General features: G+C 40.1%; 3 protein-coding genes and 1 long non-coding RNA gene across 12 annotated transcripts in view; 3 read left to right on the forward strand and 1 right to left on the reverse strand.

Annotated features, from left to right (window-relative positions):
- The first annotated feature begins 15664 nt into the window (after positions 1–15664).
- LOC120568139 lies at positions 15665–17228 on the forward strand. The gene is made up of 3 exons (XR_005640665.1): positions 15665–15770; positions 16669–16724; positions 17086–17228. It is a non-coding gene; the product is annotated as an uncharacterized LOC120568139 (long non-coding RNA).
- A 35032-nt stretch (positions 17229–52260) lies between these two features.
- On the forward strand, positions 52261–223732 carry tnr (tenascin R (restrictin, janusin)). 6 transcript variants are annotated; one of them, XM_039815425.1, is made up of 31 exons: positions 52261–52593; positions 87356–87409; positions 117743–117795; positions 140460–140580; positions 142189–142411; positions 142552–142652; positions 143757–143919; positions 145149–145625; positions 152382–152501; positions 152633–152776; positions 153946–154061; positions 158625–158775; positions 162295–162473; positions 162782–162872; positions 163381–163481; positions 165162–165264; positions 166037–166126; positions 169321–169454; positions 169632–169761; positions 172297–172563; positions 176799–176918; positions 177283–177426; positions 187960–188079; positions 189691–189834; positions 208846–208976; positions 213388–213520; positions 214433–214584; positions 214798–214894; positions 219976–220137; positions 220790–220953; positions 223221–223732. In XM_039815425.1, the coding sequence occupies exons 4-31, from the start codon at positions 140497–140499 to the stop codon at positions 223338–223340; spliced, it is 4161 nt and encodes a 1386-aa protein (XP_039671359.1). In that variant the 5' UTR covers positions 52261–52593; positions 87356–87409; positions 117743–117795; positions 140460–140496; the 3' UTR covers positions 223341–223732. The 6 variants fall into 6 exon arrangements, with proteins under 6 accessions (XP_039671359.1, XP_039671357.1, XP_039671358.1 ...); XM_039815423.1 differs by lacking the exon at positions 52261–52593 and adding an exon at positions 54864–54927; XM_039815424.1 differs by lacking the exon at positions 52261–52593 and adding an exon at positions 54864–54927 and having other exon boundaries at positions 163399–163481.
- Positions 223733–247499: 23767 nt separating this feature from the next.
- Positions 247500–256284, forward strand: LOC120568789 (uncharacterized protein KIAA0040). Its single transcript, XM_039816494.1, has 2 exons — positions 247500–247695; positions 250586–256284. The coding sequence occupies exon 2, from the start codon at positions 251308–251310 to the stop codon at positions 251632–251634; it is 327 nt and encodes a 108-aa protein (XP_039672428.1). The 5' UTR covers positions 247500–247695; positions 250586–251307; the 3' UTR covers positions 251635–256284.
- Positions 256285–260863: 4579 nt separating this feature from the next.
- Positions 260864–284935, reverse strand: part of tnn (tenascin N) — a 67297-nt gene continuing 43225 nt past the window's right edge. For 2 of the 4 annotated variants that reach the window (XM_039816661.1, XM_039816660.1), the window contains exons 9-19: positions 280084–280347; positions 277955–278218; positions 277357–277620; positions 275168–275431; positions 272810–272940; positions 271186–271324; positions 270876–271027; positions 267777–267873; positions 267513–267677; positions 263855–264018; positions 260864–262250 (exon numbers count right to left, since the gene is read on the reverse strand). In XM_039816661.1, the coding sequence (XP_039672595.1) occupies positions 262101–262250; positions 263855–264018; positions 267513–267677; positions 267777–267873; positions 270876–271027; positions 271186–271324; positions 272810–272940; positions 275168–275431; positions 277357–277620; positions 277955–278218; positions 280084–280347 (2054 nt within the window). In that variant the 3' untranslated portion in view covers positions 260864–262100. The remainder of the gene's footprint in view (positions 262251–263854; positions 264019–267512; positions 267678–267776; positions 267874–270875; positions 271028–271185; positions 271325–272809; positions 272941–275167; positions 275432–277356; positions 277621–277954; positions 278219–280083; positions 280348–284935) is intronic. The other 2 variants (XM_039816662.1, XM_039816663.1) reach the window with 2 other exon arrangements.

A 284935-nucleotide genomic window follows, 5' to 3' on the forward strand; every position in this document is an offset into this window, starting at 1 on the left:
TCATACAGGTTATTGTGGGATAGGTGAGAATGGAGTGGAGAGGAAACAGTTTTTTCAAGGATTTTGGAGATAAAGGGTAGATTGGATATAGTACGGAAGTTGTTGAAGTTGGAGGGGTCGGCGCCAAGGTTTTTTCAAAATAGGGGTAATGGCAGCAGTTTTGAAGGATGTAGGGACAGGTCCAGTGGTGAGAGAGGAGTGGATGATAGCATAAATGAGGGGGACCGGGGAGGGAAGGCAGGCTTTAACAAGTTGTGTGGGGAGGGGGTCAAGTTGACAAGTGGATGGCTTGGATTTCTGGGTGAATTCTGTGATTTCTGAAATATCGGGGACCTGGAAGGAGGAGAATGAGTGCGTGGATGGGTGAAAGTCTGCTGAGATGCTGAGGTGAGGGATTGATCCAAGGTGCTGGTGGATGTTCTTTATTCTTTCTGTGAAAATGGACATAATGGGGTTGTAGAAGGAGGTTGTATACAAGTGAGAGGGGAGAAAGTCCTGGGGTTGGTGACATGCTGATCGTAAAATACAAAGTCCCCACTCTAACCCAGATATTCTTCACCTGTCCACTAGGGGTTCTCGTTTTGATTCTCCATATATAAAATAGAAGTTAATATTTCAGGTGTTCCAGCTGATTGCATAGCTGCATCAATTAGGCTGATGATATCACAAACCTAAACAGTTTGTCAGGCTGAACATTATTGCATCACTTTAGCTGCATGTTAATATTGTTGTTTTTGAATATATCCTTAATTTTAGCATACTTCCTACAAGAAATTTACTTAGGATACATCGAACCGACTTTTTCAGTCCCGATGCCTTGGCTTTGGGTGCTGATCTGATACCACTGTTTAATTAGGTAATAAACTGTAACAAATAAATGCATATATAAATGTACTGAATTGTTATTTATTATTAAAATAAGAAATTGTGCACTAGCTACTTAGTCAAAAATCTTCTTAACAGGAGTTACAATTCAAGTGTACAACTTTTAAATACAGCAAATTGGTCAAAACAGGAATTAAAATTCCAGTACATAATGTATATATATTATAAACATAGACTTGAATTGAATAAATCAGCCTTATTGTCACCAATTCCTGATCCAGCTATTTGAGTCAGTATCGGCCCGAAATCCGATATCAGGATCAAATTAGAATGTAGTACAGTAACGCTGTTGATAGTAGTTCTGTTAACAATTGGGACACAGACTGTCAGCCTATACAGTACCAAGTTCATTTAATGTTTTAACTACCTGATGAGAAATACAGCAGGTATTATCAGGAAAATGCTACTTGTGCACACAAAGAGACGCTTTTTCACATTTCTAGCAACAGCCATTAACCCTTTGACTACTTTCCCTTTTTTTTGCTCGATGTTTATCCTTATCCAAACATGCCATATATTGTGGGTGAAACGTAATTCTTCATCATCCAAATAATAGACAAAATAATCTGAGCTAAATGTTCACTCACAGTATTCATTTCAATCAGGAGAGACAAGTGTATCAAGTAAAAATAAATGTTTATTATAACAGATGATATGTGATAATTAGGATTTGGCAGAGAGTCTTTGATGTGATTTGTAATCAAGGGGCGTCTGCCCTGAGCAGCAGCAAGATAAATCCCCCCATGGAGTCCAGACACTAGTGGTGATGGCTGATGAGACTGATGAGACTGATCAGACTGATGAGGCAGGTGAGGCAGGTGAGGCAGATAAAGCTGATAAAGCTGATGATGCAAATACTGGTGGGGATGGGGAGGTGGAGGGGTGCTTTGCCATTTGCTACTATTTGCACTAAAATGACAGCTGACAGCAACGAAGAGGAAAACCGATTTAAATTGTGTAACAGCAGTGGTATACCTCATGCACAGCAGGAGCATGAATGCACTAAAGGCAGACAGAGATTCATATTTAAACGGAGGCATCAGCATGATGATAGACTAATGATGTAGGTGTTTCGCTGAGCTATTGGATAGATGTGAGCAGCTGATGTGAACAGCTCATGTCATGATTGACAAGGACAGCAAGGAAATAATGAGTGAGCATGTGTGATAAGAGTGAATGGCAGGATGCATGAGAAATAAAACTACAGGTCTAAGCATGCAAAAGGATAGGCCTAGTCTTCCTGACTAAACTTTTCTAAAAGGACAATTCCGGCGCAAAACGAACCTAGGGGTTATTAACTGATGTGTACCTACTCTGTCGCTCTCTGGGACATGTTTTCATGCTAATCGAATGAGTTTGGAGCTTTGACGAGGCTACCGCGGACCGCTGGTTAGCTTACAATGCTAGTATTTGGGGCATTGGGACACTCAAATTAAATCGTTATTTAATACCACTAAAAAGGCTCGAAATATCACCACACCATAACGTTAGCATAATTAGGGTCCCTAAATGTGAACCGAAGCATTGATAACATTGTAAGTGTACAGATAGTTTTAAAAAGATAGATTATAAAGACAGTCGTGTTCATGTTTACTTGCGGGGAACCATTTTGGAAACCAGTCATGACTAGTCGAACGCCGTGCAACGTGGAATCTCCATAGACAGTATGGGAATCTCAGACTCATTTGCACGGCGCTCGTTTTTCGACTAGTCATGACTGGTTTCCTTTTTAGTGGTATTAAAGTGATGGTTCGGAGTAATTTACCCTAGGGTCCTTTGCACCACGACCTCGAGCCAAACACCCCCCCAGAAGCTTTTTTCACCTGGGTCTAACATTGGGCGAGTTAGCGTAGAGTAGCGTTAGCCGCTGAATAGCTTAGCGCGGGGCTAATGGACCCACGTTTGTATCTCTTAAATGACTAATAATGCCCGAAATGATACCAAAGGTCTACACTAGTACAAATAGGTTATGCACTCATAAAACAATGGATTGGAAAGTTTGTAAGTACACCAGAAGTTTATGAACACTTGCCTGCTCTCTTCTGCTCTCTGCTGCTGCTGCTGCTGCTACCTGCAGTTAGACTCACAGCAGCAACAACAGCAGCAGCAGAGAGCAGAAGCCTGTTAGGTGTGGCAGGGAGGAGTAGGGAATGGCGGACCCAAAATGCAGAGAGCAGGCAGGCAGGCAGGAGAACGTGTGAAGTGGAGGATTTATTGATGAAACACAAAAACAAACCAAGGGAGTCCTGTAGCAGCAGCAGGCAAAAACTGAGTCCATAAATGAAGACAAAAAGGGTACAAACAAAACCAAGGGAATCCAAGAAAACAGGAGAAACCAGGAGCATAGACGAGGACTGACAAAAAGACAAAACATACGAACACAAACACCATAGGCACGGGACAAAACGATCCGACACAAGACAAGGGGAACACAGAGGCTAAATACATGAGGTGATGGGTAGATCAGAAACAGGTGAGACAACAGGTGAAGCACATCAGGGCGGGGCAGGACAATCAACAAGGCGGGAAACACAAGACAGGAAGTAAATAGGACAAGACAAGACAGAAAACCAGAGACTTCAAAATAAAACAGGAAACAGAGCACAAAACAGACTACCAAAATAAGACTAGACACCAAAACCATAACAGTACCCCCCCCCCAAGGGACAGATCCCAGATGTCCAAAAAAAACAAAACAAGAAAGGAGCAAAAGACAAACCAGGGAGGGAGGAGGGGGCCCGGAGGAGGGACGACCCAAAAAGTCAAACCAAATCAACCCCGGAGGGGCGAGGAAGGCACTGGAGACACTCGGGGCAAGGGAAACAGAGAGAGGCCAGAGGGAAAAGAGAGTCCTGGGGCACGGAGAACAGGGAGTCCAGGAGCACAGGGAACAGAGAGTCCCGGGGTACGGTGGCCGGGAAGTGCAATGCAACATTACAAAGAATGAAACACTTTTACAAAGCTCGAGACAAATTTACATTTTGGAAAACAAATTTACATTTTGGAAAACAAATTTACATTTTGGAAAACAAATTTACATTTTGGAAAACAAAATAACATTTTAGAAAACAAATTTACATTTTAGAAAACAAATTTACATTTTGGAAAACAAATTTACATTTTGGAAAACAAAATAACATTTTAGAAAACAAAATAACATTTTAGAAAACAAATTTACATTATGGAAAACAAAATAACATTTTCGAAAACAAATTTACATTTTAGAAAACAAATTTACATTATGGAAAACAAAATAACATTTTCGAAAACAAATTTACATTTTAGAAAACAAATTAACAAGATGCAAAACACTTTTACCAGTCCCGAAACAAATTTACAAATGACAGATTCTTCACGGAAAGGGAATGTACCACATACCGAAGTGATGAGGTGTTGTTGGTGAGCGCAGTCAATTTGTGTTGTGGTGAGTGAGTATATGGCGTGAATGAAGTTTATGGTGACCTTACGTGTGGTCGGTGTTTGGAGTTTTTATATGACGCGGACCTGACGGAAACATTGGAAAAACAGGGACGATCGGACAGCCGCCGGTCGAGGCTACAGCAGGGGGCAGCTGAGTCCGTCTGCAGCTGCAGGACCTGGAGCTCACTGCCCATTCCTGGGAGCCAAAACCGACACCACGCAGCTGGAGACCCAGGCCGTATTGCGGGCCCGCTGGAGGGAAGGGAAGCCCGGGAGAATCAGATCCAGGACTGAACGGAGCGGACTGTCACAGCCTGCTGAAGTTTAAATCACAGGTTTCCTAAAGGGAGTCTGGCGGGACTCGGACTGTGGACGACGAAAACACCGAATTTAAAGTCTCGTAAATAAATAAATACATGCAGAAATAAATGAATCATTAGTGGGGAGTGAGCCTGGACATTTCAGTCTGTTTAAACTTCACTTTGAAGCAGAACCTCTTAGTTCAGAAGGGTGAAGTTTCCGTTTGTACTCATATCTGTGAACTGATTATAATAAATATTCTTTGTATTAACAAATTAATTAGTCTCTTTGTCTTTTGTTTAAAAAAACTAGAACATCGCATGAGATTTTGACGATTTATAGTGATTTTATTTCCGTTAGACCTTTGCCTACATTGACGCTGATGCATTAAGGACGGGCCCATAGACAGTATATAAGGCAGTGCATCCCTTGTTCCAAGATGGCGGCTCTATTGACGCATTCGATCCATAACTGCCGTAGTCAAGGCGACATGTATACAAAACCTCATCACTTCCGGTATGTGGTACATTCCCTTTCCGTGAAGAATCTGTCATTTGTAAATTTGTTTCGGGACTGGTAAAAGTGTTTTGCATCTTGTTAATTTGTTTTCGAAAATGTAAATTTGTTTTCTAAAATGTTATTTTGTTTTCCAAAATGTAAATTTGTTTTCTAAAATGTAAATTTGTTTTCGAAAATGTTATTTTGTTTTCCAAAATGTAAATTTGTTTTCTAAAATGTTATTTTGTTTTCCAAAATGTAAATTTGTTTTCCAAAATGTAAATTTGTTTTCTAAAATGTAAATTTGTTTTCTAAAATGTTATTTTGTTTTCCAAAATGTAAATTTGTTTTCTAAAATGTTATTTTGTTTTCCAAAATGTAAATTTGTTTTCCAAAATGTAAAAGTGTTTCATTCTTTGTAATGTTGCATTGCACTTCCCGGCCACCGTACCGGGGGCACGGGGAAACACAGAGCACTGGGGGCACAGGGGGCCACAGAGAAGGCAGAATCCCACAGGCGACCGGCGACGAAGGCAGGATGCTTCAGGCGGCCGGCGACGAAGGCAGAACCCCTCAGACGGCCGAACAGAACGGTGAGGGTTCGTAGGAGGCCGTCAGCAACGGCGAATCCCCTCAGGAGGACGAACAGGACGGGGAAGTCTCTCAGGCGGCCGTCCGACGGCATATACCCCTCCTGGCCGGCGGCGAGGCGGTACCCCTTTTGGCGGCCGGGCGGCGGAAGGCCGTACCCCTCTGGAGGCCGGCCGGCGGCGGGGCTATCACCTCAGGAGGCCGGCGGCGGGCGATATCCCTCTGGAGGCCGGCGGCGAAGGAGAGTCCCCTCTGGAGGCCGTCGGCGAAGGCGATACCCCTCTGGAGGCCGGCGGCGAAGGCGATACCCCTCTGGAGGCCGGCGGCGAAGGCGATACCCCTCTGGAGGCCGGCGGCGAAGGCGATACCCCTCAGGAGGCCGGCGGCGAAGGCGATACCCCTCAGGAGGCCGGCGGCGAAGGCGATACCCCTCAGGAGGCCGGCGGCGAAGGCGATACCCCTCAGGAGGCCGGCGGCGAAGGAGAGTCCCCTCTGGAGGCCGGCGGCGAAGGAGAGTCCGGGGGAAGCAATGTCCAGGGGCACAGAGAGTCCTGGGGGACCCGGGAACACAGAGGGCCCTGGGGGCACAGGGAACAGAGAGTCCTGGGGGCACCGGGACCACAGAGGGCCCCGGGGAACACAGAGGGCCCCGGGGAACACAGAGGGAACAGAGGGACCCCGGGGGCACAGAGGGAACAGAGGGGCCCTGGGGCACAGAGGGGCGCTGGGGCACAGGGAACACAGAGAACACTAGGGGCACATGGAACACAGAGAACACTGGGCACCGGAGAGGCCTGGGGGAAACAGAGGGTCACTAGGGACAGGGGGAGACAGAGAGAGACCACTAGAGACAGGGGGAGACAGAGAGACCACTAGGGACAGGGGGAGACAGAGAGAGACCACTAGGGACGGGGGCCTTGGGACTGAGGAAACGCAGAACCGGGCAGACTATGACAGACATGACTCAGACAAAACAGACACGGACAGAACAGGCTCGGACAGGACAGACTCAGACAGGACGGACTCAGACACAGACGGGACGGACTCAGACACAGACGGGACGGACTCAGACACAGACGGGACGGACTCAGACACAGACGGGACGGACTCAGACACAGACGGGACGGACTCAGACACAGACGGGACGGACTCAGACACAGACGGGACGGACTCAGACACAGACGGGACGGACTCAGACGGGACGGACTGGGACTTATGGGCAGGGACTGTAATGGGGACACGGATGGTGACAGGGACAGAGACGGGCACGGTGACGGGGACAAGGATGGGCACGGTGACAAGGATGGGCACGGTGACAAGAATGGGGACAGGGACAGTGACAGGGAAAGAGACAGGGACAGTGATAGGGATGAAGACAGGGACAGTGACAGGGATGAAGACAGGGACAGTGACAGGGATGAAGACAGGGACAGTGACAGGGACAGGGATGGTCTCAGGTGCGGTCCCAGAGGCGGTCTCCGGAGCACCGGAGGCCGGCAAAGTCTCAGAGGGGGTCTTCCGGGCAGTCCCAGGGGCGCCAGAGACCGGCAAAGGGGTGGTCCCACGTCGGGATACAGGGGGCAGCCAGCCAGCCGGGGATCCGGGCGCTGGACAGCGCTGGCACACTGGGTGGCTCTGGGACACTTAGAGCAGAAGGGACACTAGAGACGCGAGAGGGCTCGGGGACACTAAAGGGGCTGCCAGCTAGCTGGGAGTCAGGGGAGCTGCTAGCTAGCTGGGATCCTGGGGAGCTGCTAACTAGCTGCGAGTCAGGGGGGCTGCAAGCTAGCTGGGATCCTGGGGAGCTGCTAGCTAGCTGGGAGGCAGAGGAGCTGCTAACTGGCTGCGAGTCGGGGGAGCTGCTAGCTGGCTGCGAGTCGGGGGAGCTGCTAGCTGGCTGCGAGTCGGGGGAGCTGCTAGCTGGCTGCGAGTCGGGGGAGCTGCTAGCTGGCTGCGAGTCGGGGGAGCTGCTAGCTGGCTGCGAGTCGGGGGAGCTGCTAGCTGGCTGCGAGTCGGGGGAGCTGCTAACTGGCTGCGAGTCGGGGGAGCTGCTAACTAGCTGCGAATCGGGGGAGCTGCTAGCTAGCCTAGACTCAGGGGAGCTGCTAGCTAGCCTAGACTCAGGGGAGCTGCTAGCTAGCCTAGACTCAGGGGAGCTGCTAGCTAGCCTAGACTCAGGGGAGCTGCTAGCTAGCCTAGACTCAGGGGAGCTGCTAGCTAGCCTGGACTCAGGAGAGAAGCTAGCTGGCCTGGACTCAGGAGAGAAGCTAGCTGGCCTGGACTCAGGAGAGATGCTAGCTGGCCTGGACTCAGGAGAGATGCTAGCTGGCCTGGACTCAGGAGAGATGCTAGCTGGCCTGGACTCAGGAGAGATGCTAGCAGGCCAAGAGGCTGGGAAGGGGCTGTACGTCAGCCCAGAGGCAGGAGGGCTGCATGCCAGCCCAGGGACAGGTGAGCTGCACGTCAGCTCAGAGTCAGGGGAGCTGCACGTCAGCTCAGAGTCAGGGGAGCTGCACGTCAGCTCAGAGTCAGGGGAGCTGCACGTCAGCTCAGAGTCAGGAGTGCCGCGCGTCAGCGGCGACCCCGGGCAGCTGCACGTCAGCGGCAAAGCAGGGCGGCTGCACGCCAGCGGTGGATCCAAGCGGCTGTACGCCAGCGGCGGCTGTACGCCAGCGGCGGATCCAAGCGGCTGCACGCCAGCGGCGGATCCAAGCGGCTGCACGCCAGCGGCGAAGCAGGGCGGCTGCACGTCAGCGGCGAAGCAGGGCGGCTGCACGTCAGCGGCGAAGCAGGGCGGCTGCACGTCAGCGGCGTCTGGGCTGCAGGCGTGGCGTCGGGCGACTGGGCTGCAGGCGTGGCTGCAGGCGTGGCTGCAGGCGTGGGAGCGGGCACACAGGTCGGCTCAGGCTCAGGTCCACTGTGAGGCTGATTGGGGACATGGTGCTGAGAGCCACGACGTCCTTTCCTCCGTCCACGGCCTCCACGGGTCCCCGTGAAGACGGCCAGGCGGGTGCCGGCATAAGGCTGCAGGTGGTTGGGGGCATGCGCTGACCGGGTAGCGTCCGAGCAGTCTCCCGAGAGTTCTGGGGAAGCTGGCAAAGTGGCAGGCTGGTTGACAAAGCACACACCGACGGCTACGGTGTTGGCCGACTGGGGAGGAGGCAGGATGGTGGTGGGTGAGTCACTGGAGGTGGCTTGCAGGAAACACTCCAGCTGGTGCTTGAAGCCCTCCAGCTGGGGAACAAAGTGACTCACCCAAGGCCTCTCCGATAACCACTGCTGCTGAATGGCAAGCTTCTCCAGAAAAGGAGGGTGCCGGTCCGGCTCAGACAAGAGCAAACACCGCACAGTCCAGCCGTATTCCAACACCTTCTTGATGCACACGAGCTTCTCTGCTGGGTCCATGTTGGTCGGATCGTTATGTTAGGTGTGGCAGGGAGGAGTAGGGAATGGCGGACCCAAAATGCAGAGAGCAGGCAGGCAGGCAGGAGAACGTGTGAAGTGGAGGATTTATTGATGAAACACAAAAACAAACCAAGGGAGTCCTGTAGCAGCAGCAGGCAAAAACTGAGTCCATAAATGAAGACAAAAAGGGTACAAACAAAACCAAGGGAATCCAAGAAAACAGGAGAAACCAGGAGCATAGACGAGGGACTGACAAAAGACAAAACATACGAACACAAACACCATAGCGCAGGGACAAAACGATCCGACACAAGACAAGGGGAACACAGAGGCTAAATACATGAGGTGATGGGTAGATCAGAAACAGGTGAGACAACAGGTGAAGCACATCAGGGCGGGGCAGGACAATCAACAAGGCGGGAAACACAAGACAGGAAGTAAATAGGACAAGACAAGACAGAAAACCAGAGACTTCAAAATAAAACAGGAAACAGAGCACAAAACAGACTACCAAAATAAGACTAGACACCAAAACCATAACAAAGCCAGCAGGCAAGTGTTATTTACATAAACTTCTGGTGTACTTACAAACTTTCCAATCCATCGTTTTATGAGTACATAACCTATATATACTAGTGTAGACCTTTGGTATCACTTCGGGCATTATTAGTCATTTAAGAGATACAAACGTGGGTCCATTAGCCCTGCGCTAAGCTATTCAGCGGCTAACGCTACTCTACGCTAACTCGCCCAATGTTAGACCCAGGTGAAAAAAGCTTCTGGGGGGGTGTTTGGCTCGAGGTCGTGGTGCAAAGGACCCTAGGGTAAATTACTCCGAACCATCACTTTAAATAAGGATTTAATTTGACTGTCCCCATGCCCCAAATACTAGCATTGTAAGCTAACCAGCGGTCCGCAGTAGCCTCGTCAAAGCTCCAAACTCATTCAATTAGCATGAAAACATGTCCCAGAGAGCGACAGAGTAGGTACACATCAGTTAATAACCCCTAGGTTCGTTTTGTGCCGGAATTGTCCTTTAATTAGTGGAGTTTTCTCAGCACTAATCAAAGAAACCACAAGAACCACTGTTGCCTTCACTTTTTAAAACTTTTCTAGCTACTCTGTCTCTGTCTCTCTCTCATTCTCTCTCTCTCTCTCTCTCTCTCTTTTGTTACATGGCCTTGCTTCCAACTTGCTTGCTCTAACTAGCTTGTGTCTAACACTGACTGTTATCTTCCCACACCTTTCCATCTGAACTCAGTTTTTGTACACTTCTGTGTTAGTTTTCTCGACTAAAAGTATACAGCCCGAACATCAAAGTGCCTCGGTTTAAGTTGCTTCCCCCCCAACTCTGTGTTTGGTGCTAACAGTCACCCCTCTGCTGGTGCTGGTGTGGTGCTAACAAGAAATGAAGTAAAGTGTGGAGACACCTGCTAATCAAATCATCACCACAGTAGCCTTGCATCCAGATAATATGTTATACCTTTAATTACCAGAAAAGAAGCTATTAAAGTATACAACATTTCAAATCATTAAAGAAGTTAAACATTGCTAATGAGGTTCAGCATTTAGCAGCAATCCATGTGTATAAATGCCTAAACGGCTGAACACCAGACAACTTACACATGTTTGAGTGAAGACCAGCTGCATGGCTCCACGTATGGCAATGTTGGTCTGTCGGTCGGACAGTCCCCTACTTTGGTCTTGACTAAAATATCTCAACAACTAAGGGATTCAGATGATTTTTTTTAAATTATTATTATTATTTTTTTTACAGACAACCGTGGTCCCCAGAGAAAGAATGTCACTGACTTTGGCGATACTCTGACTTTTTCCTCTAGTGCCAATGAGGTTGACATTCATGGATTTGAGTGAAATTTCTGACAACTATTGGATGAACTGGCATGACATTTGGTGCAGACATTCATGTCCCCCTCAGGATGAATTGAAATATCTTTGCCGATCTCCTGACTTTTCATATAGTGCCACCATCAGGTCAAATTTTCTATTTGTCCAGTACTTTGATTTAAGACTAAATACCTGTAAAACTATGACAATCCCATCAGCCTCAGCTCTACCTTGTGTTTAGTGCTAATTAGAAAATATTAGCATTCTAACATGCTAAACTAAGATGTTGAACATGGTAAACATGATAACTTTGTAGTATCACCTTGTTAGTAGTATTGTCATTGTGAGCATTTTAGCATGCAGATGGTAGCATTGAGCTCGAAGCACAGCTGTGCCTAAGTACAGCCTCACAGTGCTGTTAGAATGGCTGTAGACTTTTATCTTATTATCCTGTGTCATGCTTCAATTTCAGGCATAAGGCCTTGTTTGTGTTATATTCTATTTATAGTTTTTATTTTATTTTATTTAGTTTCATTTTGTATTTAGTTTTTGCATGTCCATGTTCCATGTTGTTTTTGTTTTCTTTTTTTTGTGTGAATAATTGGAAATGTGTGTTAGTGTTGGCTGTTTTATGACAGAACAAAACCAAACCAAACCAAACCAGTCATCCATGTAATTTACATCATATCAGCCAAACTCTCTCTAGCTTTTCACTGTTAGGATCTGTGCAAACCAGACATACTGTTAAACAATGGGAAAGCCTTATTGATTAAAGTGTGGGAGGCGTTATGCCACTCAACACCCCTGATCATCTGGAAGACACACACATTCAGAGTAAGTTTCTACACTCAGAGGGATGGTACTTAATGCCATTTCATTTGTGATGCCCTTGTCTCTGTTTTCTGATAAACCGAGGTCTTCATTCAGTACAGGCTTACTGCTTTTGCTGCGTTTCCCAAGAAGAATGGCTGTCTTGTATCCTCCAATTGTGGCTCTGAAATGGAATAAGCTTCCCAGTCCGTAGATTTGTGTTATTATTTATTCATCGCTGTATGCTGACTTTATACTCAACAGCCACTTTTCCACAGCAAAGCAAAACAGGGCTTACAGTGCTATGACTATTAAAAGCCTTATTTAGTACAGCATCGTAGCCCATCTCAAGTAAATACAGACAGTGTTACCTGGGGCTTTGCTCTTGATGATATGCAGTGGCATAAATAAAGAATAAGACCTGTTTAGCCTTGTTTGACAACATAGCAGGAAGATGAATATGGATCAGCTGAGGCCACCACAGAAACCGGCTGAGGTTATCTAATCATTCCTTACCATCAAATTCTCATGAAAATAGTCTACTTTCTCAGGCCCATAAATGACAATAATGCAATGAATGGCTGTACAATATGGGAAATATCATTGGCATTGCAATGGCATTATTCCTCCATGAATGTTTCTTCTGCAAGACGTAAATAAATGGGATGCTCACTGGAGCAGCAGCAGGTGCTGAGTGCTGCACAGTACAGCTTGTTAAATTGCGTTTTGAATGGAAGTGGTTGTTTAAAATAATCAACATTGCTGTTTAGAAAGTTATGGCCCGGGAAAACAAAACAAAACAAAAAAACCAATGTATTACAATGTATTACAATGTCTATACAGTGCTAGCAAGTTTTATCAAGATTCTCAGATTGGGTGAATCTTTGTGTTTACAGTATGAGTCCCAGTTTGCGTACATGCACCCAGAAACAGTTGATGTTTTTATTTGGCTCCACCAAAAACATTAAATTTACATTGGAAAAAGATATACTGGTATATGATCCACTACTGGCAGTTTAATCAGTTCAAACACACTGTATCCAGCTTCAACATAAAGATCCCATCTATCGAGCTGGTTTTCCCCCCACATATATTTGAGGTATTTTCGCATACACAATTTTATACTTTGTGTAATCGAGAATATTAGCATTTTGGCTGATAATGTACTACCATTACTAAAATATTTATAGACATTAGCAATGCAAACAAGCCTGAACAGAATTGAAACTAATAACGTCAAGTGTCAGTCTGTGTATCAATTTGGGAGTGATAGAAGGTTTCAATTCAGTTTTGTGGTGTGATTACCTTACAAGTTTCTCTATCACAGATACGATTTTTTTTTTCCTGTGATATGCTAGTTACTAATGAAAGAGGGTACTTTTTAAATTTGAAATGTCTGAAGGCTCACCACCTGTTTTTCACTGTTTCATCACATTAGAATGTGAACATGAGCAGAGAATGGCGTGGAGTGTTTTTGAGTTATGTTGCTAAACTCTTTGTCTCTTATGATCACATGCTATTCTGAAAAATCTACTAAAGTTCTGCCGACAAAGCAAACTTTGAATCCCTGCAGATCTGCAAGTTCAGCATCTCTCTGATTAAATGAGACTGTCGTCTAGCTGAAGTATTCCTGGAATAGCCGGATAAATGAATTGAATTATGCACGTGAATTGTATTCTGTCATGTTTGTCACGAACTGCAGGTTATGGCAGCTACATAACATAATTGGTAGTTTGATCGAATAAACATGCTGAAGTGTATCTGAGCAAGACACTCTCCATCTTCTATTTATAGAGAGGTTTTTGAAATATATAAAATATATTTTTTTCATCGTTATTACTTATATGCTTTGTCAATAAAGTAAAGTAAAAAAAAAGTTTTCAAAAGCATATTTCAGTAAAATAGATTTTAGAAAAGCACAGGGCAAAGGACACTTTTACACAGTTGCTGTTATATTTACCGAGATTTACTCAAAATAGCAGGTTTATTTTTAGATCAGTTTCTAGTGGATAGAGATTCCCTTTTTTCAAACAAAGGAGCTGTAAGTGTGAAGAATACATGTGAGTGAAACACTCTTTTCACATCTCTCATTCCTGTGTGTCTGCAGGTGTGATTTTAGAACAGTGTTTATCTTTTGCCGAGCATTTTCTAATTAGCTCTAATTAGCTCAACGTTATGATCCCTGCATAAGCTGGTGAATGATCTCCTCCAAAGTCCGTTCATCAACTGTGACAGCCAGCATCAGGTTCTCCTTCTATACCTGGCTAATGGCACCCTATGGATCTTTATCTAGGCCAGTGTCTTACCATTCTGCCCACACATTATTCTTTCCCACACAAACTCACAATTTTTATCCATCCTATTTGTTTGAAAAGCCTGAGGTATTTTTGGTTCATCTCCTGTGGTGTGAATACTCTTTGACTCCTGTTTTGTTTTGAGGATTGTAAACACAAGTTGAGGTACTTTCAATCACACACACACACACACACACACACACACACACACACACACACGCACACACTTACTAAGAATAAAACATCAGTATTCCTCCTGGGTCCTTTCTTTATCATAACCCGACAAACACATCAATAAACAAATCAGCAACATTAAAAAGCATATTTTTCTGCACTTTCGCTGTTGTGTTTGAGATTATTTCTTCCACAGCTACAATCTCCTGCAAATATTCTCCTTTACTGATGCAAAGTAGCACATGGCCATTTTACTCTCCACAAATTTGCAGTACAGTTGATCAGCAGTTGATGAGCTCCTGCTAGATTTGCCTTCTCCACCTTCACTGCCGTGTCGGTGAAGATGCTCCCCGAGAACGACACAACTTCGTTCAGTGAAAAACAACATCAAAAAACACTTCACCCATGGGGAGATGCACTCCTCCTCAGTTAGGGTTGGCACAAAAGACTTTATCATGGCAAGACAGGTGAGGAAAGGTTAGGGAAAAAAATGTTGTTCTTATCTTTCAATTGCACAGCAATCTTGGCATTTCATGTGGCAAGACTAAAGGGGCACAAGACCTGTTGTAATTTAGTGTATTTATAAGCATATTGAAAAATACTCTGGGGCCTGTATTGCATGTCATACCCCCCCCCCCCTCCTCATTTCCTGTCTGCCTCAATACTGTCAGCTTTCCACTGAAGGCAACATGCCAAAAGAAAAAGGCATTGGTTCATGAAATATCATTTAATGCAACCATACACTTGTCAGCTGGTATTTTTTCTGCGCTGACTAGATAACATATATCGTATTTGTTGTGTACTGTAGCATAGGATGATATAAATGGAATACTAAAAAAAATATATAATTGCACCAACAAACTAATACATGACAATATTACATGTAATCAAATAGGAGGATTATATGAGTGTAAAGTTCCTATTACCACTTACATTTGAAACCATTTTTGTTTACCATTCAAAAGGCTGAAATGCCAACTGGGAGGGGGATATATCACTTTCTCTGTGTGCCTAAACTTCTTAAAGCTTAAAGCATTGTTGTTGAATCAATTCAACATATGATCTGAAAGAGTATATGACACACATTAAATAATAATACAATGTAACTATTATTATTGTTGCCTAATGATAGTTTTCTGTAGCCTACTTGATGGCTACCACATGATCCCACGATTCTCTTCATACATCTCACTCTTTTGTTTCTTCATGTTAAGACCTGGGAGGTCTGGTGTATCACAGAATAACTATTATTTAATTATGTTTAAAAAAATGTTGCATAAGGTATAAGTGTAATGTATATAATATTACATCCATCCATATTGTTGCAATATGGCTTCCAGCCACCAGCGGCAGCACTGAGCGCCATGATGCCATGACCAGCACTCCAGACTCTCCCTTGGTGGATTTTACGTGGTTGATTCATGGCTGTATTAAGAGAACTGACTAGCTAGCTAGCTAGCTACTCCACTCGCATGTTATTGGAACAAGATAGGGTTTTCTGATTTTTTTTCAGGAAATATTGCTAAGATGCCTGCTTTACCTCTGGTGAGTTTCCTTAAAGTCATTCGGTTAAGTATTAATTAACGTTTGCACTGAAGGTATGAAATGGGTGGGTAATTCAGGGAACGCTAGCTAACTTAACGTCAATGTCAATGCGCTTTTAACGTTACAGGGCTAACGTTAACTACTTCCCCCTTAAATTAACATTAACGTTAGCTAGCTGACGTTATATCTTGCCAACCTAGCGCTAGTTACATTGCATAATCTTTTTTCATCATCCTTTTTTTCTATCCTTCGAATAAGAAAACCTTATTGTCATTAACAAGGCAATGGAAATATGTTTTTGATGTGGCTCACAAGTAAAAACACACCGTACACATAGCGTAAAAGTTCTTGTTTTCTCGATAAACCGATTTATCATTTTGTCTATAAAATGTCAGGACCTGTTAAAAAACGCCAGCTATTTCACACAGTCCAAATGGCATCTTTAAATGTCTTGTTTTGTTAAACATTCAGTACCAAACCCCAAAGATCGAAGTATGACAAAGAAGATGCTGGAACCAGCAAATGTTTTGTCTGCTTTAAAAATGATTCAAAAATTATTAAATTAGTTGTGGATACATTTTCTGTTGATTGATTAATCGATTAATCAACCAATCATTGCCTCTCTATCTAAAAGAGCAAAAATCGCAATTCATTAGTTCAAGCTTCTGCAGTGTTATGATTTCTGGCTTTTTCTTCCTGTTTTATATCATTGTACATTGAATCTTTTGGTTTTTCACTGTTGGTCGGACAAAAAAAAAGCTTTTTTAAGACGTCACGTTGAAATTGATTAATCTAAGAAATAATTGGGAGGTTAATCGATACTGGAAATAATCCTTAGATGCAGCCATCGTCAGCTGTAGCTAAATATATGAATCATTTGTTTCCATTTCTTTTCTAGCTGACGGTGCCAACTCAAATCCTGGAGCAAATTCACATCACAGCTTCATGTTCTCTGTGAGTAAAATTTGATTCAGACTTCATAAGCAGCATGGAGAGAAAGCAACCACTAGAGGCTGCACTAGCAAAGATACAGATCCAAAGATCAATAATGAGAGAGAGAGAGAGAGAGAGAAAGACGGAGGATGAGGAATCAATGGAGAAACAACAAAAAAGAGATGGTGATAAGATAGCATGCAGTTGAGTACGGCAAGACAGAGTGGCAGAGTGAAGACATAGTAGGAGTGAGCATCGCACCAGCTGACAACCTGAGAGAGAGAGAGAGCATCTCAGCAGGAGAGAGAGAGAGAGAGAGAGAGAGAGAGAGAGCAGCAGCAGCACTCAACCACGTTGCCTGTTCTCATATTTCCCTCTGCAGCTGTGTGAGGCAGAGTGAGCAGCGGAGAGGAGAGAGCACATCTGAGTCTTGTGGTAACAGCAGGACCACGTACCACTTGGCCGAGAGATCGATGCATTCATGCCAAGCCACACAGGAAGGGTGAGCGGCCCGTAGGACGTCCGTGTACTGCCACAGAAAGAGAGAGCGAAAGAGAGAGGAGCCAAAGGGACAACGAGAGTGAAGAGAGAGAGAGAGAGAGAGGGAAGAAGATTATCCAAGGCCAATTTAAAAGGCTTTCAGCTGGTCACTCGGAGCAGGTGAGTTAACTTGTGCCTGTGTGGAAAGGGGACGGATGTTCGGCAGGTGCATTCAGCTTGGGATAAGAGTGTGTATGTGTGCAAGTCCCGTATCTTTACTCACGCACAGTCGTATATTTATTTGCCTTTGTATTAGTGCTGTGTGTCTCATGTTTTTCCCAGTTTTAGATTGCTACTTGCAAGGCAGCGTGCATTTATAGTCCTAGCCAGGTGATTAACGGGGGAACCTCAGTATCAATCAACCCGTTATCATGCTGAGCAGAGAGGAACACAACAATAGCTGCTTAATGACCCCTTCTTCCTTGTTTGTGTGTTTATGTGCGTGTGTGGATGCCATTGTAGTTAAAGTGCATATGTGTGTGTTGTAGAAGATGTTTTGTTACAACAGGTGAAATGTGTCTGAATTGCAGCCACTTGGGCAGTTTAATAGAGTCATTATGAAAGCTTACTTTGAGAAAATGAATTGGGAGTACTTGATGGATGGATTGCAAGGCAATTTGTCACAACTGACATGGGAAGGGTATTTGCTTACAGCCACTTGTATATATTCTTGCGGTAGACACACTTATTGTGTCAGTTAAAGAATTTTAATAGACTCGGAATAGACTCTGGTTGTTAAAGAAAAATAACATTTTGGAATGTAATTTTGTTTACTTAATTTGATAAAAAAATATCTTGAATTTTTAACTGAAGTATGTTGACGCTGTGGTACTTTTTAAACGTGGTCAGATCTGAGTTACCTGTAAACATAATTGTAATAGTTTTCAAAGTTGTCCCCATCTAATAGATTAATATATGCATGGAAAAATGATGAATTGTGATTTCTTTCCATCAGTGACTGTTGTGATCAGTACTGTACCTTTTTTCTGCAGTTGTAAGCTGTTTTGCAGTGTGAAAAGCTTGTGGACTATTTGTTTTCAAGTTCCATTAACCACCTTTCCTACACAGATAATCTGTGTTTCCGCTGTAGTGACTGATTATTAGCTATGGTGACATTTAGAAAGTCGGTCTATATGTGCACCATCTCTCCATGTGTTCTCATGTTGGACCCGGTTCGGAAATACCATGCAATGCTCGATATATACCATCATCTATCTGTATGCGTCTCCGTCTCTCTTTCAGTGTCTGTTCCTCCCCCTTTCCCATAACTCCCCCACCCCCGTCCCCCCCTCTGTCCTCCCACTTCTGCTTCCCTCTTTCCCTCCATGTCATCCTGTGAAGGTTATTTCCATATATTGAGTTGGTTTAATTTGTCAAAGTCAGCCAGACATATTGTTCATGGTCACAGCAGGGGAACAGGTTGGGATGGGGTGGGGGTATTGAAACCATATTGGAAGCTGTGGTGATTATATCCTGAGAAGAGAGAGAGAGAATGACAGTGACAGAAAAGGCAGAAGTAGTGAAACACAAGCAGAGAGAAAACCACCAATTCAGTTTCCCTGTAAACAGAGAAGCTGAGCCGTTATTTTCTGAGTTTTTTTTCAAGTGTGTGTGTGTGTGTGTGTGTGTGTGTGTGTGTGTGTGTGTGTGTGTGTGTGTGTGTGTGTGTGTGTGTGTGTGTGTGTGCGTGCGCGTGCGAGTGTGGGGGCTGTGAGTGGGGAAGCTTGAGGTTATCGGTCTTTGAATTTATTATATCTCGCACAGAGCTTGCCACTCTCCCATGTGGATCCTGTGTCATTAAGCTGAGACACCGAACTCTGAGAGATCCCTTTCTCTCTCCGTCTCTCTTTCTCTTCAGCTTCTCTTTGTCTTTGACACCGGTTCTTATAGTTTAACATAATTTATCAATTACTCACTCTCTGCCTCTCTTTCTGACACACATATACGCAGAAACACACAAAGTGTAACTGCATTTGTGGAAACTGCTGCTCATAAAACATGCATCCCTCATTGAATGTAGAATGAGTGTGCAGAACTCATGTGATTGATATTCAAATTAAATACAGATTGCTATACTTATGCTCTAATATGATATTTTTACCGTATGTAATGGTGAAAAGAGAGATCCTGTCCTTTATTTATTTTTTTAAAATAAAATGTCTGAATTTGAAAGACTTCTCTGGGACATGCCTGACAATTTAACTGCGTACGCCGGTTGACACTTTACTGACTAGAACAAATGCAAAATCCTATTTGCATTTGTTGTGAGTCTGTGTTTAGTTAGTTAAATTGCAATTTTCTTTCTATCAATTGCTTAAGGAGCAGGTGGTATCTGTTGAACCTTTCTCACATTCCCACTGTGTCATGATTATCTCGACTATTTTCCATACTCTGTTTCCAAATCATTCACATTTATTTCGGTGCCAATGGGCAGCTGAACACGATCGCAGTCTTCTATGTAGTAATTAATAATTTACATAATACCTCATACTGGGGGAATTTTATTTTTCCCTGCGCCAGTGTTAATTGTGTTAGCCAAGCTACCGTCATTACTTATCGTTAGGACGACAGTTGAATGTGGACATATTCAGCTCTCATTAAGGACTGCATCGTCCATCAGATACTGCACAGATTGAAACACAGTAGCTGATAAGAAACTGCAGTAAAAGGACACAAATCATTAACGGTTTGTTGTTATTTCAGTTGTAATTCAAACACTCCTATCCATTACACAAGCACAGTTTCTCTTCTTTGCTAATTAAATTACCGCTGTTATGGTTGAGATAAAGACGTGGGATTTGTACAGATATATTAATGTATAAACAATTCTTATAATTGTTTTGTGCATACATTGTTCATTTCTATTTGCACAGTACTATTTATACGTTACAGATATTTAGTACTGCATTTAAAAGCTTTAGAGGGATCAATGGACAGCATTTTCCTGTCCTTCCACCCATAGTTCATCTTTTCAAGGAGCACCTCAGCAGTAGGGCTGCACGATATGAGGAGAATATTGAATTGCCATTATTTTGACTGATATTGTGATTGCGATATGATTAGGGTTGGGTACCGAAACTCGGTGCCAATAGGGAACCGGTGCCGACTTAAACGGTAGTAACGAGACCGAATAAGAACGAAAGTTTCGGTGCCTCATTTCGGTGCTTGACTTTACACTACACCTGACAGCATGTAACGTTAGCCTACCTTTAGCTAGCAGCTGGATTAAACACCGGTAAAATGCTGACAGCTAACGTTAAACATTGTAAAGTGTGACTGTATTTCACTGTGGAGGACTTCAACAGCGGGATGTAACAGTCTGCACTGCAGCGCAGCAGTGTTGTCAGAATTCATAGATATACAGTATGTTTATATGGTCGGAATTAAACAACACAGACGGTGCTTTCACTTGCAGCTGCCGTTGTCGGAATTAAACAACACAGACGGTGCATTCACTTAAAACAGGTAGCCTCGTGGTACATTCACAGTAATTGTAAAATACCCTTTTCCCATCTGGGGTTCAACAGCAATATACTGGTGAAATAAGTTATTGTTATAGTTATTACATTATTATTAAGTCTTTAATTTTGACCATGGCCTTAGCAATAAACAAGTCACTGACTGTTGTTTACTACCCTTATTTTTTTTCTTCTTCTTTTTTTTTTACTTTATTGAAAAGTACCGGTTCAGGCACCGTTTAGGCACCGGCACCGTTTTAAAAGTATCGATTTAGCACCGGAATCGAAAAAAAACCAAACGATACCCAACCCTAGATATGATTCACGATATTGGACGGAATGATCATTTTTGTAACATTGAAAGAAATGAAAATGATTATAGTGTGATTTTTGTGAGGGTCTGTACCAAACAAAGAATTTTTTTCTTTAGTCTGTAGGATACTTCATTCAGAATGGTTTGACACTTATTTTGCCATTAACAAATATTGCACCCCCCCCCTGCGATTTGGATATTGCACTAGTCCATATTGCGATATCGATACAATTGCGATTAATTGTGCAGCCCTACTCAGCAGCCTCCTGTGCTGTCATCTCAGTCTGTGTGATACATCCTGAGTAGACTCCTCTGATTTATGTTTTCAAGGTAGAGGAGCCACAAATGGTTACTTATCTGCCAATGTTGCCAATCTTTCTGTCCCATGTTAGGCTGTCCTCCCTTTTTGTATTTCTGCTGTCCTTCTTCTCTAACACATACCATTCTCCCCTTTGGGATTGCACTTTAGATAAGTGATACACACAGTGTTTAGCATATAGAATAGGGGTGTGTAATGTGTGGGTGTGCACCAAATGAGTCCTTAAATATTCAACCAATAGTCATATCTGGGTATCTGCCAATACTGATAAAGAGTCCGAAACCTTTCTTTAATTAATTTTCCTTCTAAATGTGCCTTATCAACCTTGATTTTCACTAGCTACTCGATCCAAAGATTGAACATTCTGATTCAAAATGATAAAGTTAATAATCTTAAATTATTGATATAAAAGTGGGAGAATGCGACTCCTGACACTGACGTTACGCGACCAGCTAGAGAAAAGATGTATCACTCTGTTAACTTTGTTTGGACTACAGTGTACAGACACAGGCTTGCAGAGAGCACACATATCTGACAACTCACCTGCCAAGTTTTATTTTGGCCTGCCGACAGGTTTGAATGTTAATTAGGGACAGCTGATGTGGTCTGCCATCGTTGACGATTCTCATTTTGAACAGTGAAAGAAACAGTTAGCGATATGGCTAAAAATGAGAAGCTGCTACCTGAATGTTTTGTACACTGCTCTTTGCTAATAAAAGAGTAGAGATAACTGCATCATTACAGTCATAGTCTTGCAGACCTGTGTATTTTGCCAACCTGGATGCCACAACATTTTCATTGGTTTACTTTAGCTGCTGCTGATGCCTGAACCCCGATACTTAGGATCAGTTGGAGACATCCCTAGTTGTTATCATCACTATGTTTCACCACGGCATAAAAACTGTAATGCAAAATACTAAAAAACTTTTTTTTTCATGCTGACATACAGTATATTTTATTTGTTGGGTTTAAATTTGAAGATTTACTAGATTAGCTTTAGACCACTGAAGACTGTATCTCCACCACAAAGTACTTTAGTACCAGAAGACTGATGAAAATGCCAATTATGCTGATCTTATCAGGACACTTGTCTGTTTAACAGCTTTCGGTTTTACACAGCGCAGTGTGTGAGAGTCCCTTTCTCCTCTAATAAAAAATAACAGATGAAGAAAAGCAGTTGCACTGTGACAGACGGGTTGATGTAACAGCAAGTATGCAGTATTTGCTGGTTGGCAATGCCTGATCCGGCAAGATGTTGTCAATTTCGCATACACAGCCCCCCCAACGGTGTAGAGTGACAGTGCTGAGAGTGGGAAAAGCAGGGATCGATAACAGAATGTCCAAGAAAGCAGGTCTCGGCTTTATTCTGAACCACTGACGAAGGACATTTGTATTTTCAAACTGTTTTAATGCTGTCTGATTTAACCACTCAATTGATCATGCTGTAAAAATGGGCGGAAGTGCTCAAAAAAAGACGTGTACTGTATATCACAAATGATTTATAGAAGCAGGACGGCAGCTTGGATTTGTTTTCAAGCCTCTTGGGAGCTTTGTTTTACCGTGTGTTAAACTGCGAGCGGAGAGAAGGAAAATGATAAAGCTCATAGGATCATAAAATGTGGGGAGAAATGTGAACTGCCCACTTGAAATAATGGAGGAAAGATAGGAGAGCTTTACAGTCTTTTTCTTCTGCTTTCCATCCCGTACCTGTAAGGTGAATTTCCCAAATGGGACGGCATAGGTGAATTGATCTAAACCTCTTGATTTATATCAGATCATAGAGCACTGTAGAGACAAATTCGCCTTGGTCTTTATTTCAATCTGTGAATTCGCAGACATCTACAGTAGATTGGTCCTTTTGCCACTGTGTTTCAAACACAATCCAAAGAGTTCGGAGTTCAGTGTTCTTGTAAGTATCCCCATTTCCAGGATCCATGGCATGTGGTTTTGCTTTAAGAAGTACCTTCCACAGCCAGCATGTGCTGTATCTTATTTACAAGTGGCCGCCTTATGAATCTTGTGGGGATGCGCTTGAGAGGTTTTTATCCCCCATCTTCCAATCCTCCCCAGCGCTTAGAGAAGCCGGGCAGGCCATGTTAATGATCCCCACTAGCTAAGGAGCTTGAATCCAAACTCTAATTCTTCCACTTGAACTGCTACTTAACAATTGGTGTTTTTCTCCCTTCCATGTCTGTCTTTCTCACTCCATTTCCCTCCTTCTGCAACCCCCCAGAAAAATGTTCATCTCTTTCTTTCTCTCGCTCTCTCTCTCCTCCTTCTCCCACCTGAGTGTCCGCACTGGGAAATAGTCTGTAAAGGTCTTCCATCTTTTTCAAGATATTTACTGCCCAGTGCAAGTCCCTGTGTACCTGTGTGTACCTGTGTGTTTTAATGTGCATGCGATCATGTGTGTGCACATTGCTGCGCGTATGTTCTGCGAGAAAAGGAAGTGTTCCTGATGACCTCTGATACTAGTTGCTTTTTCACATACTGTGAAGTAAAAAGCTTAAAGTTCAGACATGAGCCCCCTCCAGGCACCCTGTGAAGGATCTTCAGATATATACAAACAAGTCGGCTCAAGAGACACCTTTTAGCTGAAGGGTAAATATGCTCTAGCTCTGTTTATACAACAACTGTGCTGCAGTTCGAGGCAGGCGTTGTTTGATACCTGGCTGACTGGGGATTATCTGAAGCTGTACAGTCCAGGCTACTACACTGCATCATTTCGATACTTATCTAAATGTTCGCTTCATGTAAACTTTATTTAGGAAGGGAAGTCACTCTGTACACACTGAGGGGAAAAACAATTCCCCCAAAATGTGCCCTGAATGCATGAATTATCCTGAAGTACAGGTTTGCTGTGTTGTTACAATGTGTCTAATTTGCATTTTTCGAGATTTGTTTTTATTTGCAAAGTCTCATTGATGGAGGAAAAAGGTTAAAGAATTATAATTCTGGTAAAGTTTTTTTTTTTTTTTTTTTGTGTAGTGAGGGATGTTGCCTGAATTGTATAGCTTGCTCAGCTCTTTAAACTTGACATTTGGGCTTTTTGGAACAAATCCAGTTTGAACTGAAGATATTCAACTGATAAAGTAGTATCAGCAATATAAAATGATAACACTAAGAAGATAGGTTCCTTTCAACTAACTAACTAAGGCTATGTTTACACGGAAACGATCTGAAGAGAAAACGCAAAAGTGGCGTTGCGTTATCACTTTTTATTCTGCGTTTAGACGAGCGTTATGGAGGGGAAATCTGCGTGCATATGGTGACGCAAAAGTGTGTGAAATTCGATGTAGTATGCACTCCAGGTGACTAGGTGGCACTGCCACACAACACCACCAAGGCACCCACCTGCGTAGAACATTCATTCTACTTCTCTCCTTAGTAGCGCGAAACCAAAACATGCCGGCCGAACAAAAAGCTCGTCTGAAAAGACGAGGAGGTGGAGTTGCATGTTTGTCTGATGATGACCGGCACAATTGACCGTGATAAGCCACAACACAGCACCCACGGGAGCACTACCAATACCCTGAGCCTAGCGGCCCTTCAGCCGCTGCTTGAGAGCGAGAGGCAGCGGGCAGAGGAGGCTGAAGCAGACCCTCCTCTGCCCGCTGACCTCTGACCGCTGCCACTCGCTCGCTCTCTCTCTCTCTCTCTCTCTTCATCCGTAACGTTGTCGCCTGCTCTGGCTCAAATGAATAGCCTACATATCGTCATCGAACTATAACAACCTTATCCACATTGTTGAAATCATTTAAATATTGAGCCATTACATTGAAATTCTAACAGGAGCCTATAATTTCTGTAGCCTACTCCGTAACAACAGACGCCTTTTTCTCGTCTCTCTCCACACCTCTGTCTTCAGACTTTTGCGTTTTTACCCTTTAGACGGTAAAAACGGTGGAGCGTTTTTAAGATTTCCACTCTGGAGGGTGGTTTCACTTTTTTGCGTTTTTAAGCCCCAAAAACGCCGTCGCCGTATAAACGAAAGGCACATCCGATAAAATATTTTTTCTTTTTCACCCGAGAGCGTCACCGTGTAAACAGGGCCTAAGGAGAGAGGAGGGTTTCTCCTACTCGTCTTTCCTCAGTGAAAGACAAATGGCAGACGAGGCTAAAATAATAGTTTATTACTTCTGCAACCAAATGATCTGATTGGACCAATAATCAGTGGAGTTCTGATATTAACATAAAATAAATAAATATACAGTGTATTTACTTTGTTTTTGGAGGACTCACACTGCATGCTGTCTGCTCTTCTCCTAATTAACCTTTCAAACACACTTAAAAGTTGAAAATGAAAGACAACCAGACATTTTAATTTCCAGTGTGTTGGCGAGGAAAACTCTGGAGTAAGCAAAGACGTCTTGTTGATGTTTCAAGGACATCATCCAAAGCCAGCGTGAAGACAGAAGACGAGAACATTGTAGTGTGGAAAGACTTGAGGCCAATTCTGTTTTTATCTTTTATCTTTTGGGGCAAGTCTAACTCAAGGTTCGGAGTAGTTTGAGACAAATTTCAAGCCAGTTTGAGTCTTCATAAGCAAATTACCCCAAGTGAAGGAGTTCAAGTACCTTGGGGTTTTGTTCGCGAGTAAGGGGACAATGAAGCGGGAGATAGGTCGGAGAATCGGCGCAGCGGGTGCGGTATTACATTCAATTTATCGCTCCGTTGTGACGAAAAGAGAGCTGAGCCAGAAGGCAAGTTGAGTGGCTGGCGTCTACCTTAGAGATAGGGTGAGAAGCTCAGTCATCCGTGAGGAGCTCGGAGCAGAGCCGCTACTCCTTCGCGTCGAAAGGTGTGTGCCACTGTTCATCACACCCCCAACCGGCCCGTCAGACACCGCCTACCAAGAGTCTGGGTCTGCCGAGGTTTCTTCCTAAAAGGGAGTTTTTCCTCGCCACTGTCGCAGTAGCCACTGCTAATGCTTGCTCTTGAGGGAATTACTGTAATTGTTGGGGTTTTGGAATTTATAGAGTGTGGTCTAGACCTACTCTATCTGTAAAGTGTCTCGAGATAACTCTGTTATGATTTGATACTATAAATAAAATTGAATTGAATTGAATTGAATTGAATTGAAAGGAGCCAGTTGAGGTGGTTCGGGCATCTGGTAAGGATGCCCCCTGGGCGCCTCCCTAGGGAGGTGTTCCAGGCACGTCCAGCTAGGAGGAGGCCTCGGGGAAGACCCAGGACTAGGTGGAGGGATTATATCTCCAACCTGGCCTGGGAACGCCTCGGGATCCCCCAGTCGGAGCTGGTTAATGTGGCTCGGGAAAGGGAAGATTGAGGTCCCCTGCTGGAGCTGCTCCCCCCGCAACCCGATACCGGATAAGCGGACGAAGATGGATAAGCAAATTGCAAATGAACTGCAAGACTCTTAGGTCTCTGAATGCTGATCAGTAAAATACATTGAACATTTTCCTTTCAAAGCTATTATTGAGTGTGACAGTTGATTCCTGAAAACATTCTAACTCAAAGTTCACATACTAGCCCCAGAAAAAGTTTGTTATATAGTAGTCAATAGCATGTACTTTCAATGGATGGGCCTAATAATTAAATATTCAAGGTGTGTGGTTTTGGATGCCATCCTGTTGCTATTTTAGTTCTTTTCTTGGAATTTTTCTAGGGAGACTTTGAGACTTTGAGTCTTGAATGTCTTTGCTTTAAAGTCTCAAGTGCAAGTCTCAAATGTAGTAGCTGTTGTGGCTGAGCTCGATGTACCAGGTAAATAGAGTTCGATCACTGCACTGTGTGTTTGCTTCAGTAATTTGTTGAGATTGAGGTTTGATGCTGATTTGGACAACCGAGAATGAAATCCAACTTTTAGCCTTGTCCTTGAATGGTTACATTTGTGCATCGGCTGGATGAGATGTGGCTTGAGGAAGTTGTAAAGCAAACTTTGTTATACTTAAAGTAGTAATAGTTGAGTTTTTGACAGCTTCTAGCATACCTGACTCTGATGAATGGTATGCGGATGCTGACAGGTTATGCAGACAGTGTTGCAGTTTCTCTGCAGTACGTTGTAATCCCGCTATGGGCCTTGTGTCATGCACACGTCACACCATGAATATTAAAACTACAGCACAAAGGCAGCTTTATCCAATACATACATTCTGTAGATTTTCATAATCTCTGTTGATATGCCCAGTGTTTCCTCTATGTTGATATTACAGCGGAGGCCCGCCACGGTAAAATTTCTGCTGCCATGGTATCAGAAATAGGGCAGACGCACAACAGGGTTTCCACTATGTACACCACACACCGCCGCTCCTGCAGCTGTTTATGGAAAGTCATAAAGTTGTAATTACACGACTCTGCAGAGCTGCGTGCTCTACTGAACTCAAGCAAACTGTCATCCGCTCTCTCTCCCCTTAGGGTGAGCAACTGGGACAGTGACAGGATGTCATCACTCGCAAAGTCATGGCAACCAAATAAACAACAGGGCGAGTACTACTTGTCACTCACTCTTAGGCAAAGTGACAAAGACGAAAGCCGCGACATGAAATCCGCACTCACGCGGGTCCCGTTAAAGACAGCTACAGTTTATTGGAAAATAGCATTGTGGACACAGAATTTGATGAATTTACTGTTTTATCAGACCCCAGATGAGACAAGAAGCTAACGTTAGCGAACGCTGCGGTGACGGTCCCTCAGCCTCTGACTCCCCGCTGCAGGAGACGCTGTATTCCTCCGACACGCTGTATTAACGTTACTGTTTTAAAACGTTTTTCCAGGTTAGTGGGGGTGGATACCGCTGAAAACCAACATGAGAAACGTGGCTAGTAATGTTCACTCAGCGTTTTGTTTTGTTGTTAAACTGTGTGTAAAATGAGCGGTGACGTTCCATCACCCTACGGTACCGTCTATTTGCTGGATGGTTTCAAGGTAACGGTCGGTAGCTAACATTAGCAGATAAGCCCGTACTTTTTGACGTTCCCCAACCCCCCCCGTCCTCCCCCCCCATCCCCCCCCCGCAGGTGCTGAAAAAGAATTCTAGAGGGAACATTGATGCCGTCCTGTTCCTACATTTACTCCTGTGTCACAGTGCACATCGGCCCATTTCGCCCCCTGCCGTCAATACTAGTTTCCAGTTTCATTTTGGTGATAAAAGAGGGATATCTCTCGCTCCAGGATGCTGACTAATTGGACTCTAAAACACTTTTTAAATGAAACATGGCTACAACAAACCAATCAAACCAGCACCTTCATACAGCAGTTAATTGCACATGTGATTAAGAACTAAGAAAGCGATTCATCTCCGTGAACTTTCCATCTGTCTGCCATTTACCAGAGTGGTGTCATTAACTTAATTTGTCCTGAGCCATTCACATTCGTAGCACACACTGAGCAATTATAACTGCTTCAGTTGTTCCATTTGCATACTTCCATAGAATATGCATTCAGATAGATTAGATTTTCCACTTAATATGCATAGCGGAATTGTTATGGGTTGGTTTGCACAATATATACCTAATAATTGGCTTGACTGAGAAAACAGATTTTTGCTTAATGACATGGGGCATGGATACCAATATATTTCAATCAATATTTCTGTGTTGTTTCACTAAAACAATCTGAACTGAAAATGCATTTACATTTCACCTTTTCTAAAAGGTTGAAGCAGTGTCCTCTGGCCACATATCCACCTCTGTCATTATTAGGTTACGTCATAGGGCCAAGGGGTTCTGTACTGTTAACATCAGAAAGGACCTTAAAACCAGCCAATATGAAGCAAGCATTTCTAAAGGGAAGGTATATTCATGCTATGTAAAGGCCACATGAGGGAAAGAACAGTCAGATAATGCAGGAATGGTTGGAGGTTGACTTTGAAGCCATGTGCTTATCAAGACACCAGCCATGTGTGCCATGTACAGATATAATGGGGAATATCTGTAATGTTTAATGCTATGGTAGTGATTACTGTAACAACTTCGTCACAATTTTTTTTTTTATATTATTGCTTTGCTGGGAATTCAAATGGATAGAAAAAAGGAATGTCATTAGCTAGCATGCCATTGCGTCCCTTTTGTTATGAGTGCTGTCAACTGAGTAGAGTTTGATAATATAATGAGTTTGTTTGTATACATGAGATGCTGCCATGGCCAGGGGTTTCCAATGGATTTTAGACAATAAAAGATGATTTACCCCTGCCTCTGAATCTACTTGATGCTGCAGTGGAGGCTTCTACAACTGCTGTAATGTATTTTAATTTCATATTCTATTCTATGACATTAACCAATGCAGTATCCTAGTTTTTTCACAGAAACATACTCTGCACTGTGTTTGTTGTTTTCTTGCAGCCCAAAATCTAGATGATATTACACATACTCTGCAAACTTTTCATTGATCTCTCCAAATCAATATCTATCCCTTTAGAGAGTGATGAGACATTTTTCAACCTACTTTCATAGGACAGAGCTACCATCTGAAATCCAATAAGGTGCCCTGAGGGCTAGGGAACAGTTAAAGCATCATACACAATCTGGATGCAGTATTATTCCCTTTGCACAATGTTTAACCATTTAATGGTTTAATGGTTTATTTTTTTTATTTAAAGGTCCCATGGCATGAAAATTTCACTTTATGAGGTTTTTTAACATTAATATGAGTTCCCCCAGCCTGTCTATGGTCCCCCAGTGGCTAGAAATGTTGATAGGTGTAAACCGAGCCCTGGGTATCCTGCTCTGCCTTTGAGAAAATGAAAGCTCAGATGAGCCGTTTTGGAATCTGCTTGTTATGAGGTCATAACAAGCAAGGTTACCTCCCCTTTCTCTGCTTTGCCCGCCCAGAGAATTTGGCCAACCTATGAGAGAGAGACATCATGGCTTTCAAACAAGAAAAGTGGCAGTTGGTCAAGGCCACACCCCCACCCTCCACCTTGCCACTCCCTCTCTCCTCCTCAATAGCTTCAGACACAGAAATGGCACATACTAAGGAAAGCTCATTGTAGGACTGGCTCTAGTGGCTGTAATTCTGCACCAAAGCTGAATTTCTGGAAAGAGACTTCAGATACAGTATTAGGGGACCACTGAGGTCTATATAAAAGCATCCAAAGAACACCATGTCATGGGACCTTTAAGTCAAGCGTGATTTTGCCTTACCCATAAAAGAATGATCTTAGTCCTTTCCACACAGTGAGGCATACAGCCTATCAATTAAACACTGGTATCGCATCGGCACTCGGTATCGGTCGACACCCAAAACCCCGCGTATCAGGACTGAAAAAGTGAGATTGGTGAATCCCTAGACGATACTACTATTATCTGCAATGTATTTCAGCCACATACGTCTGCATGTAGCTTAAATTAATAAACATGTTCGGGGTAAATGCGCTTACAGTGTTAGACAAAAAGAAAATCGTACCTATTTTTACATAAGAATACTGGGGCATCTAATAACATGTGTTACGGCAACAGTTTTTAATTTACCATAAGAAACTAGCACTATTCACTATTAGCTGCAAACCTTTACAGTACAAACAACATTCACACTCTTGTCGTTGCATGGGAAACAGATTTATTGGTACAGAGACATTGCAAAAGTGAAGGTAAATAAATTCAACAGTGCAAAAAGCAACCAAGGAAGGATAAAATGCTTGAAACGAAGCAAGAGCTCGCCAATAATCTCAACAGTTCATCTTGATAATAATACACTTTAGACATAATCGACCACAGTTCAGCAGACTAGACATGTTAATTAACTAAATAGTGTTTTTTGAGACACTAATCCATACATTATGTATCATCAATCAGTACACTGCTGTTTAGGTCACGGGGATTCGTAGCACTTGTGGCACCGTTTTTCATGGAAACGATTAATAAATGCAGCAGTTGTCAAATACCTGTAGGTGAAACGCTGAGCACAGAACCACCACAGAGGTAGTTTTTTCTGTTACCTCTACACCTCTGGAACAATTAAATAGTTGTACTCTTAATTATTGCGGTGGTATTCGAACACTTACTGTTTGAAACGGAATGACTACTGGGTCACAGGGCAGTAAATACTGCTGTGCCACTGATTAAATTCACCCAATAATTAAGCAGACATCATTGATTCCCTGCAGAGAAATGGAGAAATGGAGAGAGTGCGTGTGAGAGAGACTCCCTTTCTGTCCCTGTGCTTCCTGTAGCCCCTGCAGCGGTGGGCCAGTCAGATATGCGTAATTTGGGAAATGAGCAGAAGTCAATTCCACTTAAACCGACAGTGGTGGTTGGACACGTCAATGTTCCATGTTGTTGACTCCCTTCATTTTCTTTCTCCCTGACTTCCTCTGTGTAATTGACAGAGCGATCGAAGGGAATGAGAATGTGTGTCAGAGATTATGATTGTGTGTGTGTGTGTGTGTGAGTGCGCGTGGGTGTGTAAAAGGAAAGGGCTTGAAATTGTAACTATTTCTTTCACAACAAATACCTAACTTACTGAATAGTTAGTTTATTAAATGGAGAAATAAAATGTTGGAGAGCCTAACATGAAACCTGCTTGCTTGTGCATGTGTGACTGCGATCTGCCAGTCTATTTCCATGTGTGACTCCGCCCCCATGAAACCATTACTGCCCCAGGCCGGGAGGTAAATTTACGAATCCCACTATGGCCACGCCAAGACCCACCCTACGAAGCAGCTCGATTGGTTGGGGTTAGGCATTTGACCTCGAGTGGTTAAGGTTAGGATAGCCGTTAGGGATAGGTCCTGTACAAATGGAGTTACGTTACCTTGCGTACGCATGGACGCCTGGCCAATAAATGCTATTAAAGGGAGGGTCTTGGCGTGGCCATAGTGGGATTCGTAATAACGCCGGAGGTTGTCGTTTCAATGAACGTTGGCTGGAAGATGAAAAATACAAATTATGGATTAAACCGGGACAAACCCCACGAGTTGCCTCTTGTAAAGTCTGCAAAAAAGACGTGCAGCTTTTCACAATGAAGCTGTAAGGACATGAAGGGTAAGCCATAGACTTTTCAAGTAAGCCAACTGAAGCAGCCTACTGTACACGTTAGCGCCTATTTGTTTACGCTAGTAACTGCTAGCTAGGAATTCGCAGGCTAAGTGACTGAGAGTACTTGGTGTGATAATGTAATTGTAGTATTGCATGTCTGTTATGGCACATTCATTTGTGGAATATGTTACATCACAGTAACTGTAACGTTAACTACCCGCAAATTAAAACCTGCAAACGTTAGCCCGGTGCATATCAACAATCGTTGATTGCTGAACAGAAATCGTGTCAAATCGAGTGTCATACAAGTAGCCTACTGTAAGGATGAGGATGGCGTTATGCAATATTTACACTGCTCTATTCCAGTAGATACATCTATATGTCTTGGCAATGAAATACATTTTCTTTTTCAATTAATATAGGCTATTTATCAGACTATGTCTGTCTTCGTATTTTCAGCCCTTAAAATTACTTCAGTTTTACACCCTGAAAATCACATTTTTGGCTGTTTTATAGCATTTACTCTTTTAATAAGATTATAAACACTAAATAATAATTTTTACTCTGTATTGGTATGTAATTCATGGTGGTGTAAGGTGCTGGAAAAAGCTTTAAAATGGACCTTGAAAGTGCTTGAAAAGTGCTTGAATTTGACCTTGGAAAAGGTGTACGAACCCTGAACTAAACAAATATGTACTGCTTGAACAATTTAGAAGAACGCTTGTGTACTTTTGCGTGTCTTTTTTTTTTTTTCAAATCAATCAGTAGCTTTAAAAGTAGGGTGTAAAATACACACAAATAAGCGTAAGGTTAGGGGGGTTAGTTGATTTATCTAATGATTAATTCTTGTGAGTTTAGTAATGCAGTTGTATGCTTGTGTTAAATCTGTGTGGGCAGGTGGAGTACACACCACACATTACAGGCACACACTAGAAAGCAGAAAAAGCGTGAAGGCGTTTTACTTTTGATGCCAGTGCATGTATTTTTGGTACTGTAGTTATCCTTTCACAGCTGGCTACCACAGCTGGTTACCAGAGCTGCCACAGCTAACAAATGTGTCGCCACAGTCAGATCCCACGTAAAGAACCATTGTAAAGTCAATTGCAGGAAATAAATAGATGCTACAGTTTGCCCCAGTTTGAAGTTTAAGTCTAGAATTACCATCATATAGTTTTATGAAGTGGAAGGAATCATTTTGTGTGTCCATGGTTATAGTAAAGTAAAATTCCATTAGTTTTTTTGTATAGACTAAGGTGAAACTCTACAGCTTTAAATCATCAGTGTGATGAGCAACCACATTAGAAAATATCTTTGATAAAATGTCAAAGGTGCAAGAAGCGAGAAGTCAACTATGCCTCCCAAGGTGCATTTTGGCAAGAAACATCCAATCACTGAGCTTAAATTTCTCTTCCATACACCACTAATGGTGAGTGAAAGTAAAAGATTACACTAGAAACGTGATAAAACATTCAGCAGTTTAAATCAGGCCAATTGCTGGATACACATTGGATACATTTGGCAAATGCAGTGTTTTGTTGCCAGTTGCATTGCATTTAGAATTTGCTACAGCTCTAATTTGCTCCCCTGATTGGCTTCTTCTTTTCATAACAATAGCAGGTGAGGCTCATGGTAGTAATCACAGCCATCCACCATATTTTTTGGAGCTAAGTTTGAAATAATATCATTCAGACCTTTTGAAGAAATATATATAATGTGTATAACATTCCAAGGAAACACTTTTTGAAACCTCTCCAAGTGAGGAAGTATGCGCTTCTATGCAAAACCATTCCTGCACTCTCATCCTTAGAAGAAATTATAACAAACAATTCCAAAAAGAGGGGTTTGATTTTTCAGAAAACGATTGGACAAAAACCTGTGACTCATCTCAGAAACAAACAGCAAAATCTAATTTGAAGCTACTCCAATATACAGTAATTGGCTGATGCAGACATACACAACTCCCGTTAAATTGAATAAATACAACAGTAATACACCTGACCTTTGCTTTAAATGCTATGAGGCTAAAGGAACATTCATGCACTGTGTCTGGGAGTGGGACAAAATGAAAACATTCTGGAGGGAGATGATCATTAAAACCATGTTCATCTCGTCTGTGAACATTCCACTTGACCCTAAGGTGATATTGCTGCACCTGTATCCAACAAATCTGAAAGCCCAAGAATATAAATGTATTGATTTTGCTATACTACAGGCAAAAAGGACTATAGCTCTCATCTGGAAGAAAATGGAGGCACCTACATCTGGTGCTTGGATCAAGAATATGGAGAGATTAACATATATATTAAAAAACAAATTGGGGGTGTATGAAAAAAGTTTATTAAAAAACAGGAGACATAGGGGAGCTTCTACAGATAGGACAGGTAAATGAGGGACAGGATAACTAAAATTCAAGCTGTTAAAAGTTGTAATTGCAATGGAAAATCAATAAAAACAAAAAGGAAATAAATATCATTCAGGAGCCAGTGGCTCTGTTGTCACTTTTCTAGTTAAGAGAATTTGTTTTAAATATCATTGTATTACCTACCTTACCAATACCCAGAAGTAGCCTATCTTGGCCTCTTTGAATGCTGTTCCAAAATTGTAGGTTAAATGTCCCATCCGGCTGCCATAGCAAAATATTCCTGCAGGGAACCACCATCTAAACGGGAGCAGTGTTTCTATGAAAGTTGTCATTAAACTTTTGTCCACCGTCATGGATCATCGCCTAAGTATGAATGCTTACAGCTGAACCTCTATTAAGTAAGTGAAGCCCTGTAAAGTGCCGGGTGTTACTGTTAAATTAATAATTATCAGGAGATTGAATGTTAGGGAGTCGGTCAGAGCGACAGCGGCTGTTAAAGCTTTTGTGGTTTTAAAATTGTAAATTGCATCTTTCAGACTGTAGAGACATTCAAGAGACAAGGTTAATAAACTGTCTCACTGACAGACTTTCTTGTAAAGCAACCACATGACGAATTGCCATTGAGTTCTCAGAGGTCTTCTGAAGATAATATTATTATTTTTTTAAGTTATATTATGCTTTTATGATAATGTTGTGTCATGTGTGTTCTCCTCAGCAGCTTTATAGCTGTGGTTAGCTGATCTAATTGACTTTCATTATTGAAGAATGGGTCGTGCCATCACGTCATGAAGGATTTAATCATTTTGCTGAGATTCTCATTTGCTTCTACTCTCTCTCTATTGTGTAGAAAACATTGTCCTTCTGACTATATTAACAATAACAAAAAGGTTATTGTGCACAATGGGGGAAAGTTGTTTTTATACTACTTTATTTTGTGCACAGTGGGGAAAAGTTATGTTTTTATACTACTTTATTTTTTATACTGAAAATATGCATTCTTGTAGGTGATGTGCTTTTATTGAGGTCACATGTTCTTGTGCATACATCTTAACTCATTAAGATAACAGGTCTCTCCACAAAAAGCAGAATAGTTCATGAAATCGTGAGGTGACAAATGGAAATGCTGTACATACTGTACAAGTGTTTTTTTGGTAATCTTTAGACTGTCTTTGCTTGAAAGGGAAGCGAAAGCGTAGTGAAAATGAGTTTTCTTGGGCTGGAAAATCTTTTGTTCTCATTCCTGGTGGCTGTGAGCGATAACAATGTCTCGCTGGTGTCGCACACAGAGCTCATGTTCGATTTAGTAGAAATTCTTTGGCCCATCGCTGCACTAAGTCTTCGTAGTGCCGCCAGAGTTTCAACCTTGAGGGTTACAGCTGTCATTCTCCTTCTGTCGGACATCACATCCATATAGATATCCATCAAATAATCCTTCAAAGGTTTTTCACAATCTTGGCAAAAGCTAAAAGAGTATAACATACAACTGTCTGTATCTACTGTGTATGTAATTCGAAAACTCTTGTATGCAGTATACTAACTAGAGCTGGGCAATATATCGATATTATATCGATATCGTGATATGAGACTAGATATCGTCTTAGATTTTGGATATCGTAATATCGTAATATGGCATAAGTGTTGTCTTTTCCTGGTTTTAAAGGCTGCATTACAGTAAAGTGATGTCATTTTCTGAACGTACCAGACTGTTATAACTGTTCTATTATTTGCCTTTACCCACTTAGTCATTATATTCACATTACTGATGATTATTTATCACAAACCTCATTGTGTAAATATTTTGTGAAAGCACCAATAGTCAACACTACAATTTCGTTGTGGTATCGATATCGAGGTATTTGTCCAAAAATATTTTCAATATTTCATTTTCTCCATATTGCCCAGCCCTAATACTAACCCATATAACAGGCAAATGGAAGACAAACAGATAGACCTTTTCTTTGCCATTCGTTTTCTAGTTTTGAAACTACACATCCACTTTTTAGGAGATGATGCTTTGTTGTACTAAAGTATGTTTCAGGTGTTCATTTTGCTTTCGATAGGATGAACTGATGTGTGTGTGTGTGTGTGTGTGTGTGTGTGTGTGTGTGTGAACAAATTCTCTCCGTGCCCTGCCTTCCTTGTAAAGGCCATTCATTGGTTGGATGGATTTTAGGGCCACTCTTTTGTGTGTGTCTTGACCAAAAGAGTCTGGCAATGTTAATATTTCTCATTACAGGAGACTGTCCACCCAGAGAGAACACACACAATGAACTCTTCTGTCCTTATTCTCTGAGTCCATCTGTCTGTCCCTCACATTTCCTTCCATTTACCCACTCTTTCTCTTTCTTTGTCACACTTTACAGTCAGTTTTGAAGGCTTTTATTCTGCGGCCCATAATTGGCAAAGAACATTGTTTCAATCAAGATTGTTGGACACAGATCAGAACAGCTCATTGAAAAATCTTCTACTGGCTTGTTACAGTCTGAATGAAAAGCAAAGATGAAATGTTTTTTTTTTAATCTAATTATAAACTTGATCATAACCATTATTATGTCTGGGTAATGTCATTACAGTTCAAGACTTTATTATTTATTATTTCTCCTTTGACAGTTCAACCAGTTCTCTAATATGAATGCAAAAATAACCCCAACCAACAAGTCCTCCAACCTAAAGGGTCCCTGTGGACTTTTCTTGTAAATAAAAAAAAAAGCTTATGTTTATATTCAGTGTTATTCACCAAAACACATTGTGTGTATCCTTGAGGTCTAACAAATGTGTTGAGTGCATTTCCTTCCTAGTCATAACACGTTTGCAAAGATGAAGTATTTAAAATCCAACATGAGTTCATTCATGTTTTCTTCTCTGCATTTATTGGCGCATTGCAGCATATCTTGATATGATACTGCCACCTGTTGAATGGCGGAATAGAGTAAAACCATTAGCAGGACTGTGTATCACGTCACCCGAGTGTGTACGTGCATGTGCGTCCTTGTGCTCTAGAAAAACATCTCCGTAGCACTACTAGAGGGCAGAAACAACACAGGGAACTGAATTTAATATATTTGTCAGTACCTTACCCAGACCTGTAAAAATACTATATATACTAAATGTACTAATGAAGGTGGGGAAAAGATTATGGTAATTGTTAAAAGAAAGTTAGTCTATATCCACGACGTTCCACTTCCGGGATTGCTTTGTTGTCGCCGTAAATTCGGCCGGGTTTCTGTTACCTTCCTCTTTCTTTGTGTTGGAATTCTAAACTCCGGTTGATTTCTGAGGACTATGGTTAACTGCTCCTCAGATCTCTGCAGGGTAAATCCAGACAGACTATCTGTCCAATCTGAGTTTTCTGTTGCACAACTAAAACAACTTTTGAACGTACACGTTCCACCAAAACAAGTTCCTTCCTGAGGCTATTTTGCAGCGGCACGGTGGCTCTGTCCGGTGCCTGGCACCGCCCATGACGATTGTGATTAATTTAAAGAAATGCCAATAAACCACAGCATTTTTTTCTCCCACCCCGGAATGCTGTGTGGACTAGCCAGACCCTCCTTTGCAGCGCCGTGGAGAAAGGTCTGGCAAAGCGAGACTAAAAGGAAGTTTCCCTACCCTAGTTGGAAGGGTTTGGGATGCGAAAAGCGAATACTTCACATTTTGCTGCAAAATCATTATTGGAGCTATTGCAGTGATTTTTCCCACTTCTTCCAAATTGCCACTGTCAGATTGTGTCAAATAGTTTTAGAGTTTGAAATATCCTCAGGCTTAAAACCGTAATTCAAAGTTGATCTTTCACAACTGAAATTCAGAGACATTCTTCATTTGAACTATCCTTGTTATCTTTTTTCGTCTACTGCTTTGGCCTCAATCTCTTGAAAGTGAAATAAAAAGTTGTGAGTAGGCTTGGGCCAGTGCAAAAACGTTAGCCCCCAAATATATGTAACAAGCTAAGCTACAGCAACATGGCAAAATGAGTTTACCACATCAAAGCTATTTTTTTAAATAAATCCATGTACACAACATAAACCTGTTTGGCAGTGGCGTCAGTGATCCTCAGCAGCTTTATTTCAGACCAGCAGAATGTAGCTTATGTGGAGCTACCACGCTAATGAAGCTCAGCGCAAATTCTTTCAGGAAGTATTCTAATCACTGCAATCGCCACTGTCTCTCCCTAAATCTTTTCAGCTGTTAAGGTGTTCACTCTTCAGTAAACCAATCAGAATTGGCCACAAATTCATGATCCAATCACAGCATGACATCCTGCTCATGTCTCTCTCCTTGCTATCAGCTGGCTTCTCAGGCAAACGTGCAACCCTCCTCCTCCCCTTCCACCTCCAGGCGTCATCATCCTCTGCAACCGGAGTCGCCTCCTGGTTCCCTCTCCGCCATCATCAGTGTCTAGGCTCCATCGGGTGGTGGTGGTATGTCTGTTTCTCTACCCCTTTAAATATTAAAAATATTTTAATGATCGAGTCTAATCTCCAAAGACTTTGTACATTTCATGTACATTTCATATTATGCTTAGCTACAATAAATATTTGCATATCTGCAACGAAGTCTCTCCTGATTGAAATTAATCGATAAAAGAGCTAAGGTATTCGATTCGGAGAACAGCAACACTATTGAAAAGTGAAACTAGTAACGCTACTGCCCAACACTGCTTGAAATATAAGTTGGATTTAGTGCAGTGACGCCGTCGGCACAGGTTGATAATGTCAGCTAGTTTTCAATTTGCCGGAAGGTGTCATAATGACAAAGTGGACAAGGTTTAGCTTTGTAGACCAAACTGGTGATACCCGAAATCCGGAAATCCACCCAATTCTAGTAGTGAATGATGCCAATAAGACTTGTACCACTATGATCTTTTATAAAGGAGATCACTGTTTTTTTCTTTCTTCTGTGAACCACAAAGTAATTTTAATTTTTGATATTTTCTGTAGCTCTGAAATATGAGCACTGATACTTTATATTGAGATTAAGACTGTACAATCATGCACCTTTGCTTAAAAAGCTTGTTTTGCAAGTTTTTGAAAAGGCACTGAATTACCTGTATTGGTGTGAATCATCTGACAACAGCGCTTGTTTTAAATATGCATCAAATCTAACCTTTGAATCAAATCAAATTGTTTAGAAAGGATGAAAAAAAAGACAATAGTTGTGTGTTTCAGTAACATTCTACTCTCTTAACAAATAAATGTAACCTAAAGCTTTTAAACAGCTTGTGAGGTAATGCTAGGGGTGTAACTAAATAATTGTCAATACTTATCCCACAAATCCCCAACTCACTCAATAATGGAGAACACCAGATTTGTCTTGCCTGCACAACAATACACTGATTATTAGAGGTGTGAATCTTCACTGATCTCCCGATTCGATTATGATTATCAGGTCAGTGATTTGATTCGATATCTCGATGCATCACGATGCTTCAAAATAATTTTTTCTATTAAAGCCATATAGGATATTTGACTTGACAAACTTGCATTGTCAAGTGCAATGCCCAAGCTGCAATAAGTAACTTTAGACTGGAATGATGAAGTGTTTGGGTTCATTTCTTTAAAGTAGCTACCACGAAGGTTTACCTATTTTGGATTAGTCATATACCACCCTACTTTTAGCCAGCAAATCTATTGTGCTGAATTGGAATAACTGACCCCAGACAACTCTTTAACAAAAAAGGCACTGTTTACTGAACAATAATTTAAATGTATAAATAAAATGTAGCTGTTAGATTGAATAACAAAAAAAAAACACAAATCACACCTTTCAAATATGCTAACTGCAATATTTCTTCAAATGATATTACACACAACTACCCCTTTACCTGTTTGTCGGTCAATTTCCACTTATAACACTCCAGCTACACAAAATTATTCCTCCTTACAGCAGTTTCAATGTAAAACTTACTCAAACCCTGTTAAACCACTGTGTTACCACACACCTACCCCCCCCCCCCCCTCCCCCTCCACACACACACACACACACGCCGAGAGGAAAAAAAGTTGCGGGCTCATGTGGACGTGCAGCAGCCAGCAGGATGTTAAAACGAAAACCAATCACCAGCTACGGCAAAGTCCTCTTCAGCAGAGAAACATGCCGGCGTCCTCTCCGGTCCTAAATCAACGTCCTCCAAACCAGCAATTCTCCGCCGTTAGCTCCAACTTTAGCTAGTCCGTTAGCTCCAACTTTAGCTAGTCCGTTAGCTCCAACTTTAGCTAGTCCGTTAGCTCCAACTTTAGCTAGTCCGTTAGCTCCAACTTTAGCCAGGCACACTAGCACAATGTTTGTTCTAAACCACTGCTGTTAGACAGGAAAAGTGTCGTAGTGTAGCTACACTTCTCCAGTTTCGTTATTCCACTTAGATCGTTTCCAAGCTAACTATTCTAGTGTCTGTCGATGTTTCTCAGTGTTTTCTTTCCTCTTCTCGATTTGCGATCCTCTCCACTCCCGTGTCTCCGCTCAGCCGTTTTGCGTGTGTGTGTGTGTTTGTTTGTGTGTCTGTCTGTGTGTGTGTGTGTGTGTGTGAGAGAAATGGGTTAGCTAGGCTACTGAGAATGTTATCTTTCATTTGAATGTTTATACCGGAAAATTAACGAGCAACGTCATTGCGTTATAATGGATTATGGTGGGCCACTGCATCGTTGCAGCATCGTCCATGTCCGCATCCCGATGCATCGATTATTTGATTAATTTCAACACCTCTACGGAGTATCTGGTTGTTTTCTTGCTTCAAGTGAAAATCCTGCAGTAACCACAGATAAGTTCTTGTGTCAAAAGAGAGAGCTGCGTTATGCGATAAGGCAGAGAACCATCACAGACAACGAGGCCCATTTCTTCCTCGACTCCATCCATCCTAAGTTAGAGACGGTTTAAATGTAGACTCTTTTGAGTTGTTGGTAATTAGAATTGGAGTGAGGTATCCACACATAAAAAAATGCTGTCATTGTAAGATGACAACAAAAGCATTGCATGGTGGGAGAGAGAAATATTCCATCTCGAACAATGAGACAAGGTGGTTAATTACGGAGTTCATTTCTAATTAGCGACATGAGCGGTGCAGGGGATGTAGCAGAATAGGGAGAGTTGCCGTTGTTAGCTGGATGGATTCAGTGTTTTGCCGTGTGTTGCTGCTGAGATAGGCCCCGTGCCTGAAAATGGTGGTTGTGCATCCAGCAGCACCATCCATGGTCCCTCAGAGGGATGTATTGCCAGAAAAAAATGCTGAATAAATAGGTGTTTGGCACAGTGAAGTGCTGTTCTGGGGAAGGGATGAACAGCAGACCAAAGGGGACTAAAAACGTAAGCATGGTCATTACCTGCATGCTGAAAGTATCACCTAAAGCAGACCTTCCCTGCTATAAATCACAGTGGCGTAAGATATACACAACACACGACTGACTATTACATATTGTTAGAACATTTAATTTCAAGTCTATACATTCCACAAATATATCACATTTCCTATGTTATCCAGCCATGTCATGCTGGATTACCCCACAAATATGTTTCCCAAAGTGGACCAAATATTTCCTTTCTTCAGAGCCTGGGTTTACTTTCGACAATCCAGACTACTCCAGTTGGCAGCCACAGGCATGTGTGAGACGAGAGCATGGATGCGGGAAGCCATGAAACAAATTGGATAAATGTTATTTCTGGAGGAACGTTAAAATGGGATGCAGGAATCTTATTGAGGCAACCATGCTTGAAATTGGGTGAAATCACACATTAACAGAACATGGCAGATTTTGCATTCACCTTTTGTTAACTCTGGCTCTCCTGCAGTTCTTTGCATACTGTTTACAGTAAGACCTATTTTTAGTGGGCTTGGATCATGCATAATACGCGCAGGTTGTTTATACATTCACACATATGCAATAAATGTAAACGTGCAAGTATATGCACAGGCATGTGCAGCTTTTCTCCCCTGGATTTTTTGCCGTCCACTTTACTTCACTCCAAACTAATTTAAAGGTCACCGACTTTGCCCAAACTGACTGTAATGTTCAATATAACCGCACAAAGGTGCAATCAGGCAGTAGTGAAACCTACTGGGGTGTAAAGGCTATGGCTGTATAGAGACAATGAAATGAAACCTAGGAGGAAAGAGTGTGTCAGGGAGTGTGTATGTGCACCCTGCGTGTTTTCAGGGTTGCACAACGTCTCTCCTGCTGCAAATCACCTGGATATTGTGTTTGACTTCCTCTTTAGGGACATATTAGATGCATTTGAGTTGCTCTGGCTGATGCAACAATGTCAAGTGGTACACTTGAAAAGAGATCATCCATTCAAATGTTCCTCATAATCTTGAGAGTAACTTAAACCTCCAGTGTTTTCGAAATGGGAATTTAAGACAGACTTTAGTTTCACATTTGAATAAGAGGTCAGATAGGAGGCATCAACATACCTTTAGTATTGAATGAAAAGTTGTTGAATAAACAAGGAATTTAAATTAAGAAAAAAATAAATTCACTAAGTTTTCATACATTTCTATTTGCATAATACTTAAAGGTGCCCTGCCACACGTATTTCATTACTTTGTGGTAATGTCTGAAGTTCTACCATGGACTCTAACATTTTTTGTGGAAAAAAATGCCTTGGTTACCTTGTTTCAAGCCATTCTAGCGTGGTATAGAAAGCCAGACTTGTGCCAGTTCTCATTAATGTTCAACAAGCTAAGCTGCTTGACTCTGATTGGCTAACAGCTAGCCAATGAGAGCCTGGCTATCAGCATCCTTTACCCAGCCCAACTGGGCGTGCTAATGAATAGTAATGAGCTCAGGCAAGACGACATCAGACTGACCAGCTTCTGTAATTGGCCTGATTTCTCCGCTTACTTCTTTTCAGTGGCTAGAGCTGACAGAGGAGGTAGCAGTTCATTTTCACATTCACAACATAACACAAACACATATGGACCTAACATATTTCAAAAAATGCAAGTAGAAACCGTTTTGTGTGGCAGGGCACCTTTAAGCAATCAAAATAAGTTGTTTTTTGTCACTTGTGTAGAGATGGGATCTTCTTCTTTTCTCCAGTTTCTGTAAGTGTATCCGTACCTGGGCTGTCTTACCGTAAGTTACGGTAAGACAGCCCTGGGTGTAAAGAGGTTATTTTCTATCTTTTTTAACTTTTATGTTTGTGCTCCCTCCCCATCCTCTCTGTTTAGAACTATGATTCACAGCTCTAGGGCCATCTTTTTATCTATTTCACTCCTCACTTCCCGCGGGATCACCTTTGAAATCTTCCAAGGTGATGTTACACATACAGGCAAAATGTAGTCTTGAAATCTCTCTTTTAAATTCCATCACAAATGGTTTTGGAATTTAAGTGTGCAATGAATTTGGAGAGTTAGCTGTTGTGATAGTCAAATCTGATTGGTCAAGTCTTGCGTCAAGTCTTGCCTATCGTTGTCTGATCATTGAGTCATGATTTTTCTTTCTTTCCTCATTGATCCATATTCTCATTTGCAACATTGACTTCCATTTTTTCCACACCAGATAAGAGAGCTGAAATGAAAAGTTGTCAGTTGTATTTTTTGCCTCCTCAGTTTTAAGCTCTACATAGAAAAATAGCAAAAACATCAACAAATTTAAACATTAATAATATTTATCAGATAAAAACAACCTTGCATACAGCAATTGTCTTTTTGGCAAATTAAAAACATTGGTTCAATCGATCAATTTATTTGGCACATGAAATTGTACAAGGTACAATTGTACATTGTAAATTGTACAAGGTAAAGCTCCTTTAACTTGTGCATGATTCATCATAAAGCAGAATGTGGCCTTCAGATCACCACACAGAAAAAGAGTCACTCGTTTTTATGGCACCTGTACATAATTTAGTATATACATAATTTAGTATATTTATTGTGACAATAACCAGCTATGATGAGGCAACTGCACAGGACACACCTCCCACCAGCGTAAGTCAGTTGTAACACCTGAACCCAACATGTTATGTGCTGTAATTGAGAATGTATGAAAACCAGCTAGCAGGCAGGCCATGAAATCAAAATACTTATCATAAAGTTTTGGATAAATGGTTTAAATGTATTGTACAGTACAAGCCTATGTATTAATATAAATTACCTTTATAAAAAATAAAATTCAAAGAAGATATGTGTATGAAGATACATTGAGACATTTGTAAATTAACTGACAGGGCTGTGGGGGCACAGGTAGGTAAAATGTTGGTATGGCTAATGTCCATTGCTTGCGCAGTATTGGGTAGCATTTGATTTATATTTGTATTGATAGTGTAATGTACAGTGCACTAGAATATAGTCATTAGTTATAAATGCTGACACCTGTGTGCCAAAAAAAATATTTTTTTACATTTTAAAGTCAGAAAACAAAATAGGATTTAAAAACACGGTGGAAAAAGATGACCGTAAACTACAAAAGCAACTGAACAGAAAGCACTTCAAAGATAACAAAGCGCTCCAAGAGACAAAATTAAGATACTGCCAACAGCTTTTACAAAAACATTTGAATAATTTGCGGCTCAGTCCTGTCGGACCAATTTAGATAATTGCTTCATGTCTAGTTTTCGCTCTCTCTGCTCATACACATACCTCAAACAACCTGTTAATTTTGGTGACTGTGTGCACTAATTCCCTTGTTCTTTTGTGCCATTTGGCTGTTAGTTACAACCGGTGTTAATCGCAGAGACAGCATCTGTCTTCTTTCTTTCTCTCACACCCTCTTTTTCTCATTGAATCTTTAACTCGTTGTCTCTCCACTTTTCTGGCGCCTTCTTTCACACTGAGGGTCACAGTTAGTTCTTTGCCCAGACAGACAGGCTCATCCAGCTACCATCCAAAAACTCGAGATGCCTCGTCCAGACAACAAGTTGTTTGGTTCCACTTTGGCTGAGACCAATCGCTTCATTTACTGCTTGTGTGTTCATATTTTATGGCTTTGTCCGACCAATGTGGCTCTTGTGCAACACAATGGAGACCAGGGGCGGGAGTTGTAAGGTTCACACGGTTCGCTCCTCTCCGCCTGAATGTTTTCTTGTTGCCATGCTTGATTCTCTTTCCCTTGTTCTGTCTTTCTCTCTCAGACACCCACACTGTCTTTTCTGTCAGAGACTCATCCAGAATTGTCCAGCGCCAGACATAATTCAAAAATGGACACAAACTCCTTGTTCACTGTTCCATATCAGTCAATTACTGTGTCTACATTGGTGTTTGTGTGTGAGGGGGTATTGGCGATTCTCTCTGAATGTGTGTAAGTGTGCCAAAATGAGGGACAGTGTGGTTAATGGGTGTGTGGGTGGTGTCAGCCCTCACTGTGTTAACTAACAAATCATCAGTGTCCTATTTTTTATGTTGCTTAGAGGCTTGTTTCCAGTCTATAGACAGATCTGACAGTGATCAATAAGCTGCTGTCTCTGTGTGGGTTTGTGTGTGTGCGCCTTGCTGTGTTTGCATTTGTGTGTGTGTGTGTGTGTGTCTGTGTGTGTGTGTGTGTGTGTGTGTGTGTGTGTGGATCATTAAGCTCCTCTGGGGATGGCACTGTTCTGTTTTCATTTGGCAGACATCAGGGAGCTGGGCAGCCATGTCATTGAAACAACTAAGTCTTCACACTGATAGATAATCAAAATGTACTGCAGAGCCTGATAGATGGCATGGCATTACATGGCAGCCTTCTAAAGTGGGTTGACAGGTTTCTTAGCTGTTACCAGTGAGAGCCTTCAAGTCATGATGCATCATTAATTAGCACACCATTATTATTAAAAAACTTAATTCAAGCCCACATTATGCCCCCTCTCATCTGCTCTGATGTTTGCTTCTTAATTTGAGTATTTTTTAGTCATGTTTTTAAAGCCACGGCGTCCCTCCATCAGGTCCTGTCAGAGTTCTCTAAATTTGAGGGCTGCAGCTGACAATGGTTTTCATTAGTGATTGATCTGCTGTAGAGCTGCAAAGATTAATTGATTAATCGATTTGTCGTTAACTATCAAATTGATCGCCGACTATTTTGATAATCGATTATTTGGTTTATATATTCTCTGATTTCACCTTCTTAAATGTGAATATTTCCTAGTTTCGTCACTCCTATGACAGTAGACTGAATATCGTTGAGTTGTGGACAAAACAAGACATTTGAGGACGACATCTTGGGCTTTGGGAAACACTGATCGAATTTTTTTAACCCTTTTCGGACATCTTATAGACCAAACAACTATTCGATGAAGTGAGATAATAATCGAGAGCTTAATCGACAATCAAAAAATAATTGTTAGTTGCAGAGGGAAATATTCTATCTATTACTCCACTACATTTATTTTTCAGATGTAGTTACTTGTTACTTTTCAGATCCAGATTTTACATATAAAAATATGGTAAGCTTATAGGATACAAGCTTTATTTAATGAAACAAATAGTTGTATTTCATTTGATTCACCTCTGTATCTGATTGCGGTCCCTTGTCATGTTCCCCCCCCCCACCCCGCTGGACCTCTCCAATGGTTTCATTTAGATAAATGTTTAAAGGCCAAAGAGGTCAGATTATCCAACATTTCATAAAGAAACAAAGGCTAGAGAAAAGTAAACCCAGAGGCTTGAGCCCACTGGACTGTCTTGTAATTTTTGCTTGATAAAAGATTTATTGATTATCAAAATTGTTGACAATTAATTTGATGTGAATTGACTAATTGATTAATCGACTAATTGTTTTAGTACTTAACATGAATTTGGTCTAAGTGTACCTATTATATTTTATACATCAGGTCTGCAACAGAAAAAAACAACACACACACACACACACACACACACACACACACACACACACACACACACACACACACACACACACACACACACATCTGAAAAGAGGCAGACTTTCCCTTTATTAGAATAAATGAAATGATCCCACACTACAAAATCCTATAGACTAAGGGTTTCTAATTATTCAGCAGCCAGATATTGATATTCTTTTGTCATTAAATAGTATTCAATTAAAAACAAAGCCCTCTACTGGGGAATATTTACAGAGTAATTTCTCACTGTTGTTAAACAAATCATTGCTACTGATTGAGAAAAATAATTTCCAGTAGTGACATTTCAAGCAGCGGTGTCTATTTGTGTGATGTATGTTGTCTCTGGTTGCCATTTAGTAATAGATGCAGTAAATTCAGATCTCTTTTCATACTGAGCTTTTTAGTAGTTGGTAGTTGTTGTTTTGTTTAGTTATAGCAGCTGAAATAGCTTTGTAAAGTATAGGCCAGTTTGCCTGTTTGTAGTGTATTGGGTTCTCCATCAGGTGGGTCCCCGTGAAGCAAGCAGTATACATTGCGTGGCTGCATCTATAGAAATGAATGGGAAGCACGGAAATGACAGTGGACACACCCCCCACAGGGGCGGGTGGTCTCCACGGCGTTTAACTGAGCATCATGTGGCGACGACAGAATAGGCACCAAAGCGACTAGTTATCGTTGCTTGTTACTATCTGGCGTTTGGGAGCCGCCTTTTCAGCCTTTTTTTCTCACTCTCTGCTCTGATCTTAAACTCGCCATGCTCTGCTGGGTGACGACTAGGGATTGACCGATACTGGTTTTTCATAATCTGCATACTGCCAAGAAATGGCTCGATAATTGGCCAGGGCCAATAATTGGTCTATCCCTAGTAAGGCTGAACGATTAATTGCATTTGCGATAATATCGCGATATGTTAAAACGCTATTTCCTAATCGCAAAGGCTGCGATTTGGTCACGTGACTCACAAGAGCAAATCAGTCTGCACTCCGCAGAGAAAGCATCAACTTAGCACGCTAACGCTACGCCGTACCTTGAGCTGATTTCTGTCATTCAAACAACTCTGAATTGTAGTTTAAAACTTGTAAGGGTTTTATTCGGGCTCCAGTCCATACATGCAGTTAATGAATACAGGCACGCAGAACTGAAGGCTCGGTTAGCAACGATTAGCTCTGATTAGCGGTTAGCTCCAGTTAGCGGTTAGCTCCAGTTCGCGTATTCGACTAGCGGTTAGCTCCGGTTAGCTCCGTTATAAAGATATGGAGTGGAGGAGACTGCTGCGGAGAGGGGTAACAACCAGACTCTGATAAATGACGTTCGGGGAGCTTTCACAGGAGCGTGGTCACGTTGTTTTAACGGTTTTATTAGTACAGTTAATCCCACGCCAACACCTGCATGCTACTACTAACGTAACGATAGTCTCTCTGAGCAAGTGCAGCGTCGTTGAGGCTGTCATGCACACGGCACGCAACTTCATGAGGGGAGGGATGGGCTGGAGGCAGCTCCTCTGTGTGTGCTGTAAAAGAAAATACACTGATGTATATATTTTTACTTATTTAACTGTCTAGTAAAGTTCAAAGAAAAAAAGTCCAATCCACATGTTTGCATATGTCTATGTAAATAATAATTAAATAATCTAAATACTACCGAGTGTGGTAAAGCCACATTTGTTTTTATTTTTCTGCAATCTGCACTTTAGTGTGATTTGTTTCTGACTTTCATATGAATGTTTACACCAGGCTTGGTCAGTGCTCAAAATACTACTGTGATTGAAGTAGTTAAATAAAACATGTCATTCATATAAATTCATGCATCACCTAATTAATTTCATCATCACATACAGGCCTGGCCTCCAGGAAAGAACAGTTTGTTTAATCTATCTAATCTTGTGTTGACATACTACACAATGATTTATTGCTAGATTTTGCTGAATAATACAGAAGACAAAGAGTTTAAAAAATAATCGCATATCAAATCGCTTCTCGCAATATTTTTGAAAAAAAAATCGCAATTAGATTATTTTCAAAAATCGTTCAGCCCTAATCCCTAGTGACGACTCTTCAACTATTGTTTTGTTTGTAGTAGCGTGCGCGCGCCTGAACAACCATGTGCAGCTCCTGGCCAATAAGATGGGTGGGAGGCCGCAGCAGGACTTCAGGCACAGGCATGCAGTTGTTGCTCTTGGCCGAGTGTTTAACTATATGTGTGTAGTAGTGTGTGTATATATGTGTGTGTGTGTATATATATATATATATATATAATACATACGACCCTACGCTAGCATAGCGAGCCATGTAACAAACACAAAAACAAACCCCAAACACTTCAGCTATCCACAACCGTAACACAGTAAGTTTAGTGTACTGTAGGTGAAGGAACACATTTAATCAGGGAAAGAAAAAGAGGAGTGATTGGAGATTTCGTCCTTCCTCTTCCTTAAAAAGTAAAACCGTGTGGAGGTGGAGAGAAAATCAAATTCAGAAATAACCTAATCAGTGGATTCTGGCCTGGCAGCCCTTCCCCAGGCAGAGAGACACATAGGCAGGTGGCTGTGTGACAGCCATTGGCATTCTCTCCAATAAAGTCTGCGACTCGGATCAACTCTGCAGTGTACCACTGGGAGTGGGATTAAACTGGGTTAGCTAAGACCAGAACACCAGTTTCTTATTGAGGGAAAAGTGATACTATTATTGACACATCCATAATCATCTCCAGATTTATAGCAGGCACTTTGCATATCGCATGAGATGAATCGGGCTCTGCTGTCCTGATTGTCATTGGTGGATGGGGGTTGATTTACTCTGCAGTTGTTGAGGCACTAACAACAGTTTTATCCATCTGCATTTTTCCATGAAATTAAAGTTAATTTAATCCCTTCCTCCACACACTGAAATTGTTGTGACTCCTCATCATTCGTTTGTTAGAGACTGAAAACTGCGCTCTCAAAATATGTAATTATAATATTAATTGAAAAATTTCAATGGAAAAGTAACAACACAATGATAGAGAAAAGGAGCAGTGCATCCAATTCTTGACTCATACTTTTCTTTTTTAATTAAAGCACTATAGTGGAGGAGCTATGTATTGTCCAAAATACCGAAGCCCATTATGCAGTTGCATTCATTTCATAATTATGCCCATCTCCGCCAATCCAATAAATCCAATAAATCCCTGAATGTTTCTCTTAATTTATGTTTCTCTCCCTTACTCATGGCTTTGTTGACATTTACTGAATTCATGGTATATGAGTATTGATTAATGCTATAATGAAATGACTAATTCTAATGTATGGTGATTGTGGTGATAAAAAGCGGGGTTGAACAAGGTTGAATTGTGCAAAATGCAAAAAACTTTCAATTTAACTTCTTTTATGGTAAACCCCTTACCTTTCACAGAGAGCCGGCCGGGGGGGGTCTGTGTGTGCTAATTTTTTTGTGCTTAAGACAGACCTGATCGGACGAGAGACATGAAGAGAAATCAATAGAATGAGACAATGTACGTACATCCAGGAAAAACTGTTCAGGGATTAATGCCTATAGTGAGACAAGAGCTCCAAATGCCAGGACCAGGCAAAGAGGAGAGAGACATCTTGCTGACCCTGGTCGCTCCCCTATTGATAGCGTTGCCATGGGAACAGGTGTCAGAGCTTCGATGAAGGGCAATGGAAAATGTTGTGTGTGTTAGAGAAAGTGTGAGTGACTGCAACATCCACTAGTACGGTCACCAATGTGAACACTGGTGTTGTTGTGCTCAGAAGTCAAACACACAGGCGGATGTATCTGGGCGAGTTTGTGTCCATTTGCACCTACCTGTGTCTTTCCATTGACTTCAATCATGCCAAGTCTTGGTCTTGTGGCGGGGTGTATTCTGTCTACACACCCACAGATCATGGTAGCTCTTTCATAGTTAGAAGTTTGATTTCCAGAGGGGCCACTTATCAAAATGATATAACATTGGAAAGGCCATTTGATGACAGTATATACATATTAAAAGAAATTAATCTGTTTATTTTTGTATTTGTGGATCTGGTCCACAGTTATTATTTAATTTTTTTTTTTATTTAAAAAAAAAAAAAAAAAAAAAAATAAATATATTTAAAAAAAAAAAAAAATTTTTTTTTTTTTTTTTTTTTAAAAAAAAAAAAAAAAAAAAAAAAAAAAAAAAAAAAAAAAAAAAAAAAAAAAAAAAAAAAAAAAAAAAAAAAAAAAAAAAAAAAAAATTTTTTTTTTTTTTTTTTTTTATTGTATCAAAGTCAGGGGAAGGGAAATAACAAAAAATGTAGGCTGGTCTGTGTCATTGACACTTGAGTGACTTGTGTAACATGTATGTGCTTATATAAAGCACTAACATTAGAGGTCATCTGCTGAACAGCATGATGTTTACCAGCTTGTTACAGAGCAAATTGCATTGTTCCCTGGAAAGTAGAGTGCATTTTGAGCAGCTTCTTTCATTACAAAATCAGCTATTAAGCAAATGATTCAGATGTCATAGGTTTCTACTGGTAATAAATGGGATAGTAATGAGCAAAACAAACTTTTCAAAGCCAATCTGTAAACGGGGTTTAATATGCAAAACACCATTGCACCATATTTACCTCTGAAAATATTCCTTCTTCACCAATCAACATTTGTCTGTATTAACTGACAGCAGTTATACTGAGAAAAGGACTAGTCTGCTCATCCCTAGAAGCATCCATGAACTAACTAAATACCCAACTGTGGCTCCATGCGGGCAAGAGGATAAAAAAAAAGCATGAATTTAAATGAGGCTCTGTTTCAGCCATGGTGGCCAAATCATGTAACAAATCAGACGCTGCCAAGTCATCTCGGCAAGTCCAACTGGCCCTCTCCTAAAGCTCAGCTCTGCGACACCAACAGTGTGCCTAGATCTCTCTATCTCTTCTGTGTGTCTTCCTGTCTTTTCTCGGGCTGGGACTGGAGCGGGGAAAGGACTCCACCACCTACTGGTGCTGTTACTGCTGGGTCGAAGGAGAGACAATTTAGGATGCCCAGTGGTCATAAACCAGAGCACAAGAGGAGGGTTAAGTGGAGAGGTTGAGTTGAAGCCCAGTTAGAGACAGGAGAGTTGAACACAGGTCAGGGGCCAAGACCGCAGCTAGGAATCATTGTGATGCTGATGCACAAAGTCAAGTGAAGCTACACATTAGAGACAACCCTGCACTTCAGATTTTGGATATAAACTCAGGTGAGTGCCTATTACCAACATTTGTAAATTAGCTTTTGTGTCACTGGGTAGACTTACTTGTATCACTGTAGATAATCATCTACATACTCAGTTGCAAAGAATTCAGGATTTAAGCATAATGTACTCAAAGTGCTTAAGGCTCTCTAATTCCTTCTTGGTGTGTGGTTTTGTAATTTAATCGGAGCGTGACTTATTGCCTTTTGTTTTCTGTGAGATTACATACTAACCATATGTAAATGTTTGATTGCCTTATTTTATACAGCATGAATTATGTCATTTAGTTACTGTTTAGTGTTAATACCTCAATATAAATGAAAAGAAATGTAAACACACTTTCAAATTAGTATTGTCAATTGTTTCACAAAACACTTTGGGTAATGGGTTTCTTTAATGGATGTAATTTTCAAATAATTTCCTAAGAAATTTCCTTGAAAGAACAATGTAATTTGATACCAATTATCAGGAAAATAGAGACAAAGTTCTGATGTTGTTTAAGTTTAGTTAGTTAGTGTTGGGTTTTCCAATTAACCCAGGTAAATATTAATGTGTTATTGAGTGGTATGCATGCCTGCGGACAAAATTTACATTAGGGCTGCAGCTATCGATTATTTTAGTAATCGAGTATTCTACCGATTATTCCATTGATTAATCGAGTAATCGGATAAGAAATACTTAGTAAGAAATACTTAGTAAACAGCAATAGTAAATATTTATTATTGCTGTTTTTTTTGTATATAAGATGGGTTTCCTTTTTTAGAAAAAGCAACATTTTTTTATTGCCAAATTCCAAGACCCTTAAAAAAAAGTAAATTTTTGGTGGCCCAAATGTTAATATTTTTCACCCCCTTCCCCTTCTTGCCTCTGGTTCTTTGCACTGGATATGCAAAAGAGCTGTCCACTAACCAGAGGCTAAATGTGACTGTACAGAGCTTACAGCAGAGCTATTGAACTACACTGTTCTGGGGGACACGTTTTCAGAAGCCTAATACACAGTGAGGAGAAAGAATAAAGAATACAGACATCACCGTCATGATGACGTCATTCACGTGCATATTAAGTGGCCATGCTGGGGGGAGGAGCCGGTTTGTCTCCGGCAGCAGCTAAGTTTCCAAAGATTAGTAGCAAACTAGTAAACAGACTACAAACCGACAGCTTTCATTTTAGCTTGTTGGTAAAACATGGCTATTAGCAGAGTAGCATGCTGTAGGCTAGTTGTGTAAAACAGCGCGGTGGACGAGAGCAGCATTTTATTACCTTGTGTCGGGTTCGCTCCGTGGAATGGATGAGTACACTGGTCACTGGATGTTTGTTACAGAGATGATGTAGCAGCATGTTTTCAGCCTAAAATGATCCCAAACTTTCTGTCGTTTTTCTCGCCCGTCTCTTCTCTTAGACCCTCGCTATTTTCGTCTTCCTTCACTTGTAATCTGGGCCGTCAGTCTTGTGTCCACAGAAGCGTAAAACCTCTTGTTTTGTGCGGAAACACAGTGAGCCGTACAACCTTGATTACATTGATTTAACGAAGCTTCGAGGCAAAGAATTTTGCTTCGAGGATTTCTTCTAATCGAATTATTCGAGTTATTCGAGGAATCGTTTCAGCCCTAATTTACATTTTCAGATACACTGACAAAAGGAGACTCTTGCTTATGCAAGCAATTAAATCAGTTAATTGGAAAAGTACCAATCAAACGCTGTCTCTGTTTTCACTTTAAATAATAACAAATTGCACAGCTCTTTTTAGGAAAGGTCATTAGCAAATTAGGGACCCGTAAAATGAAGTGTTACTGTGTTTTATGAGCACGGCAGATCGCAAAAAGGGCAGCGTCAATTTTACAAATGATTGTTTTGTGAGTCCTACAGAGCCTTGCATACTGATGCATTTATCGCAAGTATGATGTTTGTTTTGATTAGCATAAGGAAATGATCTTGTTACAAATTGAATTGCAGCTTGCATGTTTAAGATATGATGAAATAGGCCTCAGGTCTGTAATAACTTTAGTCTGTAATATCTTAGCATATAATCTGATAAGGTTGATAATGGTTATGGCGTTGAGAGTTACAGGACCAAAGTTCAGCAACCAAGACTGAGTACCAGTAAGTGTAACTAGTTTGTATCCTCAACTGGCTTATGATGCATTACACATGTATTTATGTCAGATATTTTGTTCCAACAATGTTAGAAAAAACATCGTAAAGTACAGCTGGACGCAGTCATAGACATGAGCTATGCTCGTGATCTGGTTGATGCCCTGCCTCTTTATGACTTTTAGGGAGATGGTGTCAGCCCCCAGGGAAAAATGGTGGCTCTCAAAACCGTATCCTCCTGTTCAACAGGTAAATCATTCCACCTGAGCAGCTCCATTTTGTAAGTCTGTCCAAGGGTGGTGTTTAATGTGAAGAAAAAAAAGTGTGTGGCTGTATAAGTTTAACTATGTGTGTGTCTGTCTATCTGTGTGCAGCCATCAGTGTTTGTGAGCGGGCGGTTGTGTAAGTTTCATTACCTTTTAGCATAAGGAAAGGAGAGCAAATCTTGGAGCCTGGGTCTTTGTGACACTGAGTTTAGTTGGGGTTTGGTGCAGGTGATATAGTGTGTATATTTGGGCTTTGGAAAGGCCCTTAGGATGGGCAGACTGAATCACTCTCATGTGCAAGCAACATGTAACAAGAAGCTCTATTTTAATAGAGTTTAGTAATAAAGTATATTAAACAGGTGGTGCCACCTAGCTATTTTTGTCAGCTGCTTCACTCGTGATATGAGAAATAAGATATTCTCGATCCATTCAAGTTTTATGAGCTCTGCATCTTCAAATGAGTCCACACTCCCCAAAAATGCAGCGATAACTTATTCTGTGCAAAGACATTTACATTTAAATCATAATCTGAGAACAGTCATGGTTGTTTAGTCCTTCTCCTGTTTTATAGGCTCTATTCTATGAATTTATGAATATTACAAAGAGGAATTGGTAATCATTTTTGATTAAAAGTTGAATATCTCTGTGTTGGAGTGTACATCACAGCGCCGCATTGTGCCAATGCAGATGAGACGGTGCGAGGGGGCAGAAAATAAGCTCATTCATTGGGCTAGAGTCCTCATTTTGCAAAGCTACAATTCGGTTCTTTTGGTGCCCGCCAGCCCCTTCTGTGCTGCCAAGCAGCTGAATGTTTTGCGGAGTCATGGGCAGCATGGCAGGGCTACGTCGAAGGGAAAAGCCAAATTGATCGGTCTTTTCAGCTGGAGCCAAAAGCTGCCACCATAATAAAGTTGGGCCTTGATCATGTTGTTGTGATCCACAAAGCACACAACAAAGAGATAGAGACAACTACACAGACTGGCAAACAAACCCTGCTAACACACACTCCTCTTCTTTTTCTCTCCATCTCTTCATAATGCTGTCGCTGTCGCCACCTTTTTCCTCTGTTTATCTCTCCCACCACCTCTTTGCTCTCTACTGTATCTCCCCTCTTCTTCTGCAATCCCTCTCTCTCTCTGGACTATCTCGGAAGCAATAGCAGGTGCAGGTGTTCAGCCTCTCCTCCTGGCTAACCACTAAGAGTCTCTGTCTGTAGTTCTCACACACACACACACACACACACACACACACACACACACACACACACACACACACACACACACACACACACACACACACACACACACACACACACACACACACACACACACACACAGAGTCTCAGGAGCAAATTCACCCCCTGACAGGTCGAACAATCTGGCCCATGTGTTAGGTCCAGATGGGGCTGCTCCATTACTCTGGCTGGCTGTAGTGGACAACACACACACACACACACACACACACACACACACACACACACACACACACACACACACACACACACACACACACACACACACGTATAGGCTAATGCACACGTGAATGTGTGATGTGTACACTGAGTGTGAATCTCTCTGGATGAACTGCTTATTCAAGGCAAGCGGTAGTTTAATTAATACAGTACCTGCAACAGCTTGAAACTCATAGGGGCCCACAAATGCTAAATAAAAGTATACGCTCAATAAATTAGAATAATATAGTTCACAGTTTGTACTTTGCTGTAAATGAAAACTGAAAAAAATCACAGCTGCATAGTTAAGCCTGAGACTATGAACCATACACTGCTTTACTGTTGTAGATATAGAACTTCAACTCACCGAGCCAGTGAATTGTAAATTGCCTCATCGCAGCAAGGACCTTGACAGTTTGTCAATATATAAAGTTTTTATTGTTAACAGTTACAGTATTAGAAAACTTTTGACCCTCAGGACAAGAGAGTTTTGTTATTATGGTGGTTTGTTTCATAAAGAAAGACTAGAAAATAAACTTCTGCTTTTTTACAGTCAAATTGGAAAGCCCTTTGTAATGTCATTTTGAGAGGTGCTATGCTGTACAAATTATATGCTGTTATTATATTCATATTTCAGGTTATATTTGGTTATATTATTAGGATTTAAGGATTAGTGGCTTTCATTATATATTCAATTACAAGTAATTTCTTAATTGTTTTCAAGAATCTTACATACATCAGGATAGACGTAGTCTCCAACTAACTTGTTAGTCTCACTACCAATATTAGCTGCTCTGTTTCAACAATGTTAAATTGAATAAACGTGCATGCAGACAGGAATTCCCCATGGTGTTCTGTCGGGATGAAGCTGCTAGCTAAATGTCCCCTAGCTGCTGGGCTAATTTATACAGTGTAAACACTGAAACACTGCAGCGCTATGCCGTCCATCTCAGCTGAGAACGGAGAATGTCTGGCTGAGTCGAGTTGTAACCGAGCAGTCTGATGTGTGTAGAGGTCTGTGTTGTCATACTGTAGCAGCCTGGTATCGTTTTCAGGCGATTTCATAAAGGTGAAACAGTGAACCGCCATGCGTAAAGCCACTGCTGGCGCGGCACTGGCCTGCCGAGTCCGTACCGAGTCATGCTGTTAGTTTAGGAAGCGCTTGATTTGATATGCAGCGGCGTTTTTTTATGAGCGAAGCGCAGATTTTTAAACATCAGTATCGCAGTCGATTTAATAGTGGGGAACCAAAATCCCGAACGTGATTAATATTCTATTAATTGTGTAGCCCTACTGGATAGTGTTTTGAGTGATGGAACAGATTTGTAGTACAGTAACCTTTTTAGCAGCAATCATTTTGTGACATATTTTGCAGAGGATAGTAGTCCGTTCCATATCTGCCTTCCTGAAACCAAACCACGTCCACATGATAGACACGCTCCAGGATCTTCCTCCATTTTGAATCGACTTGAATTCAGGACAATGATTGAGGTTTAACCGGTCGAGCCGGTAGCTATTTCGCTTTCAGTCATGCTTGTTATTGCTTTGCGTTACAGTATTACGTCAACAAGTTGGAATATTGCCATTATTGTATTGTTCATGATAATGCAGGTATAATTTGTAATATGTTGTCTTATTACAAATTATACCTGTATTATCGTGAACAATACGATATGGCTGACCCTTATCTGTGAAGAAATGCTAATGTACTTGCCCTTATCAAATACACTTTGTGAAGTTGATCAGGTGACATTTTGCTTAACTGCCTAGCACAATAACTCATCTGCATGAGCATTATATTGTTTATCAGTGTCCGTTTGGAAATACACACTGCAACACTCCGAGAGCTACATATTTATGAATGACCAGAGCTGCACAACTGATTATAAATTCCTGTAATGCATCAGATTGTGCATGAATGTGTTTTCTCATGGCTGAATTATGGCTGTGCTATAAAGCTGTGCCATATTTTTATTTTATTTTTTTTGTGGAGCTGAAATAAATCTCCTGTGTTTGCTAAATAAACCTGTATCTCTCCCTCTGTACGGTGCCCTCTTGAATAATGGTTGCCATCGTCTAAGAGCAGCTATAAAACTAGTAGGCATGGAGAAGCAGAAGTTAATTTGTTTGTATTTGTAAAAAATACATATAATTTTTTGGTTTGTTTTTTAAAGCCAATAATGATTCTGGAGGTCACACTGTAACATCCCATTCATTTAGACAATTGCATAAATAAATAAAATAATTTCATATGCAAATGATCAGCAGCTTCGTTTTAATGTTAAACCTTGTTTGTTATTGGATGGGAAATTCAAAATAAACAAGCCTTCGGGTGTTGTTGCATGAATCATGACTTTATTTTTCAGATTATTTTATTTACAATCCTGACTATTTAAGCCGGCAGTATACAGAGCTATAAACAGTATACATCTATATGTTTCTGAGTCACATAAATACGTCTAATTGGGAGTCTTGCATTATGAGCTGGATTTCTTCAAGGTGGCTCGGTCCTGAAGCGTTCTTATACTATTTTTCTTTCATTGAGATAATGGGCAGGCTGAAACTAATTTAATTACAGAACAGAATATGTTTTCTTTAGTTTCAGCAACTGGTTCAGAGGTCTGAGAAGTACAAACTGATGAAAATGGATGCAGTACCCTCTAGGAACAAATTATTTTAATAAACAGAGAAGCAAATATTTAAATTATGTTAGGCCGCTGTACTATGTATAAAAGTCAGTCAAATGAACGAGGAAGGAATATCCTCTTACTGCAGGATATGCTGGGGTAGATTCCATTTCTGATCAGGACCCATGACTGTCCTTTCCTGTAGGTGTGAGTCAGCTACATTAACCCCTTCAGAGTCAGTCTGTCCGAAACTCCAGTCCCTATCAATAAGGCTCACTCAAAACACTTAGCCTCTGACTAGAGCTGCAACAGACAATTATTTTCATTTTCGATTAATCTGACAATTATTGTCTTGATTGATTAATTAAATATTTGGTCTATTAAAGTTAGGAAAAAATGGTTCCTAAAACTTAAGGCAATGTCATCCAATGTCTTCTTTTGTCTCAGCAACAGTCCAAAACCTAAAGATGTTCAATATCTTACTGTATTGTAAGACAAGGAATAGCAGCAACTTCTGTCTTTTGAGAAACTTGAAAACAGACCTAAAAGATTAAGTCATTTTTTTCTAATTACCTTACGCCTGAAAATAGCACTTTAAACAAGTAAGATGGCAGTTTTTTAAAATTCTTTTTAAGTTTAACGTTTCAGCTGTTGCTAAGTAATCCTGGAGACTGACATCACAGTCTTTAGCACTAAGCTTGAGAAACAGTTACCCATCTGTGGCAATAAACAAACACAAGCTATAGTCCCCTGTCTCTTAGCAATCCACGGTTTAAAGTGATAAACCCTTGATCTCTGTGATATTTCATCTCTTTATCGAGATCGTTTTGGAAGCACTGAGGACTACCTTTGTGTTTACTCCCTATTTCCCTGTATAGTCTTTTCTTAGGGGGCTTAAATCCCTCTCTTCCACTTCACCCCCTCCTCCCCTCCTGACTCCCATACATTTTTCTCCATTCCTGCCTCCCTCTGATTAATTACAAGGTCAGTATAAACAAAAGGGAGCAGTTGTTCACAACTGCTATATCATTGGCCAAGGCTATATTCATACTCCGGCAATATATTTATCACCACTCGACCCTAGTCCGACCAGAGCCATTGCCTGCCATAGCGAGGGCGATTCCAATTAATATAATGGACTTGTGGGTTGATGTTTTTCTTAGCACTCTCAATAACACAGTCATTTATATGCTGATTTGCCATTTTTCAGTGTTGCAGGCAGCTGGATGCGACCCATAAATCTAAAGGGTGCTTCTGCAGGGCATAACTCATCAACGACATGTTTTGTCCCAAATCAAAACAACACCTAGGGTTTTGACATTGAAGATTCAGCTGATCTGAACTGTTGTGGCCCTGTACGTAATGGCAGGGTGCAGCATCAGTCTGCCGAGATTGCTTGTCTCAGCAGTATCATTAGACAAATCCCCAAATTATCATAAATCATCAGCAGTAGTCAGTGATAGTAGATAAAACGGTGACATTGTGGATGATTGATACCTTGTATTCATAAACTAGCCAAAGTAATCTAGCCAAGGTCCATATTACTGCCATTATTGGTCCTGAATTAGACTTTTTCAGGGAAGTATAAGTGTGAGGGGAGTGAAAGGCAAGCTTCACTGAAAATATGTTCTAAAGTGCTTTGAGATGTGTTTTTATGCTACAAGGATTGATGCATATTTGGATCTTTGCAGTAAGCCTGCCCTCAGATGTCATTTGGCAACTTTATTGAAAAGTACCTAGACGTCTTTCTGTTCTGTATGAGATGTTGATGCACTGGAATATTATAGGGCTGCAACTAACGATTATTTTAATAATCGATTCATCTGTAGATTATTTTTTCGATTAATCGATGAATCGGATAAAAAAAACAAAGCATTAATTTACATCAACTCAATACATACATACTTGTTGTTTTAGTTAATAGTTGTGTAAAGGTATGTAACCCAAATAGCAGATACAGACAAGACACAGAGACAGACAGACAGACAGACACGCAGAGACACACACACACACACACACACACATTAAATTATTACCATCATTGTAGTAAATGCAAGTTACGTTCATTTATACAACACACACTAATATATTTGTCAACAATAACTGATATGGGACAAAGCACATAATATATAGGCTACATGACAGATTGAAAATGAATGGGCCACAAAAGGCGAGTGAATAAAACCGTGACTTTAGTCTTGCAAACTATACAACCCCTGCTTTACTACGGTTATTAACGAGCTAACGCTAGCTTGTCATGCTAGTCAGCTGGATAACGAGTAAACGGCAGCACTAGAAGAGCTACTGGAGGGACGTTGCGTTCCTCACTTCAGAATGGAACAGAAGTAGGATTGTGTAGTGACTTCACCCTGCTGTTGAACTCCCTTCCTCCTCATCAAGGACTCCAACATGTTTACGTTTTAGGTGCTGTCTCATCACCGTGGTGCGCCCGTGCCATGCCGTGTCGCTTTTTCTTATCTTGCAATAAGATTTTTGATTTATTTAGTATGAAATGCTCCCACACCTTGGATGACTTGGGTCGTACTGATTTCTCTGCCTCCGCCGTGTGTTTCAGAACAACGTTACGGGTCTCTCAGGTCTCTCTCCATATTTCCTCTACCCCCACTCGGCTCTTTTTTCTTTTCTTTCGCTCCGTGCTGCTCCTCTCTGCGCTGCTCCTCTCTGCGCTCAACTCAAATTTTTTTATCTCCGTGACTGAGTGGCGTAATAGTTGCGCGACACAACGAATCGATAATGAAATTCGTTGCCAACTTTTTTAGTAATCGAATTTTATCGATTTTATCGATTCGTTGTTGCAGCCCTAGAATATTACATGTACCACGTTCTTGTTTATGAGAGGTTGCTGACATCCGGGGAAGACTCCGTATAAACACTGTCCCCTTTATCCTCCATTTGACCATCAAACCTGCTACTGTCCCCACAGAATACAGAATAAATATCAACCCTTTATCCAACTACAAAGAAAAACTATGTTTTATTGTTAACAATCTCTTACACTGTGCAATGTGCACAATATTACAGCACAGATGTAGTGTTTTTGACAGTGTTTTTTTAATAAACAGATGCTAACAATAAATCCTTGCAGGAACATTCTGTACTAATAAGTAAGGGTTAATGCCCGACTACACATTGGCCGTTTCATGCCTCGCCGTCGTTTAATCGTACCTGACAATGGACACCTCGAAGGCCATTAACCCGCTTATAACATGGTCACTTGCCAAATTTTTTTTAAACCATTATTTTATATTTTAATGCGTTTTACAATTGAAATCTAATGTTTTTCTTACAATAACTGTTTCCCTGGTTAAGCCTGAGGGTTGGACTAATACCTGGAACAGTCATTCCCATCAGGTTCTTATGCAATGCAAACATTGTTTACTGATCCAGTAAATAGGACGGGTCTAAAGTGGTGGCCTAAAGGTTAGAGAAGCGAGCTTGTGACCGGGAGGTCGTCGGTTCAATCCCCAGACTGACAGGATAAAATCTGGGTGGGGAAAGTGAAAGAACAGCGCTTGTCCCTCCCTCATTACCACCACTGAGGTGCCCTTGAGCAAGGCCCTTAACCCCAACCGCTCCTGTGGAGCTGCTCAGTGGCCAGCAGACCAGACTGTGGTTGTACTGGGCAGCTTCCAGGTATGAATGTGGAACTGTGTGAATGTGATCAGGGTGTTCCTGCAAAAGAGAGGCTGCCTCTCAGTGAATGTCCCCTGAATAAATAAAGGTTAAATAAAAAAAAAGATACGACTTGCCACCCTTAGCAACGGAAGATATTTATAGTCGTTCCCCCAGCTCATAGAAACCTTCAGCTCCAGCAGTCACAAGCCAGAAAGCTAATGCTATGCTAGCAAGATTCAAAGTCAATAACATTGTGTACAGTTGGCAATCAGTAAATATAATTTGACAGTATGTTTAACAAGACATGCTAGCTATCAGCCATGTCATTGTCCCCAAAACAATACAAAGATTTTCACGATCAATTATCCGCCATGTTTACTGTTGGCCGAAGCCTGAAGTAGCGACCTGAACAGCGAACGGGATGTGAGATAACGTTATTCTCTGTGAATCAAAGGTTCAGAGGGACAGTTTAGCTTACTTTTTACGGCTTATGTGCTAGTGCCATTATGTGGTGTTCAGAGGATGAGGCACTGAAGCACCACACAGTGTTGGAAATAACAGATTCCCATTCTCTTTTTCTTTAGCGCAATCATTTAGAACCGGAAACGGTCAGTTTCACCGGAACTCCTTTAGTAGGTGTCCTATAACACTTTTTTATGGACACCCTGCAGCCAATCAGAATCGAGTATTCACCCACGACCATGGTATAATTACATATAATACTCGAGGTGTTTCGAGAGCAACAGTTGATCCCAGTCTACTAACTCCACAGCAACACACTCATTTTTGCACTACGAAGGGATACACTTTAATTGCACATAATATCAGCTAAAACATATTTTTAAAGCAATCAGAGTTGTTTAAAATGTCTGCATTTGTCCCTTTTAAACTGACAAGCAGCTCAACCACTACTAACATTGACTTATTGTCAGGTAATGTTGGAGAAAGAGCTTATAATGCATTGCATCTGTGCCTTTCTGACCACGTTTTGCCTCTCACACTACAGTAATTAAGCAAATTCAATTTAATGTTTTTGTTAGTTTTTTAACAACCTCTCCTTTTGTTTGTTATGCACATTGTTTTTTTTGTGGATTACAAAATGTCGCTGCAGTATACTAGTATATTTCTCATGCAGAATAACAAAAATACACTGTGGTTCTCTCAGAGGATTTATAAATGAGGTCTGTTCCTCCAGGACCGTTGTTAATCTAGACCAAGGTCACTCCAGTGGCTTGAGAACTACTGTGTTTTTAGTGTGTTTGTGTGTGCGTTTGTACATGTGCACAAGCGTGGGTGATGCTGTTTGTATGTGTATTGTGAAGATGCAGTATGTGAGTGCATAGAGAAAATTCCCATAACCTCACAGTTACAGACAGACAGAGGGACATGGGGCCTGTGCAAGGTCAGTGTCAGCGAGCCATAACAAAGATCCAATGTTGTAAATAATAAGAACCCTGACCTTTTACGGGAGCAAGATGAGCAATTTATCAACTCCATCGACCCAATGTCCACTTATTTATCTGGTGTTTGTCATAGCAGGAAGATTTTGTTCAGTTGCGACACACATTATCGGGAAAGCAACCTCATTTAAATCAATTATCCTTTCAGATATCAAACCATATTTTTTTGCTATTTACTGCATTCAAGAGCCATTCAATGTACACCATATAAAAATTTGCAGTCACCTGTTATATTGATGTTTTTCTTCTTTCCTTCAAAAAGGGTTATTTTAACAGAGACACAAACAGTATAATTTGGACACCAAATGTATCATTAACATTTGAAATAGTTTTGGCCCCAAACAAATAATACTTACATGATTACAACTTCCATTTAGTTAATGTTCCCACAATGTCGCATGACATGGGAAAATACTGCTTGAACCTTTTTTTCCCCCAAATATCATTCGATTTTCATTTGATTTCTAGTTCATTATTAAATGGTGTAATTGGGTTATTTTGGAAGCTGGTTTTTCTTATAGCCCTCTGCAGTCTACTCAGTGATTAGATTAAATAGGGTCAAACTGATTTGTCAGTCCAGTATGTTCAGATTATATTCCCTGATCTAATTCCAATGGTGCTAACCTGTTCCTACAGTATTTAAATCTGCACACATTTTGATGCTAAGCTTCCAGTTGTTTTTCTTTAACAATGACTGGTGATTTCTCCTATTGTTATTCAACTGTTTCTCAAGGGGAACTTTGTCTCTTTTTGCCATTTCAGTTATCAGTTTGGTTGAACCACTCTACAGCTTTTGATTTCCATGTACAAAACAATAGTTTTTTTTTGTGAACCCTTCATACAAAATAACATCTGCTTTTAAAGAGGACTTTCTACAACCTGAGAGCATGAAGGACCATTCAAAACATGGAACGTACTCCTCTCATCCATCTGACTGTACCCACTCAAGCTTTGTGGCAGGTGATTCCCAATTTTTTAACAGCAATGTAAAAGGAATAACAAGATATCCATCCATTTTCTCCGCTTTTTGTCAGTGGATGAATTTCAAATATTTCAAGATGATATCTGATAGTGGTTGCTCATGGCGTGGTTGGGCTTTATATCCCAGCCGTATAACTTTATTCTTGTTTAAACAGCACCATGAATCCTGTACATATCGATAGTTAACACCTGGAATGCATCATCCTTCTTATGTCTATAGCAACTAGACTTATGGGAGGAAGTATTTCTAAAGCTAAATTTAGAACTGATTTATATATTCATCTGAATTTTATAATTATTTTTGAATTTTAATGTTTATACAGCATCCATTTAGTTGAGTAATTCTCTTTTTAAAAGTGGATGTAGGCATTGACTGAGCTGGCTTGTTTTTGTTATTTGTCCCTGTTTATTCGATTTTGTGGAGGAGGGATCTTTCTGTTGCACTTCCCACCTTTTATGCAACTTTATTCTGGTTGGGTAGCTGTTGTTAGCAAAAGATCAAAATCTTCTCTCATAAAGCCCTTACCCTCCAGGGGCACTGCACTGTTTGTGAGTCATAACAAATGTGAACTAAAAGATGAAAGGAATCTTAAAAAAAGAAAAAAGAAGTATTGACACTTTGATTAAAGACTACTGTGAGCACACGACTAACCAGCACGGCTGAATTTATCTGCGCTTTTTCAAAGGCCTGACAGCATATCTACAGTAACACTTGCTCTTAGAGCCATTTTGAAAATGAAAGCCCTCGCTGCACTCTTCAGGCCAGACCAGATGAAACCAAGCACTCACATGCTTTGTTGTAGTATTGTTTTAGTGTCATCTCTATTTAATAGTGAATGAAAGAGAAAGAAAAGATGGATGGAAAGACAGAGATGTTGATACGACACAGCTGGGACCTACACTCAATTTCACGACACCAGAAATATTATGGTGCGTGTCCGAGCCGGCAGAGCATACCAGTGAGCCCCAGGCCTCCCATTATAGTGAAGGGTAAGACATATCACTCCTGAGTCGCTTGTCAATAAAGACGATGGCCGCTGGGAGACTGGACATGAGAATAGCTTAATAAAAATACACTTCAAATAAAGTTTACAGCCTTATAATAAATCACAGAAACTCCTTACAAAAAGATGATATGATAAATGCCTATCTTTGTCAGCTTTAATATCTGTTATTCTGAAAGCCTTGAGAATTTAGATTATTCACAGGAAGGCATCCTAGTTATGTATGTAGCTGTTTTGATTGAGTATTTATTTATTCAAATCACTAGAACTATAGTTTAACAATATTTAATTTAACTTTGCCTACAGTTTTGTGTTTTAAGCCCATTAAGACATCTGCTTAATGCAAAAATGAACCAATTTCACAACATGCTTTTGAAGAATTCCTTGTATTAACTGTTTGTTAGTGCAATGCTTTCTAAAAGCTGTCTGTTTTTTCACATGTCCTTGAATGCATCATCAAGGAGAAATTTAAACTTTGTCCTTGCTTTCAGCTGACAATGGTAACCAAACTTTGCCCAAAAAATGTAGACAGACAAATTGCATGCTGTGAATGGATTTAGGTTTAAGGGATAGAATGATGAACTTATTGGCTTATTGTCTTATTGTCTATGCTTTTTGAAGAGTGGTTTCAACTTGCACTATTATCATAGTATTGTTGGTTAAAGAATATATTGTATAATTGCAGAATCGGTGCATCCAGTCTCATCACGTTTTTCCTACATTAAAGGGGAATTTTTGTAGTTTTCAACCTGGACCCGATTTCTTTATGTTTTTGTGTCTAAGGGCCCTATTTTAACGATCTGAAACGCAAATGTCAAACGCGAAACGCAAGTAGCTTTGTGGGCGGGTCTCTGGCGCTGTTGCTATTATACCGGCAGGATAAATGAGTCTTGCCCCCGACGCAAATCTTAAATGGGTTGGTCTGAAGTAGCTAGGTGTGGTTTGGGCGTAACGTGCAATAAACCAATCAGAGCGTCATCTCACATTCCCTTTAAACGCAGGCGCGCTTGTTCCATGGCGGATTGCTATTATATCGGCAGATTTGCCTGGCGCACGCCAGCGGGAGCTGTCTGGGATGCGGCAAAGTAACAAATGCCCGACTTGGCCGGGTGGCGATGGTGCTTCGGCCTCTCGGGCGCATCTCCTCAAGTCTGGAGAGGATTGCTGCAGCCATGAAGCGTGGTCCTCCAAACGCACCACCTGCTCCTGTTGTTCCCCTTCCTCCTCCCCCCACTCCATCTCCGTCCACCTGCTCCATCAGGAGCCACTCCCGGCCACTCCCGGACCGTCAAGTGTCCAATCCCGCCGTAGTTCAACATCACGTCTCCTTAAGTCCTCTAATATTTCCTCATTTATGTCATCAACACATCCATGATTCATGGAAATGTTGTGTAAAACACAACCAGCCACAAAGAATGCTGCGACTTTTTGAGGACTGTACTGTAAAGTGCCTCCTGATCTATCCAAACACCTGAAGCGCATTTTCAGTAATATTTTTCCTTGTAATTATGTATGGTTTGCCAAAATGGGAACTGCAGCGTCCGTGTAGCTGAGAGAAGCAAAGTGTATGTGCGTTGTGCACACGCTACATTATGGCCAAGCATGCGCCCCTAAAATAGCATCTGAATAACACACCACTGACTTTAGACCAGGTTTTTCCTGGTCTGTGGCGGAATTGTTTTCTGAAACTGCAAAATAGCACTAGGGAACGTTTGCGCCTGAACACGCCTCCTCTTTTCGCTGAACCGCCCCCAGGAGTGCAAGTTCATTCCCTAATTTACCGACGTGCGTCTGTGGAGGGAAAAGTCCGCTGTGCGTCGGGTGCAAAATAGGAACGATACATGCGTTGGTGTACGAAGTCAATTGCGCTGGGTGCAAGATAGTGGCCTGAGTGACTAATGGGAACAACATTTTTTGAAATTGGTCCAATATTGAGCGAGAGGGTGACAGCCGACAGCCAAGTACCGGGCTGCAATGTAATCGCTGTCAGCAGGATTATGGAAAACTACTGGCCCGATTTTCAGGAAACTTGGTGGAAGGTTGTAGCATTGGCCAAGTAAGAACCCATGAAATTATCTAGCGGATCCCAATAACGGGGCGGACACATTATTTTTCACTTTCGTTATCACTGCGAGATAGGGCTTTTGTGGTGCATTCGTGTGGTGTCAGAATAATCGGAAAATTGACATTGCATTAACATTGTGAGATAGGGCATGCCTTGGCAGAGGTCTGCGTTCTCAGAGTGCCCTTCTAGTTATTAGGAAAATGTGCTTTGGTATAGTATTTCTTCTCCTCTTTGGCTCTTAGTAGTCATCCTGGTGAAAATGGTCACTGCCGACCAGGTGGTCTTCGCAGTGTATGGACCGGAATGCGAGGATCCATTTGTAGCACAGTTAGCCACAACTTTATGCTGTCCGTATCCATCAATGTTAACCTTAGTCTATGAAAGCTGCGTTAAGTGTAGCTCTTGTTCGCACAATTCAGAAATGCGCAATTAAAACACAAAGCTACACTTTCTGTACTCCCCAACAACAATCTCCCCCCAACACTCCTCTCTCCAACTGTCTCTAATATTTCTAGTGTTGTCTTCTGGCAGCAAGTCACCTTTCGCAAGATTTCAGAACAAGACTTCTCCATCGTTCCATAGTGTTGTCAGACAAGTGATGAAATTCCTATTTAAGTCTGCATTTAAAGTAGGATAATATTTAGAAAGCTGCATATTCTGAGCTGGTCTAAGCAATGACCTGCTCTTCACATGCAACATAGTTAACAATTTTTCACACTTTCAATATTTTGTTTCAATTATTCTCTAAAGCTGGTTTAGATTCTGGACAATGTTCCCGCTGAGGTGCAGAGACTGTTCTTTATTTAATGCTATCCTTTCTTTTACTGTATTATTCATTTCTTAACTGACCGAGAGGTGGAGCAAAATTGTATCCAGCTCTTGATATGCCCATCCTGTAAACACTTGTCCAAGACCTTTTCCCTGCAACCTTGACATTTCCTCACTTGTTAAGTGGTGCTACATGATCACAGACTTTGTGCGAGAGCTGTGGAAAGCAGATATGGCCAAATACTAATGAAGACAAGGCCTCGGACAGGTCGAAGTAAGATGCAGCAACAGCCTTTTAAAATCGGCAGCATCTAAACATTAAGATGATAAGATGCATGTGTACATCTGCAATTGTATAACCGTGTCAGATTGGTCATGTATTTTGTATGCGCAGAAATCGCACAGTAAACACACAGTATATGGAATGTGAAAAGAAATATTAAAAATGAAACCGAAGAGGCATATTTTTGCGTTGATAAAAAAAGAATAAATGTTAGATTCTTCTTCAATTCTATTTATTTGTGTGTGTGTGTGTGTTTGTGCATTTTGCACATTGACTTGTTAAAAACACTTGATGCACCGCCTACGGAGAAAGTCAAATCAATGACCCTGGTGCTCTGGAGCCCCTCCACTTGAGGCTGGCACATCAGGATGTTCAGAGTGAGCTAGATGAATCGGGCAGCAGCACCCCTGATCGATTATGATCTGGACTGGCGGAGGAGGCAAGAAACATGGGGAGGTAAGCGTGCGCCTAAGGCAAAATGCAAACATCTGTCTTCGTTCAAACCAATTAATTGCGAGGGCTTGTAACGGCGCCAATCGTTAAAGGTACCCTCCCTCAACTCCTCCTTCATTAATGCTGCTTGCCATCTCCTCATCTTCATCTATGCTGGTCTTTGGCCCTTCTATCTGCCATGTGTCTCTTTCCTCCCCACCGTGCAGGACATTTTCCTCTGCATCTTTTTCTTCTCCTCCACCTCCCTTCCATCCACACTTCCATCCCCTTCCCAGTTGTTTGTTTCTTTCATTATCCCGGCATTTGTTCTAACATCATGGAAATGTACAGTAAAGATAGTTCACAGATGGTCTGCTTGTGTCCTCCCTTTTTCCTCCTCCTCTCCAGACACCTCTCTCTTCTTTTTGGCTCCTTTGGTTTCGGTCAGACTGATGAACTCCTCCACACTGCCATGCCTTTGAGTCTTCTCAAGAAATAGCACTGCACTTTATTTATTTACTTACTTGCTGCTATTCTGATACTGTCTTTGCACATTATTTTTTATTTTATTTGTAATTGTTTTAAGTAGGATGAGAAAGAGCAAGCATAACTTAAGAGGAACGTTTGTATTTCAAAATAAACTTACGATATAAGAACATATGCTAAATATCACTGCATCACAACCAAAGGAGTTAATGTATGGAACAGCTGCAGTGAAGAGATGAAATCATGTACAACAATGAGCAATTTTAAGAGACTATTTCAAATGAATATATTGAATGGATACGAAAAGGACTCGAGATGATAGTATTGTATACTGACTGTTAGGTTCCTGGACCTATATACTAAGTCTAGTATGGATGTGTAAATGTGTGTGTATGTATGCTTCTGTGTCTGTGTATGTGTATGCATGGGTATATGTGAGCTGTAGGTAGGTAGATATACGGTGTATCCAAAGAAGAATTTTATTGAATTGTTTTGTATTTAACTAAAGGATAAAAATAGAGAAAAGTTTGTTTATGAACTTCTTCCTACTCCTTTTTGAACATGGGAATTTCTTATTTGAATTACTTATAATCATATATATATATATATATATATATATATATATATATATATATATATATATATATATATATATTTTTTTACATGTTTAAAATAAACTACTATTACTTAGGATAGGGCTTATGAAGGAATGTTTTTAATTATTTATTAATCACTAGAGTAGTTGGTCAGCACCGAGACCTGAGTTCTTATTTCGTTCTCCTCATCCGTGTTGTGAGAATGACAAATGAAGTATCTATCTATCTATCTACATAACTCTCGCGCGCGCGTGCGCGTGCGCGCGCACACACACACACACACACACACACACACACACACACACACACACACACACACACACACACACACAATGTTGATTTAATTCCTCCAACGTTCCTGCTCACCTCCGGTGGTCTTTTATCTCTGGGGGTTGTGGAAAGGTGACTGGATAGCTCCCCATCATTAAAACCTCATCATCTGAGATCACACTGTCTACCATTATTGACTTTCACTTTTCTTTTCTCCCACCCACAAAGGATGTGTCCATAAAATCCAATTGGCAGATGACCATTCAACCGCAGTTTCATTAAAGGTGAATTTAACACTTTTATAGACATCATGAATAGAGAATAATACTGTAACATGGACAGAATAATATTAATTCCTGCGAATGTCAGAACCCTCGTTGCAATTTCACTGCATATTCTTCTATATTTGCAAAAATACAAAAGCAACGACCAGGGCGGACCATAATGTGTTATGGGTTTCCTGGACTGCTTTCAAGTCAGAGGGAGGGAGGGAGGGAGGCAAAAGAGAGAAAGATGGAAATGTCAAAGTCGATCATTTCTGTGGAAGACATGTTGATGCGTTTGCTCCTGAACAGAGGCATCCCTAAAGGTCACGTCAATAATTCTCCTGTTTCTCCAGCTGGCCATTAATCATTTGGTCGCACGTCTGTCATCATAGGGGGCTAATGAGATCTACATAGATCATTTCTTCCTCTGGCTGGAGGACAACCCTGCTGTTTGGAGAATAAAAAAAAACAGCACCGATTGATCTTGTGTTGCTCTCAGAGGATCCACGTGTGGCCAGAGCCCTTGTTGCTCTGCAGTGTTTCCTCATGTGTTTTTGGTGGGAGGTTTGAGCTAGATACATGTGGGTGATTTGACGGGCTTTTGAAATGATGCTAGTGCTAGCTCGGAGGTTGTTCTTGTTGGGATTTTGATACACAGATAGCAGCAGGGATTTGGCAAACAGGAAATCCGGTGCTACGCGGGATGTCTGCCTCTCATGGCTTATCCTGGCAATGTGCATTAGTTGATTCTGACTACTGTCAATCTACAGTAACAGCTTCATGATTGAGTCATCTAATTTTTGGACTTCGGAGGGTACAAGATATGAAGAGTATGGCTCCAAATGAAATATCCAGCCTTTTGATTAAAGCGTCTCCTGCCACAAAGTGATTGATTGCACAAACTCAGAACAAGCAACGTTACCTTTCAAGTTTAGTCTCAGTTATTGGCATAATTTAGCATAGTTGGAATATTGTGTGCAAACAGAAGCAAATTTTTGCTCAAAAGTTTTATGATATAGGGCAATATTTCATAATAAGTACAACTCTGTCGTCAACAAGGGCCGGAATTAATCTTAACCTGATTACACTTTTGGGGCCCTATTTTAACGATCAAAGCGCACGGCGTGAAGCGCCTGTCGCAGGTGCGTTTAGGGCGTGTACAAATCCACTTTTGCTAGTTTAACTGCGGAAACAAAGGTCCGTGCGCCAGACGCATGCTTCAAAAGGGTTGTACTTAGTGTCTTCATTAATTCATAGGTGTGTTTTGGGCGTAACATGCAATAACCCAATCAGAGGGTCATCTCCCATTCCCTTTAAAAGCCAGGCACGTTTGTACCTTGGTGCATTGCTGTTATAATGGTGGATTTGCACCGTGATATTAAAATTTTTAATCTTTTGCGTGTTTGTGTGCTGGTGCGCGCCCGTGTGTGTGTAACAAGCATAGTGTGTGCGCTGTGCACGTGCCTAGGCGCATTTTACTAATTTGCTGTTAAAATAACAATGAAATACTGCGCTATTGACTTTAGACCAGGTTTTTGTTGGTCAATGGCGTGATCACTTCCCGCTTCCTCAAGATAGCACGCCAAGAATGCACCTGAACACACCTCCATGTAAGACCAAAGATGGGCGCAGGTGCATTTGCTATTTAAACGACGTGGCTCTTGACGGGAAATTGACGACTGCGTCAGTCTCAAACTAGCATCGGACTTTGCGCTGCGCCGCACCGGTTGCAAGATGGGGCCCTAGAACTCCTTAATCATCACTGTCAATCAATAACTCAACAGTTCAGATAACTGAAACTCGTTTAACAATGTCAAAAGAGTCCTTCGTTAAGCTTTTGTTAATTTAAAGCAGATATACACCTGGGACCCTGTTTGAAAGGGCTGACTGGATGACAGATTGTTGGTCAGTGATGACTCAACCTTTAAAGAAGGGAATACCCAAATCTCTAAACATATTTCAGACAAATTGCCTGCCTCTCGTTGAGATTATGTAACCCAAGGAAAATAATTAGTCAATGTCAGAGTCACTTTTGTGTTTGAGTCAAAATGTGAATGTGTTTTGGTCATAACAGCCAACTTATTAAATCACAGTGACTCTGTGTGCATCCTTTTGAAATTTTCAGCTTTTTATAGCTCAATTCTAAATAGATTTATGGACATTCTTTTCATTACTGTGTCGACAAACTGTAATCCTGACTCTCAAATTGGGCATTTTCCTTGAGAGGTTTACACTTTATTAAAAAAAAACCCAACAACTTTCAGTCTCTTTTCAGTGGCATCATTTTGGTTTGAAGCTACCTGAGACCGGTTCAAGACTGAATGACCAATACAGGAAAAACACACATCTGTATGTCTATATGAGATCTGTTTATTTTAAGGCTTAACCTTTACCAAGAAGCCAAAAGGAAAACACAGTTGTTGTTTTTTTACTGTGTGGCGATAGCTTTGCTGCATGGTGTAGTTTGAAAAGCAAAAGTATTTCTCAAGAACCCTGACTGAAGCCTCCATCAAAAGAAAAAACAATTCTATACTGTTCAGTGACCAAAGAGGGCAACTAGGCGAGAAAAGACCCTGAATGAATGAATGAGACCCAAAATCTGAGGGCCAGTCTGACAGAAGACCTGGCAGATATTGTGGGCTGTGAGGGGAGGATTACTGCAGTCAGTGCAGAACCTCTTCATAGCAGAGAGCAGAGCATATCTGGATTTTGGATATGAAGTGTGTGTGTGTGTGTGTGTGTGTGTGTGTGTGTGTGTGTGTGTGTGTGTGTGTGTGTGTGTGTGTGTGTGTGTGTGTGTGTGTGTGTGTGTGTGTGTGTGTGTGTGTCACATGCATCTAAGGCATGGGTAAGGTTGCTAACATACTGAATAAATTGTTATTTGTTATGCATTTCAGTTAAATCTAATATTTTCCCCTGTCACTGTGATTACCAAACTAGCACACTAAAATGGCAACTCTGACAACACTTTCATAATACATATTTACTGTACACAAAACATTTACATGAGGATTGTTTGTGTGTGTTTGCTATTTTATTACTGCTCTTACATTTGTGTCGTGGCAAGTAATGCATGCAGCTAGTTTCTGCAGCTATTTATTTACCTGTTTATATTCAGACCATGTGCATTATAATCATGGCTAATGCCTCAACACATTCAGAATCATTCAGTTACAGGAGGAATAAGCACAGCCTACAAAAGGCCTTTCAGATTTTCAGTTTCAGCCATTTTACCTTTTTCTTTCAAACACTATAATGTAAGTCTATTGTTGTCATGGCCTGATGTTTTCTTTTATATCAAAATGTCCAAATCCAAAGCTCATTATATGCGTCATAAAAGATCCCCTTTTGTGCAGGAGATGAATCTAATGGTTTTGACTCATACTGTGCCATTCAGGCTCATTGCTTGCCGTCCCTTTATTATGCTACAGTATACAGATACTTTATTCCCGCTAAAAAGTACTACTAATACAATAGAACTTTAATAAATGTTCATCTCTTCCTCTTAAGCTATTCTCTGGTTTAATTTAACATGGTTATTCATATATAGTGTAGTATAACAGTAGGGGTGAACGATTCAGAAAATGTCATGATTCAATATCGATTTTTAGGCTCAAGATTCGATTCAAAAACGATTCTCGATTTCAAAAAACGATTCACAGTATGTAAAAGTAGTTACTTTTCCCATGTGATTGCAGTAGACATAAAAAAAATTAAAAGAATTGATTTTTGGAATTCTATGAATCGATTTGGAATCGGTAGAGCTTGTATCGCGATACGAATGTGAATCGTTTTTTTTTTTTTTGCACACCCCTATATAATAGTATTGGGACAATCTTCGTCCCAGGATCTTTTCCTTCTGTCTGTTCCTAAGGTTAGAACTGAGCTGGGGAAAAAGGCGTTTTAGTTTGCTGCTCCCTCTACATGGAACAAGTTACAGAAATCCATGAAACTGAGCTGGTCTCATTGGTCGCTTTTAAGAGGACGTCGATTGACTTGGAGGCAGCCACATCTGGCTGCAGATGTTTTGCCTGATGTGTTTAGGATTGCGGTTGACTTTGAGGGATTTGCTGTTTGAGTTGTTTTATGTTTTTAGTGTTTTTGTGTATTTTGGGTTTGTACGTATGTGGGGTTGTACTGCTGCCTGTCTTGGCCAGGACAATATTGAAAAAGAGATTTTTAATCTCAATGAGTCTCTTCCTGGTTAAATAAAGGTAAATAACAAAATATAGTAAAGTGAATTATGGTGCAAAGTTTGCATTCAAAATAAAAGATATACTGTTGAAACACATGCTTTAATAAAAAAAAGGTTTAGACCAGATTTAAAAAAATTAATTATAGATCAGGATCTCTTTTTAAAAAAATCAGGGTTAACCATACAACTATGTTTAAATACCCTTGTTTGCACATAGGAAATGCAAATGCTGTCATTGTAACTTTAAACAATTAGTCAAGGTGTGAATTAACAGAATATTTCCTTAGTAAGAAATCTTTTTTTGATGAACTGATAATGCGAATAATAGATGTAGCAGCCCTACAGTAATTCTTACCAACAAAGACGGAGCCATTTACTTTTCATGCTAACCGACTTTTACAGAAGTCTTAAAGGGACGTAATGGTGGGTGTGGGTGTAAATGTTTTACCCCATTTAATACAAATTGCTTACTGTACAATACAGCCTGCCATTTTTCAAACAAAAGCATTTCTTCAACTCATTTGTGATGGTGACTCTGCAAAGGAAATTCAAAATAATATAATAATAACCTATGATTGTTTGTATGGAACATTCAGTGTCTGAAAGCAGAGATACTGATGGGCACAGAGAGCTTGGAAAGTACAACAGGGTCTTTTAGGAGTCCAGAAACAGTAATGGACACTAACATCTATTTATAGTGGATACAGCTAAAGACGGTGAATAGAAAGCTGAACAAAGAGGTAGAGAGATAAGAGCCACTGGCAGTGTTTTAAAAAAAGAAGAAGCTTTTATACAGTGTAGCACAGATCATCTGATGCAAAACAACTTTCTACTTTATTACTTTGTGATTTTTATTTTTAAATTCTTAGATTCCTTACTTGTTTAACATGACAAAATAAACCAAACTGTAGCCGAGCTTCCAAATCTACAGCAAATTTTAACCAAATTTCCATAAAAATCTTCAAAAGACAATGCAAAAATAATGTTTCCATCCACTAATATTATACAAATATTAGCTGGTCGCGCTGAATTTCTAGTCACTATTAAACCAGACGGCGCAGCAAGATGACATGATTAAAAGGCCGCTAGGAAATATGGCATTTCATGTATTCATTTGAGGAAGGTTAAGGTCTCCTCATCGTGCCACACAGATCTGATGTTTTTCAGTTACGAGTGTTGAAGTCATGTACAGTACTTCATGTACGTCATGATTTATTTGCTGTTGTTTGCAATGTTTCCATTGCACTTACAGTATTTGCATTTTGTTTTATTGATACACCAACTTCATACATCCACCTCAGCCAAGTGAAAAAAAAAACTAACTTTCTTTTTGTTTCAAAACAGGTATTTTATGCGCAAATTGAAATTGCGCTTAAAAATAGGTGTATGGAAATGCGTTTTGTGAGATGCGGGAAAAAAAGACTGTAATAAAGCTCTACACGGTGCCTTTGCGGGGAGAGTAAACCAGAATGATTCAGAGCTGAACAGGGGCTGTGAAATATTGTGTAAAGCTGTTGTGCTTTTCTCAGGGGAGCCCAAATTTTGAGCAGAGCCCTGGATATACAAGACTGCCTGAGATGCTGACCAGCAATTTAACATCAAAATGTATCTTCTGAAATGTTCTATCTCTCTACAGACAAGACATATTAGTCCTGTATGTGTTCGGTGTTTGTAGTCGGTCCAGTCGATGTTCTAATCACTATTCTGGCCACAACATCTCATACAGTTGGGAGGAGTGAGGGAAACACTTTTTTGAAATTCATCTTCTCTGGCTCTCTGGGCGATGCCATAAAGTCACAACATGATTTATTCCTCTTTCTTTAGACATATCCAAGAATTATGCCCCATTTTAAGAAATCCCTGAAGGTACTAATTCATATTCTCTATATGATTGGACCATCAATACTGAGGGTAAGTGAAGGTCGCTCTGACAGTTTTATGGGCTGGCAGGTTTGCCTGCCTTACTGTCATTGCTTCACAAAGCTCAGTAATGCTGTTCTACCAGCTTTGCTGATCGTATTGTATCGTGACAGATGGGCAGTTCAAACGATAGCAAATACAATCAAAGCTGCATTAGACTGAATGTGACCTCCGCTCGCTTGTTCCTAATAGGTTGTTGATAATACAAAGTAGCTTACCTTGCTCCTGATAGCCACTTTGTTGCTAACCGTTTATTTATCAAACTGTCTTTGAGAAATCTGTGAAATAAAATTTAGGTTGCTATAACGGAGATAATCAGGCTGACTTGTTTGTCACGGATCATAGATCAATAAACCATCCCTGTGAACATTCAATGGATTCATATACTGGCCTCTCAATGCATTATGGTTTGAGCTGAGATATTCCTTTTTACTGTCGAAAGCAACAACAGTAAAAAATACCAAAGGCTTTACAAAAGGTATTATTACTTATTTATTATTATTATAGCATTGAAAACATCCACTGGATTATTAATAACTTGAAAAACAAGCATGTCTGGTCCATGCTATATAAAGTGTTAGATGAATAGTTCATAGTTTTCCACACCTGTGTTTGATATTAATGAACTTTCAGTGCAAGCCTGCTCTGCTTGCTTGCTAAGATGACATATCTGCCTTCCCACCTGTTATGAATATTTATGACATGAAAGTGGACAAAGGTTAAAGAGGCATATTTGGATTTTGGCTCACTGACTCAGATTCTGCTTTTAAATTGGTAGTCAAGAAATGTTGCTGTCCATGGTGCTGAACTAGTGATCCAGTAATTCTCAAGGTGGTGCTCTCTCTCTCTCTCTCTCTCTCTCTCTCTCTCTCTCTCTCTCTCTCTCTCTCTCTGTCACAAACGCTTTTTCTGTGGTTCTCTCTTCTTTCTCAACCTTTTGTCCCACTCGGTTCGGTCCGGGAACAGTAAATGTGTCCAGCTACTTAGGATAGTTGAAGTGCTGCTGAAGAAAAAAGGGGTATGATTACTATTATAAGTGATTGAATGTCTAGTTCAACGTCTGCGTGACCCCTCACTTTTCCAGGACTCAAAGGAAGATGGAATTAGATTGGGGAGGAAAAGAAAAAAATCAAAGCTTTATTGCAGGCGCGCAGGAACCTATTTTTGACCAGGGGCGCTGAATAACAAAATAATGGATGTCTGACGATTTCTCCCCCCAGGAAATGTTTTGGATTTTGACCGCTAAATACGTCATTTTAGCCCAGTGTATGGGTGATAGTGAGAAATTTTAGAAAAGTCCTTGGCAGCCACAAATTCCACTGTTCCACAATTATGCGACAGCACTCGCCACTGCGCGCACCCTAACATCACTGAAGCGCACTTGACATCATTAGCCTGTTTCAGTATATAGTTACGGTAAATTACTTTTCTGATCATCAAAACCACACCAGAGATGTTTGGCTTGAAAATATATGCCAATAATCAGGCTGCAATGACCTCGCCAACAGTTTCTGAATAACCTAACTTGTGCCTTCTCCACAGCAAATGTGTCCTAACCACGTCACAGCGGTTTCTGTTACACAAAACATATGCAATGAAAACAATCGTACTTACAGACATTGCCCTCACAGGGAACAGAATTATCTTTAAAGCAACTTATTCTTTTTGTAGAATAACCAAAGTTTCAGGAGACACTGAACCAGCGTGTAAACCGTAGTTCTTTTCCACAAATGAACAGGAAGTAAGCTGAATATAATCCCGTATTTCTGGATAATTACCAATTGTGCCCAGTAGATGGCACTCTAACACAACAAATGACACAAGAAACGGCTTATCATTCATTCTCATCTCAGCTGAAAAGACCGTTGAAAAGTTTCTGTCCCAAACCTCCTTCCAGGATAACTGAAGTTGCTTGGCTGACGGGGCTTTTCGAATCCTTCTGTAAAGTTATCGTTAGATGCTCTGATGGTGCTGCTAACGTTAGCCAAGTTGCTTGCTAATGTTATTTCAGACTCAGGCTCTTCAGCTGCCCCAACAGAGTTTGCCTCGGCGGTGGACGAGGAAACATCAACTGTAACATCTACAGATGAAATCTTGCTAATTTTAGCCGCATTACTATGCCGGAAGAAAAAAATCTTGTATCCTTTTCTGCAACATATTCTTCTCTACAACTAACGTTCCAGTCAACTAGCCTCAGCCTGCTCGCTTCTCAGCGAGTCACGTCACTTGACTCACTTTCACTTTGACCTCTATAGCAGCTATAACAGGTAATTTTTAGTAGGCTATATTCAAACCTATCCATAACCCTTTTTTGCTATTTGCCTCATTATTTGATATACAAAAATATAAATGTCAGACAGCGAATTAGTAATTATTTAAAAAATATAAAATCCAGCTCCTGCCAGCAGGGGGTGCTGCAGCACCCTCAGCACCCCCCTTCCCGTGCCCTTGCTTTAATGACCTGCAAAACAAAGGTTAAGAAAAGTCCCATGTAAAGGTCTGAAAAAGCAGTCTATAAATAAAATGAACTGCTGCAATACTTGACCCGTGTTGGAGACTTCTTTAATAAATCTTTTTTTTTTTTTTTTTTAATTAAGACCGTTCTCTGTCTGTGTGAGGACTAATGTAAAATATAGATGTGTTTCTGTTTTGGGGGTTAAATCATGGAATGAACTTAATGATGAGTTGAAGATGTGTATGTCTTTGTCGAGTTTCAAAAAAGCTTTACAATCCAAATGAATTAACGATTATGAAGTAATTTAATAAAATGCAAATTGTAAAATGTATTACTGGGTATTTGGTTTCATTTGGTTTTGTTGGATTTCTTGGTGATTCTATAGGGATTATGGGATAAGATAAGCAAAAATAAGCCTCGGCTTTAGCCTATTCCTTTTTCGGTAAGTTACGGTGGCAAATTGTGGGAAATAATTGTTACTTTCATATATGTTAAGCGAAATAAAATTCATCATCATCACCATGTCTCCATCTAAATGAAAGACTCTAGTAGTAGGAGTGTCATAAGTATGGCTGTGCATGGCAAAACAATTGCAGCCTGTCCACTGCGTAATAGACGGGTGGAAGTGTGAGCACTGTGCACCATCCATGAAATCAATGGTCCACTGCTTGGTGGCTGGCTGACTCCCCTCAAAACACACCCAGGCGGGTGCCATAAAGGATGTTTATTAGGCTGACAAGTTGACACTGCAGCTCCTTGTCATGCTCTGATAATAGGGGCCAGGCGCAGACCAGCGGAAGCCTCGCTTCAGCTGGTTAGGAGACAGACAAACCCCTTCAGGGGTGCAGATAAGAAAGGAGAGGAAATAGGAGGGGAGAAGAAAAGGAAGAAGGAAGAGGGAGGGTGGTGTATTAGTGCAGCTAGTGCCTGTTTTATGAGTGGAAGAAAGAAGAGAGAAAATAGGAAAGGAGTGGAGCAAGGTAGCCAGGAAAGGAGAGACGGGAGAATGGAGGATGGTAGATGGGGTTGTGCAATCAGTGCTTGAAAAATGACATGACCCAAGATTATGTAAAAAAAAAAAAAGGTAAAATCTCTAGGGCTGCAACAAAAGTTTTTTTTTTATTTTTTATTATTGATTAATCTGCAGATTATTATCTAGATTAATCAATATATAATTAATATAAAATGTCAGAAAATTGTGAAAAATGTCCAAGGTGATGCCTTTAAATGTTTTGTTAATCTCAAACCCAAAGATATTCAGTTTTATATGATGAAAGCAGGAAATCTCCAGATTTATTTTTGCATGAAAAATGACTATAACGATTAATTGATTATCAAAATAGTTGGCGAACATTTTTCTGTCAATCGACTGATCGATTAGTCAACTTCTTGTTGCAGCTCTAAATATCTCTACTTCATTGCCAGTTTAAGACATGGATGTGTGAAAAGAACACGGTGCAGGGTTGGCACCTCATTTATTCTGATGTTGGTTGCTCGCTGGTTGCATATGGCAAAAACTAAATTTAAGCTTCAGTGTTTCGGGGCCAATAGAGCATACACACTGGCTCTCTGCACTCATGAATGGCTTAGAAGTAATTAACTTACACCTCTTGACCCTAATGACTCAAATTCTGATAATGCAAAGAGTCATTTTGTCTGTCCGTCACGTGAACTGCAATTCCAACTGTGACCACTACCACAAAATGGTCTCACAACCCACCGCTGTTTAAGTCTTTAAATGACATTCTTCTGTTTTCACACTGTTTCTGCATACAGAAAAAACTGAAATTGCTGTGGTAAGCTTTTCCAGCATATTTGGTGCATTGGATAAATTACAAAAACATTTTAAAAATCAGTTTAAGGCACTGCATGTACTCTTCTCTTCTCTTCTCTTCTCTTCTCTTCTCTTCTCTTCTCTTCTCTTCTCTTCTCTTCTCTTCTCTCCTCCTATAATGAGCACCTCAACATTCACTGTGAGCCCAGAACAGATGCAAGCTATAAATCAGCTAATCAATGGCACCAAAGTTAGTCCCTTAACAATATTGTAGGAAAAGGGCTTGAATGAGCGTCATTGATTCAGCCTCACAAATCCTTATTTCTCCAAGAAAGGCTGACCTTGAAAGACAGCTAGGTCGTTATTTGTCACTCCACACAATTAAACCATAATAGAAGTTTTTTTGCTCATTGATTTCTGTTGCACATTTTAAAATGATTTAATGTAGACTCTTCTTATTACTTAACTTGCAACCTTCATAATGATCTTTTTACTCCGGAGACCAGGTCAAAGCAAGATGATGAGCAGATAGGATGAGATGTGGCTTATTTCTTGCTAAGTCATCATAAAATAGTGCAACACACCTCCATTTTTTTTTCCAAGGGTCAGTCCTTTTGAGTCAGCTCTGCGTAGGGAAGTTCTCAGCACCATTATGTCATCAGGGACAAGAGGACAGAGGGAGAGAAAGCGCTACAAAAGAAGCTATTTTAATTAAAGCTGGCAGATTTACTCGCCTAGCTGGGTTTAAAGCATAGGCTGCCCGGGCCGGCGGGGGCCAAAGTGGCGGTCGTAAAAATGACTAATGCCAGGCAGGGGTGGAAAAGAGCCCCCTGAGGGACGGGAGGGGGGGAATTAAGGTGGGCAGTCGGAGGCTGTTCTGTAATGAGAACAAATAGCTGAGAAGTTTGTCGTCTGACAGAGCAGGCCAGGGAAATATGCATAGTGCAATACTTTCAGCTCCTGTCACATTTCTGCTTCACCATGCCGCCTTAGGGAGAGGGGGACGAGGTTACAACTAGAAAGATGAAACTTAAATACTGAGTCATGGCATGCTATCAGTCTTGTTATTTATTTGTTTTCATTAAGATTAAGAAAGTATGGGAATGTATTGGTATTTTCTAAATGCTAAAACAAGTGAAAATCAGTAATTAAAAATAAAATCCAGTGCATCCTTTTTTGGTTTCTCCTTTTGAAGTGGCTGATCTGCAGCATAATCAGCTGTAACACCTTACCGTATATGGTGTGCTCTTATCCTCACGCAATCAGTGTCAGGATTGTTTCTGACAAAAAAAGAATATGAAAGTCAATGCTTGCCATTTTATTCAATAGTCATATCATTTACAATCAGCGTCCTTTCAAAATTGGCGATTGCATCTCTGTGCGAGTGCACTTCTGTGTGAATGATCTGGGTAACAACACTAATGAAGCCATCCACCAGAGAAAGTCAACGTGTAACATTTCTTATTTAAACTAGTACAGTGTGAGCCTGTGTCTTCCCTGAGAGGTTGATGACTAGTAGAGATGCACCGATAGACCGGCCGGTGACCGGAATTTGCCGGTTTTCATGTGCTCGGCCATGACTGGCGACCGGCAGGTCAGTCTGACATATGCTGATTTCATGCCGGTCAACGCTACAATTAACTGACAACATAAGTTATACGAGTTACAGTTCTCAAGGGCACGGACGCGACAGCACAGTCTCTTTTTCCTTTCTCTCAACTTTTCCGTCGTGTGTCGCGTGTCCGCGCTACTCTCGCACATGTAGGGAACCTCGTGAATTAACCTGCAACATGTCAGCTGTTTGGAAATTCTTCAGCGTGTGTGCAGAAGATAAGAAGTTCGCAATATGCAACACCTGCAAGGAAAAAGTAGGGCGTGGAGGGACTACACCAAAAACCAAAATCACAGTTTTTTAGTTGGATGTTGGATGTGAAAAGAAGGAAATGGTTCTAACATTACACTTTAGATGTGTGTGAATTCCCAGACCAGGAGTAATTTATATAGTTCTATTTTATAGTGATCCATTATCTGTTCAAAACATTTTCTATGTTCTGTGCAGAATGTTCAATTAAAGAAAAGATAGAAAATAAATATTTGTGTGTGCTGTAAAGTGGTTGAAAAAAATAAAATCTGAATAAATAATAAATCGGCTGGCCTAACTCAATGAAAATCGGGAATCGGCCTATAAAGTTGTAATCGGTGCATCCCTAATGACTAGTTATGATAAAATTAATTGAATGTAGCTTTTACATCATTTAATAATGCAAATTGGATATTTAGATTATTTTAAAGGTCCTATGACATGCTGCTTTTTGGATGCTTTTATAAAGGCCTTAGTGGTCCCCTAATACTGTATCTGAAGTCTCTTTCCCCAAATTCAGCCTTGGTGCAGAATTACAGCCACTAGAGCCAGTCCCACAATGAGCTTTCCTTAGGATGTGCCATTTCTGTGTCTTTAAATTCTATTGAGGAGTAGAGAGGGGGGGGCAAGGTGGAGGGTGGGGGTTTGGCCTTGACCAACTGCCATGCTTCGCTCGTTTGAAAGCCATGATGTCTCTCTCTTTCTCATAGGTGGGCCAAATTCTCTGGGCGGGCAAAGCAGAGAAAGGGGAGGTAACCTTGCTCCTTATGACCTCATAAGGAGCAGATCGGCCCATCTGAGCTTTCATTTTCTCAAAGGCAGAGCAGGATACCCAGGGCTCGGTTTACACCTATCACCATTTCTAGCCACTGGGGGACCATAGGCAGGCTGGGGGAACACATATTAATGTTAAAAAAATCTCATGAAGTGAAATTGTCATGCCATTGGACCTTTAAATCTACCATCACAAAAACGTTAAAATTAAATTCTCTGTGCATATTTTACAGTGATGTATTCTTGTCTCATTTTTGAGCTCTTACATTAACTCTGAAAAGGATGGCTTTCCTCTATATGCATTGCCAATTGTGCTTATGTTATAAAAACAATTGAGAGATATAATTTTCTCATAATTACAGAATATATTTTGTTATATTTTGCTGCACACCTTTGTCCATCCAGCGATCACCTGAAGGATTTCCGTGTGTGTGTCTACGATCATTTAATTCATTACCTTCCTGTTAACTTCCTCTGTGCACAAGTACAGGCGAAGACTTGAACTGTGTGTTTGTGTGGGTGAGCATTGCTGGGCTGTGGAGACAAACGCAAAGTACATGTGTAAAGTATGGCACATGCAGCAGCTGCTGTCTACTTCCAATGCCAGATTTTAATGGTGGCAGGCAGCCAATAGGAGGGCCGTTGTATGATTGTGGGTGCAGACGTGTCACAGTGTTTTCCTATTTTCAGGGATTTGAATGGTGTGAAAAGCAACCAGCCGTCTTCTCTTCTTTTGAGCTTTGATTTCTGTCTCACCTCCCACACCTCTTGTGCATCTCTCATCTCCTTCCTTGTTCTGTCACTCTTCTCCTCCAAACTGTTGGATGTCCCCAGGAATGAATGATAGATTTAAAGCTGTGCAAATAATAATCCCCGCCCAAAACAACACACACACACACACACACACACACACACACACACACACACACACACACACACACACACACACACACACCCACACCCACACACACACACACCCACACACACCCCCACACCTCCTCCTCACTCTCGCACCAAAGGCTCTGTCTGTTGAGACAGCAGATGTGACTGGATGTATGTCAGCACTGTCACTTATTTATCTCTCTGTTTGTGTAATGGAATTTATAATTCATTATCACCATCTATAAATCCCTTTTACTTGTGTCTTTGAGCCATTTTAGAGGCTCTTCTTTATCTTTTGTAACTAAACAAAACAAAGAGACAGGGACACTCACCAACAGATTTGCCGGGCACAGTGCCATCTTGAAGGCAGCAGAACAATAGATTGCACTGAGTCTGAGAAATCCTGAGGAAAGTAAATATTAAAAGGATATACACACACATGCAAAAGTATAACTGATACAAACAGGTACTACATAAGATGCGTTTAGCTGTATAGAGTCCCTTATGCCATCAAAGAGAAACTAGATCTAAGTCCTCACAATTTATCTTCCTTGCTTCAGAATGATTCTGTGGTTTTATCCCACTGATTGAGTTAGCCTTGGTTGTTTTCCAAATGCTCATTTTCAGCAGAGTAAAGTCATTGGCTTTGTCAACTCTTAAAATGGGAGCTGTCACCCAGAGAGACACCTTAGCGAAGCAAGAACTCTCAAAAATGTTATTTTTTTCCTAAACAATCAGAGCCTGTCGCTTCAACTTTGGCTCCTTTGCAGTATTTTTTATTTAACTTTCTTGGACATGATTCCTGCCCATCTTCTGGCGAGTTATGAGAAATCAGATCCACTCAATATGGAGTTCCTTCTGTGCTGCCTTGATTCTCTGTTTTCTAATTTGGAGCCTGTTATTTGTAATTGTAACGTGCCTGTATTCATTTCTTAAAAACCCTCTGAAATTTGACACACCACCCATCCAAAACGCATCATATCTTGATGATCTAGATGCGATTTTTTAAAAATGTTGCTTTAATGTAAAATCAGATTTTCCCAAAGCGCCACATCTCCTTCTATGTCCTTGTGAATATTATTCAGTTGCATCTTGTTTGTTTTTTGTATCTGTTTGTTTCTATCTGTCTTTTACAGGCAGTAAGAGATAAACAAATGTTTAATTCAGACTTGCGCCTGACCTTTTCAAGACACTGAGGTAATGACATACATTTATGAACACAGTAAACAATAACACTTGATGCTATATGCTGAATATAACCTTGATGTGATGGGTTTTGTCATGGAAACAGTGAATCTGAGTTTGGAGTTTTACAGTATGAACCCAGGTTCAGTTGAAACCACTCAGAGGGATAACATCTACAGCTGGGCATGTCTGTGTGTGTATGTAGATATGTCTACATAGAGTATGTGACACATGCATTTTAAACCTGTGTTTAATAAACACTTAAACTTGACCAAACAATGATTGTTATCTGAGTGCTGGAAAACTATGACTGCCTAATTTGGAATATGAGAAGAGCTCATACGACAAGCGTTATTCAACAGGAAAAGTCATATCCTGTCATGCTAGCTCACACACACACACACACACACACACACACACACACACACACACACACACACACACACACACACACACACACACACACACACACACACGTGCGCACACACACGCCTGCATCCACTGACTCTATCACAACTCTTTATCAAGTGCTGGCTCATGTCTCAAGTGTAAAATGAAAGTAATTTCTAGTGTCCTTCAAAACCATTATAAATGCTAATTAAGCCACGTTTATGTACAGTACGTGCTTGCAGTGTTGTCATACAAAACAGTATTGATTCAGAGTGATAGTGGAACAAAGAATGCTTTGTTTGCAACAGTTGAATATGTTAAAATGAGTCCTCATGTCCTTATATGTTTTAAGTTTTATTGTCTACAGTTTTATTTTGTTTGGATGGTGGGGGTGGGGGTTAGTCAGGGAGGAAGCAATTATAGGACACACTGTAGCACCGAGAGATGATGCACAGTTTTTGTAATCTCATGTTTTTACTCTTTGTGTTTGTGTATTTTTGAATCTCTCAACCAAATGATATAGACTTAAATAGAGTGTGATTTGTTTATTTAATAACCTTCTCTCCAGACTATCTTTAAAACACTGCCAAAGCAGTGACAAAAGTCTCCACATTCGAAACATCCACAACCTCTCTCCTTTTATGTGCACAGCTGCAGCCCAGAGGACCAACACTAAAAGGATCAACTCTGGTGGGTGCCCTCAAGGTGAGTTGCATTTTCAAATGCATGCTACAGCATACCTTCGTGCATGTATGTGTGTTTGTGTGTTTGTTGTGCACAATGTTCACTCCTGACCTCAAAATAGAATACTCTCTCTCGCTCTTTACCAGACTGATCTCATGAAGTGGCGTATGTATGACACGCCAATTAGTATGCCGTTATTGGCGTGTTATGAAGACGCACACTTCGTGTTTATCAACACCGTTTGTCCTCCATTAACTTACATTACCTTGCGTGTGTATTTACGCCGTAGTGAGTAGTATGAAAGGGCGAAAATCTTCGTAGGGAGGTTGGTCGGGGTGGTGGATATGTGATGTTACCTTTGTTTCCCGCGTGTGTTGTTTCCTTACCACGTTTGTCTTTTCCTAAACCCAACCCTGTTGTTGTTTTCCTAATCCCAGTCCTGTTTTTCTTTCCCCCCGCGTGTGACGTTAAAACCAACCGTAGCCTAACACGCCACTTGGCTTTAGGAAAGTGGCGTGTATGTTTACACATACACGCGTAAACTCGCGGATACTCAGTCATGATGCCGTGTTGCTCTTCCTGTATGAGAGTGAAGGCAAGGCAATAGTTTTTACACACAGCAATGAAAAGCAACTCCGCAAGACACCTGAAATGACTACAAGACAAGAAAATGATCATCCTCTTTGTGCATCTCAATGCCCATGCAAATGATCCTTTGATTAAGGCTATGTTTACACGGAAACGATCTGAAGAGAAAACGCAAAAGTGGCGTTGCGTTATCACTTTTTATTCTGCGTTTAGACGAGCGTTATGGGGGGGAAATCTGCGTGCATATGGTGACGCAAAAGTGTGTGAAATTCGATGTAGTATGCACTCCAGGTGACTAGGTGGCACTGCCACACAACACCACCAAGGCACCCACCTGCGTAGAACATTCATTCTACTTCTCTCCTTAGTAGCGCGAAACCAAAACATGCCGAAGCGAACAACAAAAGCTCGTCTGGAAAGACAAGGGGGGTGGAGTTGCATGTTTGTCTGATGATGACCGGCACAGTTGACCGTGATAAGCCACAACACAGCACCCACGGGAGCACTACCAATACCCTGATCCACAACACAGCACCCACGGGAGCACTACCAATACCCTGAGTCACAACACAGCACCCACGGGAGCACTACCAATACCCTGAGTCACAACACAGCACCCACGGGAGCACTACCAATACCCTGAGCCTCGCGGCCCTTCAGCCGCTGCTTGAGAGCGAGAGGCAGCGGGCAGAGGAGGCTGAAGCAGACCCTCCTCTGCCCGCTGACGGCTGACCTCTGCCCGCTGACGGCTGACCTCTGCCCGCTGACGGCTGACCTCTGCCCGCTGACCGCTGCCACTCGCTCGCTCTCTCTCTCTCTCTCTCTTCATCCGTAACGTTGTCGCCTGCTCTGGCTCAAATGAATAGCCTACATATCGTCATCGAACTATAACAACCTTATCCACATTGTTGAAATCATTTAAATATTGAGCCATTACATTGAAATTCTAACAGGAGCCTATAATTTCTGTATCCTACTCCGTAACAACAGACGCCTTTTTCTCGTCTCTCTCCACACCTCTGTCTTCAGACTTTTGCGTTTTTACCCTTTAGACGGTAACGCGACGGTGGAGCGTTTTCAAGATTTCCACTCTGGAGGGTGGTTTCACTTTTTTGCGTTTTTAAGCCCCCAAAACGCCGTCGCCGTATAAACGAAAGGCACATCCGATAAAATATTTTTTCGTTTTCACCCGAGAGCGTCATCGTGTAAACAGGGCCTAAGGCTGCTATGTACTAGGGTTTATGTTAAGATTCAGTCCTTTAGAGTTGCCACAATCAGCTCTGGCCGCCGTGTGGCAGCTGAAATGTGGCGCAGCTGCGCCTGGTGGAATCCAGATCGGCTCGCACCAGCAGCCTCTGAAGAATATGGAGTCCGTCTCCGCTTCATAGAATGACTTTGAAAACGCCCAAATACTTGCTGTAACGGATTTTGTTTAATTATACAATAAAAAAAGTGGAGACTATAGTGAAGTTCAAGCTGCATGCAAAGTTTATGTTACGTTCATTCTGATGGTGATTAACATTAATGGCCTTCTTTTGCCTTCATAATTATTAATACCACCAAATAATACACTAAAGCGGCCAAGTTTGGAACCCATATGTTTATCCCTACTGTATACCTTCTTTCTGTTGGACTCTAATGTCTTCTGAAACCCTTCTACATTATCACAGCTTAGGTTTTCTGTGTAAAGCTTGGCTACGCATTTTTTTTCAGATTAACCCAGGACCATTTTCTATCTGTCTGTGTCCTTGGATACCCCCTTTAGCCACATTAGCATTAGATCACATACTTTGAGTGCTGTTCCAATCACTGTGCGCCACATATCTCAATGATCTAGAGACACCATTACTCTTCTTGCAATAGGGTTGCTGTGTAGCTGACTCCAATGAGGTAATGTATTAACTTTCCACTTCCGCAGCAGTATATCATTTCTACTTAGTTTATGTGTCACCCTCCCATTCAGCATTTAGCAGGGCACAAGGTTCAGTTTTTTTTAAGCCAATGCTTTGTGTACATTATGTTTGATATCCTGACTAGTTTGTCAACTGCCTCATAGTTTGTCATCAGGCTGATTTTGTTGAGTTACAGTAGTCAAGTCATGGTTAATCCCAAGGATAATATCCGACACGCACCTTTTTTCTGCCCCTCAAACAGACACTAAAGATTAGTATCAAGATTATTAATTATCCAACACATCACACAATCCAATGAACTTACTTCATTATAGATAATGATGGAAAGACCTGCCTGATTCACACTTACTGTACAGGGTCTAACAAGGAACGTGAGATTACTCAATGATCTACATTAATTCAGACTAATTGCTCAAGAGGAGACTGAATCATTCAAAGGGAAAACGGGACGCAATCATGTAGTTAGGAGAAATTAAGATGATAGTGGCTTATCCGAGATGTGTCAAAGTAAAGTTTTAAAAGTGACTGAATGCATGAAAGCAAATTTGCTAGTTTTATTGATCACCTCCTGCAGGTCATTCAAAAGCCTAGAATCTTAAATGTATAAAACAACAATGTTTCTGAAGATCTGCGGAGGATTTCTGGCTCAGGGGTCACAGGCCTTTTAATAAGGGTGGCTAAAATGGCGAGCCAGAAGCCAGACCAAGTACTTATGCGATTACATGTTAGTTGTACTTACGGACATTTTGTCACTCTGAGCAAGATTTTGAGTTCAAATATTATTTACAGTTAAAGTGTAGATAATAGTTATGGTAATAAAAAGTCAAACAACATAGCCGTTCTTCATCATTGATACCCATTTTTTATTATTCATAGTCTTATTATATCAGCAATAATGTATAATGTATTACAAATACATGTTTTTTCTATTTATTTGATACATACTTACAAAAACCACTGTTGTATTAAACTCTCTTTTGACCCCGACGGTGGAGAAGCGCTTAGTTTGGAACTCACAGTGGTAGGCAGAGAGGAGGAAGGAGGTGGCACTGCATGTTTGCCTTTCTAATTAGTTCTCATAGGAACCCAGCCATTGATTGTTGCAAATGCCTATTGATTTTTTGCAGGGCTCCACACCATTTGACGTTTGTGCTAAATGCCACGAGACGAATAATGTCTGTGTGTCGGTGATGTCTGTGACATCAGTTTATCTTTTTGTGTTTAATGTGTTTGTGTGCGCGCACGTGCAAGAGTGTTTCTGTATATTTATTTGTTCATGTGTTAAATGAAAATGGGTCTGGGTAGCTGACGAATAGGAAAGTTGCTGCATTCGTTTTGGCTTGGGCAGCCTAATTGAGAAACATTGATCTGGCTGGGGTGAAACAGTGTGCTTACTTGCACATCGAGATAGCCAAAGGATATTGGCAAAATGTTTGTTCTCATAGGATAACATCACAAGACTTCCCTCCCTGTGGTCTAAACAGATCACTATGTCAGAAGGTCAGAAAGAGTGCTACAATTAATCAGCTAGTGTCCTTCAATATTTTTGCTAACAAAATGTTAGGTGATGCCACGTTCAATACAGACCCTGTTTATTCGTGAATTAATTATGCCTACATTGCATATGTTGAGATGACAATATGTCAAGTGCAAAAGACTGCAAAGTAAGCAACAATTTGCTTGTTTAGCTCAACATTAAGAGCCAATTTTTGAACTGTTAAAAAATTAAAACTGAAAGTATAATCACAGAGTGCTTTCCTACTCTTTCACAAATATTACTATCACGTTAACACTTAGCATTTGACCTAATCACTAAGAATGTTCTATTACTAATAATCAGTGCTTTAATTGTTGTCTAATTTATATTTTTGTAAACTTTAAGCTGCTTGCAAAGTGTGAGCCATGACTTCAGTCCGAGTCTTTAAACTCGAAAAGAGTGAACCACCTCTTTAAAGCAGATGCTTTATCTACATCATCCAGCCCCTCCCTATTAATATCAAAGTGGTGTTGGCAGTTTGAAAACATTTTTGAATGCCTATGTATGACATCGGCATTCCTCAGAAAGATTAGCAGGATCCTAAATATGTGAATCACAAACAGTGTTCAGTGTGACCCTAAGGGCTCCATCAGAGTGGGTTGTAGCCAGCTTGGCTGGATCCGGGATATTGGTTTCGTGTCCCTTGATTTTCCACGTGAAGTTTGTGATGTGGCAGGTATTTCCACTGAGATTCACGGCAGGCTCAGTGCTCGTCGGCTAACTGGCTTACTCAGTTTTCCCCATGTATCTCACAGCACGTTAGCCTAACTGTGTGGTGGATGTTTAAAACTCAAGGGGCCCTATCTTGCACCCAGCGCAATTGACTTTGTACACCGACGCATGTATCGTTCCTATTTAGCACCCGACGCACAGCGGACTTTTCCCTCCACTGATGCACGTCGGTAAATTAGGCAATGAATTTGCACTCCCGGGGGCGGTTCAGCAAAAAGAGGAGGCGTGTTCAGGCGCAAACGTTCCTTAGTGCTATTTTGCAGTTTCAGAAAACAATTCTGCCACAGACCAGGAAAAACCTGGTCTAAAGTCAGTGGTGTGTTATTCAGATGCTATTTTAGGGGCGCATGCTTGGCCATAATGTAGCGTGTGCACAACGTGCATAAACCTTGCTTCCCTCATCTACACGGATGCAGCAGTTCCCATTTTTGCAAACCATACATAATTACAAAGAAAAATATTCCTGAAAATGCGCTTCAGGTGTTTGGATAGATCAGGAGGCACTTTACAGTACAGTCCTCAAAAAGTCGCAGCATTCTTTGTGGCTGGTTGTGTTTTACACAAAATTTCCATGAATCATGGATGTGTTGATGGTAGGGCTGGGCGATAAAACGATAACGATATGTATCGCGATAGACACGTAATCAATATCAATAGAAAATGCGTTCGATAAAACGTTCGATAACTTGTTTTTCTTCTTCGGAAGAAACCAGAAGTTGCGAAGCACGTTTGGTTGCATGAACAAAGGCACTCACTCTCTGGTAACCTAGCAACGTAGGGAGTGACACTCTAACAGCCAATCATGTAACAGTATCATGTTTGGGTTTCGCCCACATCGCTGTCTCGCGTTGGATTCTACCATTCTACAATAACAGAACCGCGGTGTAGCGATAAGTGGAAAGTGAGTGCCGGAGCGAAGCAGGAAATTGTTGATAAAACAGGAAAAGTCAGTATGGCAGTTTTGGGGATTTTATAAGTCTGACCGTCCGTCCCCACCAACACTACCGCAAACTTGTTTTACCACCTTAGCCGCTCACACTTTGGAGCAAAGCCGTATTCGCCAGCAACGTCCAACAACATCTGCAGCTGCTACACCGCACAAGTAGCAGACCGCCATGGAGAGGTACTCTGCATCAGCGCCTTACTAAACGCTACAAAGAAATAACGGAGGCAGACGTGCTGAGCACTGTCCAGAAGCCAGGTTACCAACCTAGCACTAAACCTGCAGAAAATAGTTCTTCTCAGGTTTCAGGTTTCTCTATGTTTATATTTAACACTTTTTTTATGACACCATTTTATTACACCTTATTAAGCAGTTCTTACTTATTCTTTCTTCACTGTGATTTTAGACTTATGTTTACATTTTAATTATTTGAGTGGTTTCCATGGTTGTGTTGACATTTCTGCTTTTATAACTGAGGGGATTATAATCAGAGGAAGGTTAAGTTTAAAATAAAAATGTTTAAATTTAATATATTTTTCTCCTGGTCCTTATTTTAAATAGGTCATAAAAAATATCAATAATTATCGATATCGACCGATATGAAACACTTATATCGTGATACAGTTTTCAGCCATATCGCCCAGCCCTAGTTGATGGCATAAATGAGGAAATATTAGAGGACTTAAGGAGACGTGATGTTGAACTACGGTGGGATTGGACACTTGCGTGGCAATGCGCGATGCGCTCCTGATGGATTGGGTGGACGGAGATGGAGTGGGGGGAAGAGGAAGGGGCACAACAGGAGCAGGTGGTGCGTTTGGAGGCCCACGCTTCATGGCTGCAGCAATCCTCTCCAGACTGTGGAGATGCGCCCGAGAGGCCGCAGCAACATCGCCACCCGGCCAAGACGGGCATTTATTACTTTGCCGCATCCCGGACTGCTCCCGCTGGCGTGCGCCAGGCAAATCCGCCGTCATAATAGCAATCCGCCATGGAACAAGCACGCCTGCTCTTAAAGGGAATGTGAGATGACGCTCCGATTGGTTATTTTCACGTTACGCCCAAACCACACCTAGCTACTTCAGACCAACCCATTTTAGATTTGCGAGATCCGCCCACAAAGCTACTTGCGTTTTGCGTTTCATACTTGCGTTTCAGATCGTTAAAATAGGGCCCAAGGTGTCAATCTTGGTCATTTGATACGCCCAGCCAGATGTAGTGATGCTGAAAATACAATATTTCCCAGAGGACAGTCTGGTTCTTTGCTGTTTGTACCATAATATATTTGTCTTAAAGTCTTCTAGTAAAATAAATATAGTATTAAGAATTAAAAACTACTAGTTTAGTTAAAAACAAAAAAAAAATTTCTGCCCCACATGTGAATGTGTTAACTCCTCTCCTGAGTGTTGGTGCCTCTTACCTGGCTTTACTGTGGCCTTAGGATTTGTTGTCTCAGCAAATGACCTGCTTTAAGCGGAATTTGCCTGTCATTGTTCCCAACACTCGTTTGAATAATGCAACACTCTGTCCTAAGCTCCCATTTGAATATATCTGTCTGGTCAGCAGAGGGAGAAAGTGACAAAGACAGAGTGCCTCAGTCAGAGACAAAGACGGAAGTACAGAAAGGCAAAGGGGACAAAAAAAATGAAAGAAATAAGAGAGAAAGTTAGTGAGAAAAGGGCAGACCAAGAGAATGAGGGATGTGTCAGACAGAGACAGAGAGAAAGATGGATAGAAAGACTGATTGTAAGGGTTAGGGCCACACAGTGCAGCATCTATATTAGGCTTCCGAAGGATACCTAATGTGATTTGCTTCCTTAATGAGACAGGCAGCCATTTGTAATTTTCAGTGTTAGTTCACTTCTGGTCATGCTTTTTATGCACTGTGTGTACCTACATCCCCATCCTGATTACCGAGAAGTTGGAGACGTTTATTTTTAGTTGCCTGGAACGTACGTAGACAGGTGGTGATGAATGGGGACGGTCCTCCACTGTGGCAGCAACAACAGTTGCAGGATTGACTGTAGCATTGGCAATAATGCTGTCACTACATCACACAGAGAAAAACAGAGCTTTGTTTGCTCAAAGTTTAGTTTAGATTTGCTGAGTTTGCTTGTGATGAACTAAGTCGACAAAATGATGACAGGAAAAACAACACAGAATTGTAGGATCTAAGTTTAGTCAAACAAAGATGGAGAAGGAGGGAAGATGATGAACATGTTACACCAGCCTGAGGACACCCTTGTACTTATAATCAAAAACATTTAGATTTTTTTACATTTTTCTATAGTGCTATTAGTCACTGTGTGATATATGAGCTCAAGATAAACAATGTTCATTCTCATTTAAATACACGTTTGATTTTTTTTATATTTGAAGCCAAAACCAAATAGGCTTCTTGCTGATTTCAGTTTTAAGACGAGAGGCATTTATTAAGATAACATGTATTTTTGAGGAGATTTATTTTGTAGATTAATTTCCTTCAGTGATGGTTATGCTGATGATGGACATACTGTCATTGAATTTAATGGTACATAGCTATATTAAATAGCTATGTGTTCTGATTGGAACGTCATAACAACATATGATGATGATCATGAGAGTAGCTGGGCAACATCAGTTTTAATGCATGTTGACATAAGCCCTATTCACACGGGATAAGTATTACCTGGTGACCTCCAGTCATTTGTAATAATTGCGGAGGTTGTCTGTGATCTTAATCCCGTGCGAATCGGTCATGTCTGTAATTTGTAAAGTAATAATTCCCCCGCAAATGACCTACCATATTTCGCCGAAAACTGAGGTCCTGTGATAATATTAGTCCTGTGCGAATCGGCATCTCTGATTTGTCCAGGAATTGGCGGGGCTTTTTTGTTTTTTCAAGGTACCTATTTCCTTCTTTTGCACCTTTTCGCGAAGAATGGAGGGTGCGTTGGAGTGTTTTGACAGTGTTTTGGGTGCTGGGTCATGTCGCTATACATCATATACAATTTTCAGAAAGAGAAAGATGAAAACCACCACAAGTGCGAAGAGAAAAAGAATGATTAGATGGCGATGGATGACATGTATAGCAGCATGCGGTAAGTATATTTTTTATGTTTGTATCATACATCTAGAGATAACGACAAGACATCTCCAAGCAATAGCTTATAAAAAATAATGCACAATCAAGCGAGGGGCTCACTTCATAATTAGAGGTTAATGTTACAAATAAATTAAGCGTAAAGCTTGAGCTAATAGATTTTAACCTGGTAAAATGTTTTGTTTTATCCATCTAACCGGACCCTGCTTGACACCACCCGGAGAAAAAAGTGAGAGAAAAAGGAGAGGTCACAGTTCGGAAGATGACTGACTACCCGGTTGAGATTGTGTGCGTGTGTGTCTTCGAGATCTGACCACACACAAACACACATAGCAGAGCTACCCACACCCATGTTTCTACTGTAGCTTAATGTCAGTAAATTCGAGTAAAATCACAGGCTTTGCTTATCCCGTTCGAATGCGCCAGATGAAAATCAGACGTTTATAATTCACACGAGGTCCCTAGATAATACTTATCCCGTGCGAATAGGGCTATAGAATATAATTTTAGCTTTGAGTCCACTTTTGGTTGATCACACACAGATGGCCAGAAGTATATTGTACATCATGCACAACCACATTGGCACTCACCTGTCTTAGCCATTTCCCTTAGTTTTACAAAATAGATTTAAAAAGACATAACTCTAAACGTGTTTCTCAGTTGAACAGTCTGAAGAGCACAGAATATGATTTCAGTTTCCTTCTGGAGGGCGGAACAACAATGCAGCTCCAGCAGAATCACTTAGACCATACGTTTTAGAACACCCCAATTTCTTTCGTTTTTTATTGAAATTTTATAGAAGGTTGAAATGGTACAAAGGTAAGTGGTGAACTGCCTGAGGTTAAAAAAAAAAGTAAGGTTACCCAAAACTGAAAAATAAGGGAACAAGAAATGGGTTAACAATGTAAAGCTGTTCTACAGCAATGGAGATTGATCAAGCTTTGAAAGTTGGTGCTACCAATTCCCACAGGTGTTCCAACTTGTCTGGATTACTTACAACCCCTCTGTTTGTATAAAAGTATTGTTGGAACACACTGTGGTACCGTAACCTCGTGAGCATTATTTGATCAGTATTATACTGCAGAAAGTAGTGTGTTGCTATAAAAATGGCAGGAAAAAGGTAATTAACAATGGAAGACAGACAGACCATCATAACATTTAAGAATGTTGGTCTTTCCTACAGAGAAATTGCGAAGAAAGTCAAGGTGTCAGTGAGTACAGTATTCTTTACCATCAAAAGGCACTTAGAAACTGGGGCAAACTCTGACAGGAAGAGGTCTGGCAGACCCAAAGCCACAACAGAATCAGAAGACAAGTTTCTGAGAGTCAACAGCTTGCGTGATAGGCGGCTCACAGGACAACAGCTTCAAGCACAGCTTAATAGTGGTCGTAATAAGCAAGTCTCAGTTTCAACTGTAAAGAGAAGACTTTGAGCTGCAGGTTTGAAAGGTTGAGTTGCAGCAAGAAAGCCATTGCTGAGACGTCAGAATAAGAAAAAGAGGCTTGCCTGGGCCAAGAAACATCGTCAATGGACTACTGAAGACTGGAAGAAGGTGTTATGGACTGATGAAATCTTCAGCTCATCACGCAGGATTTTTGTATGCCGTCGAGTAGGCGAAAGGATGGTTCCTCAGTGTGTGACATCAACTGTCAAACATGGAGGAGGAAGCGTGATAGTCTGGGGCTGTTTTGCTGGATCCACGGTCGGTGATTTGTAAAGAGTGAAAGTCACCTTGAACCAAAACGGCTACCACAGCATTTTGCAGCGCCATGCAGTACCCTCTGGTATGCGCCTAGTTGGTCAGGGGTTCATCCTACAGCAAGATAATGACTCAAAACATAAGTCCAAGCTATGCCAGAACTACCTTAGCAAAAAAGAACAAGATGGTAAGCTTAAAAACATGGAGTGGCCAGCACAGTCACCAGACTTAAACCCCATTGAGCTGGTTTGGGATGAACTGGACAGAAAAGTGAAAGCAAAGCAACCTACAAGTGCCACACATTTATGGGATCTTCTGCAACGGAGTTGTGAAGAACTTTCTGAAGAATATTTGATTTCCATTGTAGAAAGAATGCCACGAGTGTGTTCAGCTGTTATATCTGCCAAAGGGGGCTACTTTGATGAGTCAAAAATTTTGAATACATTTTGATCTATAAATTGATTCCATGATTTCTTTTTTAACTTAAATTGTTCATTTGTTCTATTCTTTCATTTCAGAGTACAATAAGACATTGAACTGCATGAATTTCAATAAAAACCTGGAAAAATTGGGGTGTTCTAAAACTTTTGACCGGTAGTGTACATCTAGTTAACAGTGGAGACCTCACTGCAACTCCCATGCTGCTTTCTACTTTTACTTTCCATTGTACCTCAGTTAAATAGCTCTTTCATGTCCCTTTGAGAATGGGTACTGTATTTCATCTGCTCTAATTTAACAGCTACCTTCACACACTTTAATTCCTCATTCTCCATTTCAAACTGCTGAAATAAAAATCTTTCTCTCTGTTAAGCAGGATCAGTTGAAGTCTTTCTTTTTCTGGCTTCCTCCACTTTCTTCTCTGCCTTTCTTCTCTCGCTCACTCACTGCCTTTTTTTTCCCTCTAAGAGGACAAAGTCGAATGGCCCAATAGTGTTTAATTGCTGTGGTTTTTATGTGGTCTGCTGAGAAGTAATAGCCACTCAGCACTTCTGTCCACAAGATAGATGTTGCCGATGCTTGTCTGGGAGTTGGTTGCAGCGTGGGAGCACACCCAGTGGCTCAAGCAAGTGCAGGTGAAGTAATAAAAGAAAATGGTTCGCTGGGGGGAGAACAAAAGAAATCTCACAATGGATTTCATTTCCTTATTGAAAACAAGTCATTCGGGGTCACACGCACAAGCACATATACACATATACACAAATACACATCCATGTAGACACACAGGCAACCACAGCATTACGCACACACTCACAAACAGGGGTCAGAGAGGAGCAGCAACTTGTTAGCAGCAACCATTCGCTGTGACCAGTCCAGTAATGCAATCTGTTCTTGCTGTTGGACAGGCCACCCATATGGAAGCGGTCACAGGGTGACTCAGACCCGATCAAAAATGGAATCCGCAGTAAATCAACAGCATTGCTTGGATCTCTCCTGTGTTTGGCCCTGGCTCTAGTGTCACAGACGGGAGACAAACCTATTATTTCCTAGGCCCCATTGAGATAAAATGTCCTTCTCTGCAGTGCCTCTCGGGTCAAGCTTCACAACAATACAACACTTCACACCAGTATTATGTGAGCATTTGTTCCTTTATAATAAACCTGTAAATCATGATATAGTCTGAATGTTACAACGGTTTGCATATTTTAGCAATCCTGTACTGTCCACAACATTTATAACATGTACATGCTTGAATGTATTTTTGTCAATTCTTTACACTAAGCTTAAAAAAACTACATTTAGCATTTTGTGGCAGAATGATATGACCTTATAATGAATGAGCTCAACAACAAAAATCATATCAAAGGGGCTAATGCAGATGTTAAGGTTATTTATAATATTTCGCAACCAACCTGATGTGCATAATTTCGGTCAAGTGAACTTGTAGGAAGATATTGAAGTAACCTTAACCCTACAAACTGGCCAAAGCAACTTTAGTCTGATGACAGGAAATGTAAGCGTTCATTAGGGAATCATACAACATATACAAGTACTTAAAAGATTAAAATGTTGTAAATATTTGAGAAAACAGGACTGAGAGAGAGAAGTGGGGCGATAGTGCCAAATGGGAATGTGAAAAGTCTTACAATATGCAGTGTGGTAGTCTCTCTGTGTAGTGCTACATAACAAGATATGGAATAAACAACACTCATAGTATAAAACAAAGTTATAGCGCAACACAATTAAATCATATTACATCACATTATGCAGACATATTTTCGGTCATCACTGCTAAGGTTATCTTCTCGACTATACCCTGCCACGTTCAGTTCTCACAGAGAATGCATCACTTAGGTAAGAGTTGTGGAGTGAAGCTGTTTTTCATATTACATTGCAAAGAACTCCTGAGAGCCCTACAGAAAAGAACTCCAACTGGTTTGTTATGAAATCTGATTTGCTATAGAGTTGGAGGTGCTGTACATGCCAGCAGTACATGGCTTTAACAAAACTTTAGCTCACTACATACAGAAAACAGCATCAACACCCTGGGAGGAAATTAAGTATGGATCACAGTAAGTTATGTCATTACCTTGGAACTGAACCATGTCAGAAGTTCACTGAAGAGTTTAATTGCTATCCATGTGATTGGATTTTGTTAGTGTCACCACATGATAGAAATTCAAAATCTGGAGTCCATGAAAAAGCAATTACTTGCTTTACTGCTTAACTGTTAAAGAGCCTATCATTATCTAGTTAAAGCCATTCACAATTTTAATTCAAAGGAAGCTTTAATTTGCTTTTATTTACTGCCACTGTGTGCAGATAAATCCTCTAGCCATGGAAAAGAAGCACTGGAAGACAGGCTCGACATTTGTGACAAAAATGCAATACTCAAACAGTCTGTATTAACATTTCAGGTTCTGTTTTGCCCCATTTTGTATTTTTAAACTGCTCAGATAATATGGTGGTATTTGAAGGTTGGACTGAGACCAACTTATAAATAACTGCTCGAAACTGTTAAATGTATAGGCCCGTATACATTTTTCGTGCAAAATGTAAAGTTTGGCACTTCTAAGGAAGTTTTACCAAACATCCACACCCTGACTTTTCAGGTCTAAAGAATTTAGTTAAGCCATTTAAATATTGTTTTTAATTAAAATGCCCAGTACGGTGTTAATGCATCACCAGTCACCGCTGTCATCATCATTTGTTAGGTACGAGAAAACTCATTATACTTGCATTACTTCATGAGTCAAACTTTCTCCATTACTGAGGCTAGTACTGTTAATCTGTCTTCAATCAAAGTAGTATTGTTTATTAATAACAAAGCCTGAGTTTGACTTTTAAAGTCCACAGAGCCAAGTTATGGCTTTTTCTTAAAGTAAAATCTAAGTGATACTGATCATTTAAGAGAGGTTTACTTTAAAGGCAGGTTATAGGTCTGCGTAATGGTGGTACTCCTGCAGGTCTCGTGGTTATTGACATAGATTTTCTTTCTTTCTTCTTATAGCACCACTTATATTAAGGACTTTACTGCAGGTGTAAGGAATTAAATTAATCATAGTGATAACATAAATACTGTAGTGTAATCTGTTTGCATTGTTTCTAAAATGCCCATACTAGCAAGTCAGGGCATCACTCTTGCTTTGCTTATTAGAGCTAAACCTAGATTAGCCTTACATAAACTGCGTTATGTAATGGATGACTCCAATGAACAAATATTCCAACATCCAGGGAGCAAGTTAAATGGTTTAAAGTGCCCACATTATGAAAAAATCACTTTTTTCTGGGATTTGGGGTGTTATTTTGTGTCTCTGGTGCATACAAACTTTGAAAAAAAAACATCCATGCTGTTTTGAGTGATACGGGTTTCTGAATCTATCCTGCCTTCAGTCTCCGGGTGAGCTGTTCAAAATCTGCACGGCTTTCTACGTCATTAGCCGAAACGAGGGGCCTAGGGGGCTAACTGTTAGCATGCTAGCTTGTTCTCAATGGCAAAACACTGCTACAACACACACAAATTCACCCTAATCTACAAAATAAATTGTATAGAACTACATACATGTCCCTGTTTTGCAGGTATTCCACGCAAAGTTGGAAGTGTGCCCTCGTTTAGAAGAATCTCCCGGCTAATCCTGCCTTGTACTGACCGAAGTTGGAGAAACAGCTAGCTAGCTCATGTAATCCTTACCTAGCTACTGCGCATGTGTGACTGACAACAAAGATCTTACAGAAGTTGAGGTCTGTACCTAAAACAGAGACCTGATACAGAGTGAAAAGAGGAGCTGCAGCAATGTGCAGTACAACAAAAATATGGTGTTTTTTGAAAATTAAACCATGTAAACCTATTCTGGTACAATCTCAAATTACAATTATGAACCTGAAAATGAGCATGATATGGCCACTTTAAGATTTTTGGACTGTGTTAAGCAGTGCACACCAGGAACAGCAGCTTCAGGTCAAGTAGAACAAAACATGGCTAATCAGAAAGACTACTCTATTCCCGTTTCAATTGTTTCATGTAATACTCTTGACTTAAATGTTATAGTGATGGTTCGGAGTAATTTCACCCTAGTCCTTTGCACCACGACCTCGAGCCAAACACCCCCCCAGAAGCTTTTTTTCACATGGATCGAACATTGGGAGAGTTAGCGTTATCAGCTGAATAGCTTAGTGCAGGTGCTAATGGATCCAAGAGCGTATCTTGTACATTACCCCACTAATAATACCCGAAATGATACCAAACTTCTACAATAGTACAAATAGGTTATGCACTCATAAAACGATGGATTAGAAAGTTTGTAAGTACACCAGGAGTTTATTTAAATAACACTTACCTGCTGGCTTCTGCTCTGTGCACTTCTTGACTACGCTTCATCCACACACTTTCAAGTTTACCATTATTTACTCTTTTGTTTCACATCATTCACTTAAGTCAGCTTTCCACCCCTTCTCTCTTGCCCATGTTGGAGCCAGTCACTCATTAGTCACCCAGATGCTGCTCTATTATAGACCAGAGATCTTCAACAGGGGGTCCTCGGAGTAACTGCAAGGAGAGCCACCAAATTATTGGTAATTGCTGTGATTACTTTCTAGAGTTGCAAAAGTCCTGTCTCAGTATACTATAACCTGCTGTGTAGTGTTTTTGCGTCAACACAGCAGCCTTGCTGTTTTGAGTCTGAACAGCCACTTACTGTCTTTCAGTTCCTGACACTGATGTCCACCCTAGCCACCATTCCCAGCATCAAGAATCTGTGGGTTCTTTTTTCTGACTGAGGGGTTCTTTCTTGTTTTACCCCTAAATCTTATCCACACCAAGAACTGATGAAGGTTTAAATAAAAACTTGTATTCCTGAACCTCCTGAAAAATAAACCCCAAAATACAAGAAGTAGTTTCATAAAACAGAATGAATCCCAATGTTCACAACTTCCTTGCTTTGTAATTCACACTGCAGGTTGTTCAGAACGTACTGTGGCTATGGTCAAGGGAAACATTCAGGCATCCAAAGCCCTCAGCTGCGGCTACTTAGCTACTTAGTCTAGGTTACCGTTGTGATTCAGGCAAGAGGCGGCCATTTGTCCTCATTGACCTGGCAGCTCTGTAGCTATCCTACATGGAAAACAGCCCCTGGTGAAAATGACTTTCCATTACCTGTGACGCCATCTGTACATGATGTTCCCTGCTGATCGGATAACTTGCTGCCTTACATATCAACTGGCCCATTTTTTGTTGCAAGATAATGGAGGCATATAGTGGAGAAATACCTCCCTAAAAATAGAATAATTTATTCGTGTTTTGTCTAGATATTTGGATGATGGATGACATTCAGGAAAGCTGTGTGCTTCCACTGTCTCGATTTCAGGAACCTCACATGTAAAAACAATGTCAACTCACAGTAGTGTTCTTGTCATATTTGCCTTTTTTTGTGTGTGCTTTTGTATTCTTACTGTATTTCTGTGTAGTCAGCATATTAGAAGATATATCGATCATATCATAAGAATGCAATGAATGGGACATCATTTTAAAATTGATTGCTGTAGGGATGCTTCTGAAAGAGACTTATTTCATTGCGTAACTCACAAATCAATAGTCTCAAAATAACAAATTATCTTGTATCAAGTTATGTGCCCATAGCTATCTGTCATAGTGTGTCAGTGTGCGTGTGTACGCACGAGTATACAGTATGTGTGTGGCTTGTTCATTTAGCAAAGAGCACTGAGGCAGAATTTAGTGTCATAACAAAGCAAAAAAAATCAATGCTAAAGCACTCTTCATCTCTGTTCTCTGTATAACAAATATCACTGAAGCAAGATGACAGCACAGAAATAGGCAAGGAGGGAGAGATAAAACAAACCCCAACATAAGACGGAAGAGAAGCAAGTCCACATTTTTCATCTGTTTTCTAGCAGCTATTATTTGGGTATTTTGAATCTGAGTTCATTGCTAAATCGTTAGGTCAGTTTCATGCACAGAGATGTCTCTCTAACTGGGCCAGACTGCGTCACATCACATTCTGAGAAGAGAAACGTCTTAAGATAGTTGCTTGACTCGCACTGGCTGGTTTGTGTCATGAAGTGTGCTATTTTAGTGTGCTCAAGTCAAAATAGAATGTTGTCATGAACATGAAGTAATTGCAGCATTTAAAGCTATATTACAAAACGAGGTGGGCCACATAATGTAATGTATTCATGCTTCAGTTAAGTATCAGTTCAACACTAGTACATTCACATTGGTCTGTGCAACCTTATTAAGTGCAATGAATTAAACTTGTGTTGCTGATTACTATATGACAGCATTGTTTGCCAAAACGTAATGTAAAAAGTAAAATGTAAACATGGTATTTTTATGAAGATTCTGTTTGTGTTGTATTAAGATTCACCACAACTGCATTCCCTGTATACAAAGCATATACTGAAATAGCACTAGAACCTATAGGTAAAGCTTTCTGTCTGAAAATATGAATCTGTATTCAAGCAGATGACTTAACGAATGAAAAGGTTCCCGGGAATCAATGAAACATGCAGAGTTGATTGACCGGTTTTGCTTGAATAACTGAGGTAATAGAAAAACTTTTATCAAAAGCCCCCTCTTACTTTCCAAAAGTAGTTTTGCTCATCGGCAAGCAGAGTCATCTCCTGAGATTATTGGAAAGTCTGTTACTCAAAAGAAAAGGAAGTAGTTCATATGCAGCACTCACACAGTTGAACATGCATCTTTCTTTCTTTAATCAATGTAGGGATTGGCTTCATAACAATTTTACTAAGAATAATTCCAAAGTCAAAACAAGCTGGAAACCACAAAATGAAAATAAATTATTACCTATTTCATGTCCACCACAAGAGTTATTTCATGTGGTGAAATTTAGTTAAGGCTTTCAATTTGTAGATCATTAAATCAAACATCACCTCAGAATCTACTTTCGACTTTTCACCTGAATTGAGCCTGCTTTGACTATGTTCAGTCTACAGGCTAATGTGATTTGACATTTGGCATGTAATATGTATCTCCTATTCCTTTGTAAAACCGAAACATACGTTGATACTGTATACGAACTGACGGTGTAAATGCAGCCTTGTTTCTTGATTGAGTATTAGCTGGCTCACCACAGATTGAATTTCAGCATGCCTATGAATGTGGGTTTCATTTAGTTGTCAATAATCAGATTTTGTTTAGTTTTTCTGCAAAGATGATTTCAATCTGGATAACCCCAAAAACTCTGTCATCCAGTCTATCATTCATTTCAGCCTTAATTTTCAGTTTTAGAATGTCTTTTTAAATGTGATTATTAAAAAACGGATAATTACCATTTTAACAGTGCAACATTATTTTCTAACAAATTTATAACACAGTTGGAATATGATTAACCTTTCTGGCACCTAATTCACTAATTTCATGCCAGTATTGTTGTGGGTTTTACATTTGTACCTGCTCAACATGCAGGGTGCATTCATGGTTAAGCCTGCATTTACACAACGTTTTGTAAATTTTAGCTTCTTGTGGTTTTCTTTGCACCAAAAGAAATCTTTTCTCTGCAATTTGTTAACACAGCCTCAAATTCAGTGCTTATTCCTTCTTTCTGACTGCTCTAATATGTGTTCTATGATCGGGAAAATTGGCAAAGATGGCACCAAATGGGGCAGTGTTTAAACTATATACATACACTAGGGCTGTCAAAAAGAACGCAATAATAACGCGCAAATTCCTTTTAACACCACACATTTTCTTGACACGCAATTTACGCATCCACGTTCTGTGGTTTGGGCCTCGGGCTGCTCTATAGTTTTGGATATCAGGAAGCGATGCAGCAGTAACGTTGTGGATGGCTAGCAGTAAACAAACCTGCTTAAGTAGATATGGATAAATAACACAAGTACTTAGCAACACCTGCCACATCCGTATCATCTGAGATGTTATTTTCACTGTCTGGGCATGCTGTTCACAAGAAGTGAGCTGCCCTATCCAAAAATATGAACATGCTTGTCTTTTTAACCAACTGGCTCAGTGCAAAGAAACAAAAGTGATGGGAACAGCCCATGCACTGTATGCTGTAGTTCTTTTCTCTGGTCAGGTGTTTCCTTGTTCATTTTGTCAGAAAAAAAGAAAGAAAAGTAAGGAGGTTGGGTTGCTCAAACTCTGCTGAATACAAGAGGAGAACAAAGATATAGAAGTACTGTTTTATCCAAAGAAATCAAAGTATAAGCAATAGCTTGAACTGTACTATATAGGCTGAGTCCTAGTTCTATATTACACTCCCCAGGTTTGAGGTTGTTCTGGAAAATGTTCTAGACAGTGTCATTGTTTTGGATTGTTCCAATAATCATAAACATTTTCATAAAGCAATATCTATGTTGATAAGAGTTTTAAAAAGTATATATATATATATATATATATATAAATATATATATATACACACACACACAGTATTAACGCTTTAGATTACAGCCTGCAATGCACTGCGTAATTACTGCGGAGTTAAGGTGTACAAGTACAGTACGTTCCAATACTTATTATTAAGTTATGGAATAAGGGGGTCACAATTGGGATCTTACAAAAAACTTATACTGTAGTTATTTTTTAACTACTGGTTACCTATACTGTAGTCCTACTGAGTACCTGTACTGTAGTTATATACAAAAGATTACACCATAACCCCGCAGTACTTACGCTGTAAATTGAAGGCTCCAACTGTAAGATTGACCAGTACTCTGAAGCAATTTCACCTTTTTAGTGTAAACCCAGTTGGCTATTTTCCTTCAGATATAAAGAAATGCACAGGCTTGTTGTATCCCTCAGGTCAGATTCACTTATTTTCCCACTGGAGTGAGATCCAATAGAAATTGATTGAGTGGTGCTCTCCGCATCTCTCTCACGCTCCCTTCACAATCCCAGTTATCCTTCAGGATATCCGCGGCCGGAGCTGCAGCCCTAACCTCTCTGCTCTGCTCTAAACCAGGACTGCACCGTCTTTAAAGGCTGATGAGAGTCTGTGTGCGCACAAAAGAGATAGATTTAGAGAGAGGGAGACTGACTGTGCAGTGGAGAACAGTGGGGAATTAATGTGTAGAATTAGGTGTGTAATATATGTGGGCAACTGGATGAGACATTGTGTGTGTGTTCCTCTGCTTGTGCAGCCAAAAGAGAGCAAAGGGACACTCACAAAACCCTTTTTGCCATGCATATTATACTATTTTTAAGAGGTGAGAGTGTGCATATTAATATTCTCAAACTAATTTGACATACATTTTAATATTAGACATTAGAAATTCTGTATTGTTCTGCTGTCCAGTATTTCTGTGGTGGTTGAACAATGTTAGTCAGGTTTCCATCAGCTTGCATCGATTTTTAACTAAATTTCCATAAAACCTGCAAAAGAAAATGTGAATGAATGCATGTATCCATCGACTACTACTGTATCAACAGCTGGTGGTGCTCATTCTCCAGTTGAGTGCTGTTAAACTATGGCAGAAGAAGATCGCAAAATGAGATGACATAATTAAAAGTGCGGCAGTCAAATTTCAAAAAATTTAAAACCATGCGGAAAACATAATGGAAAAATTGCATTCATGTTTTGTGTATTAATTTGAGGTCTTCCCATCGCTCCACAGATCAGATTTTCTTTCCCCGTCTCTCTAGTGAAGCTTGAAGCTTAAGTGGCGTTTAAGTCCCTTGTGTCATGCACTTCATGATTTATTCACTTAGCCTTTTTCCATCGCACCTAGTCACGTTTTGGTTTTATTGATGAACCCACTTTTCCGCTGCAGCAACATGGCATCATGACTTTGCGTAAACATACACGCCACTTTCCTAAAGCCAAATGGCGTGTTATCTTTACGCATTTGAGCTTTCCAAGTATATGTCTACGCTGTATACAGTGGATGTAAACATACCCACCACATGGCGTCACCACGTTGCGTGTTATCGCGAGAACGTGCCGTACTATCGCGAGAACGTCACACGCATGTAAAAAAAAAAAAAAAATAAGAACATTGGAAAAGGCTTTAGTAACACAAAAAAACGTCAAAAACACGACAATGACCAACGTCACACGCTTAGGAAAACAATAAACGTTTGGGTTTAGGAAAGAAACATTGGGGAAGGCTTATAAAAAAAAAAGAAAAAAATTAACAACAAAGAAATGCCACACGCGGGGCTCTCCTGGGTGAAAGTCCTGTGTTTTACCCATCTACCACCCCAACCAACCTCTCTCCACGGACTTACTACTGGCTACGGTGAAAATTCACACGTAATGTAGGTCAATGGCGGCCGAACGGCGTTGATAAACCCGCTAAAAACACCCGCTTGATAACACGCAAAAACAGCATACGAATTGGCGTGTCATACATACGCCACTTAATGAGATCATACTGGCTGCAGCCAAGCGCAAACATATTTTTGTGATATTTTGACTTTTGTTTGAAAACGTTTTGCCTTTCTACTCAGATTCTTTAATGTGCAAATCATAAATGTGCATAAAAAAGGTGAATAGAAACTCGCTTACTGTAATATACGGAGCCTTTGTGACAACATTGTATCACCACAGTGTAATCACATAACAATAATGTTTCATTACTACATAACCACTCACTGTAGTTGGGATAAACTGATTGATTGACACAATGTAACACTGTCAGGCTACAGTCTACATGTAGTCCTGGTGGTATTTCTGTATCCTCGGCAACCACAGTCATTTATTTGGTTGACAGAAGTAATAAAGCTTTTGAAAGTGCCCCATGGAGCCCAATCTACAGCATTTGTTGACACTGTTGATAACGAGATATTCTATTCAATATAATTCTTGATTTTAACAATTTATTACATAAATGTGCCCCGCTGATAATTGAAATGACATTTCATATTAGATGCTGGAAATGTTAAGTGAGAGGAACAAGAAGAACTCTTCTTAATAAAAAGCATCATCACAAAAAACAATATTGCTACAGATACTTGAAACATGTTTCAATTTCTGTAATGTAAGTTATTCTTATACGTTGTTTATCAAATTTCACAGTATAGCAATTTCCCAGCATGCAACACACAATAGTTTGTTGATGATGGCGATGCTGACAAGAACACAATTCATTCATTTTTATTTATTTTTTGAAAAAGAAAAGTCTGTGTGGTTAGTCCTTTCACTGCTGCAAAATGTCTTGGTCTCCCGAACCGGACACTGCATCAAGAGAGATCATTTCCAAACTTCAATTAAAGGTTTTCTTCCTTCAGTTTATGCAGTGGACTTCAGGAAGAATTTACAGCATGAAGTGACTGGTTTCACTTGTATGTAAATTGTATCATGCTTAATTTGCTGGCACTCTCCACATATCTGATTGGTCAAATAATTGTTTTCCTACAGGGATAGTAACAGTAACTGGAACAGTATATCCATATACCCATAAGCATGGGTAAGTTGGTTTGAGTATTGTTGCGGCTTCAAGTATTGATATCAGAAACACAACTCGCACTGAGGGATTTATATGAAAACATTATTACATGATTTATGATGAGTGACATTTTATTTGTTACCTTGTGTAAATGCCAATGCTATTTGATATGATACAATAAATAAATGAAATCTCAGTTTTGAAATTGTTAAACTATTCCATGTAAATCATGGAAGTTAGATTAGTATGGATCAGCCAGTACCTCAGTACCTTCGTTCTTAATTTTATTGATCACTCTAAGACTTTTACTTTGTAACTGGCGATGCTAAAGGATTGATTTAGGGGCTTTTAATTTGTTCTTTTATTTGACATGCTGATTCATCAGATAGCCTGTGGATCTAGACTATCAACTCTCCCACTTATTAACTTGTTCTATATATTCTCTTGTTGACTTTCTCTCAGGCTGTCCCCTTGTCTGTTTCTCTGCCCGTCTCTCCTTCTGTCTGTCTCTGCGGGATCGATTACTGTCATAATTAACAGTCTAACATGAAGTCAGTGATTCAGGAGACCCGGGGTCTGCCTGTGGTTTTGTTTGTGTTTCTGTGTCTAATTGCAACCTATCTAATCTAGTAGCAACCTTATAATATGAATTTAGTTAAGCAATACCCAATATTGTATGTAAACATTCCTACATACATTTAGCATACTGACCCACTCACACACACTAGAGCTGTCAATTTCATTTTTAATTTTATTGTAATATTTGTAATATTCAAATAATTTAATTCTCAAATGCAGCCTGTTATGTAGGGCTGCTCTCTCTTACTCGATTAGTCGACTAATCGGTCATTTGGTCTTAGTCAACTTAGATTTCTTTAGTGGATTAGTCATGTTTTATGCTTTTTTCATGCTGAATGACTTATTTCCAAGAAACGTACGACCACATCTCTGGTAAACGCAAGAATTAAAGTGGTGCTTTTGCATGACTCTTTGCGGAGAAACTCAGATTTACCGATCTGTCGATTAAATCAACTAATAGATTAGTCGATACAATTGAATGAGTGTTAGTCGACTAAGAATTTCTTTAACCGAGCACAGCCCTACTGTTATGTACTAAACTACTCAGACTTATGCATTGTCAATGCCACTATAAGCATGTGGTTGTTGTTACACGTTCCGTTCACTAGAGGGACATCCAACATCAGCCTGGCCTTGAAGGGGATCTACGTCATGACGCATTGCGTTTCTGGCACGCAACTTAATTTACATTCATTTCCCACATCAATAGAGAATTCTGTAATGAAAAATTATCTAACAAGTGTAGTGAAGCGGCTCTGTTGTAAAGGCTAACGGTGCTCAGTTAGCACAATGACATCATGTCAGAAAGCACAGCCGAAACCATTTGTCGTAACGTTAACTAAGTAACAATAGTGTTAGCCACGTTGCTAACGGCATTGATAACTAAGCCGGACTGTGCTGTCACTACTATTTTTGTGATTTATAAGTAAGCTGTTTCTTTCAGATTGTCACATTTCTGAGAATACAGCTATTAGAAGGTAATAAATGAAGTTAAAGCTAACTCTGAATCTCCCAGCTAAGCTCCAATAACTATTTCCCATCCTTCCGATTTCCAGCCGCAGACGGTCACCCACCCCCCCATTCATTATTGCACAACATTAAAGTATTCACATTTTAGCATTTTAATCTGAAGACCACAGACCTGCACAAACCCATAGTTTATTGTTATTATTTAACAGCCAGTTATTGTATTACAATTATTGCAGACTAATTATTGTCATTTTCAAAATTGTAGTAATAAAGAATGATATTACTGGCTAACCGTGCACATAATTTCTAACTTGCAAATCTGTCAATTAAGAAACTATTAGAAGAACTGAGTTTTGTGGTGTGACTGACTTTTCCGATATGGAGACATGCTGATCTTCAGAATTAATTAAACATATGTACAATGTGATTGATCAATCACTAAGCTGACTCACATAAATCCAGATCAATTTAATCATTAGATGATGGTCTAAACACTCACCTCACTCATTAAAATATGTGGCCTTCGCTGTGTGATTTAACACCTCTGCCCCTTGTCCCTGTAAAAATAAACACGTTTCAGACGAGGTGTCTGTTAAAGACTGCAGGAAACCCTGAACTGCACAGAACGTGTACAAACTAAAGTTGTCATACATAGTTTTCTGTGTTGAAATATTCCTGCACCTCGTTTTTACTCAATATAGCAGACTTAAAGCTACAAATCAAAGCGTTGTCTCACATCCCTAAAGTTTTAATTCACACAGACATTAAGCAACAGCAGTGACCCTCTTGTAAGTGTAAATAACTCAGAATAAATAGAATAAATAACTCGTAAATTCAATTATTGACTAATTACCTCGGTACCTTTGCCCTTCTTGCTGTTGGCATGAGTTATGAATGTTTTTCTAAATGAAATCCCTCATTATCATGTAAATATTTATGCATGGATTCTTTGAAAACATGAGACATTCTCAGTATTGAAGTCAGTACAGTGAAAGGATGTCACATTTTACACAAATCAGCAAATTACTTTGCTGTTATCACGTTGGTGTTTGTTTTTCAGGTCAGTGAAGGTTTTTGAATTGGTGCATGATAATAAAAAAAAAAGAAAAGAAACAAAAACTCCGGAACGGCGGCGGAGTCATCAGGTTTCCATTAAAGTCAATGTGTCTTCTATTTTTGCCGGACGCCGGAGAGCTCCGCAGCAATTCAGCACAGGGCAGATAGTGCGGGACAGGATGTTATACACAGAAACAAAATAAACATCCGGTTAATTTTCAAAATAAAATACACCGTCCTCACGGCAGATCATATTTCCCTGCACTACACCTTGAAAACACAGCACACAGCTGTTTCCCCTCTACTCCTCTGGATGGAAACAGTCTGTTGTTGGTTTTGTGGTTCTATTCTACGTGAATTCGTGAGAACTTGTGACTCGTGACTACAGCTGTCAGTCATGGCCGCAGCCGTGCCGCAACAAATCCGGACCTATTGGGTACTGACGGATGGCGGAGCACGCAGCCGACACGCAGCGGAGCCGGTCCGCAGACGTTCTACATTCAGTGGAAATCCGGATTAATGTCCCGAAGTAGGTTTGAGGTTATTTCAGGACATTGTGTATTAAACGTCACATAGATTCTGTATTCTCTTTTTTCAATGATTCTTTAAGGAAAAATTAAGCTTTTATTAAGCAAAATATTCAAAACCAATACACTATGTCTTTTTTTATGACTGCAGTGTATATGCTTTATAAGTTAGTATTTACTTTTAACTAAGTAGTACAGGCTGAACATGATGACGATTTGATCACAGTTTCCTTCTACAAGGTTACCAATTTAAACAAGTATTTCTTATAACGGTAACTTGGATTGAAATGGATCCAAGAAGTTTTCTCTCCACCCTTCTTTGTGTTTCTTCACTGTCTGCTGATGATCGTAGCAATTTTAAGTTTCCCTGTTGCCCTTTGGCATCATGTGCTGTGAAACACAAAATAAAATAGAAACTTTTTTTCTGCTCAGGAGCTCCAATAGCCCCCACGGGACGAGACCTGTTTGATGACACAGTAAACGACTTTTATTTTCTTGAGGAAAAAGATGGTCCAAAACCCATTTTTCATTGGTGTAAAGGGGGCACAGGCAGGTCTTGGTGTGGCAGGTGATGAATGGTTAGTGGGAGGGAATCCATCTGCTGCATCAACACAACGGAAATGGGATCGTCCACTGATAAAAAAAAAATTGCACACTTACAGACAAGCCTAATTCACATACAAGACCTATACTCACTGTGGAGTACAATATAGTGTGTTTTATGTGTGTGTGTGTGTGTGTGTGTGTGTGTGTGTGTGTGTGAGAGAGAGAGATGAGAGGAAGTCTTTCAATCACACACACACACACACACACACACACACAGAATCACTCATGGCTGTGGGCTATCCGGACTAAATACCAACTATCTATCATCTGAGATATTTCATACTTTCTCAATTCAATAAGCCAATATGATTTATGTAGTGGCTCGGGCAGCTTTGGTATAGAATATGTTGAGGTTAAGGGATATAGACAATAATATACATTAAGGTGTTTTTAGATTTAAGAGCAAAAAAAATCTAAAACTCTTCTCCAGAGAATTCTTTTTCGATGTTTTGCTAGGTTACTGCCCAAGTTTTAGGTTTGGGAGATTCAATCGCATTATACAGTATTCAATTACATTGTATTCAAAAAGCAGTTCAAGCCTGTCAAGAGGCTAGCTTTCTGCTTATTGTTACCTCAGTTACGGTATACTGTGCAGTCCTTCACTGTGCAGAAAGAAGGCTGTTTCTGTGTTTTCACCTTAAATCTGAGTTTAAGACGACATTACAGTACAACCACTTTGGAAACCAATCATGGTCCAGTATCTGGTATACCCAGAATAGATTTTTCAGTGAAGTAGGAGACTGTGTGTGTGCAGCAGATAACTTTTAAAATGTAAATTATTAGCATATTGATAAAGCCCTCGATTTGTGATTGAGGGATCGACAATTTCTCTTAGAAATTACATTTATGTAGTACTAAATTGTTTTCCAAAATGTCATCGCAGGCTGGATTATGTTCAGAGGGACCCATTTATTAAGGTAGGCGGTCATAAGCGCAGGACTGGGACACCAGGGGGGAATCCTGAGTCCAGTCTGTGGTTGTGGACAGAAGCATTTTGGTTAAGGTAAGGAGAGATCGTGCTTTTGGCTAAATGTTATAAACACTTTTTTCTGTATTAAACCAGACCCTGATCTTCCTCTAACCTTAACCAAGTGCTGCCAGTGCATAAACACAACTATAAGAGCTTCAAATGCTGTAGTCACTTCAAGAGGATATTTTGACACATTTTTGCAATTTTTTACATTTCCTTATTATGTTCATAGCAAATATAATCTAGTCTGCATTATGTTTTCTTCTAAATATATCTGCTGTTGCAAATTATATTTTAATATTTAGTAGGTTTTCATGTTATGAAACTTGGAGTATTTGAGTATATGTGTCCTTTTCCTGGAAACTGTTTCACAACATTTCACTAAATCAGTGTTGGATCAGTAAATAAAGAAAGCCACATTGTTTGTTTAGGACTACTGCTGCTGCCTTCTAGCCTCAGGGAGAATAAAAACCCCAAGAGGTGTTTTCATGGATGCTCAATACCAGTCAAAAACTTCTTTTTTTTATCAATTATAAATGATTAAGTTGAAGTCCATAATAATCACATTTAGGTTCATGTCAGTGCTATTCAAACTAAACACAATACTGCACTAATCTTGCCACACTGTATGTTGCTCTCTACTGAGTGCTTTGATGGCCAACTTCTTTTAATCTATACAGTAGTAAACCCACCGCTTACAAGAATGGACAAAAACCAACCGCATATGAGAGCTGTAAAACAAGGACACCAAGTCCCTTTAGCCACACCATACTGTGTGAATCGTAAGAATGCAAAGACCGCACAACATCGGTAAGCCAAAAATATCATTTCCATTCCCAGTCTGTTTCATAAGAAGAATACACTTCCATCAGTAATTTATTCTCCCCAACTTCCTTTATGAAACATACTGCTATTGTTGGGTTAGGCTCAAACCAACATGGAGGAATGCAAATTATTTATTACACTCATTCATTTCTGGTGTTTTTTTTTAATGTATGCTCAGATTCTTTCCTATATCAGCACTTTTCAGTGGCTGCTGGGCCGGCGAATTAACTGCGTGAACACAATATGATTTACATCGAAAAGCACTCCTCTGCGTTGCTCTCAGAACTACAAAGCTGTTTGAGAAAGGAAACAGGATCATCTGTAACTTTCTCCTCTCTCAGTGGGACAGCATACAGAAGTAACAGCAAAAAACCTGTGTATATTTGTGTGTACGTGTGATATTTCATTTTCTCAGGCATTTGTTTAATTACCCTGTGTGTGTGTGTGTGTGTGTGTGTGTGTGTGGTCACACGTGTATGTTTTTGTTGATTGTCTTGTTGTGTTTATTGCATTCTTCTCTATGCATGCTTTGTTTGAATGTGTATGCTGTTTTTTTTCAATGGAAAGCACTTTGGGTTTACTTGTAATGAAAGGTGCTATACAAATAAAATTGACATTGACAAATCATTTTGTGATGTCTGCTGTGATGTTTGTGAGTGAATCACTGTAGAATATGGGATTTTGAATCCATGTCTCTACATCTCCATATTGGGGTATCTAAGTACTTTTTGAATGGACCGGCAAGGCTTGCAAAGGTTTTTGTTTGGAAACGGTACAGGTGAAGATTTCTTGAAACCTCCAAAATACTGAAACGTGTTTAATGGGGAAAGTTGATGCCTGATTTCACTGCACCATGGAAAACACAAGCTGTCCTAACAAAGAAAAATTATGATTGCATTTGTCATTTGTTCAAATGCTTAATACAACCTATATGTACAGTATGTTAACCTGACAAGGACCTCTGCAACATGGTCAGGTTGGAAGATTGGGTCCACAAAGCCTGTGACTTGGACTTGGAGGCTAGTGTTAATTTGCTTGTTTTGCTGCCCCCCAAGTAGCCAAATAAATCAGTTACCACAGGTGTAACCAAGTAGTTTTTCAACTGAAACCTATCATATTTTGCAAACCTTAGCCAAGGTAACCTTTTTTGTGCCTAAACCTAACCAAACTATAATTGTTGGGGTGGCAGATCAGAAAACATTCATAAAGTATGTTTTATTTTTGTTACAGTTAAATGTAACTGTTTTGGACAGCACTTACAGCAAAATGTCATCCTGCTGGTTGAGAAATCAGTGTAGAAAACACTTGTGTGTCATTTTGGAGGGCTTGTTTTCTAAAGCAATAGCAGTTTAAAGTTCAAGTTAAATAGTCCTCGTACTGCATATGAAGATCAAATCAAAATATGTAATGAATACATTGTGATATACATTTTTTTGCCAGAAAATAATACTCAAATGTGTAAACTTATATGGAGGACAGACAGAGATAAGTATCTTTCCCTCTCTATGTTTGAAGAACTAGCTGTGGAGCCTTGTTCCTTTGTTTATTTAATCAACCTTCTTTGCTGGAGAAAACCTAAGTGAAAATTACACCATTTTCAGAGAATTTGCAATTCCTCTGAGCTGAAAACAACCCCGGCCAGCAAAGCATGTCATTTTATCTCTCAGAGGGTGAGCGAGACACCCTCAAGAGCAAACGGGTTGATTTTGGGTTTGTGTTTGCGGGGACGTGCATGTGTTTGAGTGAGCGTGCCTCAGGAGGTGTGCTGCAACAACAACAAAAAACTCAGCAGCATTAGTACTTTTTCTCTGTTGATAATAGAGCCTGGATAAGTTCCTGTTCGTCCTCAGCAGAAGATAGTGTACATACTTATGCTACTCTGAGCGTGTGTGTGCTTTTGTTAGTGTGTACTGTATATAACCGCATGTGTGTGTGCCTTAAGTTTTCCTGTAGATCATCATTGCTCCTCTGTGGTTATAAGAGAGGCATTGGAGGCTTGTTTGCTCTTTAAATATAAATGCTGACTTACATTGCTAATTATCAACATCTTGGTGCTTTAGCTTATACACACTGCCAATCTATAAGAGACATAGAAGACTTTGAAATGCTTAAATGTATGTTTTTGAGTTTTAGTGGTTTCCAAAACACAAGATTCACCCCCAGTGGTTTCTGTGACGCGAGAAATACTTGAATAGTACTAATGTTTTAAAATTCAAAAACAGCCAAAATCCGCAGAGCTACGTCAGTTGAGTATGCAGTCCTTCAATGTGGCCCAGGACACTTTCACTTACAAAAAGAAAAGAAATGACCACCTTTGAATGTGGTCTGAGCGATCGGATCTCAACGCGTCCTCAATGTGTCCTGGGTGCGTTTACACCTGTATTCAGAGCTGTCCACTTGTGATCAGATCCCCCAGGACGCATGTTAATACCAGGTCTGAACAGAGCCAGTTATAAAGCAGTTCAAATGTGTAATTTGGTATATTGCTAATTGGATCCCTCCCTTCTCAGGTGCAGAGTCAGACAGAGACTGGCAACAAGAGAACAAAGTACTCACAGAAAAGGTACTGTGCACACACACAAACACAGACACACTCCTACGTGTAGAGATGCATTAATGAACATCCATATTTTTGCCTCTGGCTATAGTGTAATGTTCAATTTAATGGTCTAATGTTCCTTAATGACTGCTTTATGTGCATGGGCTTATTGTGCATCTATCAACCTGAAGCACATCTAATCAGACAATTAGCCCTCATCTTGGGCTAATTTCCATGTATGTATTCATCACCATAACTGCCCGTCTAATAGGAACACAAATGGATTGTCTCTTCTTTATCACACACACACACACACACACACACACACACACACACACACACACACACACACACACACACACACACACACACACACACACACACACACACACCTCTGTCTATTTATCTGTCTAAGTCTCTGTCTGGATGAAGGGATTACAGCTTAACATTAAACCAAGACAAATACAACTGACTATAGACCAACTGATGCTGTACAGTTAAGTCAGAATCAGAATCCGATTTATTGGCCAAGAATACTTACATACACAAGGAATTTGATTTTGGTAGGTGTTAACTTTCTATACATTCAACAAATAGATATGTGGTAGTAAACATTCAGGAGACAAATAGAATATAGACACATACTGTACAAGAGAAAACAACATAGATATAGTCAAATATCAACATAATATACAAAAATACAAATATACAAATAAGACATAATATCAAGACAAGTACACATGTAATGGGATGTAAAGTGCAAAAGGTAATACTGCAAAGTAGTGTACAAGACGCATATTAAACCCAGGAATGCAGACTTTAGTTACTGTTTGCATGCAAGCTTGAAAATATTGTTTTCTGGAAACTCATCTGTAAAAAAGTCACCCAGTGCAAACATACGTTAGATAGCATGTAATCAGCTCGTTATGTTTTTTTTCCCCCTTGAGATCAGTAGGATCGCATTTTGTTTTTTTCTTCTTCAATTTCTGTTTTGACTACATACCTGTGTTCTTGTCCACTAAGGGATTAGTGATTAATACTCACAGCTGCCATTTTGTGTGCACTAGTGCCATAGCTCAAACCTCAAGGTCAAAAGGCTAGTGGTCTAGATGGCAGTGGTCTTAATATCATCTGTTGCTGAGATTGGGTTTATGTTTTGGCAGTTGCTTTTGCACCAAATTAAGATACCATTTCTACCTGCTAAGACCACATTTTATCACAATCGTGCAAAGAGCAATTGTCTTGGTTTGAGTTGTTCAGGTGCACACACAGAGCTAATATCACCAAAACCACTGGCCTTTTTCCCTTTGGTATACATGTTTATACAGTATGTATCTATTTTAAATCACCTGCCAATGTAATTAAGGCAACGTCTGTACTAGGTTAGATTAATGCGCTGTGCTTCTTGTAGAATGCATTGCAGTTTTAGCAATGAAACGTGAATTTCATCGACACTCACTCTCTATTTTGGGAATACGCAACACTCCTCTGCCTAATTACCCGTGGGTTAAAAGCTAGTGTCTCTTCATCACTTAATTAAATCTTCAGCGCTGGGATTTGAAAAAATAATAAAAATAGGTACACGACCTACTGCTACACAGATTTCAATTTTGAAACAGTGATTATCAGGAGTTTCCTCACGATACATGCCAAGCTCCAAAACTCCAAAACACCATTTTCTCTGGATAATGAAAACAGTTGTAAAAAAAAAAAAAAAGTTGTACAAACAGGATTATCTCAACCTTTATTTTTTAAATCTCAGAAATCATTGAGGAGCTCTCAGTTTATGCTGCATGAGCATTGCTTGTCACAGTCTCTGTAGTGGCATTATTATGTGCCTATTAATTGCCTATCATTTAATGCAATATATCACTATCACATCTAAAGTATAGAGTCACATATGTTTGTTATTTAGAAGAATTTTTTTTGCAGTCTCACAGTGTTTTGTTTCGAAGTAAGTTGTGACATGACTGCTCTACTTTCTTAACTTTTATAACTTTATATATATATATATATATATATATATTGTGTATATATATATATATATATATACACGTTTCTATGGCAACCAACACAACTACTACTGTACATTTTGAATCATCAGATCCAACAGTCCATTATTTGAAGGTCTGAACTGGTTTGACTGTGTAACATTGCAATGCCGTGTGTGCACACGGCTTAGTTTTGCTGGAAGCTCAGAGATTTCTTATGTCGTTGGTTTGATCTTAAATATATGAGGTTAACATCAGATAACACATCCTAGTGCAGCGGCGTGTCTGCAAATATATTCATAGAGTTGTTTCTCACAGAAGAGAATTTAGAATTGAATGAACGAGGGAAGCTGTGTGGGGATAAAACATCTTCATTGCCTTAATGGAAATCTTGGACACCGTCGATTGAGAGACAAAGGGGAATTGTAGAATGGAGTAAGATGGTAGTAAGGACAGGAAGCAAAACAAAGAAAGTGAGATGGTGACTGCCAATATTATGGCACTGTTATTTTTTCAATGCTAACCTTTCCACTGATTAAACAGTTTTATTACTCCTGCAGTCCCGCAGCACCAGCCATGATCTAGAATCTACTAAGCTACTGAACATCATGTGGACAAGCATGCAGGAGGAAATATGTCTCTGAATAAGCCATTTTTTTTTCTGACAGAGGTGTTATGATTGAGCTTAGCGTTTAGTTATTAGCAGAATGAAAGCCTCTATGTCAACATACAGTAGCTATTGAAACAGGTGCAAGGGTTGAGAAGAACAATGGATGGATGACGGTGATAGAAGCATACAAAGGTGAACTTCAATACACAAGGGAAACACGCAAACACAGAGACACTCTCAGAAGTGAGCGAGGACCGAGAAAGGCAAGGAAAGAAGCAGCATAAGCAGAGTGGAGACGGGAGGTGAGAGTGACAGCAGTGGAAGCCTTTGATCTCAGGTTTCTAATCAATGGGGATTATGGTCCGTGCGCCTGTGTCAGTCCTGATTACGGCTGCAGCACCAGCAGACTGTGGTGCATCCAGAAGAGTAGCAGACAAACAGCTCCTTATTCTAAAGAGAGGTGGCACAGCCCTGACGAGATGCATCTGATCAGACATCTGAACTGTTTGACAGGACTCAGAAATCCAATGTGCAGATGGATTTAGCATTTAGAAAACAGTGTGAACAAAACCCCAGCGTGTAAATCTTCGTCGCACCCAGATATAGTCTGCAGAGACTGAACTGTCACACATAGTCAACCAAAGTGCTACATTGTGACTGTAATATGCCGGCAGTGTGGGAATGCGTCTCCACTGTAGGGAGTAAACATTGTGGATACACGACACAGGATATCATCTGAAATGCAACAATACAGAAGATTTTAAATGGCAACGCAAGGGCAGACAGACCCTGGAGAAGTACTTTAAAATCTTTGGATGTGAATTCTTTTTAACTTCCAGTGACAGCAGATGAATTTCAGCGTGTATATCGAGGGAGTAAAGATGTCAGGATTTTACTGACGTTTGCCATGACAGCTTTTGGAATATGACGAATTAAGCATCTCGTCCTCACAGTTTTTTTTCCCTTTTTTTGTCATTTCACACAACATTGTAAAGCACCGAACACGCTGTTTTTGTGTTGTGTTGTTAGGGTGGGACTAGGCAATATAGAGTAACCAAATTAAGACCAAAGTCAATATCACAGTAATTTCATGAATTTACCTCAGTAGTATTAGTATATATAGACAATATATAAAAATGGTTAAAAGGTTTTATTTCTTACTAATCATTGGGGTTCCCTGGCAATTACAAGTCCGTCTTATATGATATGCAGTGATATGAACTCTTTTAATGGGGGGGGAGCAAGATGATTGGTCACTTTGTACGCTAAGATAGCATCAGCAAGACACACAACACTGTCAAAAGTCAGGAGATTATACTTCTGAATGGTGTTACAATGATGCTAACGTGATGGCTTTTTGTCCAGTGCCTTGAGTCTTTGAGTTTTTTTAATTTTTTAATTTTACGTTTAGATGCATTGTCCCAGAGGGATATTTCTTTCCACAGCCAGTACAGATAGCACCACACAGCAACATATGAATATATACAATACATAGCCAAATACAATAGTCACAATCTTCTTGAATGCATTCATCATCGCAGCTCACAACAGGGGATCAAGTGTTGTTTTTCCAGCTTGTGGTACTGTATAAGAAAAAAAAATGATTGAGAGCATCTACAGTTTTGCTGCATCTAACGGTAGTTGGTCTTGGATTCCTTAGATTAGAAGCATCAGAATATTATGTTGTCAAAGTTTTGAAAATCTTGGTGAAAGTGTAGCTAACCGATCTCTTGGAATTGTACAATTTCTTTTGCGGCCATGGTGACACTTAGAGTGTAATTCCACTATCCCAAGCGTACCAACATTAAGGAGTAACCTGGTGAAATTACAGAAGAATTTATTACCACACAACCAAACCATGCCATCCACCTTTTTACAGACTTCCCTAGTTCCAGTAGTTAGATGCCAAAGAAATGTCTAATTAACGCATGGAAACACAAACTGTCCTTTACATGATGCTTTTTTTCTATTTATAGCTGTTGGAGCCCTTACTGCAGAGATTGTATTCTGTTTCTACTTTTGCTTTCGGTTAAGACAATGCTGCTGAAACCAGTCAGAGCAGTCTGTCTCTGTGACAGGCTCTCTGCTAATAAACTGGACCTTTGTATCTCCTCCTCACTAGGCTATTCCTGGAACTGATAGCAGCACAATCTGATGTCCTGGTACAGAGATGTAGCCGCGATAACCCATTCAGTGTGACCTTACTTCCCTCTCTACTGGAAGCTTTGACCCATTGTTCACGCGATCAATACTCTATGTCTTAACAGGCTGACCCCACCTCTCTAAAACCAGAACTTTCCTTTAAATTATGATTGTCATGCCTGAGTGGGTTTCTTTACTGTGATTATGTCCAGGTGCAATAAATAATATCTGTAATAGAAGTATAGCTTTTATATAAACAACTAACTGATCTTTTCTAAGTAGTATTCCTACAAAGAAAATGCCTAATAGGTCCCTCAATACTACAGGAGGCAGCATAATAACCATAGAGCTCTCCAAGCTCTGCTTTGTTTCTTTCTTTTTTGCTTTAGAGTATAGATTGTATACATTACAATCTATACTCTAAAGCAATGGTCTTCAACGTTTCGTAGGCCAAGGACCCCTTAGCTGAAAGAGTAAGGACCCCCTACTACTGTACATATATTGTAGAAAAATGAAGTTGAGCATGTTGAACTGGGCCGGATGGATGGAAATGAATGAATATCAATATATTATTTAAACATCATGTCTTAAAGGTACATTGTGTAGGAATTTCTCCCATCTAGCGGTTAAATTGTATTTAGCATTCAAACGAATAGTGCTCTCTAGCGCCTCACTTTTTCAAATGCGTGTTGCAACTACGGTAGCCGTTTAGTACCAAGATGCTATTCATCGAGTTTTCTTTCGGGTGATGAGGTTCGTTATTTCAAACAAACTGCATTGAATCATTAGTGTGAGCATGTATAAGTAATTACCCTTGTAATTTAGACCGTAATGTTGACTTAGGCTACCTGTCGAGAAGAAAGCCGGCAACTTCAGCGTCCCTTTGAAAGTCTTTGTTCTTCATTAGCTCTTTCCACCTGGGAAAGGCTACCCGATGTTTACCCTCGTGTTTTGAATTCGCCGGTCACGTTGCCTTTTTAATTTCCTTTTTCGCTTTTTTGGCGACAACGATTCCTTCTCCTGTGGCTTGGCATAAGTATGATCCTCCATTATGAACTAAAGTGCAGTGCAGGCTTTCAAATTTGCCCGGGGCAGTGACTAGCGCCTCTCGCTGATCTCCTTCTCCGTTTCAGCTGATTTCAGTCATGTGACGCTGGCTCTGAACGAAAACGCGTTGCTAGTGCTTTATGTCCCTCTCAGCGATTATAGTTTTTCAAAATGGCGGAATGACATGGAAGCCTCCTTCGACTTAACCCGTCCAATGTAAATACAGATACAAGTATAGGTCAGATCTTTGGCTGAGTTTATTTTACACCAATGAGGACATATTTATGAATGAAGACATTGATTTTAGCTAATAAAATACTTAAAACACTACACAGTGTACCTTTAGTGTTAAACATATGTGTGAAAACCACAGTGAATCATCCATCTTAACTGTATGGCTACCATAGTGGCTACTTTACCTATAGTAAGCTTATCTTCAATGTTTTTCTTTTTATAAAAAGGCCAATTTATATTTGCTATAATATGCTGGATATATATTATTGAATTTTTGAAAAAGAAACGGACCCCCTGTTGAATATCTCTGCTGTAAAGCACAGGGCAGGAAAACCAGATTCAGACTATTCATTTAATTTCGATTCAGTATACTGCAGTTCAAGAAATCAGTGTTAAGAGTTAAGTTTTAGAAGAGTTTGGCTTGATCTCATCAGACAGGTTGTTCAAAGAGTCTGCCAGGGCTCTGATGGAGAAAGTTTGATAATCCGTAGTTGTCTGTCTAGACTGTGAAATAACCAGAGCAGCGCAAGCTGTGCTTGGGCTCAAAAGGGCTTAAAAGCTCAGATACAACGAGGCCTCGTCCAAGACTTGTCTTAAAGGTAATGAATACAATTACTAGATGAGTCCTTTTTTGTGCTGGTTTTTGTGCAAATAAATCCAGGTAAGAGCTAGTCTTCTATAAGAGACAGCTTTTTGACGAAATCTGGTTAAATCCACCTTTAATGATTTATGAGTTCTATCCTCTTCTATATTTTTGAGGGTAAAAAAGAGTGGGAATGTAGTAAATCCAACGGCTTCTTTAAACAACAACGAAATCTTTCCCACAGATTTGTGCCTGAAGACGCCTACCCTCATAAAATGATTCTCAAGATACTTGACCAATCTGTGTTACATTTCATGTCTGAAACTCTTCATGTCTCTGCAATGATTAAATTCTGACCACAATCTCTCTTTAGCTCCATCAGTAATGAAAGGCTCACTGATCTGTCCCAGTTTGTAGCTTAATCGATAATAAAATTCTTACGAGTCCAATTCTAGCTTGATCAATAGTTTATGTTATCCATTGTGACTCAACCCGACCTCAGTCAATAATGGAGGTCAAACCAAACACTTAGCCTGTAATCTTGTGTTGTCTTCCCGTCAACCTTGAAAAAAACCATTTTTTTTCGACATTTTTGACACCATTTTTTTAAGTTTGTTTTAAATTGTTACATTTTTCTTCTACACATTTTCAGCGCTTATTTCTACGTCCCATATTTTCTGATATAAAACAAAAATTGAAAAACGGGTCAGTTTGACCCGAAGTCAACACAAGGGTTAAGTCTTTTATTTATTTATTTATTTTTTTAATTCCTTTACTTTTCACTAAAGGAGCACATTTCACGCAAACAAACATTTTCTTTGGAAATGTCCTGAAAACCTTCACAACAATCACAAACGTCATTGGCCAGCATGTGTAAAACATTACTATTTCTTATCATTACAGTACGTTATTTATGTTTCCCCAATTCAGGGAAAAGACAACATTTGGAAACGAGGACAGTGTCACCACAAACACAAGCCCATAATAATGCCTGTCAATAAGACATAATGCCGCGCAGGCTTTAAAATAAGCACCTTTTTGCGGTTCTCTACCATTGAGCTGTTTATTTGTTAATTGAATACAATCCCGACTGAGCGCCGGGAGCACTTCTTCTTCCCTCGCTGTCGTGGCATTGAACAGACAGCAGCAACAGAAGAATGTGTCAATCCTTTTGATCCTCCGTAGTTGCTTTATCGTCTCCGCACAGCTTATGGTATTGGATTGTTGCTGCGTTTTGTGTGTCATTTCAACCCACCTTTAAGTCACAGAAGAGAGAGAAAACCGATAGCACAGGTGGGAGGAGGCCATCTCCCCCACCACACCTATTTACTGTATATGAAAGGTACAGGAGAACGCTCTGTAATGTCTGTACCACAAGAAGCGGATGCCTTTGAAATGAGAAGATAAAAAGAGAGAAATGGCTTGCTAGAAAGGGAGGCAGACCAACAGACAACAACAGCTCATGAGGTGACAGACAGGTGTTTTTTGAAGTTTTTAGTCCATTTTTTGTTTTAGGTCATACCTGATCAAAAAGATAGGGGAAGAGAATTAAGAGAAGGGAAGGGAAAGGGATGTGGAGGACTACAAGTGCATGTCAAACTCAGGTTTGATGTGTGTTATGCAGGTACAATATGGAGGAGAGACAAATTGGAATAATAGAGCTGCTTTCTAATGTGTTTTGCGCCTAATACACATAAGATAGCAGAAATACCAAAGAGTAACACAAAAAGGTCACAGTTGTAATTTTTTTGTAATGCAGACAAAAGAAAAACATTTGATGTTATTGCTTGAATTTCATGTCTGAAATGTAAAGCAACTTTTGATTTAGTTTGTAAGCACTTTCTACCGTAGTTTTTAGTTTTTGTTTTATTCTATCTGTCCATTCTAAAATGACCAGCGGGCAGCTCTGAAATGGAAAATGAGTTTGCTAAAAACCACGTATTGTGTCAGGACAGAATAGAAGAGCAGTGGGTATTCAGCTGCAGCAGACAGTTGGAGAGAAAAGAAAAAACATTCAATTCTTCCGAACTCATAGCTGGGTGAACTCAAAAGGATGTAAGCATTTTCCTTCACTCTCTAAATTTTTAACTGTGCTCTCACGTTCTTTCATCTGTCCGTTCTCTCTCTCTTTCTCCCTCTCTCTTTCTCTCTCTCGTTCTATCTCTGCTGTGACCTTTTTCTAAATCTCTCTCGTCCTTTTTCTGTCTCTCTTTTTTTTTTATCCCATTCGTTCTCTCCCACTTTTGACTCAGTGCTTTTCTTCTTTTACTGTCTGTCTGAATGCTTCCTTTGTTCTGTCCTTTTTAATCTCTTTTGTTCTAAATGCGTAATGAGACCAATAATCTTTCCGCTGAGGCCGAACCAGAGATGAAGGAAAGACTGCACATGTCGAGTCCAAGACAAGTCTGAGTCACGGGAGAACACTTGAGTCCATTAGAGACCATTCAATTGTTTTTCCATTGTTTGTTTTGAGTGTTATCTACGACGTACACTTTAATAATACAGTCATTTGTATTTAATCATGCAGGATCAGGAAATCAACAGTAGGGTACTCTCCTAGAGAATGCTTCTAGAGCAGTGCACAGTAAATTGCAATCTGGTTCTGTTTGCTTGCACATAAATGCTGGTGACACTGACTATACAGTACAGTTAAAAATGTATAATTATATATTCCTATAATTGATTGCACTTGTCGTCTTGCACATATTTTTACACTGGGGCAGCAGAGGGTAGATATGTCAGATGCTCATCTCACACTTGTATCTTTCAAAATAAAACTTTAAGCAGGCTTTCCCTTAGCAATGTGGCCCATCTCTGCTGTACTGGCCACTGCCTTAACTCACAGAAGAGTTAGTCAAGGATTAGATTACAGAACCTCAGTTTGAGTGAACTCAGGTACACTGGCTATGTCAAATGAGGGAATATGTTGCAAAAACTCAGAGGTTGGATCTTTAATGTGTTTTAAAGGTTTTAGCAGATCAATAGAGTTCTTTAGCACAGAGCTATATCCGCCTGTGGCTACACAGTAATAGTAATGTTTGCGTATGTATGATTGCCCTACAACAAAAGATAAAATCACTTCGAGGATTTCATCATGCATCTTTGCTGTGAACAATTGTGAACATGAAATAGATTATTTAATGTAGAAAATAAAAAATGAGCTGATCATTAGACAACACATTTATGGGAGTAACTGGGAATTAGTTATTAATTAGCAGAAAAATATTAGTAAAAGTAGTCCTTGTATTTAAACTAAAGAGAAATCCAAGACTTTCCAGGAGTAACAGATAAGAGAAATGCTTTCAGGAGATTGAATACTGTCGAGCACTTCTTCACTGCATGTTATCTCAGTGCTTCCTGTGAACATTTGTTTACATCTTCCTTCATAAATCGGTCTCACTGCGCAGCGTGGACAAGGCAGCCATTTATGGCCTGAGGTTGTATTATTTGCTGTAGAATGGAATCCATTTCATGGTCCCATCTTTGCTCTGAAACTGCCCTGAGAAAGAGCAAAAGGCTTGTGCAGCCCTCCGGTTTGCGGGAGCAGCCCATGAACAGAGCCCAATGGTCCTGAAAGACAAGGCAATTTGGCCAGAGTAATGGGAATAATGAGAAAAGCATCGTAATGTTGCCACAGTCCAATTTACAAGGTGGAGAGAGAGAGAGAGACAGGGAGAGCTAAAAGGGAAGCAGGGACGGAAAAGGGATATAGGAACAGGAGAGACAGAGTGAGCGATCACCCACGCAAGAAGGCCTGGTATCGGTTTTGTGTTCATGTTTAGGTGGCTGCACATTAACCTGTGCAAATGGAGGTTGTGGCTTTACTTCCATAGGGCGAGCAGGGAGGGGACAACAAGGGCTGCTGCCACAAAAAGAGAGAGAGAGAGAGAGAGAGAGAGAGAGAGAGAGAGAGAGAGAGAGAAGAAAGCAATGAACCTAGCAGAGAGAAAATTCTGTCTTTCCATCTCTTTAGTCTGTGGCTTTCAGCTTGAGAATTGGCCATAAATGTGTGATTACACAGCACATCTCAGAACAGATTTACCAAGCAGTGTGAAAAAAAAAGACTTTTAGGGATAAAGATAATCCTCTGAGAAAGAAAGAGAGAAAATGAAAACCCTGTCAGAGAGATAAAAGGAGATGGCGAGGATGACAACTACAGATAATGAAAAATGAGAGCTGCAAATAAGAGAAGACGAACCAGCTGAGATCGAAGGTCATTTTCTCAAAGAGGTGAATGGAATCATGGATGAGAGAAAGTGGGAGTACGGCGGGGGAAAAAAAAGTCCACTTGACCACTCTCCTCTCTCCTGACTTCACCTTAAGACACAGCAGTGTGACGCTTCATAGGAGTGACAAGACTTCAGCAAATGGATGTTCCCTGTCCCCCTGGTAGCAGTTCAGGCCTGAGACCGACATCCAGCCTGCAGCATCTTGAGCCAGAAGCTGCACTTAGTGCCTTCCTTTCGCACTGACTGCTCATGATCACAGTGTCTCTCTGAGCGACTGCGTGAATCAGCAGCTGGGGATTACAATCGCAGCTGGATTACACAAGGCAATTGTTTCATTAAACGTTTTCACTGTCCTCCTCGCGATCGTAAAGGGATAGTTACAGTGAGTTGCTCCCAAGGCTGACTTATCTGTTCTCACTGAGCCCCCTGAGGGCCGCAGAGAGGGAAGAGACCACATACACAGATTTAGACGTATGTCTTCAGGGCAGACAGAAAGCACTTGGTCGGGAGGCAAAAAAGCCCTGTGGCCATGGAAAGAGATCTGCAAGCACAGTGAGAGTTAATGAAGCTTTCCAGTACATATCCCTTAATAATATATAATAATAACACAATCCAATAGGGATGTAAATCTCCTGTGGGTCCCTAACCCGCTAAAACACACAGATACACACTCCTACACACACATTTATTCAGAGAGAGACTGTGACCAGGGGCTGCTTCTCGTTCGATGATGCAGCTGGTTGGATGGGAGAGGCTTGTTTAGCAGGCTGCTCTTTTTCTTCAGCTTCCTTTTCTGTGTCTCCCGAACCCTCTTGTCAGTTTTCCTGTTTTGTTCATTATTAAATCCTTGTAGGGTTGCAAAGGGGCGAAAATTTTCCGGTAAAGTTTAGCTGGGGAATTTTGGAAACATTCCAATTTGGAAACTTTCATGGGAATTAACGTGAATTAACGGGAATAAATTGGATATTTTTAATATTGCTTTCCATGGAAAGTTTAGCTGGGGAATTTTGGAAACATTCCAATTTGGAAACTTTCATGGGAATTAATGGGAATTAACGTGAATTAATGGGAATAAATTGGATATTTTTAATATTGCTTTCCATGGAAAGTTTAGCTGGGGAATTTTGGAAACATTACAAGTTTGATTTACTATGGTTAGTAGGCTATACAATTAACACACATGGGTTAATAATAGCAATGGGTTATGTATTACCAGTTATTATCCAGTTTATTCACGTTAATTCCCATGGAAAGTTTCCAACTTTGAAAATTCCCGGAATTTTGCAATGATGTAGCTCATTGGTGTGTTTTTCTTGGGTTTTATATATTGTTTTCTGAAAAAAATGTATAAGTCATATATAAAATGTTCTTTGATTTTGGAGGGCAAAAAAGGGTCCACAGAAATACAATTACACAAGACTGTTCTAAGTGTTCAATGGAGGTGTGAAGAGTTGTCTTTCATGACTCTGTAGGATGACAGCTAGTTATTATCACAACTCTATTAACAGCTGCTGTGAGCGCCACTCCCTCCCTCATCCATGATTCCCTCACCACAAATGAATAAAAGGAGCCATGACTTATGGGAGTGTATTGTTCTTGCAGCTCTTCAGAGAGGCTGAGGTCATGGCAAAAGTCAAGATGGGTCATGACTTTTTGTACCCGTGGAATTTCTCTCCAAACACGTTGTACAGAGACACATTTAGAAGGGCTGCATGAATCATGGATGAGGGAGGGAGTGGCGCTCACAGCAGCTGTTAATACAGTTGTGATAATAACTAGCTGTCATCCTACGGAGTCATGAAAGACAACTCTTCACACCTCCATTGAACACTTAGAACAGTCTTGTGTAATTGTATTTCTGTGGACCCTTTTTTGCCCTCCAAAATCAAAGAACATTTTATATATGACTTATACATTTTTTTTCAGAAAACAACATATAAAACCCAAGAAAAACACACCAATGAGCTACATCATTGCATTCGGTGACATGCTCTTTCATTATGATAAACATGGAAACTAGAGGTATGAATCTTCCCTGATCTCTTCGATTACATTCGATATCTCGATGCATCACGATGCGTCAAATACATTTTTCTATTAAAGCCATATAGGATATTTGACTTGACAGAATGCATTAAGATACTGTATAGTTCAATATAATACAGTTTTCTATATTATATTGACATTTATTTATTGAAGAGGAATAACCCCTTGAGATGAACCATCTCGTTTTCGAGGGGGTCCTCGAGTCCAGGTACAGAAATTGACATTGACTTTACAGCGGCAGTCAAACAGAAAAAACAAAAACAAAAAAAACCAACAACAATAAAACACAACAACTCACTTTACAATAATGGTAAGTAATATATAATACATAACTCATACAAACAAGACATTCACTCATACAAGACTCTCCAAAGGTTGCTCACTCATCCCTCAACAAAGTAAACACATGAAATATTACTTCTTACTAATATATTACTTCATATGGTTATGTTTTCATCCAAAAATACTAGTAGTAAGATATAAACAAGCTTTTTTATTATTAACACAGCACACACACACACACACACACACACACACACACACACACACACACACACACACACACACACACACACACACACACACACACACACACACACACACACTTCATAGCTATTCAAGCTTCAAAAAGAAAACCTTCTGCAGTGCTCTAATAATAAATCTAAATAAATTGGATACATAAAACTACAGCACATGGCACTTCCTGAATATGCAAAACATAACAGAATATGTAAACAGAAATGTTGTTAGGCCTACATTAAATTGTAAACAGACTGACCAGCGTGAGGTCAATGGGAAGTTAGCAATCAAACGTAAATAAGTGTACATGCATGGAATACAACTACATTGCTTTTATTTTGAAGGCAACTGTTGCTTTTTTTTGTGCGAACGTATGCAGCTTCTTCTTCTCTGGTTGCAAGTCACAATTGAAAAGAAGTAGAAGAAGAACTGCAATGTGTCGGACCCCTGTGTGTCGGCGAGAGACGTTAACATGCACGTGAATGAGCTGTTATCCCTAAAAAATGTCAGCTCATGGGAAAGACAGGTCGACAAAATGAAGAAATGGACTTCTAAGTATTTATTTACTGAAGTCAAAGGTAAAGCCGTGTGCTTAGTTTGCGGATAACAGATCGCTGTGTTAAAGGATTATAATTTGAATTGCCACTACAATACTAAACACGCAGAGAAATACAACAACTTGACTGATGCAGAGCGGGCATGGGCATCTGAAGCTTTGCTAGTTAAGCTGCAAAAGCAACAAGGCTTCTTTACCAAGCGTCAAGACCAGCTATGTGATATCCCACAAAATCGCCCAAAACAGTAAGCCATTTTCTGAAGGGGAGTTTATTAAAGAGTGTTTGGTGGACTCTGCTGCGCTAATATGGCCAGAGAAAAAAGAGGCGTTTGAGAATGTGCCGCTTTCCAGGCAGCACATTCTTTTTTATGTGCCACCTGAGATAAAATGAATATGGAGCAGAATTTAGTTTAACCTATTGGTCCGGCCCTCCACAACAGTCCCTGTTTCTCATGTGACCCCTGGACTAGAGTCTATCATAGGTCTAGATGAAACGGGTTAGACTACTGAGAATGTTATTTTTCATTTGAATGTTTATGCCGCGGCCGGAAAATTTATGAGCAACATCATTGCGTTATAATCAATTATGGTCGGCCACTGCATCGATGCAGCATCGTCCATGTCCGCATCGCGATGCATCGATTATTTGATTAATTTCAACACCTCTAATGGAAACTGTAGCATATTTTGAGTTGATCCCACATACCGTTAACACTAAATGTGTATTTGTCCATTTGCTAAAACTACGGCAACCTGCTGTTTTACAGATGAAATGGAAAAAGAAAGTATGCTTTTTTTGACCAATTGTTAAGATTTACGTCTTCAGTTGTGACCATTGGGCTCAGGGCTTAGAGCTACTGAGAAGTTAGGGAAATGAGAAAGTAGTGAGAGATGGACACACATTGTTGTGCCGTTTCATTTCACCAAACATTCAATAGCAAATGTAATCTTCGATGGAATCAAACCACCATGACTTATTACACCTTTAGTCTTAACATCTCATAAAAAAAGTGAAAAAGCTGGCTCTTGGGGGCGATAAAGTCACCTATTTCAAAGGCAGATCGAGACCAGTCTTGACATCCTGTAAAACCTGCAGCAACTCTTGCGCCTGACACTTATCACCCACACTTTATGGTGACAGTAACAGCACAGTCACATCGGTAAATAGTTAGAATAACAAAAATGAACTGTTTTCTACTGTTGAGGGACGTACAGTCAGTGGCTACTTTATAAAGTAATCTTGCTCATTAATTCAAACTGCCAGCTCCTCTAAACGGTGAATAATGTGAAGCAGCTGAATATATTAAGTATGCAGACAGGGTCAAGAGGTCCAGTTGCTGCTCGGCTGAAGATTAAAATCAGCAAGATGTGTGATGTAAGCAGAGTTGCTGTTACTGCCACAGTACAGTGTATAGACTTCACAGCAGATAAAGCGATAAACAAAAATCACACAGTCACTGGCAGCTTTCTCTGGAAAACGGCAAGGAAGGAGAGACACAAGTGAGGAAATGAGAGCTCTATGAGTCATCTGTGAATGATTTAATAAACACGACAGTGACATGTGTTGTCTGCCCGGAATCAAGATGGTGAAACAAGAGAGCGAATGTGTGGCTGAAAAAAAGAAAAAAAAGAAACGGTGATAACATCATACAGAAATCTGACACATCGATTCAGCATGGATTCAAATCCCTAATGAGCATCCCCAGCACATTGTTAAATGTATGCCTCAAAGAATCTTTTTTTTTTTTTCTGGAGAAAAAATGGGGTCCTATCTACCACTATGTAGGTATACCTAATAAAGTGTTTACAGAGTGTATATATAGGTCAAAATAGGCCAATATATAATCCATAAAAAAGGATAAGTAAGCCTTTAAATCAGGATCTGTTTATATGTATGAGTATCGCTTGATAAAGCCACAAAGCTGCATAAAACCCTTTGCAGTGTGAGCTTTTGACCTGTAGTCTGCAACCACAAATCCCAGTAATCCCCGAAGTGAAATTTGCATCACACTGCCTTACTGTCATGGACACCCTTGCTACTCTGCCTTTGCTAACACTTCAGTGCAGTAAATGCAGTAGAGGTCCATTTAAAACAATAGGGCTTCACGGGTGCAGCATAGAAACACCTCTGTGTGCCGTTGGAGTTTGTACTGTACAATGAGTTCTAGGGCCCTATCTTGCACCCAGCGCAGCGCAAAGCCCGACGCAAGTGTCTTTGCTAGTTTAAGACCAAGGCAGTCGTCAATTTCCCATCCAGCGCCTGCGTTGTTTAAATAGCAAATGCACCTGCGCCCATCTTTGCGCCCATGGGCGTGCTGGTCTTAAAGGGAGGTGTGTTCAGGTGAATTCTTGGCGTATTGCTATCTTGAGGCAGCGGGAAGTGATCGCGCCATTGACCAACAAAAACCTGGTCTAAAGTCAATAGCGCAGCATTTCATTGTTATTTTAACAGCAAATTAGGAAAATGTGCCTAGGCTTATGTATAGCACACTATGCTTGTTACACACACACACACACACACACACACACACACACACACACACACACAGGAAAGCGCAGTAGCAGCACACAAACATGCAAAAGATTACAAATAAAAATATTACGGTGCAAATCCGCCATCATAACAGCAATGCGCCAAGGTACAAACGCGCCTGGCTTTTAACGGGAATGGGAGATGACACTCTGATTGGTTTATTGCATGTTACGCCCAAAACACACCTATGAATTAATGAAGACACTAAGGAAAACCCTTTTGAACCGTGCGCCCGGCGCACGGACCCTTTTTTCCGCCGTCAAACTAACAAAAGTGGATTTGGACACGCCCTAAATGCACCTGCGGCATGTGCTTCACGCCGTGCGCTTAGATCGTTAAAATAGGGCCCCTAGTCTGAAGACTACACTGCAGAGTTCATCGCCTATCTCTTTTTAGCCTGGACCAGAGGCCATGTCAGTGGAGCTGGGCAAAATCTTTTGATCTTTGAGGTTAGTTATGCTGCTGTTTGCCTTCTGGAGCAGTGGGCAGACCATGACTGACACTGACACGCATAGATATTGTTCTATATCTATGCTGACACGTTAGTATAACACGCTCTCTTAGCGGGATTTGAGCCCAGAGAAAATCAATCTCGGAACGCTAGCTAGCTACTTTGGTTAAAATCTAAACAAAGCTATCTAGCTGCAGAGTCAGTTGGCTGTACAAGTCCAGCAATAAAGGCCAGGAAAGTATAGTTTTGTTGTTAGGTGGTCACAAGTGAGTGACAGTAGAATCGTTTCATAAATCCAACAATAATAGTCTGTGGTACCATATGTTGTCTTTTGTTCTGTTTTTTCTAAAGTTGAGTAGACTATGTTACACTGAAAAGCAATATCCATATACATGTCAAAATCAAAGGTGAAAATAAAGAAATGCAAGATGTATGTTTTCCTTTCATATGAGCCATATTTTAGGACAAAAACATCTAGATTGAGTCATATTTGTCCTAAAATATGTTTCCATTTTCTCATTCTGTATCAAATACATTACCGGGGGAATAGCGTGTGTTTGTGTGTATGAGTGTTCATTTGTACCTTTGGGGGCTGTTTGTGAAAGATGAGACACTAATGTACAGTAATGGTACTGGTCTGTAAATGTGTTTTTTTCACTCCGGGGCCATTAGAAAAAAGAAAGCAAGCTCAGTAGTTTTACTATTATTTTTTTTCAAATAGCTGATGCTCCCAACAAGATGTTCCTTTCAATATCTGCCATTGACTTTGTTCACCCAGGATATGTAGAGAGTCTGAGCATGCTCTGAAAAAAGAGATATAATTAGGAATTCTACATTACCACTCCTATTTACACTATTTTATGAATTAATTTATTATTTAGACATTGTAAATATTATAACCAGAATGTACATCCATCCATCAATCAATCAATCATTCATTTGTTCATTCAGTTCATCGTTTGTCATTCAGTACTTTCTCTTTTATATAATATCTAGCAGCACATATACTGTATATGTATCCACAGCAAGCGATAAAAAAAGATTATTTGAAGCACCCACATGACATAGATTGGATTAGTGTCTCAGTGTTATTACACTGTGCATTTTTTAAATTCAAGTCTTATTTCATATCGACTCCTCTGCCCATAAACCACATTGTGGATGAAAGACTAAGGTACTTTAAAAGATTCAAGACAAAAAAATATATCAAAAGCTCACCTCAGAGAGAAATGTAATCTAACAAAGATGAAAAAAGTAAAACAGACGAGATCAAAGTGATTATTATTTTTTTCATCATGCTTTTAAGCATGCTGGTTTTTTTGATTCATTTTACATCTGGGATATTTTGCAGAGTAGCCTTTTTTGTATGAGCTGAACATTTTTACTTTTTCTTTTGTAACGCTGCATAAGTTTTCTGATGGTTTTTATTATAATTGGAACAGGCCGTTTCATTTTGGCCTCGCAGGGTCTGAACTCATCCAGTTTGTCTCAAGAAAATCACCAGGTAATACATAACGTGACAACGTTGTTTCAGAGCATTTCAGTCATTTCAGTCATTGACTTTGTTTTTCTACACACAGAATATTTAGCTGTGATTAAGCAGGAACACATACAAATGCACTCTCAGTTTTTCCATGCAGCTAAATTACTTCACAAAGTTTTTTTTGTACTTACACAATCAGAAAGTGTCTCTAGATCGAGAGGCTGCCTGCCTGCTGACAGATCTAATTACTGTCAAGGCAGATGGACTGTTATTAAAATGAAAGGCTAAAAAACGTTGATACATGACAGTGTGATTTTGTGTATGTCTGTGCATTTCCCAATGTGTATTTGTGTTAATATGACTGTGAATGCAACAGTACTGTGGATTTGAAGACGTATGTATCGGTGCCCTTGGTTTTGTGCTGGCTAATGTGTGCGTGTGCGTGTGCGTGTGTTCTCTCTCTCCTGGAAAAAAGTGAGTAAATTAAGCCAGTTGTTAGTGCCTGAAGCATGTTGATTCTCTTCACTCTGAATGAATGGGTTCCATTCTTAATTGAGCCTCCATGATAAAAGTCTTCTCATTGTGCGATGAAATGCTTGTGGGCATTAGCCTGCTCCATGACCCAATGACTAAAGGATAACCCTGTGACTTTGAAACTCTTTCAAACTTGTATCACTGCCAGTGTAAAACTATAGGGTTGTGTTAATGTACTGTATGGGTCTATATTTGGTAGGCATTTAAAAGCAGTATGCCTTAAAGCAAGACACTTGCATGCATCACAAGACCTTATATCTATTTGTTTATAGTGAGATAAAAAGGTTGCATGACAATCATGATACATCTATTTTTTTACCTGTTTCTTTGTCATAGAAAAGAGGTTTAAGAAACTGGTATAAACTAGTATAAAATAGAGCCGGTCTCACATATTGGTAGTCCTTTTTGATTCATAGCATTTATGTATTTATTAATGTAAATGTTTGTATTTATTTATTTTTACAGGGAAAATGCAGGTTAATCCTTGTCCCTTGGCCAGATGTTGGATTAGCCATTAAAACAACAAAATACACATGTAAAATCAGAGCAGAGGAAATAGATGATAGAACTGTATTAGCGTATTTGTCAGCTGATAATTGCAGTACAGAAATGCACAAAATATGTTTAATATAGTTGACAAAATAATCCCACTACAAATATGCATTTGGTAGCTGTTCTGGAGCTTTCGATTGTATCACACAATCTTCATCTGCAAATGGACTTAAATGTAAAAATTGAAATGTCTCGTCCATGTTGGATTCATGTTTAAAGTGCTCATATTATGCTCATTTTCCGGTTCATAATTGTATTTAGAGGTTGTACCAGAATAGGTTCATGTGGTTTTATTTTCAGAAAACACTGTATATTTGTTGTAGGCTACTGCACATTGCTGCAGCTCATCTTTTCACCCTGTGTGTTGAGCTCTCTGTTTTAGCTACAGAGCGAGACATCACACCATCTTTGTTGGGAGTCGCACATGCGCAGTAAGTACTGCTAGCTTGTCAGTTGCAGGGTATGAGGGCGTGCCACGCTAGCAGCTAAGCGAGCATTATAACGTGTTACAAAGTGACGAGCTTTGTCACGAACTAAAGGCTGGACTACAACAGAGCTGTTTGGAGCAGTTTGTGAACAGTGTTTTCTGTTGGAGATGGTAAGTCCCTTTGGGGTGGACTTTGGGCTTTTTCACTTTGTAAACCTATAACGTGCACAAAAAAGATATATAACACAATAAAGGAAAGGGGAAAAGCCAAAAAGCATAATATGAGCACTTTAATACATTTAGAAACATTGACGCCAATAAATAGTTTGTCCCCCAGACAGCATTGACAAATGACCTGATCAGTACATTCTGTATATCGCTCAGTGTTCTTTAGTTACCAGGTTGGGAAGGCCTTAAGGGTCTTCTGAATTATCTTTTAATAATTTCAGGATGTCTCCTGGAAAGAACATAATGAAAATAATGTAACTGATTACTCATTATCGGGAAAATACAGACAGTGTTCATTTTGTACACTTCTAGTTAATTAAATCCAATTAATTGCCAACGTAACCTGGAGCGGTGGTTCCGGGGACCACCAGGGGTCCTTGAGGGGGTTCCAGTGGGTCCTCAGCAAAAAGGGGAATCATTATTTTCACTCTAATTACATCCATAAGTAATACAATGGCATAATGTAATATAGAACATATTCTGGTTATGGGTTTCGTACACTTTCTGTAATAAAACTAAAAGCAAAAATCTTATCAAATGGGGGTCCGGGGTCTAACTTGTGTCAGTTTAGGAGTCCTTGACATGGAAAAGGGCAGAAACCACTTACCTAGATTGACTTTAGCACAGCTGGTCAACTTAACATGCACTAATGTGAAATTTGTCTACAAATGTTATTGGCCTCAAATACTCAGTATTGTAGGACTCTAGTATAAAAAAAATATGGCGACGGTGATTCCTGAGAGGTGTTTTCCATAATGCTTGTTATAGAAAACGAGTGAAACATCAATTTAGTGTCATTCATCATTATCACGTGTTTGAAGCGTGCGTGCGAGCCCTCTACTGAAGTCAGCTGAAGGGATGCTGTTTTAGCTAATGGCTGTGAACAAGATGGTTCCAGTTGGCTTTGTCCATCTCACTCCTTCATGATCAGCATGCTTCTCATTTGTTTGGTGAATTCACCGGTTAAACGGCTCGTGTCGTGTCAAACACTCTCCCCTCAAGCAGCATGCTTTCAATCTCTTTAGTGTAGAGCAGGCAGCATTGGTTGGGAGTCGATTCTATCAAGGCCAAAGTCATTGTTAAAAGCATTAGCGGCACAGTCTGAAGCGAAGCATGCTGCAGATTGTAACGTATGACCAGTTATCTTTCCCCTATGGGTCTTTTATGATATACTGTACACGTCAACATTCTTTATGTCAGTGTTTCTGTTCACCACACACATACAAAACCTCACACACATGCATACACACACACACAGAGGTTGTTCCACTTTGCCATAAAATGAAGGATGTGCTCAAATGGGTGCAACAGATCTTGAAAGTAAAGTCTGAGTCTGCATCAATTCAAAACAACCAACCATTTTATATCTTCAATGAGACAAAACTTAAAAGGTTTGCATGGCTCACACATACTTGGATTCCCTCTGTTTCTCATTTATTTGCAAATGCACTGATGTTTCAACATTTCCACCCTAAATGATCAAAAAAGGCATAGTCAGTTAGGTGATAAGAAGACCTCCATCTGGCTCTCACAAAAGGCGCCAGCTGAGAGCAGTAGCCTGCTTCACCAGCATCAGATGCATTGTTGTGATAAAAGGGACTCTTGAATACAGGCTCTTCTGCAATATGTTTTTTGTTCCCCCTTCTGAATAGTCTTTTGCCTCACGCATACATAGATATGAACGTGCTAAACTCAAAGGAGTTGTGCTTAAATTTACTGCTAGGACACTTAAACGCACACACATACCGCTGATTTAATTGCTTTTGAGTCTTGTCCTTATACTTTCAAGATACCAGCTGTCCTGTGCGAGATAGAATATCTGCAGGTTGAGTAAGATGTTTGATCCAGCTGATAGTGGCAAAACTCAATAAATTCAAATAGCGACATTACAGGCAAACTTCAGCTCTGCAACGTTTCATCTGTGCTGATATGTGACAGTCAGCTTGAAGGATCCACATCAGTTTTTTTTTTCTCTGTGCGGCTTTTATTTCAGTGTGTCCCTGTTCTCACTTCCCCACTCAAGGGAGAGGGGATTACAGCGATATCACTCAAACCATTTCTCTACTGAAATCCATCTATCAACTCTCTCCCTGAGCAATATTTCTGTATTCCTCCCAAGTGGAAAGATCAAATATTTGGTATTGCACAGTGAAATACATTCAAAGGTTCTTCCAGTTGCCAGTTCCACAATCCCTTTTTTCTTCGAAAGCCAATTATTTTATGTCAGATCAAAGACATGTATTTACCATTTACAGAGGATAAGCTGATACAGAGGATAAGCTGATGGCAGTGAGACTACCCACTCTCTCTCTCTCACACACACACACACACACACACACACACACACACACACACACACACACACACACACACACACACACACACAATAGACAAACATGAACAGATATGTTTCCATGTTGGCACACTTAACTACACTGGAACAGCTACATTATATATTTTCCAAGCAACACAAACATCATCCCTGACTGCTGTTTCTCTTTTTCTCTTCTCACTTCTCCACAGGTGTGAGTGGACAGGAGTGGTGAGGTTTCTTCCCAGCATGCAACTGGCACAGCAACATAACAGGGCTACTGTGCCCACAGCAGGCTGGATCCTAGTTTTGGCTCTGTTTCTTGCTCTACAGGTAAAATGCGTTCGGACAAAATAGCCAAAATGAGTTGAGCTGCCCGGGGCTTTTTTTTTCATGTTAATTTTTTATTTCAAATCTACTATTTTTGGCAGCCATGTTAATCCCTTGACTCAGTGCACAAATCCACACTTATAAGAGAGAAGTGATGATTTGGAGTTCAGTGTTGCTTTCCTGTACATTTCACCTAAAAAGACATTTGTTATAAGGGAAAAGGTGTTACAATTGATCGTTCACTAAGCCCCCCATAATTACTGTTGACACGTCTTTCAAGCTTTCCATTCTTGCATGTGCAATTTGCAGTCCATAGTGATAATGGTGGCAGATTTAGCACATTTAAAACTCTTAGTAGAGAATAGCTGCTGATGTCAGAAAAAAGTAGGCTTCTCATTTCTTGCCAGTGACCGTCAATATTGTTGTGGCTACAATGGCGACGGGTAGATTTTATCAGGTGTAGCTAATATTAGCTCCATGAGCTGGTTGAAAATGGTATTTGGTTGACTGGTTTCCGGCTGATTGATTTTAAAAGAGAATCTTAAATATGCGCTTGGGGCTATTTACATACAAAGACTGAGGCTACAGCTGCATGTCTCAGGCAAAAAGTCACCATCCTCACCAGTTAAGGCCACAAAGACATGGAATAAGCTTCTTTAGCGGACATGCTAACATTTTTAATCCATTCCTTCACTTACTCTTGTGTTTTGGTGTTTGGGGAAAGGCTTAAAAAACACATACACCCTCCAAATAATTTTAATTTAAATGACTACAGCTCCATGCACATCTCTTCAACATGTGCAGACGTCTAAAAATCAACAGACCTGCTGTGCCTAGTTACAGTTGCTAAGCTATATTTGGACAATTGCTATTCAGTGAATGGGTTTCATAAATGCTAAGTTGTACAAAGGTAGTGCTAGCAAGTGCATATTTAACAAGATGTCATAAATATAGTACTCAGTTTTTTCCAAGATGTCTACATGTGGCTATCTTTTCTGCTTATTTGTTTTCCCTCAAAAGGGTACTTGCTTTATGCTTTATCTATTGTTCGATATTATCTGTGCTTTCTGCCATAGAGGATGGATACCCGACCTGAGCCCGAAGGGACCCGATGGGACCCGACAGAACCCGACTGGCCGGGTTCGGACATATTTAGAAATGATGTCCGGGTCCGGGTCGGGCTCGGTCACATCAGTGCGATAAGGCATTTAGCTTGTTGCCCCGTGTGCGCTGATGCGCTCATCTGTTGACATTTCTGAACTGCTCTGTCGGACGTGGGCCGGGCTCGCGCAGAAAAATGCGGCCCGATCCGCACTCTATTCTGCCAGACAAAAACAAACCACAATTTCAAAATACTGAACTGTCAGCAGATTCTTTGAAAATGACTCACATTTTTGAATGTGAACATTGTATTGTCAGTCTTCCAGCAAGTGAGAAAATCCTTCTTATACTGTGTAATGTGTATTAGTGTCATCTTGTTTTGTGTGTCCCCCCCCGGTTCTTTTCTTAGCTCCGTCATGTTCTGTAAACACAAGATATAAAGGACAAAAACAAACTCCCAAGTCCAAACCGCGTGCAGTGTGTTTTGTTTCATATTGTCTCTCTCTGCAGGGTGCCGCTCATGCTGCTCCATCAGGAGACAACAAGCTGGTTCGTACCACCAGAGTGAGGAGACAGACCCCAGGGGGGAATCAGCCCCCCTTTGCTTCCTCAGCCAACGAAACCCTGCGGGAGCAACCTGTGGTCTTTAACCATGTCTACAACATCAATGTACCCTTGGAGTCTCTGTGCTCTGTCGACCTGGATGCCTCCGCGCCACCTGCCCCCGGTGATGGTGAGGTCCAAGTCTTTGGGTTTAAACTCACTCTAGTCATCTTATCTGCTGTCCTGGACTGGAGGCACCTTGTGTTCACATAAAGACACACAAACTGTAGTATTTAGACACTTTTAAGACCTATTATTTTTGATTTAAAGGTTCTCGTGCCGAGTTGGGGTCCACATCTTCTGTAGATGGTCCAATGGATCCAAATGGACCAACGGAATACACTGAGCAGACGCTGGATGCTGACAGCCAGGTAGGTGTTTTAGAAATATATTTATTTTTTATTTTTGCTCAATTAGTAGTAAAACATAAAGAGCAGTACAGTATGACTAGACAGTGAGGTGTGAAGATACTTATTTTTTTTAAATGATACGTCACCCAAAACAAAAGTACCCCAATTGTTTGAGTGCCATACACTGTAGACTTTAAAGTGCTCATATTATTCTCATTTTCAGGTTCATATTGTATTTAGAGGTTATTTCAGAATAGGTTTACATGGTTTAATTTTCAAAACACACCATATTTTTGTTGTACTGTGTTAACAGTGTTTTCTGTTGTAGATGGTAACTCCCTTTGGGGTGGACTTTGGGCTTTTTCACTTTGTAAACCTATAACGTGCACAAAAAAGATATATAACACAATAAAGGAAAGGGAAAAAGCCAAAAAGCATAATATGAGCACTTTAAAGGCGTGGTCAACATGAATTCAAGCCAATAACAATTGATTGTGATTGTGAGTTTCAGTTCAGATCAGTTTTTTAAGATAAAAACATAGATGGAATATTGTAAAACCACCACTGCAGCATAATTAGATTAGATTACATGTCAGAAATGTGTCTTGTTTTACAAATGAACACTGTTTCGCATATTGTACATCAAAAAACATACATAAAAAACTATCAATAACCCACTCCCCTATTCATTAATTTATATTCTAAGCATGTACTAAACAACAAGTCGTATATTAAGTACAACTCTTTCCTCTAAATTATGACACATGACCCTGATGAACTTGTTTTTGGGGGCCTACATTGGCTTGTACACATTCTTTGCGGGGCCATCTTCTGCTCTTGCTTTTAGGGAGAGGTGGATAATTTAGGAAGTTTCTACAGACAATTTGATACTTATAATTAAGTCCCTGTCAGACAAAACTATAAACTTTTTTTCTACCACTTTCCGAACATACAAGACTGGCAAGTGTTTGATACTTGAAAGATAGATTTTGGATGAATTACAACTTAGAATGAGCAGAATCTGCATCGTCCCATAATTGTTGTTTAAATTGGCCTTTGAGCTTAATTAATGCTCTTAGGTGCCAATATGTACCTCTTAACCAAACTGTTCTTCTTGTTCTTCAGGTAACATTTACTCACCGCATCAACATCCCAAAAGCTGCATGTGGTTGTCCAGCAACAACCACAATCCAGCAACTTGCCACCAGGGTGGAGATGCTAGAGAGAGAAGTTTCCCTGCTCAGAGCTCAGTGTGGGTCTGGATGCTGTGGGGAGAGCTCAGCCATGGGTGAGTACTGGTCAACAATGATAACAAAGTATATGGATACACTTTATAAGCCATTTTACCTTCAATATTTGCACTACAAAACCCTCTGGTATCAACCATCAGGACTTTCAAACGCAAAGATACCAAAAGCTGCAAAAAGATGTAAAAAAAACCCAGTTCATACCATGAATAAAGAGGAGCTGGATGGCAGCTGAATATTGATGCTGGAGGGCGACTTTTTTTTCGCACAGTCTTGGTCTAAAAGGTGTGGAGAAACCTTTGCGACTGGTAAAGACTTTGTTCACTATTCAGGAGATGATGCCATTATAATGTGAGTGGACTAGAATGGATAGAATTATAGGATAAAATATGGTTAAAGGATCTGCTCCGTTGACACCATCACCCCATTCAAATATTTTCTGAAAACGCTCCATCTCTTCAGTGGGAATGTGATTATCTCCAGCAGTCATGATTCAACACAGTCTCACTCCCTACTCGTCAAATGTATGACGCATGGTCAAGGACCCTGGCGTCAAGTTTCAACGAAACAGGGGTACCCTTGACGTTATTTTTCGACGAGGGGGTCCGTCAGATAGACAAACAAAAAAGCAACCCAGCTTCCCAGGCCGAAATAGACCGAAATAATAACATTAAAATAAATACATATAAACCATGATAATATCTCGTGAATAATGTTGATTAAAACAGTGGTTATTGGGCTAAAAATACCAATAATAACTGTCATAGATTTCGAGTTAAAGGGGGGGGGGGGTTGTTTTTTTCTTTCGTCGATATCCGACGGTGAGGGAATAACATGAATGTCTATCTGACGGACCCCCTCGTCGAAAAATAACGTCAAGGGTACCCCTGTTTCGTTGAAACTTGACGCCAGGGTCCTTGACCATGCGTCATACATTTGACGAGTAGGGAGTGAGACTGTGTTAAATGATTACATCAGAATGAGGATGAAATGATCAGCTGAGGAGGAGCGCGGCCAGATGGAAATGCCCAAAATAATATAGTTTTCATGTATGTCTTGACTACTGTTTTACCCGTCATACCGGGATCTGAGTTTTCTGTTGTGAACATAAAGAGGATTGTATGTGTTCATTTCTAAGTTTATATCAAAATGAAAGAAGAACTGGTAATAGTACCTCAAAACTGAACTGTGCCTTTAGGTTTGATTGTATTGCCACTTTGAATAAAACATAATGTTGTCACATTATAATGTATATACCTTTCTTTATCAGGTCATATGGACTTTGTCCCAGGCTGCAGTGGCCATGGCAGCTTCAGCTTCGACCTGTGTGGCTGCATCTGTGAGGAAGGTTGGTCCGGCAAAAACTGTTCGGAGCCTCGCTGCCCAGACGACTGCTCCGGCCAGGGGGTGTGCGTGGAAGGGGAGTGCGTGTGTGACCGTGACTTTGGAGGCGACAACTGCTCAGAGCCGCGGTGCCCTTCAGACTGCTCGGGTCGCGGGTTGTGTATCGACGGGGAGTGTGTGTGCGAAGAGTCCTTCACTGGCGAAGACTGCATGGTCGGGAGGTGTCTTAACGACTGCTCGGATCAGGGGCTGTGCATCAACGGGACGTGCCAGTGCAGGCCTGGGTACGTGGGAGAGGACTGCTCGCTGGTCTACTGTGCCAACAACTGCAGCAAGAAGGGAGTCTGCAAGGAGGGATTCTGTGTCTGCCAGGATGGATTTGCAGGAGATGACTGCAACTCTGGTAGGCTATTACTTTTGATCCTTTAGGTCAGTTGGATCCTCTTGACTGTTGTCAAGTACAAAAAGTATTTTGTCAGATGGGTTCTGTTCCCTGAAGCAGAAACTCCCTTAACACGTGCTGTCAGTGCAACCAGGATCAAGTTACTCAACACAACGACTCTCTGAGACTTTCAGACAGTTCAGACTGAATTCTTGAGCAGGAAGAGGTTTCTTTTAAAATTAGAGCTGAACATTAGATGGAGTGGCTCCATTGCCAAAAGCGATTTACTGTAATGTGGGCACATTTCCTGTTCATGAATTGCTGGCACTATCTCTGAGGTTTATTTGGGTGGCAAACTTGAATACATGCTTCAGATTACAGTCTAGTGAGTATCTTTAGAAAAGGCATCTTCATGTGTCATTATCTGGTTTGCTTACAGTGTGGGAGTATTTCTAAAAAATGAACAAGAAACTGATTTGGACCACTTGATAAATAACACCAGCAAACAGTAAGATATTTCCCCTTAGGCTACTCTTAAAGATAGAAATTGAATTTCAATTTAATGCATTTTTGTGAATATGCAGGGTTTCGTTAGCTGCTAGTGTCACTTCAATTCTATGGGTAAAGATCGCGGCTAGCTGCAGGCCCTGGAGCTGCGTCAGGGCCTCGGCATTTGGTAGTCCAGTAACCCAGAAACGATGACTTTGCGGGCTTCCGGTCATGACGGAGATCCATCTAGCTCACAGCGAGCCGGGGTCTGTGAAGGAGGACAGACCGGGCGGCGAGGCAGCACCGGCCACTGTCACGTTAGCCTGCTGAGCTCCTGCTGAACTGCGACACACAGTCGGACAAAAATTTGCAATTAGCCATCAATTTTCGTAAAACAGCCCATATTTGACCTCTGCATAAAAAAGTCTCAGAAGTGAATTTAGTAATTAAATAGGACGAACAATGTATAACATTTCTGAGATTCTGCGTGACCTAGATTCAAAAGACTAAGCTGACCTCAGGTCAGTGGTGTAGCCTATGTAAATGTTGGGGCGTGACAAAGGTAGAGACTAGAGCCAAAAAAGGAGGAGCCACCGAGTTGACGTCAACTCGGTGGTTCGTTGAGATTTGCCCATTTTCAGAGGCAGTTTGAAAGTGTGAGATTTGCAGAGGAAAGAGGCATCAATGGGAATCCTATTTACCCGTCGTTTTTCAGCAATGACAAGGTAAAATTGGTTTTGCATTCTATCACCCCTTTAAGCAACTAATCGCTCCAGAACTTAATACATTATAAGACCGAAAATGTATATACACTATGTTAGGTATTGGCATCGATAAGGCAGGGAGTGCTGAGAGTTTGGAGGCAGATAACAGCTACAGCAGGGGGTTTCATTTATCAGCCCACCCTTTAACAAGAATTAAGTAAGCAATTACCGGTAATTCAACCTCCAAGTGTAGTGTTCTTCTTACCCATGATGCTCCGTGACACTTGGTTGACTATTTGAACCCTACAGACCAGGTAGATCGATCTGATTCGTTGCACTGATTTATAAATCTTTCCCTCTTTTTTTAATTTATTTACAAGCTTTCTCTCTCTCTCTACGACACCAGAAAGGTCCACAGATTTGGAAACTCAGCTCTGTCATTTTTAGCATTTGTGCAGCCCTGAAAAACAAACCTGTCTGTGCTTCACATGCAGGTGGTGGGGCGCATGCCTTGCCGGACAGCAGAAGGTGTACTGTAACAGCATTAATTTACCAAAAGTCACATTCATCTGGGGAGGGAGCTGTCACATTTTCTGCAGCTGAGACAGTTTCTGAGTCATGCTCGTCTTTTGTTCACACCCAGCTCTCCAAGCCAAAATATCAAATGCTCCTCTGCTATTTGAGGCACCTGTCAACAAAGTGAAGGATGAGGACGGATAGAAGAGCGAGCAATAGATAGACAGCAAGGGCAAATCAAATTACTAAAGCTGATTCCTCCTTGCTGCCCTCCCATTTCATATCTATACCAAGTGAGGGCGTCCGAAATGCTTATTTCTTTGCAATTAGAGGCTAAAATAGCCAATGCTTGTAGGGGATAGTTTCCTGAATACAAAACAAAGCAGTTCAATTACCAGAGACCTGTAGGGTGACAGGCGTAAGTGTTTCATGCTATCAAAAGCTGAAGAAAGCGGGATGTATTTTTGCTTCAATTACGGTGGCCTATATTCTTCCACCATTAGAAATAATGGAGGCTGTTGAATTTAAAAGGGTTGTTTCAGGCGTAGAGATATGATACTGTATATCTTTACATAAAAAATATCCACCCACAAAGCAGAGATCATCTTGTGCTGAAGAGTGGCATTTAATCTTGACAGCAGAGGAATTCGACAATCATTTCAATGAGTCCCGATGCTACAGTGAAAAAGTAGCGGTGACATTCTCACATTGTTGACATCCTCTTAGTGCAGCAGTGGTGTCAACTGACATTTGCATTACTCACATAGTTATGGCTCTCAGTGCTACAAATTATTTTTTATCAGTTATATTATTTAGGCAAAAACTGTGATGTTAAAGGATTTTGGCAGACATGTGACAGTCCACCTGATCACATGCTCGTTCTAGACATGAACGCGCCTAAACTTAAACTGCAGGTTGTGTGTCACAATACCAAAATTATGACTTTGATACGATACCCTGCCTAAATATCTCGATACCCATAATGAAATGATACTATGGCAAAAACCTAAAACATAAGAAAAATAATGCAATGATAGATGTCAGAATCTGGAACTTTTATTTATTATTTAAAAATGTAAAAATCTATTAATTAAAAGAATCACATGGTTCGCAGTAATCTGATGTCCCCTGTACTTGGGTTTGTTTTCACTTCAGACAGGCAGGAGTTCAGGCAGAGTGGTACTGCTGTACGGGCTGCAGTACCACTCATACAGATGGCGAGACTCTGCTTCCAAAACAAAAAGCCACAAAACAATAATAATTCAGATGAAGTTCTTTGAGAAGTAGATCAAGGAAAAGCTGCTGAAATTAGGAAGACACCAAAGTAACTGTAAGAAGCGCTGTGTTGTGTTGAAGTGGTGTTTGTGAACGCCCGCTGTTTATGTTTTGACCGCTTGCTCCCACCCGCAGCAAAGTTAAAAACTGCTCTCTCCCGCGGGATCCCAAACCCAATGCAGTCCTCCGCTCAACCAGCACACACACACACTGCCCTGCTGTCGCACATGTAACTCATCACAACTCGTAGGAAATAGCCAACGTCTCTTATTAAAACACAGCCATTCAGTACCGGTACTAATAAAATGGGGTGTAGTACTGTGTTTAACGGCAGGGTATTGAGATACCTTTCTAGTATCGGAATACAATGCAACACTAGCTTTAGGCAAAGGACACAATTTGTCTTTGTGCCATTCACAGTCTGCCTCTGCAGCTTGACGACACATACTGTTATCATTGTTTTGGCTGAAATTGTGTTGTACACTGTACAAAAGTCCACCAAACCAGAAGCATTCTACTGCACTGAAGAGAAATTGATTTTCTTTTTTTCGCATGACAAAGGATCTTTGAAAGTATGTATTTTGCAGCCGCCTTTTTGTCAACCAAAACAGATGTGAACTTTTAACAAAAGTCCAGTATGCTCCACCTTTTTTGGTTTTTACATGAATAGAGTGATTAATTTGAGCAGGCAACAATGTAATTCTGTCATGTTTAGAGGTTTGTTTTGAGTGAAAACTCTGACACCCCAAAACGTTTTTAGTTCTTAACTCATATGAACACCACAAAATTGTAAGTAGTATTACAAAAAGAGCACAATGATAAACTATATCCTTTCAACTTTAAAAGAAACACTTAAACACACTATTTCCCATAGTCATTCAAGACTACTTAATGTCAACTGTAGATTATTATTATTATGTATAGGCTACCTGTAATATTTGGCCATTGTATTAGTTCTTTTATTATCTATTCTATTTCTTATTTTATTTTATTCTGTTGAATATTACTTTAAGTCACTGCAATGATCTGATTTATCTTCTCATATCTTATTAAAGATAGCTGGACAGGTATTATCAGGGACAGCTGACTGCCAGCTTTGTGATACCTGTTATCCAGGATCACCAATGTTAGGCTTCGTAAAGCCAGGTAACCCAGCCTGACTAACTTTAACTTGCTTTGTGATACAGGCCCATGGTTGGGTTTGTAACTAAGTTGTGTGAACCCAGGCAAAATGCAACAGAATAGGACTCTCTACTATGGATCAGAGGTAAAGTTAAACAATATCGTAGTACAGTGGTCATGGGATTTAGTTCGGCAACAGCAGACTAAATCTTTGCATCATTTAAAAGTGGAAACTAAAAATAGATGAGCATTAAAGCTTTGTATTATTCCGATGTTTTCTATTACACACAAATGCCAAAATATTGTACTTCACACTACAGGTTTCAGTTTAGTCAAAAGCAAATGGAGAAGGAGAAATACCATTACATAGAGTAGCCTGAAGGTAAGTTAGTCCTCTGATGATGCGCTGACCTTCATTGTCAGCTGGAGTTTCAACTTGAAGGTTTAAGTTCAGTGAATACTGCTGTATCTGCCTATGATAGCATACTGATTAGACCTAATGAGAGTTAAAGACCCCGGGCGAGATTCCTGAATAACCTTCAGCAAGTTGCCATTTTGAAGCAAACCTTAGAAAAGATACATGCCTGAGAAATGGTTTTACAATTGTCCATAAATCGAGAAGGAAAAAAAAAATCAGCATTTGAATTAGTTAGGAAAAGGAGTGAAAGGCCTTTAATTTAATTAGGAGTTAAATATATAGGTGATATAACCAGTGTATTTGTAACGTTCAATGTATGTACATAAGCATTTTAACACGATTACTTGTGAGATAATGTTTCTAATGTTAGGCTGCATGTATACAATATAGAAGTTGTGTTCAGATTCACCTTCACCTTCACGTGTCTGGTGATTCTACCTGGGGGAAGTTCTTGAAACTGTCCCAAGATCAAAATGTGATTAAAGTGAAAGATAGAAAAAAAGGATATTGAGTTAGGTGGTGAAATCTGCTGCTGAAGTTGGACACTGGCCCAACCACAAAGGTCCGAAACTCTCTTGATACTAGAATTTCAGGTTAAAGCAGTCCTGTGCGACAAAAGACTAAACAGTATGTTTGCATTCAAATGAACTGGTCATTGATGAGCTTTCACAAGGCAACAACATGGTGAGATGCTCAATGCTTCTCTATCTTTGCTGTATGTTTAGTAAAAGAGTTCCTCTGACTAACCTCTCAGTGCCCATTTGGGAGTTTGCCCTTCCCTTTCTATTAGAGTTAATGTCTTTACTTTCAAGCAGTTCGTCTGTTCAGCCTGGCATGACCTCATTCAATCACTCTTCTTCTACTCCGTGGATTATTGCTCCTTCGTTTGATTTGTTATTCACTTCATATACGTGACAAAGCTGAGTCTAATTAATTAAAAAAATCCAGCTAAGGGAATGCTGCAGGATTTGTCGCCACTGTTTCGAAATGAGCAAGCTACTGTGCAGCATGCGCCCATCTGTCGAGTGTGTGAGAATGGAGCTGAAACGGCTACTAGAGTGTCCAAAGGTTCCCCCGAGGAGGACTCAGTGCTGTGTTGTAGAGTCCTGTATCACATGATGTAGAGATGATGAGGGGGTGAGAGGTTGTTTATCACACTATCACACTCAGTTTACTCCTCTCTCGGTCTCTTTTTTTTTCTTAACTGCCTTTTTATGTTAGTTGTTTACTCTCCTGAGGCACATCTTGTCTTTTTCTCGTCTGTCCTGTGTCTGTGAATCCGTCTCGTCGTTTCTCCAGCTCAAACTGTTTGTACCTTCTGTCTTGTCCTCTTCTCCTTTATGTCCTTCACCTATCCTCCCCCCTTCCCCCCTCCTCCTTGTTATTTTTGGCAGTGGCAGCTCTTGTTTATGCCTCCACATTTATATTCAACACCACCTCTCAGGCTTATGGCTTGACGGTCTCCACTTCAGCCCGAGTGAATGACAGTGTACTGTATCTCGCTCTGATGTAAACACTCAGCTTCTTGTTGCCACAAGCACCGGCTTCTTTCACTGTCTGGAACGCACATACGTAATGCTGTCTATCATTTTAAAGATTACAGATGCAAAGACCGTTTTTACTAAGCGAGATAATGGCAAATGTAGCGATGTTCTGTGCATTGGCAATAGTGGTAATTACTTTTCAAACCTGTGATTCACAGGAGTTGTACCACTGGCAGTTATTGTATGTCCCAAACCATGCAGCCATGGTTTAGCTTTTGCAGTAAAAAATGTTCAGTTGATTCAGTTAAAGTTCAGTGCTTTGCCAGCTAGAACACACGTCTACAAGTCATAGTCTTTTATCTGTGAAGCTCTGTTTTGGATCAGTTGGCAGGAAAGATGTCCCTACACTGAAATTGTCACGCCTACACTGAAATTATGAATCATGGGTGTGTAAAACCTTGCCATATAAATTAGCAAGTACATTTTTGCAGTTTTCCCACTAAGGTGTGCAATGGCTAACTGCAGTCTTGTTTTAGTAAAACGCCAAAGGGAGGACATTTTCGAAATATCGATATATGTATTGTGTATAGCGATGTAGCCTAAAAATATTGCGATATTATTTATAGGCCATATCTCGCCCGGCTCTACTTGTGACACTACCAAGTTACTCTAAAGGTGATATAGTGGTTACATTTCATAATTATCATTGTTATCAACATAAAATAGCAATTGTGTAAACATAATTTGTGTTTTTTCTTTGTCTCAACAGTGGCACCGGCCATGAACGTGAAGATACGAGGCGTGACTGATAACACTGTTGAGGTGGAGTGGGAGGGGTCAGTTGTGATGACTGATTTCTTAGTGACCTACACACCAAGCAGCCCTGGAGGTACGTACAGAGCTATGCTGGCCTTTCGAGGCAAGAAAGGTCGTAATTGAAGTTTCAGTTGATTCAAAATGTCTTGAAAGCATTCTTCTAGAAGCTTCTAAAAAAAAACTGTTTACCTGTCTTTCTGTCAGGTGTGCAACTTGAGATAAGGATTCCAGGCAATACCACCACCTGCACTATCTCGGGCCTGGAGGCAGGCATGGAGTACAACATCAACGTGTTCGCTGTCATTAACAACAGCATCAGCGTCCCTGCCAGCATTATTGTTTCGACCTGTAAGTGCAGCCCCGTGGGTCATTTTGACAAAATGTTCTCATGCTTGCTTCATGGCCAACAGAATATAAATGTAATTCCTCACATCAGTATCTCATAAAATGTTGTCTATCTCATTCAGTGCTGTACATGCATTCTCACATGGACACAGCGGATGCACTCACCCCCTGTCTCTCACCTTTCTTTTTTTGTAAACCTCCCCAAGATACTTTTCAGTGTCAACAGAGTGAGAATACCACTTGCTCCTCTGTGCCATCTGGTTATGATTCCTACCTGTAACACCTGCTTAGTGTCACTCACACTCAAATACACACACACACACACACACACACACACGAACGCCTTCTGAATGTGTACCTCCTGGCTGGTGTTAATGCCAGATCATCAGATATAACAGAGAAACATACTAGCTGCCTCCATGCTTATTAGGGGTATGCAAACTCACCGAACCCCTGCATAAGTAATAGCATATTTTCAGTGGCAAACAGAATATTGTATCCACTCTACATCAGCTGGCTACATACTGTGTGTTGCCATTAGTTCAGTCTTAGCTGGTACAATAATCCTTCATGTCACAGATAAGTAACTTTAATTTCAGTGATAGCAGAGTTTGGAGTTATAAAGTCAATTTAGGGCAATTAAGTTTGATGTAACCATTTTTCATATAAGATATGATTTGTTGGGTTGCCTTTGCTAAACTTAATTGCGAAATGTAGTATTTGATTATCTGGAAAGATTTATGAGGACACGGCTGCCTGTGAAAAAAGTCATTTTAGCATTTTTGCCAAATTAAAGTATGAGTCATCTGTTTTAACCCAAGGAATTGAGGGGGGTAATATAACTATCATCAGTACTGTCAAAAGCATTGCATATATAGGCAGAAAAAAAACTGATTGTTGATCAAATAGAAATATTTTAAGTATGTTTCAAAAAACAACACGTTTTGATCAAAACCCGAAAAGGCACCAAATAATTAACAATCTAAATATTTAGTGCAGCATCAAGGTGATGGAAACAAAGAAAATAAATAAAAACAGAGAGAACAGAATAGAAAAATAAATGTAAAAGAGAAAGGTTCAGCAGTGGACACCTTCAGCATGAGATGGAGTAGTGATTTATTGGCTGTGTGGGTCACTGAAGAAAAATAATACGTCTCCGGCTACCCCTCCAGATCTCTCCAATCCAGATGGTTTAGTCTTCAAATCTATCACAGAGACGTCGGTGGAGGTCCAGTGGTTACCCTTCTACTATTCCTTCGATGGATGGGAGATCAGCTTCATCCCCAAGGTAGAGTAAAGCTGTGTGAACACTCAGTGTATGTGGCCGCTGTCAGTAAGACTACAGCACTACAGCATGCTGAAAGACAAGTGTCCTTGTGTGTGAACAGAACAGAAGGAAAAAAATGCCGACTTTTTTTGCTTGTGATGAATCATCAGCAAATGACAGACCTGCCCAATCTCCCACACATACAAACAGCAGTCTTTTTTATTTTTATTTTGTTGTCCGAACAAAATATTCTTGATTGAAAAGAATTATTTTCAAATCTCACTAATTCCAGTCTCTAAATGACTTTAAATGTCTGTGTAGAAACAGTAGGACAAATAACTGGATGGATTAGGATGGACTGGATTTAGGTTTTCTTGGGGGTTTTGCTTAACTTGAAGTCCATACCAAATTAGACAAGCGGATTGTCTTAAGCTTATTGGCTATTAGGTGGATGAGCCATTAAACCCTTTTTCCAGAATAACCCTTTCTAAAACCATAGCAAGGCCAGGTTCAAAGCCATAAAGCAAAAACCTTTCTTTTTCTAATTCCTGCTGTAAACTCAGGTACTCTCTGCACTCTAATCTCTTGCCCTCTCATAGTAATTGGTTTTCTCTGTTAAGGTGTTCTCAGGGGGAGATGTCCTTTGGCCCGGCCTCAAATCTGATGTTAAGATGCTTTTTTGTGTTTATTTTGAGCCGTTTTAAGGGAAGAACATTTTTTGAATGGAAAAAGCAGTAGGGTTCCTAATTTCATTGTATTGCTTTTAGCCTTCCTCTCTCTTTCTACCCAATCTTCCTTTTCTCTATTCATCTAGCACTTTCCATCCCTCCTCCATTTCCTCCTAATCTCTTGTTTCTACTTTCCATCCAACACCTCTTGGTCAGAATCTCCAGCCCTTTTCCTCTCTAACCCCGAAGTTACCCTCCATCCCTTTCTTTCTCCTTCACCTCTCTCTTCCTCTCCACCCCTTTCTGTAAGTGTTCCTCCCTCTATCTTTCCTCGCTCCCCCCCCCCGCTCCCGCCATGGGGGAAATCATATTATGTGTTGGCAGTCCCGCCCCCCTGTGGATTTAATCCAGCAATGGGGATTGTGAATTTTGACAATCTCGTAATGGAAGTAGGCATGAAAGCTTTGGCCTATGCGAACAAACACAGAACTCACTACTCTGTGAAAAGGAAACAGAGAGAGAGAGAGAGAGAGAGAGAGAGAGAGAGAGAGAGAGAGAGAGAGGCAGGGCGAGATTTGAGACCTGCCATTAACACTGTTAGAAACAGCTACACTATATATCTGACACTCCATTAAAAAAATCAGACAGCCAGCACATACTTACCATGCCATCTAATATGCTATATTTTTGGCTTTTTTGTAATAAATCGATAAAGCTGTAAAGCAGTCACTCAATCAATACTGCTGCCAGTAGAACTGTACTGGTGTTATATTAGTTCCAATAGTATTACAGTCATATATGGGCAAAAGAAGTATTTTTAGTTATTTGTATTGATTGATTTAATTGATGTGACTTTTTCAAGGACACCAGAGCTGTTTCAGTTTCCTGGAAGCTTCCTTTTAAATTCCTTTTTGTTTTTATTGTTGGATAAGCTGCTATAGCTTTTTTTCTAAATTAAATTCATACACACAGAAACACACACATGACCACGCATAACGATTAGGGTTTCCCTGAATCTCAACATTGTGATTCATGTTGAATAGTCAAGCAAAGGGTCAAAGCGTACACATGACGAGGCTGTGCAAATCTGCAGTATTCTCTTTATATAAAGCATTTGTTCACATTATGTCTACATGAACTTGAAATGATGTCATGCTTATAACACTGTTCAGATGCACTTTGTGACATCACTCCTGGGAAGAAGAAAGAGTGCCAGGCCATGACTAAAAATCTATCTTTATTGCTCATTTGAGCCTCTGAAGCTGCATCTTGAAGAAATCAGCATAAAATATAATATGTAATATGATTAGGTAGACTTTGTCCCAGTGTGAAATTTGCCTTGGGCATTACAATGCAGTATAAAACCACAGCAAAAGACAGTAAAAAAAAATAAAAATAAAAAATAAATGACTAATGTGTGTATATATATATATATATATATATATATATATATATATGTGTGTGTATATATATACCGATAAGAAGACAACAGCATATATATACCGATAAGAAGACAACAGCATATACATACATATTTTAGCCTAGGTGGAGTTAAGGGTTTTAATGGACAGGGGGACAAGGACACTGAGGTGCCTGCTTAGGGGATGCCTGTACCGTCTGCCTGCGGGGAGGAGCTGATACTCGAGGTGGAGAAGGATGAGTTGGATCGGAGAGGATTTTTTGCGCCTGTCTGATGATGATTTGTTGAAAAATAGCCTGAAGACTGGAATGTTGATGGTCTGTATATGTCGGGTGATCTGGGCCTTTGACTGTACTGTCAAGTTACGTGTCCAACTGTGGGCCTACCTCAGTGTGCAGCCTGCTCACCCTCATTCCTTCCATGCATTTCATCACCACATAAGTCAAAGCAACCGGTCTGAAATCAACAGGCGTGATGACTGACTTTTTCTCCATTGCTGGTACAGTGTTAGAGTCTGCAGACCTCTGGTAGATGGGGCACCAGGCAGGTATTAATTATATAATCTGGTGCAGTGGCCTTGTTAACAGTGACATTTTTAAAAACAGTCTCCATCAAAACAGTGTCCAGATTACAAAGTGTCTGCTGCCACTCTAGTACAAAGGAAGTGAATTTAATTGAAACATGTAATTTAAAATATTCAGCAATGTATTTTTCCGGAAAGAAATTCCATGTTTCTCTCGATAATCCACAGACCTTACTAACAGTTTTCATTGGAACTATACTGAAGAAATAATCTGTATTAAATATATCTGGGATCCCAGTATTGTCTATTTAAATGAAATATGAAATATGTCAGAAGAAGTCATTGCATGAAAAAAGTTTAATTTCACAAATTGTCACACACAATAATTGTATTTTTTAATTTTAGCATCTCACTAGTATCCTTGCCTTTTTTCTCATTCTCTTTTTGGCAATCTGCTTATCATAGTGTTTGCAGAGAATGGGTACATGTTTATCCCTGTATATCTTTCAGCTGTGTGTACTGTAATTTGCTTTCAGCGTGCAGGTGCTTGGCCAAAAATAAAATGGAAACATTTGGACTTTCTTACTTTTACAACATTAATGTTCACAAAAGAACTGATTTAAAAAATCCGATGTTTGATTCTATTTTGCAGTAAAGTTATTAAGATATTAATCATTGCTGCAATACATTTCAAATCTAATATTATTATATTGCTTTTCATGAATAGTACGAGGATTATTGATATACATATAATTGCATGCTGACTAACCTGAAAAACTAAATTGCCCTAATAAGTCACCAAAAGCATAAATGGGCAATCTAACAGATAAAAAGGATTAGTATTAAATTAAGGTAATAAAAATACTTCCACAAGGACGAAAAAAACGTCTTCAGTCATTCCTCATCTAAGCGACCTTGTCAGCAGAGAGAATGATGACTAATTACAAGCAAACTGACACTGGAGATGGGAGTGGACACACTGTTATGGTGATTCATTCTGTATAATTTCGTATTTAACAGTGCTATTATTGAGATTAAGGACCAATTGTTATTGGAACATTACCGCTGTGTGTTACTGCCCACCCTAGTAATTTAGCTGAGGTGATTAAATGGATTGCATCTCTAATTACAGTTTTGATTCAGGAAAGTAGCAAGCTGTTATATGTTTTAATATGAGTCTTCATAGCGCAGGCTTTTGGGGATCTTGGAGCAGCAGTAGGTATAACATCTGTCTGTCGGCAGGAAGTGCATGTGCAACACTGGCTCTCTGAGAACAGCTGGGACTAGCAGGGCCTCCATATGGATGAGTGACAGGCGTTTGGAGTGCTGCCTCTGCAGAATATGGCCTGAGAAATATCACTGTAGCATACAGTACATACGCCACACACTTTGGGAATTTAAGGCGCTAAATCATCCACAAATGTACAAATCAGTCAAAATAAATAACTCGAAAATGTACAGCAGAGAATTTAACTGCATGAGTCATTTATGTCCACACCAAGAACGATAGCTATAACCGTAAGTATAACTATAACGATATGAGCATCCACACTGCTGAGCGATACCATTCTGCAAACAGTGGCGTCAAGCACCCACTGCACGCTCCAGCTGATAATAATACGTAATACAGCAGCCTTTGCAACGTAACAGGTATGTTTTTATGAACCAAAAAAGTCTGCCGGCGGTCCGTGGGGCGCCGACACTGCTGCCTTTTCCAGTTGCGATGTGGACTCCGCCATCCACTTGAGTTAGAACTATATATTTATAGTTATCGTCATAGTTATCGTCATAGTTATCGTCCTTGGTGTGGATGGCCCTTTACTGGTGGAGATAGTCTTTTATCTGCCAGATCCCTTGTATCTCCACTGAGAGAAGAAGTTAAAGCCACACAGTAGCTGGCATTTACTCAAAATATGCAAACAGTTTTTGCTATTCATCTCATCACTCATCTCATACCTTCTGTATTTTCCCAGGACAATGATGGAGGGATGACTGCACAGCTGCCCAGCACCATCACTTACTTTTTGCAGACTGGTTTGAGACCAGGGGAGGAGTATACCGTTAACCTGGTGGCGCTCCGAGACCAGGGTCGAAGCCAGCCAGTCACTGCCACTGTCACAACATGTACGTATAAATGTACCGTAAACTATAAAGATAAACCTGATAGACATGATAAAATGAAAATACATTCACCTCTCTGTCAGATTAAAGGAAGTTTGTGAATTAGAATTCTTCCTATTTTCATACACATGAAGCTTGTGTGCAGAGACAGAACTATAATGTCCTATGTATTACTGTTATGCCATTGCCAAAATATATCAATAATGTCCCTAAAATCCTATTTTCTCGCTCAGCTTTTTACTTTTTTTTTTTACATTTCTGCCAAAGTGTGAAACTATTTCGGCTATTTCGCTTGACATATTTCTGCATTTGTGTTTTTGTCTGTTGTCTTCTCACTGGTTCTAAGTGGGTGTTCAGTTTGAGAAAGGTGATGTCGTGTCCTTGGAGCAATGTTTGACTCAAAATGTGTTTGCTTGTATTACGAGGTCACTGTCAATCGAACCTGACCAACCCACACCCACGCTGTCCCTTTAAAACACATTAGATCACATTTGAAACGTTCCCTTTTTTTTTTAAAAGAGATATTTTTCTGATTTAAATCTCGCTCTGTGTCATGGCAGTGTGTTTAGATGAACAGTGTTTGGCGTCCCTCCGTGACGCCAGTGCTCTGAGCTCTCCATGGAGCAGAGTGGCGGAGGTCTGCTGAGAGCCGCCAGATGACGCGAAACGCGTTGTTTGAAATCTGCAAAGTATCTTCTATCTTTAAGTATCTATCTTTAAGATTTGAAACCAAGTTTTCAGGGGCTTTAACATAAGTTAAGCAAATGAGTGGCCTGAGGAGGAACTATACAACCAACTAGTCACTGCCATCTTTTTTTTTTAAAGATAATTTTTTGGGGCTTTTCCCTTTATTTGAAAGTGGATAGACATGAAAGGGGGATAGAGATGAGGGATGACACGCAGCAAAGTGCAGCAGGTCAGATTCGAACCCTGCGCCGCTTAGCCAATGAGCAATGTGAGCAGCACAGCAACATCGTTTGTGCTATTGATAAATCGATAAGTCGATTAAACGCAATGTGACATCTTAAAGTTCCTTGTTTTGTCCAAACAACAGTCTAAAACCCAAATATGTTTAATTAATAATGATTAAATAACCGAGAAAAACTGCACGTCTTCATATTAGAGAAGCTGAAAGAAGCAATGTTTGGCAATTTTGCTTGATAAAAGGCTTAAATGATGAAATGAGTGTTATAACTGTCAGCACTTCAATTTTCTGTCAATCAGTCAAAAGCAAATCAACCTTTCATTTTAGTAACACATGTTGCATAGTATTCCCTGCACACACACACACACACCCACACCCACACACACACACACACAAAGCTCAATACCCTGGCATAAGTAGCGAGTGTCATCTTGACATATTTGTTGGTCTGCCACCATTTATGTCCCTGATGTAAACCTCCCTGAGGTATTGCCCCCACTCCTCACCCAGCTGACGCTATTACTAGACAGCTGTAATAGATCCAATTCAAACATCGTCCATAACAATTCAAACTCTGATGTGTACAGTCAAAACACCATCAGTTTCCTGTCAATTCTTTGTTCGTTTCGTGGGTTTTAATTAAGTATCGATTAATAATTCATGGCACCCTGTCATTAATTTTTCACGACGGCCCACTGCAGGACACCTTATTGGATAAAGAAAAAAGGAAAGACAAATTTAAAGTTATTCAATTATTTATAACAAAGATTTATCCTTCCTCTGAGACGAGTGAGCATTATAAGGAGTCGGAGGAAAACCAGAGGGAGAGGACAGCTGATGTGGGAACGGGTTCTCAGCAACTGTCTTCCACAGAATGTCTTCTAGGATGACACCCATGGGGCCAATTTCTTATACATCAACGATCGGGGTGGACCAGTAATATGTCAAGCCTGAGTCTGAGACTTATTTACATCTCAAAAGCTTAAAAAAAAAGACTTAAGTATGGTCCAGTGTCGCTCAGTGTGTGAAATATGTTGTTTCCCCTGGGGCCACCAATAGAGAATAATTGTGTTTTCACAGCATAGTATGGTGCTTTAAATTTAAAATGTGTTTTGAACTAAACATTGTGTCTTGTGCTATTTGGGTTGCTTCATCAGCATTAAATTATGTTGTCCCCTTTTTCAAACTTATTTGGATAATTCAAAATCAAATGTATTGTCAGAAACTGTGCATAAATGTCATTTGCTATTTAAGTTTTAGCATAAATGAGCCCCATTTAACTGCAGTAGAAATCATCAAGAAAAGTGTTGAAACAACAACGCTGTAGTTGAACATGGTGTTTGTTATGGCCAATCCGTGACTAGCTCAGAAGTCCAATAACAAAGCACCACTCCGGTTCACATTGGGCACCTCTCCGAGGATCACCACCTTGTCATGGTGGAGGGCTTAATGTGTCCCTGTGATCCTGGATCTGTGCTGTTCTGAAATGGGTTTTCCTCATCACGGGTAATGTGTTTTCAGGTCTTCACACCGAATAAGTATTGTTTTCCAGCAGTCAACATGGAAGGACCTTAATCACGGCTTATGTTTTACACCTCGCACAGATAAAGCCTATTGTCTCAGCGTGTTTCAGGTCTGATAAGCTTTACATACTTGGCTGTCAGAGAACAGCTTTTTTTCTGATAACTAATCCAGATCTATCACTGCATAAGCTTGGGCAGTATTAACATGAACTACCTGTTCATATTTAATATTCATCCTTTCATTATACATATTCCATTTTAGCTTTCCTATTGATACTAAAGTGTGTCTGAACCAAAAGGTGGGACCAAATGTTTAGGAATGATTAGGAATCTTGTTTACTTATTATTTTGATTTTCTTCAATTTAACCAAACGTTAAATATAAGCTCTTGTACAGCTGCTTGTGGTTAGACGTGGTTAGTGGTTAGAAAACGAAGTTTCTTTTGTTGAAAGAAGAATGGTATTTTGTAGACAAACGTTGAAACAGTATTTGATTAATCAAGCAGTTAATCTACAAAAAAGAAGAAATGTGTTAGGTCAATTTATCGTTTAAGTATTGTTTCAGCATGCCAAACAAGAGTTGCTGCTTTTTTATTTACTGTCAGTGATTCCCTAGAACCTAGGGACCCCTCCAATGGGTCAAAACATAAATCTGGATTTACAAGATGGAATTGAAAACTTTATGTTCTTGTAAAATATCAGACTACTACTACTTTTGGCCTCAAAAATGTATTTAAATGAGACAATCTCAGAAGACTAGATGTCAAAATGTGTAACTTGTAGACTTTTGACTTTTTTTTATTGACCAAATAATAAATAGAGAAACACATCAGCAGATTCTCATAATAAAAATAATTGTAAGTTGCATCTCTCCTAAGGGCAAGTTATCAAAATAAGTTGCATTTTGGTATCCAACCAAAAATAAGGTGTTAAATTGAGTACAAAAATCGAGTCAAACAATACCTACAGTAGACCAAGTGAAAAAGTGCAGCAATAGATGGCAAGGTGGACAAAACGACCACACACAGCAACAGGACACTCAATAATTCTTCTTCTTTCTTTCTTTGTTCTTCAGTGATTGATGGCCCCACTCAGCTGATTGTGCGGGACGTGTCAGACACCGTAGCGTTTGTGGAGTGGACACCACCAAAAGCAAAGATTGATCAGATCGTGTTACGTTACGGCCTGGTGGGAGGAGAGGGTCCACGGACCACCTTCCGCCTCCAGCCCACACTCAGCCAGTACTCCCTGCAGGTGTGTGTGTGTGTGTGTGTGTGTGTGTGTGTGTGTGTGTGTGTGTGTGTGTGTGTGTGTGTGTGTGTGTGTGTGCGCGCGCGCGTGCAGATCTCATCATACAGACACATTATGTGGACTCACCTACTATCTGGGGACAGAAAAAGCCAGTCCTGTGTGTACGCTTGTCATGCTTGTTAAATTATCTAATCGCAGAGTCGGCCTGCCATCTGTGTCTGGAGATTAAACCAAAACAAAAAACAAAAATCCATGCAAAGAGATTAAACGGACTAAACTGTCCTTGTGTTGTTGTTGTTTTTGTTTCACAGGTTTTGCGTCCTGGCTCGCGTTACCAGGTGTCTGTGAGTGGAGTGAGAAAAGGAAATGAAAGCGGATCCATTTCCACTGAATTTACTACCGGTGAGGTCTGACGGCAAGCAGATGTGGTGATAGTGGTGTGTTTGATTCTGTGCCTGACTCTGAGGCTAGAACAGTTGATGACATCCAGTATGGCCTAATGTAAAGCAAACTGTTGATCTATATTGAATATTGTAGTGAACATCTAATTCAAGGGAATTATTACTCTCAAAAAAAAGTAAATGAGTACATTATTTGTGAAACAACTATAGAACTTCATCAACATGACATTACTTTCAGCTACATTGAAGGTAAAAGGTATGCATACGATGTCAGAGTAGCTATTTCAAATGAAATAAAATCTTGCTAGAATTGGTAATATATCATATAGCAATATATCATTTATTATAAATAAACACGTGTAGCTGCTGACGTTGATGTACAGTAAATTATACCATCATTCAAAACAGCTAAAGTAATTAACTAACTGTATCTGTTTCTGATGATGTTTAAACCACTGTTTGCTTTTCACAATCCTGCGAATTGGTCTCAGTTTCCCCAACATTGTCAGCTTTATCGTTCTTCTCAGAGATCGATGCCCCCAAGAACCTGCGGCTTTTGTCCAAGACCTCCACCACCCTGGAGCTTGAATGGGAAAACAGTGAGGCTGAGGTAATTAGACATGGCAGAAAATAGCATTCGGAGTACATTTTTTTATGATTTGAGTAGTTAACAGGTGGGGTATAGTTTTTTCAGACAACACAACAAAGGTTGGTAATTTCAATGACAGTTCTGTGTCTTCTTTGGATTTGTTGTTTTTTAAAGGCTGCCTGTATTTTGATGCAGTATACGGTCTTGATCTGGGTAAAATGATAGTGAAAAGCAACATAGTACATTTATTAAAGATGTGTACCTACGTAGAGTTGTGTGTTACTTGTACTTTATTTTATTATTTGTATAATTTATATATTTCTACTCCACTAACAATTTTAGTTACTTTGCAGATCAAGATTTTACTTACAAAAACTATAAAGGGCATAACATATGATGCAATGTAATAGATCAAACCACACAAGATAATATAAACTATAGCTAAAATTAATCATTAATAATAATCCAATAATATATATGAGATAATATAGATAAAATACTCTGGAAGGGCTCAAAATAAGTACTTTTACTTTTGATTATTTAAGTACAGTTTGCTGAGTCTACCTCTGTACTTTTACTTGAGTAAATATTCTGAATACTTCTTCCTCCACTGGAAGATATTTATGCTTAAAGGTGCAGTAGGTAAGACTTATAAAACTAACTTTCTGTCATATTTGCTGAAACTGACCCTATGTTCAAGTAGAACTACATGAAGCAGTTAATACAAATAAAATCTGGCTCCTCTGGCACCACCTACAGCCTGTAGCGCGATTTGCAAAACTCCCTGTTCAGATGCACCAATCAGGGCCAGGGGGTGGGTGTCTAACTGCGTGTCAATCACTGCTCATGCACACGCATTCATTCTCCCTTGTGGGGGGAGGGGCTTAGGAGACCGTTTTGGGCTTTAGCAGAAAAGGGGGAGGGACTGAGAAGTTGTTGAAGTCCTGGATCTTCCCAATCCTACCTAGAGCACCTTTAACATGCTGATATACGATTCTCCTTCTGTGAAAACCTTTGTCTCTTGTGTTTTATCATTTATATAATTGTTTATTTTTTAAATAAATTAAGTGGACTATCCTGAAATACTTCATAGCTTCTACTGGATCTCTGCACAACCTTTAGGTGCCCCTTATATCTCTGAGTACATAACAATTATGTTATTGGAAAAATAACAACTAATTTGTCCTTAATCCCCGGACCTTCTCCACCCTGCCTTGACCCTTCCTGCGTACTTATACTAAAGTGGATTTTTATTCCTCCCATTTTTCTAAACTCTGTCTTGTTGTATTAAGCACTTTATCATCACACACAGGTGGGTCCGCATTTTGTCAGCTTGGTAAATGCCAATACCGGAAATGTAGTGAACACATTTACTGAGTTCAAGTAGTCACTTAAAGTTTTACTCTGAATGACAATGTAGTAAATCATGTTGTTTCACTCAGTGGTGACTAACTACACAACCAGACGTATGAAGCTGGTCTGTCTTGATGCCTGTAAGCACAAATGTATTCATCCTCATGATTCTGCAGAGTGTTGGCAGAGAGACAAATATCATACTGGGCTAATGCCAAATAAAGCATTTCTTCTATGAACCACTTTAAAGCTACTTTCGCTGTTCGTGAATGCCTTGCATTTCCTTACACGCAAATGTTTCCTTCAGTTTAGTGTTGTAAATGTTTAAATATATATGTTTAAATTTAGGTGGAGGGCTACCAGGTGGTGTACAGCACTTTAGCAGGAGACCAGTATGATAAAGTCATTGTACCACGCAATGAGGGAGCCACCACTAAGACTTCCCTCACAGGTAAGTGAGAAGTGATGTGTTTTATTTATTTATTCATTTGTAATGTAGGCGATTTTTATTGAAGTATTTATTGTACTGTATCATCACATCTTTAGTTTTTTTTGTTGTTGCTCTGTGCAGTGTTTTTCCTTATGCCCTCAGTATTAGCACAGTGCATCTAATGTGTAGTGAAGAAGCTGGGAAGTGCCTGTGTGTTTAACGTGGCAGGATTATCTCCAGCGCTAACACCTGGTTGACGGGGCTACTGATTGAATCTGTAGAAATGCTTGTTGTCCTGCGGGCGTATTGAAAGGCTGTCTGTAACGAGGGGTCAGCTGGGATGTTTTTTTTTCTGAAAGGCCACAGTGCTGGAAAGGGCACAGCCGGCATAGGAATAGAGGCGAAAGGTCCTTGTGTTATTCTGCTGGGCCATTGCAATCGACGCTGCCTCCACCCTCAGTCCTTCTCTGTCACTCTCATTTTCTCTCTACTAATAATCTCTGTCACTCTCTCGCTCATTTGCATTCCTCATCATCGTATTTCTTTAGCTTAAGAAATCCACTGTGCACGTACTGAATTGATTCGAAACTGATCAATTATGCAAGTTTGCTTTTTTTTTGTACATTTTCCGGGACCCCCATCACCGATGTAGAGCTAATTTGGCCGTTATGAAAAACTCCATCTAATTGACATGCATGTGGGAAGGAGAGTGGGAAACATGTCTGTGTGATGTTTTGTCTTGCTATATTGTCTGTTAAATTAGTACCATTCCCTCTCTGTCTTTGTGCCTCAGACCTGCTGCCAGGCACAGAGTACGGCATCGGCATTTCTGCCATGAAAGGTAGCAACCAGAGTACACCTGCAACAATGAACGCCAGGACGGGTGAGTGAATTACTGTTTATACTCCACTGATGCATGTAAGACACACTAAGTGAATCACAGCAGCGTTGTACTAGAAGTCCTGGCTTCACAGCAGGCTGGTTGGCATGGTTTGTTTTTATACATGTGATCCTCAGTTGGTGCTGTGTGGAACAGTGCTTCTGTTCCAGCCATTACAAATCAGATTTGTGCAAGATTTGTGCTATTTTAGGGAGATGTTTTATATTGTCACCTTGGTTCAAAGTTCCCATTAAAGCATTTTAAAGCTGTAATAATGCATACCATTTATTGCTTTTTATTGTATTTTGAGGTGTTTTGGCAGAAAGACAAAAAAGACCCCATTAAACCTTCTGCTTGAAATGTAAGTGCACAGAGGTGCTTCGCTAATCTTTCCCATCACTTTCACTGTCAAGCACATCTTTCCTCCAGTTGCAATCATTTTAATGGCTGAAGGTATTTTGCACTTTGCTAAATTATGCCTCCATTTGCTTTTCGAACAAGCACTTTCTATCCCACTGTTTTGTGCACTCTCTATGAACTTTAAAAATGCACTACAGCTATCACATCTTTCTCAAATAGCTTTAAATAATGTGACAACAACTCCTGTCTGCCGGGTACACAGCTGTGCTCATGTTACTATAAGTGCGAGTTGCTGAAAGCCTAATTTCCAATAATAGTGTTCAGTTTTACGTTCCCCAATAACATATATTTGACAAGAAGCTCCAGAAACATTGAGGGTTGCAGTTGAGGAATTCATGAGAAGTAAGCATTAATAATCCAGTGGACAAGGTTGGTCATTGCTGCAGGAAAGAAAAGTAAGAACAAAAAGAATTCAAAAAGATGAAATACAGAATATGGGGTCATTATGTTAATACAGATGTCCTGGAACGCTGCCGTTTTCAGGACTGGTCCAGATCACTGCAAGGACCTTGGACAAAAAAATTGAGCCACTAGGTGGCGCTATAGCAGAAAAAACGCGTTTGGCCTTATAACTCCCACACCGTACACCCAACATTCAAAAACCATACATCTGCGCGTTCACTGGATCCAGCTGAATCACGTGGTATAGACCACGGCCATTTCCACCTAGACTTTTATGCGTGAAAAATCGTGATTTATCGTAAACCTGCTTTTTCATACTCCTCCTAGACCGTGCGATTAATCTGCATGAAACTTGGTACGTAGCCTCTCCAGACCGACCTGACAAAAAGTTATCAAAAGAAGTTTTGTCGGATGAAAATTTCGTGAATTACGCACAACCAAATTTGTGTAGCTAGCTACGAAGACACAAACATTGTCATATCTCGGCCAAAATAAATGTTATCATCGCGAATCTTTAGAATCTTGTTTGGCATGACCCTCTAAGGCTCCCCAACCAGTTTCACAAAAATTGGCCACTAGGGGGCGCTACAAGTACAAAAAGTTTATATCTCATGAACGGCTCATCCGATTTTTACGAAATTTTGAGTGTACCAGTCCAGTGTACCGGCACACTCCTGAGGCCACGCCTACAGTGGGGTACTGATTCGTCAAAGTGGGCGTAGCCTATGGGACCCAGGTTTGGATTCACCACTTACACTAATGTGAGCAACTTAAAATTTACAGCGTAGATGGACAATGGGTCATGGACCTTACCTAACAAAAATTACACACATGCACCACTAGGTGGCGCTATAATGACGTAAAACGTCTTTTTGCCTATAACTCCCACAGTCTACATCGCAGATTAGAAACCCTTATATCCACGTGTTCCTTGAATCCATCTGAGTCTGATGACATAGGCCTCACCCACCTGTGCTAAGAAGTTTTTTCGCAATATCGCGCAATGCGCAAAACCAACGTTTCGAACTCGTCCTAGGTCTTGTGAGATATTGGAACGAAACTTGGCAGGTAGCATCTCCATAAGGACCTGACCTAATGTTATCAAAAGAATTTTGCTACGTTACACCATTCGCAATTTACAAGCAAACAAATTTTTGTAGCTAGCCACAAAACACGAACGTTAGCATATCTCGGCCAAATTAATAGGTATCAGAGCAAAACTTGGTATTGTTGTTCGACATCCCACTCTAAGCCTCCCTAACAAATTTGGTGAAAATCGGCCGTTAGGGGGCGCTATAATGAACGTAGAGGCCTTTTGGCGAATAAGTCAATGCACTTAAATGGGAATAATTTGCAATGAAATATCTCTGCTGCAGTAAATGCTATCATCACAAAACTTGAGATTATTGTTGGACATGCCACTCTGCGGCTCTACACCAGATTTGGTGATGATCGCCCTTTAGGGGGCGCTATAATTGAGTGTTTTGGCCTTTTATGCGATGAAGAGGAAATTTGCAATTGCAATTCACTACAGACTTTGGACCTCGCACATGGTCAAATTTCCTGACTTTTGCCTCGCCGCCATCGTGCTTTGGGTTCTCCTTTCCGCTCCGCTTTTGTGGGCTCTTAGCATCGTCAGGGGCGACTCGCGCCAGGGGGGACTGGCGCCGGGGAGGCTTGGACCCCGTTCATAACTGCTTGCAGTTCTAGTTTTGTTTTTGTTTTTTTGAGCATTCTGGTCAAACGGAGGCATGCAATGGTGAGCAGCTGCATGAAATTAATGCTTTGTCTACAGTAGAAGAGGGGACTAAGCGTAAAATACTTTTTTGGAATACTTCATAATTATTTTGTGCAGAATACAACAACATGAACAGAACATATCCTAGAACATAACAGTTTAGTGTAGTCAACAGAGACATTTTGTATTTCTTACTTTCTGTAGTGATAATTTTTTGGGGTAGTCCAACCAAAGGGAGGGCAAAATACATTTTAAATGTAAATGATAAATAAATAGATAAAGGCATAATTTGAATTGAAAACATTTATTTTAAAAATCAGTTTTTCTTCAAATGGCATTTCGACTCAGGTGTTTTATAGTCAATTTGAAAATGTAGACATAAAGAAACGTGGATGTAAAAGTGATTAATTAATCATAATTCACACACTTGAAAGGGTCTTGAGTGACACAGGTGAACGTAGAAAAAAACCAATACCAATAAGGTAAATATCAAAGGGGTAATGTCCCGTGCACTACGCTATGTCTACGCTTGACTCAAGTCATGGGACATTTGTCATGGATGAGTAGTAAGGTCCCTGAAATATCATAATATCTTAAATTATCATCAGTAACTAAAATCTGGTTTCCTCTATATTAGATCTGGATGTGCCCATGGATCTAACTGTGACGGCTTCTACAGACAACACCATCTCTCTGGTGTGGGGCGTGGTGCAGGGCCCCATCGACCATTACAAGATCACCTACACATCCTCCTCTGGCGTCGCTACTGAGGTAAAGAAAGGACAGATAAACACTGAATGGATAACAGATACAAATAATGACCATGGCATATAAATTACCATGCAGGTGAATACTGTACACAGATGTCCCTATGCTCGGTCTTATAAGGACCAACAGGAAATTACAATGAATGTGTGAATTTGTGCTTATTGTGTGTTAATTTTCCAGCTGACGGTTCCTAAAGATGTAACCACCACCACTCTGATGGACCTTGAGCCTGGGACTGAGTACACCATCACTGTGGCAGCGAGAAGAGGAAGGCAACAGAGCAATGCAGCTACCATAGATGCTTTCACAGGTCCAATAGTCACATTTTATATACTCTTAATGGGTAAACAGTGTTACTCTTGTACAGCATAATTCTCTTGCTTGTCTTTTTTATTCACTACTATTTTGTAGAGTTTTAAGGTTGCTGTACAGCATCAGTTTAATCCACTCAATATAACTCACTCTAGAGTGTGTTTTTGTCTGCTTAGATAAAGACATGAAAGATCAGCCTATTACTGCACAAAGCTAGAGAACAGTTTCACCAACAATGGCAGCAGGGAAGGTGAGGCAGGCTAAAAGAAAATGCAGGACCTTAAAAGACTTTGAAGAAGCAATTATCCACATCAGCCAATGAGCTTGTTACAAGTGTTCCCTAATTGCATCTCTGTTTTGCATCCAAATGTATTTGTCTTCTGATTTCTTTTCGACACCACATTCTCTCAGTTTTGCTGTCACTCTCTTTCTCAGCTCGATGTCTCCTCTTTTTCTGAGAAGTTCTCTTTTTTTTCAGACTTGTGTGTATTTGTCCAACTATATGTGGGATTGCCTGTCAATCTACCCACCGCTGTTGGTTCTTTGTTATTTTTTACAGAAAGCTTGATGTGATTTTCAGTTGAACAAAGGGTGGTGTCAGATTGATGGGCATGCACATACCTGCTGACAGATTTGTTCTTTCTTTTCTTCACCTCTCTCATCATCATCATCATCATCATCATCTCTTTGCTTCTTCATTGTGACCGCCGTGACAGTTGTCACCATCATAACTTTGTCTTTTGTTATCTGTGGCTTTTTTTAAGTAACACCACTCTAACCATCCAGATATTAGAGAATGATAAAAAGACATGAAGAGAATCAGAGGAAAAATAATAAATTACCTGTCATCTACTCATCCACTGTTCACTTGGCCATATTGGCAACATCTGTCTACCTACACTCAGGTGAACTCATCACAAGGTGAAACAATCTGAAGATTGAAAGTTTGATCTTGAAACAATCTATGATCATATATATATATCCCAGACTTCCTTTGGAGCACTGTCTCTCCTTTAGTTTGTCTCTTTGTCACTAAATATGAGCTCTGCTACTACTTGTTAGTAGTTATCTGCGAACCTCTTGTTATTTATTAATTGTACAAATCAACACAAATGTCACTGTCGTCTTGATCAACGTCATCTTCATCATAACCACCACCAGCCTGGCCATAGCAATACACGGACACTTCTTCTTCTACATTGTTTAATTCATGATTAAAGCAAAGCCTGGTGGATTTTTTTAACTCTATTGGTGCTTTAGAGCAGTGTTTGGATGAGTGCAGTCTATATACACGATGTTCCACTTCCGGGATTGCTCTCGTTCTGCCAGAAATTCCGCCGGATGTCACTCTTTTCGGATGTCTGTTTTCGGATGTCCCGTTACCTTCCGCTTTCTTTGTTTTGTAATTTTAAACTCCAGTCAATTTATGAGGACTATCTAGGACTAGCTAGACTATCTGTCCAATCTGAGTTTTCTGTTGCACGAATAAAACTACCTTTGAACGTACACGTTCCACTGAAAGAAGTTACTTCCCGAGGCTATTTTGCAGCGGCACTGGGTCTCCAATCAGTGCTAAGCGCCGCCCCAGGACAATTGTGATTGGTTCAAAGAAATGCCAATAAATCAGAGCACGTTTTTCTCCCATCCCGGAATGCTGTGTGGACTAGCCAGACCCTCCTTCGCAGCACTGTGAAGGAAGCTCTGGCAATGCGAGACTACGATGAGTGTATCCTTGTGTTATTTGTATCACGTCTTCTATTGGCTTCCACAAAAGGACCCACATCCACACCACCACCATGGGGTTTTACGCAATACACATTCTCTGCTGACTACACAGGGCGGTAATGCATGTCGACAGTTGGTGGAGGAAATGCGCCATCAAAGGTAGCCATTCACCAATCAAAGAGGAGGACATAAATGCAGACTGTAAACAACGCAGGTTTCAAATGATGATTAATCACAAAGAAAACTCCACAGTTTAATCTGGATGAATCAGAAAAGGAGAAGTCAATGGCACTGCATCTTCTCTGCTATGTATACATCAACACATGGCTAATTAAAATCAAATTGTCTTGCATTTGTTGCTGTGTCAGCTGCTACACTAGTTCGTATTCATTACCTCATCTCCTATCCAGGTAATACATTTTGACAGCATCTGCCATCATCGTCATCATTTCTCCATTTTCTTATTGTGAACAGTCCCATTACATCTTCATCTTCACAGGCGAATGATCTCATTAGTTTTCCTTCTTTTTTATGACCAATTAAATCATCACTTCCACGTGATTGTGGTCGTCTTTGACTCTCACCTGCCCCATTGAGATTACACCCAAGGCTAATTTTCTCAACTGTATTATAAACGATCTATTACATCATCCAGGACTGCTTTCATCCATCACTGAATTGCTCGTCTGTCATCTCCATAACGATGGCAGCTGTGTTCTTTTTTTCCATCGCTGTTTCCTGCTTGTGATCGGCTCTTTTACCTGTCCTTGAAAACTCACCGTTCACCTGTAAACCCCCGTTCCTCCAGGAATCAGGCCCGTAACCCACCTCTACTTGTCAGAGGTGACTTCAGACTCAGTGTCGGTGGCGTGGAGCGCCCCAGCCCCGCCTGCTGACCTCTTCATCCTGAGCTACAGCTCTGCAGACGGGACCGACACCTCTAAGGTGACGCTGGACGGCTCCAAGACGAGGTCACTGGTCCAGGGGCTGCTGCCGTCTACTCAGTACACCGTCAGTCTAATCACAATACAGGGGGATGTTACCTCTGAACCCATTACAGCATCACTCACTACAGGTGAGCTGGTTGATTACATGGAAAAGTGGTATCGAAGGTAACTCAGGCAGGACACACATGAGGATAGATAAACATTAGCGGCATAGTAAAGGTGTATGGCTTTGTATGAGATCTGTTTTAGTAGTTATGCTTCCTGGCTTCATACTGTTTGTCTATGCATGCATCGACTTTTTTGTTCCTATGAACTTAACATATGATCACATTTATGGCTGCAAGATTGGTTCTTTGTTTGGTCTATAAAATGTCAGAAAATAGTAAAAAAACATAACTTCATAACATAACTTCCTAAAGCCCAACAGACAAATTCAATAATTAATCACTTATCGAATAATTTGCCATCTGTTTTTTGGTCGATCAACTAAACAATGAAATGACTAATTGTTTGAGCTGCAATCAGGTTGATCACATTTATGAATGAGTTGCACTGTTCTTTTGGGGGTTTGTTGAGGCAGGTAGAACTGGAATGTCCCTGAATCCCATTTAGGATGAAGGAGAAAAACAGGGTGGTTAACAGGAAAGAAATGGAAGAAGAGTGCCAAAACAATTTAGTACAGTAAGTGTAAAGTAAAGTAAAGAAAGGAAAAAAAAAAAGCGAAAACTTACTGGAAGATATGTAAATACAAAGTGATTTAAAATTAAATATTTATTTGCAAAAAAAAAATACTGTTTTAGCATTCCATTTGCACAGAACCACAGCAGAATGAGTTTTGTAATTAGAGACCTGCCTTGGAGGTTTTTCCTTTCTGTTTCTTTGCCAGACTTCGAGACACAGTACCAAAAATACAAGCTTGTTTCATTCTCCTGTGGTATCAGATGACGGAGCTTTGACACATAGATGAAATTTGAGTCAATAGCCAGTTTGTATAATGATCCAGGGTATAACGATTTAATGTTAATTCTAAACATACGCAATCATAACATTGGGGAATATTTGAGAAATTGCTGACATATGGTTCTCTAATACAGTCAAGGACAGAGAGAAGAAGAATGAGAGAGGGAAAGGGCAGGTGCAATGTGTGGGCTCACATTGTTACTGTAAAATATAGTGTAAGAGAAAAGGTCTGCTCATGCTTTGTGCTGGTTTCTGTCTATACATTTGAATGTATTTGTTTCCTTTTCTTCCATTTATTGTATTATTATTATTATTATTATTATTATTATTATTATTATAAGTCTTAATTAAACAAGTAGCATGCACCGAAAAACATTAATTTACATGCAACACCATTACACAGTCAACAACAATTCACATCAACATATACCAACAGCATATTTATCCAGTACATCTATAACATTTTAAAATTCATTACAATTAAAAACCTGTATCACAGTTTCTCCATGTCATTTTTCTCCATGTCTTTGGCTCCAACTGAGCCGCAATGATCCTTTACGCCTTTCTCTCTCTTTGTTAATACTAGTACCATGCCCTTTCAAAATGTGCCTGTTTGGAACGGGCCGATTGCTTGGCCTGTGGTATTGCTGCTTGTGGAATTCTCCAGAACCATTGTACCCCAAAATTACTTACAGAAGGACCCCAAGCACTTAATATGCAACCACACTGTATAGGCTACTACTGACTTACTGTGTACTTGTACTGACAGAGGAAGACATTGTACTACTACATTTACCTGACAGAGAACGTTGCAGATTCCGATTTACTGACAAAATATCACTATTAAAATGTGGAGTAGGCTTATCACAGACATTTGCCTCATGGACTCATGTGCCACCTATCCGGCCCGTTAGGAGAGCCAGTCAGCAAATCGCATCTGTGTTAATCAACCACCAGAACCGGACTGAGCAGAGCCGAACTCACACTCACAAAGACGGAGTCTTTGAGTGTGTGTGTTAGGTGAGAGAGAGAGAGGATTGGTGGAGAAAAGGTGGAAGGCAATGGAAATTACGAGAGTTTTTGTTTAACTACATTTTAGTCTTGTCTTTTTCGTCAACGATATTGCATGTACGCAGTCAGTCATTATCATCAGTAATGAATTTAACACTTCAGAAGAGGTATTCATTTCCAAACCGGCTTAGTGGCTTGACGGTAAATGTTGAAGTATGGATTGGATTCGCAGGGGAATTTTACCAACGGTAATGTTATTAGTGTTTTAGCCTAAGTTAGCAGCACACTTAAACAACCAGACACAGGGTGAGTCTGAATAAGTAAGAGACCTCTCTTTGCCTGGTCAGTTCCAAGATGACGTTATCTTCTGCTGTGTGCTTAGCACTGGTAAATTTACAGCTCACAGCAGCTTAATACAGGGCTTTTGTTTGATATCTAGTGTTGGCAAAAAGTCTTTTTATTGAGTTTCCTCTTAGCGAAATGCTGAGTGAATTTAAGCTGGGCTTTTATTGTGAAGGGTAGACACGGAAGAGCCAGCGTTATGGCAGCACTTTTTTTCCCAACATTTTTTCCTCAACCTTTATTGTTCAGTCGTTAGTTTAATTCAGTTTGTTAATATCCAGTGCTGTCCAAACTGCTTCAAATTCCAAACCCCAAGTTCATTGGGTACTCAGGAAACCATGTGTGAAGTAGATTGGATGAACGGTTCATGAGATATTTCAAAGACAGATGCACACCACAAACACACACACACACACACACACACACACACATACACACACAGATTCCCCAATTTATTAGAGAGATATTATACAGTCTAACCATGTAATTCTTCGCTAATTGGCTTTTTGTCAGAAGGAGCTCTCAGAAACATTTATTTTGATTATGAGTGTGCTATTCACATCTGGGAAGGGAATGAATGAAGAGAGGGTTAGTGGAATTACCTGCCTGAGAAATGCAATAAATAATCCCAACATACAAATGGGCAAGACAGAAAAGAAAATTAGGACAAAAGGAAATCATCAACAGAGAAAAGCAGAGGGGACTGAAGACAAAGAACAACAAAAGTCAGCATTGATCAATGGAGATATTAACTGTGTATCGTCTGTATGCTGTCATCTGATTACTGTACCAGCTTCACATTGGCAGCTTCGAGCACTCTCGTTCTTTATGTTCACCCACACATGATGATATGCAGATTTTGAGAGTGAAATTGGACAGGGATTTTGAAAAAGGTTTACAGTTTTGCTTGCACCTTTTCTGTAGACTGTGGTAATGCTTTGATCTTGCACATTTGAATGTGAGCACTGATGAGAGACTGCACTCTGACTTTCCTTGTATAATTAGGTGTGCTCTTAGCATTACATTTTCAGCATTTGAAATGTTCTCCAGTCCTAGGTTTAACCCAATAGTAGGCGGTTTGACATTTACCCGACTTTGAAAGTCACTCTCTATGGTCAGTTCAAACTGTTCTTTAATGTTACCCAACCTGAGGGCCACATTCATTTATTAGCTTGTGCAACAGTGGAAATAGACTTGTGATCTTCCAGGAGGATCAGGTCAATAGCCGTAGATAAACTCTTCTGTAACTGTTCCTATTCAGACCCTCTCAGGAAGCTTCATGAGAAACATTGTCAGCTGTTATTTTTTCCAAAGCAAACATAATTAGTAAGAAATGCATGCATGAATAATCCAAACATATATACATGCTACTATATGTCATATACATAGAATTTAAATGAGATCAAGGCCAGGAGTTATAAATTGCTCCCTCTGCTTGTGAATAATTATTCTTTTTAAAGATGGAGTGGAGCAGTTTTACAAGTGCTACCCATTTCGCCTCTTGTCCACACCAAGTGATCTCTTAATCTCATCCTCTTTCTTTTTTCTTTCCCCCTCTCTAACTTTCTTTATCCCTCTATTTCTTTCTCTAGCACCTAAGGACCTGTCATCAGTTTAATTGTTTGCTCACATTGTTTTCGCCATACCCTTTTCCACGGCAGCTCCATAGTCTCAGGAGACACATAAAACAAATTGTCAGCAGGGGCGTAAATCTCCTCTGAGTACGCTCTGTAAGTCTCAATGCTAAAGCCGCACATTGTTGTTGTTTTTTTACCAGCTAAATTTCTCTTCATTATTAATAACAAATGCTTGTGCTTCTTCAGACCAAGGACAGGCCTGTTTATGTAAAAGTGACAAAGAAAGGAATACTGAAATATTTTGGTTTTCAAGGGCACTAATTCTTTTAGATTTTTATGTAAATTTCTGAACTTGCTTCATAATATACCACATAATGCGCTCCTATTGTACCTCTGGGATCAGAACAAATTTCCCCAAGTTATCCATTGCTGACTAATTGATTATATGCTAACACACATCATCTCCCTCCTAGGCATGGACCCACCAAAAGAGATGACGGTGTCGGATGTGACTGAAGACGCAGTGACTATCTCTTGGATCAGACCACTGGCCCCATTTGAATACTATAAGCTGTCCTACCAATCAGCCAGAGGTAGCATATTCTTTACATCATGTAACACCCGTCTTCATCGCATTATAAAACACTGTATTCAGTTTATCAGCATACATGCCGACACACTGCGTTTTCATGCTACAGTTAAATGAACATGACATTTGTTGTAGCGGGTCTCTCTGATGTAAGATATTTTGTGGAAGGGATCTCTGTTACACACACTGTTGTACCTAATTAATTGATAACATTTTATCAGTTAATTGATTTTTTTAATTAAAATTCTGTATTGATTAAATATTTACTCTGTGAGGGCAAAAAGCGCACAAGTTGGCTCAGCAGTATTCCCTGTACCTAAAGAAATGTAAGACCAATGTCACGGCAGTAGTTCTGATGTCTCCTGCAGGTCGAGTGGACAGCGTGGTGATTGACAGCGATGTGACCAACTACACCTTGTCCAGCCTGTTTCCTGCTACAGAATATGAAATCAGCCTCAACGCTGTCAGAGGGAGTCAGGAGAGCAAAGTGGTCAGCACCTCCGTCTTCACAGGTAGGAGGAGTTGATAAGGAAACATTATTAGGACCATATAGAATAGAACAGAACAGCCACGCAACCTTACAAACTGCAGCTGCATTAGTCTGATAATCGGACTGAATTGCCATTTTTGTTTTACTTCATTCATTCAGCCTGTTCATGTCAGCTGATTTCTCGATGGAAAGGTGGGGAGGTTATTTAGTTTTGCCCTAACCAATCCGTAGCGAGTGACTATTCCACTGAGGTCATTTTTCAGTCAACAAGGAAAAACTGCACTCTGATGGAATACAGACAGAAAGTGCAAGCTAGGATTTTTTGGTTAAACTTTTGGTAACATTTGGTGAATTATTTAGCCCTGTTTGTTAGCATGTTTAGAGTGGCTAAACGGGAAAACATCAGGTATGCATACCGGTATGCATACCTGATGTTTTCCCGTTTAATTTAATACCACAGTCTTCATCCTAGCAGCAAAAGTGAGTTCACTACAACCTCTCATATACAACCAAGTGAAATCGTGGTCAACTCGCGATTCATTTCTAACGCGTTTCAAATTAACCTAACAGAAATTATTAAATACGTTAAGTTTGACAGCACTAAATGGCACAATCATTTTCATAATCATGATGCACACTCATGTTGAGCTGACTATGCAATTCGCTAAGATAGGGATAAAGGCAGCCTAAAATGTTTCCTGCTCCTGGGATTTACCAGTACTGCTGATGTGAAATTAACTCACGTCAAAGAATTTCTAATATACTCACGTCTAATGATGTAGGCCGACTCTTCTTCTTCAGTTTTATTTTTACACGTAGCATATAGGCCTAAGTGATTGTATTTGCGCCCCCTGCTGTTGGCTGTTAATATCGCTTTAATAGACTTTTTTGTGCCGACGGCCGTCGGTTGGACGGCCTTTCTGGACTTTTCCAGAACGCACAGATTGTCAGTCCGTCCCTGTCTGCAGGGTAAATTGAGAGAGCTAGCTAGACTATCTGTCCAATCTGAGTTTTCTCTCGCACGACTATTTTGCAGCAGTTCTGAACAGAGCTTAGCGCCGCCCATGACGATTCTGATTGGTTTAAAGAAATGCCAATAAACCAGAGCCCGTTTTCCTCCCATCCCTGAATGCTGTGTGGAGTAGCCAAACCTTCCTTCATCGTGTTTTGGAGGAGGGTCTGGCAAAGCGAGACTACGCATTCCCAGACCTATCTCCAAAACACTGTGGAGTAAGGTCTGGCTACACCACATTTACATTCTGGGATAGGAGAAAAAAAATGCTCTGTGTTGTTTGCATTTCTTTAAACCAATCACAATCGTCTCCGGATGCAGCAACAGTGGCAATGCAAAAAAGGAACTTGTTTTGTTGGAACATTTGCACCCCAAAAAAGAAAACGCCACATAAAATTCTAAATGAAGTTAACTGTGACGATACAGTAATGTGATCTGTTAAATTAGCTGGATATATGGTTTGACTTAATTTGCTCTTACCAGTGTATCGCCATGTGTACTTCGCCCATAGCAATCCCCGCCAATCGGTCCCAAAACACCGTAAACATATTCTTTGTAAATCTTTACAATCATTCACCGAAGAACCAAGCAGGCCTGTCTTATTGTTCTTCAAACCTTGCCATTTTCAGCTTGTAGCTTGCTAGCTCAAAGTTTGTTGTTGTTTCCGTTATCAAAGGGATTTTGAGAACAGCAACAAACAGAGAGCGGAAGGTGAGGGACAGCGTGCGCGTGGCTCACGCGCCGGATGTCAGGCTTTATCCTAAAAATGCACTTCCGTTGATCCAGACTAGTTTTAGGCTAACCATTGATATAAATGGGGTGGGCAAAATAATGGAAATACCTGTCAGTATAACGCATAACAGCATCGCAAACTAAAGCCTCCAAAAAGACCATGAAGTTGAGTCAACACCTCTCTAAAACAGTTTCAATAAAAACTGAACATCATAACTTTTATGAATGTCTGATTTATGGCAGGAACGTTGTATTAGACTGCTTTAGTTTTAGCCAGGTGTACCTAATAAACTGGCAGCTGAGTGCATATTTCCTGGCTGAACGCTGTGATCTACTTTTGTTGTGCTTCTGTGATGTTCTGCTCTTGTACTTTAGGAAAAATTATTGCATTAAAACCACATTTCTAAGTCTTCGACTACAGCTCTTTGATAAATGTCACGCTGTGACAGGGGTGGCACAGGAACAAAATATTTTCTGTGTAAACTGAATGAAGAATTCCTCTTTTCTCTGCTAGACTCTCAGACCAATTGTTCTTCCCACAACAATAACAGCTGCGCGTTGGGAGTTATGTGCTAAAATGAGCAACACACACATACAGACGTCAGACAAAATCTAAGGGTACAGCTTGCAGGAGGAGCAATCTTTGCCGCTGCAATAGATAAAACTGTCCACTCCATGACCCAGTAATTGGTAACCTACTCCCAACTCCATCTAACTCTCCTCTATACTCTCCTGTCTCCTTTTCCCTCCTTTTCTTATCTTTTCATATTTTTGCCTTACCTCTATCCTTGTTACTCCTCTCTCTTTCTCTCAGTATCCTTCTCTTTTCTATCCTCTATTTTTCTGTCCTCTTTCCATTTCCTCTCTGCTTCATCCTTTTCCTTCTTTAATCTTCCTTCTCGGTTTCTCTCTCCCCCTTTTTCTTCCCAATTCGTCATTATAGGTGAGAACTCTCAAGCTCTCTTGCTTTCAGGCGCTTAACCTAGCACTAAATCATAAGTCAGGGAAAGCACAAACACTCGCTTCCACACACACATGCGTGTAAATATGGGACACCATTCTTCCACTAACCTAAGATTAACACACTCTTCCACGGCTGTATGCATAATCTTGAGTGTGTGTGAGAGAGGAAAACGCGAGGGAGCTAGGAGAACAGGAGAGAGAAGAGGAGGTGTGTTTGCATACCAATGAGACCTGATTCACCAGGAGCCGCCAGGTTAAAGAATTCATTGAGGAAAAAGAAGGAAAAGAGTCTTTTTCTCTCACTTTCTCCTCTGTCTTGCTCTTCCCCTCCAATTCTTTATCATTAGCTTCCTTTTTAACAATCCCAGTGTACTTACAATGAGCAGAGCTGTTGGGGCTGTAATAGCCTGAAAAGAACATAACTCCAAAGTCAAGCTTGTTAGAAATGGTAAATAACATTTTCCTCACATCGCACAGTGCCCAACCAGGGACTTTTTAATGCCGCTTCCAACAACAATACATAAACTGGGGATTTGGAAGAGTAATCCAGCATTGCCAACATGAAGTATGTAATGACTTGAATAATGCCGCAATTGCTACTTACTTCGCTTCCGTAATCAATTATTGTCAGAGGGGATGAAAAAGCAGGGAGCCATATTTCATTTAGCTAACACAGCAGGTACGGCTAATCTAAGATGCTTTTGGGAGGGTTGACAGTAAATGGACTATGTGAAGGTTCGTTTAATGGAGGGCTAATAACGGTGCTCATTAGCAAAGTGTCAGGATGGATTCCTAGTAAAGTATCAATTCTCCCAAAGCTTAAGTTCAGAGGCAGACCATTGAAGTCCTCCCTACTTGTCTAATTTTTACCAACGATTTCAAGAAAATATAGATGAGGGAGAGTACGCTTCTATTTTAAATGGATGCTTTGTTAAGATGTCCCACAAAATCACATTTGAAATAAAAGTTTCCGGGAACCAACTCAGATAAAGTATAAATGACAAATGGCTAAACATAAGTACGTCTTGACAGAGGGATTGGCAAAGGAAGAGAACTAGCAAACTAGTGACTGAGAGTAAGACAGAAGATGAGTAATCAATGTGTGTGTGTGTGTGTGTGTGTGTGTGTGTGTGTGTGTGTGTGTGTGTGTGTGTGTGTGTGTGTGTGTGTGCGCGCGCGTATGTGCGTGCGTGTGTGCGTGTGTGTGTGTGTGTGTTTATACCTAGTTTTATATACAGTCTATGATTTATGATACCGGTTTATACAGGTTTTTATTGTTGAAAACATTTTTCTTCGTTCAAAACATTTTTCTTGTCTCTAAACAGCACGTCTTGTTCGGATGGACTTTTCTTTTGTGTCTAACCGCCTGCACTCTTTTGACGCTACACGTGTCACATCGTGACATTTGTACTTAACTGCTGTTAAAGACCACTTCCATTATGATCAATTAAGGTGCAATGCTGGCAATAAAAAGCCAGGAGGTCTGTTCCTTAGCAGCGACATTCAACAAAAAGGCACAGAAAATAGCAACTAAGGAGCAAATCAGCAACGAACTGTCAGCCATTAAATAGCCAACAAGTCATTCCTGAATAACTTTGAGTATAAGATTATGATGCAAAGTTCTTGTAACTCCAGAGTACATGCTCAGGGAAACGTTAATTTAAAGCCTTAGTACGTAACTTTTTGATATTAATGAACGTACATTACATTTAAAGGGAAATTTCACCGCTGGAAAGCTGAATATATCTTTAAATTGGGTCACTAATGTAGTAGAAATGTGAAAAGAAAATTTAAATTGGTGCCTTCTAGGCCGAGATAAGCCAGAAAATGGAAATGGAAAATGAAATGGTCTTTCATCATATGGATGAAAGACACCAAATCCCAGAATGCATTTGCTTTGCTGCTGTATGAGGCCACTCCCAAGCCACGCCTACCCTTTACAGACAGACAGTGAGACGATCAACTCAACAAGTGTGTTTTATTGTCATTTCAACCATATACACGAAAAAACGTTTCACCGTGGCTCAAGTGGTGTTACACATTTAAAACATGCTTTTTTTTGGCCACAGCTGATACATTATCCGGACTTCTTTCAGCGGATTGATTGATAGCTCCAGAGTGAACAGAACTGTGTCCATGGCAACGCTCTGCTATGCATGGCAACGGTGTGTTATCCTTAGCAACGGTCTGTTATCAAGAAATAACAGACCGCATTCTACATTAGAATTCAACCAAGCCATGTAATAAAAGAAGGCTAACACATAGCTACTAGCATTAGCTCTTGGTGGGCTGTGGTATAACATAGAGTATAAACACAGCCGTACATTTGCGTGGGATGTAGCTAGAATTGTCGGCATTTTACAGTCACAAACTCCACCAGCAGTTAGCAGTTAGTTGGATACAAATCACCCCATTTCTGCAACAGGCAGTACGGGGTAACACAGCCCACCTCCACTAGTAGTCTTACCCGGTGACAGAGCAGCAGGCTGGATTGTCCACAGCAATATTTCCACAACAACCAAAACACAGCACAGCAGTCTCTGAACTCACGTTGGGAGTTTCGTTGAAGTTGGATGTAGTCCAGTTTGTTTAATGAGCGGACACTTGCAAGCAGGATTGGTGAACAGATGGCTGGCTAGCGTTAGCTTTCCACCGGCACACTCGTTCAACGCTCCCGCTGATCAGGTCACTTTACCGGCCACAGGAATCGAAGCACCACCGCTGGTCTCCGTGCAGGCAAAGCGTGCGTAGTGTGTGGAGTATTGCGTCTGTAATAAAGTGTCCTGCATATTCTCCGATGTGTTCCAATGTATCCCGGTGGTACACGTGTGTGGTAGTTTGAATGCACATAATTGTTGTTCTAAAATTTCCGTCGGGATGAACAGTTTCTGCTCCTGCTGAGAAGCTAAGCGAGGATTCAAGATGGCTGACACTCGTTTTTTCCTCGGCAATCTCCGGAAAAAGCCGACAGTCCAACCCCCTTTGGGCTATGGGGAAGTGGCTCCTAATACAGGCTGTAGTCTTTTGCCTCTGGGCAAAAAAAACTCAGATGACGCAAAAATCGTCATTTTGCGTCATCTGAGGCTTTTTTCCAGACCCACAATACAGAGATCTCCCCTCTCAGGGGGACATGAGGGAGGGAAGCATGGTCATTCAAAAATACTACCAGGTTTCTACTGATACAGAGCTTAATGCTAATCGGTGAAGTTTCCCTTTAAGCCATTGCCAAATGAGTTGCTACAGAACTAATTAAGACTATCAGCTCCACACAACTCTCTCTGTATTTCTCAATATGGCTATGTTCAGAAGATTGTGGCGCAGAAACTCAAGTGAAATAATTACCTCTTCGGAAGAGTCCATCATGTTTTTTTACTCCTCCGTGTCCTCCTTGGCTACTATGGCCACTTGCATCTGCGTGGAGGGGAATCTACTAATGGCCATTTACTTACTGATTCTTTAAGGTTCAGGTGTAAATGGGACAACACCAATAACTATTACTTACTGATTGGGTGTAATGAGGTCATTTTAGCAAACATTTCTACCTACGCATACATTACATTACAATATCTAAAATCTGCATTGAAAAGTTCAGTACAGCTCCCATGCAGCATAAAAGCAACAAGTGCAATGTTTGCATGGCTGTGGCTGCCCCACATCAATATTAGTATTGTGCCACAGACAAATCCAGTGTAGCTATGGGGCAAATTTGGAGGACACACTCACACACTGATAATAAGTTCTTGTACAGTGAGGCAGGGCAGCTTCCACAATAATGAGAGGGGATGCAGAGATGGACTGGGGAGTAAAATGGCCCAGCGGTCTCACTAACTATACTATCTGCTGCAGTCTGGTCTACATAGTGGCCACAGCACACTGCGCAGACTGACCTCATGGCCAACTGTCACAGCTGAGGTGTTCCTAAAAATACCATATTCAGCAAAGCACAGCTACTCTGTTTGAAACATTTTTCCTGAATTGTTTCTGACATTTGATTAAGACATTTAATAGCACACCAACAAACTTGAACTAAATTTACCTGAAGAAATGTATGTATCGCTAACAGTGTTTGTGACAATGTCCCCCTTAAAACATAAAATCTCCCGTCATAACCTTCTGTGCCCTATTTAATGCATATAATTAAGGTCAGAATCAAAGCTGTTAGCAGTTATAAACTTAGAGTAAGCTAAATTACAAAACAAAATGTTGTAGTAAATGTGCTTCGCAAACGGATGTCTGCACACTCAGTTTGTTAGAGAGGGAAAACCACTTTGTGCCTTTTCGTTTCTAAAAGGTTCGAAATCGATGGTCTTCTGTATTCACGAATACTATCAGAGTGATGAGTCTTGTCAGTCAGAAAAACAATCTTGCCTTAGCTGATTGCTTGTCATATTTCAGCTGAGTACTTTGTAGCTAGTTAGCAGTGCAATACTGACTGATACCTAAAGCTAGCAGGACTCATGGTACAAAAGACTCAGTTAAAATTTAAAGAAGATCACCTAAATATCTTAATCACTTCTATCAGGATCTTTGCGCATTCAAAGCTGAGTAGCAGGTTGTTCTGTCAGTCTGTGAAGCATTAGCCAACGCTAGCTCAGCAGCCAAAGAGGAGACCGGGAGCTCTCAAAATGATCAGTTAGATGATATCTGATACCTTCAGCTTCAATTGGCAGGCGTGACTTACCAGATGTTTGTCATTAGATAACCACATTCACCACTAAATATTATTCCACTTTTAAATGTAATGGAAAAGGTCATTTTAAGCATCACAGTTATAAACATCACTAAATTGGTCAGGTTTCTAGATACAGATGAATTATCAAGTTCTATAAAGCTAAAGAAAAATACTGATTAAAACATTACTCTTGCATTACCAGACCTTCCTCCACAGCGCTGCGAAGGAGGGTCCGGCTGGTCCACACAGCATTCCGGGATGGGAGATAAAGCTGCTCTGATTTATTGCCATTTCTTTAAAACAATGATGGTGACTCTGCAAAATAGCCTCGGGAAGGAACTTTTTTTGGTGGAATGTGTATGTTCAAAAGTTGTTTTAGTTATGTAACAGAAAAACTCAGATTCAACAGATAGTCTAGCTAGCTGTTCGGATTTACCCTGCAGACATCAACAGTTAACCATAGTCCTCATAAATTGGAGTTTAGAATGCCAACACAAAGAAAGTGGAAGGTGAAGGACATCCAGAGGGACGCCCGGTGGAATTTCCGGTGGCACCTGAACAATCCTGGAAGTGGAGCGTCATCGACATAGACTAGTAGTTTTAATGTAGTAATTTTAAAGACTAGTAATTGTAATCTCATCTCATACTATCTCACATATTTGTAGTATTCACCAGGTGTACAGTTTTTCCCATGGGAGAGTACTACTGTACTTGCACTGCAATTACTGTAGCTGTAGAAGCACAATAGAACAATTAATTCATTGTTTTCTCGTTTTGACTGTTCAAGCTTTTAATGTATAACTGGAAGGATCATAGCACTGTTTGTACATTCTGTAGTCAGTGCTGTAGTTTGTTACTGGAAACAGCCGGTTCCCATGATCATTATCTCAATGCCCAGGTTTCTTGTATTACTGGATAGATTTTGGTATTATAGCATGTAAATGGCTGCTGAAACTCAAGGTTTAATTGCAGGGAGCTCTCCACCAGCATGTGAGTGCACCGCAGCCTCATACTGAAGCCCCAGAGCAGCCTTTTGTTTCTTTTTTCCGAACCTTTTCTCTTGTCCTGAATTTTAAGCACTGGGGCTTGACTTTCAGATAGAGATCCGAGTGCGAGCGTGATGTAGTTGGCGTAATCTGCGATTCACCGGTGCAATCACAAGATGGAGAGTGATGATTGGATTATCACTGGGACTGATGAAGTTGGATGACCTGTTTATTTTTTTCTTTATTGGCCATCTCTATTCCATCTCCATTGCCAATCTAATTGACTTGGCAAGCCTCCATTAAATTCACTTAAACCTTTTTGCAATTAAAGTAATGATTTTAATCAGGTTTGTTCATCTATCGTAGCGATAAGAAAGACTTAAACTCACTTTGTTGTGCTAATGAGCTCAATTCTTTATTTTATTCTGATGAGGGCAGGGCAATATTAATTACTTCATCTGGGCAGAGATTTGGAGCACATGCAGAATTCTGTGTTCTCCTGCCACGCTCTCTAACGTGCTGAAATAACACGCCTAAATAGAAATTGGGGTTGAAACACTGAGGTTAAAGGTATAATTAAATTCAAACTCAATTTTGGCATGTCCAGCAGTATGAGAATGAAATTAGGAGGAGGGTGGAGAAACAGGAGGCTCGGGAGAATATCTGAGACTTTCTACAGCCTTTTTGACTGCATCATTTCTCTTTGATGTGTGTTTGAATTGAGAAAACAGCGATCAAAATGTCAAAGAGAGTCATTATTAATCACTATTAATGCAAAGCTCTTCTGTGTCAGTGTGTGTGGGTTCCTATAATTAGAACTTAGATGTGTATTGAATAATGGTTTTCCATTTTGAATTGTACTCAATTCAAAATTGTTTAGGTGTAATTTATATTTTCTGTCTCAACCTATTTGCATATGAAATAAACTATGACACAGTTCCATAGTTTGTGTACAAGTTATTGATAGAGAAGTTTTCCAAAGTGCATGGGAAAATATGCTGTCCGGACAAATTGTGTTTTCTTGAAACTTGTTTTAAATTTCATTTGTATTTTCCTTTTGCGGGAACTAATTGAATGACAAATCCTGCAGCACGCAGCCACAAAGGGCAAGTTAAGAGATTTGTAATATGGGGAACTTTACCCACTTTTATTGTTAGTAGTAGACCTGAAGCAATTAGTTGATCAATCAATAAGTCCATCAACATAAAATGAATTAACTATTCTGAGTGATAAATCGTTGCAAACATCTCTTCAAGCAAAAATGCTACACATCCTCTGGTTACAGCTTCTTTTCTGTCTCTTCTGTAAAAGCAAACTATTGAACAAAACTGATATTTTTTGTTAATGTATAGCCAACAGTGTTGGGGAAGTTACTTTTAAAAAAGTAGTGTTTGCTCGTTACTTCTTAAAAAAGTAATCCGTTACATTACTTAGTTACCCCCTATGGAAAGTAACTTATTAATTATAAGTTAATTATACAAAAACTATCTTTGACCATAAAGCCAATCTATGGTTTATCAGTGAAACGTTTGAAATACACTGCAGACTGGATTCTCTACTCACAGAGTGACGGCTGATTCATTATGAACGAGTCCAGCGCGGGTTGAAGGCACATCAGCAGGTCATCAGCGTTAAATGGTATTGGTGTATGTAATGTCTGTATCGATGTCTGTACCGGTCGTGCAGCCACGATGGTCTGTGCATTGTCGTAGACACATGCAGCCTCTTTTCTGGAAATCCTTGCGTGTCCTTGCAACCGACACAAGTCCACAGCGGTCCGCTGCGTGTATGTATAAGGCCATCTCCACCGCATCTATCTGTGAGGTTGTCAGCTTAAAATGCTCTCAAAAGTTAGCTTTGGCTGTGCTACCAGCCTCTGTCACATCCCGTGTGGAGCTTGTGAGCGCGCAGCTGTCAAATCTGTCCCTGTGAAAAGTAACGTTGAGCCGAATTGAAAAAGGAACTACGTTTCGTTACCAAATTTTCAGTTGTAACGTGTTACACAACTTTTTACCCGCGTTACACCCAACACTGATAGCCAACGTGTTGACTTGGTATGTCCTGCAGGGAGTAGACCTTTGTGTGTGATTAATAGCTGTCATATTATCCAGACTGATTGATCTCTTAAAAAGAAGTAATTCTTGTTTTTTGGAACATTGGGATTACATTTTTGTTGTATTGTAATCCTAGCGATGGACATGCCAGCTGAGTTGACAGCTCTCAACATCACTCCACAAGGAGCCCTGCTGAGATGGAATCCACCTGTTTCCAGTGTCGACAACTACGTTCTGACCCTCACACACAACCAGGGTGAGTTATCCGAACTGTCATTTAGAGGCTTTCAATCATCATCACCATCATCAACTCCCCTTTCTCTTTGATGCCTCCCTTTCAGAAATAATGAAAAAGCCATCTGATAATCTGTCCGTCTCATATCACCACTATAGCGGTGCTGCTTACATTGGCTACCAGTTTATTGTACATGACCGTGAATCACATTTTTACACTTTTTTATGGATACTACCGTCTGTATGTCACGTCATGTTTGTTTCATAAAGCACTTTGAAACCTTGGTGTTATGAAAGGCACTGTTGGGTAAATAATTACTATCCAAATTGTTATTGAGATCAGATATCTGCACAATGCAATTATTGAAATTGCATTGAGTCGTAGCACTGACTGCTAAGATCAGACTGCAGAGTCAGAGCTTAAGGAGTAGATTTGTTTTAGGTCATTTAGCTGCAGTGTGTGTTGATCTGGGTACCATCAAGGTTTTCCCAATAAGATGTGAGATCAGTGTGATCCTTTGAGGCAGTATGGATCCATTTATCTTGCTTTCAGAACAGTTCATTATGCTCAGTTTCGGATCTAGCCCATTGTCTGACAGCCATAGATAGCCATATTGCTTGGCCCCTCAGAGTCACTTTATAATTTGCTCCCTGAACCATGTGGATGACTGTCACGTTACAGTCGGTAGGCCAGCCCCAGATGAAGCTACTTTGCATACTCAGCGAGAGTGCTGAATTATGAAAGTATAAAAAGTTTCAAAGGAAGGGTATTTTTTAAACAAACATCACCTAGTGTTGTCAGTCATTAGCCTTTGCAAAGGTTTTTCAAACTCACCAGTCAAATGTTTAATGACACTTCAACTGAACTGTTGTTCTATTCTCCCTTGACGTTTACAAACCGGCTGGAGAAAATATTATGGGCATATTTCTCATTTGCACATGACCCCACTGACTAGGCCATGTCTGGAGTTATCCAGGGGAATCTGTATCACTCAGCTCTCGGAGTCAATGCGTGTTACACTCTGACTTACTGGACTGCAGCCAGATCATCTCAGATACAGAGACAGTATCTATATGCTGAACACATATTTGGAAAGCAGCCCAAGCCAGGGTTTAGAGAAACGCAATGTAAAAATGTGGACAAATTCCCTTGAGTGTCAGTGTATTAGCTCAAGGTCAATAAATCTCGTATTTCATGCAGTATTGTCCTGCATTACAAAATAGATTCGTTTTGGCAACTGGGAACAGCCACATAAAATCCAAACCATCATGGTATCCATCAGTCAAACTTCATATAAAATAGAAAGCGTACCATCAATAAAATAATGGTTTGTTTATATCCTCACCAGCATCACTGTCACTGTGACGTTTACACATGTCGCATACAGTTTGCCTCATTTTTGCAAAGTTGTTCCCAAAAGCATATTTCACCAAAAATTGAATTAGTGTAGAAATCCTTTGACTTGAAAGAAGAACCCAAAGGTGGCCAAACAGTGCAGGCTTTGAGATTCGGTTCCGATTTCTCCCATGCATAGGAGCTTCTTTCAAAGAGTTACAATTTAATGTAGTCTATTTAGACAGAACTAAAGACAGAAGATGTATGGTAAACATATACACCTTGTGTGTTTTCCAGTGACAGCTGACACTTTCCTTGTGGAAGGCAACAAACAGGAGCACCAGCTGTCCAACCTTAAGCCAAGCACCACCTACTCTGTAGCCCTCTACGCCACCAAAGGACCCCTCACCAGCGGCACTGTCATCACCAACCTCCAAACACGTATGTGCTCATTTTATTCAGCTTGTCTCTGTACAGTGGGCGACGTGTGATTCCCCACTGGAGCCTTTCTCTGTGGAATGTAAATGTTCTCACTGTGTTTGCGTGGGTTTTCTTCCGGGTGCTTGGTTTCATTCACGCCAAAAAAATAGGAATTCTCCTACACACTGTTTCTGAAGTAGTTAGGATGAGTCAAATTCAGCGGATGCATTTCTCTCAGGGGATTAATAAAGTGTAACACAAACAACAGAAATATGTCATACAAAGAGAAAACCTACCGAGCGTTTATGTAATATATACCAGTTAAAGCTGGGGTAAGCAGTTTATTTTTGTCGTCGATGTGCAAAGGTTCCACAATAATCATTCAGCACATTGTAATTCAATTGTTCTGAGAGAAAGCTAGACTTCTGCAACTCCTCCTTAGAAAATTAAGCCTGTGACAGGAGAATTTGGCCAATCACAGGTCATTTCAGAGAGAGTGTTCCTATTGGCTGTTTTACCGATGCACGTCCCTTTTGTGAAACTTCTGCTAACCGTAGCCAAAGGGTCAGGGCTGCAGCTAATTCAAGGCTAGTCTCGCTTTGGCAGACCTTCCTCCACTGAGGCTAAAGTATTAGATGAGAGACTTAATTGTCATCCAACTTTATACAGTACATAGAGGAACGAAATTGTGTAAAAATGTAGTCAAGTTTATTGTCCAGGGAGCAGACATTTGCTGTGATAGCAGTCGGGAGAGCTGATATGCTGGGGTTAGCCGTTAGCCTAGCATAAACATTTGCTGTCAATAGTTTAGCTTTCTGCTCTGGCAGTTTTTTTTTGCATTCGGCCTCCGGCAGCTTATATCACCACCACCAAAACTACGCCAGATATCACCACCACCAAAACTACGCCAGAAAAGTGGCAATTAAAACTGACGTGTTGCAAAATAACAATTAATAATAACCCCCATCCCTGAAGTGATTTGGTTTAGTTTCTGTCTATATGTTATATTTTAACCTAAATGAACTGAGTCAGTGCTGGTTGGTGATGCACCAGAGGATGTCTAAGTCTTAATTAATTCCCTTGACATAACAACAAATAATTTCTCCAGTACTACCTGTGAAGTGAAAATAGAATTAAAAAGTAGAAATTAAGTTACTATTTCTGTTGATTAGATAACATTAAGCTTTAAATTCACTAGCAGTAGCGGGCTGCCCATTCCCGACCAGTGACACTTAATAACGCGTTACTCTAATCTGTCCACTTTTTTCAGTAACGAGTAATCTAACGCGTTACTATTTCCAAACCAGTAATCAGATTAAAGTTACTCATCCAAGTCACTGTGTGTTATTATTTTTGTCATTTTCCTTAGTAAAAATATATATTTTTCCTTTCTTCTTGCGTCTCGGGGAGTGAAGCCACGTATGCGACAAGTCACGTTTTCAGCATGAGGACAGGTCACGTTTTCAGCATAGACAGTATATGGTTTTCAGCATGTGGACAGTTCACGTGTACCACGCAGCGACACAAACGTAAACAACAATGGAGGGAGGAGAGAGATGCGCGCTTTCTAGCTGGAAATACAGTCACTATTTTGAGTTTTTGTCAACTAAAGACGGCAATATTAAGGTTCGTTGTACACTTTGTGCTGGTAGCGACAAAGTGCTATCTAGCTACAAAAACACTACGTCAAATTTGAAGAAAAATTTGGAGTCGCAGCACTGCAGCCAAACTTAAAGAGCAAGTCCCAGCAGGTGGTGCGAAGCAAAGAGAAGGAGGTCCCCGACCACCCAAACAACAAAAGCTGGACTTCGGTGCAAAACCAGTAAGTGGGGTAGAGTTGAAGAAGTTGGTCGGGCAGTAGGCCTATTATTATAAATTGTAGCGGAAATGCTGCCCTTAAACACTGTTGACTCACTCTCTTTCGTGCCATAATAAACCAGATCCCTACTACTGGCAACACCGAGCTGCCTCACAGTAAACCGGTTGTCATTTTTATGTTGAGGCTGTGGGGGTGTTGTCGGCAGTTGCTGAATGTAACTAATAAAGTAACTTGTAATCTAACTTCGTTACTTTTAAAATCAAGTAATCTGTAAAGTAACTAAGTTACTTTTTCAAAGTAACTGTGGCAACACTGTTCCCGATGATTGGTCTAATTGCTTTTATGCTTCTAATCGATTCTATGCACTCGCAGTCTGCATGCTTTATTGGATGGTCATATTTCAGGTTTGTGCTATTTCCCGTCATTTGATGGCACAGGTTTGCGACATATTCGACAGTATACTGACCATTTGTTTTTTTCTCCAACTTCACAGTAAGTAGTTTGGGAATGTTTCATCCACTTCATGGCCAAACAAGGCTTCAAGTATTCAAAGTACTACCACACTACCCACATCTTGTTATCTGAGTTTTTATATTTAAGGTCATTGTGACTGTTGGGCTGTCACTCTTTGTGCCGACACAGTAAAGTCTGGATAAAGGAGCCCTTGTTTCTTCCATCTAATTATCCAACTTGAGGTGTATTCTGAAGGCTGTCGGTTCATAAAAGACTGACATACTGTATAATTGTTTCGAAAATAGCTTTATATCTGTGGTGTAACTGGTTGTTAAGCAATGTAATTCATCAACAGTTTATTGAAGTTTCTAATGTTCTTATCTAGGAAATTGTCTATCGTCAACAGTGTTTATAACATTTATATTGCCCAGCCCTAGATGGATGCATGTTTGCATCACATAGGCATATAGGATAGATTGTATTATTGTTATTATTATTGTGGGTCGTTTTGCAGTACAACTGAATTTTAGCTTAGAGTTTGCAATTAGAAGTCTATGATCCTTTATCTCTGTGTAACACTCGTTGCGTCACAGGGGTCAGTAGAGACTTTGACATGGTGAAACACTCAAGAATGTAAAGTAATGTGCATGTAAACGCACTGCAAGCTGTCATGAGGATGTGAACTCCCTGTTCAACTTTTGCCTGCTTTACCTCCAGGTGACCCATCTCTCCAATTATATTCACCTTTATCCGCTACTCCTTCTAGAGCAAAGTTAGGGGTGAAGGAATTGTTCCAGTTTAGCTGAGTTGCAGCTCTGTAAACTTTGGTTTTTTTATAGAGTCCTTGCAGAAAAAAAAACAAAAAACTTTTCAGTCAGCAGAGGAGTTCATATCCCCCAAGGAGTACCAGAGCTACCTGTCCTGCACTGCAGCAGAGACGAACTGCTTGAAACAGAAACAAACTCTGACAACATGTGAGAGCAGGGCTGCAGAGACTTCCGAACTTAAATGGGGCTTAGGAAAATTAGGTGTACCTACAGTAAAACCATGTCAATGCTGTGCATGCATATAGTAACTCATACATAAACAGATGTTTTTGACAGTTTAAGGTGATTCTAATTTGGAAACATGTGCTCTGTCTAGTACGTCATGTACCTCAGCTTCTCCAGAGAACAAAAACAACGCACATTTCTACCCCAGTTAGACTCTCTCATATTAAATAAAGAATTGCTGTGATGTAGGAAGCACCATTGAGTGAGCAAAGTTATTGAATGGTTAGGTGCTTGACATTGTTGCAGTCCTCCTCTGAGTGAAATGGACTACCGTAAATGTATTCTTGCCACTCCATTTTGGAGTATATATGACACAAGTTGATCAAATTCTTTAATACAAGAGGAGGGACATCTGCAGGAGCTCGACATTTGTTGTATTCAGAATTCTACTAATATTATTAAAATATATACAGCAATTACACAACGGACGTGTAGTGTTTTATACATACTGACGTAGCTGAACATGTAATGCGTTTTTCATTTGGTATTTACAGTGTTTCTATTTTCTGCTATATATTTCTATGTTGTCCTCGGATAGGGCCTTCAAGAAGGATAACATTCATATTTAATATAATTCAATCTCTTTCACCTCATTTCACTAAGCAACTAAAATTCAATAAAGGAACAGTGCAGGATAATCCTTAATCTTAATCAAATGCTCCTCTTGGGTAAATGTGTTAACAGTGTTTGTATTAAAAATGTCAGCCTTTGTAGTTCCCATTCATGCTGTAAAGCTACAGTGTATAGACATCTGTGTGCTACTTTATGAGGACACACACCCCAATAGAGTCTTCACCCTCGCAGGAATGATGTTGACAAGTCTCACCAGGGGGCGCCTTAGTCAACTCCAACTTCACAGGGAACTTCTAGTGTTGGTAATTATACTTCCTAATTGAAATCTTAAAGCCTGTACACAGCTTGTTTTTTTCTCAGGCTGTTCCACTCCAGTGGAAAATGTCACAATGTGAACGGGCTCGTGAGAGAAAATGAGACCGTTGATTGGTTTGACCAGCTATGGCTCTGTCATCGTCTCTCTGTTTCCGTCTGTTTACATCCGCCTGTCACTCTTTGGATCTACTGAGCCACATAGTTAACAACAGGCACGGCACCAGGATTCCAGTTTTGGATGGGCCAGACCAATTGTGGGTGGGCCTTAAATTAAAAACGTTACCAAATCACTGTTTAACCTAATACAAATGACTGACTAATATGCTGTTATATATAGTATATGTGCTTACATAATAAAGATTGTAATAGCTTGATGTTATTTAAATATGTTGTTGCATTGTAAAAAGTTTCGGTGCAAAGGACGGACCTATCCGCGATCGCTCGCCTTGGTTCTGACCAAAAGAAGAGCGCTTTGGAATCTCCATTACGCACCATACCTGGCTGTGCAATAGCGCATCTCTCCTAACCTAAGGTCTATAGACTGTAAAAGTGGTCGGGAATCTAATATTTCCCCAAAACATAGTTTAGTTCTGGTCGTATAACATGAGGCCGACTATTTCACAATTCTGTTCAATTGTTTTAAGTTTTCAACAATACAAATCAACAACACTGCCCGACAGTTTCAATCAATACTCGGCCACAGAACTTGTTCATTGACAACGTCATCTGTCATGTAAAACAAGACTCAAGTTATTTCCTTACTTTAGTGTGATGATTCATGTTATAAACATGTTTAACAAAAATAAGTAAATCACACTAACAAGCCCTAAAGCATCATTGGCCATAACAAGAGAAAACCATGAGGGAAAAACAACTTGACAACAGTAACAAGCTGTTATATAAATAGAATTGCGCCTGCAGCTCTGTAGCGAGTTATGAGTCGATTATTTTAATCCATATATCTCATATAACGACATAATACAATACAGGCAGAGTAGCCTTCACATACCTTACTGTTATCCTCTGGCAGTCCTACACAATTAAACTCCCTAAAGCAGAAGAAGTGACCGGATACTTTAGCACTGGTTGAGTTGCGGGCTCATCCACGGAAGACAGATCCACAGGGCTATATCATCCACTCGCGAGTCAGAGACAGAGGCACTAGCACCGGCGCTGGTCGCGCTAACCGCGCTAACATCCTGGGGTGGCCAAGACAAAGATGTGCTAGGTGTTGTGGATCTCAGCTCTCCTTCATCTCCTGGTTGCAGCGATGACTCTGAGACCGCTCGTACACGTTTAAAGGGGTGATAGAATGCAAAACCGATTTTACTCTGTCATAGTTGAATGAGGACAGTTCGGTGGGTAAATAGGACATACATAGAAGCTCAAAATCCCATTGACACCCCTTTACTATGAAAATCTCATATTTTGAAACTGCCGCTGAAAACGGGCGAACCTCCCAAAAACTGGAACCTTTGTCAGCCCATGGGTGTATTAAGAGAACGGTCACGCCCCAACATTTACATAGGCTACACAACTGACCTGAGATCAGGTAGTTTTCTGAATCTAGCTAGGTCACGCAGATCTCTGCTATTCCATTACAAAATTCACTTCTGAAACTTTTTTATGCGAGAAATCAACCATATAAAGCTCAAATATGGGCCGCTTTTACGAAAATGGATGGCTAATTGCAAATTTTCTCCGACTGTGTGTCGGAGTTTAGTGCCGGTGTTGGTGCTGCCTGGGTTGCTACATCGCCGCCCTGACCGCAGTGTCAGAGTGCTTGTTACGCCCGCAATCTTTTACCGCAGCCCACAGGTTCCAGTTAATCTTATAATGGGTATGTGTGTTGAGTTATTTAAACAAACAATCGGGGAAATAAACGCCTCTTGTCCGCGAGTCTCATTGATAGAGCCGCGGTGAGATGGAGTCCATCAATGAGAGCTAGCTAGCCTCCTCCTAACTCTGACATTCACAAAAATACATTCAATTGAAATCCGAAATCGGACAAGTGTTAGCTAAGCTTTGTAAGACCTTGAGGAACCTGTAATATTCATGCCGTGATGAAATTCAAACCGTAAATATACTTTAGTTATGCGAAAGTGAGCAAGCTGCGATATTTCCCCATTGTAATGAATGGGACATATAGCAGCTGCTCGTCCTACAAAGATGCCTTGCGTTCATAAAAATGCCTTAAAATCAAATCGGACACAACGGTTAGCTTTATAAGACATTGGGGAATGGTGTTGTATAAGTGGCGTGACGAAATTCAAACTGTAAATATAATTTAGTTATGGCAAAAGTGTAGCTAGCTAGCTGCGGTATTTCCCCATTGTAATGAATGGGACATATAGCAAGCAGCTGCTCGTCCTACAAAGACGCCTCACGTTCATAAAAATGCCTTAAAATCAAATCGGACACAACGGTTAGCTTTATAAGACATTGGGCAATGATGTTATATAAGTGGCGTGACGAAATTCAAACTGTAAATATAATTTAGTTATGGCGACTGTGTAGCTAGCTAGCTGCGGTATTTCCCCATTGTAATGAATGGGACATATAGCAAGCAGCTGCTTGTCCTACAAAGACGCCTCGCGTCCGTAAAAATGCCTTAAAATCACGTCCGGACTACGGTTAGCTTTATAAGACATTGGGGAATGATGTTATATAAGTGGCGTGACGAAATTCAAACCGTAAATATATTAGAGTTATGCCGGCAGCTGGCCGCGGAGCCCCGTAGTGCAGTATCCACAAAGGGTGACTTTGCGCTGGGTATGGAGCCCAGCAGGCTGCCGCTTTCTCGTCAGACTGTGTGGAGCTCCTAAAGTCCGACACGTCTTACCAAATTTGCAATTAGCCATCAATTTTTGTAAAACGGCCCATATTTCAGCTTTATATAGTTGATTTCTCGCTTAAAAAAGTCTCAGAAGTGAATTTGGTAATGAAACATTGCATCCATCCATCCATCCATCCATCCATCTTCGTCCGCTTATCCGTGTTGGTCGCTGGGGAAAAAAAAAAAAATTTTTTTTTTTTTATAAAAAATTTTCTCCCCCCCTTTCTATGTATGTGTATTGGGGGATTCGACCAATGAGCCCAACGCTCTAATGTTGCATTGCAAGTCGCTCAACCAATCAGCGCGCAGTTCATCTAAATATTCATGACCATACCATATTTGGAAGAAAAGCTCTTGTTACAAATAGGGCCAAAACACAGGGATGCATAAGGGCCAGTAAAATATCAACCAGGCCATTTTCAGCCCAACCAATGTTACATACCCCATTAGGAGACCATAAGGAACAGTGTGAAATACCCTATATAATCATTCTATCACCCCTTTAAGGTACATAAACAACGACTGTTGCAACATTGTCCTTTACTGGAAATGATTTTCACACTTTCAGATCACTTGGAGCTAGCCTAGCATACCGACAAGCTACATCCATCCCGAACCTCACTGTCTGCTGAACTTGCGCAGAAACATAAAAATAGACATGACCAGCTTTTTTAAATTGTTTTTGAAAACTAAACATTTAGAAAATGTTTGCACAAATTATGAGATTATGTGCAGATTTTTAATAATTATTCACCAAATTATAATAATTAATTAATGTTTTTTGGGTGGGCCTGTTGAAAAGTGGGTGGGCCTAGGCCCGTCAGGCCCACCCATAACGCCGTGCCTGGTTAACAATTAATGGCATTCAGCCTTAAGAAGGCAAATAGAGCAACCAGTGAACAGTGTGTGTATTCATCCTGACTGATAGTTAAGACAAGTCTATTTATTTATACAGCAGAGAAATTAAATAATAATTGCAGCCATCAAATTGTCGTATTGATAATTAAGGGGACTCAAACACAGTTGTAAAAAGACACACCTTAACATGCGGTTTTAAAGTAGTGCAAAGGTTTGTCTTATAGTGGAATATACATGGTCGTTTAAAATGATCATACATTTTCTGTGGTTTGCTCATCGAATATCTATATATATATACATATATCTGAATTGGGGAGGGGGATTTGAAGACAAGCTTTTCAGCTCTCCCAGTAGTCCGGTGTTGTTGAGACTAATGGTGAGGTAGAAATATTTTGTTAAAAGACAAAAGTATTCCTGTGAGCAGAATACTATGTGTAATGGAGTCTTGATAACTAGGACTGTAACTGTAGCTAGTTGGGAATAGGTGACCACTGTGGTGCATTGGTAAGAATGCAGTCAAATGCTCTGATGCTCTTCAATAGATTTATTGGCAGCCAGCAGATGATTGTCTGTGTCTTCGTGAGTGTATGTGTGGTTCTACAATAAACAATAAAAAAGGAAATATGTGGGGCAAGGTGGAGGGTGGCCACTGCCACTTTGCTCGTTTGAAAGCCATGATGTCTCTTTCTAATGGGTGGGCCAGATTCTCTGGGCGGGCAAAGCAGAGAAAGGGGAGGTAACCTTGCTCCTTATGAGCTCATAAATATAAACAGATCGGCCCATCTGAATTTTGTTTTCTCAAAGGCAGAGCAGGATACCCAGGGCTCAGTTTACACTTATCGCCATTTATAGCCAGGGATTAATGTTAAAAAACCTCATAAAGTGAAATTTTCATGCCATGGGACCTTTAAATTAAACAAACAGCCTTTTTACTGCTGGGTCTCAGTAACAGCAACCCAAACATAGTTCTCTACTACAAAACCATTGTAAACACTCTGATAATAATCATGCAGTGTCATGTGAGTACACACATAAGCACAATAGTAATGTAACTCTAATAATACTAGGCATTAACATACTGCGTTTCAACTGAGTATCCCAGAACAGATAACATTCATATAACCTAAGGCACCGAGAATACACATATGTAAACATTTACACCAGTATACTCACATGTCTCTGAACGCACACATGCACAGATGGCGACACAGACGACAACTATACACTTCAGATATACCTACGATGTGCTTCTCCCAGCCACTCTCACTACTAACTTAAAAACGAAACTTATCAGCCAGCGCAAACAGGTGTCATCTCTGTGACCCCAAAACAAAGGCTCTGATTGGCTGAACCCCGTTACCATCAACATAAATAGCAAGTCCTTCTTTACACTATGTATTGGAAATGGTCTCAATATGTTTGTGTACAGTTTTATCATGTCTCTGTATTTCTATTTCTATCTGTATCTGTTTTTGACAATTGAAACTGAGTTGTTAATTGCGAGTGCAATTATTCCTGGTCCATCTGGTGCATAGCAGCAAATTCAAAGGTGTGATGTACAAGAGATGACGGGTCAGTGAAGGTTCTTGTTGTCAGGATGGTCTCTCCACACACCACAAAGAGAGAAGAAAAAGCAATGCGACTGGCTAAAGTAAAAATGTGGCAAAAACTCCCTTTTTTGTAGTTTTTTTTTATTTTTTTTAGGGTGGTTTCTTTGTTGATTCCCAAGCCTCTTAACCACAGCTGATAGTTGTTATGTTGTCTGGCCTCCATGCCTCAAGAGTTCAACACAGAGTAAAACAGCTTGGCTTCCCAGCGACTGATATTTAAGCTATAGGGCTGGAAAATAAGGGATTTTGCTACGGGTGTCTCAATAAGCCTGAAGGCTGCAGCACCGGGACTTTTTTCCCCTCAGTTGTATCTGAGCTCACTTGCTGAGAAGTGCTTGGCAAGTTTTTGAAGCAGCATAGATCCTTGCTGCGGGCAGCTTCACTGAGCTCTGGCCGATAGTTGTTTACAAAGTACTGAGAGTGCTGCTATTACAGAAGCATAATCTTGATTCTTTAGGCATTGAGGCATTTTTGACAGTTTAATGTACTTAGTTGTGTAATTACCGGTAATTTATGGAAATAATCTTTGAAATAGTGCTACTTTATTAAATATATTCAGTATTTTTTTTCACTTATTTTTTTAATTTTGAAAAAATAAAACGCAACAAAACATATCAGTCAAATATGGTCAAATAAAAAATGAATTCCTTATACTGCTGTCAAACACATATTTGCAGAACAAACACAAGAGGCAAAACACACGGGTGAGAAATTTGCAGCAATAGAAAAAGCTTAGGGAGAAAATTAAGCTCAATCTACTTCAATACAGGTTATAACTGGCCACTCACAAATAACATATGTACTAACCCACTTTGTTACAAACACATCTAAGGTCCCTTACAATACGTTGAAGAAACCTACGTAAGGAAGAATCGATTTATCATACCACATTAAAAACGTAGGTGGATGTACATCCAGCCAAACATGCACAATTGAAAGGCGTGCAGTATATAGTATGATACGTAGACACTGCAGGCCTGTTGGGGAAATGCATGGTGGTTTGTCTGGCTCCTTTTGGCTCTTTGATGTTGTCCATGATGCTAATTAAATATTCTTAAATATAATAACATGGTGTGACATCATAATACCATCTGTGAGATTCATCCAAGCAGCAGTTGGTTTAATTCAGTAGACTTCATATATTCAAAGGAGTTACCTATACATCATTCAGGCATAATCATTCACTTGCAAATCAGCATAGAGATGTGATATACACTCCAAAAATAATAACTTCCTCTCTCTTGTCTTCCTACAAATTACTGCTGCCCACGCTGCCCTTCCCATCTGCTGCTATGTGTGTGTGTGTGTGTGTGTGTGTGTGTGTGTGTGTGTGTGTTTGTGTGTGTGTGTGTGTGTTTTTTTTTTCTCCTTTTGTATTGTTTACACTGCGTGTTAATGAGACATTAGATGAAGCCAAACCTATTCATCTCAATCCCATTGTTCAAACCTCCGCGTCTGAAGATGGAGCTTCAGAGCTGCAAGGAACTCAGACGACACCCCAGCTCACCTGCTTGGGCACACTCCATGCAAAGATTTAATTGGAGGGAGAGCTTGAGAGAACAGGACAAGGAGACAGATGAATGACGTCCAAAACAGAATAAAGACAGGCAGAATAAGGGTGGTTGCAGGCCGTCCATTTCTATGAAACATTCCTCCCGCCTCTTCCACTTCTCATCTTTCCCCCACACGCACATAATGAAGCAACAGGGATGATCAAGTAGAGGGGAGGACAAGAACAGAAAGATAAACTGCGTTCACTCTCTGGCACATTGAGTTAGAATGACAGCCTGTTAGATAAGCAGGAAAGAAGGAGGTGGACAAAGGATGGGAGGCCAAGAGGAGCAGAGAGAGAGAAACACAAGCACAATTGGAGATAAGGAGGAGTGTGAAGGAGAAGACCCCCAGATTGATGTGGGAATAGGAAGAAACTGACAAAAGAGGAGGAAAAGCAGCAATGAGATGCAGACAAGGTCAATAAAGACGTAAAAGTGCAGGAGAGGAGGGGATTGGCACGTCACTGTAGACTTAAGGACAAATCTGCAATTTGCTGTGATCATGTCAAAGCACACTACTCAACCTCTCGCTCTTAAAAACTCTTTGTTCCCTCGTTTTGCCTCCCCCATCCCTCTCTGTCCCCCTCTCTACATCCCCCTGTCACACAACATGGATCTGTCTATCACTGTCTCCAAGAGAAGGCACCCCGCTTCTTTTCAGAGGTTATCAAGGCAGGTACACACTGTTAATTACGGAGCTGTCATTGATCTTTCCATATGTGCACACAGACAAGGATTTAAACAAGAAGAGAGAGAGAGAGTGTGTGTGTGTGTGTGTGTGTGTGTGTGTGTGTGTGTGTGTGTGTGTGTGTGTGTGTGTGTGTGTGTGTGTGTGTGTGTGTGTGTGTGTGTGTGTGTGTGTGTGTGTGTGTGTGTGTGGATGTTCTTTGTGTGTTCAGAGTTGTGTGAGGACTGGGTTCAATTGAGGGTTAGATGTTTAACTAAAAGTTGATGAGAAGTCATCAGGAGGAGTTGAAAGTTCAGCCCATGTTAGTTTCACTACAGAGGAAAGAAAAAAAAAGGTGAGAAAAGTCAAACAGAGGGAATCACAGAAAGACACGGCCTTTCAGTTGATATCTTTATCTCATATTCACAGCGTTGATGTTGAATTGCACAGCACACAAAGTGCAGCACTTGTTTCAGAGTCCCTGACTCCCCTACTCAGAGCACTGTTTGGTGACTGGCTGACGATGTGCCCCAGAGTCATGATGTAACTCCAGGAAACGGATTTTCCGAATAGAAGGTCATCTATTTTCTATCATGCACTAAAATGAGGTTACAGCATGTCAGTGCTTCTGCTACCATATCGGAAGATCACATATTGACTCAAAAAGGGTGATGTAAGGTGGGGAAATGTAGGTGAGTCTCCTTGTGATGTGGTTAAGGTATCAATACACTATAATCACACCTTGTTTAAAGCTGTGCAGGAACCAAAAATAAACTTGGATGGTGTGATGTAATGTACAGTAAAACTTGGATGGGCTTGCTGATTAAGGGCTTAAATGCTTTTGGGGCTGTGATACACTGTGACTAAACATGGAAAAGTGTCCCACTGCTCCTCTCACTCACTCCTGTGGGGATTTAGGATTACTGGTGTGGAGATTTTACCCACCTCATGGAATACATTTACAGTACATGTGCAAGAAGGTCCTATTGTCATTCTGTTCTGATCTACTGCTGTTTTTTTTCTTCCTATCTTTTCTTTTAATTGCTTAGAAAGTACAGATGATAAGATAACTTCCAGTTGTAATATTTAGAATGAGAAATCTTACTTTTTTATTTGATGGCACTAATCTATATGTTTGGTTTCCAGCTGTCATCCTTTATTGAGGACAATTACCTGGCATGTCATTGGTTTCCCACAATAAAGGATAAGTCTGGCAATTTCTCATCATCAACAAATCATATGAAAAGACCAAAACCTAAAAATCTATTTATTCTACTGACAAATATTACCTGTGTAGCCAAAGCCTAAAATAGCCCATTCCAATGTGTCATAGACCTGCATTGTTGTCCAAATACTATTAGCACCTTAATGAGCCAGAACACTGCACTGGATGACTTATTCCTTCATTACTACTATATGGGCACTGTAGTTTATTTTGAGTCAAATTCCACTTACACCACCAGGCTGCTGTAAGAACCCACTAGTGCACCACATGTGTATTAAATCTGCAAATGTGTTAAATAGTCCACATCAAATAAAAAACTCTGTTTTGAGCAACATTTGCTAAAAAAAACAAACCGTGTCCAGTTATTCTAACAACTGTCAAACATTGATTCATTTGTGCACAGTTTTTAAAATGTATATCTAAATACTATACAGTAACGGTGGGGAGTTCAGAAAGTATTCTTCTAATTCCTATTGATCTCTATGCTGTCACACTATCATATACAGGCAAGAATTCCATTAAGAGATCTATAGAAATATTGAAATATGCCTTGCATTGCATATGGTTCACATGGCCTCTTAATCAAAATACGCCCTAACGTCAGCCTTCCATTGAATCTTGATTCAGACTGGCAGCATCACACTTGTGGTTGAAGTAGCATAATCATAAATAAAAAGATCCTTTCAAGATGACCTTTAGCAGTACTGGCATAACATTTGTCTAATTTATTTAATCTCAGCAATTGATATTTTGTTAAGAGGTTGGTTCATTGATGCTCTGCTACATCTATTGCTATGTTTGTACAGAGCATACCTGCCAACATATAAGTATCATAATAAGGGTGGTTTTTTTCGGCAGGGGGGAGTTAACACTGTGGTAGAAAACACATATCAATTTATATTAACATGTATCATTCATGCACATAATATTACATAATATGTGTACCTATGTATGCATTTGCTTCTGAGTTTGTGTGTGTGTTGTATGCTTGTTTTTAAGCAATCTGTACAAACCTTGTAACACATTTTGTTTCCTGTTTAATGTAGAATAGTCTATTATAGTGAGGAGTCCTTTATTTTTAGGTTGAACGCTGTCCTGGGTTGACATTTTGAGCTAAAGCAGCTAAGCTAACCGCTACGTTATGTAAGCTTGTCCATCTGCCTGTGCAGAGAGCCGCTGCTTACACACAGCGATTGAATTGGGTTGTGGGTTGCCAAGTTGCGGTAACAGATGGGTTGAAATTTTACTAGCAGGGAAAATAAGTGTTGAACGCGTCAACATTTTTCCCAGTAAACATATTTCCAATGGGGCTATTGGAATGACGTTTTCACCAGATGTCAGTAACAACCCAAGTAATCCACACATACAAAGAAATCAAAACATGTATGTCCACGACAAAAGTTATGTGTAATAAAGTGGAATGATAATGGGAATACATTTTGAACACATGAAGAAAATGGGGTGTAAAAAGGCATGGGAAGCCAATAAACCAGCTAAAATATGTCAGTATTTAGGAAGCAATCCTGCCCCCTATTGTTGCAAATTAATATCAGTTGGATTAGTCCTAATTGATGGCCTATAAAAAGGTTTCTCATTACCAAGGTGTCACTCAAGAAGCATTTCATGATGGGTAAAAGCAAAGAGCTGTCCCAAGACCATCGCAAGCTTATTGTAGAAAAACATATGGATGACATTGATTACAGACGAATATCTAAACTTCTGAAAGTTCCAGTGAGCGCTGTTGGGGCCATTATCCGGAAGTGGAAAGAACATCATTTCACCATTAACCGGCCACGACCAGGTGCTCCTCGCAAGATTTCTGACAGAAGAGTCCATAGAATACTTAGAAGAGTTGTCGAAGAACCAAGGACCACTCGCGGAGATCTTTAGAAAGACCTGGAAGAAGCAGGTACAGTTGTTTCAAAGAAAACAATTAGTAAGACACCACTGCTCAAGAACAGGCATGTGGAAGCTTGCTTAAAGTTTGCTGCACAACATCTGGACAAGCCAATGACATACTGGGAGAATATAAACTGGTCAGATGAGATCAAAATTGAACTGTTTGGTTGTCATAGCATACACCATGTTTGGAGGAGAAATGGCACTGCACATCACCCTAAAAACACCATACAAACAGTGAAGTTTGGAAGTGGGCACATCATGGTGTGAGGCTGTTTTTCAGCATCTGGCACTGGCAGACTTCATATACATAATTGAAGGAAGGATGAATGGAGAAATGTACCGGGACACAGATAAGAATCTGCTGCCATCCACCAGGATGCTGAAGACAATGATCCCAAACACACAGCCAAGGAAACTCTCAATTGGTTTAAGAGAACGAAAATCAAGCTGTTAGAATGGCCCAGTCAATCACCCGACTTGAATCCAATTGCAAACCTCTGGAAAGAAGAAGTTCATAGAAGATGCCCCCGTAACCTTCAACATTTGAAGAATGGGCAAAAATCACAGCTGAGCAATGTGTGCAACTAGTTTCTTCATACAGTAGGCGTCTTGAAGCTGTCATTACCAACAAAGGCTTTTCTACTAAGTATTAAATAAATTTCAGCAAGCGTGTTCAATACTTTTTCCCTGTCATTTCACTTTATTACACACAACTTAATTTATGGTCGTATTAGTTTTGCTATCTTTGTATGTGTGGATTAGTTGGGTTGTTACTGACATCTGGTGAAAATGTCATGCCGACAGGCCCATCAGAAATATCTTTACTGAGAAAAATGTTGACACATTCAATACTTATTTTCCCCGCTGTATCTAATGTGTGGATTGTGTGTGTATAAATTTTGTTTCATAGACGATCTGGCAACTTGTGTGACGTCAGACAAAATGTATGGCTCCATGTATGGCATAATAGTTTAAAGGTTATGCAAATTACGGAGTCTCCTGGGAGAAACATCAAAATGGGAGGGCGTTGGAAGATGGCCTTAAAATACAGGACAAACTCTGGAAAAAACGGGAATGTTATTAGCAGGTCTGATCCAGAGAAAAAACCTGTCTCAGGCTGCATAGACAGCCTGTCCATTTCAGAAAAAGGGCCAATGCCGTTTAGGTGCTTTGCTGTGGCTTGGCCAGTTGACTCCATACAGGTCTGCATTGATACCACCCTGCAGATTATCTGTGGGGCAGTTATGAGTCTAATTTCAAGGTTGTTAATTTTTATATCTTTAAAACGCCCAAATTTGACACGCTATTACAGTTTTTTTCAATTGCTTAAGCACAATTTTGAAAACGGGTCTTTTCCAAAACACTACACACAATTAGCACAACCACACACCCAATTAGCACAACACCTCAGACCCTTTGCAAAATGAAACACTCTTGCAAAAACTATACACTAAATTATAAAAAACATATTTTATTACCATATGAAACACACACGTTTCATTTGACTTAATTATGTTTGAACCAGATACACACTGCTGTTGCTAACCTAAAACACTTATAGCAGTTCTACTTCTCAGTGATTAGAGTACTGTAAATGAAGTACACAGAGAAAGTGCAAATTTACAATAAGTTCACCAAACACTACACAAGATCAATGCTGCAGACTGAGGAAAATATAATTTATTTATCTCCATATACCCAAATCAGTCAACATATCAACATGAAGAATCAACAACAAAACAAGTCCCAGTTTTCATGCTACTACAGTAGTGTGCATAACACTGTTAGCTCAGCAAACAACAGACAAACATAATATACTGTATCCAGTACAGGTTACAATCACACAATAAAAACAACAAATACAAAAATTATCTGAAAAAGTACAGAAAATACTAGACATTATCTCTTCGCCTAGCTGGATCTGGCCAGAGAATTTCATCAACATCACAGGCGATATCCTCATTGGCAAGACAACCGTCTTGAATGTCGAATCCATCCTTGCACAGCTGCGGCGTCGACTTGGTCACAGGCGTCCTCCATGGCGTCAGTGAGGGGTACCTGAGCCTGGGGCCGGAGATTGTAAACCCTCGCGTGAATATGGGCCCCGTTACTCCTTGTCGTTTTCGACCCTCAATCCTCAAATGTCACAGGGAGGGGTATCAAAAGTGCTGATATGGTGCTTACAATGAACAGCTGATTACTGTAACTGTAGACAGATTTTATTTTACCTGTTTCCTTGTCGAAATGTCCTTATGACAGATGTATATCTACTAGTCCCTCAGCGTAAATCCGTGGTTCACATGGTCCACTAGTGTTGCGCGACTTTCATTTGATAAATTTGGTCCTCTTCTTCTTTGAGCATATTCTCCGGCTTCAGGTCTTCCTCTCCCTCTCCATCTTCCTCTACCTCCACCTCGGCCTCTACCTCTGGCTGGGCCTCTTCCTCTTCCTCCTTCTCCTCCTCTGTGGATTCCCCCTCTCACTCTCAGTCTTCTTCTTCTGACTCCTTCCATTTTGGTTGAAGGCAGGTGAACTTACCTGCTGCATTTTATATAGTGCTTAAACCTGATTGGTGTGTCTACAATTACAGTTTTTTTCAATTGTTTGCACGCAATTTTGAAAACCGGGTTCTTTTTTTCAAAATATAATCACAATTATCCAAACACCACACTCAATTTGCATAATTCCTAGATTACAAACCCACAACATTCCTCATGATTAGTTTGAGATATAGGGAGAAAAAAAAAAAAAAGAGAATGCTGCAGACTGAATATTTCAAGTATTTCTTACCATAATCAGTTACAGCAATCAACCAATAATGAAATCAATGAAACAAATAAAATCTGTAGACAAATAAAAATTACTGCATGAAGTACATACACTTTGATTGAAAAACTACTGTAAAAGCAACAAGAATACTGTAACTATTCATCATCTCTCCGTCTGGCTGGATCAGGCCATATAGCACACCTGAGTGCTGCATTTGCAAATTAGCACATGTGTGCTTCCACACCTGGTGGATGTGGTTATCCAATTTGTTCATTGGTGTGGTCATTGGCAATCCGGAGCTTTGTAATGACAAGGAAGTAACCTCACAATCCTTATCTGTGTCTAAGGTGTGAAAATGTGTGTAGAGTTTTACAAATCAGTGTGTGTAATGTTTTGCAAAAAGGGTGAAGCAGACATTGTGTGTAATGTTGTGCAAATCTGTGGAGGTGTTTTGCTCATTGGAGTAGAATTTTGCAAATTGTGTGGAAATCTTTATTTGAGTGTGTAAACAATCGTAAAAAACTGTAAGCAATCATGTGTTTGCGTACTTGGTGGCTGTGTTTAACCAATTGGTTCATTTAAAAGCCTTTGCTTTGAAATTGCAAGGAAATGACATCATGATAAATTTCTGTGTCAAATGCATACAAGTGTGTTTAGTGTTTTGCAAATCACTGTGTGTGATGTTTTGCAAAAAGTGTGAAGCTGACAATGTGCTTACAGTTGTGCAAATATAGGCCAGTGTTTTGCTCCTTGAGTGTAAGGTTTTGCTAATTGTGGGAAAGTTTTCATTTTAGTGTGTAAGCAATTGTAAAAAACTGTTATAGTGTTGCCTGGTACTTCCTCTCCTAATAGTGAGTCAGCCACAGCTTGTTGTTAATATCTACAAGATGATCAAAAGCCTGCAGGACACCAGACCTTGAGTTCATATAAAAGATAATTTATTCAATAAAATACATGTTCCCTGCTGGAGTGTGTGTGTGTGTGTGTGTGTGTGTGTGTGTGTGTGTGTGTGTGTGTGTGTGTGTGTGTGTGTGTGTGTGTGTGTGTGTGTGTGTGTGTGTGAGAGATTAATTTAACCCTTTCAAATGTGGTCATGTAAAGAAAAATATGTGTGGCCTAATCACACAAGACTAGGAATGGAGCATGGCACATTCACGTTTCTGAAAATTTCTTCAGCAGTTACCTTACTTTTAATACCAGGCATTTACTCACTCCACCCTGACAACTGCCCACCTATAAAACCATGAAACACAATAAGCAATGATTGTTTTGGAAAAGTGGACGGACAAATCGACACCTGTCATTATGTGAGAACTACAGTACGCTGTAGGTATAGAAGACATCCTTAAAAAACATTCCATGTTTTGCACTAAATTGATATTTTTCTCACTTTCTGGCAGCCATGGACGCGCCCCTGAACCTCACAGCCAGTGAAGTGAATCATCGCAGCGCTCTCATCTCCTGGCAACCGCCAATCGCAGAAATTGACAACTACATGCTTACCTACAAGTCAACCGACGGCAGCCGCAAAGTATGTAGCATACATGGCTTAACAACTGTATCTCAACTCACACACACACACACACACACACACACACACACACACACAAACACTGTTGACATCCTATATGCTGTAATTCCATGTATGTTAACATTTTATCTGCAGCCAAAATGTGTTTCCTTATTTACTCTCCATCTGCTCAAATCCTGTTGAGTATTCATGCTACAGTTGCAAACGTGTGAGGGAGATAAGATGTACTTTTTTTAATCCACACACCTGAAAATAGAAATGTAATTCTGCAGATACTGAAGGGCATATTGAAACCCCTTCTTGGATTTCTGCAAAGTAGAAGAACATTTCCCAATTTAATCAACTTATTGTAACAGAGTTAAACAATATTCAGGGAAAGAAAATGAATGCAGAATCAAAACTTTGACAAGCCCTTCAAAATCCAAATTTTATCTTTCAATCATGTAATCCCTTGATGTGGAGCATGCAAGCGTTTGGGGGAAACACAAACCCACAGATTGATGTACACACAAGGGAACTGTGCAGTGAAATTGCCTGTCTAATAGATATTACTTTAATGTGTCTCAGAAGAGACATTGTTTATTTTGATTAAACTTTTTGATGTGGCTGAGTAATGGTAATAAAACACATTAGTAAGAGCTGTGTGGAACGCAGCACGCCTGTTAACATATTGACTAGAACCATTTCCCATGATGCTCTGCAAAAGACTCTTTTATTGGCAATTAGGTGTCTTACACAAGCACACAGCACACCAGATCCACACAGACTCTCGCCTTCAATGCCCACCTTACGTCATGATCTTGTAAAGGAACAGTACAAAAAAAACACTTACACATCCATACTGATGCAGTGATGGTGGACAAGCCTCTCTCACTCACACACACACACACACACACACACACACACACACACACACTCTGACCTTGAATGTGTGGTACTGCTGTGTGGTTGACCATCGGGTGTCACTCATGCACAAAGAATGCAACGCTAACCATTCAGATTAACCCATTTTTTTGATTTCACTCGATTCCAGTGCATGTTAAAGTCAAACAGAAATTAAATTTGTTTATAATTATGTTTCTCCTACAGCATACATATCTGCATAATACATACATAAAGCATACAAATCACTATCCAAAAGATAGAAATTATTATTCAATACTGTTTGATTTCTTTATGGCACTCCCTTTTTTAGCATTAAAGGACAACTGTTGTTTTCATACAACTAATAGAACAGTTTAATTTTAAACCACATTTGCATAAACCAGTAACTTAAAGCGTAACTCTCGCCAAAATGCATCCTAGGGTATTTTTGTGAATGTACGTGAGTCAAACTTTAGTTTAAAAGCATATTTAGGACCGAATCGCCACTTTTAAGATTGATCGTATTCTCGTTTTTGGGTCAAATGGCCTTTTGAATGGGAGACCTAGGGGCACTTTTATGCTAGTCTCAAAATAGCTATTTTCAAAATACTAAGAAGGCTCGACACAACATGAAACGATCACCAGGGGCTCTACACATGAACGAAAGCATTGACAACATTCTTTGTGTACACAGATTTACTAAAAAGAAAGTTTTTGAGCAACTCAGCGCAGCTGTTGTTTCCGGCCACAGCCATTTTGTCAGTCAAAAACAATCGATTTCCGAATGGAACGTAACAGGGAGGAGAGTAAAGACGGAAAGCTCCTAAAGCTTAGTTCCATATAAATGCATGGATAAGTCATTGTTTTGTCGTTATTGAAAAACAATATTGACCTTGTAGTTGAAAAAGGAGCCTCATATGGAGACTGTTCATTCGCATTCGGATATCGACTCGTTTTGACTGCCGAGGTGGTAGTGGCCGGGAACAACAACAGCTGCGGTGAGTTGCTCAAAAACTTTCTTTTTAGTATATCTGTGTACACAAAGAATGTTGTCAATGCTTTCGTTCATGTGTAGACCCCCTGGTGATACTTCGAGCATAGTTTCATGTTGTGTCGAGCCTTCTTAGTATTTCGAAAATAGCTATTTTGAGACTAGCGTGAGAGTGCTCTTAGCTCTCCCATTCAAAAGGCCATTTGACCCAAAAACGAGAATACGGTGAATCTTAAAAGTGGCGATTCGGTCCTAAATATGCTTTTAAACTAAAGTTTGACTCACGTACATTCACAAAAATACCCTAGGATGCATGGCTTTGGCGATAGTTACGCTTTAACTGTTCTATCATAGGCAGATGGTCATACTGACTAACAACCAAACAGCAGCCTGCTACACAAAACAAGAGCCACAGATTTTAAACAACAACAAAAAATTTGCTTCTTTGCTAATGTATCCTTTTTATCCAACTTACAAATACATTAAGCTTAACTGTCTAACAAACAAGGACACATGTCTTCTGTTGCACTTTGGGTTGCTGAATGAGCGACCAAACAAACATCCACCAGGGAACTGTTCACCGACATCAGTTTGCAGTCAACTGCTGGACATTAAACAGCCTAAAAAGTTAACTGTGAATGTAATATTGGTCTGTTTAGATGTTGGTTTTGTCCCTACTCCTCACTACTACTGCAAACAAAGCCACTGTTGGCCCATACTGTAGCTATTAAGCAACAAGGGACACTGACACGGCCCTTTTAGAGGCTAAGAGGAAAAGGAAGATTTTTGATAAGTCTTCATATCTTCAATATCTTTTTTGTAATAAAAATATTAACAGCTGCTTATATGAATTTTCTTCGTTGTTAATTACATACAGTTTCCTATTAAATTGGTGCATTAAACAGAATTTGTCTCTGGAAATCTGGAAGATCTTGCAAACCCAGTTTTGAAAATCAATTTCATTTTTCATTCTTCTAGCCAACTTTGATCATGTTCTTTTAGATTTTATATACATCTTCGTTCACCATGATGAGCCGCCTCAACAAGTGCCACATTTTTAAATCATATCGTTCAACAAGAAATGAGTCATATCACATGCTCAGAGCAAAAACGATTGCTGCGGTAGATTGAAGTACTTATTGTGAGATTTTCCTCTGGTTTGCTCTACTTGAGGTCTGGCTTGGCTGAAAATATGCGGCAGCGTTACCTCGGCTGTAATCTAACCACATATTGGTGAGCCTCACAGGTGTTCAGCCAGCTTCCCCTCTTACAGAGATAATGAACTTTAGTAATTTACACACAGTAGCAGTGAGATTAATTTCTTATCTGATTAACATTTACTTACTGGTTTGTAATTGCATGTATCACTTTGGTTATTTTCGTGCTTGGAATAATAAAGATCTCCCCAGTCAAACACACACCAGGATAAATACCCATCCAACCACACACACACACACACACACACACACACACACACACACACACACACACACACACACAACACACCGATTGCAAGCTTATGAAGGTATGTATCATAAAACAGGGCCTTTTGTGCTTGCAATAAGAATCTTGACCCTGGAAACCTGGTGGGGATATGTCAGATCCTTGGAGACAGAGAGAAACCATATACCAGCTGTCTCCCTGCATAATTCACATAGACACATTGCCTGGAAATGTTTGATTTTTTTCCCCAAACTGGCTGAATATTTCATTTGTGCTTGTCCATATTTAATGTGTATTCAGGGCAAACTGTAACACATGCATACATTCAAGGCCAAGTTCAAGTTTCTGTTCATCAATTGAGCGTTCTGTCGGTGGCTTTTTGTCTCAGAATCTGATGTCACAGAAAATACTATGTCAAACGTCTTGGCTCCTTAAGACGGGCTCAATGCAAGAAGTTTTGTCAAATGCACAGGGAAGTAACTGCACTGTACCATTGTGACTTCTTCACCAAAAATAGAAATGTTTGTTTCCTGATTGCTTCGCAGCTTGGCTGTCCGATAAGAGTCTTTTATCTTGTTCTCTCCGTCCCCCCTTCTCCTCCCCTTCTGTATTTTAAATGGCTACGTCACTTTTCACATGGGAAAGAAAACCCACAGGCAGACAGACTTGTTCTGCAGTCAGTTGAAGGGTCATTTTTACTACTTAGTTTTTATTTCTGTGTCATCCAGCCTATCCCACAAGGGAGTACAAGACACCACTGTTTTACAGAACAAAAGAACGTCAGTTATGACATTATAAGTTCTTCTTTATACTGTGCTACTGGAACACAAAGCAAGCTGCCGTGCTTATCCTGAACAAAAATAGCTTGAAGGTTTCTTTGTTGCCATAAGTCTTTTAAAAACCCACAAGCTCAATTCAATGTTTTATCAGTGACTTGTGGGGATTCTAATGTAATTTTACCCTGAGGTTTATACTGAATACACATTAAATTATTGCTTTTATAAAAGACAATGTCTTTATGTAATATCTTTTAACTGTGTGTGTGTGTGTGTGTGTGTGTGTGTGTGTGTGTGTGTGCGTGCGTGCGTGCGTGCGTGCGTGCGTGTGTGCTAGGAGCTGATCCTGGATGCAGAGGACACCTGGATTCGACTGGAGGGACTGGCTGAGACCACAGAGTACACTGTCAAGCTCCAGGCTGCAAGGGGACTTGACACCAGCGCTGTAGTCTCCACTACCTTCACTACAGGTAGAGTACACACACACATTATGTATTTGTATTCTTTGATTTGAGTTTGGAAAGAGATTTTAACCGGTTGAGTTTTCTTGGCCTACAGATATTTTTTTCCCCTCCTGCACAGCGTTTCCCATTACAGTCACCATAACAAAGGTGCACAATAATGGGTCTCCGAAGTCAGACATAATTTTCATCTCTCCTCCCTCTGGCATAGTGATGGAGACTTCCATTAGGCTGCACCTGCAGGGTGGCTGTCTATAATCCTAGAGCTATAGGGTTCTCTAATCTTCAGTGTACCCAGTGTGTAATTAGATCCAGGATATGTCACTCAAACAAGGGTTAGGAAGCATCATGAAGTTGCTAATCTGGAATATACAGTATGTGAATACTGCAAATATGAATACCCATCATTTCAACCCAGCAGTTGACATAGCAGTAAGCTGTGCAATAAAAGTTGTCAGTTTTATTTTTAATTTAAAAGTTTCAATTGATATTTTTGACCACTTGGAGGCAGCAGGAAAAGCTGTAAACTCACTATTTGAATATTATCACCTTATAAAGTTGCAAAACCTTCATTTAGAGTTCTGTTTCTGGTTGCCTGATGAATGTAAGGTCAATATTCACTCTACTTTTAGCTCAACTTTCCTGAGGAAAATATTTGCTCTTTAACAGCTTAATGCTCCACTATGTTACAGCTTATATTACATCTAACTTGGTTTGTCTGCTGTTTAGTGCTGAGCAGATAGTTATTTAATTCCATTGTTGATATAAACATATTAATAACTGAACCTTTAAAAATGTTGCCAAAATGCCATATAATTTGAAGTTCTATCCATGCAGTCTACATAAATCTCTACAAACTGAATCTGTTTTAGTCAAAAAGCAATCGTCATTTGTCCTCATACCTCCTCTACTTCTCTCCAGGGAGTCGTCTATTTGCAACACCTCAGAATTGTGCCCAACACCTGCTGAATGGAGAGACGCTGAGCGGCGTCTACACCATTTACATCAACAGAGACCCCAGCCAGGGCGTGCAGGTGTACTGCGACATGACCACTGATGAAGGAGGCTGGATTGTAAGTCACTGTCAAGATTACTGACACTATTTCTTTCAATAGCACTTTTGTCATATGTGCAAATGTAAGAAACTGTGTCAGTTAGGGTTAAGAGAAAGGAAGAAGAGTAGGGGAGATTTTGTTGGACCACATACAGTACTGAATTATCTCAGCTATTTAAGTCTGAACAACCGAGTTGTATTTTTCTGATCTTGTTGCATTGTGGTGTTTCAGGTATTCCAGCGTCGTCAGAACGGCCTGACAGACTTTTCCAGGAAGTGGAGTGACTATCGGGTCGGCTTTGGAAACCTGGAGGATGAATTCTGGCTTGGTAAGAATCTTAACATAATTACTCTAGAGAAAAAACTGTATAGAGAGAGCAGTGTTAAATACAAGGATTTACCTACAGTAAGTCCATTACCATGTCCAGTTGTTGATGTCTGGCCTTTACAATCTGTACTATCTCCCTCAATCAAATTAAAAGGTAGGAACTGGGTAGTAGTCGCTTCTTGATAAACCTAAAATGATACTGATTGACTAGTAGGAGTATTAGAAAACTCACGTCAGGTTTGCTGCTGCCTTATTTCAACTTCCTGTCACCCTGACCAATATATTTCCGCTGCATTTTATGGGCTGCGGGCTGATATTAAGCTGCAATCTGCTTCCATTTTGTTCAGTTTTGTGAAAGCTGTATTGCCCTCTTTATCTACACGCCATCTCCGTGACTGAAGTGGATTTAATAGGTGCAATCAATAGAGGGTCGTAGCTTTCACTTGGTTTCAATTGATACATCTATTTCATGGAGAGGAAAGATGTTTCCAATATCTTGCGCAGGCAGTATAGCCTTTCTTGTAAGATTTTTCACTCTGTATGAAGATGGAGAACCGTTCTGCTAGTCTTTTTTTTCTTTTTTTCATCTTTCAGCACTTGACTTCACAAAGTCTGTGCGATTCATTACTGGATTCTCTGAAAGCTCATCTCTCCCTGAAATGACTTGGTAATTGTTTTTAACGTCATTCTGATTCAAAGACAAAACAACAGAACATCCTCACTGTTTTGATGGACTGCTGAATTTTTTTTCCCCTCCCCCAAAATCTCATTATGAAACAATAATTATATTCATTAGAAAATGTGCAAATGAGTCATGTTTCTTCATGGGCCAGTTTTTTGTGTTATTGTTTTGGTGCAGATGATTAAAGGAAATGTTACATGAATATTTCATTAAGTGAATCAGGACCTTGAGATGAATGTTTTTGAACTTTCTGATTAGAGGAGTGAAATAACACTGGGGGGAAATTTTATGGCATTGCATTATCACAGAGGGAAGGCTGTTACTTTGCAGCTGAAAAATATTGGGTCATAACACAAGATAGCTGTGGAACGCTCTAGTCCATTAGTGACTTAGCACACTGTAATAGGTGAAAGCATAAAGAGATTTTACATCCAACCCCTCATGAACAGGAGCTGACAATATAATGGAGTCTGGTACAAAAGTCTGCAATTCTTGTTGAGTCTGTCAGATTTGCTAGTTATTTTTAAAGCGGTAGTTTGCGGTGTTGTCGAATTGAAAAACTAAACTGTCAGCTGCTCCTGTTACTTTTGTTACACCGCCATCACAGTGAGGGTGTTCAAAGGTAGCACCTAACATTTTATCACAACAGAAAAAGTTGGATTGCTGTCTGCTGGTATATATTAATAATTTGTTTTTGTATTTCAAAGACGAGTAGAGGAAATGACTCACTGAAGCACAGGAGGCGTGATGAAAAATACTGGACTAACATCTTTGTACAATAACACTACACACACCATATACTGTAGGAGAGAAATCCCTCCTCTGTGCACTAACAGTATAAAGTATAGATAGTGAGCTAAACTGTGACAGCAATGTTTAAATGGTTTCTGACAGAGACCTGATGGAATCCTGGCACACATTTGCCTCATTTCCTGCAGATTTGTATTGTACATTAAAATCCCAAAACACCAAAGCATATCTGGTTCAGTGATTACAACATTTCATCTGACCCGTTTCCACTTCAGCTGATTCAACAATAATCTGCCCTTTCACCACTTCTGGATCTATACTAGTCGAGGGCACCTCCTCTTTAGGGTCTTGCTTTACTTTTTTAGTGCCTCCTAGGTTGTACTTTCCCCCATCTTTCTTCTGTCGTCTACTGTACTCTGTCCTCTTAGTGCATAAAAGCAGCTTAATGTAACCTCAGGGTGTGGAGCATCAAGAGCTGCTCTTTGCTCCTGTGAAAGCTTCTCCCCGTGATGCCAGATTACAGATAACATGCCAGCAGGGAACACAGCACAGAGTACAGCACAAAATGTTGAGCCTGCTGTATCAAACTGACCTGTTAGTCTGTTGATCTATGTGTTGTGAGCACTGGCACATTAACAGTGGCTCTGTTGAATTCATTTGAAATGTCTTCTGTCAAAACGGTCTATTAGAGCATTATCTTATTAAATACATGATCTCAGCAGAACATGGCAAAGGGCAATTTAATAACAAATGTGTGTCCTCGCCAAACAAAACTCCGATGTTAAGAGGCCAATCACAAAGGGACATTCTGTGGGTTGCACAATACAGCTAATACAATAGCTTCTTTGATTTTAACACTCCAGTTCTTTCACGATTTCAGCAGAAAAGTCAAGACAGCTTGCAACAATTTGAACCATTAAAAGTATGCCGAATTATTATTATTAGCAGTTCTTGTCTGAATCATGCCCATGGATGTACAATCGCTGGTTTACTTTGACACTGAAGTTCTGAAGTTTAATGGATTTGTGGAGATTTTTTTATAATGGACTTCTGAAATATTGACAAACTTTCTAGTGACAAACTGTGCACGGATACAAGTCATTATAGTCAAGGTCAGACATTTTAGGGGACATAAACAGAAGAATGACACATTTTGAGTTGTGGGGCTCTTTAAAGCTTTATAGCTTAGCTTTTTGATATTAATGAATGTCCGATACATTCAAGCCATTGCCAAATGAGTTGCTACAAAGCTAATTAAGACTATCAGCTCCACAACACTCTCTGTATTTCTCAGTATGGCTATGTTTAGAAGATTGTGGTGTCCGGGGGGGGGGGGGAGGTCCATGGAAAGCTTGTATCATGTGGGCTCGCCGACAGTTTTGTTGTCATTACTTAGAATTCCTCATGGGGGCGGCAGAAACTACGCACTATAGCGTTTAGCATTTACAGTGTAAGAAGTTTCCTTATAATGTATTGTCCTTAGAAAGTGAATAATAATAGAAAGTGAATGGTCATTAAGGGCTGCACGATATCAGGAAAATATATATGTGTAATGTTGTTGAACATCGCAGTAACGATATTACTTGCGATAAATAAAAGATATTAAAGTGTACTCCGTACTGCATTTCTGCTGCTTTCAGTATTCTGCTAAAAGACAACAAATTGCTTGTTGAATTTAAAACAAATGCAAGGAAATCACTTCCAACTGTCTTGATTGAACATTAAATAGGATATAAAAGGCACCACTAAAAAAAAGAATGACAGCTACATTTTAAAGTGCACTTTTCTAATGATCTTTTCTTTCAACTAACACAAAACATCTCTTAGTGTTTTTCGTGATATGTCGCAGCCTTTCGCGATGTGTTTATTGCACCAGTTGATAGCGGGACGACGATAAAAAAACGATATATTTTGCAGCCCTAATGGTCATACAGATGGTCACTGAAACCATTGGACCTTCACGTTTCTTTCTACAGCTTAGGTCGCTGTCGTAGCCCATTGAGAGCTATTATAGTGAACATTTAGCTAATCACCGCCTCTACACACAGAACAGCAATATATTGGACAGTATGGAACCATAAACATTGATATTAAACCCACTCAAACTGAAAAGAAAAGGCCCTTAAGAGGTCAGCAGTAAAGAATATGGAAATTAAGCTTTCATTTTTATCTGTTACAGTTTGAAAACAGTCGTTTTTACTGCTGCTCTAGGGCAATCTATTCTCCCTACACACTGACCTCAGCCAGTTTTCACGTTCGACACAATGTCAGTCTGATGATGTAATAACAGAGAGAAACCAGGGTGGCTGTGTGCAAATATTTGATCATTATCCCATTCTCCTTTTTTTTTTAATTTCCCCCCTTGCTTCTGTGTAAGTGAGAGAGAAAGGCTGGTAATAAAATGTGTCAAGATGGTAATATTGGTTGTATAATAGGGTATGAGTGCAATAGTGTGTCAAAATGCATTTTTAATCGCTGCAGTTTGGAATAGAGCAGTCTGATCCCATAAAACTGTTGGAGGAAAAAACTATGAAAAGAAAAAAAGATGGCTGCAAGATTAATTGATGATAATACAGTGATATTATACGATGTCAATTAGAAATGACTGAGTGTTAAACACAATTTTATTACAACAATTGCTTTTCCCCTGTCACCTTAAGTGCCTTTGGGTTGTATCATAGATTGTATCTGCTTTCCAGAGTTTCCCTGCTCTCTCGTATTTCTACGTCCCACTCCTTATCAGCGAAGGCTTGAGGAGTTTTACTTTTTCTTTGGATTTTCCCAGAGCGTTTTTCAGCGTTTAAAAAAGTGTACAAGTTGGAGGTTAAGCAGCAAAAGAGACTCTTTTCCAAATGGGTGCTTGTTGTAATCTGATAGCAAAGGCAGGTCCAATCTCTCAGGCCGGTGTGGGGTCTTATCGCCTGTCAGGGTTCAAACGAGCCTCACATCTGCTACCTTGGAGATAGAGAGCAAAGCCGCATATCTCAGAAAGTGGCGACAGTGTGGCATTTGCAGGGGGGCTGGTGGTGACAGTGTCCGCTGCTCTCGATAATGTCAATCATACACATCCATGCAACCAGCTGACAAAAACGTCCGACATAGTGCTTATCAGGATTCAAACCTTTAACCTACAGAGCTGCCGGTGGAAACAAACTATCTATGTGTACGTACAGGGGGTAGAATGTCACTGTGTCACAAAAATCTATATTTAATTCTTTGTGTAATGGATTTCTGTATTTTCTGATCAATATTCTTATACTGTATATGTTTGCATTTTATTTACTTAATATTGTAGAGTTTTTCCTCATCTGAATCAAGGTTCTGTGTATAGAGTTTCATAATGCTGAAAAGACCATTTGAGGAAAATTTGTGATTTGTAATTTTGTGCTATTTACATCTCTTGATGTTTTTATGTGTTGTTAACCTTTCTTGGGCCAATGCAGACATCTGTGCAACAACACTATTTGAGTGTATCTTGAAAGGTGCCCTGTGGCGTTTTATTCAATTACTATATGAGGATAATGACTTTCATATCAGTATGAGTGTGATGATTTTTAAATCCGCTTTTGGAGCTCTAACAATATTTTTTGTAAAACCCAGATCTTTCTTTGGTTATTAAATACAATATGATGTGTGTTGTTTCTCCACAGGTCTTGACAACATCCAGAGGCTTGCTGCTCAGGGCCGTTATGAGATGAGAATTGACATGAGGGACGGACAGGAGTCAGTCTACGCCAATTATGACAAATTCTCCATTGGAGACGCAAGAAACCTCTACAAGCTCAGGATAGGAGAGTACAATGGCACTGCTGGTACGTGGTTAAATACATTACATTTAATACAATACAGTATGTTTACATCTGTTTAAGTTAACAATCATTTTTTTGCATTTTACTTGGCTCTTTGGATAACAGCCATGTGAAAAATGGCCTGTGAGGATAGCAACATCTAAAGCTTTTTGCGATATGAATCGTTTTCTAAAGTCAAATAATTACACTATATGCTATAAGTGTGTGCTTTCCCCAACCTTTAAATGAAAATGATTTCCCAACCCTATTCTGCCATCTGCTATTTTTTGCTCCTGCCTCTTTTCCCCTCCATCTTTTCTTCTCCCTAATGTCTGAAAGCCGCCTCAGCACTACTCCACATTTCCACTCTTGTCCTCGCTCTCCATGTATCTCTCAGTCTGTCAACATGACCATATGCCAGAATTACCCGTCATCCCCTCATGTTTATAATTATAATTTTCTCTCCCTAAATAAATTCAGAGAGCCTGTAGCAGGACTTCTTTCCTCTCCCTCCCTCTCATGTCAATCCCATCCTGGTCGTTTATGTCCTCTCATTACGCCGTTATTCACCGCAGCCTAAGTGTTGCCCAGCATACCCTAATGTCTCTCTCTCTCTCTCTCTCTCTCTCTCTCTCTCTCTCTCTCTCTCTCTCTCTCTCCCCCCCTCTGATCCCAGGTGACTCCCTGAGCTACCACCAGGGCCGGCCCTTCTCCACAAAAGACAGAGACAATGACATCGCTGTCACTAACTGTGCCTTGTCTTACAAAGGAGCCTGGTGGTACAAGAACTGCCACCGGGCCAACCTCAACGGCAAATACGGCGAGTCCAGACACAGTCAGGTCAGTCATCCAATAAATGCGCTAGTTGATCAAAGAGTGAATGTGACACATAAAATAGTCAGTTAATCTACTTATCATTGATTCAAAGAGCTTTTGTGTTGCAAGTTAGAAAATAATTATTGGTTTATTCATCCAAATTCCAGGATGGTTGGATTAGCAACATGGCAAAGTACACAACTGCCCCAGGACCCCAGAGCTCCAGACTTGTGCTAATCAAATTTGTGTTTGGGAATATGCAGCACTAAAGCACAAAATCAACTGACATGATAAGGGCCTTACGGCCGGGCCACACCGCCTAACTGTGCGTGACGGCTATCTTGCTGAACTGCTGAACTGTTTGTTGCGCTGCTGCCTGCCAGCCTTGTGTTTCCACATTGAGTTTGCCTTTGATCATGGCCATCAATCATAGAATAAAAGCCTTGTGTTACCAGATGAAGGGATTCCACAGAAAGGGCTTTTAATTTGAAATGGAAACAAATTGTTGAGTTAACATTTATTTATTTATTCGTGTCTGCGACATATTCTACAGATGAAAGGTGTAATGTTGCTGGTATGACGTCAATATGACAATCAACACATAATTTGTACTGTCTATTTTTGCTGAGAACCGTGCAGGGAAAATAGGCAACACTCCAAATCTCTAGATGAGCCGCAGCTAACCTGTTAACATGGGCACCCAAATAAACAGCAAGAGGTCGCAATGCACTCGCGCTGCTCAGGTAGGCGGTGTGGCCCTGGCCTTAAGGTGGGGGAGCTTTGTTACCTGAACTTGTGGTCCGGTCCCAAAGAAAATGCCTGTATGGGAGTCTATCTTTCAGATCTTAGGTTTTTTAGTTTTGTGCTTACATGTTGCATATTCCTAAATACATTTCTGTTAATCTAATTACCACATAGGAAATCTGAGTCCAGGGAGTATTTCATCTTAAAAAAAAACTATAAGCAATGCACAGACAGTGGGAGGAATGAAGCTCATTTTTGCCCCGGGGTCTCGTGGATAGTTTTGGTTGATTTCATTTCTGCGGTGTTCACATGACTAAAAATTTTTGAAATTTTTCCACAGTAGTGTGTCTTTTCATAAACAACGTTCATGTGTCACCTCACGATGAACTCTTCAGTGGAACTACTTCATTGGTAGAAAGTAGTTCCAATGAAAATTGCTGACACCAATTTCTAAGGATTATTCAGACACTGTTTCTGGAAATACACATTGATGTTGAATTTGCAATTTTTCAATCCGTTGAGCACCACAAATGTTCCATTCACCTCCGTGGTATTGATGTGCCAGCAGGATGCTGTCACTTGAACAGGGTGGCAATTTGGCACTGTTTTTTGGCATAATTTACAAAATTCACATAAACTGGCTCGATTATGACAGTATGATTAAAGGTTAAAATTTCTCACTTTTAAACAATCATTTGTAAATTACATTACATGAAACTTTCTACAGACATCCATCTCCATACTTGGTACACTGATTGGCCTGATAGAGGAGCTGTAATGAAAGGCCAACAAAACATAACTGCTGCACCAATTATAATCAAATTTAGAGAAGAAAATGTTCTTAATCTTGTTTAATCAAAAGTGCATGTATGATCTGTTGGGAATGACACTTATTCATACACTCTCCACTTATTCATACACTCACACCATTGAGTTCATGTTCAAAGTACAGGAACGTGGAAGGAAAAGACCCGAGCCAAAACATTAAACACTGGTGTCCCAGGTGTTTTTTGCTTGCTGCATTTGAGGTGGGAGTGAGTGTTGAAGGCTTGTCTGGTCCTTTTTGACAAGTGCGATGTAGCTCTCTCTCAGCTTGATGCTGTAATGGCTCGACAGAGCGAGTGAGGTGTTGTATGAAGCTTTGATTAGGGGGAACTACAAAGGCTTTGGAGCCTGCTTCTCTCTCCGTGCTCTTTACCTTTCTCTTTGTTGTTTGGCGACATGAAATGAGACCAGGTGGGAGCAGAGATGGACAGGCATAAAGACACACAGAGAGAAATTGCCTCTCAGAGCAAAGCTGCAAATGGGAAGGTTTTGACAGGGATTAGCAGGGCTGGAGTGAGACTATAATTACACTAAATCCATGATTGTGCCAGCTATTAAATCAGTTTTTTTTTTCTCTTGCTTTGAATGCTCGGTTGAAATGCACTTTAATGAATATATAACATTTTATTTTACATTTTCTGTCATTTTATTTCAAATGCCCTTGCCTTGCCTAAAAAGATTGATTCAAGCTGCTTCTGAAATCACACATTTCACTCTTACAGGGTATTAACTGGTACCACTGGAAAGGCCATGAGTTCTCTATTCCCTTCGTGGAGATGAAGATGAGGCCATTCAACTTCCGTAGCATCAGCAGCAAGAGGAGGCGGTCTGCCCCTGTATAAACAAAGCGCCTCCACCCAGCCCAGAGTCATAGATAGATGGAGTTCGGATGAGTTTCTGCTATCTGTGAGCCTCACTGATGTGCTCTGTAATGTCTTTTAGTGAGGCTGCAAAGAAAAAGAGGGTTGTGACAAGAAAGCTACTAATATTGTATTAATATTCAGTTGTAAAATAATAAAACCTATTATTAATATACTACCAATACACATTATAACCATGGATGAGATCATGAAATAGCAGAGAGGGTGAAACAATGTCCGAACTCAGGTTGTCTCTAACCAACTTTAGCTGTCTTTCCCTGCTGTACTTCTACCCAGATGATAGAGGACACTGTATGTAATTTATTAAATACTTTGAATGACAATGGTTTTATTTCCTGTAAAAAAAAAAAAAATGGAAAGACAAACCAAGCTTCTTTTTTTTTCTCTCCTTTAAGTCTGTGATTTGCCTTTCCCTGAGATGCGAGGAAATGTGCTCAGAAATGCCCTTAAGACTGCGATAGCTAACGTTATTTTAACCGTTACGAAATAATAACACTTTTAACGATAAATATACTGTATATGCCCTTAAAACCCTTAAATGTAAGATATATATATTTTTATAACTGATATTGTGACAAAAGTCCATCTATTTAATATGATTTGATGCCTTGGTTTTTGAACCCATATTAAGGTAATGTTATCATAAAACATGATGACAAATACTGGACATACGAGATTAAATTAGCATCAAAAAGCAAATTGAACATCCAGTATCATCATTCACAAAGCAGTGCACCAGCAACAGCTTCATTACCATCTATTTTATTTTTCTCCGTCTGTGTCAGTGTTGATTCCTTTGTGTTAATTATGAAATCATCAATATTGAACTTTATTATTATTGGTAGCCACACTGGGACAGTATTTGCACTACGAGAGGGAACACAGCAAATCTATTGTTGTTCATTTAATTCAATTATTTCTTTAGTAGTTCATGGGCATTTAAATATTTCCTGGACTTTATTTTCGAGAAAATTACAAATGCTTAATATCGGTGTCACCCCTGTTGTAGATGCTGTGGTTGCTTGCAGAGATGGTGCTGATAGATGTAACATGTAACCAAAGATCTGCGTAATAAAGACTGCCTGCTGTTTGGAAAGATGCCAGTCAGTTCTGTCACCAAAGTCACTGAAGCAGCTTTTTCCTGTATTAATAGATTCTCACTTTTCAGGGACTTTATGGTAATCATGTCCCCTGGTGTTATGCGTTTATGCAATGTGAACACTAAATTCTATGCGAAAGAAAGTTAGGGTGGGCATAGTGCAGATTCCCCCCACCCCCCCACCCCCCTGCTAGCTGAAATGAACTTAACAAAGAAAGCAGAACAGTAGGTGGAGTGGAGCCAAGTCTTTATTCTGTGCCCTTTTACTCTCGCTATTTAAGCTCCCCAGTGAAACAACAAATTCAGCAAACATGGCAGAGAATGTATTCTTTTAGTAGGGCAGACGTAATCTGCAGCATGCCCACCAAGCATTTTGTTCCATTCAGTGTTCACACGGAAAGTGTTCAGTGCCAGTGTATTTGTTTGACTGCAGTTTTCTGGAAATTGTTTTGTTTTAGTGTCCTGCCTCCTCTGTTGGAGGAAAATTCTCTCTGTGGAGTCAAACCACATACAACTTGCTAAATCTCCTCTCTGGCTTCATATTATCCATAAAAACTAAATGTCCAATACAATCAATGCCACCATCGCTGCAAGCAACATTTGTTCTCCTAATATATTCAATAATCCAAATATTAACAGCTGGAAATCTCATTATTATGTACTTCGGTCAGTTTCTTCATTTCAGTTATCCGCTTGAAGCAAACCAGAAAATCTGGCTTGTGTCATTGGACTGTGTATATTTTTAGTTTGTGTTTTTTGTCCTTTTAGACTTGAAAACAATGGTGACTCTCCCCTCTATAAACTACTAATATACTCATGTAGATATAGAGTTGAAGGTAATGTGACTATTGAAGTGTTCCCCCTTTAGATGCAAACTATTCAGAAACTTTCCCCCTTTAACCGCTCTATTTTTAACCATTGTTGTGTTAAAGGGCAGATGGAGCCTATCGCATGTTGACTGAATTGCAATCAAGAGCCTGATAGTGAATGACAAATGTCATAAGAATGTGTGACATACTTCTTTTCTGATCTGGGTAAAAGGTGCTCTTGAAATAGGTTGTAAACTAGAAGATGCAGATACTAGAGATTAACCAGGCCTCTAAGCTGTTGTGGAGACAATAAAATTGCCCTCAAGGGCAAAATAAAAACAACATAACCTAAAACATAATTTATAACAAACTGTTTCAACATGTGACCTTTCCCAGGTCTGATTTATGTTTCAGTGTCAAAGTGACTGTTTCAGAGCCTCTCATGCAATCCATCTCCCACAGTGACTTATAGTAGACTAGGGAATTCTCCGTGTACTTATTTCATTAACTATGTAGATGAAGTTTGCCTCGGTGCATTTTTGTACAAGGAACAAAGGTCATGAGGCTTTGCAGAAAAGGAACAGAATGTTATTTGTAATGTGAGGGATTTCTCTCATGGCAAACTATAAAGGTGCTTTTAAATCTTTCAAGAGGAAAGCTGATAAATATTTTGCATATTTTTCCAATCATCATTCATGAATTCAAGCTTTTTCTGTCAATCATTGAGAAAACCACAAAAAGAAATGTTTTGAGTGGAAACACCTCTGTCCTGCCTTTCATTTCAGGTTAATCATTTTAATGTTAATCATCTTTTTCCATTGGTAAAAAAGAAAAAAAAAATTTAAAAAAACGTAACGCTTTGAAGTTGAACTGTCTTGTCATGGAAACAACATGCTGGAAAATTACACACAAAAGAGCTTGAATCATTTTCTAACATCAAGGTAGATCAAGTAATTTGTTTTCCTCATTGCAGTCTAACTAAGTACTTTAAAAAAATGTTTTTTGGAAGGAAGGGGGTTTGAAAAGACAATCTCCTCCATTATTTAAAATTAAAACTTAGTCGGTCACTGGAATACACACACTGTATTACTATTTATTTCTACTGAGCTTCTTACAGTAAAGGAAACTTGTTCCACTTATTTATTTCACTTCTATTTATTTTATTTTCCAGTTACTCTGTGACTGACATTGCAAAAAGAAATGACAGTTAATAATGACACATGGTCCTCTATGATATCAAAAGAAAAAATGCTTTATTTCATGGGTTTACTTTTACAAGTAAATTAACTCATTTAACCACCATGTTCGGTGGTAGTTGTTATATAAGCCAGAAACTGAAACTGCTTTGATTTGAAATCTTGCCATGAAATGTAAATGTTGACAAATGTGATCTTGACTGTTTGAAAAGCTCATAAATGCTGAAAATAAGGATTTATTGTTGGATAACCTTGGATATTACTGTCAAATTTAGCTCTAGTTTGACTTAAACATGTACTATATAGTTCCTTTTTTTAATACATTTTCTACATATTAATAAAATATTCAAATAGTCTGATTTGGTGTATTGTGTTTCCTTTTTGTTTAGTGTGCATTGATTGCATGCTGTTATATGTCAAATGTATGGTGAATTGTTAAGATGTGTGACATCTTTGCATGAACAAAGCCTTAGTTCAGTTTGTTCACTTTTGGAGTCAAGTTATTATACGGTTATATAGTTAGGTAGTTAGTTATGTTTTATTTCTGTGTCATGCCAAACATTTTGGCCCATCCCACATGGGAATACAAGACACCACAAATTTACTTATTTAACAAACATCTTCCTGTCGCATATACAAATCATTCGGAGAAATACATGAATACAAATATATACATATACACACATATACACATACATATATGTATATACACATACACACTATACTATAATTATTTATATAAAAGAAGTCAAGCTGGGGTTACTGTAACTACTCCCATTTTACTCCTATGAAAATATAAAGTACCAAGTGCCAGCTCAGTCCATACACTTTTCAGTAGTTTCACCTCTAATTGGATGCCATTAAAAACCGAAGTCAGGCCAGCAGCAGTTCAAGTGAACAGTAAAGTACAGTCATAAAGGTCTGCCAGTGTGGTTCCAGAACCTCCAATTTGTGCTCACACACAGAGACATAGCATACCTGCAGACATGAAAACTTCTGAAGACAATATATCGGCTAAACATGAATTAATTCTACGTATGTTTTCATCTTCAAAGAGGTGATAGCAGAGAATGTTCTGTCGGCAAAGGCCCGATATTAAGTAGATCAGACTGTAAAGAATACAGAAAACGCTGAATTGTAATTCATGAAAATAACATTGATTGGCTGAAGCACAATTAAGGAAGTGCCTTCGGTTTAATGGAATATAGTATGTCGAAAAAAGTGATAAAAAAAGTCATTGAATAGCATGTTAAAAAGAGTGATAGTATAGTATGTCGAAAAAAGTAATAAAACAGTCATAGTATATAGTATGTCAAAAAACGTAATAAAATAGTCATAGTATAGTATGTCCAGAAAAGTGATAAAATAGTCATAGTGTTAGGGAAATTTTGATTTACATACTTTCTCTATTGTTATTATTAAACTGTTTGCATAGAATAATATTATACTGAATACTCTAAACAAAATAACATGGAGCCATTGCTTGTCCTTGTCTAAGCATAGTGTGTTCCTGAAGGCATACATGCCCTCCCAGACCAGATAGGGGAGACGTCATCGACTCTGACATGACGACATCTACTGACATCTACTGTGTATCATAATTTATTACATTTATTTATTTATTATAAAAAGCAGCTGTAGAGAGCTTTTCGTTAGGTCGTTATCTGTTGAGGTGGTTCGGGCATCTGGTAAGGATGCCTCCTGGGCGCCACCTTGGAAGGTGTTCCAGGCACGTCCAGCTGGGAGGAGGCCTCGGGGAAGACCCAGGACTAGGTGGAGGGATTATATCTCCAACCTGGCCTGGGAACGCCTCGGGATCCCTGGTCAATGTTGCTCAGGAAAGGGAATTTTGGGGTCCCCTGCTGGAGCTGCTCCCCCCGCGACCCGACACCGGATAAGCGGACGAAGATGGATGGATGGATTATCTGTACTATTCTGTAGTGCGGAGAAGGCCTCCTTGTTGGGTTCTCATGTAAAATGAACTTTGACTATTTCAGTGGTCCTGTCTATCATTTGATAAATGAAAATATTCTAACACATAGTAGCATGTCGAAAAAAGGGATAAAAAATTCAAAGTATAGTATGTCGAAAAAAGTGATCAAAAAGTCATATAGAGTATCTCGAAAAAAGTGGAAAAAAAAGTATTGTATAGTATGTCAAAAAGTGATAAAAAAGTCATAGGGCAGCATGTCAAAACAAGTGCTAAAAAAGTGAAAACAAAGTAATGTAGTATGTCGAAAAAAGTTATAGATAAGTAAAAAAAAAGTGATAAAATAGTCATAGTATAGCATGTCAAAAAGTGATAAAATAGTCATGTATTGCATGTCGAAAAAGTGATTTAAAAGTCATAGTATAGCATGTTGAAAAAAGTGATAAAATAGTCATAGTATAGTATGTCAAAAAAAGTGATGAAAGAGTGATAGTATTGTAGGTAGAAAAAGTGAGAAAGTCATATATAGTATGTAAATAAAGTGATAATTAATCATAAGCATGTTGAAAAAAGTCATAGTATGTCAACAAAAGTGATAAATAGTCATAGTATAAAAAAGGTGATGAAAAAGTCATAGTGTAGCAAGTTGAAAAAAGTGATAAAAAAGTCATAGTAAATCAAAAAAGTGATAAATTAGTCATAGTATAGTAAATCAAAGAAGTGATAAAAAATTCATAGTATAGCATGTCTAAAAAAGTGAGAGAAAGGTCATATATAGCATGTCGAAAAAAGTCATAGTATAGCATGTTGAAAAAAGTGATAAAATAATCATAGTATAGTATGTCGGAAAAAGTGATGAAAAAGTCATAGTGTAGCATGTCGAGAAAATTGATAAAAAAGTCATAGTATATCATGTCGAAAAAAGTTATAGTATAGTAAATAATATAAAGTGATGAAAAATTCATTGTATAGTATGTTGAAAAAAGTGAGAGGTAAGTCATGTATACTATCTCGAAAAAGTGATAAAATAGTCATAGTATAGTATGTTGAAAAAAGTGATAAAATAGTCATAGTATAGCATGTTGAAAAAAGTGATAGTCTAGCATGTTTAAAAAAGTGATAAAATAGTCATAGTATAGTGTTTGTCGAAAACGTCATAGTATAGTATGTAGAAAAAAGTGATAAAAAAGTCATAGTATAGTATGTCGATGAAATGATAAAAAAGTCACAGTATAGTATGTCGAAAAAGTCATAGTATAGTATTTTGAAAAAGTCATAGTATAATATTTTTAAGAAAGTGATAAAAAAGTCATAGTATAGCATGTCTAAAAAAATGATAAAAATGTCATAGTATACTGAATGTCGAAAAAGTCATGGTATAATATGTTGAAAAGTGATTAAAAAGAAAGTATATAGTAAATAGTATGCTGAAAAAAGTGGTTAAAAAGTCATAGTATAGCATGTCGAAAAACGTCGTAGTATAGCATGTCAAATAAACTGATAAGAGAGAATGACAGGAACCAAACATTTCCCTTAAAAATTTCTGAAAAATACAGTCTTCAAACATTCAACCATCTGTTTTCCAGTCATTTTCTTATCACTCTAAGCTATCTGACCTGACACATATGCCAATATTTTTGTCATATTTGTCTCTTTTACTTAGTAAATTGGACCTCAAAATTTACCAAAACATGCTAGATTTGAAAACTCAACCTTCTGTCTTCCAATCATTCTCTTATCATTCAAAGATATCTGACCTGACAGACGTGGCTATGTGTTTGTTTTATTTGTCTCTTCTACTTAGTATATTGGACCTTAAAACTTAATGAAACATGTAGGATCTGAATACTCAACCTTCAGTCTTCCAATCATGTTCTTATCACTCTAAGCTATCTGACCTGACACATACATTTATGTGTTTGTAATATTTGTCTCTTTCACTTAGTATATTGGACCTCAAAACTTCTTGAAAAATATAAGATTTGAACACTCAACATTCTGTGGTCCAGTGATAATCTTATCATCCTAACCTATCTGACCTACCTGACACAGAATTTATGTTTTTGTAAAACTTGATAGTGTCGTATGGCAAAAAACGTCATTGTATAGTATGTTGACAACAGTGAAAAAGTCATAGTATAGTATGTCAAAAAAAGTGACAAAAAAGTCATAGTATAGCATGTCAAAAAAGTCATAGTATTGCATGTAAAAAAAAAAGTGATAAAAAAGTAATTCAATTCAATTCAATTTTATTTATAGTATCAAATCATACCAACAATTATCTCAATACACTTTACAGATAGAGTAGGTCTAGACCACACTCTATAATTTACAAAGACCCTACAATTCCAGTAATTCCACCAAGAGCAAGCATTTAGAGACAGTGGCGAGGAAAAACTCCCTTTAGGGAGAAACCTCGGACAGACCCAGGCTCTTGGTAGGTGGTGTCTGATGGTGCCGGTTTTTGGGTGTGATGAACAGTGGCAATAATAGTCACAATAAAGATAATGGAACTATGACTAGAACTAGTAGTAGTGCATGGCGAAGCAGGGCACTGGAGGGCACTGGAGGGCATAACAGGGCGTAGCAGGGTACTGCAGGGCATAGCAGGACGTAGCAGGGCATAGCATGGCACTGCAGAGCATAGCAGGGTGTAAAGTCATCAAAAAAGTGATAAAATAGTCATAGTATAGCATGTCGAAAAACATTATAGCATAGCATGTCAAAAAAGTCACAGTAACTACCCTTCTGAAAAACAGTAACTAATCATTCGTTACTCTTTCAAAAACAGTAACTAATCATTAACTACCTATTTTTTGTGTACCTTATTGTAAAGTGTTACCTAATATGTCGAAAACGTGATAAAATAGTCATAGTTTAGCATTTCGAAAAAAGTGATAAAAAAAGTCATAGCATGTCGAAAAAAGTCATAGTGTAGTATACTGAAAAACGTCATAGTGGTAAAAAAGTCATAGTATAGCATGTAAAAAAAAGTTATAAAAAAGTCATAGTATAGCATGTCGAAAAAAGTGATAAAAAAGTCATAGTATAGTATGTGGAAAAAGTCAAAGTATAGTATGTGGAAAAAAGTGATTAAAAAGTCATAGTATAGCATGTCGAAAAAAAGTGATGAAAAGTCATAGTATAGCATGTTGAAAGAAGTCATAGTATAGTAGGTCGAAAAAAGTGATAAAAAGTCATAGTATAGTATGTTGAAAGAAGTCATAGTATAGTGTGTTGAAAAAAATGATGAATAAATCATAGTACAGCATGTCGAAAAAAGATAGACTGGCAGGAACACAATTTTCCTTTACTTTTATTTGTATTCTTCATCAATGTAATGTAGGCCTTGAAACTAATTGGAGCCTGTAGGATTTGAACACTCAACCTTCCCTCTTACAAAAACTCTCTTATCACCCTATGCTATCTGACCTGACGCTCATGGTCACGTTTTTGTCATATTTGTCTCTTTTATTACTTAGTATATGGCCCTCAAAACATTCTCTGATCACTGTCAGCTATCTGCCCGGACACAGATGACGTTGTTTTGTCATATTTGTCTCTTTTACTTAGTATTCTGGACCTCAAAACTTACCAAAACATAAAGAATTTGAACACTCAACCTTCTGTCTTCAAATCATGCTCTTAAAACACTAAACCATCTGACCTGACACACATTTGTATGTGTTTGTCATATTTGTCTCATGGCATGTTGGACCTCAAAAATGAACCCTATAAGATTTGAACACTTAACCTTCTATCTTCCAATCTTTTTCAACCTGACAGTAGAGTTTATGATTTTGGCAAATTTGTCTTTTTTGCTTAGTAGCCTATATTGGACCTCAAAACTTCTTGAAACATATGAGATTTGAACACTCAAACTTGGGGGGACCAATGGTTATCTTATAACCCTAAGCTATCTGACCTGACACAAAGTCTATATTTTTGTAAAACATGATAGTATCTTATCACAAAAACGTCATAGTAATAATAATAATAATAATAAATTGAATTTATATAGCACTTTTCATGGACTCAAAGTCGCTTTACAGGGCAGGGTAGATTATAAAAACATAACAAAACAAAACGAGCAAACAAAACAAGTAGAACAAAACAAGATACAGATGAAAAAGGGAGGGGGGCAGGTGGACTATGGGTAGGCTGAGATGAAGAGATGGGTCTTGAGGCGGGACTGGAAGATGGTGAGGGACTCAGAGGTGCGGATCTCTTGGGGGAGGGAGTTCCAGAGCCTGGGAGCTGCTCTGGAGAAGGCTCTGTCCCCAAAACAGCACAGGTTGGACTTTTGAATGGAGAGGAGACCGGCTGAGGTGGATCTGAGGGACCGTGAGGGTTGGTAGGGGGAGAGGAGGTCAGTGAGGTATGAGGGGGCCAGATGGTGGAGGGCTTTGTAGGTGAGGACCAGGATTTTGTAGGTGATCCGGTGGGAAATAGGAAGCCAGTGGAGTTGTTTTAGGACTGGAGTGATGTGGTGCCAGGATTTAGAGCAGGTAATGAGGCGGGCGGCTGAGTTCTGGACCAGTTGGAGTCGGTTGATGTTGGTAGAGCTGATGCCGAGGAGAAGTGAGTTGCAGTAGTCCAGTCGGGAGGAGATGAAGGCGTGAATGAGTCTTTCAGCTAGCGGGGTGTGAGAGGGGTCTGATTTTGGCGATGTTGCGGGAGGTGAAAGAAGGAGGTTTTAATGACTTGACGGATGTGAGGCTCAAAGGAGAGGGTGGAATCAAAGAATACGCCAAGGTTGCGGGCCTGGGGAGATGGGGAGACAATGGTGCCCTCCGATGGTGATAGTGGGGTTATTGGTTTTGCTGAGTGTGGATTTGGAGCCGATCAGAAGGAATTCTGTTTTGTCGCTGTTGAGTTTGAAGGAAGTTGTGTTGCATCCAGGTTTTAATAGCTGACAGACAGGAGTTGATGTGGGAGAGGGGAGGATTGTGGGGGATTTGGTGCTGAGGTAGATCTGGGTGTCGTCAGCATAGCAGTGGAAGTCCAGGTTGAAGTGGCGGAGTATCTGACCAAGAGGGAGGATGTAGATGATGAAGAGGAGGGGGCCGTCACGGAGCCTTGGGGAACACCTTGAGTGACTGTGGCTGTGGCGCAGGGGTGTGGTTGTGGAGAGAGATGAAATGGGATCTGTTGGAAAGGTAGGAGTGGAGCCAGCTGAGTGCAGTACCTTCGATACCGAGGTCTTTGAGTCTGGTGAGCAGGATGTTATGGCTCACAGTGCTCGAAGGCTGCACTCAGGTCGAGGAGGATGAGGATGTTGAGGGAACCGGTGTCAGCAAAGGTGAGGAGGTCGTTGAGGACTTTGAGGAGAGCGGTTTCTGTGCTGTGTAGGGGCAAAACCAGATTGGAGAGGTTCGAATAGGTTATTGGCATGAAGATGGGTTTGTAGTTGTGAGGCGACTATGCGTTCCAGGGTTTTAGACAGAAAGGGGAGGTTGGATATTGGGCGGTAGTTGTTGAGAGAGGAGGGATCCAGACCAGGTTTTTTAAGGATTGGGGTGACAGCGGCAGTTTTGAAAGCAGAGGGGACAGTTCCAAGGGACAGTGAGGAGTTGAAGAGGTTAGTGAGGTAGGGGCATAGGACCGGGAGGCAGGACTTCAGAAGTGGAGTAGGGAGGGGGTCAAGGGAGCAGGTAGTGGGTTTGGAAGAGCTGATGAGTTTGGAGATTTCAGGAGGAGTGACTGGGTCAAACTGGGAGAGGAGGAAGTGTGGAGGAGGGGTCGGGAGGTCTGGAGGGATGGGGAGAGGAGGGTCCAAGGTAGGTGCTGGAGTAGATCCTGGGAGGTCAGATACAGGGGATAGAGATTTTGTAAATGAGATTGATTTTGTCAGTGAAAAAGTGGAGGAATGAGTTGCAGAGATCCGGAGTAGAGGTAAGGAGGCTGTTGGTCCGAGGGCTTGATGAGGTTGTTCAATGTGGAAAAAGAGGATTCTGGGGTTTTGGCCCGGGGGTCGGTGAGGATGGTGGAGAGGTAGGCAGATTTGGCAGCAATGAGGGCATCTTTGTAGGCGATGAGATGGGATTTATAGGCTTCATGATGGACTGTGAGGGATGATTTCTTTGTCAGACGTTCAAGTTGGCGGCCAGTTTGTTTCATTTTCCGGAGTGCAGGTGTGTACCAGGGTGAAGAGGTGTTAAAAGTGACGAGTTTTGTTTTGAGGGGGGCCAGGGTGTTGAGGGAGGTAGACAAGGTGGAGTTGAGGTGGTCTGTGAGGTCATCGGGTGAGGTGAGGGTTGAGTCCAGGTGGAGAGTGGCGGAGAGCAGGTCAGAGAGATGGTGGGGATTGATAGATTTGAGGTTGCGGAAGGTGATTTCTCTGAGGAGTCGGGGGCGTGGGGTTGGAGAAGGGATGGTGAACCGTATCAGTTTGTGATCAGAGAGGGGAAAGAGGCATGGATGGAGGTCGAGCACTGGTTGGTTGGTGGAGCAGACCAGGTTGAGGATGTGTCCTTTTTCATGGGTGGGGAATGTGACATGTTGGGTGAGAGAGAAGTTATCCAGCAAAATGTTGAATTCTAATGAGAGCTTGCAGGTGGGGGAGTCCATGTGGATGTTTAAGTCTCCGAGTAGCAGCAGACGTGGAGAGAGAGATGAGGCTAGTGTGAGGAGTTCAGTAAAATCAGAGAGGAAGGAGGGATTTGGTTTAGGTGGCCGGTAAATCAGGATGACTGTCATGGAGGAAAGAGTTTTGAAGGCGAGATATTCAAACGATGATACTGAGGGGAGGGTGAGTTCTGTGATCCGGAAGTTCTGATTGAAAATGATGGCGAGGCCACCTCCACGGTGGGAGGGGCGGGGTTTGCAGATGTAGTTGTAGCCAGGGGGGGATGCTTGGTTGAGGGAGAAGAAGTCGTTGGCGTTGTTGACATTTGGGCAGAAGGGAGTCAAGGGTGTTTGGAGGGCAGGGGTTTGCTTTTTGTGCGAGTGAGTTGCGAGGAGGGCAAGGTTGGCATGGTGAGAGGGGTGGTGGAAGGCAGGCTGGAGAGATCTGAGGTTGTCGCTGTTTGCCAGTGTAGTGGTGTTGGGGTGTGGTGGTAGTTGCCGTTGAGGGGGACAGTGGGCCGATTAGCAAATGATTGGAGAGTATGATTGAGTGTATGTGAAGTGGGGAAAGCACTGTAGTCCGGTCCGGGTTTTCTGTGTAGCCTGATGATGCGTTCAGCCCTATGTGAACCAGTGGGTGAAGCATTCAGATGACGTGGGACAGGTGCAACAGAGCGTGCAGGTGACCAGATGGATGGAATGGATTGTCCGTGGTGGAAGAAAACAAACTTGCGGCGAGAGCCTCTGTGGATGTAACGGGGTCGACGTAGAAGTCCGAGCTGTTTGATGACTGGGATGCAGGATGGAATGGATTAGTTGACGAATTGGACCAGTTGCAGAGTTGAATATTTGATCATGATGCCGAGCGGAGGGACTGAGACCTCCGTGATGGTGGTTAGCCGTGGGCTAGGAGCACAGAGGTGGAGGTGGAGATGGATGAATGAGGTGATTGCCAAAATGATCCACGGCATGACCGAAGGAGAGGAATGTCTAGTCTTGGTCGCGGCTCGCATCTGGTGGAGGTTGCCTATGAGGAGGAGGTCAGCAATCGGGTTAGCCGCCGTAGCAGCTAGGATTAGCCGCCACGCGTTGGGTGAACGGGGGCAGTTAGCTAGCGGCTAACCGACGAGGCAAGAGTCCGGTCAAGGAGCCCAGGCGGTTTCGGGAACCAGCAGAGAGACTGTCCAGAGGTACAGAGGCTGTCCAGAGGTAGGGGGTACAGCGAACTCAAACACAAGAGAATAGCAGATGAATAGCAGACGGAGAAGCGGCGAATAACCAGCGCCAGTGTCCTCTCACGTCGGTGACATTTTTGATCTGTTTAGCATAGTATAGCATTTTGAAAAAAAAAGTCATAGTAAAGTATGTTGAAAAAAAGGGTTTAAAATCTAAAAGTTTAGTATGTTGAAAAATGTCTTAGTTTAGTATATACTAATAGGGTAGAAAGGGTATAAGGGGTAGGAGTACATACGTTTTACTTCTTCCTACTCCTTTTTGCATGTGTAAATAGATGTATTTAAGTACTGGAAATTATGGAGTTTTATTTTGTTGTTAACTGTCTTCTTTATTAGTATTTTTTTTCTGATGTTTTATTTTATTTACATGTTCAAAATAAAAGATATCAATCAATCAATATATGACGAAAATGTATGTCGAAAAAAGAGATAAAAAGTCACAGTATAGTATCTTGAAAAAAGTATAGTATAGTAAAGTAATAGCATAGTAATAGCGTATTATTACGTTTGGTGAGTTTTCATGCATGGGGAACGTGGATTTGCTTAGGCAGAAGAATAATAATACTGCCGAAAACAATATGGTCCACGCAGCTTCGCTGGTCGGCCCCTAAAAAGTCACAGTATAGTAGGTCAAAGAATAAAGTCTTGAAGAACATACAGACTCCACACAAAAATGCCCAGCCCATACTGGGTTAGCTGTGACATCACCCACACTGAGCAGCCCTTAAAAACACAGAAAAAAGAAGAAGAAGCACTAAACTTAAACATTGATAGCACAAAAACTGTAAAAGATATCAGATATAAGATGAAATCTGTGGGTGAAAGTATGTGGGAGGAGCAGCATTTAAAAGTGGAAGATGCCTGAAGAGGATTTAAAGATTGCTCTATTGACTTTCAATGTAGAAAGATAAAAGCTTAATATTTTAAAGAAGTATAAATGGTGGAGAAAAGTTAAATATAAGCACAGATGTCCTTACAAATCTAAACATTTTGATATTTGAATGGTTTTTGCAGCTGAAAGTATGCAGAAGTAGTAGGTGATTGAACATCGTACAGAAGAATCGGATAACAATAGTGTGAATGCTGCTGAATCAGCATTCACACAATTAACAGTTAGTTACTTAAAAGTATGCTGCTAAATGGATAGCTTGGCTAGCATGATACAAGATAACAAAATTAATGGCTTAATTAATCATAAAACATTCATATAATACTCCAGCAAGAGCATTTGAGGAGCAGATAAAAGATTTCAATACTTACTTTCAATACGTGCCTGGTCCCAGATCTGACAAAATGGTGGATGTAAGAATGCCAGTTTAGCTGCTAGAAGGGGTGCCAGAAGGGGTTGCTATAGCAACAAAATGTTCAAGTCATAGACTGTAAAAAATAGGTTCAACTAGCGCTGTGCAATTAAGTGCGAAGATTTTTGCTCGCGATTTCGGCTCTTAACAATTACAAAGACAATGTAATCGAGAAAAACGATTATTTTGCACAAAAAGTTTAACGGGAAAAGTATTAAGGGAAATCTCACAGGTCCAGGTGTTTTCACTGTTGATTTGTTTAACTGTTTCACTGTTTTTGAAGTTCAACAACATTTCCAAAAGTCAACGAGTAATCGTGTTAAATAATCGTGATTTCAATATTGACCAAAATAATTGCGATTATGATTTTTTCCACAACCGAGCAGCCCTAGGTTCAACTGCATAGGTTGTGTTTGACAAAACTTCAGTTGTCAAATGTAGGCCTTTACTAAGAAAGTTGAACACATTTGATTTTAAGACAACAGTGCACCAGTTTGAACTACCAACTGTTAATCAAGCTTGAATAATTATAATAATAATAAATATAAAAAAAAAAAAAAAAAAAGGATATACTGTACAGGACTGGTGTGAATAAACTCATGCCTTAAAAATATGCACAACTACACACACATGCATTATAGCAGCAGCAGATATGATCACAAAAAACAGAAGACAATTCAGCAGTTTTGAGATTCATTGTTTAATTACTGCATGTTCTAATTATCCATTAATTACCCATTCAAATGTCTGCTCAGCAGAAAGAACTTGGTAAATAATGAGCCTGCATGAAGTTTGTGAATATATTAGAGTCAGACCCTAATGAGCAACACAGCACTACCAGTGTAGTAAAGGTCAGAGAGATAAACTCATGTTCAGCCTTTATCAAAACAAAACACTTCCCATGAACGGCTGCGTCATGAAAACAATGTTCACAGTTTGGCGATGTTCTCTATCAGGCAAGTGGAGGAACTGTGAGTGGCTTCAGTAGCCGGTTTTACAGCAACTTCTCCCTGCTTTACCCCATCAGAAGGTGATGTTTTTTTCCTCTCTATCCCTGCAATTTTATAAACCTTTTTAATAATTTACCCCACATTCTGCTAAACACAAATGCCTAACTCGTCCTTTAACCAATGCCAGAGCTGCATCGGGAGCAGTGGTTTGAATTTAAAACTGGCCAGATTTATCAGGATACACAACTGAAAAGACACAACATGATTACTGTATAATTCATTTCTGAGACTACTAACCCTGCTGTGTTTATGCTGCCACGGTCTGCTGGGTTTATACAGTGCAGGGAAGGCTGTGTTCATGACATATATCTCACAGCGTTGCCTGTGCATAAAGAGTGCTGTTCAAGTTTTTCCATAGAAGATATTCTTTATTTTATTTTCTTCATGCAGTTATCATAAATTAGTACACATGGAATACAGGAAGAATATTGCCTTGCATTCCAACCAGCAGATGGGGTAAATTGACACTTTCCTCCTTTCTTCTCACTTGCTGTAGCCTGAACGCGAACCAAATTTAGTATGTTGATCCAGGGAAATCTAGTTGTTTGTTTCATTTTATTGTATTATTCATCACGTTGTAAGCCAGATGAGACCTGGGACAGCATTAGATAAATTCTGTTCAAATCAATAATATATTGTATGTGTTTTTGTGGTGACTGAGCATGCGACTTGCTGTAGTGATATTCCACATTGCAGCTGCCAGTAATTAGAGCTCAGACAGCAGGAAGAAGATACATTTTGAAACAAATCCACAGAACACACAGTCAGCTGAACCTGCTTGTGTGGAAAAAATGACTTGAACCTGTAATCTCATCTCGAACAAATTAGGAGAAGTTGATTTGAACGTGATAACAATATGTTATACCACAAACAGCATAAAAAGATAACTCTTACATGTTGATTTTCATTAATTACATTATATTAGTTTACATATTTATTTTGTGTAATTAATCTAGCATGATACAGTATGAGTGTCACCTACTGCCATTTAGAATACAACGGCTCTCACTCACTGACCAATTAAACAGAGTTGAAACTAAAGGTGTATTCTGTTTTTTTATTCTGTTAACTCTAACTATTCACATCTGATATTATTAAGAGCAGAATTTTTATTAATTTGAGTCCTTTAACAATTTACATTTCACACTATTTAAAACTTTACTTAACTTATTTCCATTGTAGCAATTACTACTTTTAGGCTATTTGGAACTACAGTAATCCCTTATTTCTACAGTGGGGCTACATGTGTTTAAAAGAAGATTTTTCAAAGAGAAAGTGTAGCTCGACACAGCTGATAGTGCCAGAAGTATCTTAATAACAACATGATTTCAACACTGTATTTTCTATGGTTCATCATATGGAAATCTTGGCCTACATTGAAGAGAAATATAACGTTATTATATATATATATATATATATATATATATATATATATATATATATATATATATATATATATATATATATATATATATTAAAGTTGAGGTTAGACTGAGGTTTAATCTGCAGGCTATTGTACAGTGCTTGTACATTAGCAGCAGTAATGTAGTCTCTTAAATAATATGGAGTGAGATGTGCAACAATTGTTTTGTAAGAAAGCATGCAAATTATATATTTTAGTATCATTATGCAAACATTAGTGGGAACATTGGCAGTGACTACTCCAGAGGAGCTAGAGCTACAATAGACTGAAGCTACTATTCCTTTACCGTCCAAATCTATAAGATGATTAGTTGACTCTAGTAAGTCAGCTTTGTAACTCTGCTAAATACAGTGTTACATTTCTCTGCTTCATGGTTTTTATTTTTTTGGTGCATTCGAGTTAAGTCCACCGAGGCTTATGGTGGTTTCTCTGCAAAATCGCCTGAATCGTCTCTCCAAAAGTGCTTTAGGGCTTTGTTGTAAGTCTCCCAAGCTGTAAAAACTACAAATGGAATATCCCCCAATTGTAGCATTTTCTATGAGCAAATTAAGTACAAAAACTACTTTTTTATTAACTCATGTAAAATAATTTGTTTCCCCAAAGATAAAGTAAGATTCCTTACATTGTAATGAAAACATTGAAAATGCTGCACAAATGTCAGAAAATGTGATTTAGTGCAGCTAAACATCAGTGTTTCCCTTTCCGTTGCATTCCTCCTTGAAAGAATCATAATATTTTATTTATGTTATTTACGTTTATGTTATATTTATTTGCATTCGTTTAATCTCAGCTCAGTGGGGAAGCATTACTGGGTTTTGCTCATTAGGGTCACACTAGTTTCTCTCATCTTCTCTGCTCTCACTGAGGGCGGGGCTTAGCCCCTCTACTCACATACAAACACAGAAACACACACACACACACACACACACACAGCGAGGCAGAGAAGACAGGTGAAGTGAAGAAAATATCACTCGACTCGTTACGTTACAGGAATCTTTTTACTGTGCAACAAAATCTTCCCAGCAAGAGAAATGTCTACGTCTAGAACCAAAGATGGACAGACGTGGACCCCATATGTCTGAGAACCCCCCCCCCATACATACATCTCTCTACAGGATTAAGCACCGAGCTGGTGACGGGGTGAAGCTGATGAAAAGTGGCGTTGTGAGCCATCCCCAGCCTCCCATGCGCTCCTAGAGCCTCTTTACATCTCACTGAACCCAGAAAGTTAACCGGCCCTGGCAGGCATCTGAATAAGAGGGAGGTGCAACCCAGATCTCCCAGTTACACTCTCTCTGTGACGGGGTTGTAAACACCGGGGCTTAATAGGGAAACCGGTCGGTGAGCAGCTTGATTTTCATCAGCCATTTATTGATGCTCAAAGCTCCGTGAGTCGGAGTGAGGGAGCCTGCACAGGGCCTCATAGAGGCACAAAGACTTAACTATTCACAACCTCAGCAGAGTCGAATGTGAGGTAAGACTTCATGTGCTGGTTGAGCATCACATTCTAAAACTAAAGCCAGTTTTTTGTTTGTTTGTTTATTGTAATTAGAGGATCACAAGTGAAGAAGAGGAAAACGCCTATTGTAATAATCTGTCCAACCATTTATTATGGTTTTCAGCCTTCTAGAACACTTTTAACGGATGAATGAATGCATGAATGGAGACTCTGTAGCCGTAATACTGCATAATGAGACTGTTCTTTGTTTTTCTCGACTAATACTGATCGACCAATTATCCCGTACACTTACATATATTTTAGATTTAATCTCCCTCTAAATAAGTCTTTCTGCAGATGCTCAGGCTTTATCCATCCACAAACCCAACCAGTACAGCAACCACTAAATGCGTCACACTCATGACTCTACCTCTTAAATGGGCCGGCCTGTAAATATTTATGTGAGTTGACATGGTTCGTAAGACGTAAGTTTATGACTAGAAAATCAGTCAGACTGACAGCTGGGGGGATAGAAATGAACCAAAAAATAAAGCAAAAGCAAACGATAAAGAAAAAAAATGGTTATACAGTTAATGTTATTTTAAGCTGATTTTAGAAGCATTAACAATTAAACATTGTTAACCTTCTTCTTCCATTTGGTATGTTGTTATATTTGATTTATAATTTACAATAGGGGTTTCCAACCTTTTTGTCCAACATACCCCCATGCCCTATCAAATGGGCCCAAGTATCACAGCCTTTAAGCTATTGTATGGCTTCAGTAAATAGTTTGATAGTATTTCCCCAAAGATAAAAGTCAGCCGTATGTGAATCCAGGGCTAGACATCCTGGTATTGTTGATGAGGCTTGATCTCTCTTTTTTCTTTAGGTAAAGTGTGCATTTGTACTTACTATACCATTTGGAGAGCAGCAACTGGATATTTCCACAATTTACAGCATCTATTACTTTTCTAGCTTTGTGTTTGTCTTTTGTCTCTTACTTTTCTCTAGTCTTTGTTGTTTTAATCAGCTTGCAACTGACTCATGTTGGGGCAAAACTGAAGTTTTTCTTGTGCAGTCAGACTACCTTAGTTAGATAAGTTATTGTGAATACTTTTGTAATCCTATTTGTGTGCTCACTTTCCTCCACAACACAAATATGTGATTGTATATGATCAAATCAAAATGTCTAAGTTTCCACAATGTTACTGTTAACTCCTTGGTTACTGCAGAAGTACCCTCTGGTCTCACTGATTTACATAATGTTAGTCTAGCATTGCCAGACCTACCTCCACAGCGCTGCGGAGGAAGGTCTGGATAAACCACACAACATTACGGGATGGGAGAAAAACGTACTCTGGTTTACTGGCGTTTCTTTAAACCAATCACAGTCGTCTTGGGCGGCTCTTATCGCCGCATGGAGCAACGATGCCTCTGCAAAATAGCCTCGGGAAGGAACTTGTTTTGGTGGAACGTGTGCGTTCAGAGGTTGTTTTAGTCGTGCAACAGAAAACTCAGGATTGGTATTGATATTGTTTCCATATACCCTACAAGACATCTGAGGAGCAGTTAATCATAGTCCTCATAAATCGACTGGAGTTTAGAATGCCAACACAAAGAAAGCGGAAGGTGAGGAAAATCCGGCTGAAAATCAGGGACATCCGGCAGATCCTTCGGCAGCACCGGAACTATCCCATAAATGGAACATCGTCGACAAAGACTAACATAATGTCCAACTATCTCCTGCTTTTATAACCACCATGTGTGTTAAGCTAACTGTGTTCACCTTCTGGACTTTGTTGTGAGAGTTTGTCTCCATTTGTTTTTTTCTGCTCTAAAGAAATGTGTTGCCATTTTCTATTCATGATTTGAGGCCAAATAGGAAATGGAGTTTGATTTTTGCAGTGTGCCAGCAGCGCTCCTTAATGGCCCCCCTCTGCATCAGCTAAACTACACCCAAGTCCTCAGAAGCCATTCAGATATGAGAGCTGACACACATATGACAGTGTCTCTCAGGGCAGCAGTGACCTGAGGGTTGAGCTCAGCAGAGAGTCTGTACTTCATCACATCACATGTTACATGCTGAAGACTTTGGGATTTGTTTTGCAGAAGACACAGTGCAGGAGTGTGTGTTTAAATGTGTGTGTTTTTGAGAGTGTAAGATCACATTCGCTGTTTGAAAGTGCATCACAGCCTTAATTCAATGCACAGACACAAATTGAATGTAACTGAATGGAAATCATGCTGTAATGGCATGTGAGTAAGACTGTCAACTTTATTTGTTTTTGGAACCTGGAATAAACAAGAATGGCAGGAATGGCAGTCTGAAAGGGAAAAACTCTTGCCAAAAAAAGATTTATCTCATCATCTTAACTTCAGATACAGAAACTGCAACGCTAAAAAAGCATCATGGTTACACAAACCCCGTGCATAATCATGGCTATCTTATGCAAGTTAAAGTGTCACAAGGTGTGGGTTGAGAAATTTGTTCCTTGAAGCTTAGGAAACCTTTTTCATAACTATCAGGGAAAAAAAATGTAAAAGCAAGTTTGTTTTAATGTTTCGGTTTAGCTCAGTGAGTAAAAAGTCAGGTTTTCTTCCTCATACCAGGCACCAGTCGGTTTTGTTATCAGGGGACATTGATTAACAGCTATTACCTGGGGGATACTGAGAAAACACAGAGATGACAAATTGTAACATAGTGAGGAGAATAATGCAAGCAGAAGATTTTAATTACTGCCATGATGATATGAATTGAGGTTGAGCAAAGTCTTAAAAGAAAAGTTTTCTTTTTGTTCTCACTGCAGGGTGAACTAATTAGGCTTGTTTGCTGTGTCAATAATATGCTTCAGACGGAATCATTTCTGTTATCGTTTTTAATTAAACGGCTATGACACTGCATATAAGTCATTTCAAAAACTCTCAACAACAGAAACGGGAACGTGCACTATTTTACTTCTTGGTTACCCCATGACCACATGCCACTGTCTATATTGTAAGATTGTTAGACTTTTCTGTTAGGAGGAAACAGCAGTCAAAGTCTGTTTGTAAAACATAATGCAATAGCAAATATTGGCATTCATCTGCCTTTACACGCAACTGTGCAAGTCCTGTCTGAACTCAGAGACTTCTATCTATCTATCTATCTATCTATCTATCTATCTATCTATCTATCTATCTATCTATCTATCTATCTATCTTGTACTATCATGTAGCTCACTAGCATGTCACTCACTCTTTTTTTTTTTATTCCACATTTTGGGAAATATGTTTTTTTACACAGTTAGATGATGAGATTGATACCACTCTAAGTGAGTAAGTGTATTTCCCAGTATTGCTTTAACACTCAATTGTCCGTGTCCTGTTTGAACTCAGAGACTGTCACTCAGCTGATTCTATCATTTTCTTTATGAGTCATCTGTTTTTGTCCTCTGTATTTCTTCCTGTTTTTTTCTTCTTCTAAATGTTAGCTAGCTTGAGTGACTATTTATTCCCACGGTGTCTCATTTTGCTTCTTCTGTATATAGAAGTACTGGAGAGCAAAGAGGAACTTAAAAATCCCCACTCATTAAATTTAAGCACTTTGGAAAATACCTAATTTACTGCAAGCTTACAGTGACACCCTTTATTTATTTATGCAGCAGAATAATTTAAGATAAGTTCTGTTCTTCACAAGCCGAGAAAGAAATGTTTGATATAAATGTCTTGTCCCAGAATACAGCCTGTGTCATATGATAACTATGCTGAGATTATTACGTAATCAAATGTTAAAATAGCTCAGACTGACCTCGTAGCTGGAATGTGCAATTAGGTGCTCTTGTAAAAGCTTTAAGTTTACATGCCAACCAATAGCTCTTCAATGATGGCGTTTCTTGAGCGCAAGAGGCAATTCCTTATATAGACTAATCAAGTCTTCGCCCGTCTTGCTCTCTGCCTATTTTCACGGCACTGGGCCCAAACATTTCACAGGACTGAATCACAGCTAAGGGTTGCCTCGGGGGGGGGGACTGGTTTTATTAGCAGACTATTTCTGGACACTTGTCAGATTCCACTACAGCAACCTTTTAGTCACTTTTCATTAGCGCTCACATTCAAGAAGTCACAGAGTATACTGTGTTAGAATCATACCCACTCATATTTCAGTGTGTGTTGGCAGAACCAGTAGGTCGTAGTGATTTGTAATGCCCTTTTGCGCAGTTCAGTAATTCCACGAGGCTTTCTTTAATGCTACTGGTAATGTCACAGTCACTTCTTTTGCTATTATCAGTGATCCACTGTGAGCTCACTGGTCTTTCCTACAATTTGTTCAGCTACACACCGAGCTGGATAAATAGATATATTGTTTGAGCTTTCCTTCATAGGTGAGCTCAACTGAGAATAAGGTTCTTATAAACCAGATGGGAGGCTGAGCTACGCCCATTACAGCACAACTAAGTATGTATTGAGTAAGGTTTCCATAGAGGAAATGAGACGCACACGAGGGTCACTGCAGTGTAAATTGAACACAAGGCATACTTAGAGGAAAGGGAAGGTATAATAGGGTCCTTATAATGTAAGAACAACATAAAGTCAGACCTGAAAAGGCACATTGTCGCATGAAATCCGACATAGTTGAAAATCTAAGATTTTTTAATGACTTGGCATAGAAGTATCTACATGCAGGTGCGTCTGCAGTACCAATCAAAAGCAGCAGGTGAAATATATAGTGAAATCATTTTCATATAAACTACTGTAAAGAAGGATTTCCATCAAGGAAAGTGCTGCTACACTGAGGTCATTAATCAACACTTGCTCGAGGTGACTGGACATTGTAGTGCCTCAACAGCAGCTGTGATATAGCTTCACCGTGTAGCACTACGCGCCCTGCCAGTCTGTCTGTGTTTGTGTGTGTGTGTGTGTGTGTGTGTGTGTGTAGGCGGGTGTCTAAGATGGCACGGACACACCTGCAGACATGGCGAGGCTTGTCTCATAAATTTTCATGTAACTGTGCCCCGTAGCAGTGAAAGGACACGCTGCATGTTCAGCCAGTCAGATGCTGAGGAATGTTTTCAAGATTATCAGACAAAATGTAGCGGTAGATTCATATAAAATAAGAAGTGGTGATCTGATCATATTTTAGATGAAGGATACATACTTCTGTAAAAGAAAAAACCTGACCTCCTAGAAATACAAATGACCACAACTACTTAACACAGCATCATGTGGTGGTGGCACAAAATAGGTTTAAAAGAAACATCAGAGAAGGAAATTCATAGTGGTTACATGACCTGGTTATGCATGCCCACATTAACCACTTTTTATTACTGTATGTTCACAAGGACACATCCTATTGTTTGTGAGTACAGTATTCAAGCCAGTGCACTCATAACTTCCTCTTTTCAGAAGAGGAGAATAAATAGACTGCTACTTAATGTCAGTAGAACACTTTTTTTCTTTTTTTCTTACTTGAATAAAAATCCTCTTTTGCTTGACTGAACTGAAAGGACACTGACCACACCGCCACAGGCATGGTAAGTGTGTGTGTGTGCAGTTCACATGACCTCACTTTTTCATATCTCAATTGCATCTTAGACTCTCACACCTGGTGGTACTCACAACACACACACACACACACACACACACACACACACACACACACACACACACACACACACACACACACACACACACACACACACACACACACACACACTTTAACAGCTTTCGTTTCCCCTTTTTATCCCCATTTTGGGACTCTGAGATGGGTGGAGTAGTTGTTTGCTGTAATTTAGTGTTATTATGTAAAATGCTGCAACCTTGCCTGCAACTTAGGCTGGTGTTGCAGCCGGGTTTTCAGATCTGTGCATCTACTGTTAGAGGAGCCTTTCTATTAACATCCTAGCCAAAGAGTTTGTTTTGGGACGCAGTTAATAAAGGCTTCTTATGATTTCATTTCATATTCAGTTTACCAGTTCCCTCGCTCTCTGACATCATTCAGTGCTTGTGTGAGTGAGGTAAAGCAACCACAAGAATCCAGTTTCCCATGCAGGAAACACATAAGCAGAGACAGAGGGCCCATTCTTACACAGAAGTGGGCAGGGTGCAGTGACGCTGTGACCAAAACGCACACACTCACTCAGAGAGAAGAGGAGGAGGGGAAACAAGGGGAGAGAGGGAAACAGGAACAGAAAGTGAAGACTTGTCAAGATGTCTGGGTGAGGGGGACCAGATCAGAGCAGAAGCCAGATGTCAAAACAGAAACAGCAGAAGTTTGAGCAGCCGACTGGATTAAACAGGAGGGGCGAGCTGACCTGCTACTTCACAGTAAGGTAAGATAGGTAAAGAGATCTTGAGTGCCAGTAACTTGAAATACTCTGAAACTGTTGTGAGTGGTTCATATAGGTTATTCATGCTTATCATTGTGTGACAAGTTGAAAAAAGAGAAGCAAAAGGTGCTACTACTGTGACTAATGTGTTGTTTTGATAGTGATTTGATTTGACAGGATGTTTGACAATTTACAAAGATATGGAGATAACTTTCTTCCTGCCTATGAGTGCTGCAGAGTGTCACTAAAACGTACTCTTCTAGTTATTTTCTTGACTTTTTAATATAAACCATTTGACTTAAATTTCAGTTCACAAAATGAAGAAGTTTCTCACTTATCATAATCGCTACATTTGCTGCATCAATCACTTAGAATAACTTTCCGTTGCTCCGTTCCGTGGATCTTGTTTGGCTTAAACATTTGCTCCTCATGCTCTTTACTGTAAGAACGTCCTCAACTTTGCTCATTCAACTAAGTCAGGATCGAGTTGACACAAGTCTGAACTGTAATGGGCTTGTGCACTTGCACTTGCTCACTGTGGAGAACTGCACTCCTTCAGACTATCAGCAGGCCTGTAGCTACTCAAGCAAAACAGCTGCACTTATGATCCAAGACATTTTCAGCAAAAAACAAACAGACGAGTATGGCTTTAAGTTTGTTGGTGGCTGAATGTGTCCAAGTATTGTGTATTAATATTGACTGATGATGCGGGGTCTGCTCTGACCGTGTGCTCGGGGCAAGTCATTAAAGATTGCTGCCTTGCCTTCTGTCACAACATTGTCTTTTAGGTCGCACATGTTCCTTAAAAAGCAGCAGGGGCTAACTGAGTGCAATCATAACATTTTTCTCAGCCCCTTCCTGGCTTTGTATGCCCCAGGAGTGGCCTTTTCCTGTATATGGATCGCTCCAGGACAGCACAATGTCATGAGAAAGTGAAGTACCCCGTCAGAGTCTTAGAATGGCATCTCAGTGAGATAATATGAACCAAGGAAATATTTAAATGTATTTAGAGTCAATGTTCTTGCATTACCATGGCTATATTGACTATAAAAATGTTCTGCCATCAACATGTATGGGGTGAACACCCTCTTTTACTCTCACAGTACTGCAAATGGCCTGCTGCGAAAGAGACTCTTGGCTGGCAATCAAAGTGTTTACCTGGAGAAAGGTTTGAACATAGTTTGAAACCCCCTGAGCCGGAACATATTTTATTTTAATACAATAAAAAAATCTATCTTTTTCTTGCCTTTGTATGCGAGCACATAGCAAAGATAAAATTAGATTATTACATTGATGATCTAACATCCTGTTTCACATTTTCTCTGCCGGTGAGTGTGTAAACGTTTTACACATAACGCACACTGATCATTCTTTCTGGCCAGAGACTAAAATTATCACAAAACTTGGTGAGTTATCCATTCCATTCAATGACTTTACCACTGATTCATTGTTAGTCATCTCTGTCATATCACACCACTTTGCTGCCCCTGGCCTTTGTCTCTCTCCTACAGACTTATTGTTCAGAGGCTCTGGCTTGTCTGGTTGACATTGTTTTCTTAATGTGAGGGAGATCAGAGCGTACACGTAGGCGCTGCTGCTCAGCCAAGCTCATCACAACAAGATGTACCTACAGCAACAATAATGTGGCAGGGCCATTATGGCTCCCAACAATGTACACAGACTTTATTATAGTTCATAGTCAAGATTCTGATGTAGCGCAAATTTTAATGGAAACCTGCAAAAGATAATGAATTAATTCCCGTTTCCATCCACTACTGTTATGCCTACGACTGTTAAATTTGAGTGTATTGAAAGTGCATCTGACGTTTCAGATGACTCTTGCCTTCTTAGCTTTAAGCGTTCAGCTTCCTGTTGAGCAAATGAACGGGGGGTTAGCAGGTTGTCTGCGGGTAAACCAATTTCACACATGAGACGCAACGCACGCCGACAGCCACACCAAATCTATTTGCTCTCCACTTGCAGGTGCATCTTCCTCGCTCTCTCTCTCTCTCTCTCTCTCTCTCTCTCTCTCTCTCTCTCTCTCCCTCTCTCTGCCTAAGAAGCAGCCAAATGTGAGATGAAAATCTTTTCTCCCTCCTGCATCTAGAATACAAAGAAGCTGTAGCCGTGACTACAGAGAATCTAGGGGACATACTTGAGTCAAATGATGTTTGAAATCATTTGAAAAACTGCAGATGTTTAACACCGTTTAAATAAAGACGGCGCCTCAAGAACTCAGACTTAATCAAACAGTCTCAGAGAAAAGGGGAACAATATGACTTCATTTTCTTTTGCAGACCTACTTCTCCCATTGAAGCACCTCGCCTCGTGTATTCTTCTCCTGGAGAGCTATTAGGAAGCGATTTCATCCGAGGCCAGAGGAAAATGTTACAATCAGACATTTATGAAATCTTAAGCCAGACCCTATCTATCTCCTCCAATGGGAGCCATTAGCCAGGTATATTCAGATGAATCTCCTACAGCAGGTCTGTCCCCAGCCTACCTCTCTCCTGAGTCTCTTTTTTTCCTGACACTCTCCGTCTCAGCGGGACTTTTAGAAAGATTGGTTACCTCTATCTCGGTCTGGCCTTCCCTCAGACACAATCTTGCTCTCCTCCTCTTCTTCTTCTTCTTCTCTCTCTCACTGCCCCTTTCTTCCTCAGGGGGACTCTTAGAGTGATCTGCCCTGAATCCTGAATGACTCCTATGTAATATTAATGAGGGGAAAGCTGAAAATCTGAAGCTGACACTGACAAGAGGGAGAGAGAGCAGGAGTAGAGATGTTAAAGACAGAGACAGAAAGATGGATTGGAGGCAGGGAAAGCAGAGAGGGAGGGAGGAAGAGCTGTCTGCTGGAAACCAATGTTCACTTTCTCTTTCTTTTGTTCCACAGACACACCCAAATTGAACTACGTCTCTACAAAATCATACTGAAAGCCAAAGGGCAAGAGGACAAGAGAAGAGTGAAGTAGATAACCAGAAAGAAAAGAGTTAGAGGAATGCCAAGCAGCATAAACAAACTTGGCTGAAGTGCAGATTTTGGCTTTTTCATCTTGCATCAAGATCATCACAACTGGGCGATTTCAAAGAAAACCTTGTTATAAACAAATGAGCTTTTGGTCTTTTGGATTTGTTCAAAGAACGCTTTGGCTTTGTAACCACCTCACAGGGCATTTCAAGGAAGGAGGCATACATGAAGTCACCCTCCATGCTTCCACTGTTTCCATTTAACATAAACAACACAAGCCTGAGCGCATACACATGCCTCATCAGATAGTGCCGTAAACTCTGATCTTTAGAAGTAGAAAACAGAAGCACATGAAAGTTCAATGTCAAGTCGCTAAAAATATCTGACGTGTGACAGCTTTTGGCTCGGTGGATGTTTGAGGTTTTCGTAAAGAGTAAAACTTCATAACTTACAACTTTAAAGCTGGAACCAGATTCCGTAAAATGACTTAAATGAACACCATATCTTAATTAGCTGGATGTCTGCAGCTGCCTAACAGGCACATTAACTGACTTGCAAAATTCACAACCCTCTGAAGGATTTATTAAAACTTTACAACTGCCAGACAGACTCAACTGAAAGGATTCACGGCTCCGTATCCGAAAGCCATGGATGGAAGAACAGACAGCATCCAGGAGTTTTTCAACCAACTTTGGAGCTTTGCTACAGAAAAACACAACCAGGGGGTGTACAACACAGTCTGCCTGGTGGTCCTCCTAACTCTTCCCCTGCTGGTCCTCCTCACCACTTTGGTGGTGTGCTGCCACTGCTGCTGCTGTCGCCATGCCAACAGCTGCTGTTGCTGCTGTGGCAAAGACGCCATGGCAACCGCAAGGTCAGAAACAAAGAAGAAAAAGAATTCCACTGAAGACTTGTGGATTTCTGTCAAGACGGGGCCGTTGACACCTGACAGGGTCGCCCTGGCCATGGAGTAGGAGGAGTAGTTGTTATTTTTATTTTTTTATTTCTGATCCTGGGTCAGTTGGTGCAGTGGAGCTGATGGAGCGTCTCAAGAGTGTACAACTCAAACCAGCTTGGACTCAAAAGACATAGTTCAAACCAGGGGTTGATGCATAGACTGTATAAGTGAAGCCACAACATTTCAATTGTCCCCTGGTGGCCCGCTACATTATGGGCGGGACTTTGATACCACGGCTCCACCGCCGGATAACTAGTGCGCAGATTCTGGCTCCAAAATAACAAGAAGGCACTTTGTGGAGTAAGTGGAGATGCATGGACCATTTTTATATACAGTCTATGGTTCAAACCAATGAGACGGCACATTGTGATGGGCACAGATATGGTTGAAACATGTTAACAGTGTACAGTCAGTGTTCTCGTCATTTTGTATCCATATGATGTTATGTCTGGAGAATGTTTACAACATTTTGTATGAGCTTTTTAGTGAGTGGTACATAAAGGAAGAATATGCAGAGGCATATATATATATATACAAAACTGAAATGTGTTTGTTGATATGAGTGTGTTAGAGAGAGAGTGTGTGTGTGTGTGTGTGTGTGTGTGTGTGTGTGTGTTAGAGCTCCCATGTGAAATTCATTGTGTCTGTATTTGGGAGAAAGAGCCAATGTAAGGTCTGCCCAGTGTTCTGATTGCTGTAAAACTGCACACACTTTTTACATTCAGGCTGCAATCTAGACTCATGATTCACTCTCACTTTCTAAAAAAAAAACATTTAAAAAGAAAACTATAAGTTTGATTTCTTTCCTCTTTTCTTACTTTATTTGCTTAACCCTTAGATGCATGACCTACCTGTATTACTGAGAAGTGCTGTAATTGCTAGCAGGTTTAGAGCCACTACTAAAATTAATAAATCATATTGAAATAATTTTTGATGGAAAACTGAAAGCGCATGAAATCTTTCAAAACGCGCTTGTCTTTATAGCTTGTAACTATTGTTGCATTCCATAGACTAAACATTTAATTGATTAAAAATTACAGTTTACAAATTTACAAATTAAAAGTTGCAGCCATAATATTTACAGTCTATGGTTGCACCCCAGCTACTGACAGGAAATGTAAACACGCCAATATTTAGTTTCATCAAGGCTCACTGTCATCGTGACACACTGTAATTGACTGACACAATGTTGAGCACTAATACATTTTCAACTGGAAATGTCAAAGTGCCAACAGACCTTTCTGACATGTTGGTGGTTACCAGTTAGAAATTATATAACTAACTTAAGGTAAAGTAAAGTAAACATGAAGGGATTTTGGTAAGCACTGTTTTTTTTTTTATCAGATCAGTGATTGGTAGAGAGTATTTAAAATAATGCTAACATTTAGTAAAAATAACCTTCAGGGTGGTGAGACTGCTGGCATTAGATGTGTGGATCAACAGTAAATGTATACCTGACAGTCACAGCTGATAAAAATCAAAGGCTCCTAGGGTTAACCTTTGAAATTCCATAGAAAATGCTTGGGGTCATTTTTGACCCCACGTATGGAAATGTGTGGTACTGATGCAAAACATGCAATTTTTAACAAATTTAACAATTAGATACAAATCCAAATGGCCTCATGTCAAAAACAACCTATTTGAGGAATACATGGAAGATTAAATGATAAAAAAATTTAATTACAAAGATATTGCAAAAAACAACTGCTGGGGTCATTTTTGACCCCACTTATGCATCTAAGGGTTAATATAATACAGTCTAGGCCACAGGACTAGTTTTGGTTTTTTGAGTGTTGCAGTAGGCCTGTTCAGGTCAAGTGTGCCTTAAAGGCACAATTCATAATCTAAATGGAAGGAAAAAAATAAACTCGGAATATGTTATCCTTCCCACATTGATTGACATAACTTTTAATGCGCTGATTACCACTAGACAGGAACCATATCGATTTCAGTCATGTTTTCTGGGCCCGTATTTATTCAAGTTTTAGATTTAAGTACAATAATTGCCACTTTACTTTTAACAAACTTAAGAGTAAAAGCTATTTTTCTCTTATTCTTACAACTTAAATGCTCTTAACATTGTGTGTGTGTCAGCGTGGTCCTATATTGTCTGATGTACATTGCCTTTTACTTCATCCCTATACATCAAAAGATTGTTGTTGAGTTGTTCATTCCACATGTTCATTGTTAATAGAGATATTAAGGATGTTAAATATATCATATCACTGAGTAAAATGTAAAGATCTTTTTAAACAAAGAATAAGCAATTCGACAGATCCTTGTCTTTGAGTTCTTGAGTTGCCTTGTCTCTAGAGCGTTTTTTAAGCAAATTCTTAGAAGTCTGATTAATACGGGTCCAGGTTTGTTTATATCAATAATGTTTGTACATACAGCATTTACAGTAATTACGTTCATTTGAGAAAAAAAACACAATGATAATTTGATCTCTAAATCAAACTATTAATGAATATTCTTCAAAATGTTATGTGGTCCAAAAAAAAGAAAACGAGATTTATAGAGTATTCAAAGCAATTTGGAACTTATTCAACTAAACATTTTCAAAATATTCAAAGAGAAACCTTGAAATAATCAAAGATTTGGGCTTCAAGTGGATTGTTGTGATTATTGTGTCTGAAGGCTCATATTTTGTGTTTAAGTGCGTGACATCTCAAAGCCTCTTCATGTTCAGGCATTCAGGCAGCTTACACTGGCACTAAGTTGATCTTGTTGCTCAAGTGCTGCTGGGAAAACAGGCTTGCAACACATTTCATTACTGCTAAGACAGACACATTCCCATGTGGAAATTAATGTCTGTCTCTTCTGCTTCATGTTCAGAGAGAGAAACTGTACTTGCTGAGCTTCATTTTGAAAAAGCTTCCCCTGCAAAATAAAAGCTTATGTAGCAATGTATCACCAATAAGTGGTATCACCCACACTGAAAGGTTTGCCAAGAAATGACATCATCAACATGTTCAGGGGTTGGCTGAACATGTCACTGTGGTTTGTATGTGTCAGAGAGAAATTTGCAGTCAGTTAACAGACATCATTACCAACGGTGACAGGCTTTATTAACAGCATAACAATAATGATAAAAATAAGGAGTAGATGAAAGACAGTAACTGTTCTAGCTGTTCTATTATTTGCCTTTACCCATTCATTCAGTCATTATATCCACATAATACTGATGATTATTTGTCATAAATCTCATTGGGTAAATATTTTGCGAAAGCACCAATACTCAACCCAACAATATCGTCGCGATATTGATATTGAGGTATTTGGTCAAAAAATATTATATTTGATTTTCTACATATTGATCCGCCATAGTCTGTATGGTAAATATAATTGGTTAGCTTTGTTTAGCACAAAGACTGGAAACGGGGAGAAAAAGCTGCCTGGTTCTGTCCAAAGCAAAATAATAATTAATAGCTTAATTAATTACCATGTAACATCTTGTTTGTTTAGTCCAGTGGTTCTCAACCCTTGAGGTTGGAGTTCGCGACCCCTTCACCCCCCTCGATGAGAGAAAGAGCGCTACAATCTGGTGCAAATAGCTGTTTCTACACGCCTCCCCCTGCTGATTTTGAGTGATTTTTGTGAATGCTCTGATGTAAACAAATAATGCTTTGGTTTAATGACAGTTTAGTTTTAGCAGGTAGCACCTAGCCTTGTCCAATCTGCTTCAGGCTCTGTCGATTTTTGATGTGTTTGTGACTTTACTCTCCCCCTGACCCGCCCTTAGACTACTTTCTGTGTTCCACCTCCTGATTTACAAGTGAAGCTCTACATGAAATGTACCAAGCTCACACAGTAATGTAAAAAAAAAAAAAAAAAATCTAGAATGTGGTATTTCATTTTTTTCTCCCCAACCATCTGGCGGCCCCCAGAAATTATCTCACGACCCCCTTGGGGTCCCGAACCACTAGTTTAGTCCGTAGAAAATCGATTATTTTCCATTATTAGAGGGATTATGTGATTTTCTGTTTCTACTAAATACATTCAACTAATATTGCTTATATTTTTTTTAATTCAATCAATCTCAGTTGCCTCCCTGCTGCAATCATTTACCAGCCGACCATGAGTTACTGACACTCATTATCAGTTTTCCAATCCATCATACAGCCCTGTGCTATTAATGTGTATCCTGCTAAAGTGCTGGTTGCATTAAATAGATCACGTTCACACTGTCCACACTTTTCTCTTAACACCTGTTTGGCAGTATTCAACATGTTGAACCTTGCTATGTTTTGACTTCTCTCACTTAGAACAGATTATTTTATATTTTCTAGAGGACGTATGTAAAGCCGCTGCAGGGGTGAAAGGGTAGAGAATATGAAAAAAAAACATGTTTTGCTTTTTCCCTTTATCAGTTTGCTGTGATCAGAGGGAATGGAGGTGGGAGGATTTGTCATCTGTTTGAACAGCAAATGTGCCGTCCTTTTTTGATCCCATCCAATTATGCATGACATTGTATATTTAGGCATGTTGTCTGTTGTTCCACAATTGAAAAAATGCTGAGGTGATTCTTTTTTTTTTATTATCCGCCTGGCTGGGCTTTGTTCTGCATGCATAATTTATCTTGACATATAGATAAACAATGATGAAGAACAGCACAATGTAGAAAATGAAAGGCAGAGAAATAAAGTATTTTTTTAGAGTTGTGAAATTTCATCTTTCTGTTTCTGACATAAAGTCATTATCTTTGTGTATGAATATATCATCCATATACTATTGCACAGGCGTCTTCATCCAATGTGGCTGCTAAGACTCAGACAACATGCTGACAAAAATGCAATTTATACAGCCATGCACATAGGAGTCATTTTTGCAGAATGGTAACACACTGTGCTTATTCAGACCACAGGGACTGTGACTGACAATGAAATGTGAGAGAAAAAAACAACAAAGAGACACAATTGTTTGTGGGGCATTCACATACAGCATGAAAAAAAATCTATTTCACTAACATCCACTTTTACTGCAGTGAATTATGGAAAATGAGTAGATAAAATAGGCAGAGGAAGGTTTCTTATGGTATAAACTGTTTTAATAAACAAAACTGAAAGCTGCAGAGGCAATGCAATTAATAAGCACTTGTGCCTCTAGTGATCTTCATGAACATTTCATTTTCATCATCGCTTTGATGGCTGTAGCGGAGCAATATTTGATGCAAGTAATCAGTTTGGCTTGGGGAGCAATTCATCTTTGACAATTTTAAGGCTCACACATGTACTTTGGGAAATGGTTTTGTCTCACGGATCCTGATTCTTAACCTGCGTGAGATATTTGTCAAAGTATTAGCATAACTTAAATCTCAGCATGTAAATGTCTTTCTTTAATTCTTTTAGGCCTGCGGTGGGAAAATGTTCTTTCACAACTTGACATCTTTTCACTGCGATGTGAAGAAAAAAAAAAAAAAAAAAAAGAGTATGGCATTTCGCATTTGATAGGAAGTGTATACTCCTCCCTGACCTGATGTGCTTAGGCCAGGTGTGATAAATTGTAAACAACAATCAAGGTGTTGACTGCATTTTTAACACTTTAAGTTGAATGGTTCTCAGCCATTGTTGAGTCTCAACCCCTAACGGTTCTGCTGGCATCAACTAGTATCCGCATTTATACATATATAAATGATGTACAGAAATAGCCACACTCAAGTCACACAGCAGTTGAATGGAATATTACTAAGCAGACCAATCACCTGTGGCTCTTGACATTTCCTGAAAGAGCACAATTTGTTAAGAGGCCTATACAAACATGAACAAAACACCCCAAATGCGGGTGCTTCACTACTGCATAGGCTGCTTGAAGATGTGCTACTTGCAAGGGATGGAAGGAGAACTAACTAAAGAAGGGGGGGGTAATGCTGAATAATGATATATGATAGTACTGTTAAATTAAAGAACACCTATAAGCTAGACAATACATTGTATTAAATGTCAACTTATACACAAATGGAACAACATCACACCACAGAGCCCTCATGTCCAAACACCAACAGTAAATTCTCTTCTATAGACAGCACTTTACAGCCTGTGCATACAACTCATGATCAATTATAAATCAGAGATGGTAAAAGTACTCACTTCCTGTACTCAAGTAGAAGTACAGATTCTTGTGTTAAAAAATACTCTAGTAAAAGTAGTAAGTACTGATTTAACTTCTTTACTCAAGTAAAAGTAACAAAATACAGGCTTGGAAATTTACTTAAAGTATAAAAGTAAAAGTAGCCTTTCGAATGACAAGCTACCTGGACCACAGAAATGTTACTAGAGTGCAAGCTGATAAACTTCAGTGGAAATACCATTGGCTCCGTTTTAAATGTCTGCCAATAGGCCTAAAACATCTTAGCCTGGGAAAACCTTGACGAACTTCCGGCATATTTGAGATTTGCTCTGCAAGTCAGTCTGGCCAAGAGCCCATTCAAGCCCATTTCCAATTTTTCCAAATCGAGGCACCAATCACAACGTTGAGGCGGGCTTTACACGATGACGATAGCGCAGCAACAGCAAGCAGCCTTTTGTTTACATTCAACATAACGGCCACCGAAGCACAGCAATCCGTTGATGCCGCTGTTGCTGCTACGTCACCCGGATCGTTGGTCTGATTGGTTGAAGGACTATCCAATTGCACTCAGAAGCATTTGAGCGGCGTCCGTTGGTGACGCCCCTTTGGAAATGAGCTGTGAATTAACCTTCCCCAGACCCACTCTCAGTTACAACTGAGAAGGGTCATGTGTCAACCAGGCTAAAAACATCACATACTGTATATGATTATTGTAAATAGATAGATACCTTATTCATCCCGAAGGAAATTGTATTTGTGACAGAGACTGGGACTCCAGGTTAATTGGGAATGTCTTGTTGCTTGTCTGCCAAATCTCTGGGATCTAATGGCAACTCCACTGAAATTATTTGAAACTAAAGTAACGAGCCATTCTTGTAAAATGTAAGGAGTAGAAAGAACCAATATTTGTGTTAAAAATGTAAGGAGAAAATGTAAAAAGTCAGCACAAAAATAAATAGTAAAGTAAAAATATCTGAAAAATCTACTTGAGTACAGTAACAAAGTATTAGTACTTTGTTACTTCCCATCTCTGTTACAAATACACAACCAACTTCCTCTGTATAGACTCACTAGAATTAACCATAAGAGAGGACAAAAGTCAAACAATTAAACAAAAATGTGCAACAATAAATTAAAAGTCTAAGGACACCGCGGCAGGTGCGACAAGCGTTATTAAACTACATAGATTAGATAACCGATCACGGAAGGCTTGTATCATGTGCACATGCCGACAGTTTTGTTGTCATTACTTAGAATTCTTCATGGGGGTGGCAGAAACTAAGCACTATACTGTAGCTTTAACAAACAGAAGTTCATTCTAAAGTCTCTTCTCTTCTGTCTGGTCTGTACTTCTCTCTTTCCATGAACAGCTCACACTCCACCCCTTAAAACAAACACTCCCTTGTTACAACATTAGTTCTCTCATGGAAACAACACATCACCCTGAACCCAAGGCTAAGAGTCCACCAAAGTGACACTGGCAGACAGATGTGTAAGTCTGCAAAGCTTATACTGTACTGCCCTGTATACTGTATGTAGAGGAGACTTACAGACAGTAAGAAAGAGAGAGAGGCTCTTTGTGGCCTCTCTGTTTATGCTGGTGCCATCACTGTGGCTAAAAAAGGCCCATTGCATTAATTAGCTTTTTGTGAAACATTTAATTTCAAAGTTGAAATTAAATGCTATCCTAGAAATATTTGCTGCCAAATTTTAGGCGTGGAACCTCCTCACACTCTCACTTGATATTGATGAATAAACATTCAAAAAAACATATTTTTTTTACTTCCTTATTTGGCCCTTGAGAAAGGAAGGCAATTTCAGAAGTGGTGCAGTGTTTGAATAGATAATATCTTATATTTGTAACTTATTTTGTTAAAATTGTATAATTTGCTTTTTATATCCTTTTCATACACTTTTAGCAGTTAAAAATAGTTCCCGTCCAGACAGCCAGTGAGCTCATCTACAGATTATGAGATACAGAATTGGGAAACTGTTGTGAGATCAGATGAACAGTCCCTGCAAGTACAGTTGCTCAATTCAGGATAATGAAAGTGTTGCACTGTGGGGACACTGCAGTTCTACATAGTGAAAATCAGCACCCACCGAGCAGTTTTATTGTAAGGTGTCATCCAAGTTTCATAAGAGATTATTAATGTGAACTCAAACTGAGCAAACTGCTGATAGATACTGGGATGCTGTTGAAAACTCAGGCAAAAAAGCTAATAAATTGATGATTTTGTCAAATTAGTAATGCAACTGAAATTTGTGAGAAGACTTTGACATCTAGATCATTGGACTTAAGATATGCATAGTCTGTTAGTCTACCACTGGTGTCAAAACTGAAATAGTTGGACAAACACAAACACAGATGTACAGCAAATGTCATCATGTTCCCCAGAGAATGAATTCTAATGAATTTGGTAACTATTGATGGATTGCAATGCAATTTGGTACAGGTTTCTTCCCACAATAACTTGAATAACTTTGAGGAACCCTCATCTTTTTATCTAGTGCCATCATCAGGTCCAAATTTCAATTAGTCCAAATAATATTAAATACTTGCAAACTAATGACATCCATCGGCCTTAGCTGATGCTAACACTAATAACATGGTAAACATTACCTGCAATCAGCATGGTATAATTGTCATTGTCATCCATGGATGTATTAAAAGATGGACTTATACTATGTACAGTACATCAAAAGGGTTGCTGGCCGCTGTAACTGGTTCTCCTGCCCTGACTGGCTGTGAAGAGATCCCTTCTTAAAGCAGCTTCAATGTAAATGATTGGGGACAAAATTCAGTTCAAGTACAACAGAAGCTAATGTGACGCTTTCGACAGTCTGCAGTTACATAAAAATTGCTTAAGGAAGGAAAAATGTGATTCTATTCTTTAAGAGAGCTCTCATAATAAAAGGATGTTAGCCTTTAGCTCAGATTGCCTAGTGCAGCCTCACAGACCTGCTAGCATGTCTGTATATACTTGGTCTTGTGTTATCTCAAGATGGATCGATGTGGTGATACAGTAATAGTACTACAGTTGTAGTTCATATATAAACCCCCCTCCTCCAGACATTCCCATGGTAAACGTTTAACTTCCACCTCTGCAAAAATATATTTGCTTATTAATTCTTTTGTTCATCCTGTATCCCTTAAGGCTCTAGAAAATGACAATGTCTTCATATAAAAAAAACTTTATTTTCTTATTGTGTGAAATGTGTGGCACGAATATGAATGACCACCTATAATGTTAGGACAATACAATTAGTAAAACAAAAGTCTCATATACAGGTTTTTAAATTCCTTAGCGACAGTCCTCATTTCTGACTGTGAAACTCTTTGAGGATTTGTTAGAATAAAACCTTATGGGCTATGAAGGTTTAAATAGACATTTTAGTGAACGCAAAATTTATGAGGAGCGGGGCCAATCAATTCTGGCAGATCAGCAGAAATGTTGATTGATGTGCTCCATACTTGTCTCATAAACCAGCAGTTTGTAATAAAAGTGTAGAAAAATGTAATTAAAGTCAAAGTCAAAGCAGTATTAATAACCTTTTTCAGCTTCCCATACTGAAAACAAGAGTTTGGTCATTAGATCCCTGGGGATGGGATAAACTTCATCCTTATTGACGTTATGTAGGCACATCACATTGATTGATATGCGCTGTGCCTATAATATGAATGTAAAGCAGGAGCAGTATGGCCATCCATTGTTATTCTCTGGCTTGTCTGACACACTAATTTGACAGTGTGTGCAGCAGCGACAGCTGAATGAGACACAGCCAGATAGCGTCATAGTCAATAAACTCACACTAACTGATCTTAAAACAAAACACACAAGCCATTTTTACATTTATGTTGTTATGACAATACTACTATACACAAGAAAAACTGCTACTCAAATTCTTCACAGGACATAAAATAAACAAAAATAATACAAATAACCTGGGCTGCTGCCCTGAGGTTTAAAAAAGAAAGTTAAAATGAATGCAGGTTTCCAATTGAACTTAAATCTACCGTTTCCTAAATTAATAATTGAGGTTACTACCAGAATCAGTGAAACAGGAATTAAACAAATAATATTTGCATTATAACTGATAAGACTAAACTTGTTAATCTTCAATTCAAAACAACTCCAAGTCAGTTTTCTATTCACCACTTCCCCACAATCACACTAAACTTAGGAATTTCTGATGAATCTCATTGTATACAATACAAACAGATAATAAGTTACTATTGCTTATGAGTATTTCTCTCCTTGCCCAAAGAAGTGTACATACTGTCCAAGAGTTGAGACACAGAGGCATGTAGACCAGTGGGGACATATACATATGTACAGAAACACCAAAATCTAGCGTGATGGCAGGTTAATGGGACTCATGACGACTGTTGTGCTCTAAGTGGGAGGTGCTCCATTATTTCTTTTGGAGGTTTGTGGTTCTGCTCTTCTCTCTGGCCATCAACGATCGCCTCTTCCTGCTGGACAAGGCTCCCACAGGACGGATCTTCATCTCGGTGAAGTCGAGGGACACCAGGTGGCCCTTCCACGGTTCCCAGTTCACTCCCTGAGAGAAGGACAGCAGATTGAGCGAGAAAGAGATTGAAGAGAGGAAAGCAAAGTATGGTTAGAAGGAGACGTTGGAGTGATGAAAGAGGAGGGAGAGGGGAAATGAGAAAGACAAGAAAAGGGTGAGGGACAGAGTCACAGAAGAGGCAGGCGGCAATGACAGACAGGCAGAATGACAAACACTAATAAACACCAGCCTCAGGCTTCATTTCATGTGAGTACAAACTTGTTTTGACTGTTATTGCATTTCGCCACCAAACAGTGCGGGAGACATCTGCAGCGGCAATATTATGGATGAAATCTCAACAAGAGCAGAGAAATCCCCTGGCATTTTCTTTAGTATCACACTCTCAGACATAATAACTGTTGTTGTTACCCTATCAGCCTGGTAAAAAACACTTATGGTTTATAGCTGGTGTGAGAAATGTGTTTTCTTATCACTGCTGATGGATTCAGGCGATTTCTGCGACCATCTCAACAATCCAAAACAAAACTAAGAGTGGGCTGGGGTGAAGTTGTCTTTGATTGCTGACCAGGGAACAGCCTCCCGGACAGCACTCTTTTTATTTATTGTTTTTGTAAGAAAGAACCCCAAATAAGAATGATGAATTTATTTGACTGTGATAATTTTAGCAGTTTCAAATGAATACAGGAGAAGCAATGTGTTGTCAGTGGTAGATGTACAACTACTAACTGTATTTCCTTTAGCAGCTAGAGGTATGCACAGTGAAAAATGAATAGAAAAAACACAGCAGAACTCCTCCTTGAAACCCCTGATGACTGCTGAGTTACAATTACATTGAACACTGAAAATTTCATTTGCCACATTGACATTTTGAGCTGAAGGGGACTCAGCATGGCAAACACAGGGGATCCACTTATTATTCACGGACACAAAGTCTCCAGTATACGGTAGCTAAACTTAATGAATCAGATTTAAACCTTAAATTAATTCAATAAATCAATAATGAAATAAATAAAATCATTTACTGGCAATGATGGTGTGAAGGCATGATATTTGACAGCCTATTGCCATATCAAGGATTCAAAGACTGTTAACTGGTAACTTGGGTTAGTATAAATCTGTTATCACATAATACTGTCAGTGCCACCTATTGGTGAGAAGGCACACTACACCAGAAGAGTTAATTTGATGTTAAACCATCAAGACCAAGGAAGAGTATTACTGTGAATGACAGAACAGTATGACTTAATACTTTATATACTAAATATGGGTGGTGATGGCGCAGTGGATATGACACGTGCCTTTGGCGTGGGAGACCAGGGTTCGATTCCCACTGTGATACATCAACCAATGTGTCCCTGAGCAAGACACTTAACCCCTAGTTGTTCCAGAGGTGTGCGACCTCTGACATAAATAGCAAATGTAAGTCGCTTTGGATAAAAGCGTCAGCTAAATGACATGTAATGTAATAAAATATACTAAAACTTTAAATACTTATAATTCATTGTGTACTGGATGAACCACTCTACTAGCTGCCCTTTTTTAAAACCACATTGGCAGATCCACAATAATGGCAGGATAGCACCCTATGACCATCATGCGTGATCCAGTGCAGGACTGCCTTCCTGCTCACTCACCAAACTGTGCCTGTTGTCTCCCCATTTTCCGTTGGGGTTGGCCAGGTGACAGTTTTTGTACCACCAGGCACCGCGGTGGGTCAGGGCACAGTTACCCAGGGCGATGTCATTATCATTATCAATAGTAGTCCAGGGTCGGCCTTGGTGGTAGGTCATAGCATCACCTGGGGATCATTAACAATAATTAACAAGCAATAATCATTCTCATTTTCAGGTTCATACTTGTATTTTTAGTTTCTATTTGAACATGTTTATATGCTTTGTTGTTCAAAAAGCACATTATTTTTCTTATATTTGTCTGAATATACCCTATATTCACCCTCTGTCTGAAATGCCCCGTTTTAGCGCCTGTCTATTTAAGCCCCCCTCTCGAAAAGCCTGCAGTAGTCTGCTCTGATTGGTCTCTTTATGTTTCCAGGTCTTCCGTCTCTGCACCATCATTGCGGCCGGGGAATGACTGTAACGCCACTGTACTGGCACTTTCTACCTATATATGGTATAGTTATGACATCACAACCATATGGAAGACCTGACAGATCATTTAAAGGTACAGTTTCTGAATTCGGCTGTGGAATTTCTCTGTGGATTTTTGATACTTTCAGTCCCTACAAAGTGGGTGGGTCCTCCCTTGCTAGTCAGTGAAGATTACCATACAGTAGCAGCTTGGCTTTAATATCAACACATAGCACTGGTACAACAACTAGCTTCTCTCATTGAACAGGATTCAAAGAGCTGCTGACACAGGTTGATTGATGTTAACATTACTGTACATAGGAAAAATGTCAGATAACTTTTAGCTTTTATAACATGTGTACTGTAATTCAATTCTGCACCTAAGACTATATGATGCCTTTAAAATCAACAGGCGAACATATAATGAACCTTCACCTAAATACCAGCATGTTTACAGGGTTTTTACTGGCTCAGAATGGGCCTCTAGGGGAGACAGAATGAAGAGGGGAGTCTGGGGGCCCTCCCACATGAAATTTTGAGCGTCAAAGACTGATACATTTTCAGTCACAAATTTATGGGGAAAACTTCTTAATTTATGTAAAAACAACAACAAAAATTCTGCAGGTAACAATTAAAAATGTTATATTTAATGGAATATAATGCATTAAGGGAAGGGGCCTTCGCATTCGACTACAGCATGGTGGCAGCATGGTGGCCCAATGGTTAGCACTGTGGCCTCACAGCAACAAGGTTCTGGGTTTGAATCCAGGTCGTTCCAGGCCTTTCTGTGTGGAGTTTGTATGTTCTCCCCATGTTTGCGTGGGTTTCCCCCATCAAAAAACATGTACTAGGTTCTCCATTCAGTGCCTTTGATCAAGGCACTGGTTCAGATCTGTAAATGGCTGCCCACTGCTCCCTTGAGGGATGGGTTAAAGCTGCAGTAGGTAAGATTGTGAAGAGCCAGGACTTTGCCAAAAAATTTGAACATCGACAACTTTTCAGTCCCTCCTCCCTTTCTGCTGCAGCCCAAACCGTCTCCTAAGCCCCTCCCACACAACGGAGTTTGACAGAACTGCCGGCATGTCAGACAACATGTTCAATAACTAAACACTAACACAACGTTAACTTTACTCACCAACAGTAAAACGATGCTAACTAGCAGGCTACCGTTAGCCATTTCAGCATCACATCAGACCGACCACTGTGCTAACGTACTATCATCCTCACCAACGTAGCTTTGTGGACTTTTGACTACTAATAACCAAGTGAAAGATAAATCATTCATGGTAATTATGTTACCTGTTGAGAAGAAATGTGGCTACATCTGCATCGTTCTTCAGATCTTTAAAATTCTGCAGCCACGCCACCTCTGAAAAGCCACTCCATTATTCACGGAGTTTTGGAAAACCTTTCTGCAGCTCGTGTGCGGGGAGGGGGAGAACGCTATATATGCGTGTGCCTGAGCAGTGATTGACAGGCAGATAGACCACCCCTGTGGCCCTGATTGGAGAAAATCAACCGGGAGCGGTGGAATTTTGCCAATGGCACTACAGGCTGTAGGAGGTGCCAGAGGAGCTGTCTTTTTTTTTTTTTTTTACATAATTCATGTAGTTCTACTGGAACATAGGGTCAGTTTCAGCAAATATGACAGAAAGTTAGTTTTATAAGACTTACCTACTGCATCTTTAAATGCAGAGAATGTATTTCGCTACATGTATGTGACAATAAAAGTACCTTTACCTCTACAATTGACCACAATATCCAGTTCCTTTGATTAGTATGAACAGGGCATAACCGTATGTTTTTCCCAAGCAGCACGTTTTTGCTCCTTAGTTGAAAAAATTAGGAGTGACTTAGGTAAGGTAACTGCTCTAATTAGTACAATAATACAATAGTGTTATGATTACAAAACATAATGAAGTGTAATGTTTTCTCTTTTGAAATATTGATAAAAAAATTGTCAGTGATGTTGAATAGTCTGTAGGCCTACGGTAGTGTAATGGACCGCCCCTACGGTTCGGCATGCATGTGAACCCAGGGTCACTCTGCAAACGGAGATACCATTAGCTCTATACAGCGTAGCGTTCAGATCCAGTCAAATCAGCGCCAGCCGCATGTGTAGATACAGTAGTGGCTGTGGGTGACAGGGAGGCTAGCTGCTGAAAATCAGACGTTTTGGCGCTGGTGATTTTCCTTTGGCGCTGGCTAAAACCTCTTTAAGGGGGGCGCCAACATTTTCTCTATGCAGGAAAAACCCTGATTTAGTTTGTAAGCTAACAGCGAGAGCCACCTGAGCAGCAGACATGATAAGATGATTTGTTTACCTTGATGTGTCGCGGGAGAGCAGAAGGCGCAAGTAGTGAAAACACGGAATGGAGTTTATGTGGACTCTGAATGAGCCAAGTGGAATAGATTTGAGGAAGCAGTAGCGTGGAAGTCAAGGCTGTAGCTAAAACAGAATTTGGGCATTCAAGTGGAATGGATTTGACTGATGGCGCTCTGAAAAGTAAAATGGACAGATGCGCTGAAAAGTGAGTGGGTCCGATATCATTGGTCCCAAAAAGTGGGTGGGTCTTGTCCCAACCATATACAATGGTTCTGACACCCATGCTTTATAGGCAACTACACTTGCTTTATCATTTAAAAAAACATGGAAATCTAACTTTTTACAATATGGGAACTTTAACTATTAAAGAATCTGTATGCAATTCAACCTTCCTCTATCAACAATATATTCTTAGATTTTGCTGATCACTTCTTTTTCTTCCATGTGTTCCCAGATGGAAGAAATTTAACAAAAGGCCAAAAATAGAGAGATACAGTATATGTTGTGCAGCACACTGTGGTATATGTAGCGCCCCACTTGCTGTGCGTCTGTATCTATCTGGCTCAAAAGCAAACTAAAACCCTGCCTTCTTCAGATACCACCTTCCTTATATAGCTCCTGTCTATAACTGACTGAACAGAAGTTTCTGAAACAAATATCCCACCTACTGTTGGTGTGTATTAGCTTTCTCAGCACCCTTGAGAATTATGGGTTGGGTGCTTAAAAGCCCTCCATTCCCACTCCCAGCCTGTCTCCTTGCCCTCTTTTTTTTGTCTGTATACCATCTTCTATTTGAGTAAAGAAAATTTAAGTTATGAAAGCTACACATGCTATTGTATTGCTGGTAGTTTGGAAAGATATTAGGGGCAAAAGGCCTACCTGCTGTCCCACTGTATTTGCCGATAGTGAGTTTGAACTTCTGCTTGACCGGAGCAATCTTAAAGTTGTCATATACAGCATAGGCTCTCTCTGCGCCAAGTCCCAGGTCAAACCTCAGCTCATACTGAGTAGGAGTGTTGGTGAGCTCATATATCTTATCCAGACCTGAGGGAACAGCCAGACAGAGAATGTGAAAGCAATAAGAAATACTTTAGTACTGTTCATATGTGGATGTTTCAATGTCTGCAGAGAAACAGTGCTCACCAATCCAGAACTCGTCTGTCATGTTGCCAAAACCGACTATGTACTGTTTCCAGCGTTTCATAAAGTCCAGCTTGCCAACGGTACGTCGCTGGAGCACCTGAAAGCATCGAACACAGAATGTTCACTGACAGCTGTTACTCAAATATTTCATACTATCTGCTTTGCAGACTGATCTCATTAAGTGGCGTATGTACAACACGCCAATTCGTTTGCCATTTTGGCGTGTTATCAAGACGCATAATCGCTTTTTAGCGTGTTTATCAACGCAATTTGCCCGCCATTGACATACATTACGAGTGAATTTTCGCCGTAGCGAGTAGTATAAAGGGACGTAGGTCCGCATAAGGAGGTTGGTTTGGGTGGTGGATGGGTAAAACACAGGGATCGCGTCCTGCGTGTGGCGATTTTCAGCCTTTTTTTTTTTTTTTTTCCCTCAATGTTCTTTTCCTAAACCCAACCTTTTTTTTTTTCTTTTTACACGCATGACGTTGTTCTCGCGATAACACGCAACGTGGCGACGCCACGTGGTGGGTATGTTTACATCTGCTGTATACAGTGTAGACATACACATGGATAGCTGAAAATGCATACAGATAACACGCCATTTGGCTTTAGGAAAGTGGCGTGTATGTTTACGCAAAGTCATGATGCCATGTTGCTGCTTTGGGATGTTGGTTATCATCTACATCACTAAAATTCCAGTGGCAATAACTGTCAACTACAAACCCCAATTCCAATGAAGTTGGGACGTTATGTAAAACGTAAATAAAAAAAGAATACAGTGATTTGCAAATCCTTTCCAACCTATATTCAATTGAAGACACTACAAAGACAATATATTAAATGTTAAAACTGATAAACTTGTATTGTTTTTTGCAAATATTCACTCATTTTTGAATTTGATGCCTGCAACACGTTCCAAAAAAGCTGGGACAGGGGCAACAAAAGACTGGGAAAGTTGTGGAATGCTCAAAAAACACCTGTTTGGAACATTCCACAGGTGAAGAGGTTAATTGGTCATGATTGGGTATGAAAAGGAGCTTCCCCCAAAGGCTCAGTCGTTCACAAGCAAGGATAGGGCGTTTTTCACCACTTTGTTGTTCTCAACATACAATTGCAAGGAATTTAGGGATTTTGTCATCTATAGTCCATAATATCATCAAATGATCCAGAGAATCTGGAGAAATCTCTGCACGAAAGCAGCAAGGCCAAAAACCAACATTGAATGCTGTGACCTTCAATCCCTGAGGCGGCACTGCATTCAAAACCGACATCATTATGTAAAGGATATTACCACGTGGGCTCAGGAACACTTCAGGAGAAACATCGTCAGTTAACACAGTTCATTGCTACATCTACAAGTGCAAGTTAAAACTCTACCATGCAAAGCGAAAGCCATATATCAACAACACCCAGAAATGGGCTGCATCTCTGGGCCAGAGCTCATTTAAGATGGACTGACGCAAAGTGGAAAAGTGTGCTGTGGTTTGACGAGTCCACATTTTTATATTGTTTTTGGAAATCATGGAGGTCATGTCCTCCGAGCCAAAGGACCATCCAGATTGCGCAAGTTCAAAAGCCTGCATCTGTGATGGTATGGGGGGGTGTTAATGCCCATGGCATGGGTAACTTCTTTCACCATTATTAATGCTGAAAGGTACATACAAGTTTTGGAGCAACATATGCTGCCATCCGTCTTTTTCAGGGACGTCCCTGCTAATTTCAGCAAGACAACGCTAAGCTACATTCTGCACGTGTTAAAACAGCGTGGCTTCGTAGTAAAAGAGTGCAGGTACTAGACTGGCCTAGCCTGACAAGCCAGACCCACATCAAGATGTTGGGTCTGGGAACTCCCCATTGGCAGGGGCGGGATATACGGTTGTCTTTCAAATCCCTCTGCATGCAATAGGATAGCGCTACGACCAACTAGAGCAACGCTAGTTGATAGATTAAACTTTTGCTGTATCCGGTCGGCAAAACTCCGAACACATCTTCCTTTTTTAAGAATGACTTCAGTGCCGTTCTTTGTTCTTTTCTCAAAGAAAAGCTTAACTCCAAGTCTCCAGCAGCAGCAGCCATCTTCTTTGTTTTCAAGAAGCAAAGAATTCACATGGAACCGTCGCAACTCTGCCGTCACCAACTAGACACATAGACTATACACGATGTGATTGGCCTGACTAGAGTTTAGTTTTTCCAGCTCGCAAGCCACCGGAGGGTTGCTAGATAACCCTGGCTGCAAATTACATTTGCTGCCACTAGGGTGCATCTAGATTTCTAGGCTAAGACTGGCCTGCCTGCAGTCTAGACCTGTCTCCCATTGAAAATGTGTGGCGCATTATGAAGCGCAAAATACAACAACGGAGATCCCGGACTGTTGAGCAACTGAAATCGTACATCAAGCAAGAATGGGAAAGAATTCCACCTACAAAGCTACAAATGTGCCCAAATGCTTATTGAGTGTTGTTAAAAGAAAAGGTGATGTAACACAGTGGTAAACACTGTCCCAGCTTTTTTGGAATGTGTTGCAGGCATCGAATTCAAATGAGTCAATATTTGCAAAAAAAAAAAAGTTCATCAGTTTGAACATTACACCTTGTCTTTGTAGTGTATTCAATTAAATATAGGTTGAAAAGGATTTCCAAATCACTGTATTCTGTTTTTATTTACATTTTACACAATGTCCCAACTTCATTGGAATTGGGGTTTGTACTTTCACTAACTGGATAATCCAGCAATTACACTGCATTGCCATACAGTTGGGGGACTCATACTTAACTGTCAAAATCGAGGCATCAGAGGTGCAGTTATCTTGACTTTTAGTTCTTAGCTCCAAAAAAAAACCTGGAGCCTACATTAACTATAAAGCAACCCAACAGTGGATAAACTTCTAGACTTTGAAAAGCCAAAGAAGACATTATATAATAACTGTTTTCACAGGTGGAGTGCGCCTTCATTATTAACTGATATAAATTCTGCCCACATAATAAACATTACTGTAAATAATAATACAAAAACAAACAGTATTTATAATATCCTGAAACCTTATTTAAAAGATAGTTTTCCATATTTTGGTCTGTGCAGTTTATCAGTAATTTGTACCAGCCAGCCGCCTCCATCAGTCTCCATGTCACAGTAAACCTCAATTGGTTTGGAGCGGTCATTGTTAATATAGACGGTGTAGATAGCACTCTTCTTATTGCCATTCTTCATGATCTGAACACAGTCCATGGGGAAGGGGTACATCAGGCCAACTAAGAAAGAGGTGTGACGGCATTATTATTGTTGAATACTCATGTGATGCAATGTTACAGCATAGAATAACATAACCTAATAAATGTCAGACAAAGTGACACAATAACGATAAAAAAAGAAAAGACCATATCAGGAAAGAGCAGAGTAGTGCACAGACCTGTTCTGAAGATAGTCTCTACCACCTTGCTCCTCTTGTTCTCCTTGTAAGCGATGATGGTGACAATATATCTCTTCCCCATCTCCAAACCGGACACAGCAAAACTGTTCTCGCTGGCTCCAAGCTGCTTTTCAACCATCTGAACCCAATAAACATAAATTTCAATGTGATGATGTGTGACTCTACTGCAAACAAAATCTACCTTCGGGTATAAATAAAGTAACTTGAACTTGATTTCAGTTAATTACTGAACACTTACTGCATGAGGGATGACATCGTCTTGAGCTTCAATTAGAGACAGGCATTAAGTGTGCTCCTCATTATTTATAAAATCTTAAAAAAGGTTTCCAGTAAAAGATCAATCACATCATCCATGTACTTAAAATACTTCCAGTAGATTCATTTTAATTCTGACCACAAGAGGTCATCGTTCTACAGAGCTTAAATTAACATACACCTTTACTGTCACCTCAATCTATTTTAAACTGCTACTTTAAAGCTGTATCTGTATGCTTGTAAAGACAAAGACAGGACTTAAAATCCTGCACTGTGTAGTTCAATATTCCAATAATATAATACTCAAAGGAACTGCAGTTCTACCCAATACAGAATAAAAGGGTTTTGCTCCTACACAGTCAAACTCAGTTTTCCCTATGAGCAGTCCTTCCAGAAAAAGAGTTTTTTTGTGATTGTTGCGGGCAAAAATCCTTGATTATGCGGCACGTTTTCTTAAAAAATGCGATGGAATATGTGGGATATTTATGCAATTTTATGCAATGAAATTGCGGGAACTTGCAAAAATTGCGGGAACTTGCAAAAACTGGTTTGATGAAAAAGAGAAGAAAAAGTGATTCCCCCAACACCCTGCTTTTTTTAAACTTAATTTCCCAAAATAGTTTACAGATATTCAGTCATTGCAATAAGTAAACAAATAAGATACAAAAATATATACAAATAATATATTAAAGTAAAAATAAAAGTAATAGTCTAAACTGAGGGAAATAAAAGATACAAAAGAGACAGACTTTCAAAAATCGTTAATAATATAGACAGCAGGAGCACTTAAACAAAGAAATTTGAGTAGACATCAGATATTAAGATAGGTTTCTTATTGGATACAAACTTAAGAGACTCAAAGTACATGTCAAATTCAACCTCCAACACCTGCTTTTCGATGATGTTCACGTCGCGTAAGTACGTAAATTCATAACGTTCCCATTGCAACAGGGGAAAATGGCTGCTCTTGTGTGAAGTAAACGCAACAGTTTTTCAACTTTCTGCTAAGATGTGACTTTTTTGCAACGAAAATGCGAGGATTATGAAATCATGCAAGCACAGCATATTTTGCATGGAAATCGGCAATTTATGCGGGGAAAGTGCGGCATATTTGAAAAGATGCGGCCCCCGCATGAATATGCGGACTTTGGCAGATTATGCGGATTCTTGAGGGACTGTATGAGGGCGTTCTTCATAATTTAATGTAACAGTTGTATAAAACATAAATGCAAATATACCCAGATACAGAAAGCTTATCTCTGTATTAACAAATTGTAAGACAAAGAGCTTAATACTTCAGTTGTGGCATATGTGAATACATTTGGGTGAGAAAATATGGCTAAGTTACCTCCATGCTCCCATCCTCATCTCTGTAGCTGAGGGTGTACCCTTCAATGTCAGCGAGAGGAGGAACCCAAGTCAAGAAAGCAGACTCCAGCGTCACATCTGTCGCCTTCAGGTCCTTAGGGGCATCAATATCTATGGATTGGAGTGTAAATCAAGTAGATTACAGCACAAGAACATGTTGTATACTGTATGTTCATTAATACATCTTATTAACTCGGGTCTAGATTGGGGAAGCAGAGGATTTTTGGTGCTGCTCTTACTTGAGTTTGTTCACAAAAACTGGGGCAAATAATCAATTGTGAGTGAATATATTCTCTTAAATTAAACAGATGTTTTAATCTTTTTTGTTAAATCATGATTTTAATCAAACACTATTTGTGCTTCAGTACAAACCGTTATACAAACCGTCATACTCACATGAAAAAGCAGTGTTTCTCAAACAGACATAACTTTGCAGTGCAGTATTCATCCCTCTTTATTCCCTTTCTCTACCTCAATGACAAGGCCAACATTCATGTATCTGACACTAGCTTTTCAGCCTTTTCACCTTCCAGCCGCCTGCAAAGTTACAATTTGCCTTTGCAGATAAACTGGCAGTTATTCCTCTGCCATATTTAAATGCTTTAGAGGTTTGACCTGATACACACGCTGAAATAATTTGTTTGACACAAAGACGGCTGCTCTAACAGTGGGAGCCTTAACCTCCCATGGCTCAAGAAATTAAAGAAAACATATGTCACCATGATGTACAAAATCAGCCCAAGCAATTTACTATTTATTAAAGTCAAGACTCATACTTTCAGTCTACTTCTGGTAAAAACGCTGCCTTCTGTTTATATTCAGGAATCGTCCAATTGTCAGTTTTACTATGCCTGAAAAAATTAAACCTCTTTATCTGGTAATTACAAGGTAATGGGAGTAAAGTGTGAACAGTGACACATTAGTGCATATCGTGGTATCATTAGTGGAAAGCAATGCAGCTGAAAAAGTCTGTGAAGCACACTGATGTTTGTTGTAAACAGTTTTAACTGACGCATTAATGGTGCTTGTTACTAGGTCCAATAAAATCTCAAATGTTAATAATACATACTTTTATGTGTCCCAGATGATATCTTTTGACACAATGGCTTTCCTATGTGAACCGAGCACCACGTTGGTCTGTAGCTACCACCGTTTGTAATGAGTTACGACGAGACAAGTTTATAAATCAAAACTCGGCCATTTGCTGCCTAATTAAAAAAGATCCAGCTTTCACTTAAAGCTCCCAGGTGATTTTACAGATCATCTGGCTCACACAAAGATACCCTGTTGTAACCCGTTCAACATGTGCTGCCACTGCTATTTTTACCCCACACTAAGTTAACAGACATACCCGGTAACATTTCCTGCCAGAGCAGGAGTTTTGGGGCTTTTGAAGTTTAGAGTAAACTCATTTTGACTTTGTAAGACATTTACGGTTTAATAAATCAAAGGGCATATGATGTAAGAATTAATGGATTGCTGTTTTGTGTGCAAACATTTATAAATTAAGTGAATAAAAAAAAGCAATTTCCAAGTTTACTTAGTAAACAGGTGTCTACAAAATGTGATAGATTATTTAAATTTGACTGAATTACTATCAGCCGTTTTGGAGGTTATATTGATATATTAAAAAGAACCACATGTAACTCTCTGTCCCAACGAAACAACCCAGATGTATTCCCTAACCTCTAATACTTAACCCTCGACCCCTATGAATACCAGTGTATCCAGTATTGTCACATTAAACAATATTAAAGTAGGCTAATATACACCCATAATTGCAGAAATCCACAACCCAATTCATGCTGTTTATCAGCATTAACTGAAATAATGGGATTCTTTAACAACTCTATAGGGATGAAATAACTGTATTCTTGTCCTCTTTATCTGAAAGGCTACAACTTTTATATATCTGTACATAACACTGCTGCAGATAGTGAACTGTTACTGCTGTTATAGAACCAATAGTCCCCCAAACTACGGCCGCATGTACAGTATGAGACCATGACTGACAGAAAATTCTTATCAGCATTAAGAATCTTGGAACTAGTTACTGACAGACAGCTTTGGGCTAAGATAAAGGCATTTTTAAAACACAGTGGTGGTGCTTATGGGCCATGCACAGCATTTTGAAGCCTAATAAAAAAGATAAATTCAACATCTGTCAAAATGGCTTTTTTGTTACTTATGTTTGGTATGTATGCTATATAAGATTTCATCTAGACTGCTACTGTCAAAAAATACCTTTTTATATGATGTTAGATTGCCATTTCCAGAGAGAGGAGAGCTTTATTATTTACCGAAAGAGAATCCTGTTTTGAATTTGTTATGTATTGACCTGTCTCAGCTTTTGTTGAGATCTTCCTGCTGGCTTTGCTCCCCTTGATGGCCCAGATGTAGACAGTGTAGAGGACACCAGGCCTCAGGCCAGTCAGCATGTAAGACCTGCTGTCAGACCCAACTGGGATTTCCTCACTAAAGCCCTCAGAGGAGCTGTAGGTTAGGATGTAGCCATCAATTTCTGCCTGGACTGGATCCCATGATAAGCTGAAGGTGGACTCTGTTTCATCTCGGGCTAAGAGGTTAGCAGGAGCATCCAGTTCTGGAGGAAGAGGTTAGTGGAGGTGGTTAATATACTACACATGCAAACTATAGGAACTACTGATGAAAACTACAAAATGTATTGTTTCATTTCTCACCTAAAGGTGAACAAATGAAATCTTTTGGCATGCATTCGTTGGCTGAAAACATTCGTAATAGGATGGTAATTACAAGGAGAAGAAGGATGTTTACCCTCATATATTGCATCATAAAAATATGACATACCCTGCTTATATATACTGTATATGCAGATGCAATATGTTTAAATCTTCCCACTAGCCTTGCCCACCCTCACTGCCCAAATGTAGATGATGTAAAGGACACAAGGACTCAGACAGTATGCTTGTAAGAGACAGCATGGGACAAGAGGTGTCTCTGTGCTTGAACTCTCATCAGAACTGTAGTTAAATTTATGTCCATTAATTTTTGACTGCACTTTGTCTCACGACACGCTGATGATGGGCCAAGTGTTTATTTGGAGCGCCAAGTTCTGCATAAGGAGTCATGGTTATAGCAAGAGCCAAGAAAACTCTGCCTGGAATGACAGCACCTGCGGCCAGGGGAACCTTGCAACTCAGCCAGAAATACTGGAAGTTGGGGGTAATACTTGTTAGGCAAATAGTTACAGACTAAGCACATTGTGAATAATAATATAATATATATAATAATATTATTCACTCTGAGAGAGAGAAAAGAGCCTAATCTAATGCTAAATCTAATCTTATCTATCTATCCTGGTTTCCCCTGGTGGATGGAGTCTGGTGCACTTGAATGTTGCAGGGAGGAAAATTAAAATTGGTCAGAACACTTGGCATTCTGGGTTTGCAAAAAAGGCCTGGTATCTCTGTCCAGCATAATTTTAACTCTCAACTCCAAGCCAAAATTTCTTTTATCCATGAATAGGTTCTATACATAATGAAATCTGTGTAAAATCACTATCATGGATGCAGCTGCAAGGAGCTGTGGTTACAAGGTGAAGAGTGCTCACCCCAAGAAACCTGGAAGTAGACAGCATGAGTGAAGAAGGCTGTCAAAATGAGGAAAGAGTCGTTCAAGGCCTTCACTTGTCCTCTTCTGGTAAAAGGTGTCTTGCTATATTCAGATAATTAGGCAGTTGCTCTAAGGATCCAGGTAAATTGGGATTTTACACACAAGTTAGATTGTAGGGAAACAACAAAACATTAGGGGAATTGAGTGCAGCAATGCAGACAATATATCAGATCATGAACAGACAGCTGAGCCAAAGAGTCAATCTTCAAGCCATCTTTCATCTGTGGCCACAAACGTAGGTTGGGTGGTAAAAAACAAGAAACTGAACTGATCATGTTGTTGGATACAAGAGGCTGAGATGAGGTTCCCCGACATGTTGGCTGATCTCAGTCTGCATGACAGAGTGAAGACTCTATTGATCTGAGAGAAATATGAATACAGCAGCTGCTCTTCCAGAGTAGCAGGTAGAGGTGTTTTGATCACTTGGAAAGAATGGCCCTGAGTGTCTCCTTATGCACAACTTATTTTTATTTTATTTTATGAAGAGGCTGACGGGAGACTGCATGGAGGTCGCAGGACACTCCGGAGGGATTACACCTCGAAGCTGGCATGGGATTGCTCAGGAAGAGCTGGAAATGGGCTATTGGGGGGAAAGGATGGGCTGCTTTGCTCGCTGTGACTCGCATAAGAAGTTGGCAAGAAGGTGGATGAGGTGGGGGATGAATACATTGGAAAACTACTTTATACAAACAAGCTGATTGGTCTACCAAGTGAATAACACATTTTTCTTTTGGCGTTTACGAAAGAGTTGTCTTGTCAAATTAAGATATGATGCTAAACATAAACATTGCCAAACAAAAGAATATGTGAGACACGTATTTCAATCGAGGCATGGCTGCAATTGGTGGGTTTAACAGACAATGGTAGATTTGAGACCTGTCTGAGCTTGCGTTGAGATCTTCCCGCTGGCTTTGTTTCCTTTGATGGCCCAGATGTAGACAGTGTAGAGGACCCCAGGCCTCAAACTAGTCAGCATGAAAGAGGTGCTGTCAGGCCCTACTGGTATCTCCCCACTATAGCCCTCAGAGGAGCTGTAGGTTACGATGTAGCCATCTATTTCGGCCTGGGCTGGATCCCATGACACGCTGAAGCTGGTCTCTTTCACGTCTCGGGCTAAGAGGTTAGCGGGAGCATCCAGGTCTAGAGGGAAATGTTAGTAGAGGATATTAATACATTAATGATGCAAACTACACACTACAGACCAGTCCATCAACTTATTCCAATAATAAATATATAGAGTTGTGGTGTTTGTAATAGACTGAAATGGTTGAAAGCTACATATAACAACCAGGTGTTGGTCATGTTACCATCTAAGAAAATAAAAAGGTATTGAAACATATCCTTCCTTTAAAATAGTTTTAAGGTGCCTAAACATACTAGTGCATGTAGATGAGCATTTAATCCCAATCTTTGGCATTAGCTGGTCAGATAATTAAGTGCTTTGGATTTGAACAGAATGTCATAGATTTGAGACCTGTCTCAGCTTTTGTTGAGATCTTCCTGCTGACTTTGCTCCCCTTGATGGCCCAAATGTAGACAGTGTAGGGGACACCAGGCCTCAGGCCAGTCAGCATGTATGAAGTACTGTCAGACCCGACTGGGATTTCCTCACTTGAGCCCTCAGAGGAGCTGTAGGTTAGGGCGTAGCCATCAATTTCTGCCTGGGTGGGATCCCAGGACACCCTGAAGCTGGACTCTGTTTCATCTCGGGCTAAGAGGTTAGTAGGAGTGTCCAGCTCTGCAGGGGAGTTATGATTAGTATAGACTACTAAAGAACATTACTACATCCAGTGCAAACAAAAAAACAACTACACACAGTTGATCACATTCAATAAAATGTGTTTACCACTTACACATAACCTTCGGTCAATGTGTAAGAGGGCAGAAACGTCAAACTTGGATCAAGGTGTTGGAGGGTTTTTTTTTTGTCCTTTAATCAAAATGAGTAATTTTCTGTCCCTTTCTGTTGACATTTTTACTATGTGATATTTTTATTTCTGTTGAAGTCCAAAAAAATCCAAGTTTGATGTCTGATCAAACACATTGTTATGTAAGCAGGGGTACTACAGTATGAGTATACTATGAGCTATGTTAATTAAAGAACATGCAAACTACTATTGCAAACAATAGATTGTGACAGGACACCACACACTAAAGGAAAATCAGAACCATTGATGTTGTAAAATACTAGATGAATCCCCTATGTATCTTGTGTCTTTGCTGCTCTGCATGTTTGTATTCTCCCAAAACAAGTAAGGCAGTGTCCACTTAAAAAAGTGCAACCCATTCAACACTGAAAATGAAAAATTTCAACATGTATACAGCCAATAATATGACACATCCGTCCCTCATCATGACAAAATAATAATAATAACAATAGTTACTCTTCCCCATATCACTCATGTTATAGGTAATTGAGATCACAATTGCTAACATCACTAGCTAGCAAAGTGAGTTTCAAGCCACTTCAGATATTTGCATCAGGGAGCACTCCCGCTGGTTGATGTATGAGTGAGGTTATTGGAGCTAAAATGTCTGCTTTGCTCATCAAAGAGACCAGGAACAATGAAAAACTAATTTAAAATGTGTATAAACATGAAGGGGAAAAGACATCAGGTATATTCATCAAACAGAAACTCAAAGCACTAAACCATTTTTACCCCTCTCTCTCTCTCTCACACACACACACACACACACACACACACACACACACACACACACACACACACACACACACACACACACACACACACACACACACACACACACACACACACACACCAAACATTTATACTATTGGTATTTAACAGTCACATCAATACAAATGTGAGAACTATCTCTTCTTTTACTGCTGATATATAAATGTCTCAAAGGTTTTGGTTTCTAGAGCTATTTGGATATGCGCCAGTTGGTCCTCAAAAGTGTTCTTCTGCAACAGCTGCTACCCTTCGCAACAGCAAAGATAAAGAGACAGGAGAAGCAAAATCACTGGCTTTGTTAACAAAGCAAAAATGGCTCATCTCAAACCTCTTTCAGACATTCAGCCCCAGGCTAAATTAAATACCTTAAAATGAGGTGCCTAATTATGTTAAATAGCCGTTCAAGTTTCCATGTTGGTAGATAGCACACTTACCCCTCTTTGCCTAAGTGTAAAATGTATATTTTACTTTTTGCTACCACAAAATAGACCAGGAAATTGTGCAGAAAACCAACGCACAGCATATCAAAGGGAAATGATTGATTGCATTGTACACAGGCGCTATTTGAGATAAGAGCGTTTGCACAAAGGAGCGTAAGAAAAAGAGCCACTTAAAAAGTCTTTCCCTTAGCTCTAAGGCTGTAAAGAAGAAAAGCAACATACTGCCTAGGAACACTTGAGATAACAAAAACGAAAAAAGCAAACGAAACCCAACAACAGAAACCAAACACAAAACGACCACACCTCTTCTTAATGTAACCCGCAACTGTCCCTTTCTGATAATCACAGGTTAAAATGTTTTTACATCTACAACTGTGTTTAAACAAAAGTGTTAGTAATTTATCTCTTTACCTTATTTAATTATAGACACACAATTCCCATTCAGGGTCCCATTCAAAGTTCACCTGTTTCAGCTTCTGTTGAACTCTTCCTGCTGACTTTGTCTCCCTTGAAGGCCCAGATGTAGACAGTGTGGAGAACTCCAGGCTTCAAGCCAACCAGCCTGTACGAGGTGCTGTCACGTCCTACGGGGATGTCGGTGCTGGAGCCCTCAGCAGAAGTGTAGCTCAACATGTAGCCCTCTATTTCTGCCTGGACACGATCCCACGAAACTGTGGCAGTGTCCTCTGTTACTTCAGTGGTGACCAGGTTGGTAGGAGCATCAATGTCTGAAGAAGAGATTAAAAAAGGAATAAGAGACAAGCAGACAAATAAAAAACAAGGACTTTAGAAACTCAGTTGAGCAAGAAGCACAATCTAACAGCACCCACGGCACAGAAAACAGAAACTAGGAAACATATCCTTCTAATAATGTTGGGAAAAGGTCATGGGTTGGGTTGGGGTGTGCGGTTTGTGTGTGCAATGGAAAATAAATAAAAACATTGTGAAAAAATAAATAAATAACAGCGTTAAAGTCTGTTAAAGTCTGACCATTTGTTGACCCATTCGTCCTCGCTCCATCACCTGACTTCCTTGCTCCCATCATAATACTAAGGCCACTCGTGGGCTTTGTCACTTGAACATTAACATACGTTGTTAGCTAAAAAGACTGATGCAGTTGTTTCTCTTGGGAGGACAGTCTCAACAAAACAGGAATGTGTTTGCATAGGGCAGGATGAGCACAGTATAGCAATAGTTTAATGTAAAGTGTGGATAGAGTGGACTGTCGCTTACACAACATCATTGAATTGGTGTGTTTGGAAGAGGCAAGTGAGGGGAGTGAAAACTAGAACCGCAGTTGAGAGTAAGCAGTAGTCTGCAGCAGTGTTTGGCATGAAGGAACTATGGAGAACTTTGAAGAAATGTCACTGATTGTTGTTTTTCTTTTTCAATCAGCTGTCAGAGTGCATATACGTCAAGTTCATTATCCATATTTTTCTTTGTATGCACACTGAAGATGACAAATGAACCAATATCTCAAAGGACGAGCTCTGTGAAGCTCTTCAAAAGAACATCACCAACACCCAACCCATGGTCTGGTCCTGGTCAATGAGCTGTGGGACAGTGGGACAAGGACACAGGAGCACAGCAGAGAACACAGTAGGGCTGAACGATTAATTGCATTTGCGATAATATCGCGATATGTTAAAACGCGATTTCCTAATCGTAAAGGCTGTGATTTGGTCACATGACTCGCGAGAGCAAATCAGTCTGCACTCCGCAGAGAAAGCATCAACTTGGCACTCTAACGCTACGCCGTACCTTGAGCTGATTTCTGTCATTCAAACAACTCTGAGTTGAAGTTTAAAATTTTTACAGCCATTTTAATAAAATGAAGGGTTTTATTCGGGCTCGAGTCCATACATGCAGTTAATGGATACAGGCACGCAGAACTGAAGGCTCGGATAGCAACAATTAGCTCTGATTAGCGGTTAGCTCCGTTATAAAGATATAAAGATATGGGTGGAGGAGCTGCCACTGAGAGGGGTAACAATCAGACTGATAAATGACGTTTGGGGAGCTTTCCCAGCAGCGTGGCCGCGGTGTTTCAACGGTTTTATTAGTACAGTTAATCCCACGGCAAGACCACCAGAAACTAACGTAACGACAGCCTCTACACACACACACACACACTATATTTTTACTTATTTAACTAGTCTAGTGTGTAATCGTGTGTTGTTCATACTATACAATGATTTATTGTTTATCTTTGTTGAATAATACAGAAGACAAAGAGCTTACAAAAATAATCGAATATCGAATCGCATTATTTGGGGAAAAAAATCGCAATTAGATTGTTTTCAAAAATCTTTCAGCCCTAGAACTCAGAGCCCCTGTTTGTACCATACCTGCAAACACAGAAGGGCTGAAAAAGGTGACTCATCATTCCTTATGTTTCAGTTGACTCTAATGTCAGTTTTTGGAGCATCAGAGAGAAGCGGAGGCATCTAAATAAGGCACCGGAATCCGAGTTGCTATTCGGTCCGGCAGATAACGGTCGTTAAGGCACTGGTGCCGTATTAGCACCGGGTCTCGGGTCCCCCCCCAAAATAAAAACTCTTCGGATCTACACGATTCACGTGAATGACATTTTCCCATTCAAAACGACGATTTTCGCTGAAAAGCGACAAGTTTGCAGGTATGTTGTACAGACAGTGGGTTTAAAGAATCACAGGAGACGTATGGAAGACACAGGCGGAGCAGTGGGTGGTGCGTGTGCATGGATGGGTGTTAGTCTTTGTCGAGGGAATCTCAATGAAAGCGAAGAGAGAGAGCAACAAAGAGAGGAAGGGAGAGAAAATAAAAGAGTCACAGAAGCATAGTACGAAATACACAGAGGAAGTGAAGAGCAATGTAAAAGCAATCATCATTTAGGATTATTCCTCTGTGGCAGCGGCTCAATGGAGGTCAGTCTTGTGTCAGTGCGCAGTCTGCATCATGAAAACTGATTGATGATGCATCCAGGAGAAGAAAGGAACCATGCAGCTGTCTAACTCTATACCCCCTCGCTGTCTCTCTTCTCTTTTCCTGTTGTCACTTTTCTGTCCTTGTGGCTGCACTGCTTGACAGCCTGTCATGAGCTAAACCACAGAAAGAATTTATAATAGCCGCATTTTATTAGGGTTGAGTGTTTCTTCCGAAGACTAAAAATGAGAGGTCAATCAGTGGTCTAAGTACCTTAAAGGTCCAGTGTGTAACGTGTTTAGTTGTTCATTATCAAAATCTGTGTTGCCCCTTCACAAATTTGTCCTTTTTCATGAATAATTACGACCACCATCAATTCCAAGCATTCCTATTGGCTTGAAATTTTACATTTGTATTCGCATGAACTGGGGCAGACGCTCCATATTCATGCGCCATCTTGAAATACGTTAGCCGGTAAGGGACATACAAGACATACTGCTCCGCCTTTCGAGTTTTCGCTGTCACATGATAAACTCACAGTTGCTGCTAATGCTGCTAATGGGTATCGTAGCTTCCCGGCCCCGGCAAGTCTGAAGAAGGAAACATAGAGGACCACACGTATTCAAAATCCAAATTTCAGGAACAGGAGTCTTCTTCTTCGACCAGAAAAAGAAACAGGATATTGAAAAGAGCAAGAGACCGGAGTTTTGAAACGTGAAGGCTACCGTAGCTGTAATACGTACTTTGAACTGCATGGTGCGAGAGAGTTGATTGTATGATATATGATCTCAACGCTAGATGGGAGAAATTCCTACACATTGGACATTTAAGTGATCGCTACTAGGGAACCCAGAAAGTGTCTATCACTACATATACACAATGACACAGCATACTGTATATCATCCATCTATGGGTTTGGTTTCTTTGAATACTATACTGGAGACTAGAAAACACAACATTACCTCTCAATTTACAAAAAAATCAACAGCAGTTTATATCAGGTGTACCAACTCAATCTAAAATCATTGTACTATGTTTGGTCTGTTTATAACACACTCGATTTTTTTGCCACCTTTGTTTTAATATATTTAGTGGCATGCTGATTGTTCACACAAACGGTCTACGTTTTACTATTACTCTAATAATTTCATTGTTTCTCACCCGAATTGTGTGAGTATGACTTGACACACAGGCAGCATGGGCCACCAGGCAGATTGTGTTTGCATCTTGTAATTTGGCAGTAACTGGGAAGTGATTTTCACACATGCTAGTTGTAATTTCATTTCAGTGGCTTTGAGATTATATTTAAAACTTGCACATGTAATAGTGCAATAGCCAAGGCTGCCAAGGCAAAACTTGCCCATTTCACGGTGTAACAGTCGAATCACCACAATCCTGCCTGCAACATCCATAGTGGTATTGTTTTTTCTATACAGCCAGAAATAGTACATCCAGCAGTGCTTCCCGTCTGTATCTCCCCAGTGAAGGCAACGCTGGACTGAAACAGGCCTAAAAACAGCAGACCATTTTAACAACCATTGATAAATCTTAACATTTTACTACAAATACTGCTTTGCTACAGTCAGTCTGAAGATAATGATCCCTGCTTTTTTATTTTATACCCAAAGCAATGTTGGCTACTCTTAAATTAATAAAAGTAAATTCAATTAGTGGGCTGTAAATTGATTTGCAACAGTCAGACAGCCCAAATGAACTATAAAAGTTAAAACCTTTTGACAGTTTCAAGGACAGTCTGCTAATGCTTTTTATCCCTCACTGCAAATTAACTTAAAAGGTGCCCTGCTACACATATTTCATTACTTTGTGTAATGTCTGAAGTTCTACCATGGACTCTGTAACATTTTTTGTGGAATTTTCTTTTTTTGTGGTTACCTTGTTTCAAGCCATTCTAGCGTGGTATACAAAGCCTACAGGAAGACTCAGCTCAATTTCTGCCAGTTCTCATTAATATTCAACAAGCTAAGATGTTTGAAGCTGATTGCTAACAGCTAGCCAATGAGAGCCTGGCTGTCAGAATCCTTTAACCAGCTCAACTGGGCGAGCTAATGAATAGTAATGAGCTCAGGCAATATGATGTCAGACTGACCAGCTTTGTAATTGGCCTGATTTCTCTGCTTATTTTTTTTCAGTGGCTAGAGCTGACAGAGAAGGTAGCAGTTCATTTTCACTAGGGGTGGGAATCACCATAGGTCTCACGATACGATATCATCACAATACTTGTGTCACGATACGATATTATTGCGATTTTAAACACATTGCAATATTCGGCTATTTATTGCAATTTAGTACCTTTTTTCCAACTTCAAATTTTTCCCAATTTCAAAATATGTCCCCCAAAAGGAAATTTTGTCAACATCTGTTTTATCTAAAAAGATACATTTCTCTGTTTGT

Source organism: Perca fluviatilis, chromosome 11 (genome assembly GCF_010015445.1).
Source record: "Perca fluviatilis chromosome 11, GENO_Pfluv_1.0, whole genome shotgun sequence".
Classification (NCBI taxonomy): domain Eukaryota; kingdom Metazoa; phylum Chordata; class Actinopteri; order Perciformes; family Percidae; genus Perca; species Perca fluviatilis.

Coding starts and splice junctions, on each gene's coding strand:
- LOC120568789 (XM_039816494.1), top strand. CDS start 251,308: ATGGATGGAAGAACAGACAGCATCCAGGAGTTTTTCAACCAACTTTGG.
- tnr (XM_039815423.1), top strand. CDS start 54,868: ATGGTGTCAGCCCCCAGGGAAAAATGGTGGCTCTCAAAACCGTATCCT. Junction 189,835..208,845: donor CATCACCAACCTCCAAACAC/GTATGTGCTCAT, acceptor ACTTTCTGGCAG/CCATGGACGCGCCCCTGAAC. Junction 220,138..220,789: donor AGAGTACAATGGCACTGCTG/GTACGTGGTTAA, acceptor CTCTGATCCCAG/GTGACTCCCTGAGCTACCAC.